The sequence below is a fragment of the Leucopleurus acutus genome (assembly GCF_964270905.1).
Source record: "Leucopleurus acutus genome assembly, chromosome: 8".
Classification (NCBI taxonomy): Eukaryota; Metazoa; Chordata; class Mammalia; order Artiodactyla; family Delphinidae; genus Leucopleurus; species Leucopleurus acutus.
In genome coordinates, this window is record NC_139151.1 from 58,152,100 (window position 1) to 58,409,534 (window position 257,435).

Consider the following 257,435-nt stretch of genomic DNA (forward strand, 5'->3'; position numbering starts at 1 on the left):
ACTTTCGCACCAGTGAGCTGCCTGAGGAGGGTTATGGGTTCTGCTTCACTAACAAGATGGAGAGTAACATCCAAAGGGTTAGCGGCAGGACTGGGAGCAGAGCCCAGTTCTAAGACCTGCCTAGAGGCAGCCCAGGCCAGGCAGAAACCAAAGCCATTTCCAGCACTTGTGTCCCTCATGCTGCCTCTAATCGAAGCAGAGTGAGGCTGTGGGAAGTGGCCTTCAAGATTCTGATGACAGCTTTGCCACTGAGCCCTGTGTGACCTGAGACAAGGGTTTTGTTCTCTTTGTGCTTTGCTTTCCTGAGTACAATGTGACTATATCACACTAGAGACTGCCCTTCCAAAGATCGTGTGTCATGAGAAATAGAGCTGGGGACCCTCAGAGACGATGTAGCATTGCCCCACGCTATCAAGGTGGGAGCACAGAGGCTCTGAACCCTCAGGGACCTGGCCAGGCTCACACAGCCAGGACAGGGTCCCAGGTCCTCAGCTTCTTGAGCCCTGCCCTTCCCTCTGCTCCACAAGAACGGCTGTATGAAGCTCTTCTCCCTCCAACACACACTCTCTTGGGTGTAGCTGGAGGATAGGAAATAACACTTTATTGTATCAGTTTAAAATCCCATGCCATCGGTCCTCACGTCATGCCTGTGCAGTGGCCTGGCTCCCGTGCACACCCCGTGCTGGGGGTAGGGGTGGGGTCAGGACCAGCTAGCCTTCTCTTCCCCCTGCTCCAGTCCCCAGCCCACCAGAGTTATGTCAGCAACGCCTGGCGCAGCATCTGCTTCTTCTGGGGTGTGAGGCAGGTGGGGAACTGGATGTCAAAGAAAATGAAGAGGTCCCCCTTCTTGGTGGGGTCCTCTGGCAACGGCATCCCCTCACCTGGCACCTTCTTGAAGTACCTGGGGCTGAGACGGGAAGATGAAAGAAGGGGGCTCAGAGGGCACCCCAGAGCAGCACACCCGCCCCTGCCCAGAAAACCTCAGGCGTGGGGCAGTCAGCAGCTTCTAGAACCAGTGGGAGGGGAGAGGAGACTGGCTTGTTCCAGACAACTTGTTCCCTGAAAACGGTTTACACTGAGGCTCTGATGGTGGATTCCAGGAATCCCATTTTACATGGGAAACAGGACAAGCAGCAGACCCTGGGTTGGGGTGGGGGAGTGCTGGGCTGCTGAGCTTCCCATGCAGAGGGCCTTGCTTGGGAAAGGGCTTAGGAGATGCAACTCAGAACTCTAGAACTTCTAGAGGATGAAGGCAACAAGGATTTCCCAACACAGGGGGCCTCTGGCCTCCACAATGGCTTCATGCAAGTTAGAAAAAGGCACTTCATTTGCCAAGTGAATGCGGCCCGCAGCTTAGCCAGAGAGGGGGCTGGATTTCAGTCTCTCTCACCCCTTTGTGCTGGGTACAACCTGAACAACTATACCAGGCCAGCCTGTCCAACACACCCTCTAAGGACCAGGCAGCCCTTCTGCGTATTGGGGCCCAAGCAGATGGACTCACTGGACGATGTCATTGATGGGGATTTTGAGCAGACGGTCATCTAGGGTCTTCACCTCCACGGTGCAGCAGGTCAGAGCCTAGGGGACATTAAGGCCAAAGGTGGGAGTGGGGGAGGCCCCCATGTCCATTCTCTTTAGAAGGCACTTTATGAGACTATTCAGTGCCAGGCCCTACGCACTGGAGACAGAAGGATGTTCAAGGACTAATAGGTGAGTGAGCCGGGCTACCACCTGCCCTCAAGGAGTTCACAGTCTGGGAGATAAGAGTGATGTTGATACATGTTATGACAGAGGGAAGTAAAGGGGTCGGTGGGAGCCAAGGTGGCGGGTCCACTGAACCATTCTGGGCTGGGGCAGGAGGGCTCCATAGTGGTGGTAGCAGCTGATGAGGGCCTTAAAGGGTGAGGAGGAGCCTGCCAGTTAGACAAGGTGGGCAGACAGCACTCCAGGCAGAGGGCCCAGCATAAGCAAGAGAACGAGGGTGTGAAAAAGAATGCACCCAGTGGGCAGGAGCTCTAAGTGGCAGTGGCTGGAGTGCAGGGGATGAGATCAGCAGAGGCCAGACAGCAGAGGGCCTTGAATGCCATACAAAGATGTTTAGACAGGAGTGTGGCAGGGTCAGATGACTTTGTGGAAAGACCCTGGTGGGGAAGTGCCTGAAGGAGATGAGAAGAAAGGCAGGAAGGCCACTGAGAGGGCTGCTGCATACACCCAGGTGCACAGACCTGGACAGTGGGGCTGAACAGAAGTGGACCAAGTGGAAAGAGATGTGGAGGTGGAATTAACAGGACTTAGTGCCTGACCGCAGGTGGGGTCGGGGAAGGGCGGCAAAGTCTAGGCCGGTGCCCAATTTCTTGCTTGGGTTGTGAGGGCGCAGAGGGGCCACTCACACTCAGGAGTGAAGACGGTCACAAAGGTTTTGTGTGGCACTTATCACGTTCTGAAGGCCTGCGCCATGCACCAGGGGGAGAGGGGAGTGAAGCCTGCTTGCCTCGGGGCCTCCCAGGGGTGGGGGGGTCTCGCTCTGATCTGCCCACCCCTTGTTCCTCCACTTTACCCACTCACCTTGCCCAAGGGAATGGAGTTCACAAAAATGAGGTTGTCGTTCTCCCTGCGGAAGCGAGGGTGTAGCTTCTCCTTTACGATGAAGATGATATCGGCTGGGATGATGTTGGGACCCTGGGCAGGGTGAACCAAGGGATGACAAGGCCTAATTGGCTGTGTGACTTTGGCCAAGTTTCTGCCTCTATTGTCCCCATGTCTTCCTCTGAACAATGAGGAGATTAGACCAGGTTTTCTGGAAAGGCCTTTCCAGTCTGGCTTCATAGCCCCTCCTCTGAGAAGCCTACCCCGAAGAATCCTGCTCTACCCCCATCACTGTCCTCTACTGAGCAGCCCAAGGAGATGCACGCAGCTGAAGGGCAGAACACTGTCCTGGGGACAGAGAACTGCCTGCAAGTCTATCCTGCCAAGCTTCATTAAGTTCCAGAACTCTGCTGGGTCTCTTCTGGGCACTGGGGACAGAGGGATCAGACTGGCCACCACCCCCAAGGGCTTCCAGTCTAGTGGAGGAAACAGGCACACAGTGAATCCTCAGCAGGCTCAAGAATGTGATAAAGGGAACACAGAGGCGGGAGCTCAGAGAGGCGCTGACCCAGAGGGGAGGTCAGGGAAGGATGCCCAGAGCATTGGAGCTGGGTCTTGAAGTGGGTTTTTCAAAAGTAGGTGTTTCATAAGTGAGAAAGGGGGCAAGAAGTACAGGCAGAGGAATTCATTTCTCTGGCTCTAAAGACACCATCATCCTGCCTCTTCTCAGGACTTGAGGATTCAGCATGCCTTGGACAATAATTTTACATTTTTATTTAAGTAAGTATTTAATTTAAAATTATTATAAATAAATGGTTTCTGTGTAGCTCCTATAGTTGGGCTTTACTCAGAGAAACACTAAAGAAAATCAGGAAGAACACTGATGTTAGGACTGGATTCTCCTTTCAGCTCCGGTGCTCTTGCCCAGGGAAAGTCCCTTCCCTCTCTAGGCCTCAGTTTCTCACTCTGCAAAATGGGGAGAAACCCTGGGCTACCCAATCCCCGAGGCATTGTGCAAGGCTTTGTCCCTCGGAAGGGACATTAGGGATCAGCTCACCCACGCTGCAGACCGGTCTCCCTTCCAGACCAGGGCTCATAGGGGCAAGAAAAAGCACTGCCTCCTTCCCCCTCAGTCTTTCCACCGAATGAACCCATGTGACTGTCCCTAGGCAGCTTCCCTTCTTCTCACCTGGTCCCCTTCCTTCTCGAAGGTGATACGTGTGCCCTGCCTCCAACCAGGCTTCACGTCAATCGTGAGGATCTTGTCCATGATGGTAGAGAAGTACCCATCCTCATTCAGCACCTGTAGTGAGATGACAGGGGAGGGAGATTTGCTCAGGATTTCCCAGCTGGCCTTTACACACGTGAGGGATGCTCCATGGGATCTGTGCTCAGCTCAGTTCTCTAGCAATGGGGAGAACTTGCCCTGAGCCATCCCCACTCCCACCCTATTCCACTGGAACCAAGAGCTTATGATTCCAGGATGGCAGGGCGTGTCATGGGGTTAGGGCCTGAGGTGCCAAGCAGTCACCATGAGTCGATCAAGGCCACAACTCCAGCCCTAGAAATTACGAGGCCCTGGCTTCTAACAGACACGGTGAACACGCACTCACTTCCTCTCCCACCCCAGAGGCTTTGGCCCTGAGCTTCTAGCAGGTCTCTTAATCCCAAAGGGAGAAAGATCACAGAGAGCAACATATCTCAGCCTCACCCAAAGCTTTCCTCTGTTATGTCATCCATCTATTCTGCAGTCACGTACCCAGATGGGTGCCATCTGTGGAAAGCATGGCTACAGCTGGCATCTCCTCTGTTGGGCAGAGGTGTGAGGTGGCCTTGCTCATGTGCCTAGCACAGGGCTGGACCATGGGACAGGGCCAATGCAGGGTCTGGACCCTGGGGCACTGAGGGTCTTCTTCAACCAGTCCCCTGGGGAACTGTCCCCCAGCCCACCCCCCATGCCCACACAGCTCCTTCTTACTCATGAGGCAGACACCCAGATGAAACCCAGAGGGTATGGTCTGGTAATGCCCAGAGAGCAGAATTCACAGGAGACTCCTCCCACCCACAGCCCTCCCTCTTCCCTCAGGGATGGGGCTGAACTGAGAAGAACGGAAAGAGCTTGTCCCAGTTAGAAGCACACAGAGGGGATTCCTGCACTAGGAAAGAACCAGGCTAATACCCTCAATTGTCCCTTCCAAACTTCAGATTTTAGAATTCTACCATCTCCAAATCTAAGATTCCATGATTCTGTGAGAGACCATACCTGAGGTCTCCAGTTAGGGTCAGGGAGGAGGTAACCAGTAGGGTTGGAGGGGATAGAAGGTGGCTCCCAAGTACTCACCCTTCGGGAGATCTTAATTTTCTTGGTGCAGCCAAAGAATAAGTCCTCCAGGGATAGGTAGAAGTCTCGTTCGATTGGGGGGTCCTGTTTCTTGACCCCTCGGCCCCGGAGTCCCCCAAAATTCAAGTCTACCTCATTTCCTTCTGCATCAAAAAACTCTGCAGGAGGTGGGGAGAGGCGAGGAGTAGGAGAAATTGTGTCCAGAAACTCGGATTCATAGCCAATCCCCCCACCTCTTCAGTCCCCAAGCGTAATACCCAGACTCCCATTCCCACCTCGCAGACTCAGACTGTTTGGCCGGGCCAACGAGCTGCCCTTGTAATAGGGAAGAACCTTTGTATTCTATTACAAGTTAATCACTAAACAGATGTTACCTATAAGCTTAAATTATACGTAATGGCCCATCTCTGGGAACCCTACCTCCCAGGTAATGAGCATTAAGCTAAAATACCCTTGTTTAGCTCACAGAAAACATCCTGACCAGGCTCACCTGTGAATGACTGCAGGGAGGAGGAAATTAACACCTCCCCTCCTGAGTCTGACGGGGAGCTAGGAAATGTGACTTTACCCCCTCCCCTTTTGGTATAAAGGAAGCCTGAATTCTAACTCAGGCAAGATGGTTCTTTGGGACATGAGTCCACATCTTCTTGGTTTGCTGCCTTTTCAAATATAGTCGCTATTCCTTGCCCCCAACAACTCATCTCTCAATTTATTGGCCTGTCCTGCAGCGAGCAGTAGAAGCTTGGACTCAGTAACATCCTCAACTGTCGATCCAAGGATTACCATCTCTTCATGCCCTCTACTACTGCTTCATCCCCCCCTTTGGACTCCCTTCACCCACACTTCCCTACCTCCCTCCCCCAGCCCACCCCTACCTCTGGGGAAGTACTCCTCAACTCAGGCTGCCTCAGAGGAGACAGGAGTGTCCTCTGGTGGCAGTAGCTGGTAGTGCCAGAAATGATGTGCTGTTAGCTTTTGTGGAGGGTCACAGCATGCCAGTCCTCCCTACCCTTCCCCAGGCTCCATTGTCCTCCCTGTTCAGCCCAGCCCAAGACCACTAGAGACCCCGGGCTCAAATTTCTATGAAGTCAGCAGCTGAGATGGGGAGAGACAGGGTTAATCCCTAACAAATTAGAGATGTCACCAACATGTTTCCAAACTCCTCTTTCCTCAACTTCTTCTGGCCCTTCCCAGCTCTACACCCATAACCCCTCTTGCTGCCCCACCTTCCATCCTAGTGCAAAGAGCCCCTGCCCTTGAGGTGCACTGCAATCGTCTGGGCTTCAGTTTCTCAGTCTGTGGGATGGGGTAACATGCTTGACCTGCCTTCCACCATTAGGATCAGATAACAAGATGATGATGAACTAAAACTAGCTCAGAGGGACCTCCCTGGTGGTTCAGTGGCTAAGACTTTGCCTTGCAATGCAGGGAGTGCCAGTTCGATCTCTGGTCGGGGAGCTAAGATCCCACGTGCCTCGCAACCAAAAAACCAAAACCAAAAAAATAAAACAGAAGCAATATTGTAACAAATTCAATAAAGACTTTAAAAATGGTCCACATCAAAACAAAATCTTTAAAAAAAATAACTAAAAACAAAACTTGCTGAGAGCTTACTACGTGTCAGGTGCTGTTCTCAACTCTGCGATATTATCTTATTGGCCCAGAGAGGTCAAACAAAATGCTCACAGTGCCACAGCTAGTGGTATTAGAGTTGGGATGTGAACCCAGGAGGATTTGACTACAGAACCTGTGCCCTTAACCACTAAGCTTAATGAAGCCCTTTGTAAACTGCAGGCGTCACTATCATAATTAAGATTTCCTGTACTCTGCCCCTCCTGGTTAGTGTCACAGAAAGAACTTTGCAGGCTAGAATGACCTTAGGCTAGGGAGGGCAAGGTGGTGTCATCTTAAGGTGCGCCTTAAGATGTGATGAGTCATAACACAGATGTAGAGAACAAACGTATGGACACCAAGGGGGGAAAGTGGTGGGTGGTGGTGGTGTGATGAATTGGGAGATTGGGATTGACATATATACACTAATATGTATAAAACAGATAACTAATAAGAACCTGCTGTATAAAAAATAAAATAAAATTCAAAAAGAAAAAGATGTGATGGGTCATCAAGAGGCCTGTGAATTACCGGGTCCCCTCTTGCATGGTTGAATTCATTTGTTCTCCCAGCGCCTATGGTGTGCCAGGTCTCAGACACTCCAAAAGCCAGGTCACAGGAAGCCAAGCCCCTCAATTCTGCAGGGAGATGGGACACAAGAATCCCTAGGGTGAAGCACTACAGCAGTATAACTCCTGGGAACTGCCTGAGGGACCCCCATACCATGAATTTGACCTTCCCTAATGAGCAATACCCCTGTAAGCTCTGGTTTCACTCCCCTGAACAGCTTCTTCTCCATGCACCTGTCCCTGGGAGAGATAGGCCCATTGTACGGCATTTTTCTGACTCCAAAGCCCATTTTCATAAAGATCATCTCATTTGATTATGACCTGTGAGGAACTAGCTGTTTAACAATGAGGAAGCTGAGGTTTCAGAGAGGTGAAGAGATTTGTCCAGGATCACACAGCTCATAAGCAGTGGTGCATGGATTTGAAACAGGCCCTCTGACTCCAAGTCCCTTGCTTTTCCAGTTTCACCTGGAGTTTATAAACTCAGCTTCCTCTGGCAGACAGGTGAAGGCAATGCACAGTAGGCGGGGCCTCTGAGCAGGCTGTAGCCCACTTAACATATCAATGTGGAGAAGAGGAAGAGGTAAGCTTTGAAATGCAGACAAGCTGTAGTATAGCCGGGGAGAAGGGGCTGGGGCAGCCAGGCAATGAAAATCTAGGCTCTGTGAGTTGCTTAACTGGAGCCAGGAAGGAAGACAGGTCTGAAGGTGAACTGTCCTTGCATGATGATTCGGAGCCTTGGAAATCAACTCTTTGTCAGTTTGCCTCAAACCTGGGATCATTCACACATCCATCCCTGTATTCATCTCACTAACACACGCTTGTACGTTGAAATCTTATGCAGCCATTAAAATGAATAAAGTAGATCTGTTTATAATATAATAAGATAATCTCCAAGATATAAGTGAAAAAAAATCAGTGTATATAATGTGGTCCCATTTCCTTCACAAAATAAAAGGCTATGTAAAAATAAATATAAGCTCATAAATCCATAGAATATTTCTAGAAGGATACAAAACTGTTAACAGTGAGTGGCTGCTTCTGGGGAAGGAATGGAGGACTGGAATTTCTTTTACAATAATTTTTTTTTTTACCATGGACTATATATATTTCTTAAAGTAAACAAAACTACTCAGAGAAAAGCATCTTCTATAGCTATGTCCTTCCCAGTAAGGCAACGGGGCAGGCAGGACCTCTTACCATTAAAGGGGTTATCTCCCCCGAAGAACTCATGGAAAACCTTTTCCGGGTTGCCGTGGAAGACGTAACCAGTTGTCCACGGGGTCTGCGATCCAAACTCCACAGGAATTCCGCCCTTCAGGCCTTCCTCTCCGAACTTGTCATAGATGCCTCTTTTCACAGCTGTGGATATGTGTCACCTTGAGGAGGGATCCAGCATAGGGGCTAAGAGAGCTGGAGGGCTGGGAAGCAGAAGGATATGGGGCAGAGAGGAAGGGGCGGGGCGAAAAGAGCCTTATTTCTAAGGTGCCTGCTGTCTGGCCGACTCTAGAAGTTAGGGATTTCATTTCATCTTGGGTGGACCTAGGTATGATCCCATAGCCCAGAGGAGAGATGACAAAGACTGAAACTTGCTGGGGGAGGGGTGGGGATTGGAGAAGACAGTGAGAGACTGAGGGTCGGGCTATCATCCTGGGGTTTGGCTTAACTCAGTCATCACAGCTACTGTCTTTTGTGGGGTAAATAGAATCCTAGAGCCTTGAGATTGTAGGATGTAAGAATTCTAGAGCTTCCAAATTCTAGAGCTTTGAAATCTTAGAGTCCGAAGTCCTGAAAACTTGGGGCTGGAGAAACATCAGTGATCTTCTGGCCATTCTTCTGCACAGTATCAATGATTACAGTCTCCAGGGCAAGCCCTTAGGGAACCCATGTGGGCACTGCTTCGGGCAGGGGCGGGGGATCTCTTTCCCTAGGCTTCAGTTTTCCATAGGAGAGAGATTTCCTAATCACAGACCCCTCTCTGTCCCTTTGTACATATGCTGTCCTTGAGGAGATGGAGATTTAGCTTCTTGGTAATCAGGGAATAACCGGGCGTGTCTGCCTCAGCCTTAGCCTTCTTTCCTGGGCAGCAAGCATCTCACTCTGCAGTCCTGCAGGGGATGGGTGGGGCATGGGGCATGTGGGGCGGGGAGGGGGGGGAGGCCCTGCCCCAGGTCCTGCACTGCTGAGACTAGCGGAGCATGTCAGCCTAATCTGGGGGCTCTCCACACCATGTCCTCCACCTTAGCTTGTGTCTACTGAGAAAGGCAGTTCATTATGTTTCCTTTCTCAATTTGTTTAGATTCTGGGCAGGGAAGAGGAATGCTTACTCTCTGCTGGGCCCCCTCAGAAAGCCCAATGCTCAGAGACATGAGGATGATGTTAACAGAGACGCGAGACAGAGAAGTCGCCCTCCATGCTCAGTTCCAATCACTCACGGTCGCTCAGCACATCGTAGGCCTCCGCTATTTGCCTGAATGCCTCCGCTGCGGATGGCTCAGTGGACCTCAACGGGTGGTTCTTAAGGGCAAGTTTCCGGTACCTAGAGCGAGGAGGGTTAATATCCTGAGGCACAGACCAAGGTTCAGAGCTGGCTCTGCTGTCTGCTGCCTGGTGGTCTCTCGGAGCTTTGATGTTCCAGCTATAAATCAGGGCTGTGGTGGCCAGGGAGGCGCAACACTCAGATCCCCTGGAAGAGAACCCAGTGTCGGGAGCATGGTTGACTGACAGTCCCAGGAGCTGCCCCACTGGCCGTTTGTGCTGAGGCTGCACTGGCCCCAAGCGGCTCCCAACCTATGCCTATGCTTGTTGGGGTATAAGTGCTGGGCCAGCCCTACAGGACCCAGGCCTCCTCCAATGCCCAACCTCTGCTTGAGGCCTCCCCATCAGCCTGGCTGAGATTTTCTCTGGATGACGCCAGAGCCCTCCCTACCCAACCCTTCCTTCCCTCTTGCCTTTCACAAGCATCAGACCTGCACTATGGTGTGAAGGCTCCCTGGCACATTCCTAGTCCCGCTTCATCCTCACAGTTGTTTCCCTCAAACACTTCTTGCACATCTAATTCTGTCTTGGTGTCTGAACTGACACACAGGCTTCTTGGGAAGATTAGATAAAATAAGGTGTCAGTGGGCCTGCTACAGAGAGGCACTCAGCACAGATCAGGTCCTCTCGCTGTCTGCCCCTCTGTGCTCATTCTTTCCCCTATTTCTTTTTTGTTTATTTATTTGTTTGTTTATTTATTTGCCTGTGTCAGGCAGGTCTTAGTTGTGGCATGTGGGATCTTCGCTGCGGCATGCAGGATCTTTTGTTGCAGCGCTCAGGCTTCTCTCTAGTTGTGGCGTGCAGGTTCCAGAGTGCGCGGGCTCAGCAGTTGCAGCACGTGGGCTTAATTGCCTCGCAGCATGTGGGATCTTAGTTCCCCGACCAGGGATCAAACCCGCATCCCCTGCATTGGAAGGTGGATTCTTAACCACTGGACAACCAGGGAAGTCCCTCTTTCCCCCATTTATGTGTCTGCCCAATCCCACTGCACAGTGATGCCACACCTGCAGCATCTGGGGATCTGTATCATTATATCTCAGGAGGAAAGACGTGGCACAAGCTGGAGATTTGTGGAGAGTTTAATAATGGACCACACACCAAGGTGTGAGAGGTGGGGCAGGAAACCACAAGGGACAGCACAGTCCCTTGAGGCTATGAGTCCTGAGGTGTCCTGACCACCCATGAGCCTGTAGCAGTGAGGGGAGGGAGAGGTTACTGAAATCCCACAGGAGAGAGTGTGTGGACAGGGCCTTGGTGAAAGCTGTGATCTTTGATTCAGGGCCATAGCCAACCTGAAGAGATCCCATAAGAAGGGAGCTGGGAATAAATACCCCTGCCCCACTCTCCTCCCTCCCAATCTCCTGCCTTGTGCTCCTTTTGCAGGATGCATCTGGAAGCCTGAGGGCCAGGAGGTCTGCTGATGCAGTTCATATGGGCCAGTCTCCCAGAGCAGAGAGCAGGGTGCAGAAAGGTGGGGCGGGGGTCTGCAGGAGCAAAAGGAGGGCATCCGCACAGCCTCCTCAGTCACTCAGTACACATGTGGTCCCACACACGGTCCGCCCTGCTCACACCTTCCATGCCAGTGACCCCAGAGCTCTGCCGTGCTTCTTACTCCACTCCATACACACTCCGTGGACAAGCTTAGCTGGCCGACGGCTTTGAGCACCAGCTACACGCTGATGATTCCCAAATCTCTATCTCAAACCAGTTCGCTCCCTTGGCTCCAGACCTCTGTACCTAGCTGCCTACTCGGTACCTCCTCTCCAGTGTCTCACGGGCCCCACAACCTCAATGAGCCCAAACGTGCACACATTTTCAATCCCTAAACTTTTCCCCATTTGTCCAGACCCTGAAGCGGAAAAGCTGAGTATTTCCACTCCAAGTTCTCCTTCGTCCCCTCCACCCCCATCCCATCAGTCACCGAGGCACATCAGCTTTTCCTTCTAAATAATGTTTTCTTGCTGCTGCTTCATCCCTACAACCATTGCAGAACCATGTCTTCCTGTTTCCAGTTTCCCCCTCTCCAGTCTATTCTGTGTGCTGCCACCACTTTGATCTCTCTCTCTCTTTTGTTAATTTGATGTTTTTAAAATGCTCCCTGACCAAGTCACTCTCCTGCCTGAACCCTTTACTGGTTCCCCCTTTGTCTTCAGCATAAAATTCAAATGTCTCTGAGATTCAACTTCCGCTTCTCTCTCTGCCCTTCTCACTCACAGCTCTCCCTCCCTGCTCCCACGACCTCTCCTGTCCTTCTCTCCAGGCTCCAAGCTCCACACTCTGCACTGCTCATGGCTTTGACATTCTCCTCCCTTTACCTGGAATGCTCACCCCTCTCCAGCTCCTTTCATCTCCTCCTGGCAAATATTTATTCATCTTTCCACATTCAACTCAGGGGTCAACTCCTCCAGGATGTCTTCCCTGACTAGCTTCCAGTCTAGATTAGATACCCTTTCCCACATCCCCAAGTGCCTTTGATCCTCATACTTAGCACGTGGTGCTTCAGTTGTTCGACGGATCTGTCTCTCCCACCAGCCTGTGAGACCCTCCAGTTGTCGTGTCCAGTTCTCTGTGTCCTCAGTGCCTAGCACCAAGTGCAGTGAGTAAACGTTGTGAAATCACTGTCCCACAAGGCAGCCCATTTCACTATGGGGCCAGTCTGACTTTTAGGCAAAGCTTTCTCTTACTGAGCTGGGTCTGCTGTCCTGCGACTCTGCCTCCATCCACGAGGGTCCTGGTCCTGGCTCTGCCCTGGGGGGCCTTACAGACAGAATCTGCTCTGTCTACCTTGACAGACTTGAAGGCAATTTTCACACCCTCCCTGAGACTTCTAAACCAGCCCTTCTCAATTACAAAGGTCGTAGTCAGGTGTTGAGAATTGCAGGAAAACTCTAACAGTGAGTAAAAGTAAGGAAGTTTGAGAAGAGTTCAGTTTTCCATATAAACTTGAGTGGTTTTAAGCTCTGCAGTAACATCACTCTCATTCACCTGCTTTCCTGAGTGGGAGAGAAAGGGGCGAAGTCACAGCCCAGATGTGGCAGCCTCGGATGAATGAGTGAGAAGTTAATAGCTGGGCGATTATGAATCATCGTGGTGCTTGTCTTCATTATATAAGTTTAGCCTTTTTGTGGGGGAGGGGTCAAAATCTAGGTGCTCCCATGGAAGAGTGTGTCAAACATGTGACTCATGCCTTAAGAGTTGTTTCAGGGGGACTTCCCTGGTGGCGCAGTGGTTAAGAATCCGCCTGCCAACGCAGGGGACATGGCTTTGAGCCCTGGTCCAGGAAGATTCCACATGCCGTGGAGCAACTAAGCCCGTGCGCCACAACTACTGAGCCTGCGCTCTAGAGCCCGGGAGCCAAACTAGTGAGTCTGCATGCCACAACTACTGAAGTCCACGTGCCTAGAGCCCGTGCTCTGCAACAAGAGAAGCCACCGCAATGAGAAGCCCGCGCACCGCAATGAAGAGTAGCCCCCGCTCGCCACAACTAGAGAAAACCCACGTTCAGCAATGAAGACCCAATGCAGCCAAAAATAAATAAATAAATAAATAAATAATTTTTTAAAAAAAGAGTTGTTTCAGGGGAGAAAGGTTAAGGACTGTTGTTTGGAACATATATGGTTCTTTTAATCACACTTTATAAGACATGGTTTCAGACGCAAATGATTGCTGGGCATCTTCATGCTCATTATCTCATATAATTCTATTTCAATACCACAACAATTCTTATTTTTCATTTTATTTTTTTTAAGAGATGGGAAAACTGAGGCTCAGAAAGGTTAAGCAATTTTCCCAGGTCACACAGCTAGCAGATAGGAGAACCTAGGTTCAGACCTGGCTCTTTCCAGTGCTTAAGTTGGGCTTATCTTTCTGCATTCCAACTGCCCTCACTCCTCGTGACCTTTCCCTAGACAGGTCTCACTGGCCAATGAAATGCTATGAACAGTGGGTGACATCACACACTGTCCCGAATTGTTCTCTAATTGATTAACGAGTTTGTGTCTTGTTTCGCCAGCCACACTGTAGACTCTCTCCACTTACCCCACTGAGATCCCCTATGGGACTTGGCCCATGGTAGGCAATTAGAGCAGGCAAGGTATCTGAATACTGGCTCTGCCGGTTACTAGGCACATAGCCTTGGGATAATAATGGTACCTACCTCTCAGGGCTGTTGTGAGGATTAAGTGAAATAATGATGGAAGGTTCTCAGAACAGCATCTGCACAATTCAATAAGTGTAGCTATTATCATACAACCTTAATTAATTAAATTGTCCTAGATTCCTCCCTTTCTTCTTTACCCTACAATGATCCAATTTATAGCTAAGTCCATTCTCTCTTCTCTCTCCAGCCCACTGCCCTGCTTCAAGCCTCATCTTTTGCCTTGATTATCATGACAGCTCCTGAAGGGGTCTCTTTCCTTCCAAGATAGCTTCCACATGCCCTGTATGCCCCTTTTTGTAACATTCATCAAGCTTGCTGTGACTTATTCAACATCTGTATCCACCAACAAAGTTAAGCTGCACATGTCTGATTCACGATATCTGTAGCTGCTGAGATTGCACCGAACCCATATAAGTAGGCGCTCAGTAAATATTCGTCAAAAAATATTTTTTCAGAAAAATGTGCTGATTCCTGTCTTAGACACACCACAAAGTCCCCAAGACTTGATGGAACTATTCAGAGATGTAATTTATTCAATGCCAAAACCCCACGTGGACAGCCAGAATAAAATATGTAATACATCCATCTGGTCAGGTCACTCTCCTGTTCACAATACTTTGGGTCTCCAATTTTTAAGTAAAAGTCTCCTTTGTTCCCATTTTATTGCTAGGAAAACCAGGGTACCCAGGAGAGCAGACAGGGCATAGAGAGTAAGGGATGATGGATTGGGAACCCTGACCCAGCCCAAAGCCAGGAAGTCGGTGTGCAAGAAGCAAGAAAAGGAACAAGGTCTACCTTGCCTGCCCTAAGCTGTGCAGGAAAGCTCAGTTTGGAAGAGATGAGGGTGGGCCTGTCCCAGCACAACCCAAAAGCCTCGCTCCTGGCCCCACTCACGCATTCTTGATCTGGGCATCTTCTGAATTGCGAGTGATCTGGAGCACAGAGTAATAATCCTGGCCCATGGCTGGCTGGTTGTCAGTCGGTGGATAGTCCTGACTCCAGCGGCTGTTAGTCTGCATTCCGTGGTTGCTCCTGACAACCGCACAGGGGCACTCTGGGAGTTGTAATCCTTCCTGCCTAAACAAACCGCCTTCTCAGCTGTGCCCGTAGAAGAGGGATTGAGAAAACCGGGACTGATTCTGTGAGCCTAAGGATCACTCAACTCAGAAAACAGAGTTTTTCGTATGGACACCAAGGGGGGGAAGTGGCGGGGTGGTGGTGGTGGGATGAATTGGGAGATGGGGATTGACATACACACACTAATATGCATAAAATAGATAATAAGAACCTGCTGTATAAAAAAATAAAATAAAATTCAGAAAAAATAAGTAAAATTTAAAAAAGAAAACAGTTTTTAAGGAGAGTAGCAATTGGTTTTAATTAAGTTTTCAGACAAATAGATTTGGCTATTTTTAAAAAATAAATCTTTATTTTAGAATGCTTTTAGATTTTCAGAAAAGGTGTGAAGATAGTAGAGCTCTCATATGCCCCACACCAGGTTTCCCCTGTCATTAACACGTTACATGAGTATGGTACGTTTATAACAAATAATACCCAATATCGGTACCTCATTTATAACATAACTCCATCCTTTATTCAGATTTCCTAGTTTTTACCCTAATGCCTTTTGTTTGTTTTGGTTTTTTAAATAATTTACTTATTTTTGGCTGTGTTGGGTCTTTGCCGCTGCACGTGGGCTTTCTCTAGTTGTAGCGAGCAAGGGGGAGCTACCCTTCGCTGCGGTGTGCGGGCTTCTCATTGAGGTGGCTTCTCTTGTTGTGCAGCATGGGCTCTAGGTGTGCGGGCTTCAGGTGTTATGGCACGCAGGCCTCAGTAGTAGTGGCGCATGGGCTTAGATGCTCTGCGGCATGTGGGATCTTCCCGGACCAGGGCTCGAACCCGTGTCCCTTGCAAGCTCGTGTTCCCTGCATTGGCAGGCAGATTCTTAACCACCGCGCCACCAGGGAAGCCCCTAATGCCGTTTTTTGTTTTGTGTTGTTTTGTTTTTTCCTCTTCCAGGATCTGATCCAGGATATCACATTAAACTTAGTTGTGGAGATCTCCCTGGCCGTCCAGTGGTTAAGACTCCGCACTCCCAAAGCAGAGGGTGTGGGTTCGATCCCTGGTCAGGGAACTAAGACCCCACATGCCGCATGGCACAGCCAAAAAAAAAAAAATATATAAATAAACTTAGTTGTCATGTCTCCTGAGGCTCCTCTTGGCTACAGCTGTTTCTCAAACTTTCCATGTTTTTGATGACTTTGACAGTTTAAGGAGTACTGGTCAGGTATTTTGTAGACTGTCTCTCAGTTGGGATTTGTTTGATGTTTTTCTTATGATTTAGACTGGGGTTGGGGTGCTTTGGAAGGAAGACCACAGAGGTAAAGTGTCATCCTCATGCCATCAGGTCAAAGGTACCATTACCATGACTTATCACTGTCAAAGCTGACCTTGCTCACCTGCTGAGGTAGTGTTTGTCAGATTTCTCCCCTGTAAAGTTACTTTAATTTTCCCATTTCTGGATTGTACTCTTTCGAAGGAAGTCATTTCACAGTCCACCCTTAAACAGTGGGGAGTTCCACTCCACCTCCTTGAGGGCAGCAGCGTGGTTTCCCACTCACATCCTGCACCCAGTCACCAAGCTCAGACCATTTTACCTCCTAGACGTCTCTCGAGCTCCTCCTCTGCTCATCCTCCTCCTAGCCATGGCCTTGCTTGGGCTTTCATCTTTCAGCAAGGTCACCACGACTTCCTCACTGTCCTGCCACCTTGTCTCTACCCTGCTGAGACCTCACTCCACTTGTAATAAGGGCAGGACAAGCGCGACCAATAGCAGTCCCGCTCAACCATTGGTAGGCATCGCAGTGGGTCCCCACTCTCCCCTTCCTCTGTGTAAAAGGAGCCCAAATTTGTACTGAGGAAGATGGTTTTTTGAGACACTAGTCTGCCATCTTCTCGGTCTGCTGGCTTTCCAATTAAAGTCATTATTCCTGCCCCAACAACTGGTCTCCCCATTTATTGGCCTGTCGTGTGGTGAGCAGAGCGAGCTTGGGCTCCATAACACTGCCCAGAGTTAATGCAAGCCGTTTATCCTGGCACACAGGTGCTCAGTGATCTGCTCCCTCCTGTCTGCTCTCACTTCTCACACTTCACCCGCTCGTCAGAATTCACTACAGCACTTGCAGATGCCCAGCTAACCATTCTCTCCCATTCACCTATGCTGCCACCTCTACCCAGACCCTTCCCACCAAACCCACCACCAACCCTTGCTTGGCCCAGCTAACTCCTACTCATTCTTTTTTTTCTTATGAAATAGTTTACATGCAAGAAATAGCAGCATTAGAACAATTGTTATTGAAGGACTGCTGCCCCTGTGTGCCCCTCCCTACCTGTTTATTATTCTCTTGCGTTTCTTTATCATTTTACTACGCATGTATCTGATGGTGTACTGCTAAATGTTTAACAGGCTCACCAGAAGGAAAAAAATAGCTCTGATTTGTAGCATTTGCCAATTTCTCCCAAGGTGGCACAGCCAGCTCCACATACCACTGCATGTATCCAAAACAACATATTTACCTTTTCATATTTTTAAACTTTATATAAATGGTATCATTTATGCAAACGGTATGTGTTTGTGCATGTGTGTGTGTGGCTGTGTGGGTGTGACTTGTCTTCACAGAGGTTGTATCGCATTCTCTGCTGATCCTGAACATTTGGGCATGTGTGTCAACTCCGCAAGGTAATATCAGACAGTTTTCTGATGTGGTGATTCTAATTTACAATGGCAAAATAGCGGTGTGTGAGAGTTCCTTTTTGATCCACATTCTCACCAATTCTTGTTGTCAAATTTTCAAATGGTTGCCAATATAGGTGTGAAATAGCATCCCACTGTGGATTTTAATTTGCATTTCTTGGTGGAGGTCTTTTCATTTTTATTTGCAATTATTTTTCCTCATTGTGAAATGCCTATTTACATCTTTTGTCCATTTTTCTATTGGGCTATTCTTTTTTTACAAATTGATTTGTGACTCTTTATGTTTCTTTGTTGATAATATAAAATACAAACCCCTTCCATCTTGGAGCTTGTCTTTTTACCATTTTTTTAAATGGGGTCAAATTTATCAATCTGTTCCTTTTTGGTTATCTTTTTGTGTCTAGTTTAAGAAATATTCCCTATACAAGGTCATAAAGATCTTCACCTACATATTCTCCCAAAAGTCCATTTTACTTTAAAACCTTTAATCCACCTAGAACTTATTTTTCTGTTTATGGTGCCAGGTAGGCATTGTTTTTTTCTTTTAGACATCCCACTATCCCAGAACCATTTATTCAACAGTCCATTGTTTCCCCACAAATCTGTATGACTGCTGTGTTATATACAAATGTTACATATATGCATGGGTTTGTATCTGGATTATTGTTCCACTGGTCGATCCCTGGGCCAACGCCACACTACAGCCCTTCCTCTCCTCCTCCTTCTTCCTCAGGAGTACCTTCTCTAAGTACTTAGCTTCTTACTCCTCTCAAATGGAAATGTATTCTTAAGAAAGGATCAGATATCAGTCATACAGGGAAAAGAGGGGTGCTACATTTTAAACCTCATCTCTAACTGTGGATGGAAAATCTTGATAGTTCCCTGATGGCACTTCAGATACTAATGACTGAGATATTTAAGAACTTCCCTGGGTCCTCTGAAGCCACACTATCACAGAGGAGGGCCTGCCTTAAAGTAGATCTTTCATATTACTTGAGGCAAAAGATCTATTTTAGGTATATTTAGGTATATCTGGAAGTGGTAAACACACTTTTGGAGTTGGGCCAAAGGACAGAGAAATCAATTAAAAAGCTAAGAAGTAAAGTGTAGGTTTTGGGTGAGTTGACTGGTCAAAGTGAGCCTACCTTTTATTTTTTTATACATCAGGTTATTAGTTATCCATTTTATACACATCAGTGTATGCATGTCAATCCCAGTCTCCCAATTCATCACACCAACACCACCACCGCCCCGCCACTTTCCCCCCTTGGTGTCCATACGTTTGTTCTCTACATCTGTGTCTCTATTTCTGCCCTGCAAACTGGTTCACCATTTTTCTAGATTACACATATATGCGATATTTGTTTTTCTCTTTCTGACCTACTTCACTCTGTATGACAGTCTCCCATCCACGTCTCTACAAATGACCCAATTTCGTTCCTTTTTATGGCGAGTAATATTCCATTGTATATATGTACCACATCTTCTTTATCCATTCCAGAGTGACCATATCTTGATGTTGCTGTATTCACATGCCATTTGTGCGACCTGAAGCAAGTTTACTTAATGGCCCCAAGTCTAAGTTTCCTTGAATAAATGGGATTAACATGAACTCCACCACAGGGTTGGTGTGAAAATATTAAATAAAACTATACAAAAGCACGCATCACATAGAAGATGCTCCCTCAGCATTGAGGCAGTAGACTCAGAGCCAAATCCTATCTGTTAGCTACTAGTTTTATGACCTTAAAACAGTTATTTCTTAGCTACAATTGCCTAGTTATAAAGTGAAAATATGGAATTACTCTTTATATTTTTTTGCATTTCTGAGCTTTCTTATGTATTTAATTTGCATTTTTATTTAATTACTTAAATTGAACATTTTTTCTTGTGTATTGGCCATTTGTTTTACTCTCTCTCTTTTTTTTTTTTTTTAGCCACACAGCTTGCAGGATCTTACTTCCCCAACCGGGGATCGAACCCGGGCCCCCTGCAGTGAAAGTGCCGAATCCTAACCACTGGACTGCCAGAGAATTACCTATTTTACTCTTATTGCCAGAAAAAAGTGTTGTTAAAAATTAAACTCAGAGGATTGGGGGAAGGCCTTGCTTAGTCTGGGACTGGCTGAGGTGAATGGAGAGGAAGGAGGCGACTCTATCTGAGGGACACCAGGTGTGCAAAGGCCATAGTAAAAGGGGAGGAGATGGCCTGTGTGGCTGGAAGATTGGTTACTCACAGAGGTATTGAGCAAATAAGTGAATATACTAAGAATTATGAGAGTGAAGCTTCTCATTGTTGGAGAAAGGAGGTAAATATGTAAAAGGTGGAGCTGGATTGGAATTGGTGACATCAGTGTGAATGCATGATTTTTAATATATATATAGAATGATGGATGCAGAAAGAGAGATGTGTATATGTACTATCTACTGATAGGGCCAAGAAGCAATAATACCCCACTAGTAAAGAGCATATTATTGCCCAGGTTTTGGTTTCTGAATACTATTCTCCACTAAAAGGAACCAGGGCTATTTAGACAAACAACTGATTCCAGGGCTGGGACTGGAAAGTATAAGTTGAGGCTTGAATATCTTGTTGTACCAGAGAATATGGAAGTGCTCAAAGAATGATGGAAACATGTCAAAAGGATACAGGATCCAGCTTGAAGGAGCTCCCATTGACCCAAATGGGACACTCTAAATAGCAAAATAAATAATAGTAATAACGGATTATAATCCATAGAATAAAAGATGAATCCATGAGTAATCTATAATAATATATCTGACGAATGAATGAGTGAATGAATGTATAAATGAGGGAGAAGGGAAAGTTCTTCCTTACAGTAGAATGCTGATTATAAATGTAAAAAGAATAATGGAATTAGAAAATCACCATTTGGCAATTATCATAGGAATAACTGATTCAGACAGAAATTATTAAAGAATGCTAAAACTAGTTCATACAAGATTGATGAGGAATAGGATATTTATATACTCTCAAAGTAGCTCCCCCCAAAATACTTATTAACTTTGCTGTGGAGAAACCTGGTAGATACCATTTTAACTGAGTTAACACTGGCTGACTAAAATAAAAAGGATGGACAAAAACAAGCATTGGCAAGGACATGGAGAAAGCAGAACACTTATACATTGCTGGTGGGAATGTAAAATGGTGCAGCCACTTTGGAAAATAGTTGGCAGTCTCTCAAAACATTAAACATAGAGTTACCATATGACCAAGCAGTTCCACTGTTAAGTATATACCCAATAGAACTAAAAATATATGTTCACAAAAAAACCTGTACACGAATGTTCACAGCAGCATTATCCATAATAGCTAAAAAGTGAAAACAATCTAAATGTCTATCATCTGATGAATGGATTAAAAAACTGTAGTATATCCATACAATGGTGTATTAGGGTTCTCCAGGGAAACAGAGACAATAAGATGTGTGTGTGTGTGTGTGTGTGTGTGTGTGTGTGTGTGTGTGTGTGTGTGTGTTGTGTGTGTGTGTAGAGATTTATTTTAAGGAATTGGCTCATGCAATTATGGAGACTTGAAGAGTCCAAAATCTGCAGGGTAGGCCTGTGGTACAGCAGGAGACCCAGGGAACAGTTGCAGTTTGAGTCCAAAGGCAATCCTTTGGTAGAATTCCTTCTTGCTTGGGGGAGGTCAGTCTTTCTCTATTAAGGCCTTCAACTGATTGGATGAGGCCTTACATTATAGAAGGTAATCTGCTTTACTCAAAGTCCACTGATTTAAATGTCAGTGTCATCCAAAAAACACAGAAACATCCAGAATGTTTGACCAAATATCTGGGCAACATAGCTCAGTCACACTGACAAATAAAATTTTTTTTTAATAAATTTATTTATTTTTGGCTGCATTGGGTCTTCGTTGCTGCACGTGGGCTTTCCCTAGTTTCAGCGAGTGGGGGCTGCTCTTGGTTGCGGTGCGCTGGCTTCTCATTGCAGTGTCTTCCCCTGCTGTGGAGCACGGGCTCTAGGCACGCGAGCTTCAGTAGTTGTGGCACACAGGCTCAGTAGTTGTGGCTTGCGGGCTCTAGAGCGCAGGCCCAGTAGTTGTGGCACACGGGCTTAGTTGCTCCGCGGCATGTGGGATCCTCCCAGACCAGGGCTCGAACCTGTGTTCCCTGCATTGGCAGGCGGATTCTGAACCACTGAGCCACCAGGGAAGCCCGACAAATAAAATTAACCGTCACAAGTGGGCTATTACTTGACAACAAAAAAGAATGACGTACTGATGCATGCTACAACATGGATGAACCTTGAAAACTTTATGCTAAGTGAAAGAAGCCAGACACAAAAGGCCACATATAATATTCCATTTATATAAAACATCCAGAATAGGCAAATCCACAGAGACAGAGAGTCATCTGATTAGTGGTTGCCAGGGCTGGGGCATGGGGAGTGACTGTTGAAGTATATGGGGTTTCTTTCTGGGGTGATGACATGTTCTGGCATTGGTGGTGATGGCTGCACGACCTTGTGAATATACTAAAAACCACCAAATTGCATAATTTAAAAGGGTGAATTTTATGGTTTGTGAATTATATCTCAAAAAACAAAACAAAAGATTAACATCACCAGTAATGAGACAAATCGACATTGTGCGGCTCCCAATACCATGCTCTTAGGATGGAGAATCACATCGGGAGTATTCTTGCCCAAATACATAACCTAAATCTAATCATGAGGAAACATCAGACAAACCCAAAGTGGCCTACATTTCAAAAATATCAGGGTTATAAAAGGAAATACTGAGGAAGTACTCCAGACAGAAGGCAAATAAATGCAACGTATGATCCTGCATTAGACCCTGGACCACAAAGGAAAGAGTGATTGTAAAGGACATTGTTGGGACAACCAGCAAAACTTGAATGGAGCTGGCAAACTGGATGATAGTATAGTATCAATGCGGGTTTCCTTGTTTTGACAGATGTACTGTGGTTATGCAGGAGTGTCCTTGATTTCAGCAAATGCATACTGAAGTATTTAAAGGTAAGAGGACATAAAATTTGTGTATTACTCACAAGTGATTCAGAAAAACTATATACAGCATATATAACCTGTGTAAAAAATATATCTATATATATATAAAGAAAGAGGGAGAGAGAGGATGATAAAGCAAACATAAGAAGTTAACAACTGGGAGATCTGGGTGGGAATGTAATGGAATCCTCTGAACTATTCTTACAGCTTTTCTGCAAGTTTGAAATTATTTCAAAATAAAAAGTAAATTAGAAAAATATATAAAATATATCCACAAAGAGACTTGTTCAAGAAAAATAAACCTTTGCTTTGCAACACTATTGTGAGGACTGTGCCTGGCACACAGTATATGCTCAATAGCTGCTGCCACTGCCAACTTCTCAGGACTGAGAAACAGAGGCACTTCTCACAAGAAGTCACAAGGGGGCATCTGAAAGCCAAGAAACAAGGTCTAGCACAGAGCTTCCCTGGGCCTGCAGTGCTGCAGATGGGGGTTGTCAACCCTTCCTTACCCAGAATGCATTCCTCAACCCAAAAGGAAAAAAAAGCTTTGTCTGCTGCAAACTGGGGATTATTCCATTCACAGTAGATAAGGCTTTGGGGTACCTGAGAGCTAGCCTCTGCTCCTTCTGTTTGGGTCTGGACTTCAGGACAGCTGTCAAGGGTTACTGCATCTATCACAATCAGGATGTCAACTCTGGAGACCTGTGAAAAGGGGCTTGTAAATATGATGGCAATGGAGAAGAACGAGTCCTGGAATGGGAACTCAGAGACATACTTGTGTGAACTTAGCTATATTCTTCCTCATCCTTTTTTGTTAGTCTGACTTCTTAGAGGTTCCACCTGAACCTCCTAGGATTCAATGTTTCTGAGCTCTGGAATATGTCCGTTTGGGTCTACCTGACCCTATCACAAATCACTCCTTGAATGAAACTGCTCTAGTCCCAGAGGTCTTGTGACCACATGGTATAGTGGAAGGAGCATGGGCCTTGGAGACAGACTGAGCAAGGTCCAAATCAAGGCTCTGGTACTTAATTCCTTGAGCCTCAGTTTTTAATTTAGTTGTGGAGAGCAGGGGCTACTCTTCATTGTGGCGCACAGGCTTCTCATTGCGGTGGCTTCTCTTGTTGTGGAGCACGGGCTCTAGGCACGCAGGCTTCAGTAGTTGTGGCACACGGGCTAAGCAGTGTGGCCCACGGGCTCTAGAGTGCAGGCTCAGTAGTTGTGGTGCATAGGCTTCGTTGCTCCGAAGCATGGGGGATCTTCCCAGACCAGGGCTCGAACCCGTGTCCCCTGCATTGGTAGGTGGATTCTTAACCACTGTGCCACCAGGAAAGTCCCTCTTTATCCTTTAGACAGGAATAATACCATTTCCTTTTTAAGAGTGTTATGAGGATTAAATATTTACATACAGTACCTAGAACAGAGTAGATACCCAGTAGATACTCAATGAATTATACTATTTTATTTTCGATTTGGTTTAGGCAAAAGAAACCAGAAGGAAAATATGGGATTTAAAGTTAAGATAAACTGTGTTCAATTTCCTACTCTCTATGACCCTTGGCAAATCACTAGATCTCGTTGAGTCTCACCACTAGCCTTTCTTTGTTGGCTGTGCTGTGTGGCTTAGAGGATCTCAGTTCCCTGACCAGGGACTGAACCTGGGCCACAGCACCAAAGGCCCGGAATCCCAACACTAGGCCACCAGGGAACTCCCTACCACCAGCCTTTAAGAACTCTGTAAACCATAATATTACCCCAGCTAGGAATTATCTTCTTCTTTTAAATAAATCCTGATCTCAGCCTACATGGCCCAGCACAAGGGTTGCTTTTCTCTAATAATGTAATTGATATGGTATTCATACTCTGGAAATGAATGACCATGCCGCACAGCACGTGGGATCTTAATTCCCCGACCAGGGATCGAACCCATGCCCCCTGCAGTGGAAGTGCAGAGTCTTGACCACTGTACCATGAGGGAAGTCCAAACTTTGGAAATTATTAAAAAGAATGAGGGATTGAGCTCTGCCCACCAGAGCAACAGCCAGCTCTACCCACCACCAGTCCCTCCCACCAGGAAACTTGCACAAGCCTCTCAGATAGCCTCATCCACCAGAGGGCAGACAGCAGAAGCAAGAAGAACTACAATCCTGCAGCCTGTGGAACAAAAACCACATTCAAGAAAGATAGACAAGATGAAAAGGCAGAGGGCTATGTACCACATGAAGGAACAAGATAAAACCCCAGAAAAACAACTAAATGAAGTGGAGATAGGCAACCTTCCAGAAAAAGAATTCAGAATAATGATAGTGAAGATGATCCAGGACCTCGGAAAAAGGATGGAGGCAAAGGTCGAGAAGATGCAAGAAATGTTTAACAAACACCTAGAAGAATTAAAGAACAAACAAACAGAGATGACCAATACAATAACTGAAATGAAAACTACACTAGAAGGAATCAATAGCAGAATAACTAAGGCAGAAGAACAGATAAGTGACCTGGAAGACAGAAGGGTGGAATTCACTGCTGAGGAACAGAATAAAGAAAACAGAATGAAAAGAAACGAAGACAGCCTAAGAGACCTATGGGACAACATTAAATGCAACAACATTCGCATTACAGGGGTCCCAGAAGGAGAAGAGAGAGAGAAAGGACCCGAGAAAATATTTGAAGAGATTATAGTCGAAAACTTCCCTAACATGGGAAAGTAAATAGCCACCCAAGTCCAGGAAGCGCAGCGAGTCCCATACAGCATAAACCCAAGGAGAAACATGCCAAGACTCGTAGTAATCACACTGGCAAAACTTAAAGACAAAGAAAAATTATTGAAAGCAGCCAGGGAAAAACAACAAATAACATACAAGGGAACTCCCATAAGGTCAACAGCTGATTCCTCAGCAGAAACTCTACAAGCCAGAAGGGAGTGGAATGATATACTTAAAGTGATGAAAGGGAAGAACCTACAACCACGATTACTCTACCCCACAAGGATCTCATTCAGATTCGATGGAGAAATCAAAAGCTTTACAGACAAGCAAAAGCTAAGAGAATTCAGCACCACCAAACCAGCTCTACAACAAATGCTAAAGGAACTTCTCTAAGTGGGAAACACAAGATAAGAAAAGGACCCACAAAAACAAACCCAAATCAATTAAGAAAATGGTCATAGGAACATACATATCGATAATTACCTTAAACATGAATGGTTTAAATGCTCCAACCAAAAGACACAGGCTTGCTGAATGGATACAAAAATAAGACTCATATACATGCTGTCTACAAGAGACCCACTTCAGACCTAGGGACACATACAGACTGAAAGTGAGGAGATGGAAAAAGATATTCCACGCAAATGGAAATCAAAAGAAAGCTGGAGTAGCAATACTCACATCAGATAAGATAAACTTTAAAATAAAGAATATTACAAGAGACAAGGAAGGACACTACATAATGATCAAGGGATCAATCCAAGAAGAAGATATAACAATTATAAATATATATGAACCCAACATAGGAGCACCTCAATACATAAGGCAACTGCTAACAGCTATAAAAGAGGAAATTGACAGTAACACAATAATAGTGGGGATTTTAACACCACACTTACACCAACGGACAGATCATCCAAAAAGTAAAGCTTTAAATGACACAAGAGACCAGATAGATTTAATTGATATTTATAGGACATTCCATCCAAAAACGGCAGATTACACTTTCTTCTCAAGTGCACACAGAACTTTCTCCAGGATAGATCACATCTTGGGTCACAAATGAAGCCTCAGTAAATTTAAGAAAACTGAAATCATATCAAGCATCTTTTCTGACCACAAAGCTATGAGATTAGAAATGAATTACAGGGAAAAAAACGTAAAAAACACAAACACATGGAGGCTAAACAATATGTTACTAAATAACCAAGAGATCACTGAAGAAATCAAAGAGGAAATCAAAAAACACCTAAAGACAAATGACAATGAAACCACGATGATCCAAAGACTGTGGGATGCAGCAAAAGTAGTTCTAAGAGGGAAGTTTATAGCTATACAAGCCTACCTCAAGAAATAAGAAAAATCTCAAATAAACAATCTAACCTTACACCTAAAGGAACTAGAGAAAGAAGAACAAACAAAACCCAAAATTAGCACAAGGAAAGAAATCATAAAAATCAGAGCAGAAATAAATGCAACAGAAACAAAGAAAACAATAGCAAAGATCAATAAAGCTAAAAGCTGGTTCTTTGAGAAGACAAAATTGATAAACCATTAGCCTGACTCATGAAGAAAAAGAGGGAGAGGACTCCAATCAATAAAATCAGAAATGAAAAAGGAGAAGTTACAACAGACATCACAGAAATACAAAGCATCCTAAGAGACTACTACAACCAACTCTATGCCAATAAAATGGACAACCTGGAAGAAATGGACAAATTCTTAGAAAGGTATAAACTTCCAAGAGTGAACCAGGAAGAAATAGAAAATATGAACAGATCAATCACAAGTAATGAAATTGAAACTGTGATTAGAAATCTTTCAACAAACAAAAGTCCAGGACCAGATGGCTTCACAGGTGAATTCTATCAAACATTTAGAGAAGAGCTAACACCCATCGGTCTCAAACTCTACCAAAAAATTGCAGAGGAAGGAACACTCCCAAACTCATTCTATGAGGCCACCATCACCCTGATACCAAAACCAGACAAAGATAGTAGAAAAAAAGAAAATTACAGACCAATACCACTGATGAATATAGATGCAAAAATCCTCAACAAAATACGAGCAAACAGAATCCAACAACACATTAAAAGGATCATACACCATGATCAAGTGGGGTTTATCCCAGGGATGCAAGGACTCTTCAATATACGAAAATCAATCAATGTGATACACCGTATTAACAAATCAAAGAATAAAAACCATATGATCATCTCAATAGATGTAGAAAAAGCTTTTGACAAAATTCAACACCATTTATGATAAAAAACTCTCCAGAAAGTGGGCATAGAGGGAACCTACCTCAACATAATAAAGGCCATATATGACAAACCCACAGCAAACATCATTCTCAATGGTCAAAAACTGAAAGCATTTCCTCTAAGATCAGGAACAAGACAAGGATGTCCACTCTCACCACTATTATTCAACATAGTTTTGGAAGTCCTAGCCATGGCAATCAGAGAAGAAAAAGGAATACAAATTGGAAAAGAAGAAGTAAGACTGTCACTGTTTGCAGATGACATGATACTATACATAGAGAATCCTAAAGATGCCAACAGAAAACTACTAGAGCTAATCAACAAATTTGGTAAAGTTGCAGGATACAAAATGAATGCACAGAAATCTCTTGCATTCCTATATACTAATGATGAAAACTCTGAAAGAGAAATTAGGGAAACATTCCCATTTACCACTGCAACAAAAAGAATAAAATACCTAGGAATAAACCTACCTAGGGAGACAAAAGACCTGTATGCAGAAAACTATAAGACACTGATGAAAGAAATTAAAGATGATACCAACAGATGGAGAGATATACCATGTTCTTGGATTGGAAGAATCAATATTGTGAAAATGACTATACTACCCAAAGCAATCTACAGATTCAATGCAATCCCTATCAAATTACCAATGGCATTTTTTAGAGAACCAGAACAAAAAATCTTAAAATTTGTATGGAGACACAAAAGACCTCGAATAGCCAAAGCAGTCTTGAGGGAAAAAAGCAGAGCTGGAGGAATCAGACTCCCTGACTTCAGACTATACTACAAAGCTACAGTAATCAAGACAATACGGTACTGGCACAAAAACAGAAATATAGATCAATGGAACAAGGTAGAAAGACCAGAGATAAACCCATGCACCTATGGTCAACTAATCTATGACAAAGGAGGCAAGGATATACAATGGAGAAAAGACAGTCTCTTCAATAACTGCTGGGAAAACTGGACAGCTACATGTAAAAGAATGAAATTAGAACACTCCCTAACACCATACACAAAAATAAACTCAAAATGGATTAGAGACCTAAGTATAAGACCGGACACTATAAAACTCTTAGAGGAAAACATAGGAAGAACACTCTTTGACATAAAACACAGCAAGATCTTTTTTGATCCACCTCCTAGAGTAATGGAAATAAAAACAAAAATAAACAAATGGCACTTAATGAAACTTCAAAGCTTTTGCACAGCAAAGGAAACCATAAACAAGATGAAAAGACAACCCTCAGAATGGGAGAAAATATTTGCAAACGAATCAATGGACAAAGGATTAATCTCCAAAATATATAAACAGCTCATGCAGCTCAATATTAAAAAAAACAAACAACCCAATCCAAAAATGGGAAGAAGACCTAAATAGACATTTCTCCAAAGAAGACATACAGATGGCCAAGAAGCACATGAAAAGCTGCTCAACATCACTAATTATTAGAGAAATGAAAATCAAAACTACAATGAGGTATCACCTCACACCAGTTAGAATGGGCATCAGCAGAGAATCTACAAACAACAAATGCTGGAGAGAGTGTGGAGAAAAGGGAACCCTCTTGCACTGTTGGTGGGAATGTAAATTGATACAGCCACTATGGAGAACAGTATGGAGGTTCCTTAACAAACTAAAAATAGAATTACCATATGATCCAGCAATCCCACTACTGGGCATATACCCAGAGAAAACCATAATTCAAAAAGACACATGCACCCAATGTTCATTGCAGCACTATTTAGAATAGCCAGGTCATGGAAGCAACCTAAATGCCCACTGACAGACGAATGGATAAAGAAGATGTGGTACATATATACAATGGAATATTACTCAGCCATAAAAAGCAACGAAGTCGGGTCATTTGTTGAGACGTGGATGGATCTAGAGACTGCCATACAGAGTGAAGTAAGTCAGAAAGAGAAAAACAAATACCGTATATTAACGCATATATGTGGAGCCCAGAAAAATGGTACAGATGAACCGGTTTGCAGGGCAGAAATTGAGACACAGATGTAGAGAACAAACATATGGACACCAAGGGGGGAAAGCAGTGGGGGGTGGGCGTGGTGGTCTGCTGAATTGGGCGATTGGGATTGACATGTATTCACTGATGTGAATAAAATTGATGACTAATAAGAACCTGCTGTATAAAAAAATAAATAAAATAAAATTCAAAAAGAAAAAGAATGAGGAAGGTCTGGACTTCCCTGGTGGTGCAGTGGTTAAGAATCCCCCTGCCAATGCAGGGCACACGGGTTCGAGCCCTGGTCCGGGAAGATCCCACATGCCATGGAGCAACTAAGCCCATGTGCCACAAGTATGGAGCCTGTGCTCTAGAGCCCGTGTTCCACAACTACCGAAGCCACGTGCCTAGAGCCTATGCTCTGCAATAAGAGAAGCCACTGCAATGAGAAGTACACACACCGCAATGAAGAGTAGCCCCCGCTCGCTACAACTAGAGAGAGCCCATGCACAGCGGCAAGGACTCAGCGCAACCAAAAATAAATAAAAAAAAAAAATTGAGGAACGTCTAAATGTACTAAGATGGAAAGCACTCAGAGATACTAAGTGAAAATAAACCATGGAATACATACATTATGATTCCATTTTTATGTTTAAGGAAAAAAAAGAGGTGACCATGTTGTATCCTTGCTTAAAACCCTTCTGTGGTTCCCCATAGCCAATCAAGTGAAGTTCAAGCTCCTTACCTGGCATTCAAGGCCGTTCACTATTTGGACCCTGTCAACCTCTCCAGCCTCATCTCCTATAGACCAGCCCGGCCATCCCTTGAGCCCTGAGTTCCATCTATGACGAAATTGCCCTTCACCATTTTTATCTCTAGGTCTCAAGAATCAGAATCACCTGGGAGTCTTGTTAAAATACTGATTGTGGGCCCCATCCATAGAATTTCTGATTTAAGTCTGAAAGGGTCGGGGGCGGGGGGGGCGGTGGTTTCCAAGAATTTCTATTTCTAACAAGTTCCCAGGTGATCGGATACAGCTGTTATGCGGTCCAAAGGGACCACACTTTGACAGCCGCTGCCTTTACAATTATATGATTCCACTTCATCACCTGTATTAAGGGTGACCAATCATATCAGTTTGCCTGGGACAGAAGGCATGTAGCAGAAAACCCCTCAGTCCGAGGAAAACTGGGAAGGTTGGTTACCCTACCTGTCTAAGAATCTTTCCCAGGTTGCGTATGGGACATTTACTGCTACTGTCAAGTAGTCCTACCCTACAGCCAGGATAACAGGAAGTGCCTGAGAAGGGAATCCCATCACCAGTGACTGACATTTTGCTAGAGCAGGAGTATTTAACAAAGATTCTCAAATTCAGACTCCTCCAAACATATTTTCTTTATTTCCTCCAGAGAACAGGCTTCAGTCCTCCGGTCCTTGTAAACATTTAACACAATCAGTGTGACAAACTATAAGCATCCATATCCTTGTCCTATGTTGCTGGGGTGAGTTTAAGGGAGAAGCTGGGACAAATGCAGCGAACAAATGTGAGCTTCTTACTCACTTCAAAGTGGGTCCTGTCATGGAATGATAGCTCCACATGGGCCAATGCAGCTGACATTTTGTTTCTTCCAAAGGGTACCCAATACAATAAAGGGCACCCATTGTCCTTCCATGGTCCTTGATGATGTTTCTGCTCACTGCTGGTCAGAGTCAATCTTTTTCATTAACTGGGACTCCTCTTCCCAAGGGGTCAGAGGTCAGAGAGCTGATAGCGTCGCACAAGACCATCTCGACAACACGTGTAGATCTGCTTCTCCCATGTGGCTACCTGAAACACAAGAGTTCATAGCTCAAAGGAAGCCCGGGATTCTTCCATTTCAAAAAAATAGAGCCTTGTCATTGACCCCTACTAGTACAAATGAGTCTGAGAAGCTTTATTGACTCCAAAGACAAGACTTACATCCATGATATATATTAAAAAAAAATAGCTGGCCAGAATCAAGGGGGCTCATGACTACAGAACAGAGAAACTAAGTGGCCAAGTGGAGAACAAACCCACTAGCATTGTGCATGGTTTAGCGCAGACAGTGTGTACTGGGGGAGCAGATGGTCCATAGATAGGCCTGGGTATCCTTGAACCTCATAAAATTATATGCAAAGGAGTTCTCAAAATGTGCCTTTTTTTTTTTTTCTGAGGAGGATTTCATCAAATTCTCAAAGTAGTCTGAGACTCAAAGAAGGCTAAGCACCATTAATTTAATGGAAATGGCATGATTTCTGGAGTTAGCTTAATCATAGGTTTGCTAACATGTAGCTGCATGACCTAGAGCAACTTTCTCAACCCCTCTGGGCCCATTTCTTCATGTGTAAAACGAAAATGATACGTTAATTCACAAGACAGAACAATATGCAGGAATTTTTAAAAATGAAATGTATCTATTATATATTCATTTGTCTGGAAAGAGTTCCAAAATGTCATGTAAAATAACCCAAGTCATAGAGCAATACATATAGAATGATCCCAATTATGTACAAAGTAAAGACAAAACTATATTATTTACATAAATACACAAAGATGTAAGTGCAAATTCTCCAAAAACAGTCTTAAAAGATACATGTCAAACTATTAATGCTAGTTACTTCAGGAAAGAGTGGAACCAAAAAAGTCTTAAAGCAGACTTTGAAGTCTGTACCAGTCTGTATTGTTTGAATTTTTATAAGTATGCATTAATTATAAAACTTTTTTTAATTATAAGAAAAAATAGGAATAATAATATTATATCTCAAGGGATGATAACAACTATTAAATAAGATAGTATATGTAAAAACGTCTAGAACAATGTCTGGTCAACAAATATTCTTTCCCCTTTCATTTTTCTCTTTTCACTCTAACCAAATCAGTCTTGAACTTAAATAATAATAATAACAACAACAACAGTAATAATAGCTAATGTTTACAGAATATTTAAAATATACAAAGAAATTTCATATGCATTATCTCACTGTTATCCTCATTTTACAGACAAATTGACAGACTGAGGAGGTAAAGTGATTTTTTAAGTTTCCAGAGCCAGTAAGTGATGAAGTCACTTCTGACTCAAAATTATTTCTTCCTATCCCACCCCTTAGTATTGTATTACCCCTAATAACCACAAAGTATCTGGATTCAGTCCCCTCAAAAGCTCTAGGTCCCAGGTGAGAATCACTCAGGCCTGGTCTCCTCTCAGGTCTGTACCTTGTACACAGGGTCACAGTCTGCCCCAGTGAGCTCAATGACATAGTCTAAGTCTTGCTGGACAATGAAACAGCTTCCATCACCTAAAAGGCAGAAAGAAAACTTAAGATAACTGAAGAGAAAGCTGCATGCAAAGTTAAAAAAAAAAACAAACCCCTCAACATTTTAGTTTATTTCTGTACATCACTAGCCTAAAGAAGATTGTCCTAAGACACAGAATGGTAGACAGGACTCATTATGGCCAAATATGAGGACCTACAGTGACTGCCTAAAATGCTGGCCTTGAGAGGATCTGAAGGCCAAGTGCAAGCTCAGAGTTGTCTTTGATTAGCAATAACTGCTAAGGGCACAGAGCAAGCAACTGTAGGCTTATACATATATTTGCAAACTTATACTAGACAATGATTTTTAACAGGGAATTTGCCTGTATAAATGTTTTCTTTAAGAAAACTATGCTCCCGGGACTTCCCTGGTGGCTCAGTGGTTAAGAAACCGCCTGCCAATGCAAGGGACACGGGTTTGAGCCCTGGTCCGCAAAGATCCCACACGCTGTGGAGCAACTAAGCCCACGCGCCACAACTACTGAGCCTGCGCTCTAGAGCCCACAAGCCACAGTTACTGAGTCCGCATGCCATAACTACTGAAGCCTGTGCGCCTAGAGCCCGTGCTTTGCAACGAGAAGCCACTGCAATGAGAAGCCCGTGCACCGCAACAAAGAGTAGGCCCCGCTCGCCACAACTAGAAAAAGCCCACGCATAGCAACAAAGACCCAACACAGCCATACATACATACATACATACATACATAAATAAATAAATATATATATATAAAACAACTACGCTCCCAAATTATTCTTCAATCTATAAACTTGACCACATAAATCAGGCAAAGGAGAAAAGTTATACCAAGAAAATAAAAGTATATCTAATTTTTAAACTTAATTTTCTCAGAAGAGTATGGTCAAATGAAACTTGGAATGATCTATGAACTGCTGAATGGGTGACTTTTTTGTTCCTGTTTTATTTAATATAAAAGTAGCACGTGCTCACTGAAGAAAACTTTAAAAATAAAGAAACAGGGACATCCCTGGTGGTCCAGTGGTTAAGACTCCACACTCCCAATGCAGGGGGCACAGGTTCAATACCTGTTTGGGGAACTAATATCCCATATGCTGAACAGTGCAGCCAAAAAGAAAAAAAATTAAAAATAAAAGTAAAGAAACAGAAGCAAAAAAATCATCCATATCTACCACTAAATATAATTACTGTTCACATTTTAATGTATTTTTCCAACCTTTTCTGTGTAAATTTTTATTTTACATGGTTGAGAGCATACTGCATAAAAGAATATCTTTATGCATAAGGTTTCTTTCTATATTAAGATTATGACTTTGTATAGAACCCTGGAAAAGAATCAAAAGATATTAATTAACCATTTGAAACTTTTTGGAAATCTGAAAAACTGCTTTCCAAATTACCTGTTAATCAATTTTAATTTATCTGTTAATCTATACTGCAACCAGCAGCATACAGGAAGAATTTATCATTTCTTGCATTATTATTATTAAAAATAATCTTTTCCAAAAAAGAATTCGTATATATTTTAGAGATACATATAGAAATATTGACAGGGGAGATAAGAAAGTCTGATTACCATAGCTCTTATTATGCACTCAGGTTTCTATACACAAATCTACTTGATAAGCCCCAGCTCTATTCCCATTCCCTCTAGGAAGCCAATTCTAACCACCCCATATAGTAAAACCTTCCTCCCATCAACCTCTTGTAACACTTATTATTCCTTTGATACTTCCACATATCTTTCCCTATAGCATAATTCTACTTTTTGTGAGTGTGTGCTTTTTCACTGGATCATGATGAGAAGAAATACTTTTTAGGAGGGCTTATAGGGCAAGGGGTAGTTACAGGAGTAAGAAGAAACTGTCACTTATAGAATGTCTACTTTATGTCGAGTACCTATTTTATCTCTAAGTAAACTGAGACTTAGAAAAGTGAAGTGGTTTACAAAGGTCATAGGACTATTAGATTAAACCATATACAACCGCCATTTTTATAAATCAAAAATGGCCATATAGGGCTTCCCTGGTGGTGCAGTGGTTGAGAGTCCGCCTGCCAATGCAGGGGACACGGGTTCGTGCCCCGGTCCGGGAGGATCCCACATGCCGCTGAGCGGCTGGGCCCGTGAGCCATGGCCGCTGAGCCTGCGCTCCACAATGGGAGAGGCCACAACAGTGAGAGGCCCACATACCGCAAAACAAAAAAAAAAAGGCCATATATTAGGAATTTCATAGAGCTGAATCTAATAGTAAGTGATGGAGTGAGGATATAAATTCATTGATTAGGTTGTCAGTTTGCATCCAAAATCTATGCTTTTTCTACATCATGCAACTGCCCAATAAAATAAAGGCTAAGTAGGAGATCAGGGCTAGAGCTATGGATTCCAATCATTAACAGCTAACACCATGACAACAGTTGGTCCTTGAGGAAGCATGGAGAAGAAAAGGTAGAAGGACAAAGGCTGAACCCAGGAAGTATCTCTGGTTTAGGGATGGCAACAATACTAGGAAGGGCAAAAGGATTCAACGTCAACAAAAAAATTAAGAGAACCTACAGTAAACCATGAATCATGCTAGGCACAGTACCAGGGAAATCAGGGAAAGGAGCAGTAACTGGAGAAAGAGAATGATCAGGAGATTAATTAGTATCACCAAAGTCAAAAGACCTCACAGTTTTAAGAAAGAAATAACATAACAGAATCCATTACCACTAAGAATCATGAAAGATGAAACATATGTACTCACTCATTCAACAAACATTTGCTGAGATTCTTCAGTCCTGTGCAAGAGCTGGGGTTACAGAGACGAAGAAGACGTGCCACCTGTCCTCAAGGAAGCTTAGGGACTAGTGGACAAGAGAGGACGGTACACATAAAAGGCCACTGGATCTAGCAAGAGGCTCATGATTGGTGGCCTTCAAGAGGGCAGTTTGAACACAAGGATGGAGATGGAGGGCACACTGCAGAGATTTCAAGGGAAGAGTGTGGTATGGCAGCAAAAGGAATAAAATAAAATAGGATCATGAGTGCTGGCAGCAGCATCAAGGGAGGCTGTCACAAGCTTATGCCAGCTGTACTCTTTTTAAGGTTTTATATAGAGTACCACTGCATCACTAACTGATGCCCAGACATGTGGGAGAAAGAGATTGAGAGAGAGGGAGCGCAGACAGCTAGAAAACTTAGGTGTACAGATTCCTGATTACTCTTTTTTTTTTAACATCTTTATTTGAGTATAATTGCTTTACAATGGTGTGTTAGTTTCTGCTTTATAACAAAGTGAATCAGTTATACATATACATATGTTCCCATATCTCTTCCTGATTACTCTTCGCTATGGTCTGGACATCAAAGGGCTAGGGAAATAAGGCACCAGTTTTGACAGGGACGAAGGGGACCTATATCAGAGAGATGACTATGGAAATCTGGATACTGTCGGTTGCCTATTGTTGTTTTCAATGTCTGTGAGTCTGTTTCTGTTTTGTATATAGATTCATTTGTATTATTTTTTAGATTTCACATATGAGTGATGTCATATATTTGTCTTTCTCTGACTTACTTCACTTAGTATAATATTCTCTAGGTCCATCCATGTTGCTGCAAATGGCAATATTTCATTCTTCTTAATGACTGAGCAATATTCCATTGTACATATATACACACCACATCTTCTTAAGCCAATCGTCAGTTGATGGGCACTTGGGTTGTTTCTACGTCTTGGCTATTGTAAATAGTGCTGCTATGAACACTGGGGTGCATGTATCTTTTTGAACTAGAGTTTTTGTCTTTTCTAGATACATGCCCAGGAGTGGGATTGCTGGATAATACAGTAACTCTATTTTTTTTTTTTTTTTCCGGTACGCGGGCCTCGCACTGTTGTGGCCTCTCCCGTTGCGGAGCACAGGCTCTGGACGCGCAGGCTCAGCAGCCACGGCTCACGGGCCTATCCGCTCCGCGGCATGTGGGATCTTCCCAGACTGGGGCACGAACCCGTGTCCCCTGCATCGGCAGGCGGACTCTCAACCACTGCGCCACCAGGGAAGCCCTATTTTCAGTTTTTTAAGGAACCTCCATACTGTTCTCCATAGTGGCTGTACCAATTTACATTCCCACCAACAGTGTAGGAGGGTTCCCTTTTCTCCACACCCTCTCCAGCATTTATTATTTGTAGACTTTCTGTTGATGGCCATTCTGACTGGTGTGAGGTGATACCTCACTGTGGGTTTGATCTGTATCTCTCTGATAATTAGTGATGCGGAGCATCTTTCCACGTGCCTGTACGCCATCTGTAGGTCTTCTTTGGAGAAATGTCTATTTAGGTCTTCTGGGCACGTCATATATTATATAATTCTGGCCAATGACACAGGAGAGTAAGTCTGCTGGGCTGCTCCTGAGGAAATGTTCCTCATTCTTAAAAAGGGTAACAATTTGTATGTTATGGGAAGATAAGACTTGCAGCAGCTATCCTGCGCTGTAACCTGAGGGAAAAAGTCAGCATGCTAGAGAGGAGAGTGCCAAAAGATGAAGCAAAGCTGGGTTCTTGATATTATTTCTTTTTCCCTTGTTAAAGCTTTTATTCATTTTTTTAATTTAGAATATTTTTAGAATCATTTTACATTTACAGAAAAGTTACAAAGATAGTTCAAAAAGTTCTCATATGCCCCTCGGCCAGTTTTAATTTATAATTTTTTGGATTTCACCAGTCTTTAACGTCCTGGATGCAATCCAGGATATCATACTGAGTTAACTTTTCTTAGTCTCTCTGTTGACTTTGTTTTAAAATCACTAAATTAATCTAATGTGGAGCCATCATAAACCCAAATGTCTTCTTAAGTGAAGTAGTACATTTTCCTAATTACTGAAGCCATTTTCAGTTGGGTGTTCTCTTACTAACGCCAAAAACATCCTAACTGATACACCAAAATACTCACATAAGGTGGTCCCTTCAGGCCTATAGACCAGTCCTCCTCACCTACACATTCCTATGAGGATTCAGTGTCCCTTAATGGACACCTTCTTCCATGTATTTTCCCCAACCCCACTCCCAAACTCCATTCTAAATATTTTGTACTGGCTACACCAAGGTACTCACTTTACCCAGACTATGCATGTAAAACATCAAACACAGTACCTACTGCATGCTAGGCACCTAATAAATGACAGATCCCTCCTTTCTGCCCCGCTTCACTTATTTATGACTTTGCACACACTATAGCCTTGGCCTTCAATGTGCATCTTTACATCTCCAGTTGGTAAAATATTTATTGGATTACACATCACCCAGTCCATGAAGACATCCCAGCAGCATTCCTACCACTCGAGTTAGCTGTTCCCCATGTTCCCATATAGTCTTCTGCTGCAGTACTTATCAAATGGTATTCAATCACATGTCCACATGTCTGTCTGTCTGTCTTACTAACTGTGAGCTCCTTTAGAGCAGAGACTGTAACTGATTCGTTATTGAATTCTCAATGATTTGCAATAAGGGCCAGTACGTTTACTCTGACAATGTTTATTGAGCACCAACTACATAGTGGGCACTGAACTAAATGCTGGGGATAACACGATGAATAAAGCGCAGTCATTACTCTCAAGGAGCTCAAATTGGAGGGGGCAGAGACAATTACAAGTAGGGTATTAAACACTATGTAAAAAGTACAGTACGCCAAAGAATCGTGTAGGACTATGAGCCTAGCCCTGCCACAGACCAGGAACTTAAACCTATGTTTAGTTGAACTATATAAAATCACCTCCCTCAATTGGCCCCTGGACCCACCTTGACTAGCAATGAATCCATCTCTGAAACTCAGCAGGGACATAACTGGTGCTCCTGATCTGTGGATGACTTGTACTGGAGCCCTAGGATTCAGAATAAATGGGGCAATTTTACAATTTTTTTCCTTCAGAAGCAATGTTTGACTATATTCAACATACAGCACGAACTGCATAACAGCACAAAGGACAAATGTGGACAGAAATTAAACATTCATATGGTTTCTATCCTGGCAAAATCCTTGAATGGTAGATCAAGGTAGTCTGTTCAAAACCACCTTGGAGTGAATCTAAACATGTTATTGAGCTGAATTAACTAAGTTACCACGATATTTCCAGTTTTTAGGGGACGCCTGACAAGGGCTTAAGATAACAATGTTAACAATATGTTAATCGTTTTACTTATAGACAGAATTAAGACAATTGTGAAATATTAAAATTGTCAGGACTCTGTAAAATGAAAAAGGAAGGTGAGAATCAATTACATATATGTGACTTTACAACAATAATCAGGTTCCCTATCTCCATGGAGGCAAAAACAAGTACAAAACTAAAATAACTTAAATTATGGAAGAAAAGGTATAAGCTAGTCATTCTTCAGCTGAAATTTTTTCACTGCTCTTGGAATAAAGTCCAAACTCCTTGGGAGGGTATGTAAGTCCTTTCTAAGCAAATTCCTGTTTTCCTGTCTGGCATCACTTCTCATCACTGCTCCATCGGCAGGGTACATACTTGTCATATTAAACTACACAGAGGTCCCTTAAAGTGCCATACTTTTACATGCCTTCATGCTTCTCTATATGCTATTCTACCTAAGGCAGGTCCTTCTCTTCTTTACTTGGTAACTTTCAACTAGACCAGATCCAATTAAAGCCTCATTTCCTTGGAGAAGCAGTCTCACCTTCTTCCCTCTCCTTCTCGATGTTTCCTCAAATTCTTGTGTATAGCCTTGTCAGACCACTGATCACACTGCGTCATAACAGTCTTTTACTTGTTCATCTTTACTATTAGACTCCAAATGCCTCAAAGGCAGAGTTTTTATTTTTTACTCCTGTTTTTCACTGCCCTGCACAAAGCCCAATGCCTACAGAAGCCATTCAATAAATATCAGTTGAACAAAGGAAAGAAACAGAAGGAGGAAGGGACAGAATTGTAGAAACTGTTAAATCCTGGGACAAATAGGTTGTGGATTCCCTTTGGATATCTTTAAGACCAGGATAAAGCCTATTTTAGATAGGTTATGATCACAGCCAAATAAAGAATCAGAGCTGGCTTACCTGAACTAAAAATGATCAATCTTAGGCCAAGCCAGATCTAATACCATGAAGAAAATTACTAAGCTCCTTAAAATGAAAAGTTTTACACAATTATTGTAAGTGAAATGTTAGTTCATTATTTAAGCTTAATTTCCAAAGCAATCATGACAGTATGAATCAAATTACCTTTTAATGTGATTCCAGGAATAATAAGAACAATCAGACAATTCACACTGGCAAACCTTTATAAACGGAAAAACATACTCTTGATTCAATAGCCATCTGTATGCCAGACTAAATCACTGTGAAAGCCAATAAAAATTTCCACTCTACAGAAGACCTGCATCATGCAAACAAATGGTGACTCACCTTGGACTCCTCACATCCAGCTGATAAATGTTTCCATCCTGTGTCCCAGCCAACAGCAAGAAGCCAGAAAGAAAACTACAGCAGTTGAAGGCATCTGAGCCAATAAAGAGGAACACCTGGAACAAGTAGGAGACAAAGATGCAGGTTTCATACGATTTCCCCTTAACACATTGACTCATGGGATCCTTGAAACCAAAGTCTCCTTTACCCTCTTTTCAGCACAACCCTCCATTTGACAAACACTTGCAATTCACACATTTAAGTTTTGCTTCAAGGCACTTGTGACAACCTTTTGAAGGGAAAGAAACAAAGTGGCAATTTAAAGAATCACAAGTCACCCATGTACCTGAAAAGAAAAAAACCCAAACTATTAGACTTTTATTTATTCCTTAGTGTTAGTTCAAACAGTAAAGTTTGAAAGTTCTAAAAAAAGAAAACAAAACAAACAAAAACCCCTGATTTCCCCTTGGAAGTAAAAGCCAGCATGGAAATTCAGAGTATAAAGGCAATATAATCAAAAATAGTGATGTTTCCAGAACAAACTTTGAAAATGGAAACATCACCAGCACACTGAAGTCATGAGATGAAATGAAAATACAAAGCCTGTGGTCAAACCAAATCATTCAAGCTGTCTGGGTGATGATGACAGGAGCTGGAAAGAAATTTAGAAAATCTCAAGAAACTCAGAGTTTAATTAAGAGCAGAGTCTGCTTGGCAAAACCTCAGCGAATGAAGGAAGAAAATTCAATTCTTCTACGAAAGATATTCTGGTCATTAATTAATCTAGAGCCCTGAATGCATGAGTCCTTTACTCAGAAAATTTTCACATTACCTTAGAGGAAGAAGGGAATCTATAGAACCTTATCATTTTACATACAGCACACTAAGGCCCAGCGGGAAAGTGACTTGATAAAGGTCACAAAGCAGTAGGACATTTAATCTCATCACATAACCCTATGTGGTAAATCCGACTGTGACAAGTTTAGTGATGAGGAAACTGAGGCTCAGAGAGGTTAAGTAACCTGTCCAATGTCACAGCCATTAGGAAGAACCAGGATTTAAATGTTGCCCTTATTCCATATCCCATGCTCTTAATCACTATACTGTACTGCCTCTCACTCATGCAGCTTCTTCAAAAGGTGAACATACAGAGAAATCAGAAATGTTTTCAAAACAGCTTTCCAAGAATCAGAGTGACCCAGGTTGCCCCAGAGTTCAAAGGTCTTAGAGGAACCACTTACCGGCTGCCTGCTCTGCAGTCCCAAGCACTGAAGTTTCTTATCTTCTCGGGCCAACAGCAGCATTTTCGACTCTGTTCCAACCTCCCGTTCGCCTGCATGACAGATGAGCTATGTCAATAATGGGCTAGGCTGATCAGCTGGCAGTACCCAGAAAGCACAACTATTGATGGCTGTTTACTGAGTTATTCTGTTAGTGATTCACTTATTAATATTAAAAAAAATTTATTATGTTCTATATCTTGACTGTGGTATTGTTTATATGACTGTACATATTTGTTAAAACTCACAGAACTGTGCAATTAAAAAGGATGACTTTTACTACATGTAAAATATATCTCAATAAACCCAACTTTAAAATATTATTATTCAGTCATCTGTAATATGGAAAGATACCATACTTGGAGCAGGAGTACAAGGCTGAACAAAGTAGACAGTCTCTGCCCTCAAGGCTCTTATGGTCTGAAGGAAATGAGATCTATCCATTCACTAAACAAATATTTACTGAGGGACAAGGTACTTACTCTCAAGGAGTAGTAGATTCTAGATTCTAGTAGAAATAGGAAATAGTAAAATAAGCAAATAAACAAGTAGGATATCTTCAGACAGTGATGAGTTCCACAAAGGAAATAAAACAGGAAAATATGACCAAAAGGGAGTAGATGGTGGGAAAATGAGTGGGGGAAGGTAACTTTAAACTTCAATTTTATTTATTTTTAAATTTATTTTTAATTTTATTTTTGGCTGCATTGGGTCTTCGTTGCTGCACGTGGGCTTTCTCTAGCTGTGGTGAGCGGGGGCTACTCTTCGTTGCAGCGCATGGGCTTCTCATTGTTGTGGCTTCTCTTGTTGCAAAGCACGGGCTCTAGACGGGCAGGCTTCAGTAGTTGTGGCATGCAGCCTCAGTAGTTGTGGCTCACAGGCTCTAGAGCGCAGGCTCAGTAGTTGTGGCGCACGGGCTTAGTTGCTCTGCAGCATGTGGGATCTTTCCGGACCAGGGCTCAAACCTGTGTCCCCTGCATTGGCAGGCGGATTCTTAACCATTGCACCACCAGGGAAGCCCTAAACTTCAATTTTAAAAAGGTTTCATGGAGGTTATTTTTCAACTGAGACATGAATGGTAAACAGAAGCCAGCCATGTGAAAAGTTTTGGGAGGTACATTCTAGGCTAAGGGAAGAACAAGGCAAAAGCTGGGAGGCTGGCAGTCTGTTGTGCTCAAAGAACAGAGACCTATGGCTGGGACACAGTGGAACTGGCAGAGGGTGGTGTGACTTGAGGCTGGAGAGGACTGCAGGGGTTAGAAAGTGTAAGCATTTGTAATAAGCCATGGTAAGGGGTTAGGATTTTAATACACAGTTGTCCCTCGGTATTTACAGAAGGTTGCTTCCAGGACCCGCCGCAGACACCAAGATTCGCAGATGCTCAAGTCCCCAGAGTTGGCCCTCCATATCGAAAGGTTCCACATCCGCAGATTCAACCAACTGTGGATTGTGTTCTGAATGAGGAACCCATGGATATGGAGGGCCAAACATATGTATAAAAGGAGGCCACTATGGACTTCCCTGGCGGTCCAGTGGTTAAGACTCCATGCTTCCATGGCAGGGGATGCAGGTTCAATCTCTGGTTGGGGAATTAAGATCCCACATGGCCAAAAAAACCCAACCAAACAAAAAAATACAAAAAGGAGGCTGCTAGAGGAGAGTAGAGACAAAGGAGAGTGATACGACTTATGTTTTTTATTTATTTACTTTTTTTTAATTTTAATTTTTTTATTTTGGCTGCACTGGATCATTGTGGCAGCATGTGGACTCTTAATTGCGGCATGCGGGCTCTTAGTTGTGGCATGCGTGTGGAATCTAGTTCCCTGGCCAGGGATCAAACCCAGGCCCCCTGCATTGGGAGCACGGACTCTTACCCACTGGACCACCAGGGAAGTCCCTTGATTTATGTTTTTTAAATGACCATGATGGTTCCTCTGAGGAGAATATAGAATAGTGCAGGCAACAGATGATGGTAGAATGGATGAGGATGCTGGCAGGAGGAAGGGAGAGCTGGAGGAAGAACCTGAGGTGGAAAAATGAGCAACATTCTGAAGGTAGAGATGACAGACTTTGCTGATGCGGGACATGAGGAACGGTGGGGGTGGATCTTGAATGAATCTCAGGCTTTGGGCTTGAGCAAGAAGATGGTGGTGCCATTTACTGAGATGGGGAAAAACAGATTTGGGGTGGGAGGAAATCAAACACTCCATGTTATAAGTTCAAGATGTCTATTAGACATCTAAATAGAGTCTGAAATGCAAGTGAAAGATTTATGCTTTAGATATACTTTTGGAAATCACCAGCTTAAATACAACATTTAAAGTCATGGAACTGATGAGATCACCTAAGAGAGAAATTGTAGAGCTGAGGGCCCTCCAATATTTAAAGGTAGAATAAAGGAGACACGTAAAAGGAGATTGGGACTTCCCTGGTGGTCTAGTGGCTAAGGCTCCACGCTCCCAATGCAGGGGGCCCGGGCTCAAAACCTGGTCAGGGAACTAGATCCCACATGCTGCAACTAAAAAAGATCCCACGTGCCGCAACTAAGACCCAACGCAGCCAAATAAATAAATAAATGGTTTTTTTTTAAAAGGAGACTAAGAAGCAGCAGCCAATGAGATAGAGAGAAAAGCAGTGTAGTGTGGTATTACAGAAGCCAAGAAAGAAAAGTGTCCTGAAGAGAAGAGTTTACTGTGTTGTATCCTGTTGAGAATTTGGAAGGATAAGCACAGAGAAGTAACACTGGATTATGCAACATGGAGTCACTGGTGACCTCGACAAGAGCTGCTGCTTGTTAAGTAGCTGGGGCACAAACCATCCTAGGCCGGGTTGAACAGTAAGTGGGAAGTGAGGAAATAGAAGAAACAAGAATATTTTCATTTAAATTACTTTAAACCAACAAATTTTAAAAAACTCAACCTTATTTTAAGTAGTATCTGTGAAATCTTAGGTTTGAAGTGAGATATGTGTGCATTAATATGTAACTATTAAAAATGTGTACTGCCTGAAATGATCTTGTTTACCACTCACTGCACATGTGTTACACTTTGGGAAATACTTCCTATTAATCGATTAATTCCCAAAGAGGGGCCAGGCAACATGTGGTAGTCGCAACCATTTTAATTCTTGGACCACAGTGTATCTATATGGGAAGTTTAAGAGAGTGAGGAGAGTACCTGCAGTGTGTCCACAGTGAGGGGCAAAATTCATCCAAATGAGCTGAAAACATATATCCACACAAAAACCTACACAGGGATATTTATAGCAGCTTTATTAATAATTGTCCAAACTTGGAAACAACCAAGATGTCCTCCAGTAGATGAATGAATAGATAAACTGAGGTACATTAAAACAATGGAATATTGTTCAGTGCTTAAAACAATGAGGTATCAAGGACTTCCTTGGTGGCACAGTGGATAAGAATCCACCTGCCAATGCAGGGGACATGGGTTCGAGCCCTGGTCCGGGAAGATCCCACATGCTGCGGAGCAACTAAGCCCGTGCACCACAACTACTGAGCTCGCACGCCACAACTACTGAAGCCTGCGCACCTAGAGCCCGTGCTCTGCAACAAGAGAAGCCACCGCAATGAGAAGGCCATGCACCGCAATGAGAAGGCCATGCACCACAACGAAGAGTAGCCCCCACTCGCCACAACTAGAGAAAGCCCCCCTGAAAAACATTTAAAAATAAATAAATAAATAAATGGAAAAAAAGAAATGAGGTATCAATGCATGAAAAGACATGCAGGAAACTTAAATGCATATTACTAAGTGAAAGAAGCCAATCTGAAAAGGCTACATAGTTTATGATTTCAACTGCAACATTCTAGAAAAGGCAAAGCCATGAAGACAGTAAAAATATCAGTTGCGAAAGGTTATAGGGGATGAAAGGACGAATTGGTGCAGCAAAAGGGATTTTTCAGGCAGTGAAAACTCTGCATGATACTAGAATGATAAACACATGTCATTATACATTTGTCCAAACCCACAGAATATACAACATCAAGAGTGAATCCTAATTTAAACCTTGAACTTTGAGTGATAATGATGTGTCAGTTTAGGTCTATCAATTGTAACAAAAGTACCACTCTGGTGGGGGATGGTGATAACAGGGGAGGGTGTGCAGGTATGTGGGCAAAGGGTATACAAGAACTCTATCTGCTCAATTTCATGTGGACCAAACTGCTCTAAAAAATAAAGCCTCTTAAAAAAAAAAATACGAGAAGCAGAGATGATGGTAGAAAAATAGTCCTATGGAAACAGAGAAGCAAGTATGTTATAATCATACGAAAATAAGAAAAGAATGCAAGCTGCCTTATTAGGACCTTTATCATTCTGACTCAACCAGAGCTTTCACTCTACTCACCTATTTCCGCCTACTATGCTTACGCCAACTTCTGGCCCAAAGAAGCATATCTCTACCCAACAGTCAATTTTACCTCCACACTATTTTAATGTGAACTGCCCCTACCTCTATCCCTGCCCTAGTTCCCATTCTCTCATCCTTCTCATTCTTGTCTGTTCAACTTGAATCTATCCTTCAAGGTTCAACTTCTTTTGTGACATCTCTCATCTATACTAACCTAAAACACTCTCTTCTTCCAAAAAAACATTATATTTGCATTAAGTGAATCACTAAGTTACTTCAGCCAAAATTTTATTGTTCTCTGTTTTACAGGCATTAGTTTCATCTGCTAAATTAAACTGTACTTACTCAAATGCAATAACTGTGACATATACTTCCTTTGTAGATTCCAAAGCAACAGAAACATAGTAGATATGCAACAAATATTAATCTTATGGTAAAAATGGAAATACCAGCTGCAGAGCAGGCGTGAACAAGGAAGAAAAGGAGAAACTAAGGCAAACACTGAAGGAATATAAGGGAACAAAATAAATTCATATACTGTTATCAACTCACTGGGCGTCTGCTCAGGGGAGCCGAGGTTTATAGAGTTGTCAGCAGTACCCACAGCCACTCCGTTGATGGAAGACCCACAGTCTGCAATGACTCCCAAGCAGGCTGAGCGCCCACAGTCCCAAAGTCGTGCTGTTCCATCTCGAGAACCAGATACCACATTCTTCCCCCGATCAACAATGGCTGTATCCAGGATACCTGACAAGAGAAAAAAAAAAGACCCTAAAATGGAGTAGGTAGTAAAGGAACTACAAGGGCAGAGAAGACATATCTGCATAAATGACTCTATTCCTTCACAAACAAGTACTGGATATGTACTACAGGCTGGTGCCAGAAAAACAGAAATAAACAGAACAGGGTCCCTGTTTCCCAATGACTAGCTGCAAGAGACAGACATGGAAAAGAAGCTTTGGATTTAATTTTTAGTGGCATGTGGTTTTCTAGAGCAGTGGTTTTCAAGTTATTATTTTGGCTTTAGAACCTGTTGTTTTTTAATTAATTTATTTTTTTAAAAAATCGTTACTGGAGTATAATTGCTTTACAATGGTGTGTTAGTTTCTGCTGTATAACAGTGAGTCAGCTATACGTATACATACATATATCCCCATATCCCCTCCCACTTGCATCTCCCTCTCATCATCCCTATCCCACCCCTCTAGGTGGTCACAAAGCACCGAGCTGATCTCCCTATGCTATGTGGCTGCTTTCCACTAGTTATCTATTTTACATTTGGTAGTGTATATATGTCCATGCCACTCTCTCACTTCATCCCGGCTTACCCTTCCCCCTCCCCATGTCCTCAAGTCCATTCTCCACGTCTACATCTTTATTCCTGTCCTGCGCCTAGGTTCTTCAGAACCATGTTTTGTTTTTTTAGATTCCATATGTTACCATACGCTATTTGTTTTTCTCCTTCTGATTTACTTCACTCTGTATGACAGACTCTAGGTCCATCCACCTCATTACAAATAACTCAATTTCACTTCTTTTTTATGGCTGAGTAATATTCCATTGTATATATGTGCCACATCTTCTTTATCCATTCATCTGTCAATGGACACTTAGGTTGCTTCCATGTCCTGGCTATTGTAAATAGTGCTGCAATGAACATTGTGGTACATGACTCTTTTTTTTTTTTTTTTTTAATTTATGGCTGCATTGGGTCTTCATTGCTGCGCGAGAGCTTTTCTCTAGTTGCGACGCACTAGGGCTTTTCTCTAGTTGCAGCGAGCAGGGGCTACTCTTCGTTGTGGTACACGGGCTTCTCATTGTGGTGGCTTCTCTTGTTGCAGAGCACGGGCTCTAGGCACATGGACTTCAGTAGTTGTAGCATGCAGACTCATTAGTTTGGCTCCCAGGCTCTAGAGCACAGGCTCAGTAGTTGTGGCGCATGGGCTTAGTTGCTCCGCAGCATGTGGGATCTTCCCAGACCAGGGCTTGAACCTGTGTCCCCTGAATTGGCAGGCGGATTCTTAACCACTGCACCACCAGGGAAGCCCAACATGACTCTTCGTGAATTATCAGTTTCTCAGGGTACATGTCCAGTAGTGGGATTGCTGGGTCGTATAAAAACTGTTTTTTAAACAAAAATTAAGTAGACATCCTAGACAGCTCAGTGTGAAAATCACTGTCTTAAAAGATCCTGCTGCTTCCATTGGGAACTAATCTTAAAAAAGGAGTGACTCCTCATCTGGCCAAGATGGAGTAGTCCCATTGCTCCCAGGTCCTCTCCTTACAACTAAAAAAACCTGGACATAAGACAACAAACAAGCACAAGAAGGTTGAAAGATGTAAAGAAGAAAGCAGTCCACCTAGGGACCTCAGGACTTGAAGAACAACAGGGCAATGAATTCCCTGGATTTCCTTACTGCCTCCCATATATCCTAGACAGGACACTGCAGAAGCCTCTAACATAGAACTAATTTTTTAAAAAAGGCACAAATTAAAAACAAAAAACAACAACCAAACAACTCCAAGAAAAGTCTGTTGCCTCTAGGCAGAAGACTGAGAAAAGGGTGGCCTAATGGTACAGAAAAGCTTTTTGGCAATATCCATCTTACTCAAACAGCAACAGAAAAACTGCTACCTCCCCTCTCCCAAAGAGTCAGTGGGGCTGAACAGGGAGTGATTTCTACCTCAACCCCCATGGAAGCAGGAGACAGCTCTCCAATTCCCCCCACCCAGCGACGCTGACCAGGCCGAGCAGGGTACCGTCAGTAGGGAGCTGGGCCTCTACTCTCACCCAGCACCAATGGGGGAAAGAGGTAAAACATAAGGGACAGGGAAGTAGCACTCCACTTTCCCCAACCCATCCCCTGGTGTCAGTCAGCAGGAAACAGAGCTTACAAACCCACTTTGGAGGAAAGGAAGTAGTGCAAGTTGAGGTGATGCAAGATGGTGCCCCACTTCTATCAGGAAGGCGTCAGCAAGGTCAAGGGGAAGCTGAGCTTCTACCTCACCTGTTTGCAGACAGGTAGCATGAGCCAGTGCTCCACTTTTGCCAGAGCAGTGTTAGAGGAGCCCAGCAGGAAGCTGAGTATACACATCTCCTGGGCCCCTGTACCATACCTCGACAGGGGACCACCTGCTAAAAAAGATCAAGTAAGATGCAGAGTGTTATAATATCCAAAATGTCCACAGATTTTATGACTTTTGAAGCCCTTTGTCACCCCTTATCTGACTATTTTCTATGATCCCTGGCTTCAGGAGCACCCAGTGTAAAAAGGTAGAGACAATCAAGGACATAAAGAGTTTCAGGGGCATACATGTGACAACATAGGACTGTGGAGTAGAAAGGGAGTCTGGCCCTATGGTGATACAGGCAGGGCTAGTACTTGCTTTATTAAAACCCATTTAATTATCCTATTATAGGTGCCCAATAAACACTTGCAGGCTGAGTAATAAGAGTACCTGATCAAAGGTTACTTAGTAAACTAGTGCCCTAGCTTGCTCCCATTCTGCTCAAGATGAGATGACTTCAGATATATAAACCTTGACAAAAACTCTACAAAAACTCAATATAAGGTACAAGTGATGGATGAGCCACGCAGTTAACCACATGCCTCAACTCTCAGTGGCAATTTCACTTTGAAAGCCTTTTTCAGGAAAAAGATGAATTCATAAAAATGCCACAAACTTTAAAAGTAGCCAATTTAGGGCCTGTTTGATAAAATATGATTTTCTCAGGTGGGACCTAATTCACAGGGTAAGTTTCCAAATATATCTAATTTAAAATAAAAACTAAATACAATTTATATAGCTGGTTACAGTGGTTGGAAAAATAAAATGTAATCCTTGTACTTATATATCTACTGGATAAAGGCCATATAGATAAGCTTTTATTTATTTATTTATTTTTGGTTATATGTTGGTTTTTTTAATTCATTTTTATTGGCATGTGGTTGCTTTACAATGTTGTGTTAGCCTAGATAAGCTTTTAAAAGTAGGCTTTCCCTCAGAAGCAGGTCTAAGGAGGCAACATATCTTGTTGCTATTTTATGTTTCTTATTTACAACATATTTTGTAATCATAAAGTACCCTGAGTTTAGAAAATCCACCTTTCCACTCTATCTCCATAACACACTCAGCATTCTAGCTAGAAACGGATCTTAGATCTTTCAAGAATCTTAAGGAATCACCAATAGGAACATAAGGAAGGGGCTTCAACTCTTACTAAGCCATCAAAGATCTGTTTATGTCTTTATTGGGAAGTTCCAACCACTATTTAAAAATGCTGAGTTCCATGGAAGTGATGCAAACTTAAAAAAAAAAAAAAAAAGGTTCTGAAAAATATGTATCCAAGACAGGATGCTACAGCTGTGGCTAGGGAGCTATGAATAGTATTAACTGTGTACAAATTTCAACTAATACTCAGTAAAGAGCTGCCATCTAGGAAGTTTTCCTTTTTTATGAAAGTAGAGTGGAAAACTATCACTCCCTCTCTAATAAAATGTCACAACATAGTGGCATCTAGTGTGGGTCTCTTTACTCTTAGGTGACAAGAATAAAAGAAAGAGGAGCCTTACAGGAGCAGGAATCTGTGAGGAATTACCTTAAGAAGAAGCTATAAAGGAGCAGGAATGCCTTTGTAAGAGAAGTAGCCATAGCTAAGACCTAGCAGAGCTGCAAAGGCTTAGATACCAAATCAAACAGACAGAAGTCCTCAACATATAAACCAAGATGAAAAAAATCTGCATTCAAATAAAGATTCAGCTGATTTACAGATAAACATCATAGCCAAAGTCTGGGAAATAATAATAATGTTAGATGAAACTATGACTGAAATAAGTATTAGTAAGAAACAGCAAATTTCATATTTCTAGGCAGGTTTTTTAACAAGTTTACTCTATTCAGATCTCAGAAAATAATGAGCCTTGAAGCACCTATTACTTGGAGGCAGCATATCCTATTTCACAGAAAGTATATAAGAGTTTGAAAAGAATGCAACCTGGTTTCTCAAATGTAAGCATCTTTCCTACCTTGGTGAGCAAAAAACCTCAACCGATCAACTGAAATGGTGTTTCATTTGGTCTCAATGTTTTCACAGATTATGAAAGACCTGGTGCTTATTACAAAGAATTAAGATTATGAATATATATCTCCAAATTCACCAACCTTAATTAAATAGCCTGGTCAATTAAAAATTTTCAAACTGATTAAAGTACACTTTAGAGCTACTTAGTAAATTCATATATTACAAATAGAACACTGCTTTTAGTTTATCTTTTCATTAGACAGATTTACAAAAATCTTATCTCTGCTTAAGAACACACTAATCCTTTAAATAAGTATAAAATATATATCTAAAAGTATTAGAAAAGACCAATTACATATCAACTAAGATCAAAAATGTCTACTGTATTAGAAATAACAATTTCTGCTTTTCACATTTGACAAGTATGTTAAAACATCACAAAAAAAACAAACAAACAAAAAAAACATCACAAGGTTCAACTTCCCTGGCAGGGATTAAAGTATAGTGTCATATTTTTTATGAACAATAATAGCATTCACTGTGCACTTATTACATACCAGGGATTATACTAAATCTCTCATATGTACCATTTCATTTAATACTATTATCCCCATTTTACATATGAGGAAATTAAGGCTCAGAAAAGTTAAGCAACTTTCCAAGGCTTCCCAGACTTTAAATGGGAGAATTAAGATTTAAACCAAGATTTGTATGTCTCCAAATCCTATGTTTTGCCACTCTACTGTACTGGCTCCCTTACTATCATGTTTCCATATACTAGAAGCAGTAAGCAAGCCAGGGACTTAATTAAGCTAACGAAAGGTTATTCTTTATAACAGATCTTTATACAGAGCTGCTCTATTAGTGTCCAGATGATTCTTTGCAATAAGCATCAGGTAATGTTCAATCCAGTCTTCCTTTTATGTCTTGCTTGCCAAGACTTGCCTAGGCAATAAAAGACCATGTCCACTTCAACACTATCTTCTGCTTCTCTTATTTAGTCACCACTTGTGAAAACACTAAAGATCACAAATGCAAATAATAATTCTTTATTGTTTTTTATGTGGTTCATGACTTTTATTAAAATGCTTCAAAATCTCAGAACTAAAGAGATTGTAAAAAAGGAGCCACACAAAGCAACTTGGAAGTCAACTAGGTAAAGACAGTGAGCCATATATGCCGCTGTTATTGGAGATTAATCTTGATTTTAGCTCCATACTTCTGAAGAATGGGCAACCCCAAACCTGGGGCTCCTTTGTAGAATTAACTGGAGAGAAGCATTTAAGACCTGACAGACATTAACCTGGATCTGACTTCATGCAATTTCCCCTAAAGCTTATCATTTCTGTTCAATCTAATTTAAAAAAAAATAACAACAAACCCTCTCAAGGAAAAAAAAGTAAGGGTGTTATACTCTGGAGAAGCGCCTACCCCCACCCCAGAACTTTCTCACAAGGTCAAAAGAATGGAACAACTATATGAATAAAAGCTTAAATCAGATCAACAAACACTCTAGAGTTCAACCTAAGCTAAGTGACACACATGGATTCTTAAGGAGAACTGAAGAACACTGGGAGACTTAGGATTCATGTGGAGGGCACAGTCAATAACTATAGTAATCCAAAGGTATTCTAAAGTTAAGTGTGCACGGATGTTAAATATGCATCTTCTTAAGTTCAACATGCAGAGCTATGCCTTGTTCACTGGAAAGGTCCCCCATGCCTTGCATCTTCAAGGTGGCCAGATCTAAGGTGAATCCCTCAGTGTTCTTCTAAACTCCTTTGGCTCCTGGATTCCCCAACAGTGCAGGCTGCTTTGACTCCTCAGACCTGTCAGTTCTTTGGACTGAACGTGAAGAAGCCTCTATATATCCCTTCTACTCCCTTTCAATGCACCCATGTACTTAAGTTTCAGAAGAAAACCCATTTATTTGCTAAGGTTAACATACGTGTTTGCTAGATGATCTATATGTAATCTGACAAACCATTGTAAAGAAATACTAAAACTTAAAAAAATCAACTCTACACACAAGCTATTTATAATATAGTCAGGTAGACAAGGCAAAAACACTGGGTTAAATACCATAAGTATAGGGCAAATACATAATAAATTCCCAAATGAGTGGTGTAGATGATGTGTATTATGATCCCAAAGGAGTGATCAAGGTAAGAAATTATTTGAGGATGTTATTAACATTTTCAAAAATATCCAAACTTGGGGCTTCCCTGGTGGCGCAGTGGTTGAGAGTCCGCCTGCCGGGGAGATGGGTTCGTGCCCAGGTCCAGGAGGATCCCACATGCCGTGGAGCGGCTGGGCCCGTGAGCCATGGCCACTGAGCCTGTGCGTCTGGAGCCTGTGCTCTGCAATGGGAGAGGCCACAACAGTGAGAGGCCCGCGTACCCGAAAAAAAAAAAAAATCCAAACTTGTAAAAATAAGAATGACATATTTACCATTTCTTTTAAACATTCCCAATTAGGATAAAACATCTCTAAATTAACTTTTTTCCCAACAAACCAACCAATCAGTTACAGAGGGAAGATGTTCTCACTCTGTCTCTACAATCCAATATCAACAGGTTATGTGGTTAATCCATTTCAAAAAACTGAACTGTGATTTAAATCCACAGGAATCGACCATCAATACAAGGTCTATCCGATGTCTGGTGATGCAGCTGTTTGCAACACAGCTTTTACTGTCACCTCAGCCAAAGGACTAATGTGAAATAGTGGGCATACCTCTCTCTCTTTTTTCCCAGCACACAAGTAGATGATCTCCTATGGAGCCTTTTTTCCCCTTATCAATTGTCGAAAACAATGATCTATGTAAGTTAGTGAATTCTAGATAGCAATAATAAGACTGAGTAGGAAAGGAATTTCTAATCCTTGGGGAAATACCATTTCATTTAAATGGCCAGTTGGATGAATTACTTGTGTTTTTGTGGATAACTAGATTCTGTTTCTATCTTTTTGGTGACTCATTTCTGGGGATCATTACAGAAACCTTTAGGAGAAATCCCTCTTCATACCTCCTTTGTGACCTTTGAAGGTCACCACACAGCTAGCATCTTCAGCTGACCAGATCTTCAGCTGGGCATCCATTCCCCCACTCAGAACCACAAGGCCTGATGGGAAAAACCTGCAACAATTCACATCAAATACATGTCCTTCCAATACTCTCTGGAAAAACAAAAGAAAATTCCATGCTAGTTCTCTTGTCCGTCCCTTGATGTTCTCTTACCTCCCATATCCTTAGTTCCGTAAATGATATATCTACATGCTGCATTTTAAAACAAAAGAGGTCCAAAGAATCTCTTTAGTTCATCTGTATACCAGGTAATGTTCTTAGAGCTGCTGGCTCCCTTTCCTGGGCTTTGGCTGCAAATGTTGTGAATTTGAATTCCATAGCTCTCATAGCCATCCCTAAGTCTAGTTCTACATATAAGGAGCTGAGGAGGCTTGAGGGCTCTTTCACTTGTCTTTTCTTAAAATCCTCTGTACAGGTTGGGGGGCTCAGCCATACAGTCAGTGTAACAGCCTAGCTACTCTGTCTTAGAAATGGGTCACTGAAGGCAGTTCATACCATCCACTCACAGACATTCACTAGCCTGGCTCTTCCACTGTTCCAGCCCCAATTTGTTCTGGCAAATCACCAAACTTGAGCATGGTTCTCAGATTAACAAATGGAAGAACAAAGATCAATTGAAGTGAAGTGTTCCTACATTTTCAGAATGGGCCACTCTTCTTTCCATGGCCCAGTCTAAGGTTTCTCAGACCACCCTAAAAGTGTACCCAAAGCCTTTACTCTGAGCTCTCCATTGGAAGCCTGCCAGATCTTCATGCTCCCATCGGTACTAGAAGACACACCAAGGCCTCCTCCACTGGAAATGTCCAGGCATGTTATCTGTTTAAACGACAAAACAACCAGTGTTACAAATAACGAAATGCTCTTCTTCCCTTGAAATATGTTATAAACCTCTCTCATTTTACACTCCCCTAAGACTTCTTCAAGCCTGTGCTTCCCAACACAAAGGACATGTGTTTCATATGAAGGCTGAGTTATCATCACCGATCTCCCAACAAGGCTGGGGCCAAAACCCTTTATTTCTCGAAACAAAAAACTATTCTTGTAGTCATCTATAATCTCCTGCTTCAGCTATAAAGTTACTTATTCCCATATCATTTCCATAGTTTCTATCTTTTGCTGTTTTATTTTAAAATTAAGATACCTCTCCTAATTCTTAGGAACCCACTTACACAAAAAGACAGATTTCCAAGATGCACCAGGATTCAAGGAAAAGTAAAGATGCTTCCAATTTACTACTTTATATTCCCTCTGTAAAATCGTAACTGTCTGTGTGTATTTCAGAATAAGTAATAGAAAAATTCTCAAATTCACTTATGCAATTTCAATATTAGGAATCACTTCATGAATAAGCCATGATCAGAATGTCAAGTCTCTTTCATAAATCAATACATGCATACATAATATCCCCTTTTTATTAAAAAACACCCAGTTACAAATATTCCAGAAATGTAAGACTGAGATATATAATTACAGTCATATTCCCAGCAACTATGATTCCAATATGACCTAAATTATTTTTAAAAAGTAGGAACTTTCAACAACAAAAAACAAAAAAAAATAGGAATTTTGCCTTTAATTATTCAACCTTCCACTTTACATCTCTATGCCAATTAAGCCATAATGAATAGGTCTGGCAAAAACTAAAGGGATATATGGGTCAACTCTAACACTTTCTAAGACTTTTTCTTCTTTATTTTGGTTCCTCAATAAAAGGACCATTAACTTAATTGCAGTTCTTTTAATTTTAAGGATTATGACAACAATTAACATTTATATCATGTTTTATCATTTATAAAACATTTTTAAATACACTGAATCATTTGATCCTCATAATAATCCCATTCTGCTCCTAGCTTCTCATTGGTGGATACTGCTTTCACATTCTAGTGTAGGAGACATTTCTCAGATGTATCTTTCTTCTCCAACACCACTGCTACCACCCTAATCCTGGGCCTTAAATCTGACTACCAGTACTGTCAAATTCAACTCTATTCTGGCTCCCCAACTACATGATGAGCTTTATAAGTGTCAGAACGATGTCCAGCACTTTCTCACACAAATCACAGGCTATGTACACAGTAACTATTTAACAAATACCTAATAACAGTTTGGGAAGAGGGATGAAGCAGCTCATCAACACTAGATAAGAAAGTAAAGCCATCTGACCTATATCAATGAGACCAGCTACTGTCCCCATTCAAGGGCCCCAGAAACAAAACATATTTAAACACTTTCCTACTCACTCTGAAATCAATTTAATCCCTAAAGCAATATAGCCCAACCTCTTTCCTGACTCAGGCACCATCTATCCAACTGCCTGCTAGGCATCTATCTTTGGCTTTATAGTGGACACCTGAAACTTAACATGTCCAAAACAGAACCCTTATTTCCCCTGCTCCCTACCAATGCAACTACTTGTCCCCCAAGTAAATGACACCAGAATTTACCCAATTCTCATGCCAAAATTTTTGGAATTATCCCAACTCCTCATTTACTCACATCTTATATCCAAGTCATTGGCAAATCCTGTCTGGACCCACACCCTAGAATACAGGCTCTATACCACAGTTCTATCCATTACTATATAGCCCCAGTGCCCAGAAGAGTATCTGGAATATAGTAGCTGATTAATAAATGGGTGAATCACCTAATAATGAGCTCAAATAAGAGAAAGGGAGAATAAGAAATAGAATAAATGAACAATTAATGATTTTTTTTAAAATGACCCACTCCTCAAAAGGTAAATGGTTTTCCCAACTCCCCAAGGAGTTCACCACTTCCTCCCCCAGTGGTCTTCAGCTTCTATGTTTATATTGGGTTGGCCAAAAAGTTCATTTGGATTTTTCTATAACATCTTACGGCAAAACCCAAATGAACTTTTTGGCCAACTCAATATATCATAGTGGTTGTCAACCAGGGGCAATTTGTTTCTGGGGGGACATTTGGTGATGTCTGTAAACATTTTTAGTTGTCACAACTGGGGGCGGTGTCCAATGGACAACTTGTAGCTAGAGGCCAGGGATGCAGCTAAACATCCTACAGTGCATAGAACAGTCCCCTACAAAAAAGAATTATCTAGCTTAAAATGTCAATACTGCCAAGGTTGAGAAACTCTGATATATGATTTGGAACCCTCTCAGTTAATATACTCTTCCTGGAAAGGATAGGGATATTGTGTTATTTATCTCAGTTACATATCTTTGGGGCCCTAGTTCCTAGACCTAAAAAGGAATTAAGTCTGAACTATCTATTCTTCCAAAGTGATAGAACACTGAAAAGTAGATTATACATCATACCAGTTGTCTCCTTCCTCCAGATTTTTATTAAAGAGAAAGAGGAAAGAGAACTAACATTTATTGAATAGCTAGCTATTATGTGCCAGACATGTAACAGACACTACTCTCATATAATCCACTCAAAAATCTTTAAGTATTGGTGAGAAATCTGAGGTTTAAGAGGTAGTTTAATTTCCCCAAGGTGAAAGAGCAGAGCCAGGACACAAACCTAGGTCAGAGCCTAAAGCTAAAGATCTATTCCTTAGTTACAGCAAAAGAACAGACAGATCAATGGAGCATTCCTAAATATTGGATAAAGATGACAATTTAGAGACCTTCAAAATGGTGGAGGAGTGAGATGTGGAGATCACCATCCTCCCCACAAATACATCAGAAATACATCTACATGTGGAACAACTCCTACAGAACACCTACTGAACGCTGGCAGAAGATCTCAGACTTCCCAAAAGATATATATATTTTTTTCCTTTCTCTCTTTTTGTGAGTGTGTATGTGTATGCTTCTGTGTGTGATTTTGTCTGTATAGCTTTGCTTTTACCATTTGTCCTAGGGTTCTGTCTGTCTGGTTTTTTTGGTTTGTTTTTTATTTTTTAGTATAGTTTTTAGTGCTTGTTATCATTGGTGGATTTGTTTTTCGGTTTGCTTGCTCTATTCTTTCTTTCTTTTTTCCCCCTTTTTTATTACTTTTTAATCTTTTTATTTTTAATAATTTTTTTTATTTTAATAACTTTATTTTATTTTTTCTTTCTTTCTTTTTTTCCTTCTAAGCCATGTGGCTGACAGGGTTTTGGTGCTCCGGCCGGGTGTCAGGCCTGTACCTCTGAGGTGGGAGAGCCGAGTTCAGGACATTGGTCAACCAGAGACCTCCCAGCTCCACATAATATCAAATGGCAAAAGCTCTCCCAGAGACCTCCATCTCAACGCTAAGACCCAGCTCCACTCAACGAACAGCAAGCTACAGTGCTGGACACCCTATGCCAAACAACTAGCAAGACAGGAACACAACCCCACCCATTAGCAGAGAGGCTGCCTATAATCAGAATAAGGCCACAGGCACCCTAAAACACACCACCGGATACGGTCTTGCCCACCAGAAAGACAAGATCTAGCCTCTTCCACCAGAACACAGGCACCAGTTCCTTCCACCAGGAAGCCTACACAATCCACTGAACCAACCTTAGCCACTGGGGGCAGACACCAAAATCAACGGGAACTACGAACTTGCAGCCTGTGAAAAGGAGACCCCAAACACAGTAAGTTAAGCAAAATGAGAAGACAGAGGAACGCACAGCAGATGAAGGAGCAAGGTGAAAACCCACCAGACCAAACAAATGAAAAGGAAATAGGCAGTCTACCTGAAAAAGAATTCAGAGTAATGATAGTAAAGATGATCCAAAATCTTGGAAATAGAATGGAGAAAATACAAGAAATGTTTAACAAGGACCTAGAAGAACTACAGAGCAAACAAACAATGATGAACAACACAACAAATGAAATAAAAAATTCTCTAGAAGGGGGCTTCCCTGGTGGCGCAGTGGTTAAGAATCTGCCTGCCAATGCAGGGGACATCGGTTTGAGCCCTGGTCTGGAGAAGATCGCACATGCCATGGAGCTACCAAGTTCATGTGCCACAACTACTGAGTCTGTGCTCTACATTTCACGAATCACAACTACTGAAGTCTGCAAGCCACAACTACTGAAGCCCACACACCTAGAGTCCGTGCTCTGCAACAAGAGAAGCCACCACAATGAGAAGCCAGTGCACCACAATGAAGAGTAGCCCCCACTTGACACAACTAGAGAAAGCCGCAAGCAGCAACAAAGAGCCAACACAGTCAAAAAATAAAAATAAGTAAAATAAATAAATTAAAAAAAAATTCTCTAGAAGGAATCAACAGCAGAATAACTGAAGCGGAAGAATGGATAAGTGACCTGGAAGATAAAATAGTGGAAATAACTACTGCAGAGCAAAATAAAGAAAAATGAAAAGAATTGAGGACAGTTTGAGAGACCTCTGGGACAACATTAAACGCACCAACATTCGAATTACAGGGATCTCAGAAGAAGAAGAGAAAAAGAAAGGGACTGAGAAAATATTTGAAGAGATTATAGTTGAAAACTTCCCTAATATGGGAAAGGAAATAGTCAATCAGGTCCAGGAAGTGCAGAGAGTCCCATACAGGATAAATCCAAGGAGAAACATGCCATGATATTAACTAAACTATCAAAAATTAAATACAAAGAAAAAATATTAAAAGGAGCAAGGGAAAAACAACAAATAACATACAAGGGAATACCCATAAGGTGAACAGCTGATCTTTCAGCAGAAACTCTGCAAGCCAGAAAGGAGTGGCAGGACATATTTAAAGTGATGAAAGGGAAAGACCTACAACCAAGATTACTCTACCCAGCAAGGATCTCATTCAGATTCGACAGAGAAATTAAAACCTTTAGAGACAAGCAAAGGCTAAGAGAATTCAGCACCACCAAACCAGCTTTACAACAAATGCTAAAGGAACTTCTCTAGGCAGGAAACACAAGAGAAGGAAAAGACCTACAATAACAAACCCAAAACAATTAAGAAAATAGTAATAGGAACATACATATTGATATCTACCTTAAATGTAAATGGATTAAATGCTCCAACCAAAAGACAGACTGGCTGAATAGATACAAAAACAAGACCTGTATACATGCTGTCTACAAGAGACCCACTTCAGACCTAGGGACACATACAGCCTGAAAGTGAGGGGATGGAAAAAGATATTCCATGCAAATGGAAATCAGAAGAAAGCTGGAGTAGCAATTCTCATGTCAGACAAAATGACGTTAAAGACTATTACAAGAGACAAAGAAGGACACTACATAACGATGAAGGGATCAATCCAAGAAGAAGATATAACAATTGTAAATATTTATGCACCCAACATAGGAGCACCTCAATACATAAGGCAAATGCTAACAGCCATAAAAGGGGAAATCGACAGTAACACAATCATAGTATGGGACTTTAACACCCCACTTTCACCAATGGACAGATCATCCAAAATGAAAATAAATAAGGAAACACAAGCTTTAAATGATACATTAAACAAGATGGACTTAATTGATATTTATAGGACATTCTATCCAAAAACAACAGAAACACATTTTTCTCAGTGCTCATGGAACATTCTCCAGGATAGATCATATCTTGGGTCACAAATCAAGCCTTGGTAAATTTAAGAAAATTGAAATCGTATCAAGTATCTTTTCTGACTGCAATGCTATGAGATTAGATATCAATTACAGGAAAAAAATCTGTAAAAAATACAAACACATGGAGGCTAAACAATACACTACTTAATAACCAAGAGATCACTGAAGAAATCAAAGAGGAAATCAAAAAATACCTAGAGACAAATGACAATGAAAACATGACGACCCAAAACCTATGGGATGCAGCAAAAGCAGTTCTTAAGACGGAATTTTATAGCAATACAATCCTGCCTCAAGAAACAAGAAACATCTCAAATAAACAGCCTAACCTTACACCTAAAGCAATTAGAGAAAGAAGAATAAAAAAACCCCAAAGTTAGCAGAAGGAAAGAAATCATAAAGATCAGATCAGAAACAAATGAAAAAGAAATGAAGGAAACAATAGCAAAGATCAATAAAACTAAAAGCTGGTTCTTTGAGAAGATAAACAAAATTCATAAACCATTAGCCAGACTCATCAAGAAAAAAAGGGGGAAGACTCAAATCAATACAATTAGAAATGAAAAAAGGAGAAGAAAAGTAACAACTGACACTGCAGAAGTACAAAGGATCATGAGAGACTACTACAAGCAACTATGCCAATAAAATGGACAACCTGGAAGAAATGGACAAATTCTTAGAAAAGCACAACCTTCTGAGACTGAACCAGGAAGAAAGAGAAAATATAAACAGACCAATCACAAGCACTGAAATTGAGACTGTGATTAAAAATCTTCCTACAGGGCTTCCTTGGTGGCGCAGTGGTTGAGAGTCCGCCTGCCGATGCAGGGGACACTGGTTCGTGCCCCGGTCCGGGAAGATCCCACATGCCGCGGAGCGGCTGGGCCCGTGAGCCATGGCCGCTAAGCCTGCGCGTCCGGAGCCTGTGCTCCGCAACAGGAGAGGCCACAACAGTGAGAGGCCCGCGTACAGCAAAAAAAAAAAAAAAGAATTAAAAAGTAACTTATAAAACAACATGTACTGTGAAAACCTGTTGTGGTAAAATATTTAAAGAAAAAAGACTGGATCAAGTAAAATAATGATATGTAAAGCTTACCATGTGCTGGCACATAGCAGGTGATCAATAAATGTCAGCTATTACTACTGTGATTATTATTTTTTAACTTTTTAAAATCAAGATACATTAATATACAATATTATATAAGTTACAGGTGTACAAAATAGTGATTCACAATTTTTTAAAGGTTATATTCCATTTATAGTTATTATAAAATATCGGCTATATTACCTGTGTTGTACAATATATCCTTGTACCTTATTTATTTTATACATAACAGTTTGTACCTCTTAATCCCCTACCCCTATTTTGCCCCTCCTTATTTCCCCCCCCACACTGGTAACCACTACTTTATTCTCTATATCTGTGAGTCTGTTTTTGTTATGTTCACTAGTTTGTTTTATTTTTCAGATTCCACATATAAGTGACATCATACAGTATTTGTCTTTCTCTGACTTATTTCACTTAGCATAATGCCTTCCAAGTCCACCTATGTTGCTGCAAATGCCAAGATTACTATGATTATTATTAAGTGTTACATAACAAAAGCTTACAATAGTTATCTTTAGATTACAGAAATGAGTGATTTTCACTTTTACATTTCCTAAATTTTCATCACTAAATATATATTTGTTTTGCAATGAGGATAAAAACAGCTATTTTTGAAAATGTACCAAACACTAAGAAGCAGTAGGCTTTAATACAATCAGTTTATTCACCTATTTCTCATTTCTGCTTCTAAAAAGCTTATGGTAGTAGAAAGGGCTTTATCACAAAGACCTTTGAAAATTATCCCTCAATATGCTGTACTTGGAATTTTGAGAAAATGCCCCTTCCGTTAGGCAAAGGGACAGAAATATGAGCAGTAGCAAATTACTCAAACATCAACTACTATCATCATTATCCAAAAGCTGGTAAGTAGCTCTGGTAAAACATATATAAGGAAATGTCATACAATTCCTTTATTTGAGATTACCAGTGAGTGGATTTGTATATTTATTCTAAGTGGACCCAAGTACCAGTTTTGCCAAACCTATCACGCTTTATCAGCTGTGTCATCTTATAATGCAAAGTAAATGAAAAACACATTAATTATGAATATGTTTATAGCACTAGACAAGCATGAAAAATTAACATGTTATTATATTTTCTCCTCATTTTATCAGAATACTTACACTCTTTGTATGAATTCTGGAAAAAGTAGTATATGGTGCCAAGAACTTCGAAGATGCATTTTCCTTTGGACATGAAATATGAATGCTTTTCTAAACAGAGAAGGAAAAATGAAATCCATCAGTAAAGCTACTCCAATGGAATTAAAGCTTCTTAAAGAAAACATTAGGACGAAAGAACACTCTTACCTTTTAAGTGTACCCTAATCCTCCTTCCCCAACCCAAGATACTATCACTCCCCTACAGATCAGCAGTCCTTTTACTGCAGAGGGTTACAATGTAATTTGGTACTGCTGAGCCATTATGCTTTTATGTTGAAGAAAACTGTTCCATAGAAGACAAACCAACAATAAGATACAAATGACAAACACGAGAACATTAATTTTCATAAGAAAATCTAATACCAGTACTCTCAGTCAGCAGTGTGGCAAGGAACAGTACCAAGAGTTGTGAAAAAACAGCACCAGCTCCCAGGCCTAGGGCTGAAAAGACTAGTCTAAAAGTAAACTTGCTGCCTATAAAAGAACTTTCAGAAAAAATGTTAGACTACTGACATGTACAGTTACCAGAGTAAGAAAGTAGGTAAAGTAAATTATGGTACACTCACACAATGTGTAGGCCCTGGTCAGGCTTGTGGTGCTCATTCCCAACTAGGACTTAAACTGACTATACATGTTCATAGACTGGTCATCACCAAATAGCTGTCTTATGATTTCCCACATGTTTTGACTAGTCATTATCACATATATTTCAGCTACTGTAGCAAGATAACACTAGTGACGTAGTAGTAAATTACACCTAGAACCAGATGTTAGATTCAAGTGACATGACTTGCTGAAGGCAGACTGCAACCATTTAGGGTAAATATGTTGGTGTTTCAAGGCAGAGGTATAAAAGGCTTGGTAAACATCGCCTCAAGAATTCTTGCAGTAGGGCTTCCCTGGTGGCGCAGTGGTTGAGAGTCCGCCTGCCGATGTAGGGGACACGGGTTCGTGCCCCGGTCTGGGAAGATCCCACATGCCACGGAGCAGCTGGGCCCGTGAGCCATGGCCGCTGAGCTTGTGCGCCCGGAGCCTGTGCTCCGCAACAGGAGAGGCCACAACAGTGAGAGGCCCGTGTACCACAAAAAAAAAAAAAAAAAAGAATTCTTGCAGTACAACAATCCCTTACTCTAATTTGCAGAATACTAACACCATCCCCTAAGTGTATATCTCCTACACAGAGCTGAGGAGCTGCTCTCACCAAATGGCCCCTAACCTGTTATCTCTTCTGCAGTAGTACTTGAAAGTTTCTGGAAATTCTGCTGGACAATGAAAATGCCTTCAATAATCAAGATTTTCTGAACCTCTTTATAAGGCTAATCTATGTACAACAAGCACAGTCCTCATAGTTCATTAGAAAGAACAGTTTCAAAGTTATTCTCATCACTGAAAATCAATATATTCTTATTACAGGCCTTCTCCTTTAAAAAGAGAATTAGATTATCTATACAAACAGTACTTTCTTAGCCAGTGTATCTATGCCTCGCTGCCTGCAGGCCTTCCATTAAATGAGTTTTTGTTTCTAACCACATGACAAAGCCCATACAGCTGCAAGAGAGCTGACCCGGATTTGGAATTGTCTCCTGTACCCGAAACTAAAGTGTCAGCTAAACTTTCCTGGCTAAATATTCATACCAAGCAAGGATATGAGGAGCTCTGAAAGCTTAGTGTTCGAGCCTCTGTAAGAACTGTGTTTGCTCTCAGAAGACTATTTCTTTGGGGCTAATTATGTAAAAGATTTCAAGAATCAGTGGTTTTCTCCTGCTTATCGATCCTGCAAATCACCCTTTAACCGTAAACAGACTATGAAGGAAGATAAAAGTTGGGTTACCTTCCAGCAGTAGAGAACCATGCTGTTAATGAAAAGATATTAAAGAAAAGCTGCAGGAGATATCAAAACAGACAAAATTCAGTGTGAGGGGGAAGTGTGAATATTCCACATTAAGATAAAATTAAAAGTCAAACTTTTTATCTTTCCAAGTTAGGTTTTTAAGCATAATGACAGATCTGAACACTGTAGCAACATCAAACAGCAAAGTGACTCATGGCAGTTAGGAAACAAATGAACATTCAACCATAAGCATTTACTGTCTGACTTAGCAAGTACACTGCAGAAATTAGTAATGATATTGGAAAAGGTAAGGTTTGTATCACAGCCTGAGTACAAAGGGAAGAAAGGAAGTCAGTGCCCAGGCTGTGGATGGATACTGGCAAACACCTGGAAAAAATGTAGGCTTGCAAGGTGCTGTCATACTTGAAGTTAATAGAACTGGATTTTAATTCTGACATAGTCTAACTAGCTTTGATTATTAGGGGTTAATTAACCTCTCTGAATCTGTTTGCTTATCTGCAAAATGTAAATTTAAAATGCCAATCCCACAGGATTGTTATGATAAACAATAACTCACTTTTAATATCTTAGTTTCTTTCATATGCAATTTCACTCCCCACTAATCAGCCTATGAGGTAGAATACTGTCTCTGTTTTATAGATGAGGAAACTGAGGCTCAGGTAACTAAGTTATTTGTCCAAAACCATATTGCTAGTAAGTGTCACAGTAACTAAGACTTGGACTCAGATCTTCTGGTACTTTCTACAATACTGTTCATGAAAAACAAATATAAAATATATAATAACATGTAGCTTATTATTTTGCACAGAGGGTAATGAATGAACATCTGCTAAAGATCTTATGTAAAAAACAAAGTATTCTCTACTCTTGTCAGTACACCTGAAATATTTTACAACTAAAAAAGCTTAATTATACACACACCAAAAAAGGCCGTTTCACCCTTTGGGAATCATCTCACCAGAGCACACTGACTGCTGCCATCAGAAAGAGGAAGGAGGGCTTCCCTGGTGGCGCAGTGGTTAAGAATCCGCCTGCCAGTGCAGGGGACATGGGTGCAAGCCCTGGTCCAGGAAGATCCCACATGCCACGGAGCAACTAAGCCCATGTGCCACAACTACTGAGCCTGCGTTCTAGAGCCCACGAGCCACAACTACTGAAGCCTGCATGCCTAGAGCCCTGTGTTCCGCAACAAGAGAGGCCACCACTATGAGAAGCCTGCGCACTGCAACGGAGAGTAGCCCCCGCTCTCTGCAACTAGAGAAAGCCCGCGCGCAGCAACGAAGACCCAACGCAGCCAAAAATAAATAAAAATAAAATAAATAATTAATTTTTAAAAAAAAAGAAAGAGGAAGGAAAGTCAGATCATGAGTTCTGCAACTTACATGGCCACCTACTCACCTCAAAGACCAATGAGAAAAACAATTAAGTACTACTAATACAGGTCTTCACCAAGGTGTGCCCAGACACATTATAAAACTACGCTATACAATATGGCGGGTACTAGCCACATAAAGCTACTGAGCACTTAAAATGTGGCTAATGCAAATGAGTAAATGAATTTTTAATTTTATTTAAAGTTTAGTTTAAAAACATACTTGATTCAGTTACTGGAAAACTTTTTAAGTACATTTGGAACTACTTAGATATGTGAATCCGTTTTCAACTATAAATTTTTTAAAACCTAAATACATATCAAGTATTTCCAATAAAAATTTAGAGTCTGGGAGTTCCCTCGTGGCACAGTGGTTAAGAATCCACCTGCCAATGCAGGGGACACGGGTTCAAGCCCTGGTCTGGGAAGATCCAACATGCTGCGGAGCAACTCAGCCCATGCACCACAACTACTGGGCCTGCGCTCTAGAGCCCACGAGCCACACCTACTGAGCCCGCGTGCCACAACTACTGAAGCCCGTGCACCTAGAGCCCGTGCTCTGCAACAAGAGAAGCCACCGCAATGAGAAACCCGCACACCACAACGAAGAGTAGACCCTGCTCGCCGCAACCAGAGAAAGTCTGTGCATGACAACAAAGACCCAACGCAGCCAAAAATAAATAAATAAATTTTATATTAAAAAAAATTAGAGTCTGAATTGAGATGTGCTCTAAGTGTAAAATATACAGAGGATCTCAAAGACTTAATAAAAAAAACTATCTCTAATAATTTTTTATATTAATTACAGGTTAAAATAATACTTTAGATATACTGGGTTAAATAAAATACATTATTAAAATTAATTTCACCTGTTTCTTTTTACTTTTTTAGGTGGCTACTAGAAAATTTTAAATTACACATGTGGATACACACTACTATATATAAAATAGATAAACAAGGACCTACTATATAGCACACGGAACTATATTCAATATCTTGTAATAACTTATAATGGAAAGGAATATGAAAAAGAAAATAAATATGTACATACATAACTGAATCACTTTGCTGTACACCTGAAACACTGTAAATCAACTATACTTCAATAAAAAAAATTACATATGTGGCTCACATTCATCTATTGGACAGCACTGGTATAAGGGAAGTAAGAGGAAGTTTGCATCTAAAAGCACATGTATATATAAAAGAAAAAGAAAACTCTTGACATTCAAAGGCAGTAAAAGCTATGATTATTATACAAATGAAATGGAGACGACACTGATACGCAGATAACAGTATAAATCTTTAAAGTACGTATATAGGTACTACCATAGTTTTGGACACAGTGCTACCTAGAAGACATAAAAACCTACCTTGTTTATTTCGTTCACAATAAATCCTTCAGAAGCTGTAACCTCTGGGATGCCATCAAGGCCAATTCCTTGACAAGTCAGGCTGCCATACAAAGTTGGTTTCCCTATATACCACAAAAAAGCATGTCTCAAAAAAATAAGAAGAATTAAACATTTTTCTCCTTGAAGACCCAATTCAGGCATCTGTATAAATGCGAGGAAATTGGCTCATGAAAGAAAAGCAGGCACTTGTGTTAAAAGTGAGGTGAAGTAGAAAGACCACTAGTAGTCTAGGCAAACCTAATTTGGAAGAAATATATTCAAGGGCTAAAAGCCAGGAACAAAGATTTTGAGATACAATATAGTATCTGTAGAGAAAACTACTAGAGTAATCTCAACCTCAGTTTTACTGGCTGTGAAATGGAATTCTACCAGGACGAAAGGTGAAGATGAACATGAACATATGCATTTATCCACAGTATATACACATAATACAGAGTAAAGAGTTAAGCTTCAATAACTGGAAAATTTGCTTAAGTAGGACACTGCTTTTGCAGTGATATGGGCTAAATAAGATATTATCCTACACATAAACATATGTAGATGGTAGAATGGAGTTAAAGACATTCTATTCTTCTTCTGCACTTTATACATACACTTCTGCAACAGCCCATAACACGCTGTTTACATTTCTGGCCTCCCCACCAGACTGTGAAGTCCTTGAGCTCAGAAACTATCAAGGTGCTACAAATTATTCAGTTAAGTAACTTGCACCAAACTGAAATTCTAGGAGTAAGAGGGAAGTAAAAACCATCATGGATTCATGCAGAGTGGGAGAGCTTCTTAGAGAGGGTGGGACTTAAGTAGGATCTTGAAAAAAGATAGGACTAGGCCAAAGATAAGGGAAAGGAAACCCCAAGTCAGGGAGGGGTGTGTCAAGAATAAGAAAAAGTCACAAAGAACAAGGGGGAAGGAGGCATCAATTAATATACCAGTTTGGTAGTTGAAAGATACTAATGGAGTAACTCACAATCTAGGGTAGAAGTATGGACTAGAGAAGATCTAGTGAAGTAGGTTTTGCAGAGAAATGGCATGAAATTCTAGTTCAGAAAGATGCCACAAAAATAGGATTGAGTGAACTCTGCTTTTTGTCACATTTCATGATTCCCTCCTGACTTCACCAACCATCCTATGAAGTTTAGCCCTTTTGGTACATTATTTCAACCAATCCCCTGTCATCACCCTCAATGACCTCTCTACATTTGTAAAGTCTCTGAAATGATCTCAGTCTCAGTATTTTGTCTATATAACAAAAGTGTGAATGATCTAACTACTCACCTTCCACATTTCTACATGTAGGCTGCTGAGTGCAGATACAGAAAAGGACACAACTGTGCAGACTGGCACCACTACAATTTACCAGTTTCCAAACCCTGCACAGTTTTGCAGTCCTTTTGCCCCTTTTGTTCCCCAGAGCAGCCAATTCTTATAACACCTAGCCTGCCATCAAAATCTTCTTCCTTCATAACAGCCAAAAATTGGAAACAATTCAAATGTCCATCAACTAATGAATGGACAAAAAATGTGATATATCCTTACAACAGAACATTACTTGGCCGCAAAAACAAATGAATGCTACAAAATGGATGAAACTTGAAAATGTTATGTTAAATGAAAGACATAAAAGGCCACATATTATGATTCTATTTATATGAAGTGTCCAGAACAGGCAAATCCATAGAGACAGAAGTCAATTAGTGGTTGCCAGGAGCTAGGAGGAGGGCAAAATGTGGAGTGACTGCTAAAGAGCACAGGGTTTCCTTTGGGGGTGATGAAAACATATGGAATTAATGGTGAAGACATACAACTCTATGAATATACTAAAATCCATGGCATCGTACACTTTAAAAAGACAAACCTTATCATATGTGAATTATATTTCAATACAGCTATTATCTAAAAAAAATTAGAATGCTAATAGTACCTACCTGATACGGTTGTGAGGAACAGAAATAATGCATGTAAAGCATCTAGAACATAGATAGCGCATATTTTATTTCGAAGAAAAAGCTGACCCTACCTCCAACATCACAAAGAAAACTGAGGCTATAAGATACTCTCACATTTCCATATTCATGTATTTGCATTTATCTACATCTACACTTACCCTCACCTTCTTTCATCTTAGGCTTTTAGACTTAATTCAATCTCCTTCTCTCTCCTCTAAGACAATGGTTTTTCCATTAGTCCTTCTCTTCTCTACCTACAACCTATATTTTAATTGCTCTCCAATTAGTTCCCATCTTTAAAAATAAAACAAAAACCCTTGATTTGTAAACCTTCTAGCTACCCTGTCTTCTTCGATGCAGCATCAATTTCCTCAAAAGAAAATTCTGTTTAAAACTCTAGTTCTCATAGAAATAAAATATCTTATTATAAAAAGATATCAAAGGTCTCTGAAATGACAAATAATCAGTAAAACAAAGAAAAATTTATAAACCTTGGGAATGATAAATGGCAGGGTGAGGTGCCCAGGTGTTTTACTCTGATGCCTAGAATGGTGGTAACTTAAGAACTGAGAAAATCAAGGAGAACCTGTTTGACAACAGAAGTGCTCAGCTTCAGGTTTTGGATTTGATAAATTCAAGATGACAGTGAGAGCTTTAAGCAGAAATGCATAGCAGACAACTACTCAATGTCTGCTTGAAACTGAAGAGAGGTCAGAACTAGAGCTATAGATCTAGGAATCATAATCAGGAAGGTCACAACTGAAGCTATAGAACTGCTTAGAATACAATAATATATGGCTAAGAGACTGATTAAGAAGCATCAGCAATGTCTCCATGAATAAGTCTGTGGCTTCCAAATGGAAAACCAATCTGAAGGTCTTCCCCTAGAATGGAGTTGCAGAATCACTACAGCAGAGTGGTCAAGAACATTTGAAGACTCTTAGCACTATGCAAGAACTTTGGGCTAAGAGAAAGGAAGCTCTCTCCTAGGGGTAGTAAATCCTCTTTCTCTAAAGAGAAGGCATATAGACTTAAGGACATTACCTGGGGGGTGACAGCTCAGCCAGGCCTCCCCTTCGTCCTTCCTATGAAGAGAGACAAAAACCTAATTAGGCTCACTCAATGTCAAAAAAGGATGGTACTGATGCAAGGGAGAAAGATCATATAATTTCTAGTTTGGCCACAGCACTTAGACATGATCTAGTCTAACATCTCATCCAGGCACAGACAAATTTTGTTTATTTGTTGAAGAAATATTTGTGGATTAAGTGTTTAATGAATAGATCTGCTGGTTAAATGCAGCTCAAGTATTTCATCAAACATTTCATGAAGGGGCTTCCCTGGTGGCACAGTGGTTGAGAGTCCGCCTACCGATGCAGGGGACACGGGTTCATGCCCCGGTCTGGGAAGATCTCACATGCCGCGGAGCGGCTGGGCCGGCCCCGTGAGCCATGGCCGCTGAGCCTGCGCGTCGGGAGCCTGTGCTCCGCAACGGGAGAGGGCACAACAGTGAGAGGCCTGCGTACCGCAAAAAAAAAAAAAAAAAAAAAAACACATTTCATGAAATACTTATTAGTTGCACAATCTTGGTCAAAGTTACTTCTTGATTCTGGTCTTGCATTCTCTCAAAGGCACTTGGTGTGGCTCTCAATAAATGTCACTGGTCTTCCTTTTACACATTGTGTTGTAGTAAGCAATGTGTATTTTATTTCAGCCCACTTAGAAAAGTGTAAGTTTCTTAAATGCAGGAGACCATGTTTTATTCATCGTCACCACTGTTTCAATTTTAAAAACGTATTAGTATAATAGTTGCCATTCATGGCACTGCTGTACTCATTCTAGTGCCTAGCATAATAACTTGCACAGTATATGATTAATATATGTTAAATAAATGAATGGTTTGCTGTGCATTCCAATTAAGCTGTTTCCTTTTGGAGGGCAGGAACCACCCCTTAACTTTAGAGTACACATCTGAACTCCGCCGAGCATCTATCTAGGTCAGAGACTGGACATGGTAGGCGTTACACTGTTTCCTGAAAAGAACTGTACAATATGACTAATATACCACTAGGGGTCGAGGAGCATACAAAGACTCCATCACACAGTCAAAGACAATGTGGTGGTGGAGAGTACTGGGACTTCTGCAAATAACTGAGGACCAATAAATATTTGCTAAATGACCATGACTACTTGGCCAAAAGTCTTCCTGCCTCCCAGTTTTTCTGTCTTTCTCCAACTCATTGATCCTATTCTGTCTCTGAAATCACACGGCGCATATGTGTTTCCTCGGCCTCAGCCCAGCTCTTGAGAGAACGAAAAACAATGACCATGTGGGTTTCAGACTTCATTTTATAGACCCAGGGTTCCCTCAACAATTGATGAGGTAACCCCTACGGATATCTTGGATCGGGCATGTCTCTCCTTAACGTAAAGACAACATCCGCTACCCGCCTCTTCCGTCCCGGTTCTGGACCTAGATTCACCTGAGAGCCTGGACCCAGTCGCTCTGAATCCTCAAAGGAACCGCCATCTTGATCCCGCCTCCACCAGCCCTCGTCTTCCGCTCTTTCACGGAAGTGGGTCCGCGCTTAGGCACTGCGTCGAGAACGAAGGGCGGGATCTACACCGAGAGGCCACCAATGAAAATGCGCGGTGGATCCTCTTCCCCTCCCCGCCCCTTTGTGCGCCCGCGCTTCCTACAGGAGGCTGGTTCCTGACAGGAGTGTCGGAAGAGTTCCAAGTGCCTGCAAAACCGACGCGGCTGTGCAGGAGCGCGCGTTCGGGTCCTCTTGTCCGCGTGTTCGGTGAGCACTGTGTGCCGCGATCTTGCGCCGTGAAGCCTAGCTGGCACAACTGGGGGTGTGCCAAGCGGCCGCGCACGCGCATGCGTCCTCTTCTGAAGGTGGGAGAGGAGCCAGAGGAGCCATAGGTGACTTAGCCACCTGGGTTTCTCTGCTTTCCCGTCCTTTCCGTGCCTTCCTCTGCCCGGCCGGTTTCCGCGAACCAGCTACCGACCATTTATCCTGTCTTGATCTCTGAGCGAGGGTCTTCCTTTTTTTATTCTAGGGAAGACTGAAGCTAGGTTGTAGTGGGGAAAGAATGCACCCATGCACTCACTTGTGACTTATTAGGATATTAATCCTTACAGTAATTCTAAGAGTTAAATATTACCTTAAGAAGGAAACTAAAAAAGATTGCACGCTAAGGTGTGTGCATAGTAAAGTGAGTAAAGTATTTAAACCCAGATTTTTTAGCTTAGGATCCAAGGCACTGTTCTTTCCACCGCACTGTTCCAAGAGGTTTGCCCTTGTCTTTATTTATTTATTTGATTTTTTTTTTGATGTGGACCATTTTTAAAGTCTTTATTGAATTTGTTACAGTATTGTTTCTGTTTTCTGTTTTAGTTTTTTGGCCACTAGGCATGTGGGATCTTAGCTCCCGGACCAGGGATCGAACCCACACCCCCTGCATTGGTAGGCAAAGTCTTAACCACTGGACCGCCAGGGAAGTCCCTCCCCTTGTCTTTAAAGAGCTCACAGTGTATTTAGGAAGAGAAAAACATAGGAGCTATTACTTATCCAACTCTTTGGACATGCCAGGCTCCTTACATGCATTATCTTATTTAGTCTTCAACAATCCTGTGAGGTAGATTTGATCTCTGTTTTTCAAGAGAGATTATGAAGTGCTTTGCTCAAAGTCACCCAGTGAGTCAGTGACAAAGCTAAGTTTCCAATCCAAGTCTATTTTCAAAGCCCAGTTTCCCCCTCCTCCCTTAGGTTATACTGCCTCTAAAGCAAATGAGTTTTGTGTAGGTCTATAGAGTTCTTAAATCCTTCTTGTGACTTCCCCATTACCCTCTGGATGCCTTAATATGAGGCCTTCCTATGATCAGATACTTTCTCAACTCATCAATTTCATTAATTTTCCTGTTCTCATACTCTGTTCTCCAGTCATGTAGAACTTTCAGTTCCTCTCATGTCAAATTCTGTCTCAAACCCCCACCTTGCTGTTCCATTGATCAGGAATATTCTTTACATCTCTGGCTTACTCCTTTTCATCCTTTAAGCCTCAGTTTAGAAATTACTTTCTCCAAGAAGCCTTCCCTGCCTGTTCCTGCCCTTGTCTGGATTAGGTATTCCTCCACTGTGTTCCCAATCTTAGCTGTCTGTACACACTGTACACAAGTAAACAGCCTATTTACTTATCTAAATTGTAAACTCTGTGAAGGCAGAAAATGTGTATGTCTAGGTCACTCCTGTATCTTCAAATCTAGCATAGTGCTTGGTACATGATAGGTACTCAGTGATCATTTGTTGAATGAATCAGAGACCCAGGAAAAGCATTAAGTAGTTTTAGCTCATTTACAGTCTGTCATGGTAAAATTTGTACAAAGGCTGAGGTCATTTATCTTCAAACCTTTCTTAAGTTCCTTCTGTATGCTACCTTGTGCTGGGTGTTCTGAAGCAGATGATTGTAGGAAGGCAGTCTGGGCAGATACACCTCATGTTAAATACTCTCACACCTCACAGACTCATTTCTTGCCCTGGACCCTGTATGCTCTATGTTACAGCCACACAACTTTCTCCATTCTCTCATATGTCAAACTCTACACATATCTGGATACTCTCCCAAGTGGTAAACTTTGTTCTTCTCCAGCCATAGAATAAGGCTAATTGGAGAAAAGAACATAGCTTCTCCAGAAAGGAAACATTTCACTTAATTCAGATTCCATTTGTAGAATCCATTCGAGCTTATTAGTGCTGTGCTAAGCATTCTCATATACTTTATCTCATTCTGTTCAGTTCAGACCATTTTGCAGGCCTGTTCTCTGCCAGGCCTAGTGCTAGGGGTACCAAGGTGAATCAGGCCCAGTATCTGTCCTCAAATAGCTTACAACCTTCAAGGGGAGACATATGCTTCAATAGGCTATAACAGTGCAGTGGTCAATGTTATTTATAACAGAGGAACAGTGTCATATATAATCATGTCTCTACTCTAACCTTGCCTCCGTTGATGTTCTAGAGACTCCTAAAGATGTCAGCTCAAGGCCATACCTGGTCCCGACAGGTGAAGAAAGAAGATGAAGAAGAGGACCCACTGGACCAGCTGATCTCCCGCTCTGGCTGTGCTGCTTCCCACTATGCAGTGCAGGAGTGCATGGCCCAGCACCAGGACTGGCGACAGTGCCAGCCACAGGTGCAGGCCTTTAGGGACTGCATGAGTGAACAGCAGGCAAGGCGACGGGAGGAGCTGCAGAGGAAGAAAGAGCAAAGCAGTGCCCACCGCTGAGAGCCCACACCACCTGTCCCCAGAGGATGGCCCTGCAGAAACTAGCACCCAGAGAGATCATGGGAGAAAGAAATCCTTCCACAGTGGAAGTGTGGGCCGAGAAGTATAAGACTTGGGGATAGTATTTGGGCCTGGGGTTGACAGCCAGGCAGCCATGGGTTTGGACATGACTGCCATAAAGAGCAGTCATATTGTCATGTTGAGATCCCACACATCCTCACCCATCTTATGTCACCGATATTAAATATTGATCAGTATTTGCCATGTAAAACAAAGAAATGGGTTAAGGGATGCTCTCCTACGCTACATCTTGGGTCAGTGCGCCAAGTACTGCGCTGATTACATGGACATTTAATTTTAAAGTAAATTTACAATCTAAAGGTAAATTGGTTACCTAGTCAGTTCTTCATTTATTCAGGCATTGGTTCAAAAATATCAAGTTTTTCTGAGACCTTCTCATATGCCAGGCACTGTGTAGGAAATTGATATGATGAAAATATGATCTCTGCCTTTATGTTGCTTTAGTCTGGTTTAAGAGAGAAACAAAACAACACTAGAGCAACTAATTAATTCCTGACAATGATGTAAATGACTTTCTCTTTCATCAGTTGTTCTGGATGTTTCAGTCAGTCTAATGGAAGGAAGAAGGCAAATGGGAAAACAAATACTGAGTGCCTCTCATATGCCAGACTCTGTTGCATTAACAGATAAAGAGTCTGACCTCAACATGTTCCCAAACAAAAAAACACACAATGTTGGCTTTACATTTCAAAAGTACATTTAACATACAGATTTTCAGCTTTTGAAAAGTGGAGAAGCTGTCAACATGGAGCTTATATTCTTACTTAACAATTTGCTGGAGCTGAATTAACAATTTCTCTTTTAGGTGGATGTGTTTTCCAGTTCACAACAGTTGCCACCACTTTTCATTTTTCTTCCATGGAACTGCATTACCCAGTCTATTTCTGTCTGACATTTGGGAGTGGGAAGGGAGTTGGGTGGGTGACCCCTGCTATAGAACTGGAATGCAAAGGGGCATATGCTCTCATCATCATCAGTAACATTTCTTAAGCATATATATATATATATATATATATATATATATATATATATATATATATATATTAGAAGCACAAGTCTGAAATATAGTAGGCCTTAAAACTACTTTGAGCCTTTGTGTTGGTATTCGGGAAGGAGAGAAAGAGAGAAGGGGAGAAGATATGAGGAATGTGAGTTCAAAGAACAATAAAATCCAATTTCAGGCAGAAGGGGATGATTGTGTGTGTGTGTGTGTATATATATATATATATATATAAAAGGATGAGTGAATCTCTGTTGGGCCATGTGTACCCAATGCTGTGGGTCATCAGAGGTAGCAGTGTGGACTGCAGCTGTCAGCAAGAATCTCAAAAAGAAGGGAGGTAGTTGAGTTGACACCATTAAAGATGAAGTAGACACTACATATTTGTAACATACATAGCAGAAAGGATTACCATCTGCAACAAATAAAAAGTCCCTAGAGGGATTTCTCTGGTGGTCCAGTGGTTAAGACACTGCTTCCATTGCAGGGGGCACGGGTTTGATCCCTGGTCGGGGAACTAAGATCCTGCATGCCGCATGGTGTGGCAAAACAAACAAACAAACAAACAAAAAACTAGAAATCAGTAAGAAAAAGCAAATAGCCCAACTGAAAAGTGAACAAAGTTAAATATGCCCCCAAAACATAGGAAAATGTAAATATATTCTACATCACTTATAATCAGAAATACAGATCTTAAAAACAAAAGTAGGGCTTCCCTGGTGGCGCAGTGGTTGAGAGTCCGCCTGCCAATGCAGGGGACGCAGGTTCGTGCCCCGGTCCGGGAAGATCCCACATGCCGCGGAGCAGCTGGGCCCGTGAGCCATGGCCGCTGAGCCTGCGCGTCTGGAGCCTGTGCTCTGCAACGGGAGAGGCCACAACAGTGAGAGGCCCGAGTACCGCAAAAAAAAAACAAACCAAAACAAACCAAAACAAAAAAACAAAAGTACTATTAGATGACCCTGTTGACAAAAATTAAAAGTATTTATAATGACCAGTGTTGGTGGGGATGGAGAGAAACAGACACATTCACACTATTGAAGGGATCATAAATTAGTAAAGCTTTTCAGGGCAATTTGGTGAGGTCTACAAATGTTTTAAATATTTAAACAGCAATTCCTCTTTTAGGAATCCGCTTAAACATCTATTATGTTCACTGCAGCATTGTTTATAATAGTGAATAAGTGGTCATAGTGTGAAGTTCCATCAGTGAGGACTGTATTCTTATATATTCAAATATGTTACAACAGAAATGTACCTATATATTAATTTGTATAATTAAAATAGAAATAATAGGTCATGGGGGGCAGGGTATTCTAGCAAAGGGAAAGGGTGGAAGGACCTCAGCAGGAGGAATGGCTTTCAAACCAGCTAAGTGGAGGGAGCAGGATTGGAAGGACTCCAGTTGACAGGAAGCTAACACTGGGACGGTCACAAAATGTGTTTGGGCAAAGAGGGCTCTATTGCCACCCAAGCCTGTTTCCTCAAGTATCAATAAATGGGGATAATTCCTATTTAATAGGCACACTAAAAGAATTAAATGAGAGGTAATATATAAATACCTGGTAATAGAAGTTGTATTTATTGAACTACTATAACTAATATGTATGAAGCATTTAACTCAGGCTATCTGGTTCCAGAGTCTGTGCTCTCAATCCCTATGATATGCTGCTTTCCACTATGTCACTTATTAGCCATGTGGTTTTGGGCAAACTACTTAACATCTCAGGATCTGTTTTTTCTTCTGTAAAAATGCAGTTATAATACCTTCCTCAAAGGCATCAAAGCTAATAAATGTAGATCTTCTTCACAGGGTTGCCGAAAGAATGAGTCAATATTGGTAAAGAGCTTAGAAATAGCATCTGGCACATAGTAAGCATTCACTAAATGTTAGCTGTTATTATTATTGTGTGCTAGTCACTGTCCTGAGTTACATTATCTCATTTAATCCTCATAACACTACTAACTCTCCTTTACAGAGGAGGAAATAAAGGACAGATTGGGCATCAGACTCCAAGTGTATGTTCTAAAGCCTATGCTATTCTCAGCTCTGTTCTCTCTCACAAGCATCCAGTGCCTAGTACGGTGCTTAACACACAGTAAGTAACCATACTTACTGTGTAAATACATATTACTTTACTTTTTTTTAGTGCTTTATAAAAAAGGAAACTAACCAGTGCAAGTTCCCCACAGTGTTCTAGATTAGTATGGTTTTTTAGTCTCTCGGCTCTGTAGCCCACAGCCATGGACCTGGAGTTTAGGGTGGTCCATGCCTATCCCTATACACTCTACATCTACCTCTGCAGAGAGGCCTGGTGCCAGGGATGAGTGGAGAGATCTGTTGGCTGGGTGCCACCATTGGCTAGGCCTAGGGCAGACTCATGATTTGGCTCTTCCCTGCAAGTTCCTTGGCTGGAGATATGGCTAGTGCTCAGTACAAAGGTGCACTGTAAAGTGTTTTACTAGATGAGTAATGAGATACTCCTCCCACTCTTCCCCCCTCAGGTAAAGTTGCCAGACCAAATCCTGGGCTGCTGACTTTAGAAATCCGAGGAGAACTGGAGGAAGTCCAAGTTGAAACCTTATATACTTTTCCACTGTATGGAATGCTAGGGCTCCGTGCTCTGCTCCAGCAGGGACTTAAAACAGGCAGAGGACGCAGGAGGGATTCTTTCCTTCTCTAGCAGTTATCTTCTGAAGAGTTGTCATTCCTCAGAGCCCGGACATCTTTCAGAGCCTGGCTATTCTGTCTAAACATGGAGCTGATTCTCTAAACCTGAAATGTCTAAGAATAAAAGTTATTCCAGGGGGAGTATAAGAACTAAATGAATAATTTCAGATTCTCCAGGGAGATCAGACATTTGAAGACAAAAATGGCACAAAGATTAAAGTACAGATTAAACAAGCACAAGACACGTTGGCTGCTTCTGTCTGTAGTGCTTTGTCAGCAGTTCTAGTTCCAGACATAACCCAATGCATGCTCAGAGAGCTTTCCTTCCCTAAATATACTTTACATCCTAGAACAGTGGGGACGGGGGTCTCTGAGTGTTGCTACATTGTCTGAATGGTCAGAATATCCAGATTCCATTTCTTTCTCTCCAACTAAAAAATACTCTTTCAGAATCCACAGCTGGCAATTTTTAGGCTCGATGGTGGAGGAACAAGGCATCCCCAGCCAGAAGAAAGGGACTAACAAGCTGAGAAATCCACTGGCCTTCACTAGGAAAACTGCCCATTTAACCTGGACATTTGGTCCTTCTTGAAAGTTACTGATCCACATAAAAATCCATTTCTAAAAATCTCAGTAATGTGTACTCAACCAGGAATCGAGTGACCTGCAGCTATCCCTGTGAGTGACCTTGGACAAGTTTCTTTCCCTCCTGGGCCAGTTAAGTCATCTGTAAAATGAAGATCAAAACAGATTATTTCAAAGGTTATGCATTGATAGAGCCAAAACTAGAACCCAACTACCCTGATTCCTAATCCATTGACCTTCCTTTTCTTCTCTCTTGCCTAGCTCTCATGTTTTTGCAGCGGTACTAGGCATAATTTAACCCTAACTGGGTTCAAAACTAAAAGTATGCTGAAGGAATGAACTATGGCTACATGCAACAACGTGGGTAAAACATCAGGGTAAGTGAATGAAGTCAGACACAAAAGGTTATAACTCTATGATATTTATACGTTGTTCTAGATAGGTGAAACCTATGGCAATAGGAATAAGATTAGTGGTTGTTTCTGGGAAGAATGACTATGAAAGAATGTAGGGGAACTTTCTGGGGAGATGGAAATGTTCTTTAACTTGATATAAGTGTAGGTTTCATAGGTGACTGCATTTTCAAAACTGATCAAATATACACTTAAGATCTGTGTGTTTCACTATAGATAAATTATACCTCAATGAAAAAATAATCTTTTACAAAAGTATAGTGGGGGACTTCGCTGGTGGTCTAGTGATTAAGAATCCACCTTCAAATGCAGGGGACGCGGGTTCTATCCCTGGTCGGGGAACTAAGATCCCACATGCCACAGGGCAACTAAGCCTGCATGCTCTAAAGTCTGCATGCCCTGGAACCTGTGCACCACAACTAGAGAGAAGCCCGCACACCATGACCAAAGATCCCACATGCTGCAAGGAAGATCCCGTGTGCTGCAAGGAAGACCCGACACAGCCTAAATAAATAAACTTTTTTTAAAAAAACTGTATAGTGAAGTTTAGATGGGAAGGCAATCTAACATTTACTGAGCACATGCTTGCCCATTGTGTTCATCATCTCCATCTCAAGCTCCTACAAGGGATTATCCTCACTTTACAGATCAGAAAACTGAGGCTTAATGAGGTTAAAATAACTCACCCGAGGCCTCAAAACTAATAAATGTAGAAATTAGGAATAGCTCAGGTTTGTCTGCCTCTTTTCTTTATAATATTGTAGGTTGTCTCAGGAAGGGAGGGGACGGTATTTTCAGAGATTTGCACTCCATTTGATTTCACTGCCATGTGATCCTAGGGAAGTTCATTTCCCTCTGGAAAATCAAATGAAGCTTATAATTGTTTTGTAACTCTGAGGTTCTAGCAATCAGAATATCTGTCCCTCTTACCAGGATAAGGCATTATGAGCAATTTCCATTTGTTTCAGGTCAGACTAATCATGAGCAACAAAAGCCCTTTGGCTCTGGTCAGAGGATAAATCAACTAGGTCAGTGACACAAGAGCTCCAAGGTGACAGAACCCAGCAGCCTCCAGTTTAAGAGATAAGCCTGACTCATCCCTCAGTGATGTAATGGAAAGTGATGCACTGGGAATCAAGAGATCTGAATCCTGCTCCCAGCTCTGCCAACGAGGTGCCCTGTCACCTTGAGTAAAGCACTGCCCTTCCTGGGCCCCTAACCTGCACTTGCTTTAGGCTGGCTGGGTTCCAAGGTCCCTTAGCTCTAATATCTTGTCAATTTATGAAACCTTACATCTTGCTTTCACAAATTAATAACAAGGAAATGTGGGCAACTGGAAAATACCACTGTATTCCAGACTCCTAAATGGGGTCCACATGACATTGCCCATTGCCCACATGATATGGAGGCAGCGTGTATCTGTGTGTATACATGCGTTTATTCACCTTTTTATCTTCAAGTCACTACACATCCTCCAACTTTACACTCATCCATTAGCTGCTGCTCTTTCATCTTCCCTAAAGGAGACTCAGCAATGAGCAATTCTGCAACCAAAATATCAGTCCTCACCTGGCAAATTCTGCCCACACTCCCAGTGGGGTTCACTTGTAAGTCCTGGCCTGCTGAGCTTTCAATTTGAATTCAGAAAAGCATTTTAATTGAAGACACCTGCTATCTTGACAGCCCTCCCTTAGTGTTACACCTTGAGAGGAAATCTGAGTTTCCCCTTGTTGCCTTTGGAAACCAACTCGAAAAAAAAACAAAATAACTTCAGGACTGAAACTGATGAGTTTCAGAAAAGTACACACAATGCTAAGAATGCTCTAAGGTCCCACAGACCTCTATGCATGGGTATCCCAGAAAAGTAGGGGGGGACAGGGTCTGCCACTTAATAACTGTGTGACCCTAGGAAGTCGCTTCATCTCTCCAAACCTCAGTTTCTCCACCTGTAAGACTGAGATAATACCATCAATCTCAAGGATAATCTGTATAAAGTACATAGCAAATTAGGGCTCAATAAATTTGAGTGTGATACACTCACACTCAGATACCACACACACTCATATATACACCCTAAAAAACTGGTGTGAGGATTAGAGCTAATGTAGTACCTAGCATAGGGTCTAGCTCAATAAATTATAGCTATTCTATACAAAAGTAGGAATGCACTAATGCTCAGAATAGGAAAAACATTAGAGGTCAACTTAGACTAGTGGTTCTGAAAGAGGTAACTCTGGACCAGCAGCAGCATCACCCTTGCTCAAGATCTCCTAAGTCAGAAAATCTGGGGATGGAGCCTAGTAAGTTGTGTTTTAAAAAGCCGTGCAGGGGCTTCCCTGGTGGCACAGCGGTTAAGAATCCGCCTGGGGTTTCCCTGTTGGCGCAGTGGTTGAGAGTCCGCCTGCCGATGCAAGAGACACGGGTTCGTGCCCCGGTCTGGGAAGATCCCACATGCCGCGGAGCGGCTGGGCCCATGCGCCATGGCTGCTGAGCCTGTGCGTCTGGAACCTGTGCTCCGCAACTGGAGAGGCCACAACAGTGAGAGGCCCGCATACCGCAAAAAAAAAAAAAAAAAAAAGAATCCGCCTGCCAATGCAGGGGACACGGGTTCCAGCCCTGGTCTGGGAAGATCCCACATGCCACGGAGCAACTGAGCCCATGTGCCACAACTACTGAGCCTGCTCTCTAAAGCCTGCAAGCCGTAACTACTGAAGCCCACGTGCCACAGCTAGTGAAACCCGTGTACCTAGAGCCCATGCTCTGCAACAAGAGAAGCCACCGCAATGAGAAGCCTGCACACCACAATGAAGAGTAGTCCCCACTCAGCACAACTAGAGAAAGCCCGCGCAGCAACAAAGACCCCAAACAGCCATAAATAAATAAATAAATAAATTTTAAAAAAAGCCTTGCAGGTGATTCTAATGTATGCTTAAGTTTGAGAACCAATGACTTGGATCAGAGTTTGACAAACTATTTTTATAAAGGACCATGTAAAAATGTTTTTGCATAACAGTCTCTGTCACAGCTACTCAACTCTGCCATTGTAGCAAAAAAGCAGCCACAGACAGTGTGTAAATGAATAAGCAGGGCTCTATTCCAATAAGCCTTTATTTACACAAACAGGCAATGGGGTTTTGGAACTGGATAGAGGTTGCACAACACTGCAAATGCATTAAATACCACTGAATTATTCACTTTAAAATGGTTCGTTTCGTGACATGTGAATTTCGCCTCAATAAATTATTTTTAAAAAGCAAATAGGCAGGCTTCCCTGGTGGCGCAGTGGTTGAGAGTTCGCCTGCCGATGCAGGGGACATGGGTTTGTGCCCCAGTCTGGGAAGATCCCACATGCCGCGGAGCGGCTAGGCCCGTGAGCCATGGCTGCTGAGCCTGCACATCCGGATCCTGTGCTCCGCAACGGGAGAGGCCACAACAGTGAGAGGGCCACGTACCGCAAAAAAAAAAAAAAAAAAAAAATGCAAATAGGCAGTTGTTGGGATTTGGCTCACAAGTAGTAGTTTTCTGACACGTGACCAAGTTCAACCTTTAATTCTTTGCTTAAACTCCTTCCAGGCAACCCTAATTTGCAGTTATGTAACATCTACCTGCATACTTATGACAGGTCACTCACTACCCCACAAAGTACTTTTTTTTCACTTATGGACAGACCCTGATCCTATCTGGAGGGTTTTTTCATATACAAAATCTCCCTCCCTATGCCTCCTATCCACAGAGAGTTTACTTATGATTGTCTGCTTCACTAAAGGGACTCCATGCCAGGTTGATTTAAAGGATGAGTTCACTCTAATTGGAGAAATACTGAAGGGGGACATGCTTATGTGCTAAAGCACCAGGCAAAGAGAAATTGAATCCCTTAGTTAAATATACTCGACAGGATGGACTGACTTCTCACATACACACACATCCATCATTAGCAGATTTTTATTAGATGGAAGATACCTAGGGTTGGCTCAAAGGAAAGTGGTGACAGTCGGCAAGCACTCCTTCACAGAGGAGAGGAGGCACTCCTGGCTGTGGAGATGGGTACTTATGATATTGAGGGTCAGGGTCTCCTTCTTAACTTTGGCCACCCAGGAAGCTCTTTCCATTGCCACTCAGTGTCACCAGTGCTGGCATGAAAGGGTCTACAGTGAGCTAGTTCAACTTGGCTAGCAGTTCTTCCAGTTCTGGCCGAGCTTTGAACCTTCCTTTGAAGTCTTCTTCAGTGTGCTGAGGAGAAGAAAAAGAAGATAAGAGGGAATTACTACAGAGTTACTCAAATACGCCCAGCATCAGAAAAGGATCCATCAGCCAGCTCTGCAGAAAATGATTTAGATTCAACTAACTTTTACTGAGTAGCTACTATGTACCAGACTTATATTAGGTATCAAGGATTCAAAGTTGAATTGGACTTTCTCCCTGCCTTAATTATATTTCCCTATTTGTGTTCTGTTTAATTACACTGTATGGGATCGTAAATCATGTTCTTTCTGCTATACAACTGCCTCAAGGGAGGGAATTTGTGGGTGTAATGGGCTCACGCCTAATATCAGGATGCTGTGATGGAGTTCAATTTCCATGGTCTATAAAGCATCATCCCTGATGCACTGGGAAAGCCAGAAAAATGATCACGGTAAAGCAGCCTGCACACCTTTCCTTATTATTTTTATCTGGGCTAAATTATTCATATGTCTTTGTTTCTAAAGCCAGCCAGTTCAGATTTTCTATTCCATATTTTGAGCCCACCAGCAGGCCTCTTCTCATATTAGCACATACCTCCTTCACTGACAGTTTGACTCCTTCAGGAAGATTGCTTTGGATTATTTCCAAGAAAATCTCTGCAAATGTAGCACTCAAACCACTGATCTGCAAAAGGAAAGAAGATGCTCTAAGAGAGGCACTGAAACCTAGGTGATTAGGCAGACATGGCAAGGGCTCAAATGTCAGCCCCAGCAGAGCTAGAGGGCCTTTGGGTGAAGGATTAACATCCAGAGCTGTTTTTGGAGCCCAGACTTTCCGGGATTTCTCTTGCTGATCTGCCAAGTTGTCTGGTTACTAAGATGGTCACGGCTAATATCTGCTCTTGTAGGCAATGAATGTCATAACTGGATCAAGAGGTCAAGTCCAGGATGACTTTCTGAATCAACTCAGGTTTACCCACATAGACTGGGACCTGTTGTTATCAGACCCTGTGCTGAGAATCCAGAGTTAAATCAGATGTGTGGTAGAAGGGCATGCAGTGGGCTGTGGGAACCCACAAGAGAAACACCTAGCTAACAATCAGGAGGGTCAGAAAAAGCTTCCAAAAGAGGTAACATCTGGTTAGAGTCTTGAAATACAGGACTAAATTGGGAGAATTCAGCAGTAGTGTGGAGTTTTTTTTAAGGCAGAGGAAGCAATATTCAGTAAAATGTGGAGGAAATGTACAGTACTAGGGAATTGAAACTAGTGACATGTGTGGCTGGAATGAAAGGGGGTGTGAAGAAGAAAAGCAGGAGGAGTAACATGAAGGCACTTAGGTGCTAATCAAAGAGTTCAAACTTTATCCTGTGAGCCTCAGTGGCAAGTTAGAGCTGTCATAAAATGTAGCTCAAATAATTTATTCCTGATAATATTTAAAGAACCAAGATTGTAAGTACTTTAATTATTTAAAATTTTAACACAAATTTAGGGTTTTACTACCTTAACATACCTCTGGTTACCTTCCTGATATCTTTCTTTTTTTTTTTTTTTAACATCTTTATTGGGGTATAATTGCTTTACAATGGTGTGTTAGTTTCTGCTTTATAACAAAGTGAATCAGTCATACATAAACATATGTTCCCATATGTCTTCCCTGTTGCGTCTCCCTCCCTCCCACCCTCCCTATAAGATATCTTTCTTGAGTGGATCAAAAAGTGGTGATGTCCATTTGTTGGAATATTACTTGGCAGTAAAAAGGAATGAAATACTGATACATGCTACAACATGGATGAACCTTGAAAACATTATGCTAAGTGAAAGAAGCTAGATATAAAAGGCCATATTTTATATAATTCCATTTGAAGAAATGCCTAGAAGAGATAAAACCATAGAAGTGGAAAGCAGATTAGTGGTTGCCAGGACCTGGGGGGATGGGGAAAGAGGAGTGACTGCTAATGGGTACAGAGCGAAAGGGAAGCCACTGAGGCGTTCTAGGCAGGACAATGACACGATCACATTGATATGATCGTACAGCAAAGTGGATGGATCTGAAAGATTTTTAGGGGTAGAAGCCACTGAATTTGGAGGATGAATGGATACCCAAGGGCAAAGAAGGGTCAAGCATTAAGCTCAAAGGTGAGGAGGATTACAGGAAAAAAACATCAGTCCCTCTACAATTAGTTTTGTATACACTGAGTGAGGGCACCTGTGGACCATTTTAACGGAGAAACCCAGTAGACAACTGGATAGCAGGTTTGAAGCTCAACCAAGAGATCAGGATAGAGAAAAGAACCAGGAGAGGCAAATACATGTCAAATTTCTCCCAGAGTACCTACCTGAACCACTCGCTCATGGGTGGTAAGAACTGAGTCCAGGAGCATTTTCCTGCCTTGGTCCTGCAACTGCAACACCTCCACGGTTTTGGTGGGCATCGCATAACTGTGGGAAGGAAGAGTCAGCTATTGGGAGGGTTCTCTTAAGCCAGCAGCACCACTTCAGTCAGGGTAGTCCCTGAGTACAGCCACTACTGCATGCAGTAGCTCCTGCAATCTAATCTAGGGCTGTTTATCTTCATCCAGGAGCAAAGTAACCAGATCCTCTTATGCCTCCTCCAGAAATCTCTGAACTCCGTGAGGGGACAGACCATGTCTAATACTTTTCTGCATCCCCAGTCATGCCTAATATAACACTCTGAATAAAACCTGGTGATTATTAAGTATTTACTGCTACTAAAGAATAGCCACTTCTAAAAGAATTAAGCTCATCACTAGGTACACTTTGGAGGTTAACCTTGGGTATTTCACCTCTTCTGAAGAAATGAAGCACGAAACCCAATCCTGCACGAAATGAAGCACGAAACCCAAACCCAATCCCAATCCTTTTATTTTATTTTATTTTATTTTATTTTATTTTTAAATTTTTTGGCCGTGTCGTGCGGCATGTGGGATCTTAGTTCCCAACCAGGCATCAAACCCGTGCTGCCTGCGATGGAAGTGTGGAGTCTTAACCACTGGACCGCCAGGGAAGTCCCCTGCTCCAGTTCTAGAGCAGGATTTCTCAACATCAGCACTACTGACCCTTTAGAACAGATAATTCTTGTTGTCGGGGCTGGAGTATGCATCCCTAATCTCTATACCCAGAGAGTGCCAGTAGTACCCCCGAAGTGATAACAATCAAAATTATCACCATTGTTAAAGGTCCCCAGGTTGAGAACCATTGTTGTAGAGTCTCTGCTCACTACAATCGGCTTCAGCAGATCTACACGCCACAATAAAGAGTGCTGGACTTGGGGTCAAGTCTAGGCCCTGTCACTTATTAGCAATATTTACTTAGGCAAGTCCCTTCCCACTCTGGGCCTCAGTTTCTCCATGTATAAAGGGGATTACAATCTAGGCTTATATCAATAGATTATTGTGAGAATCAGATATGGTGATGAGATAGGACTGATGGCTACACAGAAATATGGTATTAGTGTTGTGTTCATCTTATCAAAAATTCCTCAAACTGAAGATAAATGGAATAATAAAAACAACAGTAGGATTGCTGAATTTTCATGCCACACAAAGCTTCATCAATTAAGAGTAAGGAGTACGGCCCTCTACAGATGGACTGCTACAAAAAGAAGTTTGGCGCGTAACGGAAAATGGATTAGAAACATGAGAGTCAGTACTGGATTTAAATGTTGGCTTCGCCACTTACTACCTATTTGACCTTGGACAAACTAATTCAGTTCTCTGAGTCTTAGTTTCTTCAGCTATTAAATGAAGATAATACTACCTAGTTCATAGGGTTGTAGCAATAATTAAATAAGATTACATAAGTAATTTGCCAGGTATACTGTGCCTACAAATGCCAATTCCCTTGCCCTTATAAACAGTGAGTAAATGCTAGGTATTGCAAACTTCCAGATAGCCTCCCTAAATAACATCCCCTTCCATTTTATAGCACAATCTCTGATCTCTTCAAATTTACCTTTGGTAATAACTTCCTTATATAAAAAAATTGGGGGGCTTCCCTGGTGGCGCAGTGGTTGAGAGTCCGCCTGCCGATGCAGGGGACACGGGTTCGTGCCCCGGTCCAGGAAGATCCCACATGCCGCGGAGCGGCTGGGCCCGTGAGCCATGGCCGCTGAGCCTGCGCGTCCAGAGCCTGTGCTCCGCAATGGGAGAGGCCACAAACAAACAACAAAAAAAAAAATTGGGGACTTCCCTGGCGGTCCGGTGGTTAAAACTCCACGCTTCCACTGCAGGGAGCATGGGTTCGATCCCTGGTCAGGGAACTAAGATCCCGAATGCTACGTGGTGCAGCCAAAAAAAAAAAAAAAAATTGGGATGCATTCATAGACTGGTTATGGAAAATCAAATAAAGTAATTATGTAAAAGCTTTCAGAAAAGTAAACAGCACTCTAAAATGCTCTTTTTCCTTTTTGACATTCCACAGATAAGACTGAATAAAGTGAGAATTGTTCATTCTTGCCACTAAACATGCATTTTATTCCTCAACACTTACAAGATTCCATTGATTTGTTTATTCATTCATTTACTCTTTCAACAAACATTTACTGAGGTCCTGTCTGTCCTAGGCAGTCTGGTGGGCACTATGCAGTCTATGCTTTCAAGGAGCTTGCTAAGAGCGTTTTGGAGAGACAGGTATGTACACAAACATCCGCACTACAGGAAGACAAAGGCAATATAGGTATGTACCAAACGTTACAGGGACAAGAGGGAGAGAAGGGGGAGAGCTTGGGGAAGGCTTCATAGGTGAGGTAGGGCTTTATCAAGATGTAAGGAATGAACACAGATGTTTGCCATTCCAAAAAACGGCATTCTACAAAAGTAAGGAGGCATGAGATCCTCGAAGAGAACCAACAGAGAAAACAGACATAGTTCGATAAAAAAAATACTGAGAACTCTAGTCATTTCAAAGTATAATAGGCCTTTGAGTAGTAAGAGTATAGGTATCTTTTTCTTTAGTATCTACTCTTTTCTGTATGTCCCAAATTTTCTGCAATAAACATTACTTGGATGATCAGATAGTAAAAACAGAAGGGAAGGGACTTCCCTGGTGGTCCAGCGGGTAAGACTCCACGCTCCCAATGCAGGGGGCCCGGGTTTGATCCCTGGTCAGGGAACTAGATCCCGCAAATGTACTGCAACTAAGAGTTCGCATGCCGCAACTAAGAAGTCCGCACGCTGCAACTAAAAAAAGATCCCACAGGCCGCAATGAAGATCCCACATGCCGCAACTAAGACCCAGCACAGCCAAAATAAATAAATAAATAAATAAATATTTAAAAAAAAAAAACAGAAGGGAAGAAATGAAGTAGTTGAATTTCAAAAGTCAACCTAACATGACAAAATAGTGCTAGCTTTTAAGAGTAGTGCTGGGATAGGACCCAAGGGACCCTGCTGGGATGCTAGGGAACTTAGAATCTGTGGACTCTACTATATATAAGTTATACCTCCATTTTAAAAAATGTAAGTGGACTAAAAAATAAAAAAAAAGGAAAGAGCAGCCTTACAGAGAATGATGATGATTGATGCTTTTACTCTCCACAGAGCACAGGAGCTGGGTCAGCTTCAGGCTTGGAAACTGCTCCCAGATGAGTAAGATTTCCATCTCTCCAGACACCTGCTCAGCAAGGGATGCAGGCAAATTAAAGGACCCACAGGAGAGGCCCCTTCCTCTCATCTTCTGGGTGAGCTGCAGCTGCAGCAAGGCAGACCATTTATAGAACAAAAGCTAGCGCACAGTTCCCCTGCTCAATTCCATCTCAAGGTCAGAGCCCTACCCCCAACTACTAAAGGAAAAATGGATCAAGATAAAATGAAAATCAGAAGAAAAGAAAATCATTTTATCTCTGAAAAGCTGGGCAGTAAGAATGCCTGATATGATGGTCTGAAAACCTCAATCAGTGCAGAGAAGTGAATTGCTAAAAATGAACATCTCTTTATGCTGTACTATTTGGAGCAAAGAACCAGGAAAGAGGCAAAAAGCAGCACATCATTCATTTTGTTATCCTAGAATTCATGTTCATGCCTACTGGAACTCAATCCAAGTCAACAAATATTCATTCAGTGCCTACTATGTGTCAGGTACTGGGCAAGGTTTTAGCATGACTGCTGATGCACACAGAAACAATCCCTGCCTTACATATCTTAGAGTCTAATAATAATCAAGTAATTATGAGAGTAAGGAATGAGCATTTTGAAAGGGAAGTTATATACCCTTTTTTAAAAAAAATAAATTTATTTATTTTCCTTATTTATTTTTGGCTGTGTTGGGTCTTCATTGCTGTGCATGGGCTTTCTCTAGTTGCAGCGAGCAGGGGCTACTCTTCGTTGTGGTGCACAGGCTTCTCATTGCGTGGCTTCGCTTGTTGCAGAGCACAGGCTCTAGGTTCACGGGCTTGAGTAGCTGTGGCACACAGGCTAAGTAGTTGTGGCTAAAGGGCTCTAGAGCACAGGCTCAGTAGTTGTGGCGCATGGGCTCAGTTGCTCTGCGGCATGTGGGATCTTCCCAGATCAGGGCTTGAACCCATGTCACCTGCACTGGCAGGCGGATTCTTAACCACTGCGCCACCAGGGAAGAAGAAACCCTTTACTTCTCCTAAATATATAACATAAAGACCTAACTTAATGAGGTTCTCTGAAGAAGTGACATTTAAAATAAAGCCTAAGAAAAAAATAGGGGCTGATTAGCTGAAGGGGAAAGAGTATTCTAGGCTTTAGAGAGCATATGCAAAGGTCCTGAGGTGGGAAAGGACAAAAAACAAAGTCAGTGTAACTGGAGATAGAAGGGAGGGAGAGAGAAGTGTGAGTTAAGGTGAGAGAGGCAAGCCCAGGCCATGGAGCACCTAGCAAGGTATGTGAGAAACTTTTATTTTGATCCTAAAGGAATGGGAGGCCATGGAAGGAATTTAAGCATGAGAGTGACATGATCATATTTCCATTCTAGAAAGATTACACTAAAAGCAGTGTGGAGAACCAGTTAGAGGGAATTATGAATTTGGAGGAAAAGAAGTGGGTTCAAATCCAGACCTTGCCATTTATGACTATAGGCAAGCTTTTATTATATTATTAATAACAATAACAACAATAATAATAGCAGCCAAAGTTTCTGGACTTAGTTGTAAGCATTTTAAATATATTAACTCCCTTTATTTTCACAATAGCTTTATTAGATAGGTACTTTTATTAACCTCATTTTACAAATGAGGAAACCAAGACACAAAGAGGTTAAGGAAACTGCCCAATGTCACACAGTAAGAATGTAGCAGAACAAGAGCAAAACCTAAGCAGTCTGGCTGCAGAATCAATGCTTTGATACACTATGGCAAGGTGCTTGTCTGAATTAAGTAAAGTAATATACAAAAAAAGTATTTAGCAGAGTGGCTGGCTGTTATGATAGTAGGTGCTCAACAAATGTTACTGCCTGCCTGCCTTTACTCAAATGCAGCCAGAGCTTTTCACAGTAGGGTATTAAAAACAAAATATTTTTAAAAGTCCTTCTGAACATTTAAAACACTATTCCAAGGAGCTGATCCACTGTAGGTATGATAACATTCTGTAAATGGCATTTAATGCCTCTTTGCCACCACCTCGTCTGAGATGCTGCCCCTAATCCCTGCCAGCTGAAAAACATCTCGTTAATTACTAATAACAATAATATTATTTACAGAGTGTTTACAACGTTCTGTTAAGTGCTATTATATATTTTCTTATTTAATTTTCAGAACTCAAAGAAATAGGAAAATTACCATCCCCATTATGAAGACAAAGAAACTGAGGTTCAGAATTTCTCAAGGTCATATTGTTAATAACTGGTAGAACTAGGATTTAAATGCAGACAGTTTGATTCCAGAGCTTTCACTCTTAACCACTTGTTACTCAAAGTGTGATCCAAAGACAAGCTGCTGGTAAGCAAACTGCTTGTTATCAGTTCAAGACAAGATAAGAAGCATGAAACAGTCAGTAAACACACTTTAATTCAATCAACATTTTGTTTTCAATAGGAAGAGTTTCTTGATGAAGGAAGCAAAGCGTTAATGTACATTTTGGCATAAGCTCCTAATATCTTCGCAGAGTGGTACTTTGAGAAGCATTGCTCTAAATTATTATGCTACTCTGCCTTCTTGAACTGATATTAAACTTTATCTTTCACTTATCACTTCCACATTATGTTATAATTTTTTTTTTGGTGTGTGTATGTGTGCACACACACATACACACACACACTCTCCTTGAAATCGGGCATTTACCTTTGTATCCTCCAGTCAGAATGTCTAGTCCAATGCCTACCACAGAGCAAGAAGAGGCTCAACCAGCAGTTCTTTAATTAAGTACTTAAAAGCACTTTCGTTAAACTTTAGGAAATGTATACTACACAACTGGATTGTGTAGTCATATTCAAGAACCTGTCATTCTTTCAAGAATGGCTTAATGTTCCCCATGTGGCAGGCTTTATACTAGGTACTGAAGAAATGAAGAAGAACACAAGTCAGGGGGGAAGGGAGCTGGCAAATGAATAGATGATTACAGCCCAGAGCACTAAGTGACATGACAGAGGTATGTGTCAAGTGCTGAAAGAGCAACCAACTCTCTGGGGCATCAGAAAAAGATAAAGTACATCTTTAGGCCTAAAACAATTGAAGTACTATCAGCTGTGAGAGCTAAAGTCACAGCTGATTATCCAATCTTCTCAGAAGCACATTTAGCACAGTTATACTCTAAGTAATAAAGGTTTAAAAGTTCAAATTTGGCTTAAGGACTTAAAATACTATATAATTAAAAATACCAGAGTCAGGGAGAACTGGGTTAAATCCAGGCAACTTACTGGTTCTGTGAATTTTGGCCTTTCAGAGCCTTGGTTTACTCATCTATAAAATGGGCATATACTAATATCTAGTGAGTAAGAAAGTATAATTTTTGCCATATCCACATATGATGCCATGTATTACCTTGCTACAATGGCAAACCAACCACCCAAACTATTATTTATTAAATATTTTTCTTTAAATCAACTCACTTAAAAATTAATTTTAAAAAGAAACTTGAGAAGTGGAACAACTGGAACTCATGTTGCTGGTTAGAGTGAAAAGTGGTATGGCCACTGTGGAAAGCAGCTTGGCAGTTTCTTACAAATTTAAAAGTACAGGACTTCCCTGGTGGTGCAGTGGTTAAGAATCTGACTGTCAATGCAGGGGACACGGGTTTGAGCCCTGGTCCGGGAAGATCCCAAATGCTGCAGAGCAACTGAGCCTGTGCACCACAACTACTGAACCTGCACACCACAACTACTGAAGCCCGCACACCTACAGCCCATGCTCCGCAGCAAGAGAAGCCACCACAAGGAGAAGCCCACTAACCACAACAAAGAGTAGTCCCCGCTCGCTGCAACTAGAGAAAGCCCGCATGCAGCGACAAAGACCCAACGTGGCCAATAAATAAATAAATAAATAAATATTTTTTAAAACTAAATAAAAATAAAAATACACCACTCTTACCATTCGACCCAGCAACCACACTCCTAGAGAAATGAAAACTTCTGTTCTCACAAACACCTGTACATGTTTATAGTAGCTCTATTTGTAACTGCCCGAAACTGGAAACAACACAAATGTCCTTCAAATGAATAAACAAACTGTGGTACATCCACTCAATGAAATGCTACTCAGCAACAAAAAGGAACAAACTACTTGACACAGGCAACAACATGGATGAATCTCAAATACATTATCCTAAGTGAAAGAAGCCAGACTCAAATGGAAAAATACTGTATGATTCCATTTATATGACATTTTGGAAAAGGCAAAACTACAAGGACATAAAATAAATCAATAGTTGCAGGGACTGGGGGTGGGACAAGGGATTGACTACAAAGGGAGGAGGGGACTTCTTGGGATGATGAAGATGTTCTATATCCTGATTATGATGGTATTTATTCTACTGCATGCATTTGTCAAAACTCACAGAAACTGTTCACTAAAAGGGTGAATTTTACTAATGTAAATTATACCTCAATAAGCCTGACTTTATATCACTATAGTAAATAGAAAAAAGAGTATCAGTTGACATATAAAGAAGTTAAGGGCTTCCCTGGTGGCACAGTGGTTGAGAGTCCGCCTGCCGATGCAGGGGACACGGGTTCGTGCCCCGGTCCGGGAAGATCCCACATGCCGCGGAGCAGCTGGGCCCATGAGCCATGGCCGCTGAGCCTGCGTGTCCGGAGCCTGTGCTCCGCAACGGGAGAGGCCACAACAGTGAGAGGCCCGAATACCGCAAAAAAAAAAAAAAAAAAAAAAAAGAAGTTAAGCTAAAAATAAATACAGTGAAAACAAAACAATGTTATAAAATTCTAGCTAGATGGTGGTGTTTGCCTAAGACTCTGAGCCTGAGGTCCCCTCTTTCTTATAAAGATTAGGAAGTACTTCAGCAGTGTTAAGGACATACCAGCACAACACTAAGAATTTCTCCTTCACATAATTAGGTTTAAAAAGAATGAAAAAGGGAAGAAATTTCTCACCATGTGATTTAATGTTATTTAAGGCAAACCACAGGGCATCCCACACTTTCTCAAACATTGAGATAAGATATATAAAGTGCCTGGCCTGGCATGGATAGCCAGTAAATGTTAGTTCTCCTCCCCTACAGTTTTCCAGCAAACCCGAAGAGTATGTAAAAAGCAGAGGAGGCGAAGAATATCTATATAAATGGGGAGATATACCATGTTAATGGATCAGAGGACTCAAAATAGATGTCAATTCTCCTCAAATTGATCCTCAGATTCAACACACCCCACCAAAATTCCATCAGGCTCTTTTCTGTAGAAATCAACAAGCTAATTCTAAAATTTTAATGAAAAACCCAGGGACCTAAAATAGCCAAAATAATTTTGAATAAAGAACAAAGTTGCTTTTTTAGTAATCAAGCTACTGTAATCAAGATAGTGTGGTATGGGGAATTCCCTGGCGGTCCAGTGGTTAGGACTCGGCGCTTTCACTGCCGTGGCAGTGGTTCGATCCCTGGTCAGGTAACTAAGATCCCACAATCCGCGCAGTGCAGCCAAAAAAAAAAAAAAGAAGAAGAAGAAGAAAATAAAGCCACTATGAAATACCACCATATATCTCCTAGAATAACTTTAAAAAAATGTGACAAACCAAGTGCTGACCAGGGTAAGAAGTTATTGAAACTCTCATACACTGATGGTGGGAATACAAAATAGGACAGCCGCTCTGGAAAAAGTTTGACAGTTTCTTATAAAGTTAAACACACATTCACCATAAAACCCAACAATCCCAGGCTTAGGTAGTTGTTGAACAGGAAGGAAGACACATGCCCCTACAAAACTGGTATGAGAAAGCTTATGGCAGCTTTATTCATAATTACCAATAAACTAGAAACAATCCAAATGTATATCAACTGGTGAATGCATAAACCAACTAAGGTTCACCATTTAATGCAATACTATTCAGCAACAGAATACTTGCAAAACCCCAGATGAATCTTAAACCCATTATGCTAAGTGAAAGAGGCCAGAAACAAACAGCTACATACTGTATGATTCCATTTATATGATATTCTGGAGAACTTAAAACAATAGGGACAGAAAATCAATCCGTGGTTGCCAGGGACTTGAGAGGAAAGAGAGAGGAAATTGACTACACCTTGGGCACCCAGGAACTTTTTGTTTTAAGAACTTAATAGACTTGTTCTATATTTTGATGGTGGCAAACTATATACGTAAAAAGAGTGAATTTTACATGTAAGTTATATCTCAAAACTTCATTTAACAATAACAAAGCAGAGCATACTACCCACACCAAGAACATCCCATGCAAAGGCACCTTTCATACCTTTCCTCGACTTTAATGGAGAGATGGTTGCAGAGGTTGTGAACATACTGGGCATAACTCTCTGCCAGGGCCATATCATATGCAATCAGGTGAATGTTTAAAACCCCGTATTCATAATCTGTCCCCAAATTAATGGGTCTCACTTCCACTTTTCCCCTCTTCTTCCTGGGCTAAACAGGAAACAAAAGAGAAAGAAACTAAATCAAAGTATTGTACAAGAAATTCTAACCATACCATCTTGATATATATATACATTAAAAAAATCAATCTTTCAGTTAAACTTGTTTACCATTTTTCTCTCAGGTTACCCTACCTATAAATTGAACTTTTCCTGGGAAGGAATGGGCAGCCTCCCTTGACACTGGGCTGTAGCATTAGTCAATGAAAGGAGAGGGAATATTGCTGGCATTATTTAACATAAATACATGTGACTGTCTTCTGCCATTAACTAGTTTTGAGACTCACCTTCCAAATCTGGCCCTCAGTTTCCCAATTTTTATATTAATGGGGTTATGCTAGATAACAGATTCTTGAGGATTTTTTTGGGGGGGGGCCATGCCACGCAGCTTGTGGACTCTTTTTTTTTTTTTTTACAGGAAATAAAGAATCCTTTTTTATTTTTTTTGTGTGTGTTAGTTTCTGCTTTATAACAAAGTGATCAGTTATACATATACATATGTTCCCATATCTCTTCCCTCTTGCGTCTCTCTCCCACCCACCCTCCCTATCCCACCCCTCTAGGTGGTCATAAAGCACCGAGCTGATCTCCTTGTGCTATGCGGCTGCTTCAGCTTGTGGGATCTTAGTTCCCTGACCAGGGATTGAACCTGGGCCCTTGGCAGTGAAAGCACACAGTCCTAACCACTGGACCACCAGGGAATTCCCAACAGATTCTTTTTTTTTTAAATAAATTTATTTATTTACTCATTTATTTTTGGCTGCGTTGGGTCTTCGTTGCTGCGCACGGGCTTTCTCTAGCTCCGGTGAGCGGGGGCTACTCTTTGTTGCGGTGCCCGGGCTCCTTCTCATTGCGGTGGCTTCTCATGTTGCCGAGCACCGGCTCTATGCGCGCAGGCGGGCTCAGTAGTTGCCGCTCACGGGCTCTAGAGTGCAGGCTCAGTAGATATGGCGCTTGGGCTTAGTTGCTCCGTGGTATGTGGGATCTTCCCGGACCAGGGCTTGAACCCGTGTCCCCTGCATTAGCAGGCAGATTCTTAACCTCTGTGCCACTAGGGAAGCCCTCCCAACAGATTCTTAATCTAGAATCTATAAAGGAATTTCAAGGGGTGTGTCAACCCCAAAACTTATATGCAAAATTTTACATGTGTGCACATTTTTTCTAAGGAGAGAATCTTAACTTTCATCGGAATCTTAAAGAAATTAATCACAAGAAAGTGCAGAATTTCTTCTCTTCCAGCCCTCCTAGCTTTGAAATTCTGCAGTCCAATTATTTAGACAGCCTTCCTTTTAAAAACTTAGAGGCAGACAAATTATTTTATTTCTACCCTTCTCTTTCATATAAAGTATTGCTTCACTACATATCAACCTGTGCAAACTGCTGTAAAAAGTATGAGCCCTGGGAAAACAGATATGTAACACGACATAGATCAGGATCAAGAAAGCTTCTCAACCAGAAATAATTTAACCTAAATGCCCATCAGGAGGGGAACTTGTTAAATAAAACATGGCACATCCATTCAATAGTACATTATGCAGCTGTAAGAAGACATAAGGAACTTCCTTATGTACTGATACAGAAAGGTTTTTAAGATAAATTAAATGATAAAAGCAGACTGTAGAATAATGTTTTCAGAATATTGCCATACATATACAAAGGGTGGGTGGGGGAGAATAGATGTGTGTGTTTAATTACTTACATATTTATTTGTTTGCATATCAAAAACTAACTCTGGAAGGATACACAAAAATACTAATACCATTGGCTGCCTATGAGGGAGGGAACTGTATGGCTGGGGCACAGGGATGGGAAGGAGACTTTTTAACTACTTCCCTTCTATATTTTTTGAATTTTTAATAATATGAATCTTTTATCAATTCAAAGTTAGAATCTTAAAATCTACCTTGCTTTTTAAAATTTGTTAGTAAAAATGTTTTTACAATGTTCATACTAAAAATGCATAAATAAGTACACAGCTCAATGAATTTTCAAAGTGAAAATACCTGTTTAAACAGTATCTTGAAAAAGATACTACCAGCACCCGCAAAAGTCTCCTGCCTCCCAAATTGGTGACCACTAACTAGTCTGACTTCTAGAACCATATGCTCATTTTGCCTTTTTTCTAAATTCATGAAAATGGAATAATATACTATGTTCTCTTTTGTGTCCAGCTTCTTTAACTCATTATGTTTGTAAGATTCATCATGTTTTAGGTGAAACAGGAATTCTTTCTCATTGCCCTAGTAAGTCTATTATATGAATATGTTATAGTTTATTTATCCTTTTTACTGTAGGTGGAAATTAGAGTTGTTTCCGGTGTGGAGCCATTATGAATAGTATTGCTACCAATGTTTTTGCATGTATCTTTCAGTGAACATATGTATGTATTTCTGTTGGGGATATACCCAGAACTTGAACTACTGAGTTATAGACAATGTAGAGTTTCATCTTTAATAAGTTCTCTGTTTTTCAAAGTGGTTTCCAATTTAGACTCCCACCAGCAGTACACGAACGTTCTAGTTGCTCTACATTCTTGCCAATACTTACAAAACTTAGTATAGTCAGGTTTTCTGGTTGGTTTCTTTTAGCCATTCTGGTTGGTATGAGGTGGTGATGCATTGAAACTTTAACTTGCATTTCCTTTAAGTCTACTGAACCTGAGCATGTTCCCATATGTCCACTGGCCATTTAGATATTCTCTTTTATAACCTGCCTATTCAAGTATTTTGCCCATTTTTTAGATTGGGTTGCCTTCCTTTCCCTTACTGATTTGCAGAGGTTCCTTCTATATTCTAGACATGATCCTTTGTTAAACGTACATGTTGCAAATATCTTCTTCCTCCCTGTGTCTTCCTTTTTCACTTTTTAATGGTGCATTTTGATGAGCAAAAATCCTTATTTTTAATGTAGTCCAATTTACTCATTTTTTTTCTTTTATATTTATAGTGACTTTTGTGTCCTGTTTAAGAAATCTTTGCTTACCTTAAGATCATGAGGATATTCTTGTATGTTATCTTCTAAAGTTTGATTATTTTAATATTTACATTTAGATCTACAATCATTTCAAGTACTTTTTGTGTACAGTGTGAAATACAAGTCAAGTCAGTTTTTTTCACATGACTATTCAATCCAATTGACCCAAGTACCCCAGCACCACTGTAATGCAGTGTCACTTATGTCATATAATAAATGTTCAGAGATACTTGGATCTGTTTCTATATTCTTTATCCTGCTCCATTGGGCTATTTGTCTATTCTTGAGCTAATACCACACTGTCCTAATTACTGGAGATTTAGAATAAATCTTGCTATTTGGTAGAAATTTTTTTTAAAGAAAAAAATGAGGTGGGGATCTATTTACATGTCTTAAGTCACCCCTATCTAACAGGCAACAGCCTAGTTACTGCCATAGCAGAGGTGTTCCTGGCAGAGCACCTAGAGTGGTTCTCTCACATCAATGCTCTCCAGGTCAGTCTAAGAGAGCAGGGGCCCAATCTGGGGAAACAGGGGGAGGACCAAGAAATGGTCCTTTCACAAGGCCGGTAAAACTGATACAAACGTGATCTCACAGGGATATTCTGAGAACTGAACAAAACACTTTATATAGTTAATTCAATCTGTGGCACATATTTAAACACTCAATAAACATTAACTTTTATTATTATTTTTTCATTTTCATATTCCTCACATCTAGCACAGGGCCCAGCAGAGAGACAACATGCAGTGAATCACTATTTTAGAATTTTAGAATAGGATGGCATTTAGAGATAACTTTTTCCCAGTTCTTCATCCTTGCAGGGGAAGAATATGAAGCCCAGAGAGATTAAATATGTCCCCCAGAGTCACACAGCCACACCGGACAGATCCTAGGAACTAACCCAGACCTCCTGACTCCCAATGCAGAAATTTTTTCACTGAACCCTCTGCATTATTAAAGTTCTTAACAGTGGTAGTCACCCCAGGGTCCTAGACTTTGCTATGAGTGAGAAGCCAACTTCTATAACCAACCATCAAGGTGCAGGGGTTTGGGTCTCCTGCAGAGGGTCTCCTGCATACCCGAGGCCAAATGCAGCGATCCAGACTTCTCATCATGACAGCACTGCAGTCAGAGCTGTGAAGAATGCTAAAGTCAGAATGCAAAGGGGAGTGGCCGAAATTTTCCAGCAGGGAAGGGAGGAGCTTCTTTGAAGCCTGCAGGAGGCTTTTCTTAACCAGGGAAAATGCCAGGGCTCTTCAAAGGTGTCGCTTTAGGAGAACAAAAAGAAGAAAGCTGATTCTAGTATCCCTCTTGGCATCTCACTTGCTTTTCCACGTTGGCCTAGATCTGTCTAGACCAATCCACACCATCAGGAGTCCACTGTGATATTATATTTCAGTTCTGAGCCAGGGCACAGCATAGCTAGCAAGAGCTTGAGTGCATGAGATTTCAGACACCAGTTCCTATAATTTTACCTGCTCAGTCTTTCTCATCCCCTCCTTTTTATTCCTACTGCCTAAGTTTAGACCTTCATGACTGCCATGGGGAGCTACTAAAGATATCTGTGCAAGAGATGTACATGACTAGGGCTGTGTTTCGGGAAGGCCACCCTGACTGCCCATGAAGGAGAGCTAGGCAGGAAAGGAATGGAGGCTACAAGAAAGATGGCAGGGAAGATGGACTGCTGTCCACCATCAAACTTTGGTACTCCTGTGACTGACCTGGATTCACCGTGAGTTGGCCCAGGGCGGCCATCCTTGGATCCCCGTAGAAGTACAATATAATGCCCAAAATGGGCCATGGGATAAATCACTAAACCATTTTTGTACAGAAATATCCATATTACTCCTATTTTACAGACAGAAAACTGAGGTCCTCTGAAGGATGTTATTTGGCCAAGGCTACTGGGGAACTTCGCTGGCAAAGAACAGATAGAGAAAGGACTCAGATCAGAATCACAGACTGTTATAGCTGCAAGGTAACTTAGAGATAACTTAGTTTCTCCTTCCTTCCTCCCCTAATTTTATATAAGGGGGAAGTCGAGGTCCAGAAAGGTTAAAATAAAGGTTACAATAGTAAGGAAATGGAAAAGGCAACCACTTTGGGTCTAGCCATGGCTAGAAGCTGAGTCTGTGGCCCCCAACCCAGGCTCTCTCCTCTAGATTCTGCAAAAGTAATGATAGTAGCTGCCTATCACTATAGGTGGCATTCTCTAGGGTGGGAAAGTTGGGAAGAAATTGTATCATCTGAATCCTCAAATGAAAAGCTGACAGGCCTGCAGCATATACAGCTTCCAGAAATTCTGCTGATGGAAATTTTAAAAGCTACACCTGGGGACTTAAATGATTTGGTGATGGTACTCTGAACAGTCCATAATGAGCCGTAGGGTACACAGAAATCAAGTGGTTATGTTTATAACTCAGTGTAGCACACTCAAGAAATGTACACCAGACAGAAGGCCTGACCCTGACTGGGATGGCAGAGAGGCTCAGCCTGGTGCTGCATAAAGAGCCCCAGACTAAGATGGAAGCCAAAGAATATCTGGGGGACTTCCCTGGCAGTCCAGTGGTTAAGACTCCACGGTTCCACTGCAGGGAGCACGGGTTTGATCCCTGGTTGGGGAACTAAGATCCTGCATGCTGTACAGCATGGCTGAAAAAAAAAGAAAATCTGGGCTCAAGTACTGTCTTAGTCACTACATGACATTGAGTGACCTCTCTAGGTGTCAGTGTCTTCATCTGTAATACCTAAGGTTCTTGTGAAGCTCAAAATAGTGAATTTCTGTGAAATGGAAATAGTATGGACATTAGATTGATTCTGACCACTGTCAGTTCAAATAATGGCTCTGGAAATTACTAGCCACTTGGGAAAGTCATTTAATGAGTCTTAGATTCCTTAAACAGCGTCCTTAATAACCACAGCATATCTGAGGATTAAATAAAATATACCATTTATAATACTGTAAAATGAAATAATGCTTTTAAAGCCTGGCACACAGTGGTTACACGTCTGGTATATAGTAGTTGCTCAATAAGTGGTATCTTTAAAGAAAGACTGAGTAATGTACACAGATAGGACATTATTTTTACCACAAATTGGAGGTAAGCATGCTCCTAGTATCCTATTGGTGTGCTTTACAGAATGAGACAGTTATTAAGCACCTGCTGTGTGCAAAGTGCTGATTCAACCACTCTAAAGAAAGAGTCCAAAGAAAGAGAAAACACAGTCCCAGTTCTAAAGAGGCTTATAGTTCAGAGAAAGAGAGAGAAGACACACATGAAAGAACCAGTCCTCTCAGGACTTCCCTGGTGGCACAGTGGTGAAGAATCCACCTGCCCATGCCGGGGACACGGGTTCGAGCCCTGGTCCGGGAAGATCCCACATACCGCGGAACAACTAATCCTGTGCGCCACAACTACTGAGCCCACGCTCCGCAACTACTGAAGACCGCCTGCCTAGAGCCTGTGCTCCGCAACAAGAGAAGCCACTGCAATGAGAAGCCCACGCACCACAACGAATAGTAGACCACGCTCGCCACAACCAGAGAAAGCCCATGCACAGTAACAAAGACCCAATGCAGCCAAAAATAAATAAATTAATTAATTTAAAAAAAAAAGAAGAAAAAGAACCAATCCTCTCAATTTAATCGTAACAAGCAGCCCACCTCCCATGGCAAGTTCAACACAAGCTACCTTGCTGCACCATGTCAATTAAAACCCAAGAGCAATGACCTCAGGTGGTCACAGCTGAAAGTGCAACGAGCAGGTCAGTACTCCTAGGTTTTTTGCATGACATATAAGGGTATATAGTAGTTCCTCAATAAATGGCAACTTTAAAAAACATTAATCTAGACCTGTCTACTTCTCAAGTCTCATGTACCATCATCCTCTAGTGCCCACTTGAGATTCCAGGATTAACAAACTGCTAAAAGTTTCCCAACTGCATCTCCAGGATCAATGACTTTCCACCTTTGCCCAGAATGTTTCCCCTCCCTGCAAAGTCTGACTCTTCACCCAACATCCTCAATGTAACTCCTAGTAATTTTTTGTTGCTGTTGTTGTTGCTTTTTGCGGCACCCACGCGGCGTGCGGGATCTTAGTTCCCCGATCAGGGGTGGAACCCGTGCCCCCTGCAGTGGAAGCGCGGCATCTTACCACTGGACCGCAAGGGAAGTCCCTCCTAGTCATTTTTTTTTTTTTTTGCGTACACGGGCCTCTCACTGCTGCGGCCTTTCCCGTTGCAGAGCACAGGCTCCGGACGCGCAGGTTCAGCGGCCACGGCTCACGGGCCCAGCCGCTCCGCGGCATGTGGGATCTTCCCGGACCGGGGCACGAACCCGCGTCCCCCGCATCGGCAGGCGGACCCCCAACCACTGCATCACCAGGGAAGCTCCCCTCCTAGTCATTTTTTAAGGCTCTGTTCATGCTCTTCCAGGAAGACTTCCTTCATTCCTCATGCTGAGTTAGGTACTACACCTATGTGTTCCCATAGCAACCCCCTCCCCATTATACACCACTATCACTTATCACATGTATCCATTTATTCAACAAATATTTTCTGACCAATAGTGATAAGCCAGACCAGGGTTAGCAATGGGGATATGATAGTAAATAAGACAGCCATAGTCTCTGCTTGCTGAAACTTGCAATCTATTGGGAAAGGCATACAGAGAACGATTATAAGAAGATGCATGTTTTGAGGGAGGGAAATAGAGTGCTATGGGATTGTAAAAAAGAGGAACTAATGCCATCATCAGCATCATCATTATCACCACCAGTAACTACTTATGGGCTCCATGCTTCAGACATTGTGCTAAGTACTTAAAACTTTCTTTTTTAACTTACTTCTCACAAACCATTTAAATAACATGGTTATTTAAAGGCAAGAAAATTGTGGCTTGTAAAAGTTAAGTAACTTACCCAAGGACATACACTAGTAAGCATAAGAACTGAATCTTTAACTTGGGTCTGCCTAATTCTAAAACATTTCTCTTAATCTCCATCTTTCTCTTTAAGGAAGGTATGCAGAGCCTGTCAGTTTCCTCAATATCTATTCTCTCTTTTCTCTTTAATCACGGACCTGCTGAATTTTACCTGGGCACATGACCATTTATAATAAAAATTACATTTCCCAACCAATCTTGCAGCTGGGTATGGTTATGTGACCAAGTTCTGGCCAGTGGGATACAAGCTCACACATACTGCTTTCCCTTTCCCCTTCCTGCTGGTTGGAATGTGGACATGAAGGCTTAAGGGAGGCAGCCATCTCAGACTATGAGATAGAAGCTGTATGATAAGTGTTGCAAAACAAAAGGCGGGACTATCTACCTATACTTTATATGACAGAAAAATAAACTCTATCTTGTTTAAGCCCCTTGACTGAGTGGATCTCCCTCTTGTGGCAGCCAAACCACTACCTCAATAAGAAAGTATTATGTCTCATTCATTTCTCTATTCCTAGAGCCCAGCAATATTAAATGTTGAGTTGAGCTGAATTAAATTCTGGTTCTAATTCTGTTATTTACTAGCCATATGGTCATAGAGAAATCACTTATGCTCCTCAGTTTCCTTTTCTGCCCAGTCTACCTCACAGGATAGTTGGTGAAGCAAAAAGCATGGTTTTCAAATCTGTTGGTTACAAAGGGCCTAAGAAAAAATCACGTTTCCCTTTGTGAAGCACATGAAATACTCATCAATGTGCTTTCACTGTATAAAACAAGAATGACTTAACTAGCAGAACATATGGTTAGATTATATAAATGGAGTTCTCTGCATTTCAAAAAATATGAAAACATATGAGTTTCTCTGTTAACATTTATTTTCATCAAGTAAAACTGATGGGAGAAAAACTTGTAATTTAGAAAGTTCTATCCATTAACTTAATTGTCTTTCTAAAATGTGGAAGATTGCCATTATTAAACCTGAGGAGAGGTTCCATTCTAGGATCACCAGTGTTCCAAGGGCCTATGGTTTGAGAGGCACTGAGATAATGGATGGAAAAACACTTTGAAAATGGAAAGAGATCATTACTTTTACTCATATCAAAAATGAATCTCTCTAAAACTCTGACACTGTTGTAATTTAGCAGAACAGGCAAGGCAGGATGAGAGCCCAGTGGGTTGGAGACCAGGGTGCTCTAATGGCACAGGCTAAAAGTCAGGTCTTCACAGGAATTGTTCTGTGCCTGGAAAAGCTCTGGGAAACCCTTTTATAGTTTTTACAGCCCCAGTGTTTCCAGCTACGCTAAGCAACTGCATACTCCTAGATGAGTGTCAGTTCACTTTACATACTCAGTGTAAGAACACAGGTAGTATTTAATAAATGTTTGTTGAGCTGAACTCTATAACACCTCCACTGACACTTTCAGGGAGAACTGCATCTTTAACTTTGCTCTCTTGATATTTAGTTCATTTCCCAAGCAAAGCACTTCCCACGTGTACCTTAGTTACATTTTTGAGCACTATCCTTCCCAGGCCACTTCATACTTTTTGTAGTTAAGAGACTGTGTCCCACTCACCACAGCGTCATCTGTGCAAAGCACAGTGCCTGGCACATAGCAAACACTCAATAACGGTTGTTCTTTTCAATGAGTTACAAGAGGCAGACTTGAGGGAAAACATGGATGCTAGTTTAAAACAACTCTCTGTAAGCCAGTCCTATAATCCATGTCTAGCCCTACAGTCACCAGGCCAGCAAAACCAATCTTTCTGTTTCCAGGAAGCTAGGACTATCACCACAAAGTGATTCTGATCTGCTGATTTTTCTGGGAATGATGTCACAGTCTCCTCACAGACTTGTGGCTGTTAGAGCTGATCAATCTATGAGTGCTACAACAAAATAAGTAGGTGTCAGAAATGACAAACACCTCCTCTATGTCAACAGTCAGAACAGCATGAAGTTTCCAAGAGAAAAGGTATCTTGACTCCTAGTTGCCCTTCTACAAAGAGGAAATAAACTGTCTGAGTTCAAAAACCTTACTCTCTTGCCCCAGAGCCTGAAAAATAGAACATATAACAGCTAAAACTGACAGCAATTTATGTTGTCTCCATTTCATCCTCCCACATCTTCCTCTTGGCAATGCTTTTATTCTTGGGCTGCTATTACCCTAAAATTGGAGGCTGAACAACAGCTGAGGGCAAGTAAGTAAGTGGTCTTGGGAGATATGACCTAGCACTATACAAATGTGAAGGACTATATTCTTTTTATTTTTATCAAATAAAAATCACTCCAAACAATCTGAAGCCTTTTAAATTTAACAGAATGATGCAGGGCCCTTGAAGGAATAATGAGATTACACACTGAGACACAGTGCTATGGCTGCAGATATGCTCTGAAGTGTGAGCCCCCACTGCCATGAGTCAAGGTGGGTCTTACATGATGAGAGAAGAAAAAGGAAGATATCATGTCTTAAAGAAGAAAGAGCATGTACAAAGAACAGAAGCATGAGACAGAATGGGTGTATGAGAAAATGTGCCTGAAGTATAGTGTGCAAAATGGGAAATCACTGAGAAGGAGATTGGGTCTGTGCTGAGAGACCCGAAATCCCACTGAGGATACAGAAAAAATGGTTTGCTATCATCCCCCATGCTGCCACCCAAGAGGAAGCTTTGTTTTCACCTCTTTTCTCACTGACTCCTCAGAGAAGCATCAAGGACAAGGGCACAGGATGGAGGGATGGAAACCAACCTAGAGTTATAAACCAGGCCATGCAAGATAGAGATAAAACCAGTATTGACAAGGAAAGCTGAGGTGAGGTAGATGTGCCTTTTCCTTCCCAAGGTTCAGGAGTCATAAGGCTGAGTGTGGAACCTTTGGAAGGAGGAGTGAAGAGATTATACCAGCAGAAAAGGGACAAGGGTTGGCCACTTTGTGCATGAGAATTAACTCTTGTCTCAGGGATGTAGGGCTCAAGAGAGTAGAGGAGCCAGCCTGAGAGTCAGAGAAGAAAAAATGGGAAAATGGCTGTTTATTGTTTTTTCTAGGTTCTAAGTTCAAGGAAGAAAGGAAGCCAAAAGATGACTTCTAGCTTTTCCAGTCCAGTTCCCCAGGGGTGCAAAAGAGACAGGGACTTGGGACAGAGCCTCTGTAAGCTGGCGGATGAAAGTTTTCATTGTGCTGTTCCGTGCGGGAAGTGAGGAGCCTCTAGCAGCTTCCATCACCATCCAGCCCTATTGTGCTAGCCACCCTGGAACAATGAATGACATCAGAGAAAACCCTACAGCCCTAACAAAGGGGAACATCACTCCCTTCAAGCAACCAAGGTCATCTGGAGGCAGCTGTTTGCAGAGAATGGGTTGTTTGCCAGCTCTGATTTACAAAACCTCGGGGCAGCTCCAATAACCACATTTAGGTTCAGCTCAGTCAATATTTATTGTCCTCTACTTGATGCCAGGCTTTGTGCTGGACACTGGGGATACAGAAAAAATATGAGACATGGCCTCTACCCTGAGTATGCTCATCATCTAGGAGGAGAAACAGTCATCAAAACAGGTGGTTAAAACAGAGCAGCAAGTCCTAGGATAGAGGAAGCACAAGGAACTCCAGCAGCTCATGGTAGGACAAGTAACCCAGTGCAGGGAATCAGAGGTTTCTCAGAAGGAGAGATTTGTTCTTCCCCTCCTCATCCTGCTTCCTCAATGGGATTTAGATGTTCAGAATGTATTGGCCAAGTGAAGAAGGAGAGCAGGTCTTCCAAGTAGACAGAAGAGCAGGTGAGAGGTCTCAAAACAGTATGATGGGGCTTCCCTGGTGGCGCAGTGGTTGGGGGTCCGCCTGCCGATGCAGGGGATCCAGGTTCGTGCCCCGGTCCGGGAAGATCCCACATGCCGCGGAGCGGCTGCGCCCGTGAGCCATGGCCGCTGAGCCTGCGCGTCCGGAGCCTGTGCTCCGCAACGGGAAGAGGCCACAGCAGTGAGAGGCCCACGTACTGCAAAAAAAAAAACCCCAGTATGATGATTTGAGTATGGTATCCATGAGATGGGAGAGGAGGCTGGAGAGAAAGATGGGACAGATGGCATTAGACATGCCATTAAGCTTCCTTTTATAACAAGCCAAAGAGTGGGCCAGAGCATGGTATATACAGAAAATTATCTATGAGGGAGGATCCCAAGAAATTGAAAAAAACAAAAAACTCACACCCAAACAAAACTAATTTTATTTTCTGCTAATTTATGTGAGACTTTTAGAAGGGGGATATCGCAAAATAAAACAACTCCAAGAACTTACTCTGAGGTGTCACAACTCAGAAAGGGTGTAAATCACTCCTTCTTCTGAATTTTAAATAGCACTTTGTATCTTCCTTTCAGCACTTGTCACTTTCTGCTTGGGAGCATAATTATTTGTGTCTTATCTCTAGTGGTTTATCAGCTCCCTGTGAGCATGAACCAGGTCTTGTTCATTCATACTATAAAATTTTATTGCAACTCAGTCTGAATAGGCAAGGCAGCCCCAACAGTACCTAGCACATAATAGATGCTTGAAAAATGTATCATAGCATTATGGAGTTACATGATATCAGAGCTGAAAGACTCTTGAAGATATTCTAATCCAGAGTTTCTCAAACGTTGTGAAGAGTCTGACAAGAGCTATGGACTCTCTTCCCAGAAAAAGTCACACATAGAAAACATTTTACATATAATTTCAGGACCTGCCATGCCCAAAGAGGTTAGGTTAACTTACCCCAAATCATGAAGCTAATAACTGGCAGAACCAAGCCTAGAACACAAGTTTCCTGGTTCCCAATTCAGTACTCTTCTCATCACAAAGGAACAATTTTAGTAGGGCTGTTTCCTGCTGGAAAGGTGCCTGATACAAGCCTCAGGTGTGGCAACATTCCTGTCATGAAATTCCTGGATATAAGGATGTTGCTCAGGAGAACGTGGCAAGTTTAGTGGCTTCTGAGGCCCAAATGCAGTGGTACTGGACTTCTGCCAAGGTGAGAGAGGCAATGGGAGATGTGCGGGGTTGCACGGGAGCATCAAACTAAGCCAAAGAACCAAAAGCGATGTTGAAATCTCCCCAAGTAGAACAGCAAAATCTTCCTAACTATACTGTTTTCAGGAAGTGATAGAATCGTGACTCAAAGCTAGACTGTCTGACTTTCAAGCCAGTTTTGTGTCCATCCCACTACAAAATCCTCTGCAAATGCACAAAAAACCCAACCACCACAGAAGCAATCCTTCAGCTGGAGCCAAAGAAATAGGCTAAATAATCTTACAATGCTTAGAAACAACTCCCAGTTATCTGTGATAATGGATTAAAGAAACACATACATGTTTTAAATCTGTAAATACTGTAAAAATCAGCTATTTGGCTGAAAATGTGAATCCACCTCTATGTGCCACAAACCATTCATTCAACTGAACTGAACATATCATTTCCATTGTGAGGTCCCTATTGAACTAAGTACTAAGAAGATATTTTCTTTACGTGTCACAAATAATAAAACCAAAGAATTTGCTTTTCACTGTGATAACCTGGCCTAGGGACAAGATTAGGAACTGGCAAAAACATCTCCACTCTGGATCATATCCAAACTAATGAACTGGAGAGGACTGAGGGACAACCCTCTATCCTTTCTAGCTCCAGTATAATCCAACCTATGCACATCTGATCTTCAGGGTCTTTGTAAAAGCTGCACACTATCCTTCTCTAAAGGACCCCTGCCCCTCTTACCTCTTGTGCTTTAACTAGGTGCTTGTATCTTCCAATGCCATGCGTGGGCTGTGACCTGTAGTGCCGACTGATGCTCAGCAGAATGCCAGCTAAAAGAGAGAAAATAAGACAAACCTGTTTCAAAGCTCCTCCAGGGACAGATAGATCATACATGAGGAGACAAATTCTCCATCGTGAAATGGAATATTTGGGGAGAGTGAGCCTCTTGCTGGTTTAAAGAACCAGAGCTATTTCTTGATCCTGAGCTGACACTCGGTTTACCCCATTTTTCTCTCCGTTTGGCCCCTGGACTATATCTAATCCCCACCACCCATCTTTCTTTGAGAAATTCTCTCCTGCTAGAGCCACTGCTGGTAGGGGGACAAAATACATTCTCACAGGGCTCTCATTTTCTCCGTTCCTCAACAGGCAATAATCCTTTTGAAGTTTTCCAATGAAGATTGTTCAGAGAAAGAGACAGGTGGCAAATACAACCAGGAAAAAGGACAATCACAGATTTCCACAGTTTTTTAAACTACCTAATTTGCTTTATTTGTGTTGATACGTAATAATCTCCAACAGACTTTGTTAAGTGAATAACAATAAAAACTAAAAACCTAAGGTACAGAACAGTGTGTATGTAAAAAATAGGATCTGTATACACATATTCACTGTGGTAGACCCAGAGATATGCCACCCAGATTCCCTTCAAAGAAGGACTTGCTGATATTCTCCTTTAATCCTCATTATTTTTATCTTCATTTACAAATAAAGAAACTGCAGCTCAAAAAAATAGGAATTGGCCAAGGTCAACCAGCAAGTAAAAGGCAGAACTGCAATTTAAACCCAGGTCTATGTGACTGAACAGCCTGTTCTCAGATGTGTTATAACATCTGAATTTCTGGAATACAAAATCTAGCTAGGGACTTTCCTGGTGGTCCAGTGGTTAAGAAACCACCTTCCAATGCAGGGGATGTGGCTTTGATCCCTGGTTGGGGAACTAAGATCCCAGGTGTCGCGGGGCAACTAAGCCCACGCGCCACAACTACTGAGCCCGTGCACTCTGAAGCCCACGAGCCACAACTGGGGAGCCTGCGTGCCGCAACTAGAGAGCCCCCACACCACAACTAGAGAGAAGCCCACGCACCGCAACAAACGATCTCACATGCCACAGCGAAGATCCCGTGTGCCGCAACTAAGATCCGATGCAGCCAAATTAAAAAAAAAAAATCTAGCTAGACTTGATCGTTTCCATATCTGATATCAGCTCCTTATCTCTACCCTTCACTGGAACCAGCCCTACACAGCTATGTTATGTCTGTCTGTCTCTCTTGCTTGTTCCCTACCTTCTGGAAAAGTACTAGTCCTAGGTTCTGCTCCCTTCCCTCCCAGCTCCTGTGGTCCTGCATCTCCCCAGGGCCACCACTTTGTGGGGGGCTAAACACAAAATGGTGTGGAAAAGTCTAATGACATCAAGTGAAATGTTTCTTAAGCTTCTCTTTTCTAAAATGTGCTTCCAAGCAGGTCTGCTCTGTGCCAGGCCAATCAAGAATCGTGGCTTCAGAGACTTTCCCTATGTTTACAATCCACAGTATTTCATCAAGACAACCCTGGTATATCATGGATCCCTTCCATGATGTGCATTAGTCCGCATTTACTATTTTTTTTTTTTTTTTCTTTTTTTCTGCGGTACGCGGGCCTCTCACTGCTGTGGCCTCTCCCGTTGCGGAGCACAGGCTCCGGACGCGCAGGCTCAGCGGCCATGGCTCACGGGCCCAGCCGCTCCGCGGCATGTGGGATCTTCCCAGACCGGGACACGAACCCGTGTCCCCTGCATTGGCGGGTGGATTCTCAACCACTGCGCCACCAGGGAAGCCCCGCATTTACTATTATATGCCAACAACTGAATAGATACTGGGACAGTTACAAAGATGACTAAAATATACAACTTTCCCTAGAGACACTCAATGTGTACTGGGGAAGGATGATGGGAAAGCAGATAATTACCTTATAGTGTACAAAATACTTTAATGGAGATGAGAGCAAGGAACTTAGAGGAAAGAACCACTAACTCCACCTTAGGGGTAAGCGGGGCGAAGTGGAAGACAGTACAGAGGAATAGGTTCATGGAGGTAACAGCTGAATTTTTTTTTTTTTAAGTCAGTTTTCTCATCTTTATTATTTATTTGGCTGCATCAGGTCTTAGTTGCGACACGCAGGATTTTCGCCGCAGCATGTGGGATCTTTCGTTGCAGCGCATGGGCTTCTCTCTAGTTGTGGCGCACAGGCTTAGTTGCCCCGAGGCATGTGGGATCTTAGTTCCCTGACCAGGGATCGAACCCGTGTCCCCTGCATTGGAAGGCGGATTCTTAACCACTGGACCACCAGGGAAGTCCCAACAGCTGCATTCTTGAAAGAGGAGTAAGAGTTTAACACGCATGGAAGAAGGAGGTATTTTTGGCAGAGGCTTCCAAAGAGCACTGAACATAACTGAGGTATCTTCTTGGCCACAGTCCCAGCTGACTCTTTGAGGCTTTAGGTTCCAGACTCTGCAGCCTGGGGCCCCGCCCAAACAGCTGATATCCAAATCCCCTTGATTGGGTACACAACCATCCTCAGATCAGAGCCTTGAAAATTAATCCATCCCAAAAGATTTTATTATGACTTTAAAACATGACCTCCTAAAAAGCACTGAACTCTCCAAAGCATGTTTACTCATTCAACAAATATTTATTACTACCCACTGGGGTAGCCAGAAACAATTATACCCTCACAACCATGTGAATGGCACACACTAGAGTTGTGCAATGTACAAACAACCCAATATCCATGGCAGGCCCGGGTTGGTACCAACCACTGCCCTAGATGCTGGAGCTGTAACAATGGGCAAAGACAAAGTCCCTGCAATACAGAATCTATGATCTAGTGGCGAGACAGTAATATCAATGCAGGTGATAAGGGCTACCTACAATAAGGGCTATATACATGAGAGAGGCACTAAGGCTGGACTTGTGGTGTCAGGAAAGGATTCTTAGAGCAGGTGGCTTTTAAGTAAAACCTGACAGATGACTAGGAGTTAGAGAGAACACAGTATGGGGAGGGGAAGACCCAGAGAGAGAATTTCAAGGCAGAGTATAAGCAGCAGGGTGGCAAGAGATGAGCTTACAGAAACAGGCAAAAAATTTAGGAAGGGCTTAATTATTCAGTACTGATGATGTGCCAGACACTGTGCAATGAGGTGAAGATATAATGGGACAAGGCCAACAAAACTCAGCTTATGGAGCTTATAGTCTAGTAGGAGGAGGGAATCATTAATGGAGGAGGGAATAGTCACAAAATAAATATGAGGGCTTCCCTGGTGGCGCAGTGGTTGAGAGTCCGCCTGCCGATGCAGGGGACACAGGTTCGTGCCCCAGTCCAGGAAGATCCCACGTGCCGCAGAGCAGCTAGGCCCGTGAGCCATGGCCGCTAAGCCTGCGCATCCGGAGCCTCTGCTCTGCAACGGGAGAGGCCACAACAGTGAGAGGCCTGTGTACCGCAAAATAAATAAATAAATAAATATGAAATTACAAATTGTGATGAATGATAAAAAGCGCTATGGCAATACAATCAGTGGATCTATTTTAGATTGGAATATCAGGAAAGGCCTCTAAAAAAAAATGACATGTGAACTGAAACCAGATTTCAGAGGAAAATAGTAATAGTGGTTATCCCCAGGGAGAAGTGGCTAGATGGCAGGAGAGAGAGACTTACTGTTGACTTTATACTCATGTATATTTTAAAACTTGTTCCATGTACATGCATTATCTACTCAAATAAATAAATAAAATAAATTGAGACCTGAAAGGTAGATAGGAGTTTATTAGGTAAAAAGATAGAGAATGACTATTCCAGGCAGAGGGAATAGCATGTGCAAGGGCCCCAGAGGGGGATGCAGATTGGCACATTCAAGGAACAAAAAGACTGTCCATGTGGCTGAAGCAAAGTGAGAGGGGCTGAGTGCACCAGAGATTAGGGCAGTGGATTGGAACCCACCACTCTGAGCCATGTTAAGGGTTTGGATTTCATGCTGAACAGCGGAGAAATTATATGTCTAATGTGTTTCTAAAAGATCACTTTGGTTGTTGTGGGTGGAAGGTGGTTGGAGGGGGAGTGTGGATGGAAGTTCAAGCAAAGATTCAAGTAGTATCCTTGGCTGACTTGTTGTTGTTAGTCTTCCTGTATCCACACCCCCCCTCTCTATTCCATCCTTTAAAGCTGACAAATTATCCTTCTAAAACACAAACCTAATCATGTTATTCTTTCATTAATTCAACAATTTATTCACTGCACACACACAATTTTTAAAAAGGACTTACTCTGTGCCAGGCACTGTATCAGGCACTACAGTAACACCAATAAATGAGACAAGGAAGGTCCTTGCTATATTTCAAAATGTTTGATGATTTTCCACTGCCTGAAGTTCATACTCCTTAGGCAAGCATTTAAGAGTCTCAATTTTATAATCTAGTTCCAACCACTTCACGTCCTCACCCTCCATCCTCCAGGCTTTTAAAACCTTGCTTCTCAGCCACAGAGCTACACTTGCCATTCTGTATAAACCACGCAGTTCTCATGCCTCTGTGTGGTGCTGGGCTGTCCCCCATGCTGGGACTGCACCTCTCTGACTGGTGATATCCTTCACAGCCTCCATGGCCAGCTTAAATGTCGTCTCTGTGCTGCCCTAAACATACAAACATCATCAAGAGTTTACAGTTGCAGCTCTCCCATGCCTCCATTATATAGTAAAATATTTTGTGTAAATTAAAAAACAACAACAACCCAGGCACTCGTCACCATCTTTAAGTACCAGAAATTCAATCACCCACCAGTGGTTTCAAGTAGCAGAACCAAAAGTGATCTTTGAGATGATGACACATCTTAGGTGAAAATGCCACAAATGCTTGCCTCAGCCTCTAATCTACTGGAATTCCTTGGCAAGGAGGCATTTTCAAATTTAGTTTGGGGCAATTTCTATAATTAGAGCAGTTGGTTAATTAAGAAGCTGGTTCAAACTACTGTTAAATTAACCCTTTTCTCTCTTAAATGAAAGGTTTTTGGTCAAATTACCAGTGGTTAAACTGCTTAATTAGTTGTTTTAATTATAAAATTTACAAGTTTGAAAGCCTCTGATTTCCATTAAGTTCAACTGAATTTTTTCCCCTGCTTGTGTCATTAAGCTGGTTTCCTGCTGTCATATTAACATTGCAGCCTCCTGAGAGAAAAGGCAACTCTTTTCGTTGAAGAAGATACAAAACCCCATGATTTCAAAAGGAGGCTTTGAAAATCTTTCAGTTAGTACAATTATAGAATGTAATCATGTATTGACTTCTCCCACAACATGTCCCTTCCCTTTATATATGCCAGAGCCAACTGTCCTTCAATGTCCTTGTTTACTAAACTGGGAACTAAACCCATCAATCCAGGATGGGGATAAACAACTTCATTTTAATTATTTCTCCTTCAAAATTAGAACAAGCATTTTGGCAGGGCTATGCAAGAGGGAAAGAGGAAAAAGCTGGGGTAACCCCAGCCAAGAGTCTAATTACAGGATATTTTCTCCATCCAATACACATCCCTGAAGGGCAGATACACCCCAGCACGTGGCAAATGGTATGTGCTCAGTAAGTGTTGGGGTGTTTTTGTTTGCTTGTTTTGTTTTGAAATTATAGAGATATTTTACCAAGACAATCTGCAATGATTTGGCTCTGGTGGCTACCCACTTTTTTCAAAATCTCTTTTCAAACTTCTTTCAGTTTAGAATTTCTAATTACATTGAACTATTTGGACTTGAATGTACCATGTTTTTTTTTTTAATAAATTTATTTAATTTATTTATTTTGGCTGTGTTGGGTTTGCGTTGCTGCGTGTGGGCTTTCTCTAATTGCGGCGAGCGGGGGCTACTCTTCGTTTTGTGATGCGCGGGCTTCATTGCGGTGGCTTCTCTTGTTGCGGAGCATGAGCTCTAGGCACGCGGGCTTCAACAGTTGTAGCATGCAGGCTCAGTAGTTGTGGCTCGCGGGCTCTAGAGCGCAGGCTCAGTAGTTGTGGCGCACGGGCGTAGGTGCTCTGTGGCATGTGGGATCTTCCCAGACCAGGGCTCGAACCGCGTCCCCTGCATTGGCAGGCGGATTCTTACCACTGAGCCACCAGGGAAGTCCCCAATGTACCATGTTTTGATGACTCCACCTTTTTGCTCATGCTATAATAAGAAGAGTCTGAGTTCCCTTCATTTAACCTCTTTAGACCTCTTTATATATTTACTTCTACCTCTCCATGTACGTTTAAAGCAGTAAGAAAAAGATGGTTACTACAATGAGGCCCATTCCTTAGAGAGAGCAGCTGGGATGGTACCCAGGGCCCACAGAGAGTATGATGTGTAAAGGTAGGAACAGGACACTGCTTCCTACTCTTCTTTTCCGAACACCATTATAATTCAATTTTGAAATTTCTAACTTTAAAGAAATCTCAAAGACACATGAAAAACGCCAACAAAGCTGTGTCCTTTCAAAGAGAATAACTTTGGCATGCTGATATTGGTGAGTCACCCTGGGCCTTGGAGCCTTCTAGGCACTGAGATTCCACAATTGAAATGGGCAAAGGAAAGGATAAATGGCCAGTAAATGTATGAAAATATGTTCAACCAACTAGTAATCAAAGACATGCAAATTACAAATACAAGGGATGGCATTTTTTAACTTATTAATATTAACAAATATTTAAAAAATAACAATGTTGATGAGTGTATAAAAAGGGATTCTTAAATACCAAAAAAACTATAAAATGGTACAATCTTTCCAAAGAGCAATTTGGCAATACACATCAATAGCTTTAAAAATGTGCATTTTGGGACTTCCCTGGTGGCACAGTGGTTAAGAATCCGCCTGCCAATGCAGGGGACATGGGCTTGATCCCTGGTCCGGGAAGATCCCACATGCTGTGGAGCAACTAAGCCCGCACGCTGCAACTACTGAGCCCACGTGCCACAACTACTGAGCCTGTGTGCTGCAACTACTGAAGCTTGCATACCTAGAGCCAGTGCTCGGCAACAAGAGAAGCCACCACAATCAGAAGCTCACGCACCACAACAAAGAGTAGCCCCCGCTCGCCACAACTAGAGAAAGCCTACGTGCAGCAACAAAGACCCAGTGCAGCCAAAAAAAAAAAATTAAAATGTGCATTTCCTTTGACCCAACGATTAGACTTTGAGAAATATATCCTATGTAAATAATCACAGAAGGGCAGAAATACTAATGTACAAGGATGTTTATCGTAGTGTTGTTTACATTGCAAGATTTTGGAGACAACTTAAATTTCTCCAAATAGGAAGCTGTTTGAGTAAATTGTTACTGTCCCTACCTCTCTTTTCAAAAGGATCTTTTATTCAATTGGACTTTTTTCAACAGCATTTAACATGCCCCATTTAATCCAGTTTCAAAAGCAAAATAAAACAAAAAACTACCTCGGAATCAGATACTAAAATATACCTCAAAACTACAGTAACCAGTAGTATTAAAACAGCTTGGTACTGGTATCAAATATACAGACAGATCTATAAAACAATACTAAATTACAATACAGTAGTTCTAGATCCATATGGAAACTTAGTATATGATAAGGTGACATTCTCAAATCTATGGGGAAAAGATGGATGTTTCAATAAATGTTAAAACAACTGGCTATGGGAGTTCCCTGGTGGTGCAGTGGTTAAGAATTCGCCTGCTAATCCAGGGGACATGGGTTCGAGCCCTGGTTGGGGAAGATCCCACATGCTGCAGAGCACCTAAGCCCGTGCGCCACAACTACTGAACCTGCGCTCTACAGCCCGCAAGCCACAACTACTGAGCCCACATGCCACAACTACTGAAGCCCGCGTGCCTAGTGCCCGTGCTCCGCAACAAAGAGAAGCCACGGCAATGAGAAGCCCATGCACCGCAACAAAGAGTAGCCCCCACATGCCTCAACTAGAGAAAGCCCACGCACAGCAACAAAGACCCAACGCAGCCAAAAATAAATAAATTAATTAAATAAATTTTTAAAAAGAACTTTCATTTAAAAAAGGAACTATATAAAAAGTTCTTACAAATCAAAAATGAAAAAGCAAACAATTCAAAAGAAAAATGGGCAAAAAATATGTGCAGGCAGTTCACAAGAAATACAAATGGCCAAAAAAATATGAAAAGATGACAAACTTTCTCAAGAAATGCAAATTAAAATGAGACATAATTTTCACCAGCAAAAAAGTAAGATGTTTTGTAAAACCCAGTTTGGGCCAGAAAATAGAAATGTAAATTAATACAACTTCTCTGAAGGGCAATCTGACAATACTTACCAAAATTTTCAACTGACAACCCATTGACTCAGCAATTTCAATTCCAGGAATTTAACTTACAAATGTACAGAACAAGTTTATAAAGATGTATAGAAACAGTTGTTGCAGCATTTTTTGAAATAACAAAAACTGAAAACAAGCTAAATGTCCAGCATTATAACATATATGTTAATATACGCATAAAACTTTCCTGAAAAATATACAAGAAACTGCTATCAATGCATACCACTGAGGAGTGAGACTAGGTGGGTAATAGAAAAAAATTCAATCTTTCATCATACATCCTTTTGTCAATTTATATTTATTTTTACCATTTGCATGCTTTTATAATTTTTAACAGTTGATAATTTTAATATATTTTTAAAACCTTCCTCGGAATACATATCAGTTCAAAATGAACTTTTTCTCTGCTTATGGGATAAGGGATGATACCAAGAGTAGGGAATAAATGGGTCTTGAACATAATCCTTATTTTTAATATACAAGAAAAAAAATGAAAGTCTAACAAAATGTTAATAATTGCCAAATATGGGTTTATTTGACATATCACCCTTTTCACTTTTTTATAACTTTTTATATCTTTCAAAATTAAAAGTATAATTAAGAGAAAAATAACCATCAAAAAAAGTCTTTCCTTATACCCACATCCCTCTCCAGCTCCTGCCAATTCTCTCTCCTCCCATTCAAAGACAAACTTCTTAAACGTACTGTCTGTAATAGCTTTCTCTAACTCCTGAACTCCCATTCACCTGTCAATGCAGTTGATTTCCACAACAGACCTCACCACACCTACACAGATACTACTCTCCCTAAGGTCACCTCTATGCTGTCGAAACCAAGGAACATCGTTAGTTCATGTCTTTTGCGATCCCCTCTCAGCAGCACACAGCTGAAACTGTAACGTGATTAACTACTCTTTCCTTCCTGAAACACTCTCCTTTTGGCTGCCATGAAACTATACTAACCTGGTCTTCTCCTACCACGTTGGCCTCCCTTTTCAAGCTCATTAGCCATATCTTGCACCCTCTACCCAATTTTTTAATGTTGGAGTTCCTCAGGGCCTGATCCTTGGGCCTCTTCTCTACTTGTTCTCCTCAGGTAGTCTCATTCATTCCCAAGACTTCAATTAAAATCAACAATATGATGACTTCCAAATTCACAGTTTCATCCCAGACCTATATTTTGAGCTCAAGATCAGTGTCTCCAATGGACTACTTAGTATATCTTCCTCACAAGCACTCCAACTCAACATGTTCAAAACCAGACTCAGATTCTTACAAGTTGTTCCATTTAAGGCAGTATATTCAAAATAATTATGTAGATATTTATTTATTATAGTAGAAACATGTTCACCATAGGTTAAGTAGAAAAAAAAGATTATGAAGCATTATATATAATTTGTTCCCATTACTGCAAGACAAAAAAATACACACACACACACACACAGAAAGAGAGAAAGAAATGCCTAGAAAAAGACCTGGTAGGATATACTCCAGAATGTTAAGCAATAATCTCTGGATGGTAGGATTACAAGTGATTTTTATTTTCTTCAGCTTCTTCGTGTGTGTATTGTGTGTGTGTGTGTGTGTGTGTTTATTTTCCATATTCTCTAAAGTGGCTGCTTTTCACTTTTATGATCAGATTTTCTTAGTTTTTTTTTTCCTCTCCTGATAGGATGCAATATGAAGTTCAGAGCATCAGTTATTAAGTTTTCTTGCTAAAATTGTGTAACTTGAATCTAGAAAAGCTTTTAGATGTAACTTCTAGTTTGTAGGAAAGGAACAGAAGAACATATTATAAAATACCGCACAGAAATAATCAAATTAAAAAGGGAGGAAATTTTATAAGTCAAATGGTCTAGCCTAATCAAAAAGCAACTGTTGTAGAAATAAAATAGTGAAAGATCTGTTCTGCATTAAAGGTGACATCATAGCAAAATGCAAAGCATGAACCATCATTGGCTCTTGGTTATAAACAACCCCATAAAAGACTTTTGGGGGACAACTGGGGAAATGGATAGAGTATTAGATGACATTGGGGCATTATTATTAATTTTCTTCAGGGAGATAATGCTATTGTGGTTCTTTAATAGAATGTAGAGAATATCCTTGTTTCTAGAAATGCATGCTTAAGTATTCAGGGGTGAAGTATCATAACATCTGATCAAGAAAGCTAACGTGGGGGCTTCCCTGGTGGTACAGTGGTTGGGAGTCCGCCTACCGATGCAGGGGACGCGGGTTCGTGCCCCGGTACGGGAGGATCCCACATGCCGCGGAGCGGCTGGGCCCGTAAGCCATGGCCGCTGAGCCTGCGCGTCCGGAGCCTTTTCTCCGCAATGGGAGAGGCCACGACAGCGAGAAGCCCGCGTACCGCAAAAAAAAAATAAAAAGAAAGAAAGTTAACGTGGGTGCGTGCGCCCTCGGGCCACTGCGCCCGGGCCCTAACTCGCTCTCCGTCCTCCCTGCTCCCCAGGCCAGTCGGCCGCAGCCATGGCGCCCAGCCGTAATGATATGATCCTGAAGCCCCACTTCCACAAGAACTGGCAGCGGCGCGTGGCCACGTGGTTCAACCAGCCGGCGCACAAGATCCGCAGGAAGACCTCAGCCCCCAAGAAAGGAGACAGCTCTGCTGCAAAGCTCAAATTGGCCACCCAGCTGACCGGACCAGTCATGCCCATACGGAACATCTACAAGAAGGAGAAGGCCAGAGTTATCACAGAGGAGGAGAAGAACTTCAAGGCCTTCGCCAGTCTCTGCATGGCCCGCGCCAATGCCCGGCACTTTGGCATCTGGGCAAAAAGGTCCAAGGAAGCTGCAGAACAGGATGTTGAAAAGAAAAAATAAAGTGCTGTTGGCAACTTGTTATTAAAAAATAATAATAATAATAAAGCTAACATGACAAAATGTTTACAAAGTTGAATCTAAGTAATGGGTACAGAAGTGTTCATTATATTATTCTTTTGAAAAAATTATTTCTTATAAACTGTAAGGTTCCAAATGGCAAGGATTATATCATCTTAATTTTGTACCCCCAGCACCTAAAACACAGCCTGGTCCTATAAATGTTTGTTGAGAGAATGAATAAATAAAAAGAAGCACATATTTTGAGAAGCTGGGCTTTAGGCCTGGTAGAAGTGGTGATTCTCTACACATTGCCACCATCTTCTGAAATAATTAATGGATGTAAAACTTCTTATGCACTGCATGGCACATACTAGGCACTCAGTAAATGTTAGTTCCCTTCCTTGCTCCCATTCCTTTACTTCTGATACTTTTTTTTTTTTTTTTTTTTTTGGCCACACCACGCGGCTTGCAGGATCTTAGTTCCCTGACCAGGGATCAAACCCGTGCCCCCTACAGTGGAAGTGCGGAGTCCTAACCACTGGACCACCAGGGAATTCCCTGTTTCTGATACTCTTCAGTCAAAAAACAGATGTCATTACTATCCAATGGCTGCTTTGAAATGTGTCACATAATAGACAAAGCAAAATTGGCATATAATAGGGTTGAAACAGATTGCAATTCATTGAGTTGACCAGATTGAATGAACATTCATTTTGGATAAAATACTGGAAGAAAAGCCTTAGCCTGGTAAATAATGGACATGAAAGACAGGTCTGAAATAGTAGCAATAATAATAATAACTTTTTTTTTTAATATTTATTTGGCTGTGTTGGGTCTTAGTTGTGGCATGTGGGATCACTTTTTAGTTGTGGCATGTGGGATCTAGTTCCCTGACCAGGGATCGAACGTGGGCCCGCTGCATTGGGAGTGTGGAGTCTTAGCCGCTGGACCATTAGGGAAGTCCCAATACTAACTTTTTTTGAGCACTTTATATGTTTTATCTCACTGAATCTTCAAATAATTCACTGTAGTTTGTACTATAATTCTCATTTTTTAAAGTGAGGAAACCAAGCTATGGAGAGGTACTTAAAAGTCACAGAATAGTATGTGGTAGAGTTGGAATCCAAACTTACTACAGAACTCTTGCTCTTAAACCACTACTTTATGTTCCTGCCCTTTGTCCTGTTCCACGTGAGGGGTAGGATTTGGTCCCAGGCACTCTTCTCAAAGATATGTTAGGCATCTTTTTAGACAAAATTATTAGAGTGTTAGAGGGTCACTTAAAGCAGGAAGACTACATCAGGAAATAACTGTTTACCTGCAGAACAGATGGGATTCTCTCCTGAGGTTCTGAACCTAAAAAGAGGAAGAAAGTATGTTGAATACAATTAGATACCCACATCTATTTGCAAAGCTACCAAAACTTGTATGCTCCTCATTAAGGATATATCAATGCTACATATTTCCTTATTTCCTCCTTCTCTTCTTTCCATAAACATTATTAAGTACTTACTATGGGTCAATCTGTTAGGTCCTGAGGATGCAAAAGTAAGTAAAATGTCTCTATCTATGGTCTAGTTGGGAGAGAGATATGTAAACAGATGCGAGCCACAATACAGTGCTGATCCAGAACAAAATCATGTACAAGAGTTGGTGGAATACAAAGGAAAGCATGCTCATGAGGGGTGAAACTATTTGAAATGAGGTTTTAAAAATTAAGAACTATTCTGGATTATTTAGCCCCACAGGAAAAGCATTCTAGGCAGAGGTATGAAAGTAGTATATCTGGGGAACAGCAAGCAGGTGGATGTGAGTGGCACTTAAGCAGCAGGGAAGGGGGCAGGGTAAAAGAGGTAATCAGGGGTCAGGTTATGAAAACCTCAAACACTGTGCTAAGGAGTTTTGTCTGTACTTTGTGTGGGCAGTTTAATCACAAAAGTGATTTGATCAAGTTTAAGTTTTAGAAAGTTAACCCTGGCAATAGGTGAGCAATGAATAGGAAGACACGAAACTGAGGGAAGAGGACCAGTGAAGTCGTTCTTGCAATAGCCTTGCATTATTCGAACACATTTCAAAAGCAAGGCTGACAGGATTTATTTAAGAATTAGATGTAGAGTGAGAGAAACAACAGTGTCAAGGATGATTCCAAGGATTTTGTCCTGAGCAACTAGATGAATGGAGTTGTCATTTACTGAGAATGGGGAAGGAGTAAGTTTGCAGGGGAGTTAATGCTTGAGATGCTTAGTAAACATGTAAGTGGAGATGATGAAAGAAGAATGCTGTGTGAACCACCTAGTGGAATGCAAATATTAACTATATTTTTACTGTTATTAATATCCTTACCTCAAGAGGGAAAAGGCTTGCTTAAAAATGGTGTCATTCCTCAGACACAGCGCCTACAGCAAAATAGCCATGTTAGAACAATTGTAAGCATTTACAGATCTCCAAGTACCTCTTCACAAAGAGGCTAGAAACCCACAGTACACAAAACAAAATGGAACCAAAGTCTCTTGTCTAGCAAAGAAACTGCCCTACAGTTAATACCAAACATGCAGGCAAACCAAGGCCATCTTCTTTCCTATTCTACCCACTAGAGAAAATGCTCGAAAAACAGAAGCCCAACCCCCCCGTACTACTTGGATTGCTTTTTTTTCACCCTATTTCCCCTTTCTAATTTGATTTATATTTTCTTTTTTTTAATACTTATTTATTTATTCATTTTCTTGGCTGCGTCAAGTCTTAGTTACAGCATGTGGGATCTTTCGTTGCAGCATGCGGACTTCTCTCTAGTTGTGGCATGCAGGTTTTCTCTCTCTAGTTGTGGCACACAGGCTCCAGGGTGCATGGGCTCTGTAGTTTGTGGCACATGAGCTCAGTAGTTGTGGCGCATGGGCTTAGTTGCCCCACAGCACGTGGGATCTTAGTTCCCTGACAAGGGATCGACCCCGCGTCCCCTACATTGGAAGGTGGATTCTTTACCACTGGACAACAGGGAAGTCCCTAATTTATATTTTCTAATATCAATCAACAACTATTATGTATGTGTCAAGCACAGTCGCCATGCAAGGGACTTTCTGAACTCTTCCCTAATTCTCAAAACACTGCAAGGCAATTTTACAGGTGAGGCAACTGAGGCCCATAGAATTTATATTCCAAGAAATTATAGCTAATAAGTGGCTAAGAGGACTGTTTTACTCCAAAGACTATGCCTCTATTACACCACACTCTCTTAATAATAATAATGATAATAATAATATAGCAACATGAACAAAACAATAATAATGAGAGAAGGCAGTTGCAGTGGCAGCTTCCCCCACTCTTCACAATCTTACCCCCAACAACCCAGTTATTTTAATCTCACTCTGCCCTGCCGGCACCCACTCAAAAGGTCACTGCTGTAGGTTTACTAAGAGAGTGCTTAACATAGAGGAGTTCTTTTTATAAAGTAACTAGATAATAAATAATAAATGCCCGTAAGGTCCCATAACACAAAGAGAAAATCCTGTCCACTATGAGGAACAATTTCAGTTCCTTCAACATTTATGTCTTAAAAGCCTATTATGTGTAAAAGCCTTCAGAAACAAAGGAAAGTCTGAGAAACTGTCATAGACAAGAGGAGCCTAAGCAGACATGATGACTAAATGTAATATAATATACTGGATGGGATCCTACCTAGACCTGAAAAAGGACACTGGATTTTAAAAAATGAAAGAAATATGAATAAAGTATGGACTTAATAATAATATGTCAATATCAGTTCATTAATTATGAAAAATGTACCATACTAATGTAAGATAATAACAGGGAAAACTGGATATGAAGTATATGGGAATTCTTTGTACTATCTTTGCAACTTTTCTGTAATTCTAAAACTGTTCTAAATTTTATTTTTTTAAAGCCTATTATGGGGACTTCCCTGGTGGTCCAGTGGGTAGGACTCTGCGCTCCCAGTGCAGGGGGCCTGGGTTCGATCCCTGGCTTGGGAACTAGATCCTGCATGCATGCCGCATCTAAGAGTTCACATGGCGCAACTAAGAGTCCACATAACACAACTAGGAAGGCTGCATGCCACAACTAAGAAGCCTGCATGCCACAACTAAGAGCCCGCATGCTGCAACGAAGACCCGGCGCAGCCAAAATAAGTAAGTAAATAAATAAATATTTTTTTAAATTAAGAAAAAAAAGCCTGGACTTCCCTGGTGGCGCAGTGGTTAAGAATCCGCCTGCCAATGCACAGGACACGGGTTCGATCCCAGGTCCAGGAAGATTCCACATGCCGCGGAGCAACTAAGCCCGTGCACCACAACTACCGAGCCTGCACTCTACAGTCTACAAGCTACAACCACTAAGCCTGCACACCACAACTACTGAAGCCCGCGTGCTCTAGAGTCCACGCGCTGCAACTACTGAGCCCATGTGCTTAGAGCCTGTGCTCCACAACAAGAGAAGTCACCACAACGAGAAGCACGCGCACTACAACGAAGAGTAGCCCCCGCTCGCCGCAACTAGAGAAAGCCCACGCGCAGCAACGAAAACCCAATGATGCCAAAAATAAATAAAATTTTAAGAAATAAAAATAAATTTTTTAAAAAGCCTATTATGTGTCAACTACTGTGATGAATATGAAAGGGACTGTAAAAACAAAATATAACAACATGAATGAAATTGGAAACATTATGCTAAATAAAAGAAGCCAGTCACAAAGGGCCAATATTGTATGACTCCATTTATATGAAATAGCCAGAATAGGAAAATCTATAGAGAAAGAAAGACTAGTGGTTGCCTAGGGCTGGGGGGGGTCTGGGGAGCTGGGGATGCCAACTCAGGGATATGGGTTTTTTTTCTGGGGTGATGAAAATGTTCTAAAATTGATTGTAGTGATAGTTGCACAACTCTATAGATATTAAAAGCCATTGAATTGTATACTTTAAATGGACAAATTGTATGGTATATGACTTATATCTCAATAAAGCTGTTTAAAAAATGTAAGCACAACCCCTTATAGGAATTTGAATGGCTGAAGATATGAATACACATTTGTATTAAACAGCTAAGCAATACCACAGTATTATATGATTAAGTCAAAATAGGTGGCACAAACAACAAGCACCTCTGGCAGGGAATCCAGGTGTTGATGGCCAGGAGAAGTTCTTAGCTTTTGGGGTGTTACAGATCAGATATTGCTGATAATCTGCCCCAAATCATGAACCTTCTCCCCAGACAAATAAATATAGACACGAATATACAAAAGTTTGCATACTTAGCACAGGGAACTATAGTCTTATAATAACCTATAATGGAAAAGAATATGAAAAAGAATCTATATATATGTGTATATATACATATATATATAACTGAATCACTTTGCTGTACACCTGAAACACTGTAAATCAACTCTACTTCAATTTTTTAAAATGTAGCAGGTGGGGACTTCCCTGGTGGTCCAGTGGTTAAGACTCCACGCTCCCAATGCAAGGGGCACGGGTTCGATCCCTGGTCAGGGAACTAAGATACCGCATGCCGCATGGCGTGGCCCAAAAAAAAAAAAAATTAAAATGTAGTATGTAGAATCAAATAAATTAAGTAAGTAAGGGGGAAAAAAGTTTGCATACTACTTCAAGAGATTCACTGAAACTCTTAACATCACCCATAGGCCACTATGCTAAACCAAGAGATCCTCAAGGGCAAGAGTCATATCATCTTCCTGTTGTTTTAGTAAATAAATAAATGATTAGGAAGAAGTGAATGAATGACAATCATTGCTACCATTTATTACGACCCACATCTATTTTGCTGAGCACCTACCATGTGTCTAAATCATAATTCCATTACAGGATAAATATTATTATCCCATTTTACAGTTGAGGAAACTGAGATTAAGTAATTTACCCAAAGTCAAACAACTACTATCAGAACTAGCATAGGATCTTAGGTTTCTCTGACTCCAAAGCCTATAATTTTTCCACTATTCTACACCCTCTCTCCCATAAATGAATGTGTTAGTGTTTAGGAATTTAGGGGGGAAAATGATCAAATTTAGGAAAAGTCTCCCAGAGAATGTGAGATCATGAAGATTGGGAAGGATATGAATAACAGAAGGAAGGACAAAGTATGCAGACAATCCTAAAAATGACAATTAAATCAGATACTAAAAGACTTTGTAAACATGTGTACAATATGCTTAACCTTTTCTTGGCCAGCATAAAAGACAGAGCAGGCAACTGGGAGCCCCAGGACACAGGAGCTCTGGCTGGCTCTGTCCCCACTGGTCACCATACTAGTGATTGGCTAGTAATTTTCCCCTCTCTGGACTTAGAACAGATGACTCTAACGTCCCTCCAGGTGCAAGATCTATCAACCACGACAAACAGAATAGAAATCAGAGTGAACAGAATGTATTCTTAAATGGGTCACTTCATACAGAAGAGGTATTGGATGGGAAGAAAGATCTAGATGAGACTGATTTTTCCTCACTTCAATTGTTCAGATTTCTGAGTCTCCACAATAGCTATGGATTTAATTATCTAAAAGCCAAACCTTTTTAAGGGTTGACAACTGTCTGGAAGACATTCAAACTGTGGTGTGAACTCTCCCTTTCAGCTCTGGGAAATGTGCTTCCTCTCCCCTGCAATGCTCGGCATCATTTATCAGGACAAAAGTAATCTATTTTGGGACTGTATCCACAAATACTCTCTCCCCGCAGTCAGCAAATGAAGAGCAGCTCCAGCTCCGGACCAAATGGAAGAGAAGGCCAGTGACTCTACTGAATGAATGAATGAGGACAGAGCTGTTGCAGTGGGTTGCAAAAATACTTGTCCCATGAGCTCGGGAGTCAGGAACCAGAAAAGGACTACACAGCTACTTAAGAACTGAAGTCACGGGGCAAAATCTATGGTGTGTGAGTAACTTCAGACAACAAAGCCCTGGGGTGGATGGTGACAGAAGTGGGTAAGGGGCCCATGAGGCAAGCAACTGTCTTATGAATATTAACAGAATATATTTGTATATCAACAAATATTATTTAAAATAGCATTGTTACTATCACTTATTGAGTACATCCTTTGTGCTAAGCACTTTGCTCAATCTTTACACCAATCCTCTAATAGAAGCATTGAAATAATTGCCTCTATTTATAGAGGAAAAAACAGAGGCTTAGGTAAATTGCCTAAAGTTATAGGTTTGGTAAGAGGTGCCAAGAATTCAAACCAAATCTGACTCTAAAACCCATGTTTTCCATTCTGCCATACTACCTCTCAAAAGAACAATACCAATTTAATAGCAGCGAAATTCATATAATAATGATAATAATAATAGCCTAAATAATCCTACCATTTGTTGAGAACCTGCTTTATGCCAAATATCATTTGCATTAACCCTCACAACCATTCTGTGAAGTAGATATTTCTACCCCCATTTTACTGTAAGGAAACCAAAGCTCAGAAATGTTAATTAATATGTCTGATGCACACAGCTAATAAGTGGTATTCAAGCTGACCTTTTCCTAAGTTCTTTCGAAATTGATTGCTTGTAATTTTTTCTTTGGCCATTCTCTTCTGAATGTGTTTAATATGGTGACTATCAAAGCCTGTCTTTACACTGAGTCTTTACAGCAGTTAGGAACACAGGTTATAGATTCACACAGACCTGGGTTTGAATATCAGCTCCTCCACGTTACTAGCTGTATGATCTTTCGCAAGTCACTTAAGAAATACTTGGGGCTTCCCTGGTGGCGCAGAGGTTGAGAGTCCGCCTGCCGATGCAGGGAACATGGGTTCGTGCCCTGGTCCGGGAAGATCCCACATGCCGCGGAGCGGCTGGGCCCGTGAGCCATGGCTGCTGAGCCTGCGCGTCCGGAGCCTGTGCTCCGCAACGGGAGAGGCCACAACAGTGAGAGGCCCGCGTACAGCAAAAAAAAAAAAAAAAAAAAAAAAGAAATACTTGGCCTCACATGCTATATCATTTCATTTATATGAAATGACCAGAACAGACAAATCCATAGAGACATAAAGTAGATGAGTCGTTACCAGGGGGTGGGCAGAGGGGGGAATTGAGGAGTAAATGCTTATGGGTACAACGTTTCTTTTTAGAATGATGAAAATGTTCTGGAATTAGTGATGATGGCTGAACAACTTTATGAATATACTAAAAACCACTAAATTAGCCACTTTAAAAGGGTAAATATCATGGTACGTGAATTATATCTCGATTTTAAAAAGAAAGAGAGAGAGATTGAGAGGAAGGGAGGAAGAAAGGAATATCTGGCTTCACACCATATTGCTGGGTGGCATTTCTAGGCCACAGCTGAGCTCTGTTAAGCCCAATTCCCTACCTTCCTCCAGGACTAAAATGTTTCAAAACAACTGTGGTCACTGAAATGTAAGCCCAATCCCCTACCATCTCCCCAACATCCCCATACTTCTCCTCACACTCTCCCTTGATACAAGCTCCCTTGCTTCTCTCCCTTCCAATTTCCTCTGGGCCCTCTGGAACTCCAAACGTGTTCTCATTTCAGGACCTTCGCACATGCTCTCCCAGTCTAAATTCTATTATTCTTTAAGTCTTAGTCATGTAACATCACCAAGAAAACTTTCTTGACTGCTCAGACTTACTTGAATTCTGCTGTTATACACACCATATAGCACACAGAATCTTTTTTTTTGAGGCATTTATCACAATTAGTTAAGTAATTATACTTTTTTTATTGAAGTATAGTTGATTTACAATATTGTGCTAGTTTCAGGTATACAGCAAAAGGTAGTTATATGTTTAATTAGTCTATTTTGCTGGAAATATAAGCTCCTTGAAGACAGGAACTACTACATCCCAGCATCTAGCATACTCTCTGGCACATAGCAAGTGCACAATAAATATTTGCTGATCAAATTAGTAAATCTCTCCAAACCTCACTTCCTTATCTCTAAACAGGTTATAAAGCAACTCATATAATAAGAACCTGCTGTATAAAAAAAAAGTTAAATAAAAAAAAAACTCATAGAGTTGTTGATACTATTAAATTAGATATTATATGAAAAGGACTTAGCAAGTGCAAGGCACATTGTTAACGGTCAAATTGGGAGCAGTGACAATAACTGTGGTGATTGTTCAGTTCCTCATTTATTAAACAATATGTACTTTAGTATGTGACAAGTGCTGAAGATAAAACCATGAACAAAATAGAGAAATGTCCCTGTCCTCCAGAACTTACAGTCTAGTAACGACCAGGAAATAGCCAACTTCTTGACCATTTTGCTGGGCTTTTGGACTCCCTGCCCTGCTAGGCCCTCTGAAATTTCTGTCCTCCTGTTTCATATCTTCTTATATCCTCCTAATTCATGTCTGTTGATTTGTCATTTTTTTCAATCCTCACTGCTATTTGTTCATATGAACTCTGCTCCATGTTAGCCTTCAGCGTTTCATTTGAAAACATCTTACTATGTGATCAGTCCCCAAGGTTGCTCCCTCTGGACTGGTAAGGCTAGCATATCTTTTGTGATCACCACCACTCCCCTAATCATATCCTTGTGGTTCAAGGGTATGGTAATCCCCGAAAAGAATGGTAATCTGAGGGTGAGTGACATCCAGACCTGAGCTTGACACTCCAACACCATCCATTTTCTCTGCAAAGTAACTCAGCAGGTGAGTCACTACCAATTTCCTGTGCATGTTGACTTCCACAGGCACCATCCTTCCATCTTGATCAAACAATGTTTTCTGAAGTCTGATGACTATCAGCATTAGTGTCTTAATTGGATCAATGCTGCTTTACTACTTCTGTTAACCTAAAGAGGTATGTGATCCCACCCAGTTTTATTCCAGTAAAGCTGAGCTTCTCACTCATCTAAAATTTGAGATGATTTCTTAGGGTCCCAGGCACTGAGCTAAGAGTTTGAAGTTCTAGTCCCAGCTCTACTGTGTACTTACCACATAATGTCAACATTTTTTCATTCACTTATTCATTCAATATTTATCAGGTCAAGTACACTGTAGGCTGCATATATACAGACATGAAGAAAATACAGTTGCCTACCCTCAATCTTTCTTTTTTCTTTAATTTTTTATTTTATTTTATTTTTATTTATTTATTTTTGGTTGCATTGGGTCTTCATTGCTGCATGCAGGCTTTCTCTAGTTGCGGCGAGTGGGGGCTACTCTTTGTTGTGGTGCGTGGGTTTCTCATTGCAGTGGCTTCTCTTGTTGCAGAGCATGGGCTCTAGGAGCACAGGCTTCAGTAGTTGTAGCATGTGGGCTCAGTAGTTGTGGCTCGCAGGCTCTACAGCGCAGGCTCAGTAGTTGTGGCGCACAGGCTTAGTTGCTCCACGGCATGTGGGATCTTCCTGAAGCAGGGCTCAAACCCGTGTCCCCTGGATTGGCAGGCGGATTCTAACTACTGGGCCACCAGGGAAGTCCCTACCCTCAATCTTGCTAATGAGGAAAGTAGATGTGCAAATTATTTATTACACTGAAATGAGATCAGTATAATGGGCTGCACAGGTCACAAAGAAGGGAAGGACTGACAACTGGGAAGGTCAAGGAAGGTTTTCATTCCTCATTTCACAGATGAGAGAAACCAAGATTATTATCAAATTAGGGAGATGCAAAATACTCAGAAGAGGAAAGGCAGTGGGGTTTTAGGAGGGGTAGAAAATCTAGGCTCCAGTTCAGCACTACCACAAAAGAGACTGTTGACCTATAAGCAAGGCATTCGTTCATTCAGGCATTTGGTAAAGCATTTGAGAACCTATTATGTACCAGACACTGCACCAGTAGTTTCCACCTCCTTATCTGTTGTGTCTGCCAGGATTATCTCATATCATGAAGCTCAAATAAAATTATGGAAATGAAAGCAGTTTATTAACTATAGAATAATATCAATATTCCTATTTGTATAGTCCTTCACACTTAGAAAATACTCTTACATTATCTTCTATAATCTTTACAACAATTCCATATGATGGGCACCATTATCTGCATTTACAGATAAGAAACTGAAGCACAGCGAGGTCAAATAACCTGCCTAAGGTCACACAGCTAGCAAGAGATAGAACACAGGTCTGATGCAAATCCCATGTGTTTTCCTTATAAATGTAAAGCATTAACTAACACTTCCAGACAGGCTGAGACAAGGATGGTCACAGGACTGCATATGATTAGATGCCAAAAGATAATACCAGCTAAGAGTTCAAAAAATAAACAAGCACTTTGGCTGGAATGGTCTGAAAGCTTTTAAGGAAAAGATGAGACCTGAGCTGGGCCTTGAACCATGGAGCATTTGGATAGGTGGTGAAAAAGGTGAGGGCATTCCAAGTGAGAAAGCTCCACAAGATCAAAGATTAGGAATTCAGCATTTGGTAAATAAAGAAGAGACTACCTGGCCAAAGCAATAGGGCAGAACGGAAGAGTGAAGTCAGTAACAAAGGAGTCTGGAAGGGAACAGTGGCATCAGACCCAGACAGGCCCTATATGCCCTTGTATCTTTAGGTGATAGCCTATGACAGATTTCCATGGGCTCTTCAGGAGTATAGAATGGCCAAAAACAGCATTCCCTGAACAATGATCCCTCCCTTTCAGCATTCCTCAGAATCAAGGCTCTTAGAGCAGGAGCATGGAGCCACCAATCTGACCATCTTTAACAGTTAAATTTTAAAACTTTGATTTTTTTCTATTATCTTTTCACTAGATCTAGTTAAATTCTCACAATTTGGCTAAAGTGAACAACAGAGAGTTACTTCATTAAGGATGAAGTGAGGTTTGGGATCTTAAGGAAACAAACCTAGAGACATTCAGGGGCTGCCCCAAAGTTAGGACCAGTAGATCCATGAGCAGCAATGATCATGCTGTGTATCATGGAGTAGTCTCCAAATTAATGCCTTGAATAAAATTTTAACATGAATTGCTAAAAAAAAAAAGTCATTATTCTAAGCAGCATGGTACAACTGAAAAAGCACAGCTGAAATCTGTTAAGAGAACAAGGGAAAGTCAAGGAATGCTTTACGTGGTTCACACGGTTTTACTGCAGTCACGTAATTAAGGTTTTGTAAGTAAAAATATTTTTTTATTATTACCCTTCCCTTGTCACCAAGTAGCCTCACATCCCAATCTGTTCAGCGAGTCAAAACGGTATTCTTAGAAAAAAATCTGGAAGCTGATGACCTAAAGCAAAAATAAAATGACCTGCTCAAGGTCGTACATATTATTTGGACCTATTCCGCTGTGATTCCCATTGCGGGGCTCCAGCCAATGCGAGGCGAGGGTAGCGCGAAGGGGGGCGTGGCGCGCGGGTTAACGCCCCGGGAGCAGACGACTAAGCGCAACCCTTTGACAAGGCGCCGCACGTGCTTCTGGGAAGAGCCTTGTTCTCTCCCAAGTCTCTTACCCGGATGTCTACAGCAGCTTGAGAGCCCCGCGGCCACCTCGCAGCTCAGCTCTTTTCACCACCTCCCCCGCGCCCAGCGTGCGTGGAACCTACGTTACCTTCCCCAGAGCTCTATTCATCCTTTGCTGCTGCGCGGCCTGTAATTGTGCCAGCTGAAGATCGGCCCAAGAAGCCGCGACCGCTGGGCGTCCGAAAACACTGACGGAACGGCCTCGATCCGGTCCGGTAACAATATCCGACCGAGACTCACTCAACTCCCGCAGCACCTTGGTTCCGGCAGCTTATGAGACTCAGTGTCTAGAAATCGCCCACTACAGCTCAAGTGTCACCATCACTGCGAATTCTCCGGACAGAATGAATTGCCATCTCTGTGTTGCCCCAATACTTTACACACAATTCTGCTATTTCATCTGCCATACTATGTATTAATTATTTGTTACTTTCTCTTTCCCGTGTTTGATTGCGAGTTCCTCAGGGACTGAAATTCTGCCTGATTAATTCATTCCAGCGTCTAGCACTGGACGTGGAGATCTGACTTCTAACCTCTATTTAAAAGCTGAGTGACCCTAAGTGAGCCTTTCTGACATTCAGTTGCCTCATAATAATTGATAATAACTATTTTTTATTGAGTGACCACTATGTACAGCGCATTATGCTCAGAGCATCACTTTACTCCTCATAACAAGCCTGTTAGATATTATCACTAGATTTTACATGTAAGGATATTGCAGGAGGTTAAGAGACTTGTCTAGGGCCAACCGACAGAGGCAGAGCTGAGTTTCAAACTGTCTCATTTATACAAAGTGTTTTCCCTCTGACATACCCCTTCTCACATGAGATAATGTCACAGCACACATTCATTTACTTATTTTACACATATCAACCATTTACTTAGCATGACTTTGTGCCAATCCTTTGAAACTTGGGAAGACAGAGATGAATATTTACATGGTCCCTGCCCTTAAGTGGCTCATAGAAGATTGCATCAAACTAAAAGTTTTTCTGTGCAGCAAAGGAAACAATCAGCGAGTGAAGGGACAACCTATGGAATGGGAGAAAATGTTTGCAAATCATTCATCTGATAAGGAGTTAATATCTAAAATATATAAGGAACTCAACTTGATAGCAAGAAAACAACCTGATTTAAAATTTGGCAAAGGATCTAAACAGACATTTCTCAGAAGACATACAAATGGTCAATAGGTATATGAAGAGACGCTCAACATCACCAATCATCAGGGAAATGCAAATCATAACCACAAAATATCATCTCACACCTGTTAGAATGGCAATTATCAAAAAGACAGAAGATAACAAGTGCTGGTGAGGATGTGGAGAAAAGGGAATCCTTGCATACTGCTGGTGGGAATGTAAATTTATACAGCCACTATCAAAAACAGTATAAACAGTATATGTATAATCGAATATTACAACAGCATTTAAAAAGAAGGAAATCCTACCATTTGTGACAACATGGATGAACGTGGAGGACATGATGCTAAATGAAACAAGCCAGGCACAGAAAGACAAATACTCCACGATCTCACCTATGTGGAACATAAAATAGTCAAACTCATAGAAGCAGAGTATGGAATGGTGGTTACCAGGGGTTGGGGCAGTGGGGGTGAAGGGGAGAGATGAGGAGATGTTAGTCAAAGGTACAAATGTACAGTTATGCAGGATAAATAAATCTAGAGATCTAATGTACTGCATGATTATAGTTAATAACACCATATTGAACACTGGAAATAGGCTAAGAGAGTAGACTTCAGGTGCTCTCATCACGCAAAAAGCTAACTATGTGAGGAAATGGTATATTAACTAGCTTGACTGTAGTAATCATTTCACTAGGTATATGTATATCAAATCATCATATTTTACACTTTAAATATATACAATTTTTAAGTGGCTCATAGAGATTAGTAAGGAGGCCAAGTTGTAAACAATTATAAAGCAATGAGGATTCCAGTTACAGAGATATACATATAAACTCTGTATGAAGGGAGTGCATGGTTACAAAGTCAACATCAAGTGAAATAACAAATATGCAGTTATTTTTATTGTTGCTGTTATTATTGCTGCTGCTACTGTTTTTGTTACTATTTTTGTACTTAGCAAGGAAAAGCTGTAAAAACTGGTAAATATGAATAGGTCTTCAGTAACAGGGAGTTTCCTTTGTTGTCAGAAACCCTGCCAAGTACCTTGTCCTATTGCTTTATCAATCCTTCCTATGATGAAATTCCAAGGAGCTACAAAGGGCTGTGTAGGTAAATCTACGTCCCCCGGAGGTAGCCCTTAACCCCTGTGGAGAAGAGTTGCTAAGAGACCACCTAAAGAGACAAATTCACAGTTAAATGATGCACTGAGCATAATGCATTGCACATAGCGGCCACTCAAATAAAAAATAGTTATTATCGGGCTTCCCTGGTGGCGCAGTGGTTGAGAGTCCGCCTGCCGATGCAGAGGACACGAGTTCGTGCCCCGGTCCGGGAAGATCCCACATGCCGCGGAGTGGCTAGGCCCGTGAGCCATGGCTGCTGAGCCTGCGCGTCCAGAGCCTGTGCTCCACAACGGGAGAGGCCACAACAGTGAGAGGCCCGCGTACTGCAAAAAAATAAAAAAAAAATTTTAAATCGTTATTATCAATTTTTATGAGGCAATTGAATGTTGGAAAATTCACTTAGGGTCAATCAGCTTTTACATCGAGGTTAGAAGTCGGATCTACACATCTTGTGCCAGATGCTGGAATGAATTAATCAGACAGGATGTCAGTCCTTGAGGAACTCACAATCAAACATGGGAAAGAGAAAGTAACAAATAATTAATACATAGTATGGCAGATGAAATAGCAGAATTGTGTGTAAAGTATTGGGGGCAGCACAGAGATGGCAATTCATTCTTCCTGGGGAAATAGCAGACAAGTCATAGTCATAGCTCCACCACAGGTTATTGTCTGCATGGGTATCTAAAAGCTGTTGGGATTTTTAGAAGTGATTTTTTTTAAATTAATTAATTTATTTATTTTTGGCTGCGTTGGGTCTTCATTGCTTGCTGTGTGCGGGCTTTCTCTAGTTGCGGCGAGCGGGGGCTACTCTTCGTTGCGGTGTGCGGGCTTCTCATTGTGGTGGCTTCTCGTTGCGGAGCATGGGCTGTAGGCGCACGGGCTTCAGTAGTTGTGGCACGTGGGCTCAGTAGTTGTGGCGCACGGGCTTTGTTGCTCCGCGGTATGTGGGGTCTTCCCGGACCAGGGATCAAACCAGCGTCCCCTGCATTGGCAGGCGGATTCTTAACCACTGTGCCGCCAGGGAAGTCCCAGAAGTGAATTTTTAAATCGAAAAAACAAAACAAAACAAAACACTTCAAGTTCTTAGTGTGTCAGGTCAGATCTTTTCAGGTTATTCTCCCAATAACCCTGTGAAGCTGGGGATCATTATACTTATTTCATAGATGAGGAACAGAGGCACAAAGAAGTTACCTAGTTAACATAAGGCACACTGTAAGCGATGAGCTGGCTAATTTCAACACCTGTGCTCCTTCGGCTCCATAGGACTGCAAATACAGGTTTCCAAAAGGGCAGGTTGGCTAAGCCAGAGAGTTTTTTCCTTCTCTAGTCCAGGTAAATGCTATCTGGTAAGATACAAATCCATCTTTGTGTTGTTCCTACACTCTGAGGAGGGAGGAAGCTGAAGGGAAGAGGTAAAAAGAAGGGGACAATTAGTTCTATGTATCGAAGTAAAAGGCTTCCCTTTTACACTAGAATACTTTAAAAGGTCAGGAATCAAGGACCCAAAAGGGAGGTGAAATCAGCATACATGGATGTAAAGATACTTTAGCAATATCTATTAATGTATTGGAATCTATATTTTTGTTGCCAAGCTTTGTTGATTATGTCATGAGTTATGAAGGTATATGAGCTTACCGAACTTCCCAGAAGGACACTTTCATACAGATATCAGATATCCTTCCCTATCCATTATTTTGTAGCTTCTCTGACTTATTTTGTCTCCAGACTCTAAAAACTAAAACTCTCTTGGGGATACCAAGACATACCTCAACACAGGATACTTTCCAGGTACTAAGGCTCCTACCTTCTTGCTTCATCCTTCTATAGACTTGTCTTTGTATCTCCAGTATCTACTCCAGGGCCTGAACCATGGTAATATGCATCTGGTGAACTGATTGAAATCTTCCTCTTCTTCTAGCTCTTTTTTCTCCTACCTCTAACCCATCTCTACAATGGCATTTCTGTCTGCACTTTCACAAGTGGCATAGTAGAGACATAAGCAGACATAAGGATGAGAGAATGTGTATTGAATCCAATCCTGCTTCTGCCATTTACTCACTATGTGGTTTTGAAAAAGAGGGAGTGATGAATGTCTGGGGAACTTCAAGTTTGGCTGAAATGTAGACATAGAGAAAAAATGGTGAGAGGAAGATCAGAGGAGACTAGAGAGGAAGAACAGAGTCACATCAGTAAATCCTAGGCCAAAGGGTTGGGGAAGCTTTGACCAGTCAGGAGCCAGTGAAGAGTGGAATAGTGGAGGAGAGAATGAAGCCAGCGAGTCCAGCCAGAAGACTAAGGGAGGAATTTTTTAAACTGGATTCCCAGTTTATTATAAAAGGATATGGTAAAGACTATAGATGAACACCCAGATGGAAGAGATGCATAGGGCAAAGTATGGGGAAAGGAGGAGGAGCTTCCATACTTTCTCTGAGCATACCACTCTCCCCAAATCTTCAGGTGCTCATCAACCTGCAAGCTCCCTAAGGGAGTAATATAAGAGAGAAGAAGGAAGGCCTAAATTAAGGCACTGATAGAGATGGAGAGGAATTAATATAAGTGATGTTAAGGAGGTATAATGACAAGGAATGGTGCCTGATTAGATGTGGGCAGTAAGGGACATTCTGAGTTATATCCTGGGATGAGTACCGAGTACCCGTCTACAAATAGGTGGCAGAGAAGTCAGTTTCCCATTCTCCCAGGCATATGATATGCTGCTTCCCCTCTCTTTATTTTCTAAAAGCCTCTTGGGCCATCAGCCTAGAGTAGGAAATAGATTGAGGCTCAACAAATCCCTTGTGACCTCCCCATTGGGAGAAATAGAAGAAAAGGGATGAAACATTTGAATGCCACCTGTAAGAGCTGCCTGAAGTAAATCCTTTAGGCCTAAATTCTGGATAGTTTTGCCTTCATGATGCGGGGATACTGGAGGGGAGGCAGCTAAGACAGTAGGGCTAAGGAAGAGGTAACCAAATAGTAAATTATGATCACTTCACTTTTAAAATGATTTGACAAATCCCTCTCTCCCTCTCCTCCAAGCCATTCTTAATGCTGCCATCAGAGTGATATTTCTAATCACAAATATAACAAATATGACCATGTCACTTCACTTCCCTGCCCAAGGACGTTTAATGCTCCCCACACACTACCTGTAGCAGTGCTGCCCAACAGAACTTTCTGCAAATATGTAAATGTTCTATTATCTGTTCTGTCCAGTATGGTAGCTACCAACCACCTATGGCAATTGAGTACTTGAAATGTGACTAGTGCAACCTAGAAATTGGATTTTAATTTAATTTTAATTAAAATGTAAATAGCAACATATGGCTAGTGGCTCCCTAGAGTAGCCTATAGTATTAAGTCCAAACTCCTGGATACAACATACCAAGTCCTTCACTCTCTAGAACTTGTCTACCTATCTAGCCTCATTTGCCACCCTTTTCAACACAAATATTACTCCCCAGTCAACATAAATTCCTGTAATTCTTCAACCATGATATACTCTCTCACACCTCCCTACCTTTGTACCTGCAATTTTCTCTGCTGAAATGACCTTTCTTTACTCATCCACCTGGAAAACTCCTACTTCTCTTTAAAAGACACAAGTTGAATGTTACCTTTCCTATTTAGCCTCTTGCATGCATTTCACAGGAAGGTATGGTCCCTCCACTATACTTCTCTGGCCTATTTTTCATGTCCTCAACACAGCATATTGTAACTATTTGCTCACTTGTATATCTCTCCCACTAGATTGTGGGCATTATTTATTTATTTATTTATTTATTTGGCTGTGCCGGGTCTTAGTTGCGGCATGCAGGATCTTCATTGCCGAGTGTGGGATCTCCAGTTGCGGCGTGTGGGTTCTTAGTTGTGGCATGTGGACTCTAGTTCCCTGACCTGGTATCGAATCCGGGCCCCCTGTATTGGGAGCCCAGAGTCTTAGCCACTGGACCACCAGGGAAGTCCCAATTGTGAGCATTTTTTAAAGAGTATTGTTTTTTATTCCACCTCAAAGATTAACACAGATAATCAAACCACCTACATGAACATTATGCAGTTTTACCAAAGGTAGGATGATAGGTATGTTTTCTCACTTTGTAGATGACAAAACTAAGGGAAGAAGATAGGTGGCTTGCCTAAGCTTAAACACCTTGTACATGACAAAAACAGGGTAATGACAATAGATTTTATTAGCTCTGGAAGTCCATTCTTATAGTCAACAACAGCAAAAAGCAAACTGGAGGCTCTGAGATCCTTCCATTGCCAATCCTAAATCTCAAACCAACACTTGGTGAATTGGCATTTACACAACACACATGAATTTGGGCCCCAAGCAACTTCACCGAGGAACTAACAATGAGGTCAGTCTTTTCCCAGATAAGAATGGAGGCTAAATGCACTGAAGCACCAACTTCTTCAGCTTTGTAAATTTCTCCTCCCCCTCAAGACAGATATCTCCCAATCTTTTTTTTTTTTTGCGGTACGCGGGCCTGTCACTGCTGTGGCCTCTCCGTTGCGGAGCACAGGTTCCTGACGCGCAGGCTCAGCGGCCATGGCTCACGGGCCCAGCCGCTCCACAGCATGCGGGATTTTCCCGGACCAGGGCACGAACCCGTGTCCCCTGCATCGGCAGGCGGACTCTCAACCACTGCGCCACCAGGGAAGCCCATCTCTCCCAACCTTTGTCCACTTAATGTTATACTTAGTCCTGTGTAGCACATTCTTAAAGGAATATTCTTCATTTTTCTTTGTAACCCCAGCATTTGGCACAGTTTGTAGAACACAATGGGGTTCCTAAAATGGTAAAAGGAATAATGAATGAGTGAATATTTATAGGTTCCTAGATATAATTATGAATTTTAGATTTTTTTTTTCCAGATCTTGCACCACACACACACACACAAAAGCATGGAGAAACTTTTGCCTTTCTGGCTTTATTTTTACAAGCCAGTTGTCTTTAAAAGCTTTTAAAAATATCTGTTCCAGCCCACAGCACAACCACATCTGAGAAAGCTTTAGGGAACAAGAGACAATAAAGGGAGACCCTTTAAAAGAATATGTTTGATCTCAGGTTAAACTTCCTTTAAAGTAATAATTCTGTGGTACCTATTATAAAAAGTTTCCCAAGGGTGTCAAATAGCTCTAATTTTTGGCTTAAGTGAAAATATATGCATTAAGCTACCTCCAACTGAAAACTATTTTAGCTTCAAGTAGGACTCTTCTGCTTCTATTTTTTGGTATAGTTTTGGTACAAAGAAAATCATACTTGAAAGGGGAAAAAAAAAAAAAAAAGAAGGCCAGAGACGGAAGAGAGCTGGCTACCTAAAAAAAGCCAGAAAGAAATGGTGCTGACTCCCCAGCCTGTACTTTACCAGGAGTTTTCTGCTTGTGCAGGGCTGGGCCGAGTGAGTGGGGATTACCTAACTCCGGAAAGAGGGAGAAAGGATGATGGAAGAGGCTGCAAGAGGGAAGCTCAAGTGGTTAATGAGATCTTAGAAGCCCATAAGAAGAGAGGGAGAGGGTGCAAAGAACCTCTCACCAAGCAGCTACATGTTCAACTCAGTTGAGAATCTTTCTAGAAGCCCAGAACCTGTGTTTAGGTTGGTCCAGCCTGGGCTCCAGCACAGGGATACCGGGAGAGTACCTGCAGCACGAAGGTCCTCCAGCATAGGGATACTGGGGTACTTGGATACCTGAGAGGCCATCCTCTCCCACCTCCTCCCATCCCTTTCAGGTTGGCCTGCACTAAACCACCTTTTTAATGTACACCATTACTCAACATATGAAAAACTCTTCTTACGAACTAGGAAGAATCCTTTGTGCTGCTGCTGCTCAAGCCCCAGATATCACATGTGTACTAAAAAACAGAAACAGAAAAGCTGTAATTTCACTCTAGCAACCTACTCAGAGTTGCTAGTGTAATTTTCCTCCCTGGCAGCTTGGCATAGGAGACACAAGTGCAGATTTTACAAAATCATGATGTGGAGGCTGATTTTGAAATAAATTCCTCAGAAGATGGGAATACTTTCTTGTCCTACTGAGATAGGAGCTTCTAACCTTCATCTCCAATTATCCTATCCTCCAGTTATCTGACTTTATTTGAATGCCTCCTCCTCTTTACCTCCACATCTACTTCCCAAGATCCACTTTCACTGTCTCTCACCTGAACTATTGTGCTGGCTTCTAATTGATCTACAGCCTTCAGTCTCATCCCCACTCCAGTTTATTTCCAAAAGCTGCCTTCCTGAAGTATATATCACGGAGATCATGATTTAAAAAACAACATTAAAAAACAAACCAAAACCTTCAATAGCTACTTATAGCCTTCCAATTTAACAACATATTCCTTTCCTTGGAATTCATAACTCTCACAATCTATCTCCAATTTACCATTCCAACCACTCCTATTTATATACCCATTACTTCTATTACACTGATAACTCCGTTCAACCTATTTTCCTATACCTCCCTTTTGGACTTTACCACTTGTATTATAGTTCTTTACAGATGTGTTTGTCTGACCCCCAGATGATGCTCTTTGATTTTAGAATCCCTGTGTGATTCAGCATTGTGTTTCTCTCAGCATCTTTATTGCATGTACATATTGGAGGCACCAGAAAATATCTGTGGACAAACACTGGGCTTGCTGATGAATACTAACATCTTTACCCCCAAGTTTCCTAATCAAAATATAAATAGTTCTCATGATATGCTACTCCTATTTGAGTCTCTGAGGACTGTTTCTTAAAAATGGGGGGGAGGGCATACTTACTGCAAAACATTTGGAGAAGATAGAAAATTATAAACAAATAGGGTTTCCCTGGTGGCGCAGTGGTTAAGAATCCGCCTGCCAATGCAAGGGACATGGGTGCAAGCCCTGGTCCAGGAAGATCCCACATGCCACGGAGCAACTAAGCCCGTGCGCCACAACTACTGAGCCTACGCTCTAGAGCCCGCAAGCCACAGCTACTGGAGCCCACACTCCTAGAGCCTGTGCTCCGCAGCAAGAGAAGCTGCTGCAATGAGAAGCCCGCGCGCTGCAATGAAGAGTAGCCCCCACTCGCCGCAACTAGAGAAAGCCCACGCACAGCAACGAAGACCCAACGTAGCCAAAAATAAATATAAATAAAATAAATAAATTTATTTTAAAAAACAAACAAAATCAACACTACCCAAAGACAGCCAGTATGGTAACATTTCATTATATTTCTCTTTTATCCATGTATTTTAAAAATAATTTTAATATGGTCTGCATCCAAGGTAGTTTTGTTTCCAGTATATTATAACATAATCTATACCCTAATTTACTAAAAGAACTCATTGCAAATATCATATTGTAGCTGGATAATATTCTATTACAAAAATGTATCATTGGATCCTAAATTGTCTACTTTTAATATTATAGATTATACTAAATTTTCATGTTAAAATTACTTCCTAATGATAGCTATCATGAGAAGCAGAATTACTTCCAGATAGATTCATTTTGAGGCTTTTGATATAGTTTGTCAAATTGCTATCACTTTATTTCTCTGTATTTCCTGTTTTACCACACCTCCAGAAACACTGAATATTAATATATTTGAAAACTTTCCAAATTTTGTTAAGTAAAAAATTTCATATCAAAAATCTTTTCAAATTTGATAGAGTATAAATTGCATAGTTTTCATTTTCTGTTGTTAGTATGACTGAACCTTTCCCATGCTTTGTTATACAATTTTATTTCCTTTGTGAATTGCTGGTTACCCATTTATCCTTTGGAGTCTTAATACTTTTATTCCTGTCAATCTCAGCCTTTTATACATACTCTTATCATGTTTTAGGAAGCAGCTTATATTCAGGGAAAGAAAAGCATGCTGGGGTTCAAGAAACCTGTTTTCAAGTCCCAGCACTACCATTATGTGACCCCGAGCAAGTCACTTCTCTCCAGACTTCAATATCCAAAACTGTACAATAAGGATGATACCCTAGAAGCTCTAAGATCAAGGGAAAGGCCAAGTAGATAGGGCTACCCTCCAAAACTCCTGCCTTCTTCTTTAATTAGAACAGCTCCCTTTTAATCCATTATATGTATATACAATTCTGAAGGCCCTCCATCTCTAACGGTCTTGTATTCCATTATTCTGCCATACATAGGCAGTTCGTTATTCTTTCCACTTTATAGATGAGGAAACTAAAACTCAATCCAAGTGAACAGATTATTCTTCAAGTCTGGCTAAGAGGACCTTCCAACTCTATTGTGGGCCCTAGCCCCTTCTCAAATCTAGAACCACCCTCTCTTCCTGAATTCCAACTCTTCCTGAGACTGGACTGCTCAGCATTTCAGGGTCCTCCAGCAAGTGTATCCCTACCATGAAATGCTCAACAAATCTCCACCCTAAATCACTTGAGGTAACCCTGTTCCTTCCAAGCCAAAGGGGTAAATTCTTCTGAGTAAAACAGAAGTCACCCTTTGTTGATAACGCTGTCATGAAGTAAGAAGTGGTCACTGACCTCATGAAGGACTCCCCTACATGCACAGTCATATAGGCCTAGGGGAGTTACTATGCCACTTGACCTTTGCCATATCTTCTCCCCCAATTTTTCTGGATTATGATTCTTCAAAAGTTTCAAAACTTTCTTTAAAAAATGTTTATGCCATCTAATAATAACAGCAACACAGTGCTTTCTTTTTCCTGAAACACCTTCACAGACATTTTCTCAAATATTCTTCACCACAATCTTATAAAGAAAGTAAAGAGGGACTTACATCCTCATCGCAAGATGAGGAAATTAAGACTCAGAGGATTGAAGTGACTTGCTCAACATCACACAGCTAGAAAGTGGACTCAGGTTTTAGCCTCCTAGCCCAATGCTCTTTTCATCCAGCCTCTACATCTCAACATTATCTCATTTGATCATTGTTACTTGGAGACCCACATTCAGGCCAATTTATCATTATTACAGGCCCCCTGAGCAGTCAGTCCCTTTACTCCCATGGAAAGTCCCATGGGAGGGAACAAAAGAGATCAAAACTTATTTCTCTCCTGTCAAGTAAATAAATAAGTGAATAAAATCATGGAAAACTCCCCCTTCTCTATCCTGCTTATCTGCCTAATTAGAAACTGTAGTGCAAGACAACATTTAGATAACTAGGAAAGCTCCTACCAGAAGTTGGGGCTGGAAGACCTAACATATTTCTTGACCAGGCTGTGAAGAGTTGTTACAGCCATTTTAACACAGGAGAAAGATTGAGTACATCTAGTAAGAGGTGACATCTTAAATGTAAAGGACCCAACTTTTTTTTTTTTTTTAATGTATGTGTTTATTTATTTGGCTGCATTGGGTCTTCGTTGCTGCATGCAGGCTTTCTCTAGTTGTGGCGAGTGGGGGCTACTCTTTGATGCAGTACAAGGGCTTCTTATTGCAGTGGCTTCTCTTGTGGAGCCCAGGCTCTAGACATGAGGACTTCAGTAGTTGTGGCTCGCAGGTTCTAGAGCACAGGCTCAGTAGTTGTGGCGCAGGGGTTTGGTTGCTCTGCAACATGTGGGATCTTCCCGGACCAGGGATCAAATCCGTGTTCCCTGCATTGGCAGGCGGATTCTTAACCACTGCGCCACCAGGGAAGTCCGAAAAGACCCAACTTTTGAGAAGACTCTGATTATTAGATACTCCTACGTTTGGTGAAAGTTTGGTTTTGTTTCTTCAGAGATCCTTACCACCCCAAGATATTATGATTCTGAGTTTCTCAAGAGTGTAATACTCTAGAATCCTAAGGCTGTAAAGTGTCTAAAGGCTCTAAAATCTTGTAATTCTTGTGGAACAACTTTACAAAGGGAAGATCAAGTTGTGGAGTAGCCAGTTCTTAGCTGTCTCTCCTTCTCTACCTGCCCCACCCCTAACCTGCTATTCACTTAAATCTCCAAGTATTTAATTGCCCATTGGAGAAATACAAAAATTATGGCACGTTCATCCATGGAATACTTTATACTATATATTCAATTAAAATGACGAAGAAAAATACTTACTTTGTAACAAAGAATACATGACTTTATATAGCATTACCCCAATTGTGTTAAAATAGATACACAGAAAAAAAAAAAGGAAGAATGACAAAAATCAGTCATGATTATTTCTGGCCGGTGGGATATCAGCATTTTTCTTTTCATTATGCTTTCCCGAATTTCCTAAATTATGCATATATTTTTATAATCAGAAAAAAAATGTTTTAAGTTCAAACGTGTTAGGCCATACCTGGCGCCGCCAATTTATTGTTGGGATACAGAGATGAGTCATCTCAAAGGCGAGGGAGGGGCCAGCTGGGCATTGACAAGGGCTGGCTTTGAAGGGGAGGGACAAGCACTGGATAGGGTGAGGGCTGATCAGCTCAGGTCGAGTTCGACCCGGAAGCGCTGACGGTAGCTCACGACAGGGCAAAATCCAGCCACAAGAACTGGGAATAACGTGGCAACCACAATATGCGAGCAAGGCCCGTCTCACCCAAGACGCGCCGGCGGCCCTCTGGCTCACGCCCCTGGCGAGTTCCCGCCCCTTGCCTTTCCCCATTGGTCCGCTGAAGCTCATTTGGCTCCTAGTGCCCGCCCCTCTGGGGCGTACGAGAGGTGGTGCATCCCTCCCCCACTTCCGACAGGAGCAGCCATACTGAGTGTGGCGGGACCGAGACGGGTTGGGGGAGCACTTCGCCCTTTGGCCTCCGCTTTTATCCTCCCAGTGTTTCTCTTTAGTCTCGGGTTATCAGGACCCAGAGGAAAGGGCTGTTTGCCAGTTGGTAGCAGGGCGTTCGTGTGAAGTGCAGAGGTTTCCTTCACTGCCTCCAGTTCCCAGGAGGCCGGCGGGTTTTAGTTTTCAAAAGGAGATGTCATCACAAAACCTTTCCAAGGTCCTAATGCCCTGTGGTTAGGATCTCAGAACCACTTAAAATCAGATCCTTAGAGGTAGGGTGACCATATAATTTATTGTTAAAACTGGCACAGATTTGAAAGCCTAAGGTGATACTATTAATTACCATTGGCCCAACAGTCATATATGTGGACTGTTCTGGAATTTTAGAGCCACCCTACTCCAGGTCAAGTCCTAGGCCCAGGTTTTTATTTGTGTGTGCGTGTGTGCACGTGCGCGCGCACGCTGAAATGTATGTACGGAACACTTCCATTTTAATCATTTTTATTTTTTTATTTTACTGTAGTTGATTTACAGGGTTATATTGGTTTCAGGTTTACAATGTAGTAATTCTAGATTTTTATAGATTATTCTCCGTTTAAAGTTATAACATTGGCTCTACATTAGATGCTTGTATCTTATTCATTTTATATCTTCTACTGCGTGTCTCTTAATCCCCTTAACCTATCTTGTCCCTCCCCCACCCCTCTCCACAACGGTGACCACTAGTTTGTTCTCTATATCTGTGTCTGTTTCTGTTTCTTGTTATATTCATTTGCTTATGTTTTAGTTTCCACATATAAGTGAAAACACAGTATTTGATTTATTTCACTAAGCATAATACCCTCTAGCTCCACCCATGTTGCTGCAAATCCTTCTTAATCATTTTTAAGTGGCATTAATTACATTCAGAGTGTAGTGCAACTGTCACCATTATCTGTTTCCAAAATTTTTTATCACCTAAAATAGAAACTCTACCATTTGGCAATAACTCCCCATTACCCCATTTCACCAGCCCCTGGTAGTCTCTTTGAATTTGCCTTTACTAGATAATTCACATAAGTGGAATCATGCAATATTTGTCCTTTTATGTCTGACTTACTTCCTCAGTATAATGTTTTCAAGTTTCATCCATATTGTAGCATGTATCAGTACTTCATTCCATTTTATGGCTGAATAAAATTCCATTGTATGGTTATATCACAATTTGTTTTTGCATTTATTAGCTAGCTGATGGACACTTGGGTTGTTTCTACCTTTTGGCTATTGGAAATAATGCTGCTATGAAAACTCCCGTACAAGTATTTTGTTTGATTCCCTGTTTTCAATTCTTTTGAGTATATACTTAGGAGTAGGATTGTTGGGTCATATGGTAATTCTATGTTTTAACTTTTTGTTTTAACTTTTAACCTGTCATACTGTTTTCCACAGCAGCTGTACCATTTTACACTCCCATCAAAAACAGATAAGGGGGGACTTCCGTGGTGGTGCAGTGGTTAAGAATCCGCCTGCCAATGCACGGGCATGAGTTCAATCCCTGGTCCAGGAAGATCCCACATGCTTCTGAGCAACTAAGCCCCTGTGCCACAAGTAGTGAGCCCGCGTGCCACAACTACTGAAGCCCGAGCACCTAGAGCCCTGCTCTGCAACAAGAGAAGCCACCGCAACGAGAAGCCCACTTACCACAACAAAGAATGGCTCCCACTTGCTGCAACTAGAGAAAGCCTGCACACAGCAACAAAGACCTAATGCAGGCAAAAAATAAATAAAATTTTTTTAAAAAATGGATACGTGTTCCAATTTCTCTACATCCTCACAAAAACTTTTTATTTTCCATTTTTTATTTTATTTATTTATTTAACATAAATAAGCAGGATCAACAAGCAGGACCCTGGCTTACTTCAGGACATAAAGTTTATAGAATGGGTCTTTAATTCATGGCCTGGGATACCAAGATTTTAGAAATCTAAATCTTTACTGGCTGAGTTACATGAAGGGCTCCCTGTTCAGGCTAAGAGCCAAAATGTCAATTTCACTTAAATTTTTTTTCTACCAGTGTACATTAATAGAAATGCCCTTGCAAAATTTGACTTTAAAAAAAATTGGGCACATATGTCTGAAGTTTAAAATCATTTTATTCAACAAATATCTACAGAGAACTTTAGGTCTGTTACCATCTTTATTCTTATTTTGTTCATTAATTTGTAAAGTAAATATTATGGATTTCTCTTTCTCTGAGATTTACATGGTGCTCTCTATTGAGGCTTGAACGAGGCTAGTCCTTCCAGCATGTGTCCAAGTCAAGATGAAATGTGGCGTATATGTAGTGCCAATGCTTCCCCATCACATTCATTTCTGGATATCTTTAAGTAGCATATTTTTTTCCTTCAAGACTATAAGGTTTGGGATAGAGAGCAATTAGAAATCACAAGGATAGGAGGGATTTTTAGACCCTGTGCTAATTGGAGTAGGTGGTAATGTTGGTGCGGTCATATTATGTTTTTTTTTCTTCAAATCATTGTAATAACCTGGCAGTGATTCAAAGTATAAGAAGATTCAAACATCTTCCCTTTAAAGGGGATGCTACCATGATTGCCTCACAACAAGCATGATCCAAGGCAATCATGAGACTGGATTCCAAAGAGCAAGGGTCGTAGGAAAGCTTCAAGGCTCACAGATTGAAGAGCTTGGTTTCAGAAAGTCTCTTGAGGGCGAGCAGACAGCAGAAGAGACCTGAAATTTTAAGAGATCCTCAGAGGACGGGGTGCAATTGCTGGGTCATGAGCACCTTAAAGCATGCCTTGATGGTAATATGGTGTCAAGAGTATTTGTTGCCTGGGAGAACTGAGCAGGATGGGGCATGCAGGTCTGTTGTCTCATAGGGTCAAGCTTCTTCAGCGAATAGATCCGGTCTCCCTGCTCATTGAGATAATACTGGAGAAACATGACCACACCAAAGCCAGAGGGTCCAATTCCGTCTGCCCATATTATGTTGTGCTTTAAAAAAAATATGGAAATTTTTACTTTTGGAAATTAAAAAAAAAAGAATCTGTACAAAATAGAAGCTGCATTCACTAAGCAGTCAATTCTATAAGTGAAGAAATTGCCAATTAAAAACATTTTATTGGGCTGCCCTGGTGGCGCAGTGGTTGAGAGTACGCCTGCCGATGCAGGGGACATGGGTTCGTGCCCTGGTCCGCGAAGATCCCACATGCCGCAGAGCGGCTGGGCCGGTGGGCCTTGGCCACTGAGCCTGCGCGTCCGGAGCCTGTGCTCCGCAACGGGAGAGGCCACAACAGTGAGAGGCCCGCGTACCGCAAAAAAAAAAAAAAAAAATTATTTATTTATTTATTTATTTTGGCTGCACCATGTCTTAGCTGCAACACGCGGGATCTTCCTTGCAGCATGCAGGATCTTTAGTTGTGGCATACAGGCTATTAGTTCTGGCCTGCGGGCTTCTTTGGTTGCAGCATGAGGCCACTTAATTGCGGCATGCATGTGGGATCTAGTTTCCCGACAAGGGATCGAACCCAGGTCCCCTGTATTGGGAGCATGGAATCTTACCCACTTGACCACCAGGGAAGTCCCAGAAATTGCCAATTATAACGTTCTCTCTTTCAAACCTTTCCACAAACCTTCCCACCCCTTGAGCCAATCTTCTATCAGAATTGCCTTTAAAAATAAACAGACCTGGGCTTCCCTGGTGGCGCAATGGTTGAGAGTCCGCCAGCCAATGCAGGGGACACGGGTTCGTGCCCTGGTCCGGGAAGATCCCACATGCCGCGGAGCGGCTGGGCCCATGAGCCATGGCCGCTGAGCCTGCGCGTCCGGAGCCTGCGCTCCACAACGGGAGAGGCCACAACAGTGGCCCGCGTACCGCAAAAAAAAAAATAAAATAAAAAAATAAACAGACCTGAAAGAAAAGTGTATCTAAATATGATTTTTGTACCTGCAGAGCATATCTCTTCTCAAGAACATATAAAAGGCATAATAATCTCCTTTGCTCCTTCCCAAATTTTCTGCAACTAGGAATTATAGTGAGTATTTTACTCTATCCTCTATAAAAATCAGAAAATTATAGTATGTGTTTTCTAGTTCAGTCTCTCTGTTGAGCATGTGAGATTGCTTGGTTTTAAACTTTGGATTAGGGCAGTCTCACTGCTAAAGAAAGAAACCCTTAGCCAGTCTGTGGGGCTGCAAGATCTGATTTCTTACTAGAGGTTACTCATAATTAGAGTTGCAAGATTTAGCAAACAAAAATAAGGATGCCCAGTTAAATTTGAATATAGAATTTAAAATTCTAATTTAATTTGGTATCCAGTATTTTATCTGGCAACCCAATCTAATTAATACACCAATATTATGCATTCATTATTTCAACTTAATATGTTTTTATTGAACACCCCTAGAGTAAAACACTGGGCTAGGCTTTGTAGGTCAAACCGAAGGTAAAATGTGTGTCCTCGAAGAATTTATAATATTGGAAGATATAAGGCAGGACACTGAAATTACATGTAAACAAACGAAAACTACATGTATAATAATGTTACTATATAGAGCTGCCTGTCAGTCTCTCTGTAGTTTGTTTCTTTGAATGTTGAGTATTGGTCCCTTTCAGGTATTTGTATTTGGAAGAACAGAGTCCTTCCCCTGTAGTAAAGTTCTGTCTTGGAATTAGCATGACTTTTGCCTGTTCATTACTACCAAAGCATAAATACCTGGTATTGAACAGGACTGTTCAATATTTTAACTGTCTATACAGCAAAGTGAAAAATTAGAAAGCTAGACACTTAAATGCTCTTTTCTCATTATAATTTCAAGCTTGCTTTATCTTAATTTCTGATTGATATTTAATCAGTAGTAGTTTGTTATACTTTGAACTTTGTGTTTGCCTTCTGTTAAGAATTTAATGGAATTTAATGACTCTAAACAAACACTTAAGAAGATGGTACTTAAAGGAAGCCTATGACCCCTTTGCAATGGATGAATTGTTTTGCAATGTGAGTAATTTCATTCTCTAATTTATGAGTTTATAAGTAAAATGGGTTAATAGTTCAGATACTAATGTTAAGTTTTCTATCAAATAATACAAAAGGGATGTTATCCCAAGGGGAAAAGAGTAACATCTCTATATAAACATTTTTTTTGCATCTTTCCCGCCAAATGATAACTATTTATTTAGTTCTTTCTCTGTGCAGGCACTATGCTACATGCTTTACAGACATCATTTAATTTAATTCTGATGGAGAAACCAAGGCTAGAGAGGTTGGAGATGTGACCCAATATTTTTTTAGGATATCTGGTGATCTTGTAAACACTAACAACAGAAAGCACAACTGCATGCAACATTTTTCTTAAATGAAGAGTTTTAAAGCACTCAATTTTTAAAAGAGAGATCCGAGTTAAATACAAGGAAAAACTTCCTGATAATGAAGAACTGGAATGGAGAGAGTGGAGAGATTTTCTTCACTATATAGTATACTAAAGGATCAGTTGATGTTTATATGCCTAGAAGCCGATAGAGATGAATAAGCACTACAGATATTCTCTGAGCTCAGTAATTATGGGAAAAGGACTTTGCCTGGAGACCAGAGAGGGGACTTGTATCGGAGGTGTATTGTTCCCTTTCCAGCTTCAATCCTATGTCCACCTGGAAACTTGCATGGCAATTGCTACTTCTAAAACAATAAATAATAATTATCTACCTCTAGCTTGCATGGCAATTGCTACTTCTAAAACAATAAATAATAATTATCTACCTCTAGCTATTGGATTCTTACTTCAATGAAATATGTGTAAAACTAAACTCACTATCTTCCTGCCTTTCTTGACCTTGTATGCCCCACTTCTTTATTTGCTACCTTCTTTTTTCTTTCCCTCTCTTCAGAACAAAATTCCTTAGATGAAAGAGTCTTCACTTCTTACCTCCATTTCTTTTTTTTCCCTCCATTTCTTAGTCTCCCATTTCCTCTTAAACCCAAGTGTGGCTTCTCTCCTCCTCTCTCCATTGAAACTTCTTTGACTCAGGACAGTGACATTTTAAAAAAGGAAAACTTTATTGAAATATAATTTACATATGATAAAGTCACTCATTTTAAGTGGCTTAATTATAATTCAGTGATTTTTATTAAATTTACAACATTGTACAATCATCACCACAATCAAATCTGGAAACATTTCTATTGCCTTGAAAAGAGCCCTGTGCCCATTTGCAGTCACTCACCTTTTGAGAACAGATTCAGTGAATGATTTTCAGTCCACAACTTACCTAACTGCTCTGAATACATTTGGCCCTACTGACCATACCTTTCCTTTTGAAACTTTCTCTTCCCTTCTTTCTAGCCATCACTTTCTCCTGCTTTCTCTCCTAACTTTTTTTTTTCTCTCCTAACTTTTTAATAATTCTTCACAGATTACTTTCTCTGCCAGGCTTTATTATTTTAAAAAATATTTATTTATTTATTTATGTATTTGGTTGCACCGGGTCTTAGTTGCGGCACGCGGGATCTTCCTTGCCGCGTGCGGGATCTTTGTCACGGTATGAGGGATCTGTTTCCCCGGCCAGGGATTGAACCCCAACCCCCTGCATTGAGAGCGTGGAGTCTTAGGCACTGGACCACCTGGGAAGTCCCTGCCTTACTTAAAATTTATTTATTTACTTACTTACTTATTTATTTATATCTGCATTGGGTCTTTGTTGCTGAGTGCGGGCTTTCTCTAGTTGCGGTGAGTGGGGGCTACTCTTCGCTGCGGTGTGCGGGCTTCTCATTGCGGTGGCTTCTCTTGCTGCGGAGCACCAGCTCTAGGCACGCGGGCTTCAGTAGTTGTGGCATGCGGGCTCAGTAGTTGTGGCTCCTGGGCTCTAGAGCGCAGGCTCAGTCGTTGTGGCACACGGGCTTAGCTGCTCCATGGCATGTGGGATCTTCCCGGACCAGGGATCGAACCCGTGTCCCCTGCATTGGCAGGTGGATTCTTAACCACTGCGCCACCAGGGAAGTCCCCATCCCTTACTTTAACTATTGCTGTTCCATTGAGTTCTGTCCTGGCCTTTCAGTCTACACCTACTTAAGTGATTACATTCATCTTCATGGCTACAACTGCCATCTGTAAGCCGATGACTCCAAAATTTCTATTTCCAGCTCAGACTCGTGCCCTGAGCTCCAGTCTGGTATAGTATAGTAAAACTACTTATCATCAACAGTGGTTCTTCTCTTGGGCTCTCGCTATAAAAAATGCAAACAGAAAACTCATCAAATTAGCAGTTAAATCCTGTTCCTCTTTGAGGAGGAAATTAAGATTCACCTATATAGTATTAAGTATCAAAGTGTTAGATGAAATATGAAATATACATATGATCGCTGAAGTCTATAGACAATAATATACTCTTCTTGTCAGATCTTGTAAGTAAAATAGAATTTTAATGTACCTGCAACTCTATTACTTCATTCTAGCTTAAATTTTTACATATGTGTCTCACCAGGAGATTGATATAAACTCAAGAGCAGGGACAAAATCTTTTTCTGCTTTGTCTTTCCAGTAAGAAAGCACAGTGCTTGGTATAAAGTAGGTAAAAGTATTGTAGAATGAATAAATGAATGTATCAGGGCAGAACATACTTGAAACTGAACTGGTGTGTTAGTGTAGTGTACATTGGTGGTGGACTACCAAATGTCATTTTCCATCTTTTCTTCCTTATTACAAAATTGTAATTTTTTTGTAATAACCCATCTCCCTCCACATAGCAATACACCTTTGTATTTATCATAGAAATCCTATTTCTTATGCCAGTGACAGATATAGGATGGCTATATGAAGAAATTCTTGCCAGTAAGATGTAATGGGCAAAGAAGATATACAGATTGCCAACAAACTCATGAAAGAGTGCTCAACACCATTAATCATTAGAGAAATGCAAATCAAAACTACAATGAGATATCATCTCACACCAGTCAGAATGGCCATCATCAAAAAATCTACAAACAGGGCTTCCCTGGTGGCGCAGTGGTTGAGAGTCTGCCTGCTGATGCAGGGGACGCGGGTTTGTGCCCCGGTGCGGGAAGATCCCACATGCCGCGGAGCGGCTAGGCCCGTGAGCCATGGCCGCTGGGCCTGCGCGTCCGGAGCCTGTGCTCTGCAACGGGAGAGGCCACAACAGTGAGAGGCCCGCGTACAGCAAAAGAAAAAAAAAATCTACAAACAATAAATGCTGGAGAGGGTGTGGAGAAAAGGGAGCCCTCTTGCCCCGTTGGTGGGAATGTAAATTGATACAGCCACTATGGAGGTTCCTTAAAAAACTAGAAATAGAACTACCATACAACCCAGCAATCCCACTACTGGGCATATACCCTGAGAAAACCATAATTCAAAAAAAGTCATGTACCACAATGTTCATTGCAGCTCTATTTACAATAGCCAGGACATGGAGGCAACCTAAGTGTCCATCAACAGATGAATGGATAAAGAAGATGTGGCACATATATACAATGGAATATTACTCAGCTATAAAAAGAAATGAAATTGAATTATTTGTAGTAAGGTGGATGGACCTAGAGTCTGTCATACAGAGTGAAATAAGTCAGAAAGAGAAAAACAAATACCATATGCTAACACATATATATGGAATCTAAAAAAAACAAAAAAAATGGTCGTGAAGAACCTAGGGGCAGGACGGGAATAAAGACATAGACTTACAAGGGAATGAACTTGAGGACATGGGGAGGGGGAAGTGTAAGCTGGGACAAAGTGAGAGAGTGGCATGTACATATATACACTACCAAATGTAAAACCGATAGCTCATGGGAAGCAGCCGCATAGCACAGGGAGATCAGCTCGGTACATTGTGACCGTCTAGAGGGGTGGGATGGGGGGGTGTCAGGGAGGGAGATGCAAGAGGGAAGACATATGGGGATATATATATATGTATAGCTGATTCACTTTGTTATAAAGCAGAAACCAACACACCATTGTAAAGCAATTATACTCCAATAAAGATGTTAAAAAAAAAAGAAAGATGTAATGGAGAGTCTGCTGGGGAGATTCTGGGGAAAGTTTTTCAGTTATAAATAGAGATACATCGGGGAATTCCCTAGCGGCCCAGTGGTTAGGACTCTGCATTCTCACTGCCCAGGGCCCAGGTTCAATCCCTGGTCAGGGAACTAAGATCCCACAAGCCACATGGCAGGGCCAAAAAAGAAAAAAAGAGTTGCAGCGAGGCATCTTCTTTCTTTGGACTTTATAGTGTCTAGAAGAGTCAACTTGAACTATGACAGCCATCTTGTGAATACTGGGGATGCTAGTATCTAAGGGCAAAGTCAATAAACCGAGGAAAGCAGAACAGAAAGACAGAAGAAGGTGGTCTCTGCTGACATTGCTGGATGGAAATTAACCAACTCTGAAGGTGCCCTAACTTGGGACTTCATTATGTGACTTGCCTGACTATTTAAACTATTTAGAGTTGAGTTTTCTATTTCTTCTAGTTGAAAGAGTCTTAACCAATAATTTTATTAAACAGATAACATAGCAAACAACCTATGTGGGGTTTTTTTCCTTATTAGACTACAGTGGAGTGTGGAAAAAGAGCACACGTCGACCCTGTTGTCATGTCTGTTGTCTGTGTTTTACTCCAGCTGTAATGTAGATGTTCTTACAAACCTCCTCTGAAAAAGACCCTTTGCACACTAACCTTGATAGTCTCAGATCTAGGCAACAGAAACAATAATAGGCATGTCAGGTGAAGCCAGGAAGACATATTTTAGGGTCAGTGCTATATGGAAACTTCTTGCTTCTACTGATGAAAATAATGAGAATTTTCAGGCTGATTCTACCACTCAATGCTGGCACTATTTAGCCCCAGGGGAGAATTCTAATGGTAATTATATTCAGGAGACTTTAAGATATATATTGATGCTGGTTCTTTGTAGTTATTATGATACTATTTATACAAGTTTCAGTACTTTTACCTTTTTCTCCTCCTTTTCCATCTATTCAAATTCTGCCTGTATGCCAAGATGCAGCTGAGATTTCACACTTCTCATAAATACAATGCACCATGATGTAACTCTGATGTACCAAAATACCTATATTTCTGAGCATCAAATACCTATAAGACCCTGGAGGTACGTTATACACATAAGGTACCTTGCATAGCTTATGATCTAATTGACAAACTAAGACACAAAAAAAGTATGGAGTAGCATACTGATTCTCAAACTTAGGGTGCATAAAAGTCCAGTTGTTACACCTGTTAAAAATCAGTTTCCTGGGCTTCCCTGGTGGTGCAGTGGTTGAGAGTCTGCCTGCCGATGCAGGGGACACGAGTTCATACCCCGGTCTGGGAAGATCCCACATGCCGCAGAGTGGCTGGGCCCGTGAGCCATGGTCGCTAAGCCTGCGCATCCGGAGCCTGTGCTCCACAACGGGAGAGGCCACAACAGTGAGAGGCCCGCGTACTGCAAAAAAAAAAAAAAAAAAAAAAAAAAAAAAAAAAAATCAGTTTCCTAGGCCATACCTTCAGAGATTTTGACTCAGTAGTTTCAGCTTGAGGTTCCATAATCTTTATTTTTTTAATTTATTTATTTATTTTTTGGTACGTGGGCCTCTCACTGTTGTGGCCTCTCCCGTTGTGGAGCACAGGCTCCGGACACGCAGGCTCAGCGACCATGGCTCACAGGCCCAGCCCCTCTGCAACATGTGGGATCTTGCCGGACCGGGGCACGAACCCATGTCCCCTGCATCGACAGGCGGAATCTCAACCACTGAGCCACCAGGGAAGCCCCATAATCTTTATTTTTGACAAATTCCTCAGATTGATTTTGACTGTAGGTGTAATGAGACTCTCTATTGGAGAACATTGTGGAGTGGAGAGTGTGACAATTTTGTGTTTCTTTGGACTGTGGTGCCATGCTGAAATGGGCCTGTGGTAGGAGTATAAAGGCATATATTCATTCAGGTTATCTTAATAGTGGTAACAGTGAAAATGGAGCTAATTGTAACAGAGAGATGTTAAAGAGATAGCTTTCACAGGGTTTGGTGACTGATTACATATGAATGATACGGAAGAAGAAAAGGTCAAGGATAACAGTAAATATCCTGATTTAAGTGATTCCCATCTCTTGTTGGCTCTATGACTTATTCCCTATACTTTAAATGAAGATAATAATATCTACTTCATAGCATTATTATGAAGTATAAATAAATTAGGGTGTTTAATAAATACTCAAAAATATTTAGTTTTCTAAAAGAAGTTTAATAACAATAGAAAGTAGCATATGGTTAAGGCTTAATGAAGGACTGGTGCAAACTATAAGAATTAAAGGAGTCATGGAGGAGGAAAGATCATTGTGGTCTGGCATGAAGCATCTCAGTACTTTAAAAAATTCAATTACATTTTTAAATTTTGAGGGTTTTTTAGATATTTTAAACATTTTATTTATTTATTTATTTTTGGCTATGTTGGGTCTTTGTTGCTGCGCGGGCTTTTCTAGTTGTGGCAAGCGGGGGCTACTCTTCATTGTGGTGCACGGGTTTCTCATTGTGGTGGCTTCTCTTGCTGCGGAGCATGGGCTCTAGGCACGCAGGCTTCAGTAGTTGTGGCACACGGGCTCAGTAGTTGTGGTTCGCGGGCTCTGGGGCGCAGGCTCAGTAGTTGTGGTGCACGGGCTTAGGTGCTCTGCGGCATGTGGGATCTTCCCCCACCAGGGCTCGAACCTGTGTCCCCTGCATTGGCAGGTGGATTCTTAACCACTGCGCTACCAGGCCTAGATTTATTTTTTATTGAGGGAACATTGGTTTATAACATTAAATAAATTTCAAATCCAAAAAAGAAGGAACGAGGAAATCCAAAAAAGAGGGGATATATGTATACATATAGCTGATTCACTTTGCTGTACAGTAGAAACTAACACAATGGTTGTAAAACAACTATACTCCAATAAAAATTTAAAAATAAATAAATAAATTTCAAGTGTACAGCATTACATTTCTATTTCTGTATACCTCACAGCATGCTCAGAGCACTTCCTTCTGTCACCATAGAAGGTGATTCCCTTTATCCATTTTGCCCTCTGCCCCTTCCCGTTTGGTAACCCCTACTCTGTTCTCTATATCTATGACTTTGTTTTTGTCTGCTTTGGTTTGTTCGTTTATTTTGTTTTGAGTTTTTAAAAAATATTCTATATATGAATGAAATCATACAGGATTTGTCTTTCTCCATGTGACTTATATCACTTAGCATAATACCCTCAAGGTCCATCCATGTTGTCACAAATGGCAAGATTTCATCTTTTTTATGGTTGGGTAGTATTCATATATATACATATATATGAATATATATATCTATCTTACATCTTCTTTATCCATTCATCCATTGATGGGCACTTAGCTTGTTTCCATACCTTGGCTATTGTAAATAATGCCGCAATGAACAAAGAGGTGCATATATCTTTTTGAATTAGTGTTTTCATGTTCTTTGGATAAATACCCAGAGGTGGGATAGTTGGATCATATGGTAGTTGTATTCTTAATTTTTTGAGGAATCTCCATACTGTTTTCCACAGTAGCTGCACCAATTTACATTACCCCCAACTGTGCACAAGGGTTCCCATTTCTCCACATCCTCACCAACACTTGCTATATCTTGCCTTTTTGATAATAGTCATTCTAACAGTTGTGAGGTGATATCTCATTGTAGTTTTCATTTGCATTTCCCTAATAATTAGTACTGTTGAACATCTTTTCCCGTGCCAGTTGGCCATCTGTTTGTCTTCTCTGGAAAAATGTCTATTCAGCTCCTCTGCCCATTTTTAAATTGGGTTGCTTGTTTTTTTTTTTGTTGAATTGTATAAGTTCTTTATATATTTTGGGTATAAACCCCTTATCGAATATTTCATTTGCAAATATCTTCTCCTATTCAGTAGGTTGTCATTTTGTGTTTGTTTTGTTTTGTTTTGGCTGAGTTGGGTCTTCGTTGCTGCATGCAGGCTTTCTCTAGTTGCAGCAAGTGGGGACTACTCTTTGTTGCGGTGCATGGGCCTCTCATTGTGGTGGCTTCTCTTGTTGAGGAACACAGGCTTTAGGTGTGCAGATTTCAGTAGTTGCAGCATGCGGGATCAGTAGTTGTAGCATATGGGCACTAGAGTGCGTGGGCTTCTGTAGTTGCAGCACACGGGCTCAGGTGGTTGTGGCTCGCGGGCTTTAGAGCACAGGCTTAGTAGTTGTGGCGCACGGGCTTAGTTGCTCTGCGGCATGTGGGATCTTCCTGGACCAGGGATTGAACCTGTGTCCCCTGCATTAGCAAGCAGATTCTTAACCACTGCGCCACCAGGGAAGTCCCTGTCATTTTGTTTTGTTGATAGTTTCTTTTGCTGTGCAGAAGCTTTTTAGTTTGATGTAGTCCCATTTGTTTATTTTTTTGTTTCCCTTGCCTAAGTAGACTCATCTAGAAAGATATTGCTAAGACAAATGTCAAAGAAAGTACTACCTATGTTTTCTTCTAGGATTTTTATTGTTTCAGGCCTTACAAGTCTTTAATCCATTTTGAGTTGATTTTTGTGTATGGTGTGGGATAGTGGTCTAGTTTCATTTTTTTGCATGTGACTGTCCAGTTTTCCCAACACCATTTATAAAATTCAATTACGTTTAATTCAAGTGTATATATGCATAGTTTTAAAAAGTCTAATAGTGCTAAAATGCTATGTTTCATTTGCCTAGCTTTTTTGCACTTGTTGGCAAGTTTTCCTTCAACTCCATTTTCTGTATGGTTAAATTTAACTACATCCTTCTGCTCTGTCTGGGTTGGTTACTCTCTAGATTTTTTTGCTTTTCCTAGGAATACCTTTTACTTCTTTCCTGTGTAAGATCTACTATTTCTAGATCTATAACTTCCTTTTCTTTGGTTTAACTCCTTGTTTGGCTTCTTCAATAGCTTTTTGGAAAAGAGTGAATCTTTGAGACCTTGTATATCTGGAAATATTTTACTCTACCTGCACATTTAAATGATAGTTTGCCTGGGAATAGAATTCTAGTTTGGAAATCTTTTCACTTAGAAGTTTCTTTGTTTTTTTCCCCAATTTCCAATGTTATTATTGAGAACATTGATGCCATTTAATTTATTTTATATTTTTGACCGTGCCACGTGTTAGTTGCATCATGTGGGATCTTCGTTGAGGCATGCAGTTTTCTCTCTCTAGCTGTGTTTCAAGGGCTCCAGAGCACGTGGGCTCTGTAGTTTGCAGCACGTGGGCTCTCTACTTGAGGTGCCCAAGCTCAGCAGTTGTGGCACGCAGGTTTAGTTACCCCGAGGCATGGGGGAATCCCAGTTCCCCAACCAGGGATCGAACCCTCATCCCCTGCATCGGAAGACGGACTCTTCACCACTGGACCACCAGGGAAGTCTCCCTTTTCTGTTTTTTAATCCTTTTGGTATGTCCTGTTTTAATTTCTGGGAACTTTTAAGATCTTCTTTTGTCTCTGATGTGGAATTTCATGATGATGTGAACTGAAGGGATTTTCTTTTATTTTTGCTGGGCCTCTGATATACACTTTCTTCTTCTTTTTTTTTTTACAATGGAATCTATTATTTTTTAATTAATTAATTTAATTTATTTATGTTTGGCTGCACAGGGTCTTTGTTGCTGCACGTGGGCTTTCTCTACTTGCAGCGAGTGGGGGCTACTCTTCATTGAGGTGCGTGGGCTTCTCACTGTGGTGGCTTCTCTTGTTGTGGAGCATGGACTCTAGACGCGCGGGCTTCAGTAGTTGTGGCTCGCAGGCTCAGTAGGTGTGCCTCGCGGGCTCTAGAGCACAGGCTCAGTAGTTGTGGTGCACGAGCTTAGTTGTTCTGCGGCATGTGGCATCTCCCCGGACCAGGGCTTGAACCCGTGTCCCCTGCATTGGCAGGTGGATTCTTAACCACTGAGCCACCAGGGAAGTCCTGACATACACTTTCAATTTGGAAACTCATGTCTCCTAGGTGTGGGAACTTATTTTATATAATTTATTTTATAATCTCTGCATTAAAGTTTTCTTCGTTCTCTCTCCATATAATTTCTATTATTTGCATGCTGAGTCTCCTGGATTAATCTTAGATACTCCTCAAATTATCTAGGGTTCATCTCTTAGCTTTTTGTTATGCTTTCTGGAATATTTCCTTAATGTTGTCTTTCAATTATTTTATTTTATTTTTAAACTTTGGCTATCATAATTTTAATTTCCAAGAAAACCTGTTTTGAAACAGTGTTCCTTTTTTAAAAATAGGATCTTGCTCTTCCTTCAAAAATGCAATAGTGGGACTTCCCTGGTGGCACAGTGGTTAAGAATCCACCTGCCAATGCAGGGGACACAAGTTCAAGCCCTGGTCCAGGAAGATCCCACATGCTGTGGAGCAACTAAGCCCATGTGCCACAACTACTGAGCCTGTGCTCTAGAGCCTGCAAGCCACAACTACTGAAGCCCGTGCGCCTAGAACCCATGCTCCACAACAAGAGAAGCCACTGTAATGAGAAGCCCACACACCACAACAAAGAGTAGCCCCTGCTCTCCCCAACTAGAGAAAGCCTGCATGCATCATCAAAGATCTAATGCAGCCAAAAATAAATAAATAAATAAATGAAATGAAAAATGCAATAGCTTTTATCATAGACTTTCTTTCCTTTCTATCTATCTTTCTTTCTTTTTGCTGGCTTATTTGTTTTATTTTTCTTTATTTCATATTGGAGATTTTATCAAATATATGGTAAACTTTTACAGTTTGTTCAGATTTAAGAGAAGCATCAAAGTAATTGGAAGCTCAATGTGAGGGGTAGAATTTCTTGATTAGAAGTGTTCATTATAGATGATTTGGTGGTGAACTGGCTTTTTTATTGAAGTTACCTCTATATTCAGAACTTACAGGTCCTTTCTCTGGGGTGTTTCAGCTTATATACAGAAGGATCTTTCCATCTCTTTTTCAGTCCTATAAGATGCTGCCAGTGTTATGAAAGGTGCTTGGAGAGAGACCATTGGTTATCAATCCCCGTATCTTCTGACAGCACCTCACCCTAGTAGTCTACTATGCCTGGTTTATGAGCCTAGAGCCTCTTATGTGCCATTCCTCCATAGATGGGGATAGGTTTATAACTACTGTTTATATCGTCTTTGATACAATTCCCTTGTTTTGGGCCCCGTTTCTCTTCCCTACCTTCTGTGGTACCTGGTATTTCACATTCCTGATCCTTTCTGGGGTTCAGCTTGGCTGATTGACTTGCTTCTTGTTGCTTTCCCCTTCAGTAAGCACTTTCTATCCTCTGTTTAGTCAGTTACCGTTGCTCTTTCTTTGTCTCCCAACTTAAAATATTATGGGTCTGGGTTAGAGATGTCACAGCCAGAGTTTGCGTTTTTACTTTTTCTTCTTGTTTTGGAACAATTTCAGAAAAGGAAGGAGGCAGAAACTCCTTTAATCTACCATCCTAAAACTGGAAGTTTGTTCAATTTTTCGGAATGGTGTTGCAGCTTATTATCTCACTGGATAGTTTCAGCTATAAGCTACCATAATGATTTTGATATCTTTTGATTTTTATTTAAAATTCAAAAATCTGAAGAAATGTTCACTAATAGATGGTTTCTCTTAGCATCTTAGGCAAGTTACAATTTGGCCGTACAGTCTGTTGGCATTTCAGTGCAAACAGTATTGGTCTCATTTTTCTTTCCTAAGATGCTCTGTTCTTTACATAAACAGCAGTAGAAGCAGTTGTTCTCTTCTATTGTGAGAGAGATTATCTCTTAGTAGCAAGTGGAGTGATTCATTCTCCGGCACATCTTAGAGGAGACTTTATTATTTGTGGGGGTTAGAGTGTGGGGAGAGGAGAGTTCCAGCAATGTGTCAGATATTACACATTCTGGACCTACATAAAAAGAAGCAACCTCGGGGCTTCCCTGGGGCTTCCCTGGTGGCGCAATGGTTGAGAGTCCCCCTGCCGATGCAGGGGACATGGGTTCGTGCCCTGGTCCGGGAAGATCCCACATGCCGCGGAGCGGCTAGGCTCGTGAGCCATGGCCACTGAGCCTGCGCGTCCGGAGCCTGTGCTCCGCAACGGGAGAGGCCACAACAGTGAGAGGCCCGCGTACTGAAAAAATAAAAATAAAAAAGATAAAAAAAGAAGCAACCTCTTCTCCCACTGCAATTTCAAAACCTAGAAGTAACACCTCACATCTAAGGCTCTGAGAAATCACATTATTCATAACAAGGACCATGATTCACATGAATGGAACAAAATGGAATTATCAAAAATAGATTTTGTAGATCACTCTGCAGCAAAAATATCTTGTAACATAGCTTATAAATTGGCCATAAACATAGGTAGAACAATTCCATTGAAGTTCTAACTGCCTTCTCCTCCACCTTGACTGAATAACATTTATACTTATACCATGGCACATCCTTGAATGTCAAGGTATTTGGAAAACAGGTTTTGACATGAGGCCTCCTATGTCTTTTTATTTTTTTTAATTGTAGTCCTTTTGAAATGAGACTTGCTTAAACATACCTTGTGTTAATTGTGCTTTAATATTTAACTGGTCACCTTGAATTATTGGGCATTTGTCATTTTTATGCTTTGTATATTGACCCACTATTATTTTTAGTAGCAATGATTCTAATAACTTGTGGAGTAGGTTAGAAGGGCTTCACATTTGATGGAATTTGAATTCCTGCCAGAGCTATTATTTGTTTCAAATATGAGCAATATGATTTCAGTCCTTTTACCTGGGCAGTTTTTCTCCTTTTATTGATTTCCTGCCTCTCCAAGAGTAATAAATCCTTTTTAGGGGGTAGTAAACAGAAAAAGACATTACAGTTTGGTAACCACTACTGTATTTTATATATGTATACACACATATATATATACACACATACACACATGTATGTATACACACACACACACACACACACACACACACACACAAGCACACACACACAGTATTGAGTGCCTAATGTTCAAGGAGTTGTGTGAGGTGTTTTAAGGGATCTAAAGATGAGAATGTCAGATGCTTTCAGCTGCAAGTAACAATGACAAAGACATATTATGAAGACATTAATACATATAAAGACATTTATTATTTTGCTAAAAAAAATCCAGAGGAAGTCCAGTTCCAAGGTTGGTACAGTGGCCCAATGATGCCTTTTAGCTTTTTGCTTAGCCATCATCAGTGGTTGGCTTTTTTCTTCAGGATTATATATTAATGTTCACAAGATGTCTTTGCCCTAGATATCATGTCCTTATATAACCATATCCAATGGCAGAAAAATGGCAGTTTTTCCTCATCTATCTGTTCTCATCAAGGAAGAAAATTTATCTCAGAAGTCTCTGGCACATTTCCTTTGTATCCCACTGGCTCAGATCAAGTTAGGTGCCTATAGCTTAGCTGAAGGGAAGCTGGAAAAGTATCTGTCATTTCCAATATATATTGTGGAAATGTGTGTGTGCGTGTGTTTGTTGTTGGATAGGCAACAAATACTGTCTGTCATCAGGGAGTAAGATGAAATCTCAGTCCTCCCTCAAGAAGTTTTTTGTCTCTGGGGCAGAAAGTCAAGCTGTAATTATATTACAATTTCTGTGTGCTAGATTCCTGCTCATACTCATGGGCTTCAAATTAACAATCCCTTTTTTTTTTTTTTTTTTTGAGGTATGCGGGCCTCAGCGGCCATGGCTTATGGGCCCAGCCGCTCTGCGGCATGTGGGATCTTCCCGGACCGGGGCACAAACCCGTGTCCCCTGCATCGGCAGGCTGACTCTTAACCACTGCGCCACCAGGGGAGCCCCAACAATCCCTTTTAAACTGATCAGAAAAACAGCTCTAGGTACTTCCCTTTGGAGCTGCCAAAGCTGTCCTCTCCCATTGTCCCCAGTTTTTGGTTATGAGATCTGATCTGGGCATCTTTTTCATAAGTGTCGTAAAGGAATGCAGTATCAATTTACATCACATGATTTTAAGTGATGTTCTCTTTCTCCAAAACGCTCTTGCCCTTCCATCTCCACATGCCCAAATCCCATTCACCTTTTGAAGAAAACTAAAAATAATCTCTCTCATTTATTTCATTTATTCAGCAAATATCTGTTACATGCTTGCTGTGGAGCAAGCACTCTGCAAGTGCTGGGAATACAAGACATGAGTTTTGACCTCATGAAGCTTATAGTCAGGTGGGGAAGACTGACAAATAACAAAAACAATTAAATGATGGGGAAGAATAGGGTACAATGGGAAGACAGGCAGGAGTACTTACACTCTGTTGGAATTCGAGCAGACAGAGAGGTCTTTTTGAGGACTTTTAAAAGATGATACCTAAAGAATGAGTAGGAATGGGGACGAGGGAGGGAAGTGCACAGGTTCAAGATTAAGAGAAATCATTCAAGTGGAAGTGCTGGTGAAAGCATCCTTGAAAAAGGCCTCTTTAATTCCTCCTTCTCCCAAGTAATTTATCCGTTTGATGAACCCCACAGCACATATGTAACTTTTAGACCATAAGATCTCTAAAGATAAAACATATGACTTACACAGAGCACTTGATAAATATGATTTTGGCTTCAGAGGAGAATGAGACATTATATGTGTCAACGCAAAATGCTAAGTTAAAACATTAAAAACATCTGAGGTAAGAGGTGGATTATATCATATCGCTCTTCAAAATGATAGGAATAGCCTCACCTACCTAGGTGATTACAGAGACCAAAGCAGCAGGGAAGAATTGGTTCATAAAGTTCTGGAGGAAGTACAAAGTAATTATAGTTCCAATCCTCAGATGTTACTTTAAAGGCTATTTCAGGAAACATAATGAAAACCTGGTACCCATCAGAAAGAAAAAATAGCCACTCATTTTTGTTTGCAGAGCTTTTCTTCTTAAATATTGCCTTGGTATTGGCTGCTCTTTGTGTGTACTAGGGTTTTGGGTTACTGGTGGGGCGAGCCTTATCAGACCTGACAAGTTACTTTTAAAATCAAGTATTAAAAAAGAAAAAATCAAACATCCATGTCACAACTCAGGTCTCTACTGTTTCATTTTAGATGCATGATCTAAAATCTTCCTGCTGCTTGGCTGAGAGGAGCTAGAAGTTAGTAAATTTTAATAGAGAAGTAGATTTGGGGGTATAGCTGTTGTCTTGATAGGCCAGAATAAATGAAAATTTAAGAATCTCTTTTCCTCCCCTTAATTTATTCTAGTTCATTCAGCAATTCATCCTTGGGTTTGAGAAGGCACTTGTTTGATCCTGCCATTTCTACAGCTAAGTAAACAATAACCCTCAAATAATGAGAAAATGTACATAAGTGTGTTTTGTGAATGGTAAGGCTCTATACACAATTTTAAGGACTTACTTTTTATTATTAACTTGGAACTATTTTTGATACCAGTTTTTAAAAGCGTCCTTTTCAAGGCCAAGGATTACTTTTTCGAATGCTGTCCTATCGTATGGTGAGTTGTGGCTGAAGTATGGTAAGGTGTGGATTACAAATTCTCTAATTTGATAATTCTTAACCTTTATTTACCTTTTATTAATAGATCTTATTTTTTAAAAGTTTTAGATTTACAGAAAAATTGAGCAGACAGTACAGAAAGTCCACATATACTTCTCCCCATCCCCAGTTTCCTCTATTAATATCTTACATTAGTACGATACATTTGTTACAATTAATGTACCAATATTGATACATTGTAATTAACTAAAGTCCATATTTATTCAGATTTCCTTAGTTTTTGCCTAATGTCCTTTTTCTGTTCCAGGATCCCATTCACCTTTAAACTTACCAGTTTAGTTATGTTAGTTATATCCACATTACACCTAGTTGTCATGTATTCCTGAGCTCCTCTTGAGTGTGACATTAACCTTCATTTTTTGGGTCATGAACTGGGTTGAAAATCTGATGAAAGCTATGGATTCTCTCCACAGAAAGATACACATGCTGCAGATGTCTGATTTAAGGGAGGCTCCCCCACAGCAGATTCAGAAGCCCTGCTTTAGAGGGAATGGGTGATCTTTTTTTTAAAATTAGTTTTTATTGGAGTATAGTTGAGTTACAATGTTGTGTTAGTTTCTGCTGTACAGCAAAGTGAATCAGTTATACATATACATATATCCACTTTTTAAGATTCTTTTCTCATATAGGTCATTACAGAGTATTGAGTAGAGTTCCCTGTGCTATACAATAGGTTCTTATTAGTTATCTATTTTATATATAGTAGTCTGTATATGCCAATCCCAATCTAACAATTTAATCCTCCCCTCCCATAAACCATGTTTGTTTTCTACATCTGTAGAAAGGTGATCTTTTTATTTTATTTTTTAATATATTTATTTTTGGCTGCATTGGGTCTTCGTTGCTGCACGTGGGCTTTCTCTAATTGTGGCGAGCAGGGGATACTCTTCGTTGCAGTGCACGGGCTTCTCATTTTGGTGGCTTCTCTTTGTTGTGGAGCACGGGCTCCAGGTGTGCAGGCTTCAGTAGTTATGGCACATGGGCTTCAGTAGTTGTGGCTCACAGGCTCTAGAGCACAGGCTCAGTAGTTGTGGCACATGGGCTTAGTTGCTCCGCGGCATGTGGGATCTTCCCAGACCAGGGCTCGAACCCATGTCCCCTGCATTGGCAGGCAGATTCTTAACCACTACACCACCAGGGAAGTCCCCAGGTGATCTTTCAATGTCCACTTCCCCACATCAGGGCCATGCTCTACCTCTAATTTGTTGTGTGACCTTTTTGCAACCCCATTTTCCTACCTGGGCCTCAGTTTCACCACCTGTGAAATGAAGGGTTTAGTTTACCTGACGTCTAACTCCTTTTCTATCACAGTAGAAGGTGGGGGTCACTTAGAACTGTCCATATCTGAGGAACAAATGTTGGTAAGAGAAGACCAAAGCAGGTCAAGCTAGGGAAGTGGATGGGTTTATCAACGAGGAGGTTGTGGAGGTTCAATTGGGGGAAAAGACAAAACCTGGGTTCCACTTTATGGCTCTGCGAATTTTGTAAATCATTTCCTTCCTGTGACCTTTAGCTTTCTTGTCTACAAAAATGTGGAGGCCCTGCTTCTGTTACGAAACTCCTGGGAGCAACAGTACCTAGTAGGGTATCGTCTGAGGAATTATAAGAAAAAAGATGGAGAAGGTGGGTGCAGAGGTGAAGGGCGTATCTGAGGACTGTGAAGCAGAGCTGAGGGCTCAGGGAAGAGGAACCTTCTGTACACCTTAGGGCCTTCCGACTTCACCCACACTTGGGGTCAATTCCGCCTCCATTCTGGCCCCGTCTCCGCCCCAATGCCCTCCCCTCCCCTCAGGTGGCGACGAGTCACACTTCGCATGGCCGCCACGGTGAGACGCTTTCCACCGCAGGAGGGCAGCGCGCGCGCTCTGGCGCTGCCACCTCACTCGACATCTCTGCCCGCCCTTAACCTCTTCCGATTGGCTCAGCCCGTAAGTGACATCAGTGCTCCTTATTCTACCCCGTCAGTTCCCCCAGGCTCCACCCCACCATCTCCCGGCTTCTCCCGACGCGAAGGGAAACGTAACCTCCCCACGTCTCCTCTGCCTGGGCGGAGCCGGGAAAGCAGTCTAAACCAGGAAGGCGCTGGCTGTGGCGCGCACGCGCGCGCACGCACGCACGCACACACGCACGCCGTGGCTGGCTGGGCGGCAGGCTCGCGCCCGGGCTCGCCCCGCGCCGCGCCGCGCCACAGGCTCGCGCACTCAGCAGGTTGGGCTGCGGTGGCTGCAGCTGTGGAGCTGGAACGCTACGTGTGAGAGGTCCCAGACACGTCTGCGGCTCCGGCTCCGCCACCCTCGCTTCAGTTTCGGTGCCAGGTGCTGAGAGGGGAACAGCTCTAGCCTCGGGACCCCCGAGCACACCCCTGGCTGCTTCCGACACCGCCCTCCTTCCTGTCCCAGCTGCGGGCCTCGCTCGGTGCTAGGCGACTCCGAGTAGAGGCGGCGGCGACGGCTGCCTGTCTGTGAGAGGAGCCTTGTTCTCCAGCCTTGCTCCGCTGCCGGGCCCTACAGGGGCCGAGAGAGCTCGGCGCCGACCCTTCCTCTATCCTCCCCGTGAACCGGTTGGAGCGGCGTCGGTCTGGGAGGTCTCTGGGCTGAGGCGGCGGCAGCTCCTCCGGCTCCATCATGTCCGCGGGCGGAGACTTCGGGAATCCGCTGAGGAAATTCAAGCTGGTGTTCCTGGGGGAGCAGAGCGGTGAGTGCGCGGCTCCCCCACTCCTGGCAGCTGGCAGTGGCTTCCCCGCACCGCCCCCAGTGCGGCCCTTCCGTCCGCGGAGGCTCCCTGCGGGCCTCGCGGTCGCGCTTCCTTCCACCCCCTAGCCCTTGAGCCTGTTTGCCGACCCCTGTTAGCCACGCATTCCTCTTCGCCATGATCCGTCGATCGGATTCTGACCCTTCCGCCCCCCACTCCGCCCGCTCCTTTCCCCGCCGCCCGGCCCTCTCCCGTGGATCTGCCCTCCCCACTCCTCACCCCGCCCAGCCCCAGCCTCCTGTCCATCCCTTTCTTCCTCCGGTCTCCGTCGTCTCACCGACGCCAGCTCCCTTCCTTGAGCCCCACCCTTGTTCCTTGCTCTGATCCCAGTTGCTCAGCTCGATGAGGCCCACCTGGGAAGCCCCACTCCGGGGAACCGGCCCTCTTCAACCTTGCGCCGGGAGGGTGGGATCTGGGCGTTGTTTTCCCCAGAGGCTTGGCCCCGAGAAGCGCGGATCTTATGGAAGGGGGGGGAGTCCTAGGAAATTCTTGGATTGTTTTCACCTAGGTGGGGAATGGGTCTGGGTTATAGAGGATACATATCTGAATTGGAGGCGACTTGATGGAATGGTTGGGGAGTGAGGGAGTGGCGGCGGCAGTAGCGGTTTTTGCCCCTTGGGTTAGGCTGTGGCCTGTTGGAAAACCTCGTTTTCTTCTCTTACTTTCATCCCTGGCGATTCTTTTGGCTGTGTTCATGCTTTTCCAATCTCTGCAAGATGCTATGTCATGATCGTTTTACTCGGAATTTTTCACATCTCACCTCTCCTTTTTCTGCTTCAACACGAAGCGCAGTGTCTGATTCTCCTCACGGCGGTGCAAACAGGAATTACTGGAGAAATGTTAATTCCATTTCTTCTTGAGTATTTTCCAATTATATATTCAGGATTCCTTAGGGAGAGAAGGCTTTAGAATAACGAAGGGATAGATTCATCATCCAGTTATCTAAATTCGATTCGAATATGTAATACCATTTTGGCTAAATGATTCTTTTATGGTTAATATTCCATAGTATCTGATGAGTGAAATTATTATCTCATTTACTTGGTCAGGCTCCTGCTGTCATTGTACTTTGTGTTGGGTATAAGCTTCTAATTTTCTGATGGTTGTCTCTAAAAATTACTTCTTGTGGTAATTCCAATTTTATGCTGTATTGTGCAAACTTCACACTCTGTAGTTTAGAGATTATCATCCTCCATTATTTTTCTCACACTTTTCCTATCTTTAAAATTGAGACATTGAGAGATTAGTTCCTCCCGAGTCATCAGACATTGAGTTACATGATAGGTGTTTTAGGTTAGGCTATAGAAGACATTTATTTCCTTTGATTGGAAAGAAGATAACTGATATAAATTCAGAGCTCTTATTACTGCTCTGAACTATTTATACTAATTTGTGTGGCATTAAAGTAGGTTAATAATAGTTGCAAAATTGCGTCCAGTTAGACCTGATAAATTGTTTTTCTCTTTTCATACATAATCTTTTCTCCCTGCCCTCTTACCAAGTCTCCTCTTTGCTTTTTTTTGCTATACAGATATAAACTTGTTTCTTCAAGTGACTTAGTAAGACCTATGAGATTGATCCCTGTCCAGGTATTTTATGACAGTTTCAGGACAGTGACATACATAAAATACAGCCTATTGGTCATTATTGATAAATAGGATCTAAAGTGCTTATTGTGCACTCAGGGATGTTAATGCCTGCCTTACATTGTGATGCAGAGCTATTTAGTTTGCATGAAAAATCCATTAATCTCTGTCCTAGGAAGTTTTTAGTATGAATAGAAATCATAATTTAAGTATCTGCAGGTTTCCTTTGAATTTCTTGGGTATTTATATTCTAATTCACATTGCAGAGTTTTATGGCTTCTCATTTCTTAGTTTCTTCAAGTCTTTACTAACTCCCCTTCCACCATAATTCCTGAAGCCATCTTAGATTTTTTTTTAAGTAGACTTGATTTTTTAGAACAGTTTTAGATTTACAGAAAAATTAAGACGATCATGCAGAGGTTTCCCATATAACCCCACCCAATATCCCATATTATTAACATATTAGTAAGGTACATTTGTTACCATTAATGAAACAATATTGATACATTATTTATTTATTTTTTTGATACATTATTAACTAAAGTCTATAGTTTACCCAGATTTCCGTAATTTTTATCTTTTTCTGTTTCAGCATTCAATTCAGGATACCACACTACATTTGTTTGTCCTGTCTCCTTAGGCTCCTCAGTTTTTTTTAGTATTGTGTTTACATGCTTTTTAACTCTGTGGAACTGTGAGCTTAATTATCTTTTGAGGCTACTACATTGCTAAGTAATACCATCCAGTAGCTTTGGAAAGACGGATCTCTGTTTTCACAGGCAGTGTCTGTAGTTTTCTTATGCATTAGCAAAGGTCTGTAGAGTCAATGTCATCTTTTTTTCTTTTTTTAAATTAATTTATTGATTTTTGGCTGAGTTGGCTCTTTGTTGCTGCGCGCGGGCTTTCTCTAGTTGTGGCGAGCAGGGGCTACTCTTCATTGCGGTGCGCAGGCTTCTCACTGCAGTGTCTTCTCTTGATGCGGAGCACCGGCTCTAGGTACGCGGACTTCAGTAGTTGTGGCTCATGGGCTGTAGAGCACAGGCTCAGTAGTTGTGGCGCATGGGCTTTGTTGCCCTTTGGCATGTGGGATCTTCCTGGACCAGGGCTTGAACCCGTGTGCCCTGCATTGGCAGGCGGATTCTTAACCACTGTGCCACCAGGGAAGCCCAGTCCATGTCATCTTGATTTAACTCTTAATGAATTTTTTATTTTTAGGTTTTAGAATTCTACAATTCAGCTTTCAAAAACTAATCTGTGGCAAAGCCTTGTTTGTTTCCCTAATGGCATTGACCACATTTCTAATTCTTACTTGTGTTTATGTTTGTCTGTTTCCCACAGCAAAATGCAGGTCCCATGAAGATTAAAAATTATTAATTTTTTTGTTCATTGTATCCCCAGTGCCTAGAATAGTGCCAGGCTTGTAGTGGATACTCAGAATGAATGATGGTTGAATCTAATAGTAACCAAAGCTAGTAGTCATCTTTGTTACGGTGAAGTCTACGTTTTTTCCTTGCACATTTAATAGTTTAACAGTAACTCTTTTTATTGGCCCCACATGCAGCTTGTGGGATCTTAGTTCCCCCACTAGGGATTGAACCTGGGCCCCGGCAGTGAAAGCACTGAGTACTAACCACTGGACTGCCGGGGAATTCTCAACAATAACATTTTATACTTAAATTATTTGATTGTATATAGGGATACTCCAGATGCTCGAGAGCAGGGATTCCAATAATTTATATATAACCTTTACGGTGTAACTAAAAAAAACCAAAAAAACAACTGACCAGAATTTTATACTTTTGTTTTTGAGTTGAACAAAATTAGTTTTGTTAAAGTTATTGTTAAATTATTTGCAATTAGTATAACACCTAAAAGTATGTCAAATGATTATTAAAGACATGTTCATGGAACAGATTTGAAGTTAGGTAGACTTTTTTATTTAGCTTTTCAAAAACAAGGTTCTGGGACCTCCCTGGCGGTCCAGTGGTTATGACTCCACGGTTCCACTGCAGTGGGTAAAAATAAGGTTCTGTATTCTATAATGAAGATGAAGTGTTTCAGTATATGAAGCCTCATATTGAATTAATGATATCAGTTTTGGTAATCTTCGTGTAAATTCTTAACAGTTTCTTTATATTTTAGTAGTATACATGCTTTAATAAAGAAATGTTGAAATACACAGCTTGAACCTGAAGTTTCTTTGAGCAACCTCTTTTGTTACCACCTTTGGCTATTGTCTTGAAATACAGAGGCAATTTTAGGAATGGTTTAGAGTAGAAGGTAATACTTACAAACAAATGTTATGAGTACAAATTAGGAAATGTAATTTCAAAAAGAAACACATACCTGGCCTGGTACTACTTATTTTTTCACTTTTTATTACCTTTTTTACATCAGTTCTTTTGAATTATAACATGCTGTGTTGGGAAAAAGTGTCTTAATGTCAGAGACTGGGAACACTGAACAGTTTAGATTGGATAGATCAGTGATCTTAAACTTTTTCTTCTCAAGATGCTCTTACAAATTATTGAGGCTTCTAAAGAGCTGTTTATGTGGTTTATATCACTATTTACTGTGTTAAAAGTTAACTGAGAAAATTGTTTAATATTTAATTCATTTAAAAAGAGTAGTGTTAAATCCATTACATGTTGACATAATTTTAGTGAAAGAGAACTATTTTTCAAACAATAATTTAGTGAGGGAGTGGCATTGTTTTACATATTTGCAAATCTCTGTAATGTCTGATGTATTAAAAGTCATCTGCTTCTCACAGCTGCTTCTGCGTTCAGTCTCTTGTAATATCACACATCACATAGGCTCTGGAAACTCCACTATACACTCATGAGAGAACAAAAGTGAAAAAAGCCAAATAACATCTTGATATTATGAAAGTGGTTTTGACCCTCAGGAGAGTAGTGGCCCAGCCAAAGGGTCCTGGGGATCCTGGGAGTTGGTGGGCTGCATTTTGAGATCTGCTAGTTTCTAGATGATATTAAGCCATTTGTATCTTGTAGCTTCATATTGCATTTATTTATTTTTTTAACATTTATTTATTATTTTTGGCTGCGTTGGGTTAGTTGCAGTGCTTGGGCTCTTCATTGTGGTGCATGGGCTTAGTTGCCTCTGGGATCTTAGTTCCCCAACCGGGGTTCGAACCCACGTCCCCGGCATTGGAAGGTGGATTCTTAACCACTGGACCACCAGGGAAGTTGCCATATTGCATTTAGAACAGTCAAAAGGAGTTTATTCCATATCTTGTTTTGAAGTCTTAAAACTAATCAGTACAGCTAGTGATTACGAGCACAGAGTCTGGGTTTTATATTTTAGCCCTGCTCACTGACCTTGGGCAGATTATTGACTTCTTTATGCTTTAACTTCCTTATCTATAAAATAAAGATAATAGGACCTATCATATAGTGCTATTGTGAAGATTAAATTAGTTAATAAATGTAAAGCATTTAGAAGAGTGCCTGGCACATGTTTACTGAAAACTCCTACTCTGTCAATTATCAATAGTTTGATAGAGCCTACTCTTAAGAAATATACATTTCATCATGGAAGAAACATATAATACCTAATACAATATAGTGCAATGAGTGCAGCTGCTTTGAAAAGTACAGTTAAAAGATACAGAGAAGTGACAGGGGAGCATGGAGTTTCAGGGAAGGTATTGATACATTATAAATATGACTGACTAAAAGTTTAAGGATCTTCTAGTTGAAATTCTTGAATTAGAGCATTCCAAAGTTGGAGGAGACTTGAAGAAGTCACCCAATCCATTTCTCTTAGGGCTTTAAACTGGATTGCTATTTTTCCCCTCTAACTTTATTTTTAATAGTTAACACAATCACATAGTTCACAAATCAAAATTATGTAAAAAGATATACTTTCAGAAAACTTACTGCTACCCCTGTTCCTGTGACCTCATTCCCCACCCCCTCCTCTATTAGTAATTATATATATATACCATTATGTATATTCTGGGATTTCTTTATGCAGACACAAGCAAATATGAATACAATTTTTATTCTTCCTTACATACGAGGTATCAGATTTTATTCTGCATCTTGCTTTTTTTCGCTTAACAATAATTCCTAGAGATGTTTTCACATTAGTACTTAGAGCACTTTCCCATTCTGTTGTTTTGTTTCTAAATACAATTTTTTTCATTTAGAATAGTTTTAGATATACAGAAAAATTGCAGAGATAATACGGAATTCCTCTATACTCTACACCAGTTTCCTCTGTAATTAACAGCTCATGTGTACATTTTTCACAACTAATGTACCAATATTGATACATTATTATTAACCAAAGTCCATATTTTATTTCGAGTTCTTTAGTTTTTTTCCTAATGTCTTTTTTCTGTTCCAGGATCCCATCTAGGATACTACATTTGATTTAGTTGTTAGATCTCCTTAGGCTGTTCTTGTCTGTGACAGTTAAACTGGACCACTCTTTTTTGTTTGTTTGTTTGTTTGTTTTTTGCGATACGTGGGCCTCTCACTGTTGTGTGGCCTCTCCCATTGCGGAGCACAGGCTCCAGGACGCGCAGGCTCAGCGGCCATTGCTCACGGGCCCAGCCGCTCTGCGGCATGTGGGATCTTCCCAGACCGGGGCACGAACCCGTGTCCCCTGCATTGGCAGGCGGACTCTCAACCGCTGCACCACCAGGGAAGCCCTGGACCACTCTTAGATTACTTCATTCTAAGAGATCTCAGGAGAACATGTTTTGTAATTTTTAGTATTAAACTTCCCTGTTCTGAAATTCTCAAATCTATTCCCTTACTATTGTAGTTAAGTTTTTTCTTCTTAGGGAGGCAATGTATACTGATAAAGACAGCTCTAGAGACAGTTATACTTTGGTTCTAATCTTGAAGCCCGTGTTTACAGTGTGATCTTGGACAGTTTATTTAACCTTTCTAAATTCTTTTCATTTCTGATATGCAGTACTAACCTAGCAGTGTTGTTTTCCCCATTCTCTAAATATAGATATTATACATTTTGGTTAGATCAGTATTATCTTCACATTATTGTTATTAGGTAATGGTATTCACAGCTGAGCTGTGTAGTATACTGATTTATTGTACTATATTTCATATATTTTTTTTGTTTTCCTTTGTGTCACTATTTGACTTGCTTTTTTCTTAATTATCCCCAAACTCTTTACCAGTAGTGTAGATCTCAGTTATTTGAATGCATCAGGTTTGCCTGGGACATCTCTCCCAGAACCTTCTGACCTTGAGGGTAACTATTGTATAATAGTTACCCTCCAGAACTGATGTACAACTGTCAATGTGTGATCTCCTTTACTTTCATTTTGAGGGTTTCCTTCTCTCTTGTGTTGGATGGATCCCTTGTTTCTCAGATTACTTTTTTCTTCTTTGTTTTACTCATTACGTTGAATGTATCCACCAGTAAGTAGCTTCCTAATAAAGGGAACATGGGAGGAAGTTTTTTGAGACCTTGTATGTCTGAAAATGTGTTTGTACAACCTTTACACTGAAGTTTGGTGGAGTTTAGAGATTTGGGTTGGATATATTCTTCCTTCAGAAATTTGATGACATATATTGCCTTGTAGAGTCTAGTATTGCCATTTATGACTCTTGGTATTTTGATCTTTCATAATGATGTGTTTATTTTCATTTTATGTGCTGAGTAATAGGTATAAATATTTTCAAACTGGAAACTTAAGTTGTTTATTTTCAGGAAATTTTCTTGACTTAACTAGTATGATATTCACCTCTCCATTTTCAGTTCTCTCTGGAATTCTTATTAGACCTCCTGGATTGATCCTCTAGTGGTATCTTATCTTGCCCCTTTTTCATTTATTTGTTTCTGTTTTAATTCTTAAAAAATTTTCTCAACTTTCTTTTACCCTATTACGTTTTATTTCTGCTATCGTTTTAATTTCAAAGAGCTCTTTGTTTTCTGATTGTTTCTGTCTATAACATCTTTTTGATTCTAGTATCTTCTCTTGTTAAAATTTTTTTTAATTGAAGTATAGTTGATTTTCAACATTGTGATAATTTCTGCTGTATCTCTTGTCATTTTGAGGATATTAAAGAGATATATGGCTTTCTTTTCAATACTCAGTTTTTTGTAAATTGCTTTTCACTTATGTTTATTCTAGTTTCTCTATTTCTTGTTTGATGTGGTCCTCAAAGAACTAGTATTCTTGACTGTCTCCTTTTGTTTAAGAGTTGAGCACTAAAAATTTGATTTTAAGCTCTTTTGTGGGTTTATTGGGCTTCTCTGTAGGACAGTCTGGCTGAGTTCTTTTTGGGGGAAGAAGTCTCTGATGTTAGCTCTTTTAAGTCTTTTTGCCAGTCACATTTCTTTTTTTTTAAAATTAATTTTAATTTTTGGCTGCTTTGGGTCTTCATTGCTGCACGCAGGCTTTCTCTAGTTGCGGGGAGCGGGGGCTACTCTTCGTTGCGTTGCGCGAGTTTCTCATTGCGGTGGCTTCTCTTGTTGCAGAGCACGGGCTCTAGGCGCATGGGCTTCAGTAGTTGTAGCACGCAGGCTTCAGTAGTTGTAGCTTGCAGGCTCTAGAGCTCAGACTCAGGAGTTGTGGCGCAGGGGCTTAGTTGCTCTTCAGCATGTAGGATCTTCCCAGACCAGGGCTTGAACCCATGTCCCCTGCATTGGCAGGCGGATTCTTAACCACTGCACCACCAGGGAAGTCCCGCCAGTCACATTTCTTAAAGAAGAGTTGTCCAGTGTCCTGCTGGAGAGGATAATATTGGTTGCCAGCTTTCTTGGAGCTGAATGGAGACAGGGTTTGAAGATAACATTAGAGTATATGAATTTAATTTACTTTGTTTTTTTTTTTTTTTTGCGGTACGCGGGCCTCTCACCGTTGCCTCTCCCGCTGCGGAGCACAGGCTCAGCGGCCATGGCTCACGGGCCCAGGCGCTCCACGGCATGTGGGATCCTCCCGGACCGGGGCACAAACCTGTGTCCCCTGCATCGGCAGGCGGACTCTCAACCACTACGCCACCAGGGAAGCCCTACTTTGTTTTTAATACAGTTTGTACTTCAGACTTCGCTTGACTCTTGTATTCACCAGTCCAGAAACCCTCTATTTTCCTTTCTCATAGCATAATCTATAATCTTCTGATGAAGTGGGAGAGGAACCTGGCTGTGTGGAATAGAGGAGGGGATGTGAGGGTGTCAGTCTCCCTTTTAAACAGATTTTCATCCATTCCTTTCATTTTTAGCACCACCTTTACCCTTATTTCTAGATGTACTTGGTGCCTACATTGGGGAGGTTCTCTGGCACAAATCAGATTGTTTCTCAGCTTTCCCCATTGTCAGTTTAAAATTGATCTTTATAGAATCTATTACGTCAGGTACCACTTTGCATTTGCTTTCTAGCTTCTAACTGATTTTCTGAGAATCAACACATTTCGACATTTAGAATTGCTTAGGGTTTTCAGTTTCTGTTCTTTATTTTTCTCTTTTTTAAAAATAAATTTATTTATTTTTGTCTGCACTGGGTCTCCGTTGCTGCGTGAGGGCGTTCTCTAGTTGCAGTGAGTGGGAGCTACTCATCGTTGTGGTGCACGTGCTTCTCATTGCAGGGGCTTCTCTTGTTGCAAAGCACGGGCTCTAGGTGCGTGGGCTTCAGTAGTTGTGGCACGCGGGCTCAGTAGTTGTGGCTTGCGGGCTCTAGAGCACAGGCTCAGTAGTTGTAGTGCATGGGCTGAGTTGCTCCATGGCACGTGGGATCTTCCTGGACCAGGGCTCGAACCCGTGTCCCCTGCATTGGCAGGCGGATTCTTAACCACTGCACCACCAGGGAAGTCCCTCCTCTTCTTTTTTAAAAGTACATTTTATAAAATTAAAACCAACTCATTTATATCCATGTTTATAGCTGCATTATTCACAGGAGCCAAAAGATAGAAGCAATCCAAGTGTTCATCCATGGATGAATGGGTAGACAAAACATGGTTCTGTGTATACATACAATGAAAACTTATTCAGCCTTAAAAAGGAAGAAAATTCTGACACATGCTTTGACATGGATGAACCTTGGACATTATGCTAAGTGAAATAAGCCAATCACAAAAGGACAAATACTGTATGATTTTTTAAATTAACTGATAATAAGCATTATTGTTATCTCAACCTGCCATTGTGAGATTGCATAAAACCTTGCCCATACACCCCGCATAGACTTCTCTTTGAGATGAAGTCCAAGCTCTTCTGCCCTAGTCAGACCCTTTCAGAGTCTGGATTCTACCTTCCTATCTCTAACCTTATTGCTAGAACTCATCTTTACCTATTACTGTTAGACAGGTTTTTGGTTTTTTTTTTAAGTTAAAAAAAATCATCATTAAGGTGTTACGTGCTGTACAGAACACACATCTTTGCATTTTAAGTTTTCTGTTCTAAGAATCATAGAATTTTACAGGTCATTTATCTATTTAATAGATGTCCACTGTGTGCCAAGCATAGAGCTAGGTCCCGGGAAATGTAGTTTTTAACAGATCAGGTATAATCTCTGTTCTCTTCTTGTTTATGGTCTAGCAGGGAGCAGTAAAGTAGATTTAAATCTTTATATTTGTACCTTCCAACCTCTGTTCTTGGACCTCCCCTCCAATCCATCCTCCACATTGATATCAGAGTGAACTTTATAAAAATGTAAATCAGAGTAACTTCTTACTAAAAACAAAAACATCTTGACTGTGCTTAATGCCACAGAATAGTACACTTAAAAATGGTTAAACTATACCATAAGATTTACCATTTTATCACAATAAAATTTTTAAAAAATTGTAAAAACTCAAATCCCCACCTTTGTAGTTTTTTGGGTTTTTTTTTTTTTGCTTTTGTTTAAATCACTCTTAGAATAAGATCTTTCCAAATGATCTACATTGCTCACACTGAATTTTTTGGCTCCTCCCCATCCGTCCATTCTTGAGCATATCTCCCACCATCTCTCTCTGTTTCAGCCATACTGACCTTTTTTTTTTTTTGGCTGTACGCGGGCCTTTCACTGTTGTGGCCTCTCCCGTTGCAGAGCACAGGCTCCGGACCGCGCAGGCTCAGCGGCCATGGCTCACGGGCCTAGCCGCTCCGCGGCATGTGGGATCTTCCCGGACCGGGGCACGAACCCGTGTCCCCTGCATTGGCAGGCAGACTCTCAACCACTGCGCCACCAGGGAAGCCCCATACTGACCTTTTTTAAGTTATAACTCTTAACCAATCTCCATCTTGTTATATATTCCCTCTTCCCCTTTGTCAGATTAACTCCAGCTTATCCTTTAGCTTCAAGAAACTTCTTCAAGCCTTTGCTGACTTCCTCAGAGTGGTTTAGTTTCCCATTCTTTATAGACTGTCAACACTGTCCTTCTCCTTGCTGCCTTTAATACAGTTGTAATTATTTGTCTGTTAAAATTTCTGTTTTCCATTTGTTCTGTAAGTTCCACAGAGGTAGCATTCATGATTTTATTGTTCATTGCTGTATTCTAAGCACCATTGCATAGTGCTTGGCATATAGCGGGAGCTCACTAAATATTTTCAAATAAGTGAATGATTTCTGATTTTTACCATACTTAGTTTCAGAAAGGCTTTGAGGTAGCTTGCTACCTCAAAAATACGCATAAAAGAGGATAATTAAAAGAAAAACAGAATAAGACAAAAAAACCTAACGTAGGAGAAAGGTTTGATATGCCAAGTATCTGGTATGAATCTGAAGAGTCAGTGGCTCAAGATGAGGAAAATGATAACTCGGAAAAGGCTATTGGATTTATCAAGAACTAATTGCTAATTTTTAAAAAGTGGTCTCAGTAGAGTTTTAGAGAGTCAAGAAGTCAGTCGTTGTAAATGGCATATTTGAAGAGTGAGTGTGATTTAACCAAATATGTTTTTGGGTTCTTAAAGTATTATTTAACCCCTTTATTATGGGAAAATTTAAACATATAAAAAGGTACAGAGAATAGTGTCATGAACCCCCATAAACTCGTACTGAGCTTAAACAGTTATGCCCCCCGCCCCCACATACCAGAGTGAGTTGAAGAAAATCCCGTATATCCTATCATCGCAAATATTTTTGTATGATTGCTAAAAGATGAGAACTTTCTTATTGGTATATTCTTGACATTCATGGATATAGTTGCCCACAGAGGCCTTTATTTTTGGGATACTTTGCATTACATGGTTTGAGACTTAACATTTTAGGATGTCTAAATCTTTGCTATCAAATTGAACTTTCTGTGATGGAGGAACTGTCCCATATTTGTGCTGTTTAATATGGTGATGGCTACAGTGACTGAGAACTGATTTCAAAATTTTATTTCACTTTAATTTCAGTAGTCTCATGTGGCTAATTAACACTTTATCTGTCTTTAACTATCCTGTTAAAACTGAAGAATATCCCTTTCAGAAATCTGTGCATGTGTACTTTAAATTATCTACATAATCAAGGTGAGTTAAGTTGATTATAATAGGGAAATAGAGAATGTGATGACTCATGAATTTAGACAGATTTTAGGCCACCTCTGGACTAAAGATATTTTGATCTGTAGTACTTAAGGCTGCATAAAATCCATTCTTAGATCTTTTAAATCTCTGTCCTTGGTGTCTAGCATAATGTCCTTCATACAGGCAACCATAAAATATTGAATCTGTCCAGTCATTAGGAATCTGAGTAAACAGGTCTTTCTTCTTTAAGCAGGTGACAGAAGCACTAACATATTGACATTAAGTAAATAGGACAAAACTAGATGGCTATTGAAGTTACTAATTTGCAAACCTTTTATGTTTGTTTATCAAGTTGTTTAATATGGAATGTTTCTTTCCTTTGGCCTGTGAAACTTCTATAGTTAATGTGATATGGGGGAAAAGTTATGGGGCAGGAGTTAGGGATACTGAACTGTGGTCTTTGCTCTGCCACCTTATACATTATGAGCTCTTAAAGCGTTAATTTTAACCTCTCTAGGTAAAATGAGAAGAATCTACCCATATAATATGGCCTGCATAGATGGTCCTCTGTAGGCTCCACCCAGGGACTTACTGTCAGCACCCTCTCATATATTCCTACCTATTTAATGCTCTCAGAGCTTTCAGAAATTGAAAGTAGTTCCTCTTCACAGAAAGACTGAGTACGTTTAGTTTTATTTATTTATTTATTTAAAATTTTATTTATTTATTTATTTATTTTTGGCTGTGTTGGGTCTTCATCGCTGCTCACGGGCTTTCTCTAGTTGCGGCGAGTGGGGGCTGCTCTTCATTGCGGTGCGTGGCCTTCTCATTGCGGTGGCTTCTCTTGTTGCAGAGCACAGGCTCTACACACGTGGGCTTCAGTAGTTGTGGCACGAGGGCTCAGTAGTTGTGGCTCATGGGCTCTAGAGCACAGGCTCAGTAGTTGTGGCGCACGGGCTTAGTTAGTTGCTCCGTGGCATGTGGGATCTTCCCAGACCAGGGATCGAACCCGTGTCCCCTGCATTGGCAGGTAGATTCTTAACCACTGCACCACCAGAGAAGCCCCCCCTTTTTAAAAAAAATTATTTATTTATTTTTGGCTGCATTGGGACATTTAGTTTTAAATAAAGCATTCCTTTTGTTCTTTCAAAATTCTTTAGTTGAACTTTCCTCTCCAAAATATTGTACATTTGTTTTCAAAACCTCTGATACTGTAATAATTAGTCTTCTATGTGAAAACAATCTAAATAGTTATTTCAACCTCAGTCTGATTGATATTATTCTAAATACTGTGATGATTTATTTTTATTTTTCAGAATTTTTTCATTTGTGCCTGGTTATGGCTTGAAGTGTGTTCTTCCCAAATTCGTATGTTGAAGTTTAACCTCTAGTACCTCAGATGCAACTCGTTAAGGTGAGGTCCTCCTGGGGTAGGATGGGCCACTATACAGTATGACTTGTGTCCTTAAAAAAAGGGGAAATTTGGACACAGATATACACAGAGAGAATGCCATCTGAAGGTGAAGGCAGAGATCAGGGTGATGCTTCTGTACACCAAGGGATGCCAAGGACTGCCAGCAAACCACCAGAAGCTAGGGAAGAGGCTTGGAACAGATTCTTTTCACAGCCCTCAGAAGCAACTAACTCTGCCAACACCTTGATTTTGGATTTGTAGCCTCCAGAACCGTGAGACAATAAATTTCTGTTGTTTAAACCAGTTTGTGGTACTTTGTTACAGCAGCTCTAGCAGACTAATACAGTGCTTAATATCACTTTGCAACCAAATATAGAAATATAGCACCTCCTGACAGCTGTAATGGTTAATGTGTATTTCCTGTCAAACTGTCAATACTAGATATCAATTGACATTTGATTACTTAGTACAGATCAGACCCTGTTGTAAGTACTTTACAGTCTTAGCTAGTTTAACCCTTAAAACCAACTCCGTGAGATCTTTGGAGAAGTGGTTGATTTCAGGGCTGGGGCAGGGAAAATACAAAATAAGCTGGAGAGTATTCTGGTGCCAGAAAATAAGGAAGTGTTTATGAAAGGATGGGGACATGTTGAAAGGGCACAGGAGCCAATGTGAAAGAGCGCCCAACAGGGAAAGTTGGAAATTTTTGAGCAACAAAATAAATAATGGTGATATTGGATTATAACCCACATAATTAAGATATTTATGAATATTTATTTAAATAAATAAATAGATAAGAAAGGACTGCTCTTATAGTAAATAGAATGAGGGAAATAGAAAATCACCGTTGGAATACCACAGTGCTAATTGCTACAGGCGAGATCCATTTGATGAATGCTAAAATTAGAGGGCAAAATTTTGCGAAGATACAGGATATTTGAAAATCTCAAAGTATATTCCTCAAGATATTTATTATTTACAAGGGGAAAAACAGTAACTTATGGTAAAGAAACTCTGTGGAGATTGCCATAATCAAGTGATCAAGGTTAACATCACTAGGAATAAGACATTAATATGACATCATGTATTTCTTTTATGATGCACTGAGACAGGCACATCAGTTCTGTGGTGGTCTTGTCAAAAATGTATGACCTCGGGCTTCCCTGGTGGCGCAGCGGTTGAGAGTCTGCCTGCCGATGCAGGGGACATGGGTTCGTGCCCCGGTCCGGGAGGATCCCACATGCCGCGGAGCGGCTGGGCCCGTGAGCCATGGCCGCTGAGCCTGCGCGTCTGGAGCCTGTGCTCCGCAACGGGAGAGGCCACAACAGTGAGAGGCCCGCGTACCGCAAAAAAAAAAAAAAAAAATGTATGACCTCATTCTAATGAGTAAACATTAGACAAATCTAAATTGAGGGACATTACACAAAATAACTGACCAGTTTTCTTTACAAGTGTCAAGGTCGTAAAAACAGGAAAGACAGGAAATGTCACTGATGAGAGGAGACTAAGGAGGTTTGTAACTTTTCTGTAAAATAAAAAGTTGACATAGAAAACAAACTTATGGTTACCAAGGGGGAAAGGTGGGGAGGGATCATTTAGGAGTTTGGGAATAGCAGATACAAACTACTATATATAAAATAGATAAACAACAAGGTCCTATGGTATAGCACAGGGAACTATATTCAATATCTTATAATAAGCTATAATGGAAAAGAATATAACAACAACAAAATACATATATATATATATATATATATATATATATATATATATATATATATAAAACAGTCACTTTGCTGTATACCAGAAACTAACACAACATTGAAATCAAATATATTTCAATGAAAAAAAGTTGAAATATTCCTATAAGATAGATACTACTGTTATTCTTATTTTACCATGAGGAAATTCAGGCACAGATAGGTTAAATAACTTGTCTCAGTAGTATATACAGTTAGTAACTGGCTAAACTTGGGTTTCAGCTCAACAGCCTGGTTCTAGAGCTCCACTACTAAGACACTAAACTATACAACCTTTCCTTGATAAATTTTGTATAGGTAGAAGGTGTGCAGGAAGTAAGGATACTTTGGCGTTTCCAAAACCATAAGAGTGAAAAAACTGTAATCATCTCTGGAAAGTTGAGATACATGAACTAAATGTTAGATAAGATTAAGTGTTTCTCAGGTATTTTGCTGTATTGGACTTTTGTAATTTATATGACAAAATTCTTAATACATGTAACTTACAGTTAAGTAGAGAGTAAGATAAACAAATTAGTTTTAAAATTCAGTGGCTTTAAAAAAAAAATTCAGTGGCTTTGAGGACTTCCTTGGTGACTCAGTGGTTAAGAATCCACCTGCCAATGCAGGGGCACGGGTTCGATCCCTGGTCCAGGAAGATCCCACATGCCGTGGAGCAACTAAACCTGTGCGCCACAACTACTGAGCCTGTGCTCTAGAGCCCGTGAGCCACGACAACTGAGCCCATGTGCCACAACTACAGAAGCCCACGCTCCTAGAGCCCGTGCTCTGCAACAAGAGAAGCCACCGCAATGAGAAACCCACACACCACAGCAAAGAGTAGCCCCTGCTCGCCACAACTAGAGAAAAGCTGTGTGCAGCAACAAAGACCCTACGCAGCCAAAAATAAATAAATTAATTACAAAAAAGACAGTTTAAAAATTCAATGGCTTTGAAAAAATTTGCTTTGTCAATGATTGTGTTACTGGCTGACACTTAATAAGAAGTAATAAGAATCACTTCATGTTGCTTATACACAAGGAAAATCATAGGTTTGTTTAATCATGGAATTAAAATGTGACATTCAAATGAGAATTGTCCAGTCACATCAAGAAGGCAAAAGTACAACTGAAAAAAGTCTTTGGATTTGTAATATCTTACAGAAAAGATAATAGCTTGTTAATTTGCAATTCTAAGATCTGAACAATAAGAGAGGCTTAAGCTGAAACATAGTGAATTTTTTTTAACATCTTTATTGGAGTATAATTGCTTTACAATGGTGTGTTAGTTTCTGCTGTATAACAAAGTAAATCAGCTATACGTATACATATATCCCTGTATCTCCTCCCTCTTGCATCTCCCTCCCTATCCCACCCCTCTAGATGGACACAAAGCACTGAGCTGATCTCCCTGTGCTATGAAACATAGTGAATTTAAGTCATATATATGGAAGAATTTCCTGACTAAAAAGGCTGTAGAAATATTAAGAGTGGGTTATGAAATCACCTGGAGATATTTCCTTTTTTAAACAGAGAAGTGATTTCTTGGAAGAGCTAGGCATACTCAGAACCAGGAGTATACCTACAATACTTAACAGATTTCTATTTTGTGTTGTATAGAACCATATTTGTTGATAATTAAATATTCTTGTTAGTTTTAGTTGGTCTTCCTTGCCTCAATATATTCTTCCTTTTATCAGAACTTCTTGATGACTGACTGAATAAATTTATATAATACAGAATAAATTATATGGCATGGGTTGGGAGTGGGATAGGAAGAAAAGTATTAGAACATAATGCTGTATGAAGTTTTGTGTGTATGGTGGCACAGGAGTATTAAGGACAAATGTTAAAATATTGTTGGAAGAAAAATGAATAGCCCCAGTGTTCAGGATAAGATTAGTTAGGCTTTGATTGAAATGGTCATTTAAATTGCCTTTATATAGGAGGATATAAAGAATGTACTATTAGGGATTTTGAAAACTATTTTGGAGAAATAAGCTTAGCTGAAGAGATTTGAATGAATACAGAAGAAATGCAAATACAGAAGGAATGCTGTTTTAAAATTAGATATGTCTAATCTTTCTATGAAAAGGAGCTATTTTAATTTCCGGAAACTAAATAGCTTCCAGAAGCTATTGATCATAAATGGGTAGTAATATATGAAAGGGTGCTAAAATATGTCTTTGGACAATGTAAAAGAGCCACCTAAGTGGACTATAAGTGGACTATACTCTTTCTCTGGAGTTTTGGGTTACCCTCAATACAAGGAAGATACAACAACTTGAATGCTGACCAGATGAGAGAGACATTGAGATCCTGATCTACTATTTGCGGCCCACAGGATCTTTTTTTTTTAGTTGCGGCATGTGGACTTTGGGGCATGCATGCGGGATCTAGTTCCCCAACCAGGGATCGAACCCTGGCCCCCTGCATTGGGAGTGCAAAGTCTTACTCACTGGAACACCAGGGAAGTCCCTGGAGATTCTGTCTTCAAAACAAAACAAAACAAAAACTACCTTGAACTAAAATATTAAAGAATTTATCCTCTATACCTAAATGTTATATACTTGTATTGTAAGGTATATGTATTGCCAGTTTTAAACCCCATGAGAGCAAAGACTTTATTTATTGTAATTTTTTAAAAATTGATATGCTGGGGCTTCCCTGGTGGCGCAGTGGTTGAGAGTCCGCCTGCCGATGCAGGGGACACGGGTTCGTGTCCCGGTCTGGGAAGATTCCACATGCCGTGGAGCGGCTGGGCCCGTGAGCCATGGCCGCTGAACCTGCGCGTCCGGAGCTTGTGCTCTGCAGCTGGAGAGACCACAACAGTGAGAGGCCCGCGTACCGCAAAAAAAAAAAAAAAAAAAATTGGTATGCTGGAAAATGTGTTTTACTAGAGTTGAAGGGAGGGTATTTTCGAGCTTTGTTTTTCTTTCTTGGGTTTTTAGTTTTGATTACTTCATTGTATTATTGAGAAATGTTTTTCCAAAGTCAAAACTTATTTGCTTAAATTTTGCTGTAGAAAAGTTAAGGTGCATATTAAAGGAACTACACTCACAGTTCAGAGAAGGACTTTTAATCGGTAACACAGACACTATGATAGTCTTAAACTGTTGCTTCGTCCTCCTTCAAAGCATGTGTCCTTTATTCTCCATGAAGAAAAACAAAAGGTGTATTTTTTTTTGAACAGACCAACCTATGATTGCTTGCTTTTTTCACTCTTAATGACAATTTTTAATGAACGGAAAACGTTAGTTTTAATGTAGATAGATGTATCAGTGTATAAAAATCTGATTTTTATGTCCCATTTTAAGAAGTTTTTCCATAGCCTGAGTAATGAAGATAGTCTCCCCTATTATATTTTAGAAATTTTGTTTTGTTTTTTTGTGTTTTGTTTTGCTTTGTCTTTCACATTTAGGTTTATAATCCAACTGAAATTTATCTTTATGTGTACTATGAAATAGATGTCAGGTTTAATTTTTTTCAGTATGGATATGTAATTATCCGAGCATCATGTATTTAAAAACATTTCTTTTCCTCAGTTCTCTGCCATATCGGTTTTATAATGACCAACTGTCTATAAATTCATTGACCTGGTTCTGGAATTTCTATTCTGCTAATTGCTTAGTCTACCCTTGCAACAATACAAAACTTACTATAACTTAATATAAAAATTACTGATTTACCAGAGAGCAAATCCTCCCACCTTATTGGGTTTTTTTTGTTTGTTTGTTTTGGGTTTTTTTGCGGTATGTGGGCCTCTCACTGTTGTGTCCTCTTGCGTTGCGGAGCACAGGCTCCGGACGCGCAGGCTCAGCGGCCATGGCTCACAGGCCCAGCTGCTCCGCGGCATGTGGGATCCTCCCAGACCGGGGCACGAAGCTGTGTCCCCTGCATCGGCAGGCGGACTCTAAACCACTGCGCCACCAGGGAAGCCCCTCCCACCTTATTCTTTTTATTTAAGAGTGGCTTGGCAATTCTGGCCTTTTGCAACCCTGGGGAAGGTTTTTTAAATAGAGCTTCAATTTCTTTAAGATTTTCTTTTTTCTTTCTTATTTTTCTAGGACTTTGTACATTTCATCTACTGTTTCAAATTTATTAGTGCATATTACTCATGTTTTTATGTCTGCAGGATCTGTAATCATGCTTCATTAATATCTAATACTGATTATCTGTACCTTTCATTTCTTCTTGGTAAGACTTCCTGGAGGTTTATAAATTTAATAGTTTTTTGTTCAAAGAACTTAAACAGGCCTTGTTGACTCTCAGTTGTGTGTTTTCTGTTTTATTTCTGCTCTTTATTTCCTTTCTTATAGTTTCAATGGTTTATTTTGCTGGTCTTTTCCAACTTCTTGAGAGAGGGATATATAGCTCATGTTTAGTTTTTTTTTTCTCCCTAATATATGCTCATATAAGTGTGTGTGTGTGTGTGTGTGTGTGTGTGTGTGTATAATTGTATAAATTTCCCTTTAAGTACTATTATAGTAGTGTTTTGGAGATTTGCTCTGTAGTATTTTTGTCATTGAGTACAAAATGCTTTCTAATTTCTATTTTGATTTCTCCTTTGATTCATTGGTTATTAGAAGTATATTATTTGAAAACACTTGGGGACTTTCTAGTTTTCTTTATATTTTTGATTTCTACTTTAATCGTACTGTGTTCAGAGAATATATTTTCACTGTTTTTAATTTTCTTGAGACTTTATGGTCCATATGTTATGTCAGTTTTAATAAATATTCCCTTTGTGCCTGAAAAGAATGAATTTGTTAGGTGCAGAATTCAATATATGATCACTAGATCAGTTTTGTTAATCAAGTGGTTCAAATATTATGTGTCTTTATCAAATTTTTGTCTATTTTGTTATTGAGAGAGGTATGTTAAAATTTCCCATGGTGATTGTGGCTCTGTATATGTATCCTTGTAGTTTTTCCATTTTTAACTTATAAGTTTTTGAGACTTTTTTTCTGGCCACACCGCATGGCATGCAGGATCTTAGTTCCCCAACCAGGGATCGAACCTGTGCCCCCTGCTGTGGAAGCGCAGATTCTTAGCCACTGGACGTCCAGGGAAGTCCCTGGAATTGTTATTGTGTTCTTGGTGACTTCAACCTTTTCTCGTCATCAAGTGTTCCACTATTTCTAGTAATGCTTTTTGCCCTAAAGTTTACTTTGCGGAGCACAGGCTCCGGACACGCAGGCTCAGCGGCCATGGCTCACGGGCCCAGCCGCTCCGCGGCATGTGGGATCTTCCCGGACCGGGGCACGAACCCATATCCCCTGCATCGGCAGGCGACTCTCAACCACTGTGCCACCAGGGAAGCCCAAAGTTTACTTTGATGTTAGTATAGGTATACCACCTTTCTTTTGGCTAATGTTTTCATAGTATTTATATTTTTCTATCCTTTTTAATTAATTTATTTATTTTGGCTGCCCTGCCCGGCATATGGGGATCTTAGTTCCCTGACCTACCAGGGCTCGAACCCGTGTCTCCTGCATTGGCAGGCAGATTCTTAACCACTGCGCCACCAGGGAAGTCCCTCTATCTTTTTACTCTCAACATTTTTGTATTCTTATGTTTCAGATGTGGCTTAGTAATCATCTAGTTAAGTTTTGTGTTTGTCCAGTCTGATAATTGTTTTTAAAATTGGAACATTAGTACATTTACATTTAATATAATTATATATTTGGATTTAAAATAAATCTACCATCTTCTTAATGTGCTTTCTTTTTGTCCTGAGTGTTTCTTTTTCTCTTCTTGTGTTATTTGAATTTGTAGTCTTTTAAAAAAGTATTCCATATTCTTTATTAATTGGGAAGTTATACAATTTTCTTTTCTTTTTCTTTTTGTGATTAGCCCAGAAGTTGTGGCATGCAGCCATGACTTACAAAAGTTTACAGGTAATTGATTCCTTTACCCTTCTGGGCAGTGCAGGGACCCTGGCAGTCTAATTCTACTTACCATTCTTCCTTCTGACTTGACTTACTATGTGTACTTTAAGTGTGTGTGTGTGTTTGTGTGTGTGTGTGTGTGTGTAAACCCCATAAGATGTTATTATTTCAGACAGTGATTATTTAGATTTTATTTTTACAAGAAAAACTTTTTATTGAAGTGTAACATATAGAAAAGCATACGAATCTTAAGTGTACAGCTTGAATGAGAAAAATTGCTAGTTATATTGACCTGAATATTCCCATCGTTACAAAATTATTTCTTACATTAATTAGTAAATTTGGCCTTCTGGTTCTAAAACCTCAGTTCACTGAGTTTTATCATAAGTGTGCCCCTGTGAGCTATATCTACTTTCATTTTTCCAAGAATGCAGACTCTGGACAACCTTAGTGAATACTGTCTACTTGATGGTTTCTTTCATTGATTATTTCATTTAATGCTAGACAGGGACCGACATTGAGTGTAGCCATGAACAAGATAGATGAGGTTCCTATTCTACAGCTTATCATTTGTAAGTTGGGAGAGGTAAACTAGTAAATAAATGCACAAACAAGATAATATGAGTTAAGTTCCTTATATTGCCATTTTTTTCTTATTTTTCCCTGTAAGAAGTGGATCATGCTTTTCTACACTTAGACTTAAAAAGTTTTTGAGTAAAGTTAATGCTGGAAAAGCTAGTCTTATGCTAGTACTTATTTTGAACTTCCCACTGAACTGTTCTTTGAGGGTACAGATTATTTCCAAGTTATCTTTTTAAAAACATTCTTTTTATTGAAGTATAGTTGATTTGTGTTAGTTTCTGGTATAGAGCAAAGTGATTCAGTTATATATATGTATGCATGTATGTATGTATATATATTCTTTTCCAGATGGTTTATTATAGGATATTGAATATAGTTCCCTGTGCTATACAATAGGAGCTACTTACTTATTTCTTTACGATTGCATTGGGTGTTCGTTGCTGCACACGGGCTTTCTCTAGTTGGGGTGAGCGGGGGCTGCTCTTTCTTGCGGTGTGTGGGCTTCGCATTGAGGTGGCTTCTCTTGTTGCGGAGCAGGGGCTCTAGGCGTGCAGGCTTGAGTAATTGTGGCTTGCAGGCTCAGTAGTTGTGGCTTGTGGGCTCTAGAACACAGGCTCAGTATTTGTGGCGCACGGGCTTAGTTGCTTCGCGGCATGTGGGATCTTCCTGGACCAGGGATCGAACCCATGTCCCCTGCATTGGTAGGCGGATTCTTAACCACTGCGCCACCAGGGAAGTCCCTAGGACCTTTTTGTTTATTTTATATATAGTAATTTGTATCTGCTAATCCCAAACTCCTAATTTATCCCTCCCCCAGCCCCCTTTCCCCTTTGATAACCATAAGCTTGTCTTCTAAGTCTGTGAGTCTGTTTCTGTTTTGTAAATAAGTTCATTTGTATCATATTTTAGATTCGACATATAAGTGATATCATTTGGTATTTGTCTTTCTCTTTCTGACTTACTTCACTTACTTAGTATGAAAGGTCCATCCATGTTGCTGTAAATGGCATTATTTCATTCTTTTTGATGACTGAGTAGTATTCCATTGTGTATATATACCACATCTTCTTTATCCATTCATCTGTTGATGGACATTTAGGTTGCTTCCATGTCTTGGCTAGTGCTGCAATGAACATTGGGATGCATGTATCTTTTTTAATTAGTCCAACTCGTCATTTTATCCTTAAGATACATTCATAGATGAATGTTAACTTTGTTGTAGGAATAAAATAAAAGCCCTGCTGCTATCTAAAATACTTCTAGAAATACAATCTTAGGCTGAAAGTATTTTATTTTATTTTATTTTATTTTTTTGTCGCCCTGCATGCCTTGCGGGAATCTCAGTTCCCTGAACAGGGATTGAACCTGGGCCATGGCAGTGAAAGCCTAGAATCCTAACCACTAGGCCACCAGGGAGCTTGGCTGAAAGTAGTTTTGAGAGGTAATTTAGTTTTTCTCTCCTCCAGGCAGAACCACATCTGATACTGAATCCATAAGTTCATAATGTAACCGGGAAAGAAAAGTTCTACAAAACTGGTTTACATGAGCAAAATCTCAGGCTCCAAGGAACCTGTTATGCTTGAAGAATAACCAATAGCTTTCCATCATTGTCAGATGGTATTTGTGTTTGGCAAGGTTAGGAGATGAGACTAGAAAGGCTCAGCTCAAGTTTGAATGCCTGCTAAGGATCTTTAGCTTATGGAGACTGGGGAGCCTTGGAATGTTTATAAATTGTTGAAACATACCTCTGGCAGTATAGAGGATGGACACTTTGTTTGCACAGTGCTTTATTCTCTTGTTCACCCTCTTTCAGTGGTTGTAAACTCCTTTGCGTTCAAGGCCTTACTTACATTTGTTTTTCATTCTCATCCTCCAACCTCCTTGTTTCCTAGCGCTTGGAAGTTTTGGAATGAAGTGAGAAATAGTAGCCATCCAAGCATTAATATGTTTGTTTATGTTTTATTCATCTTTGGTAAGAGTAGCCAGTGGGTCATTACCTTTATGTGAATATCTTTTCTGTCTTCACGTTTTGTGTAGTCAGATATTTTTTGTTTTTACTTTGGATGTCTCCATTTCATCATCCTGGAAACTCATATCATAGGTCTGATGCCTTTAACATAAATATTATTATAAAGAAATAAAGCATATTTATTAAAAAACAACTTTTGAGCCATAGATGTGAAATTACTTATTCAGCAAATATTTTATACAACCAAATTCATTCTCCCCATTTTTGAATGTAATTGTACAAGTGTAGTTGTAGTTCTCTTCTTTTTTTTTAATCATCTTTATTGGAGTATGATTGCTTTACAATGGTGTGTTAGTTTCTGCTTTATAACAGAGTGAATCAGCTCTACATATACATATATCCCCATATCTTCTCCCTCTTGCATCTCCCTCCCATCCTCCCTTTCCCACTCCTCTAGGTAGTCACAAAGCACCGGGCTGATCTCCTGTGCTATGTGGCTGCTTCCCACTAGCTATCTGTTTTACATTTGGTAGTGTATATATGTCCATGTCACTCTCACTTCATCCCAGCTTACCCTTCCCCCTCCATGTGTCATCAAGTCCATTCTCTACGTCTGCTTCTTTATTTCTGTCCTACCCCTAGGTTCCTCAGAACCTTTTTTTTTTTTTTTTTTTTAGATTCCATATATATGTGTTAGCATACGATATTTGTTTTTCTCTTTCTGACTTACTTCACTCTGTATGACAGAATCTAGGTCCATCCATCTCACTACAAATAAGCTCAATTTCATTTCTTTTAATGGCTGAGTAATATTCCATTTCTTCGTGGTTTTTTTTTTAAGCTTTAGGAAAAATGAAATCTTTATTCAATTTAGGTCTTTAGAGAAAGGCTACTAGCTTTATGGAACTTCAGTGTTGTTGACTAGGTTCGCTACATTGGAGTAGTGTTAGCTTGGTTTAATTGATTTTCTGTTTTGCTGTAGAATTGCATCACCTAGATGAGACATCTTGGCTGTGATATTGCAGTGAGTTTTGCTTGCAGCTGAGCTTTTTTGCTATGGTCCCTAGGTACGTTTTTCAGGTGTCTTCATTACCATGATGGACTACAGGTAATGTTGTTTTTGTGTGTTTGCTTGTTGTATTTTTATGCTTAACTTCTAACTAAAATCATAGCGTCTGATTTAAGGTACTGTTATTATCATAGCACATTAATCTTTTATAATGGCTTATTTTTGTGGGGAAAAATTAGAATATATAAATATCTTGTTGCCTGTTTCAGTATTATCTGACCAATATAACTGACCAGATTATGAAGCAGTTCATAAATGTTCATTTATATAGGTTGTAGAATAATTGAGACTTCTCCTTTTATGCAAACATTAGTCTTATAATCTTTGAATCCTAAGTATTCTTGAAGAGTATATTATGTGAGGAATTACTTTACCACTTACAGAAGTTATCTCTTAAATTAGTATACCTTGGTCTTCTAGAGGCCCAATAATTAGTTCCTCTAATCTTTAATAATCAGCCCCTTTTTTAGTTATCTTTGGTGCTCCAGTATTAAAATTATTATACATAGTAAAATTTACCATTTTAACTTATTTCTATGTGTACAGTTCAGTGGCATTAAGTATTTCACATTGTACAATAATCACCACAATGGATTTTATTTATCTATTTATTTATTTATGGCTGTGTTGGGTCTTCGTTGATGTGCGCGGGCTTTCTCTACTTGTGGCGAGCGGGGGTTACTCTTCATTGTGCTGCGCAGGCTTCTCATTGCAGTGGCTTCTGTTGTGGAGCACGGGCTCTAGGCGTCCCTTTCATTGGCAGGAGGATTCGTAACCACTGAGTCACCAGGGAAATCCATGATAGATTTTTAATAACAGCTTTATTGAGATGAAATCATACATCACACAGCCCTTTTTTCCATGGAATCTGAGGGAGCTCTCGCAGATTTTGATTTCCCACTCTAGGACTCGTATCTAGATCACCATGGTGACTGAACAGAGGTTGATGAGAGCTATTAGAGTTTTTTAATTTGTGGACCAGAAGTGATGAAATTCCAGTCGGATGTTGCCATACCGATTCCAAAAGACCATCAGGTTCTAATCAAAGTCCAAGCATGTAGTGTAAACCCAGTGGACACACAAATTCACTCTGGTACCTACAGTAGAAAACCACTTCCACCTTATACTCCTGGATTAGATGTGGCTGGGATAACAGAAGCTGTTGGAGAAAGTGTATCTGCTTTCAAGAAAGGTGACAGAGTTTTCACTACCAGCATGATCTCTGGGGGCTACGCAGAGTATGCTCTGGCAGCCAATTACCCTGTTTACACACTGCCGGAAAAACTGGACTTTAAACAAGGAGCTGCCATCAGTATCCCGTATTTTACTGCTTATTGAGCTCTGCTCCACAGTGCCTGTGTGAAAGCTGGAGAAAGTGTTCTGGTTCATGGAGCTAGTGGAGGAGTTGGGATAGCAGCATGCCAGACTGCTAGAGTTTATGGCTTAAAAGTTTTGGGCACAGCTGGTACTGAGGAAGGACAAAACACTGTTTTGCAAAATGGGGCCCACGAAGTGTTTAATCACAGAGAAACTAATTATATTGATATAATTAAGAAATCTTTTGGTGAAAAGGAGTTGATGTGATTATTGAAATGTTAACTAATGTAAATCTTAGCAATGATTTGAATCTTTGTCACATGGAGGACGAGTAATAGTTGTTGGCAGCAGAGGTCCTGTTGAAATAAACCGACGGGAGACATCATGGCAAAGGAATCTAGCATAATAGGAGTTGCTCTCTATATATCCACCAAGGAGGAATTTCAGCAGTTTGCAGCAGCCCTTCAAGCCGGAATGGAAATTGGTTGGTTGAGACCAGTATTAGGTCCTCAGATTCCATTGGAGAAGGTGGCCCATGAAGATGATATGCAAAGCAGTGGGACTACTGGAAAAATAATTCTTCTCTTAAAATGATTAATCATTTCATAGATTTCCTATGGAGTTAGAGGTCTTTTACCTCAGTTTTATGTACACTGCATTTGCTTTAATTAGTATTCATTTGATTCAGTGAGTTTCTTATATTTAAAAAAAAGATTTATAAGGGCTTCCCTGGTGGCGCAGTGGTTGAGAGTCCGCCTGCAGGGGACACAGGTTCGTGCCCCGGTCTGGGAAGATCCCACATGCTGCGGAGCGGCTGGGCCCGTGAGCCATGGCCGCTGAGCCTGCGCGTCCAGAGCCTGTGCTCCGCAACAGGAGAGACCACAACAGTGAGAGGCCCGCGTACCGTAAAAAAAAAAAAAAAAGATTTATCTTTAGAGCTCATAGACATTGGAGTGCAATTTATTTTATAGCTGGCAATAAAGAATATTGCCTTCTACCTCTCATCAAGGAATTATTATAGTAGGAAGTAGAATGTTAGTGGTCACTTGGCATTGGAGTATATTACAGAAATTCCTGATACTTGATCATTAATTCCATACTTGACTCAAACATGCTAATTCAAAATAAGACTGGTTGATTTCCAAGCCTACTTCTTATAAAGGTTCTTTAGTCTCTGATTAGCCTAGAACTATATTGGACTTTGAAGATTTTCTGGACTAAACGAGACCCCATTTCCAAACTAGTCTCATTTAGATCTACAAGTCTCTCAGAAGGGCAAGATAAACAATGTCTAGATAAATTTGTTAGTTTTCCAATATTTCCCAATGTGTTAATAATGACATTCACTAGTTTAAAGACTGATTACCAATGATCCATATATTCTGAGGACAGCAGCCTTATCTTTGGTATAATATGATACTAGGTACAATTTCCAAATAGATACTTTTTGATTGATTAAACTTCAAAGTAGGTTTAGAATTACGTTTATGTGATGGGGATCATATATTTTTATTTAAATTTATAAACAAAATTAACACATTAAGAATGATCTGCTTTAGATATAACATGGTAACTGCAATAAATTCTAGAGGAAATTAAAATTTTTTTAAATAATCATATACAATTCACTCATTTAAAGTGTACAATTCAGTCGTTTTTAGTATATTCACAGAGTTGTGCAACCATCACCAGTATCACTGATGAACAGAGAGAGATGCAAAAATCCTCAACAAAATACTAGCAAAAGAAATCTAACAATGTATTAAAAGGATCATAACCATGATCAAGTGTGATTTATCCTAGGGATACAAGGAGTTTTCAGTATCCACAAATCAATCAGTGTGATTCACCACGTCAACAAATTGAAGAATATAAGCCATATGATCATCTCAATAGATGCAGAAAAGGCTTTTGACAAAATTCAACACCAATTTATGATAAAAATCTCCAGAAAGTGGGTATAGAGAGAACATACCTCAACATAATAAAGGCCATGTATGACAGATCTACAACTGACATCATTCTCAACGGTGAAAAGCTGAAAGCATTTCCTCTAAGATCAGGAACAAGACAAGGATGTCCACTCTCACCACTATTATTCAACATAGTTTTGGAAGTCCCAGCCACAGCAGTCAGAGAAGAAAAAATAAAGGGAATCCAAATTGGAAAAGAAGTAAAATTGTCACTTTTTGCAGATGACATGATACTATACATAGAAAATCCTAAAGATGCTACTAGAAAACTACTAGAGCTCATCAGTGAATTTGGTAAAGTTGCAGGATACAAAATAAATTCATAGAAATCTATTGCATTTCTATACACTAACAACGAAAGATCAGAAAGAGAAATTAAAGGGAAAAATCCCATTTACCATTACATCAAAGAGAATAAAATGCCTAGGAATAAACCTACCTAAGGAGGAAAAAGACCTGCACTCCGAAAACTATAAAACGCTGATGAAAGAAATCAAAGACAACACAAACGGTTGGAGAGATATACCATGTTCTTGGATTGGAAGAATCAGTATTGTCAAAATGACAGTATTACCCAAGGCAATCTACAGATTCATTGCAATCCCTATCAAATTACCAATGGCATTTTTCACAGAACTAGAACCAAAAAAATCTTAAAATTCGTATGGCAACACAAAAGACGCTGAATAGCCAAAGCAATCTTGAGAAAGAAAAACGGAACTGGAGGAATCAGGCTCCTGACTTCAGACTATACAAAGCTACAGTCCTCAAAACAGTATGGTACTTGCACAAAAATAGAACTATAGATCAATGGAACAGTATAGAAAGCCCAGAAATAAACCCATGAACCTGTGGTCAATTAATCTATGACAAAGGAGGCAAGACTATACGATGGAGAAAAGACAGTCTCTTTAGTGAATGGTGCTGGGAAAACTGGACAGCTACAGGTAAAAAAAAAATGAAATTAAAACTTTTTTAACACCATAATAAACTCAAAATGGATTAAAGACCTAAGTGAAAGACCAGATACTATAAAATTCTTAGAGGAAAATATAGGCAGAACACTGTTTGACATAAATTGCAGCAATATCTTTTTCGATCCATCTCCTAGAGTAATGGAAATAAAAACAAACAAATAGGACCTAATTAAACTCAAAAGCTTTTGCACAGCAAACTATAAACAAAACAAAAAGGCAACCCAGAGAATGGAAGAATGTATTTGCAAACAATGCATCCTGACTGACAAGGGATTAATCTCCAAAATTCTTGGTCTCAGCTCATATGGCTCAATATCAAAAAAACAATCCAGTCAAAAAATGGGCATAAGGGCTTCCCTGGTGGTGCAGTGGTTGAGAGTCTACCTGCCAATGCAGGGGACACGGGTTCGTGCCCAGGTCCAGGAGGATCCCACATGCCGCGGAGCGGCTGGGCCCATGAGCCATGGCCGCTGAGCCTGCGCGTCCGGAGCCTGTGCTCCGCGGTGGGAGAGACCACAACAGTGACAAGCCTGCGTACCACAAAAAAAAAAAAAAAAAAATGGGCATAAGACCTAAATAGACATTTCTCCAATTAAGACATACAGATGGCCAAGAGGTACATGAAAAGATGCTCAACATCGCTAATTATTAGAGAAATGCAAATCAAAACTACAGTGAGGGACTTCCCCTGGTGGTGCAGTGGTTAAGAATCCACCAGCCAATGCAGGGGACACAGGTTCAATCCCTGTTCCGGGAAGATCCCACATGCCACGGAGCAACTAAGCCTATGTGCCACAACTACTGAGCCCATGTGCCACAACTGTTGAAGCCCACCCACTCTAGTGCCCGCGTGCCACAACTACTGAGCCTGCGTGCTACAACTGCTGAAGCCCACGTGCCTAGAGCCTGTGATCCACAGCAAGAGAAGCCACTGCAATGAGAAGCCCGTGCACCGCAACAAAAAGTAGCCCGTACTTGCTGCAACTAGGGAAAGCCTGCACACAGCAACGAAGACCCAACACAGCCAAAAAAAAAAAAAAAAGATTTTTTTTTTGAATAACCCTAGATACCTATTTTTTATCGTCTGAAAAAGAGTTGAGTATCAGTTCAGTAAAGGTGTTGTTTGCTTAGTGTGATGTGACAAGCAGTGTCAAACTCTGATGATGTGGACTAAACAGGACAATTAAAGAGCTTATGATCAGGGAAAACAAGCATTAAGCAAATCATTATAAGTTTACATACCATTTTACAGAAGGTTTTGGGGTAAACAACAATAAATTTACAAGGATCCCATATTGAGGAATCATATTTAAAATGCTTAATAATGAAAATTTAATCTTTTGAATAAAAACCATTTCAACAGGGCTTCCCTGGTGGCGCAGTGGTTGAGAGTCCGCCTGCCGATGCAGGGGCCACGGGTTCGTGCCCCGGTCTGGGAAGATCCCACATGCCGCGGAGCGGCTGGGCCCGTGAGCCATGGCCGCTGAGCCTGCGCATCCGGAGCCTGTGCTCCGCAATGGGAGAGGCCACAACAATGAGAGGCCCGTTTCAACAAACAAGCTATTTTGCATTTCTTCACTATATATTTTATTTATAATGAAGCTCCTTTGCTTTTATCCACCACTGTTTCCCCCACCACTATTTTGCCTTTTATCTCTTCAGATTTTTAGATTTACTTTTTAATAGATTCTGATCAGTGTTAAATAATGTAGTATGTGTATTGTTCCTGACTTTACTATGATTGGTTCTAGGGTTTTGCCTTTAAGTACATAGGTATTCTTATATATAAAAAGTATTTTGGAAAAACATATACCAAAGTTTTAATGTTAGTTATGTATAGGTGGTAGGATATATGTAATTTTCACTTTGTTCTTGGTCTTTTCTGTGTTGCCCGCTTTATAACATGCATTTTGCTCTTTTATATAAAAAAGGAGGGACATTTTTCAAAACAAAGTAAAAACTGTATGTACTATTTACTAATGAAGAAATGCGTAGATCTGCTCATTGCTCCAAAAAGAGACTTCTTCCCAAACATCAGTTTGCTTTTGACCAGGGTCTAGGGAAACTAGCTTTAGCTGTTCAACCTGCTATTTTAGATTCTTTAAAATAAGATGTTTGGGAGTAGGTGATTTTATGGGATTCTTCCTTCTTTGGCTCAGTTTTTTCCTCACGTTTTCATATAGCACATGGATGGAGGACATTTTAAGAGGCCGGGATCAGGTCTCTAAAAATCAAAAGTTGAAATCAAAAGTGACTTAAATTCATACAAAAACATGAGTGACTAGGTATTGTTTTTTTTTCCTCCCCAAAGTATTTACATTTAGGAGAGCATTTGAGATATTTATTTGCTCAGTTCTTTTCCAATTGATATAATTTCTTGTATCATTTAGTATTTATTGAATCTATGCCAAGCTACTGGAGATATAGGAAAATTAGATATGGTTCTTGCCCTTGAACACTGTGCCCATTGGTAAGGATATTGGCAGTATACCACTATTTTTTACCTAGTGGCACTTTCATGTGGATTAACTTAAAAATACCAATACAAAGTAGTATGAATCTTTGGGATTGCCCTGCCAAAGAATAGAGATCTGATCCTGAAATGAGTTTCAAAACAATTTTCCATGTCATTTCATTCTTACTCTTAAGACAGTCAAGTTCTTGCAGCCCTCATACCCCTCCTAGAACTCTTCATATTTAGTTTTTATGCTTCCCGAGATTAAGCTTTGATTCACTGAATGAAGTGGACCTGACCCTTATATTCCCCAGGTTACTGTCCAGGAAGTTAACTATAATTTCTTCCCAGTGTAATCCTAGTTCTTTTTGTTAGGGGTCAAGTAAATATCTGCTTACCTTTTGTGAATTAGAGATGTCAGCATAACTGATTGTTTTCTTCCATCTCTTCTCTTCATTTTCCTCACCTCTTAACTAAATAAATATTCTTTTACCTGTGCTCTCAGTTAGAGAGATTATCTTTTGTTTGTTTGGTTGGTTTTTTTTTTATAAGGAGGAGGAGAGGAAAAGGAAGGGGGGTGGGGAAGAAGAACTTATTTAGTTGTTTTGGCTGGGCTGAGTCTTAGTTGCGGCACACGGGATCTTCGGGATCTTCGTTGCAGCAAGTTTAGTTGCAGCATGCGGGCTTATTAGTTGCGACCTGCTTCTTAGTTGCGGCATGCATGTGGGATCTAGTTCCCCAACCAGGGATCAAACCCAGGCCCCCTGCATTGGGAGCGTGGAGTCTTACCCACTGGACCACCAGGAAAGTCCCGAGATTATCTGTTATTAAAGAAAGACATTTCAACAAACTCAGGCCTGTATGGTTTTTTTGTTTGTTTTTTTTTTAGTGGTTATGTAAGTATTCTCTTTTTATTTGTCACATAGGCCTGTATGTTTGTAAATTATTGTTAGTTGAACCATTGCAGATATTTCCCAATGAATTGAATCGCAGTTCTCTGTAAAAAAATTGCTTGAGAACCCAATTTAATGTGTTAACTGAATCAATCTTTTTTTTTCCTTTTCATTTCAGTTGGAAAGACATCACTGATTACCAGATTCATGTATGACAGTTTTGACAACACCTATCAGGTATTTTGTTTATGCCAACCTACTAGTTGTCTCTTACGTGTTACAGGTCCTTTTAAAAATTCATTTATTTACATTCAGACATGGATATAAAAGCATTTTCTGTAATCTGTAAAATTCTCTATAAATACAAAGTATAACTGATGATGCTCATAGTCCTCAACTTTTTCATTTGATTTCTTTAGCTTCTCTTCCAAAATCTATTGAAAGATTATTGCTAATACCATCTGGGATAGAAGTAAGAGTGATTATAGCTATTCTCTTGGAGAGATTTCCTCCAAGTCTAGGATTCTGTGACATTTTCATCTATACTTGAAGTCAAGAATAAGTGAGTACTATAATTAGAAATCATTAACAGAAGGAGATTTGGGAAGTTCACACATATATGGAAAATTAAATAACTCATTCGTAAATAACCAGTGGGTCAAAGACAATCACAAGGGAAATTAGAAAATACTTTGAGATAAATTTAAAAAAAAAACCCACAGCATACCAAAACTTATGGGATACAGCTAAAGCAGTGTTATAAGGAAAAGAATAGATACATTAAATCAGTAATTTAATCTTCTATCCTAAGAAACTAGAAAAAGAAAAGTAAACCTAAAGCAAGCAGAAGTAAAAACTACTTTAAAATGTAGGTTTTATTATTCAGGTGTGGTGAGGCCAACAGATTAGGAGATGATTGCCATTGTAAAGATAGTTTACTATACTCACAAATCTCAAGAGGAAGGGACACTCCAGGCCATATGAGGGGGGCACATGGAAGATGTACTGGTATTGGTCAGGAGGTGAAGGGGGGGTGGGCAGGAAACGTAGGCACTAGCCTTTATTGGGATTTCTGTGGGAAGGAGGGGTAAGACCAGGTAAGGAAATATAGGATTGCCTACTTTGAGTAATTTCAGTGGTCTCTGGGCTGTAGGGGCTGTTCCTAGTTGTCTGCTACTTGGCCCTAGGGTGATTAGGGCAGGGGAGTAATGACCCTGAGTGTGATAGAGGAGGTGGTTGGGGTATGTGTTTGGATTGGTTGGTTTTCATATTAAAGGCCCTCCACAGGCAAGTTTTACTTCTCTAGGAATTGGCAAACCCTGGGATGGCCAGTCCCTCCAGTATAAGGAAGGCCCCAGGTGTCAGGACAACAAAAATACAGAAAATAAAGATGTGCTTAATTCAGAAGCTGATAAAGATTAGAGCAGAAATATATGGAAGAGAGAACAGAAAAACAAGAAATTCAGTGAAACCAAAAGTGGTTCTTAGAGAAGATCAGCAAAATTGACAAACCTAAAGGTAGACTAATCAAGAAAAAAGAAGGCTCAAACTATTAAAATCAGGAGTGAAGGAGAAGACCTTACAGAAATAAACAGGATTATAAGGGAATACTGTGAACAGTTATATGCCAACAAATTAGATAACCTAGATGAAATGGATAAATTCCAAGAAAGATACAAACTATCGAAACTAACTCAAGAAGAAATAGAAAATTTGAATATACCTATAATAAGTAGATAGAGTTATCAATCAAAAAACTTCTTACAAAGAAAATCGCAGGACTAGATGGCTTCACTGGTCAATTCTATGAAATATTTAAAGAACAACACTAATACTTCGTAAACTTCCAAAAACAGAAGAAGAAATACTTCCCAACTTATCCCATGAGGGCAGTATGACTCTTATACCTAAACCAGGCAAAGACATCAAAAATAAAACTACAGACTAATATCCTTTATGAATATAAACACAATAGTCCTCAGCAAAATACTACCGAACTGAATCTGGTAACTTGTAAAAAGGTTCTATACCATTTACCAAGTAGGATTGGTAGGTTAGTACCAAGATTACAAGGTTGGTTTAACATACAGAAAGTGATGTAATACGCTATATGAATAGAATAAAGGACAAAATCAGGGGAATTCCCTGGCAGTCCAGTGGTTAGGGCTCCACACTCTCACTGCTGAGGGCCCGGGTTCAGTCCCTGGTCGGGGAACTAATATCCTACAAGCCACGCAGTGCGGCCAAAAAGAAAAAAAAAAACCACGCAGTGTGGACAAAATCACACGATTATTTCAACAGAAAAAGCATTTGACAAAATCCAGTAGCCTTTCAAGATAAAAACACTTGGCAAATTAGGAATACAAGGGAACTTTCTAAATGTGATAAGGGGCATCTCTATGAAAGACCCACAGCTAACATCAGACATAATGTTTAAAGGCTGAATGCGTTCTCTTTAAGATCAAGAACAAGACAAGGATGTCTGCTCTCAGCTGCATATGTATCTAACTTATATGTTTGTATGTATCTTAGTTTAAAATGCTTAATTGTGAAACGAAAATCAAAGAAAAAGCTAAAACGAATAAATTAGTAATCTTCATACCAGGTACTTTCACTGAGGCCCTAAGCACATTATAAATCTTTTTCTTAATTAACTTTTTTGCTGCACGGCCTGTGGGATCTTAGTTCCCCAATCAGGGGTCAAACTCACGCCCCCTGCAGTGGAAGCGCAGAGTCCTAACCACTGGACCGCCAGGAGAGTCCCTGTATCAACTTTTTGAAATATTCTTATTAAAATTTTTTAAAATCCCTTTTAATTGAAGTATTTTACATCTGTATTGCTGTGTAGTTAGTATAAAAACTTGATTTCAATTATTTGTCTTAGGAGTATATCAAATGTTGATCTGATTAAAGGAATCGTTAATTTCCATAGTAATAAACTGCCTCTGTCTCAATTATTAAACCATTTTTTATTTTTCAGAAAGCTTTTAGGGTAAATATAAAATCTGAATCCTGTCCCTTTTTTAGTATGTATTTTCCCATATTTGAAATATTTATTTTATTTCAGGGATATGCCTTCTGGTTTGAACACTAAGAAAACTGAAAAACTTGGGCATTTGTTTTCTAGGAAAAAGTTTGTCCAAATTTGTACAATTTGTCCAAAACCATCCAACTACTAAATGGTAGAACTAAGATGTAAACAAAGGTTTTTCTAATTGATCTTTGACAAAGGAGCAAAGGCAGTACAATGGAGCAAAGATAGTCTCTTCAACAAATTGTGCTGGGACAGCTGGTCATCCGCATGCAAATGAATGTAGATACAGAGGTTATTCTCAGAATGGACCTAAACACAGACCTAAATGTAAAACTCTGTAATAAGCTACTGGAAGGTAACATTGGAGAGAACCTAGATGATCTTGCATATGGCAGTGACTTTTTAGATACAATACCAAAGGCATGATCCATAAAAGAAGCAGTTGATAAGCTGGACTTCATTAAAATTAGAAACTTCTGCTCTGCCAAAGACAGTGTTAAGAGAATGAGAAGACAAGCCATAGATTTGCAAAAGGTACACATGACAAAAGACTTACCCAGAATATTCAGTGGGATCTTATAATCGATAGTAGTAAAGAATTATTAATTCCTTACATTTTGATAAATTTTGACAGATATGTACACCTATGAAGCTACTACTACAATCAAGATTAAGAACATTTCCATCTCACCCCCAAAGGAATTTGTTTCTAATTAAGCCTTTTATTAAAACCCATAACGATCATGAAACAGGAATGACTAAAACATAAACATGACATTTAAGAAAAGTCACTTCTTAAAAGCCAATGAATATGTATAGTATAAATTTTATTACATTCTTTTGAATATTTCAGAAATGGTTTAGTCACATCTTAAGACACTATAAAAAGAACAAGTTTAGAAATGAAAAAATAGTACAGTTAGCAAGAGTACTTCGGGTTTTTTTGGACCCGTTTATATCGGATATCCTCAATTTTCTAGGTCCCTGCAACTCTACAGCTTATAGCTTCACCTAGATGACCTCTTGCATACCATATTTTGATTCTGAGCAATGCTTCTCTCTCTCTTCAGCAGAGAAACTATAAATACCAGTCTTAGGGACTGAAGAAAGTATTGATGTCATTGAGCCATATGTAGAAAGTTCCTGAGAGTGTTGAGCTCATATCTTTGGGAGTGGAACCAAATACCATATGCTAAAAAATTTGAACTAGAGTCAGAGTCTTAGGCTAAAGAATTATGAGCTAGAGCCTGTAGTTGGAGTTCTCTGAGTATTTCTGAAGTATTTCATTTTACCCAAGTTCTCTGTGAAATTAAGGAGCTATTTCCGGCACACCTAAAGTGCTGTTGCTACTTATGCAGTAAGACTATTGCTGCTGTTCATTCAGACATTTATAAGGGCAGTGATGTTGATGGGGTGAGGTTACATAGAATTTGAGAGATAAGGAAAGATTTTGATTCTTTGTGAAGAAGTTGTTGCTAGTGAAGCCAAAATATCATTGTACTTTGGCATTAATAAGAGATACTGATTTACAATGTAAACTACAAGTTTTTGTAAGAATTAGGTACAGTCTGAGGTATTATCTTAGTTTAGCTCTAACAGGAAAATTTGGATAATGTAGCACCCTACATCCTTACCTAGGGAAGTCAGCTTGACAGCATATCAAGTATTAACTTGATATATGAAGAATTGACCATATGTCGTTAGCTGCAAACTTAGTTATCAGGTGAAGAGTTGTTCAGTGGATTATTTGAAGATTCCCTACCCCTACCTCCACCATACACACAAGAGAAAGACTTCTGAAATGAATAATTGAAGAGCTAGTCTCATAGCTAGAAATGTATTATTGAGCCGTATGTAATATATATCTGAAACTTAGTGAAGTTTTATTTCACAAAAAAGATAAATTTTATGTAATTCATAATTCATGCCCTATTTATGATTCCTTTGCACTGAATTAATTTCATTTGAAAAAGACTAAACTGGTTGGCCAGAAGAGTCCTTAATTGACCATATTTTGGTCATTATTTGAAAGTAAAGCAAAAAATCTAAGTTATCTGGGAAAATTATTTCTAGTTAGAGAGTCTGGAAGCATTTCTCTTAAGTTGCTCTAGCATTCACCACTTCTTTTTCTTTTACCAATTATAAACCAACAGATTTTTCTAACAGTTTCAACTATATCAGTTTGAACCATACTACATTGCTATTTTTATCATTCAAAAATGTTATAATATTGGCCATTTTATATAGTTCAGCTTAATGTAAATAAGCTCGAGAAAGATTCCCACAGTTGGAGTAGTTTAATTCTTTTATTTGAGGAAGATTATATTGCTCAGAGTAACCTTAGTGATTACTTTGAATTTAGAGAATTTCTTATTCCAAAGGCTGTTACAAATCAACAGTTAAGTTCAGGACAGCATAGATAAAACAATGAGTTTTATTTATTTACTTTTAAAATTTTATTTACTTTTGGCTGCATTGGGTCTTCGTTGCTGCGCGCAAGCTTTCTCTAGTTGTGGCGAGCTGGGGCTACTCTTTGTTGCAGTGTGCGGGCTTCTTATTGCTGTGGCTTCTGTTGTTGCGGAGCATGGGCTCTAGGCGTGCAGGCTTCAGTAGTTGTGGCACGTGGGCTTAGTAGTTGTGGCTCGCAGGTTCAGTAGTTGTGGTGCACGGGCTTAGTTGCTCTGTGGCATGTGGGATCTTCCCGGACCAGGGATCCAACCTGTGTCCCCTGCGTTGGCAGGCGGATTCTTAACCACTGTACTACCAGAGAAGTCCAAGCAGTGGGTTTTAGACACTCTAATGAACTTGTCCAGAAAGATGGTGGTGGTGAATAAATATATCCTTAATCTCTTTAAGTTAAAGCTCTAGATTATTCTATACAGAATTCTAGATTATCAGTAGAAACAAAATCCTTAACTAGATGGACTGTTTTGCTGATTCTGTGTTTGATTTGTCTTTTTATTTTTGTTTAATTTTTAATGACTTTTTCTTTTTCCTTTTCCAGAAGTATTGTCATTTTATTTGGGGTGGGGGTGAGGTTCTTTTTTTTCATTGTGGTAAGAACACTTACATGAGATTTTACCTTCTTATTAGATTTTTAAGTGTATACAATACAGTATTGTCATCTACATGCACAATGCTGTGCAGCAGATCTCTAGAACTTGTTCACCTTGCAGAACTAAAATTTTATGTCCATTTTAATGACTCATTTTTAAAATTCACAGACTCTGCCTAGTTTCTGTCCTAATCGACAGAAATATAATATGGCACAAAGGTATCTAGGGGAAAAATGTATATACATATATTTTTTCCCACATATGTACATATATGTAAACATATTTTTAAATGGGATTCCCTTCTAAACTGGATTCTGTATCAGCATCTTCTTTCTGGGGTCGTTTTCCTTTCCTCATTCTTTTTATTTATCTCTGTTACTCAATTTTAAATTCTTTTAACTTCCCCACTCTTTTCTTCCTTTGGTCATTGCCTCTTTCAACTCATTATTTCTCTATTTTCTCTTGCTAGAGAAGGCAGCAACCAGGCAACAGAGCTTTACGTGTGTTTGGACCACAGAAGGAAACTGATTATCATTGCTTCATACAGAAGAAAACTTGGTTTCCTTACCTAGTTAGTTTTGTATTGGAAAAATCATGTCCCATATGGAAAATCATAATGTTTATGGGTCTCTGGCTTCTGTGGCATCAGGACAGGTGACAAACCACTATTTATGGAGTCAGACAGAATAGTAGCTTACATCTGAATCTTTTATAAAATAGCTGTTGGGGTAAATAAGCACCATTCTAAGTGGAGAGCGTCCAAATAAAATAGCTAAACAAGTAAAAGTTACTGTTATCTTGGCTCCAATATATTTGGATAAACCATTGTTCAATCTTGAATTGTGATCTCCTTTTATAAGTACTCAGTTTAATTTGTTTTTTTTACAAAGCAGACCCCTGCCCCCTCAAAACCAATGAATTAGTTAACATTTAAGATAATATGAAGTTGTAAATTAAGATACATGGGAGAATTTTCTCTTTGGTTTCTTCTGCAGTTATTGCCTTTTGCACTTTTTTAAGGAGATGAGCAAGAAGCAGCACTAATGTCTCATCCATCTTTTATGAAAATTTGAATTAGTTCCTCATCAGTAGCATTCAAGATGCTGGAAAAGCTGATAACGATTAGTTTCCCAGCCATCTCCTTTCTTTTCTTCCTGCTGTTGGCTTAATTCTTACAGCTGATCGACTTCTATGCTGTAGTAGCTCAGCTTGGAATAAAATTAACTAAAAAGAAGAGTAACAACAGGATGTTTTTCAGGTTAATCTTGATCTTTATGAGTTCAGTGGTATAACTGATGCCCCAAAACTAGGATAGTACAGTGCAAGGAGGGGACTGTTGTACATTTTATCATAAAGTCTGACTTTGTACTAATTGTAAAAACATTTATGTCTTGACTGTGAGATCTGAAAATGCTTGTTTCTATTTATAGCCATTAAAAATTATTTTGGGCTGTTTATAACAAACACAAAATAACATTGATAAGTGACATGAGAATTTTTTTCATGTAAAAGAAGTCTAAAGGTAGTGTGTTTCAGCACTTGTGTGGCAGCTCCATGGTCATCCAGGACCAAGACTCCTTCTAACTTTCTTTTTAACCTGATCTAATATATGACTTCCATATTGAAATTTGCTTCATGGTTACTGAATGGTTCCTGGAGTTCCAGCCTTGGTAGCCACAGTTCAGGAAGAAAGACGGAGGAAAGGGGGGAAAAACCAAGAACGTACCTCCCAACTGAGTTAACCCCATTTATTTAAAGTTCAAAGAAGCCTGGAAAATGTAATTTTTTTCATGGGAAAAGTATGGTTTTAAGTAAATGTTTGATTGTGTTAGTAAGGAGGAAGGGGTAGATGGATATTTGTGTAGGTAGTTAACTACCTCTGCCACACTGTCTGAGTAAATGAGGTTCTACTGGTGAGATTTCTTAAATGCAGCTATGACACTCCTGTACACTCCTGAAGTTTGTCAATTAGATGCTCTTGCATAGTAATTCAAGTTTATAAGCCCATTGTCCCACCCTATGGCAGATATAATTTTCAAATTGAATGTCATAAGGTGGAATTAGTACTTAGGTTGTGTATTAGTCACATAGTTTGGGATAAAGGAGGAAGCATCTTCTTCTGTTGTTGTTGTTGTTTGTTTTAAAATACAAGTCCGTGTGAAATGTAAATCAACAAAACTACTCAAAAAAATAAAGGAGACCTAATTAAATGGAGAGACATCCCAGGTAAATAAATCAGAAAACTTAACATTGTTAAGATGTCAGTACCAACCACCCAAAGCAATCTACAAATTCAGTGCAATCCGTATCAAAATTCCTACTGCCATTTTTGTAGAAATGAAAGACCTGATCCTAATTCACCAAGATATTAATAGCCAAGGTATTATTGAAAAAGAAAAATAAAGTTGGAGGACTCACACTTCCCAATTTCAAAATTTCCTACAAAGCTACAGTAATTAAAACAGTGTGGTAATGGCATAAGGGTAGACATACAGACCAATGGAATAGGATTGAGAACCTATAAATAAATATATATATCTCTTGACAATTGATTTGCAGTAGAGGCACCAGGCCCAACCTACAGAATAGGGGAAGATATTTGAAAGTTACATATCTGATAAAGATTTAATATCCAGAATATATAAAGAACTCCTACAAATCAATAACAAAATGACAAACTCAATTTAAAGATAGGCAAAAGACTGAATAGACATTTCTCCAGAGAGGATATACAAATGACCAATAAGCACCTGAAAGCATGAAAAGATGTTTAGCATCATTAGTCATTAGAAAAATGCAAATCAAAACGACAGTAACATTTCACTTCACACCCACTAGGATGGCTATTTATATAGAAAAGGGAAAATAGGAATATATCACTAGTGGGACTTTAAAATAGCACAGCTGCTGCAGAAACTTTCCTCACAAAGTTAAGTAGAATTACCATATGGCCCAGCAATTTTACTCCTAGGTATATACCAAAAAGAATTGAAAACAGGAACTCATAGTAGCCAAAAGTGTCCATCAATAGATGAATGGATAAACAAATTGTCATATATCCATACATTGTAATTTGGTATTGCTTAATGGGTACAAAGTTTCTGTTTGGGGAGGTGAAAAAGTTTTGTAAATAGTGTTGACAGTTGTACAGTTGTGAATGTAATTAATGCCATTAAATTATACACCTAAAATAGTTAAAATGTCAAATTTTATGACAATTTAAAAATAAAACCTATCTTTATTATTATTTTTTTAATATTTATTTATTTGGCTGTGCCAGGTCTTTTTTTTTTTTTTTTTTTTTGCGGTACGCAGGCCTCTCACTGTTGTGGCCTCTCCCGTTGCGGAGCACAGGCTCCGGATGCGCAGGCTCAGCGGCCATGGCTCGTGGGCCCAGCCACTCCACGGCATGTGGGATCTTCCCAGACCGGGGCACGAACCCGTATCCCCTGCATTGGCAGGCGGACTCTCAACCACTGCGCCACCAGGGAAGCCCAGAGTTGGACTTTTATTCCCAACTCCACAGCAGAAGCTTTGTGTCTTTAGACAAGTTATTTAACTTCTCCAAACCCCAATATTGTTATGTATAAAATGAGAAAAATAATGATGCTAGTAGCTACTTGTAGAGACGTATTAGCATTAGAGATGATCATGTAAAGGGCTTTAAAAAATCTCTAATACACAGCAAGTGCTCAGTAGGTAGAAGCCATTATCACTGAAAATTTTGTTCATTTTTATTTGACTATGATATGTTTATATGTTTATTCATTATTTCTTCTACAATCATAATTCCCACTTGAACCCTAAACTGCTGACTGCCATTAAACTATTACTATTTTTAACTTCTTTGTTTTGTTTTGTTTTGTTTTACAGGCAACAATTGGTATTGACTTTTTATCAAAAACAATGTACTTAGAGGATCGAACAGTGAGTAATGTTTTCAGTGTGCGATTTTCTGCAACACTCCAGGGTAGAAAATTATGATCAAAACTATAATCGATGATTGTCACCATAAGAAGTACTTAGCAAAGTTGCCAAAGTTAGTTTACAGGCCTTGAGAAAAACTGTTATTATAGAGTGAGTAGTACTTAGCACTTTGAGTTTTTTATCCCCAAGTAGAATCCAAAGGGGAGAGAAAACTGTTATTTGTAAAACTCTGATGGCCCTAGACTTGTTAAACAAAATTGTCTTGATTTGGAAAATTATAACAGATAGCATTGAGATAAGAATATTTTCAAGAAGAAATTAGAGCTGCTAAAGACCTTTTGAATACCACTCTTGAGGCATTCAAAAAGATTTCATTTGAATATCACACAGTTTGTGAACTTCAAGGTTTTATTTGTCAGAATATGATATGTACCAAAGTGACTATGAATAGAAAAAAGTAATGTGCATTTACTTGTTAGATTTTTGTCTTCCATCTTTTGGAATACTCCTTTTAAGTGCAATATAAATCCTGTATTCTAGCCTGCTATCCCTTGAAGAGATTTCTGTCACCTAAACAGTGACTCTCTTAAATGCATTATTTTGGGATCTATACCCAAAAAAGTTATCTCTAATGCTATTTCTTATAAGTTTGTGAGTTTTTTTCTTTTGTATGTTCTCTTTTATGTTTTAACATATAGCATTCTATTTCTTAAAATTTGAAAACAGAAACTGCTTTATGATGGTAAGAGAACTTAATGCTAGTTTTCAGGCTTTTCTTCCTGGAATGTAGATGTGAAAAAGTAAGAAAGTAAAGATATTTTTATGTAGGGTTGCAAAAAGATATTTCTCCTTTTTGCTAGATTATATACAGTGTTCTAGGAAGAAATGTGTGGGAGAAGCATAAGCACAGTAATCAGAGATCCAGTTTCAAAGTGTTCTGAATCCAATAGAGAAAAGAGACATTTTATTTTAGTTTCAGAGAGGCTTGCAGAAAAGGGGATGTTGACAATGATCACTGACATTTACCTTTGTTTTTCCCTTTTATGTTCACTATTTGAACATCAGCAGTCTACTTTTGCTCTCCAGAACGCATAGGATTCAAAGAGAGGTTACAGGGAGAGGAAAAAAAAGGAAGCTGTACTTCTGATTCTGTGAAATCTTTCATATTGCCGTTTTTTTTTGAGTTATGTACCTTCAGAGCAAGCCAAATTTAAATATTATTCCCTTTTGAAAAAGGAAAGGAGTTTTGTGTTATTTTCATTCCTCACATCCCTGTAACCTTTTGCATGAGTTTCCTTTTTACCTCCTTGCCACCCTCCTCCCTTTAAAAACATTATTTCTTTTTAGTATGAATTTGGTTTTTTTTTTTTTTTTTTTTTTCCCCCATCCCACAGATCAGGCTGCAGCTATGGGATACTGCGGGTCAGGAACGTTTCCGTAGCCTCATTCCCAGTTACATCCGTGATTCTGCTGCAGCCGTAGTAGTTTACGATATCACAAGTAGGTATTTTGCAACGGGTTGACCTTTCTTATTTTTCTTGCTTGTTTGACTGATTTTATTGTTAGGTACGATTGCAATTATGGGACACAGCAGGTCAAGAGCGGTTCAGGAGCTTGATTCCTAGCTACATTCGTGACTCCACTGTGGCAGTTGTTGTTTATGATATCACAAGTGAGTGGGGGGGGATTATGCATTTCTAATCTTTCAACCTTTAGCTTAGTTGCATGCATGTTCTTGTCTTGTGCTTGTTTTCTATACTGGCATGTAAAAATGAGTTTTATCATAGCAAACCTTATCACAGGCCAGCTAGGTCAGAGTATTTGCTTTGGTGTTTGTACCAATATGCCTTATTTCTACTGTGCCAGGTTTTTTTGCCCTGTAATTTTTCCTTTAGATCTAATTATGAATCCTCTCCAAGGCTTTCTTAGTATCCTATTATCCCTACACCATAATTATGGTTGGAAGAATGTCTCCTTTTTTATTTAACTTGATCTCAGATTTCTCTAAAATAAAATAATCTGCATTTAAGTCTCTTGCCAAGTTCTCCAGATCCTTCAAGGCTTCTGTTGAGACTGTTAAAAGCTTCCGCTAGCCAACTTTTCTCTGCTTTCCCCTTCCAGCCATCCTCTCTCTATAGAGGAAGGCAGAGAAAACATAATATGCAGTTTTCTATTAATCATTTTCATTTGAATGAAATCTGGATTCTCTGACTTATTTACTTGGTTGCTAACGAATTATACTTTCATTTCTCTCCAAGAAAAAAATTTAAATGGGAGACTAAAAAAAGTAATGGTCTTCCTTTTTCTTTTCCTTCAAGACTGACTAATAGTGCCTTTGGCTTTTTAAGTGACTGCAAATTTTGAATGGAGCATTGGTGACTGACAGGGAAATGCTATCTGATTAAAATTGTCTTTGTGAATCAGTTTATGATATATTAGGCAATATTAAGCATCATTCCGTATAGTGCTCCATAATTTATAGGAAGACCAGGATAGTACCACATCTTGGACTTATTTAAAAACATCTTACGTAAACAATCTACCGATTTGAGCTAGTCATATTATTAGTATACATTTTTGCATATTTGCTCATCCAGAAATCATATCTACTTAACAATAATTGCAATGGCAGAATTATAAGAGGTTTGCATTCAGAGACTTTTTTTTTGGTTAGGTGCCAAATGCAGTCTTTCTTTTCTTGAAGCTTTTCTTTGGGTTGCTACTTGTTTTAAAAATGTATGTTCATTATTGTGCATTCACAAGTTTTGCAGCTTTAAAATGTTTGTGCTTACTTTAACCAAATCAAGTAAAACCTGGTGTATTTTTCTTTGAAATTTGTGCACATGCCATTAAAATATTAGCAAGTTGTTTTCTTTAGCTGCTGTAAGATGTATTGAAGTACTCTACTTAGAATCCAGGGCTAGAAAAGATGGATTTTGTTATAAATGATTCTGGTACATTAAACTAATAAGCTTCAAGTTAAAGTGATCACAAACTGAATAAGCAATGCAAACAGAGTGGTGTTGAAAGCTATTTAAAGGCTTTACAAATTTTGTGGATGTGTTGGGACTTACTGGCTGACATACTTTTGGAGATGCTTTCTTTGTCATGTTTGGTATGTTTAAGTAATCAAAAAAGCATTGTGGCAACATGACACCATATTATCTGCCATAGCTGTCCTTACATTAAAAAAAATTTTTTTTCAGTTACATATAGTACATTATACTCACTTGGTCATGTCCAAAAATTTTAAACTATTATAAAAGATACCTTAAGGACTTTACTGTTGTGATTTGTTTAGATCATTGATACTTATACTCAGATAAAATGGAGTTATGTTGCAGGCACATTAAAAGTGGGTGCTAATGTGCCAACCCCCTTCCAACTTCCAGTACTATTTTTTTTCCTCTTTTTTCTTTGTTTGGTCCTTCACTTGGAGCACTTCGAATAACACTAATCTCTCTATCCACCCTCCTATGTACCAGATGTTAACTCATTCCAGCAAACTACAAAGTGGATTGATGATGTCAGAACAGAAAGAGGAAGTGATGTTATCATCATGCTAGTAGGAAATAAAACAGATCTTGCTGACAAGAGGTATGGAATGATTTCATATTTGTATGGAATGTTCGATTTCTTTGTTAAGCAGACTGTTATTTTTGTTAGTGAAAAATTGCTTTAAAAGGAGACATGTTTAATCCTTAATTTTATACCCCTGCCCCTTTTCTTTAGTGTGGGGACCTGAAATAGAAAGGTAAACATTAAACTCAGTCCCGGGAACTCCCTGGCGGTCCAGTGGTTAGGACTCTGTGCTTTCACTGCCGAGGACCCAGGTTCAATCCCTGGTCGGGGAACTAAGATCCTGCAAGCTGAGCAGCACGGCCCACCCACCCTCCCCACACCACACACACACAATAAAACACACATTTGGGCTTCCCTGGTGGCTCAGTGGTTAAGAATCTGCCTGCCAATGCAGGGGACACAAGTTCGAGCCCTGGTCTGGGAAGATCCCACATGCCACGGAGCAACTAAGCCCATGTGCCACAACTACTGAGCCTGTACTCTAGAGCCCCACGTGCCACAACTGCTAAAGCCCGCATGCCTAGAGCCCGTGCTCCGCAACAAGAGAGGCCACCGCAGTGAGAAGCCCGCACACCACAACCAAGAGTAAACCCTCGCTCACTGCAACTAGAGAAAGCCTGCATGCAGCAAGACCCAACGCAGCCAAAAATAAATAGATAAAATAAGTAAATTTATTTAAAAAAAAAGAAAACACACATTAAACTCAGTCCTTAAAGGAAACTAAATTTTTTGGGTTTGTGTAAGCTCCTGTGTAAATAACTCTTGTGTAAGATTGTTTACACGTGAAGCTGGTAACTATTTTGCATTTTTTAGGGCTCATAAATATGAGCAGTGTTCTGTTAAAGAACAAAATGTTTTACAAAGCCTATCTTTAAAAAAGTATTCGTAATGATTAAATGCACACTCTTTTGGTAGTCTTCTTATAAATATTCATTATAATTCAGTGGTGTGGTTTTTTCTTTTCTTTTCTTTTTTTAATTGTATGGTTGAGCCAGACTGTGAGGTTGAACTGAATAGCTTGATTGTGATACCTTAGTCAAATGAGCAAAGACATATTCAAGTCACAGGATGCAAAATGTATTAACATTCACTGTAGAATCTGTGGCTTGAATATCTGCCTTTAGCATTCCTAAGTGATCTACTGGATATTCTTTCTGCTTTAAATAGTCTTGACCATTTATTTAATATTTGAAGCTTTTACTATTTATTATTTGTTTATTCATTAGTTGGATACTGAAATTCCAGTAATGAACTTTTGCTATTAATTAAAATGTTACAAAGAAACCCAATATGTTCAAAGACTTATGAAATATTAAGCCCATTTCTGCCATGGTACCTCATTTGGAATTGTCAAGAAAGTCTTTCCTAATTTAAAAGTAAATTCAGCATATGATTTCAACTTTTCTTTATGAAAATCATTTTTTGGACATGAATTGCTATTATAAATTTTCACTATTTTATTTATCTTCAGTATGAGAATTTGAAGATCATATAGGTATATATTCTTCTAGTGGAGAGTCGCTAGATATCTTCACTGTTAAATAGAAAAATTGTATATCTGAATTGTTTCCCTTTATAGCCAGAGTTATCTAAAAGGATGCTTACAAGCATCTATTCTTTTATTGCATAATATTTGAGTATACAAATGCTAGAAACATCTAAATTATGTTTACAATAATTTTTCTTTAAGGTAATATTTGTCCATTGCTTTAGAATTAACATATTTCTCAGTAATTTTTGCCAGACTATCACCCTTCAGTTATTCACATTTAAAAGAATTAAGAGTCTTTAAAAGAAAGGTTTTTTTAATTTTAAAAAATAAAAATTAGAGTTTTGTTCGTTCCACTAAAATAATTGGGGGGGTTCATTTATTTTTATTATTTAAATTTTAATGTAATAGTTGCAGGATTTTTTTTTTTAATTGAAGTGTAGTTGATTTGCAGTGTTTCAGGTGTATAGCAAAGTGATTCAGTTATACATATATATATATGTATTTATGCTTTTTCAGATTCTTTTCCATTATAGGCTATCATAAGACATTGAATATAGTTCCCTGTGCTACACAGTAGGTCCTTGGTGTTTTTCTATTTTACACACAGCAGTGTGTATCTATTAATCCCGAATTCTCAATAAAATAATTTTTAAATGAGTAAAAGTTTTAAATTTTTTTAAAAAGCATTAAAAGAAAATCTTTCGGGGGCTTCCCTGGTGGCGCAGTGGTTGAGAGTCCGCCTGCCGATGCAGGGGACATGGGTTCGTGCCCTGGTCCGGGAAAATCCCACATGCCGTGGAGCGGCTGGGCCCGTGAGCCATGGCCGCTGAGCCTGCGCGTCCGGAGCCTGTGCTCCGCAACGGGAGAGGCCACAACAGTGAGAGCCCCGTGTACCGCAAAAAAAAAAGAAAAGAAAAGAAAAGAAAATCTTTCGGGAGTGGGTGGCCTTTTATAAACATGACGTGGAATCCTGAAGCCATAAAGGGAAAGGTTGATAAGTTTGAATATATAAATATAAAGATCATATTCAACTATTAGGTTAGCCATTATTAGGGAGATAATAATGCACAGTATCGTCAAGAGTCTGAATAAACAAACACTGAAAATGTAACTAATATAATCTTTAGAGGAAACGGTTTAACATATCAGTATTTAAAATACTCATTGACTCAAATCCACCTCCAGTAACTTATTCCACAGATATACCACAGAAATGTGAAAAGATAAACATACAAGAATTATTATTACATTATTTATAATATTAAATAATTAAAATCAGTCTAAATGACTGCTAGTTGTAGTAGCATTTTATAAATGAAATTCTTCTAGCCACTAAAAAAATGAGAAGAATTTATTGCTGTCTAATACATGAAGCTTAAAAAAAAACTTGATCAGTGTATACATGAATCCTTTTTGTTTTAAAAAAAATATATATATATATACACACACCATCCTATATATATATATATATATATATATATATATATATATATATATAGACATCTTTCCTTTGGCCTAGAACAAATCTGCATAAGCATACATGAACTTAACTGTAGTTATCTTTGGGAAGAAAGTGGGATTATAGAGGAGTTTATTGTAATGATTGGTCTTTTAAAAATTACTTTTGTAATCAGAAAAAAAAAAGTTTTAATAAAAGCAGTTCAAAGTTAAATGACTTTACCACTTTCTCTGACAATTAAATATTTTTGGGGGGACTTCCCTGGTGGCGCAGTGGTTAAGAATCTGCCTGCCAGTGCAGGAGACACGGGTTCAATCCCTGGTCCAGGAAGATCCCACATGCCGCAGAGCAACTAAGCCCGTGTGCCACAACTACTGAGCCTGTGCTCTAGAGCCTGTGAGCCACAACTACTGATTCCGCGTGCCACAACTACTGAAGCCCGTGCTCCTACAGCCTGTGCTCTGCAACAAGAGAAGCCACTGCAATGAGAAGCCCGCACACCGTGACGAGGAGTAGCCCCTGCTTGCTGCAACTAGAGAAAGCCCATGTGCAGCAACGAAGACCCAATGCAACCAAAAATAAATAAATAAATAAAATTGATTCTTTAAATAAATAAATAGTTTTTTCATGAAAACTTGGAGGAAAGACCAGAATATATGTTTCCGTGTCTCAGCACCTAGATTCTCAGTATTCTTTATGTCTCCTGTGGCCCAGTGAGTCCCAGATGTTTCAAACCTGAGAATCACTTGGTAAACATGGCTTATTAGATCTCTTTTAAGATTCTGGCTATAAAGGATCATGGTCAACCTTAAAATTTTTAATGTTTTTGATCCTACTTCCAGATTCAGTTATCTTAACTAACCTTTCTAGGTGCTTCTTGACAAACTCAAACCACAGTTGTGAACATTGCTATAGCTAACTTTCAACCATTTTATGGGGGTGACTTATAGTCTAAAACTAGTTAGGATTTATGCCTGGAATTCTTCACATGTAGGATTTACAGACTAATATTCATTCAGGAGGTATTTGTTGAGTACCACTTACGTTTCAGAGAATGCCACTCTAGGATAGAGTAGTGAACAAAAAAGACAAGTCTTCAAGGAGCTTTTATTCCAAGAATAAACCAGTCAATAAATAAGTCAAAAAATACATAGTATTGGGGCTTCCCTGGTGGCGCAGTGGTTAAGAATCTGCCTGCCAATGCAGGGGACACGGGTTCAAGCCCTGGTCCGGGAGGATCCCACATGCCGTGGAGCAACTAAGCCCCTGTGCCACAACTACTGAGCCTGTGCTCTAGAGCCCACGAGCCACAACTACTGAGCCCACGTGCTACAACTACCGAAGCCCATACGCCTAGAGCCCATGCTCTGCAACAAGGGAAGCCACCGCAATGAGAAACCCATGCACCACAACAAAGAGTAGCCCCCGCTTGCTGCAACTAGAAAAAGCCCGCGCACAGCGAAGACCCACTGCAGCAATAAATAAATAAACAACAACCAAAAAAAATGTAGTATGTTTCGTAGTAATACATGCTAAGGGTGAAAATAAGCAGGGAAAAGGAATATGAAATGTTAAGGGCAACTTTGTCATGTTAGATGGAATAACAGTAGAAGACCTCCCTGAGAAGATGACTGGTGACTTTGAGTAAAGACACTAAGGAAGTAAGGGAGTTAACTGCAGAGATCTTGATGAGATAAAGGCCCTAGGCAGATGGCTCAGAAAATACAAAATCACTGAGTTGGGAATACACTTAGCTTTTTTGAGAGACAGCAAGGAGGCCTACATAGCTGGTAAAGAGAATGATGGAAAGAGTAGTAGGCAGTGAGGTTAAATTAAAACAAGAGGGCTTCCCTGGTGGCGCAGTGGTTGAGAGTCTGCCTGCCGATGCAGGGGACGTGGGTTCGTGCCCCGGTCCAGGAAGATCCCACATGCCGCGGAGCAGCTGGGCCCATGAGCCATGGCCGTTGAGCCTGTGCTCTGCAACGGGAGAGGCCACAACAGTGAGAGGCCCGCGTACCACAAAAAAAAAAAAAAACAAGAAAAGATAATGAAGGCCAGGTCATGTAGGGCAAAGTAAAGACTTTCCGAATGAGATTGGAGGGTTTGAGCAGAGAAGTAGCTTTTCATAAGTCACTGTTTGCTCTGTTGAAAATACATAAGGGTAGCAGAGAGGAGGCTAATCTAGACTTTATTCCAAGCAAGAAATGATGACTTGGACCAACATAGTGGTAGCTTTTGTGGTGACCAGTAGTCAAATTCAGATATTATTTTGAAGATAGAACTGTCAGGATATACTGATGCAATTGATGGCATGCATACAGATGGATGGAATATGGGATGTGGGGGAAGGAGGAGTCAAGGATGACACCTAGATTTTTGGCCTGAGTAACTGTCATTAACTGAGATAGGAGAGACTGCATAAAGAGACAGTTTGGGAGGGAATATCATGACTTGAGCTTTTGGTGATTTTAAGTATAGGATGGCTATTAGATATCCTAATAATTAGATGTCAGGTAGGCAGTTGGATATATGAGTCTGGAGTTCAGAGCAGCAGTCCAGGCTAGATATATAAGTTTGAGAGGCATCAGCATATAGGTGGTATTTAAAACCATGAGACTGCATGGGATTGCCAAGAGAGTAATTGTAGATAGAGAAGAGGTCCAAAGAGTTAAGTTTTAGGGCATCTGAAATAATTGTTTTTAGGAAATTCACACTCTGAAGTGTTTGTGTTTGGGCCTAAAGGTCTGCTGCTGATTGTCAACTTACTGTCAAATTAAGAAAAAAATGTGTTTTTTAAAAAATTTATACACACATAAATACATAGAGAACGAGTGGCTAAAACAAACAGATGTAGTAAAGCATTAATAGTTGCATTGTTATATATAAGAATAATTTTGGGGCTTTCCTGGTGGCACAGTGGTTAAGAATCTGCCTGCCAATGCAAGGGACACGGGTTCCAGCCCTGGCCCGGGAAGATCCCACGTGCCGTGGAGCAACTAAGCCTGTGCGCCACAACTACTGAGCCTGAGCTCTAGAGCCCGCAAGCCACAACTACTGAGCCGACGTGCCACAACTACTGAAACCTGCACGCCTAGAGCCCATGCTCCGCAACAAGAGAAGCCACGACAATTAGAAACCCGCACACTGCAACAAATAGTAGCCCCTGCTCACCGCAACTAGAGGAAGCCCGTGCACAGCAACGAAGACCCAACACAGCCAAAAATAAATTAATTAATTACTTTTTTAGAAAAGAATAATTTTGTTTTTAGAGAGTGGAGAAATTCAAGAATAACATCTTCTTGTAAACAAGAAGACAGTGGAATCTAGTACGTAGGTATAAGTTTGGGGAATAAGGACAGTTCCTCCATAGTAGGATTAGACATAGAATATAAAAGGCACACACATAGGTAGATTGGAGGATAGATATGGTGGGAGCTTGTAGAAATTCTCTTTCATTGCTTTGGTGTTCTGTCTTGTAGGAAGCAGGATTTATCAGCTGATGGTTTAGATCCATTTAAATAGAATAGTTGCATATTTATTAAACACCTATGTGATTGCTAGGCACTAGGAACACCAAGATAAACGGGATAGTCCTGCACCTGAAGAGCTCACAGCTTGAGAGACACTGCTAATTATGATGTACTACAAAATTCCCTGTGAAAGAAGTACTAATTTGACTCACTTGTTCCACTTGTAGAAATCCACAAAATCCAACCTAAAGAAATGATCCAAAGTCACAAAGCACAAAGATGTTCATAGCAACATTTTTCACAGTGGTGTATTGGGTTGGCCAAAAAGTTCATTCGGGTTTTTCCATAACATCTTATGGAAAACCCAAATGAACTTTTTGGCCAACCCAATAAAATTTGAAAACAACATACATTTCTAACAGTTTGAGACTGGTTACATAAATTATGGTAGTAAATTGACAAATTGTCTAGCCATGAAAAGTTATTTTACATAAAAGTTTTTAATCACAAAGCTTAAAGCTAAGAGAAAATAGCATGCTATTAAGATTTTTAAAGTTAAAAAAATACAAGATGAGCTCAGCAGGTAAAAGTAAATCATTAAAAAATGCCTTTATAAAAACATTTGGTTAGATATACACACAGAAGTGCACAGATTTTTTTTTTGAAGTATAGTTGATTTACAATGTGTTAATTTCTGCTGTACAGCAAAGTGATTCAGTTATATATATACTCTTATATATTCTTTTCCATTATGGTCTATCACAGAATATTAAATATAGTTCCCTATGCCATACAGTAGGACCTTGTTGTTTAATCCATTCTCTATATACTAGTTTGCATCTGCTAACAAACTCCCACTTCATCCCTCCCTCCCCCCAGCAACCACAGGTTTGTTCTCTATGTCTGTGAGTCTGTTTCTGTTTCATAAAAGTTCATTTGTGTCATATTTTAATTCCACATATAAGTGATGTTGTATGGTGTTTGTCTTTTTCTTTCTGACCTAAGTGCACAAATTTCAAGTGTATTGCAGCTTGATAAATTTTCAAACTAGTCTTGCCTGTATAACCAGCACCATATCAAGAAAAGTTTTTTTCAGAACCTTGTTTATAATCTTTATATCATTATCTTTCAAAAAGGTGAGTTTATCTTTTTTATTTTCTACAGGCAAGTGTCAATTGAGGAAGGAGAGAGGAAAGCCAAAGAGCTGAATGTTATGTTTATTGAAACTAGTGCAAAAGCAGGATATAATGTAAAGCAGGTAAGTGTCTTTTCAGTATGTGTGAGTTGAGGTTATCAAATTGAAAAAACATATTATAAAATAATTGTGTGAGTTTTCTGTTCTCTAGTGTAAGATTTTCTTCCACTTGGCAATAGCAGGCCTCATGAATTAGCGACACATCACAATGAACAGTGAAAAATCTAAATGTGGCATAGTTTGGGAAAAAGAAAAAAGACTTGCCAAACTTTTCAGATTGTTCATAGGACACGTATTTCATTTTGATTATAAGATTATGATTGTAAGATGATTGCTAGGTTGTAAACTCACCATACACTCACTACATCCCAACTGCATTGTTTCAAGGTAAATTTTCCTTATTTTAGTGTTTGATAGTAAGATTATGGTAAAGCAGGTATTTGCTTTCAGGCACGGTATTTTGCTTGTTGTTGTAAAAATACATTCTCGTTACTTTGTCCTTAATAAACTGCTGGTGTTTTAACAGAGTTTATAACAGGAGTGTTTTGGGGATAGGAAAATATGGGGAGATCTCACATTGTCAAACTGTTTTCTAAAAGATGGGGTAACCAAAACTTTGCCTGCTTAATTCTTCAGGGCTACGTGGCATATAGAGTAGTGGTCCCAGATTTATAGGATTTACCTCCCAATAAATTATTTTTTTAATTCTACATTACCAGTAGAGGGGTAAAGTAAAATCCTTGAAACTGAATAAGTAGAGCTTTATGAAAAATTCTCTATATTGTTTTCATTTTTGGTCGTCCCATCTCTCTTTGCCTTGAAACATAGGTAAGTAATACTGAATTGTCACTAATTCCCTCCTCCTAGTATACTGTTCATTGTTATGGCTTCTAATTTAATTCTGTTGTGATCAGAGAATATACCCTGTAACATTTCAGTCATTTGTAATTTATTGAGACTTGTTTTATGGCCTAACATGTGGCCTGTCTTGGTGAATGTTCCCTGTGCACTGGAAAAGAATGTCTTTCTGCAGCTGTCAGATACAGTGTTCTATAAATAATATAAATGAGGTCAAATCTTAGATAACACAGTTGATAGCCTTGTTCAAGTCTTAGATAGCCTTAGTAATTTTGGAGGGTAGTTCAATTAGTTACTGAGAAGGGGCTATTAAAATCTACAACAACAATATTTGTATCATGTGTTTTGTGTATAGCTCAGTCAGCTTTCTTCTTTTTTTCCTTTGCCATGTGGGATTTTAGTTCCCGGACCAGGGATTGAACCCAGGCCCTTGGCAGTGAGAGCACGCAATCCTAACCACTGGACACCAGGGAATTCCCTAGTTCTGTCAACTTTTACTTCATGTGTTTTGAAGTTCTGTCTTTGGGTGCATACATATTAGCATTGTTAACTGTCCACCTAATGTGTTGACTTTTTTAATGTTAAAAAATACTGCTCTTTATCTCTAATAATATTCCTTTTCTTTATCTGATCTTAATATGGCCACACCAGCTCTCTAATTGCTTATTGTTCATTTGGTATATCTTTTTCTTTGTAAAGTGGGTCTCTTGTAGATGGCACATGGTTGGAACTTCCTTTTTTTTCCTCCAGTCTGAAAGTCTCTGCCTTTTAATTGGAGTGTTTGGTTTATTTAGATTTAATGTATTAGGACTTATGTCTACCATTTGTTCTTTGTTTTCTGCTTGTCCCTCTTTCATTTTTGTCTTAATCAGATATTTTTATATTGTGTTTTAATTCCTCTTTTGATCTTTAGCTAAATTTTTTCATAACCTTTTTAGTGGATGCTTAGGGGTTAAACTAGAGTTAATATTATACCATTTAATGTGAAATTATGCACACTGTCCTTCGTGTTATTGTCACATTTTATATTTACATATATTATAAACCTCCATAATAAACATTTTAATTTTTCCTTTAAACAGTAATTAAGAGAAGAAAAAAGATAATCTTTTCTCTTTATCCATATATTTATCATTTCCAGTGCTCTTCATTCCTAATTATAGATCTGAGTTTCACCTGGTATTTTTCTTTAGCCAAAATAACTTTCTTTACTGTTTCTTATAGGGGTATCCTGGTGATAAATTCTCTCTGCTTTCACATACTCCAAAAGGCCATTTGAAAATAATTTTGCTAGTTTTTGAATTTGGGGTTGACAGATTTTTTTCTTCCAGTACTTTAAAGACGCCTTTCAATTGTCTTCTGGCTTCCATTGATTTTAATGAGAAGGGAACTCTAATTTGTATCATTCTCTGTTTGTAATGTGTTGTGGTTTCTTGTGTGTTTTTTAAATAAATTTATTTATTTATTTATTTATTTTTGGCTGTGTTGGGTCTTCGTTGCACATGGGCTTTCTCTAGTTGTGGCAGGCGGGGGCTACTCTTCGTTGTGGTGCGCAGACGTCTTATCATGGTGGCTTCTCTTGTTGCAGAGCACAGGCTTTAGGCTCACAGGCTTCAATAGCTGTGGCATGCAGGCTCAGTAGTTGTGGGTCGCGGGCTCTAAAGCGCAAGCTCAGTAGTTGTGGCGCACAGGCTTAGTTGCTCTGCGGCATGTGTGATCTTCCTGGACCAGGGCTCAAACCCCTGTCCCCTGCATTGACAGGCAGATTCTTAACTACTGCGCCACCAGGGAAGTCCCTGTAATGTGTTTTTTTGTTGTTGTTGTTGTTGTTTTTGTGTGTGGGGCGCGGGCCTCTCACTGCTGTGGCCTCTCCCACTGCGGAGCACAGGCTCCGGACGCGCAGGTTCAGCGGCCATGGCTCACGGGCCCAGCCGCTCCACGGAATGTGGGATCTTCCCGGACCGGGGCACAAACCCGTGTCCCCTGCATCGGCAGGCGGACTCCCAACCACTACGCCACCAGGGAAGCCCTAATGTGTTGTTTTAAAGTATTTTTTCTGCCTCATTTTCTTCTTTTCTCTTCTGAAATACCAGTGGCACATCTGTTAGATGGCTTGATATTACCCATGCCCCCTGGTCACTGAGGCTTTTGCTCATTGTTTTTGATACTTTTTCCCTCTCTTTTTTTTTTTTCAGATTAGGAATTATTATTGATGTGTCTTCAAGTTCACTGATCCTTTTTCTGCCATATTTAAACTGTTAAGTCCATCCAGTAAATTTATTATTTCAGATATTGTAATTCAGTCCTAGATTTTTTTCATTTATTTCTTAAAACTTCCATTTCTCTGTCAGAATTCCCCATCTGTTCAATCATTATGGTCATTGTTACCTTTGAGTTCTTGAACATATGTACAGTAATTGCTTTGAAATTCTTGTCTGCTAATTCCAACATCTGGGTCAATTCAGAGTGTATTTCTATTGGCTATTTACTTTTTCTCTTGCCTCTAGGTTAGATTTTTCTGCGGTTTTTGTTTTGTTTTGGTTTGGTTTTTTATGTGTATCTAGTAATTCTTGGTTGTATGGTTGGCATTGTGTATGCGTAGAGACTCTGGTTTCTGTTATTTTTCTCTGCTAAATTCTGGGGTTGTATTATGGCAGGTTGTTATATTGCTGGCTGATCATCATGGACTTGTGGGGTCTTGAAGTTACGCATTGTTTGCGTGGATCTATAGAAAGCCTGAGATGTTTATCAAGCTTTTCTATCTTGGTGGGATTGAAACTCTAAACTGTATACCTGGAGCAGGCAGTAGCTGAAATCTCTGCTCATTTCTTTCAGCCTTCTAGCTGTTGCTTTCAGATGGGCTCCTTGGAATCTCTCCTACATATGTACCATTAAAGAGATAAATGAGGATTTGCAGGAATTTCATGTGTAGATATTAGGGCTCCTACTCTTGGCTCCCTCCTTTTTGTTATTTTCTTCCTTAATACAGCCACTCTGGTAGTCAGTTGACACCTCAAACCTGTAAAACTCTAGTTTTCTGCTTGAGTTCTAACCACCCCATATTGTTCAAACTAGGATTGGCTCTTGGGAAAACCTGTATAAGGTGACCCTCACCCAGTGAGTGTGGGTTCCCTTCTAGTGTGAATTCCTCCTAGTTTGTACCTGCTTTTTGTTGCTCTTGAGAGCCTTCAAATAGTTGTTGTCCACAGTTAGTAAATGCTATCTGCAAGAGTGTTAGTCCTGTATACGCTACTCTGCTGTTACCAACACTGGAGTCTGTATTGAAATTATGGGGTAAAAATTAAAATATCTGATAAATGAAATAACTGAGACTATTTAGCATGTACATACTTAGTTTTATTTAATATAGAAGACCAGTTTGTTCCACAATTCCATACAGAATTCCTGAATTCTGTATGTTATTGCTTATCTAAGGTTAATGTAAGTAGGTTTTTGAATTAAATTATTTGGTCAGTGAGTAACACATATCAACAGAAGTGATTATGAAGAAATAATCTCAAATTCCTTTTGAGTTTTTTTTTTTTTTTTTTTTTGCGGTACGCGGGCCTCTCACTGTTGTGGCCTCTCCCGTTGCGGAGCACAGGCTCCAGACGCGCAGGTTCAGCGGCCATGGCTCACGGGCCCAGCCGCTCCGCGGTATGTGGGATCTTCCCGGACCGGGGCATGAACCCGTGTCCCCTGCATCGGCAGGCGGACTCTTAACCACTGCGCCACCAGGGAAGCTCCCTTTTGAGTAGGTCAGTCATAATTCAGAAATGGTGCTAGTATTCAAAAATTTACCAGGTAAAATTTACAGTCTAGTCACACTCTTGGAAAACATTGAGAGTCACAGTCTTACGAGCTGTTAAGTAAGCATTGTGTATGTTTGTTCAGCCATGTGTCTGCAAAATGCAGTTACTTTTGATGATTGTGCATTGTACTTATTTTATTTGACAAAATCATGCTGTTCACCAAGAGGTACACAGAAGTCTTTCTGTATATAAGACATGTATATCAGTACTGAAGGTACCATCTAGCTGTACTTTACATGTACAGAGATGTCTTTTTAATTTTCTGCTAATTGGATTCCTCCTCCCCACTCCCTCATGTACTAGATTATAATATATATAATAAAAGCTTAAAATGGGCTTTCTCTATTGCTCTTTTTCCTTTTTAAACAATTCTAGGAGAGATTTCACTAATGCATCATTTAATGTCTAACCGTGGTTCAAGTAATTGGACCTTAATGCCTGAGAACTTTGGCTTAAAATAAAACAAATTTATTCCTACCCAATATGGCTATTTTTTCTTATTATTTAAAGATGTTCTTTGATTAAAACCTTTTGCCCTTTAGTCTGGTTTAAGCATTTAACCCTAAAATCTTGTTTCTGTCTTAAAGAATATTTTGTAGTTTTTAAATAAAAGCTATCAGGGTTAGAACTAGAATATATAATAATAATCTAACATGATCACTTGTAGTATATAGGATATTTAAATAATGATTTTTATCCTTTCAATATTTCATTAAAAAACAGCCTAAGAAAAATTTACCCTTTATTTTTCTAAATTTGTTTTTAAAAAAGCGATAATATTGCTTTCTTTATGAAAGTTGTCTGGTGTTTAAATTGCTGAAGGAAATGGTAATGATAAGGTGATTATTTAAGGCTCCAACTCATTTTTCATCTGAGAATTAGTACATTCTTTTAATGAAGTATTTAGTGTGTGGGTGTCACCCTTATTATATTCTCTAATTTTACAGTACTGGAAAATGGAATAGGAACTGAAATGCTCCTTGATCTTTAACTTCTAAAATCATCCGTGCTTATCGGAAGAAAAAGATTCGTTTGAAAGAGAAGGGAGGTCTTTGCGAGAAATTAATGGTAGCTGATGGGCATCAGCACTAAAAAGTCAGTGAAAACTTGTGTACCATTCACAGTAGAGTCGTGTGTGTATGTGCACGCGCGTGAATGAAAATTATTTTATACCTGCTGAGAAAACATATTTATTTTAAGCATTGGTAGGGATGGTGTCTTTCCTACACCACTGAATCCCATGTCAACCACAGTTCTTGGCTCATAGCAGGTCTTAATCTTATACTTTATCACATACCTTATTCCACCCGTATCAAGTGCCTACAATATGTAAGACCACTGTAGGTTCTTTGGAGAGCATAAAGTTATGTAAAATATGGTTCTTGACTTCAAAAAAACTTATAGTTGAAGAGAAGAATTACATTCTCATGAAAATTATGCAGTGAAAGGTAGATAGTACATGATAAATGCATAGCAAATGCTACAAGATAGTAAGATCCACAGTAATTATTGAGATGTAAAATGAATGCTGGCACAAGGAGGTATATTTGTTGCAGAAATGAATAAGATCATATACAATTAGGATGATCAAGGAAGGCTTTGTTTAAAAATGCCGCAAAAGGGACTTCCCTGGTGGCGCAGTGGATAAGACTCCCTGCTCCCAGTGCAGGAGGCCTGGGTTCGATCCCTGGTCAGGGAACTAGATCCCACATGTGTGCCACAACTAAGAGTTCACATGCCTCAACTATAAGGAGCTTGCATGCCACAAATAAGGAGCCTGCAAGCCACAAATAAGGAGCTGACCAGCCACAGCTAAGGAGCCTGCCTGCCACTACTAAGAGCCCATGCAACCAAATAAATATTTAAAAATAATAAAGATTATTTATTTTTAAAAAAAGCTACAACAAAAGAGCTAAACCCTTGAGGTGTATATTTGATTTGTATAGGTAAGATGATACTCCAAGGAAGAAGAGAAATTAATATATAATACAAATGACCTACTATGCATTGTATAAATATTATGTCATAAATATTAACTTTAAGACATTTCTTTGTTGTCTTCCTACCATGCACTTTACATACAATATGTAATGTTTATCTATACCCCTAATTTATCCTTTTGTGCTTTATATCCCTAACACAGTAGGACTTTAATATCACTAAATGTCAGGAAGCCATATACATGGTGAACATGAACTGGTTGAATGAGAAATTATTATATTGACCACGCTCTTTTTTTATTTTATTTTTTAAAGATTATTTATTTATTTATTTTTGGCTGCATCGGGTCTTAGTTGCAGCATGCGGGATCTTTGTTGAGGCATGCAGGATCTTTTGTTGTGGCGCGCAGGCTTCTGCCTAGTTGTGGCACGCGAATTTTCTCTTTCTAGTTGTGGCACGCAGGCTCCAGGGTGTGTGGGCTCTGTAGTTTAAGGCACGCAGGCTCTGGTTGAGGCACGTGTGCTCAGTATTTGTGGCACGCAGGCTTTAGTTGCCCCGTGGTATATGGGATCTTAGTTTCCTGACCTGGGATCGAGCCCACTTCCCTTGCATTGTAAGACAGATTCTTTCCCACTGGACCACCAGGGAAGTCCCTGAGCATGCTCTTATTAAGTCAATTCACTCATCAGATATTTGTTGATTACCTCCTACGTGCCTAGTTCTGTTACGTTATAGGCAGTGGATATACAATGGTGAGCAAAATATCCTAAGTCCATATCATTATGAAGTTTACATTCTAGTATGGAAAGTTAGGCCATAAATGAAAATATAATACTTCATGAGGTTATAAGTGCTGTGGAGAAAAGTAAAAGTAAGGTCAGGGAGATAAAGAGTACTAGTGAAAGGGTTAAGATATTGATGTTTTGTAAAAGGTAATCAGGAAAAGACTGTCTGATAAGGTGATATTTGAACAGAGATCTAAAGGAATTGAGGAAGTAAGTTGTTTATGTATCTAGGGAAGAACATTCCAAGCATCAAGTGCAACAACAAGTTCAAAGGTACTTGGCATGTTTAAGGAATAGTAAGGCTGGTTCAGTTAGAGTGGAGTGAGGGAGGGGGGCAAGTGTTAGGAAATAAGCTTACAGAGGGATAGTTCTAGGGGACAGAGGTCTAAGTCCATGTAGGCTGTAGCAAGGATTTAGGCTCTAGGCTTTTATTCTGAGTAAGATAGGAAGCTGTTGGAAGGTTTTAATCAGAGATTTGACATGTTCTGATTTAGGATTTAAAAGAAATCACTGGCTGCTCTGTGAAAAATAGGCTGTAAAAGGGTAAGGGTGGAAGGCAAAAAGATCCATTAAGAGCTGATTGCAAAAAAAAAAGAAAAAAACAGTAATAAAATAATCTTTCATTTAAGAAATGCTAGGCTACCAAAATTAAAATAGAGATCTAGCAAAAAATCAAAGTTAACAAATACTGAGCACTCATCATATGAGAATTGTGGTGTATAAAACACTCCCTGCCCTTACAGTACAAAGACAACTTTCATAATGGAAAATTTTCTGTATGTTGATGGAACTGATTAACTTAGCTTACTCTTTGAAGAATGGAATATCCTCTTGCTTATAAAGTACTTAGTTAATCTTATAATAAAGGTAAGAACTGGTAGCAACAATGATTTTACTTTGAAATCTTCATTTTACCCCTTTAAATTAAATACCTAAAATCATAGCCCAAAATATTCAACTTGAAAGTTTCTATGGAGAGCCAATATTCAGCTTGTCATCATCCCCAGAGCTAATTCCTGTAGCTGTCACTGCAACTTAAATATGCCTATTTCTCCCTAGAAATTACAAGTAAAATACCGTACACCTGGAGGTTAGAGTGGAATTGATACCATTTTTCCAGGAAAAGAAAATATTCTGGTAAGCATCCTGAGAAGGATGCCCCAGAATGCCTATAGGAAGTGGATATTCAGTTAATCCAAGTGAGAGGATTTTTAAAAAAACATTACCAACTGTACTGGCCCCATAGTTAGTCCTCTGTCATTTCTAATATAGCAGAAGCCTCTTTTAGCATATCATTGGCATTTAAAATATGGATTTTCCTTTAATAATTATTTAAAACAACTTAAACCCCTAGAGTTTTTTCCTTCCTGTCTTACATATATTTACGTAAGGATAGAACTTCGCTTTTGTAAAGCATTTTTTGGCCCATTTTGGGATGTCCTAAGTATAGTATAAGTTAGTGAAATTGATTCTTTTATTGGGTTGGCCAAAAGTGCCTTTGGTTGTTAAATAAAAATAAAAGACATTTTTCATTTTCACCAAGAACTTTATTGAACAAAGTATTCACCGTTTTGTTCCACTACCTTCTGCCATTTTTCAGGCAACTTCATAATTCTGTTTTCCTAAAACTTTTTATCTTTTTGAGCAAAGAACTGTTCCCGGTGCCTTTTACAGTCTTCCAAGGACTTTTTTTCCATTAAGAGAATTTTGGAAAGACCAAAATAAATGGAAATCTGAAGGTGCAATGTCTGGTAAATACGGCAGATGAATCAGAACTTCCCAGCCAAGCTGTAAGAGTTTTTGCCTGGTCATTAAAGAAACATGTGGTCTTGCATTATCCTGATGGAAGATTGTGCATTTTCTGTTGACTAATTCTGGACACTTTTCGTCGAGTGCTGCTTTCAGTTGGTCTAATTGGGAGCAGTACTCGTTGGAATTAATCGTTTGGTTTTCCAGAAGGAGCTCATAATAGAGGACCCCCAATCCCACCATGTACACAACGTCACCTTCTTTGGATGAAGACCAGCCTTTGGTGTGGTTGGTGGTGGTTTACTTCACTTGCCCCATGATCTCTTCCCTTCTGCATTATTGTACAGTATCCACTTTTCATCGCCCGTCACAATTTGTTTTAAAAATGGAATGTTTTCATTACATTTCAATAGAGAATTGCATGGAGAAATATGGTCAAGAAGGGTTTTTTTGCTTAACTTATGTGTAACCCAAACACATAAGCGATGAACATAACCAAGCTGGTGCAGATGATTTTCAGTGCTTTAATTGGATATTTTCAGTGTGTCATCTCTCTCCTGCATGGTGTAACATTGTTCTCAATTAATGTCTCGATTTGATCGCTATCAACTTAAACTGGTCTACCCGACCATGGAGCATCGTCCAGGGAGAAATCTCCATCACGAAACTTCGCAAACCACTTTTGACATGTTTGATCAGTCACAGCACCTTCTCCGTACACTGCACAAATCTTTTTTTGCGTTTCAGTTGCGTTTTTACCTTTCTTGAAATAATAAAGCATAATATGCCAAAAATATTGCTCTTTTCCTTCCATCTTCAATATTAAAATGGCTACACAAAAATTCACAAATTTTGATGTCTTTTTTTAAATGCACGCTGATATGACAGCTGTCATATAAAATCTAACAAAATTATTTCGAATGAAGTTAAAGACAACTGAGCGCTACCAGAGCCATCTTACGGAAGAAAACGAACGAACCTTTGGCCAACCCTATAATTTAATTGAAATATTTTGAGGGAGCACCAAATTTTTCAAATACATTGATTCAATTTTTATGTCTGTGATTTTTGTATATCATAATAGTGTTTCACAAAGCAAATTCCTCTTCGCAAGATTGTTAGCTGTTTCTTCACACAGCCCTTTCCACAGTGCTTTCCATATAGAAAGAATTTCCATTTATACTAGGCAACATAAGGTAGTAGGAAAAATATGAACTTTAGAATCTCGGCTCTGCTATTCATTTGGTGGATGGCAAATACTCTCTTTAGCCTTAGATTTCTATAAAATGGAGATATTAATACCTTCCTCACAAGTTACTGCAAGGATTACGATGAGAAAATATGTAAAGTTAAGCACTCAGTATTACCTTTTTTCTTGCCTACTTGATTTGATTGATTACTTCACACTCCTTACAGATTATTGTTACAGCATTGGCCTTACAGCACCCTCACAGCACGTTAGAATCATCTGGAGATTTTGGGGGTTTTTGTTGTTTTTGGCCACACTGCGGGTCTTGAGGGATCTTAGTTCCCCGACCAGGGATTAAACCTGTGCCCCCTGCAGTGGAAGCATGGAATCTTAACCACTGGACCACCAGGGAAGTCCCTCATCTGGAGAATTTTAAATGAAATGTACTAAGGACCTAGCCCCACCCAAACTAGTTGAATTTGTCTTTGGGGGTGGGACCCAAGCATCTGGTGTTTTGCTTGTTTTTAAGTTTCCTGGGTAATTCCAATGCACTATAGGTGTTGAGAACTACTGGTCTTGAAGGAAGGACTTCACACATAACCTTTCAAGAAAGCTTTCCTGAAGTATTTAGTTCTAATTCTCAAAGGTAAAAATAAAAGAGTGGGGGGACCTATGGGGTCATGTTAACCTATTTACTCTTCCGTGTCGAATATATTTAATTTTGTAGATAATGGAGGCTTGTTGCTTTCTTTGAGTGTGTAGTTCTCTGGGGAATTCCCTGGCGGTCCAGTGGTTAGGACTCTGCACTTCCACTGCAGGAGGCACAGGTTAGATTCCGTCGGGGAACTAAGATCCCACAAGCCGCGCAGTGTGGCAAAAAAAAAAAGTGTATATTTCTCAGATCTACCAGTTAATGTTCTGGTCCCTCTTTTTTTTTTTTAATTAATTTATGTATTTATTTTATTTTTTGGCTGCATTGGGTCTTTGTTGCTGCACGCAGGCTTTCTCTAGTTGTGGTGAGCAGGGCTACTCTTCTTGTGGTGCGCGGGCTTCTCACTGTAGTGGCTTCTCTTGTTGCAGAGAACGGGCTCTAGGTGCGCGGGCTTCAGTAGTTATGGCACGCGCGCTCAGTACTTTTTTTTGGCTCACGGGCTCTAGAGCGCAGGCTCAGTAGTTGTGGTGCACGGGCTTAGTTGCTCTTCGGCATGTGGGATCTTCCCCACCAGGTATCGAACCCGCCTGAACTGGCAGGCGGATTCTTAACCACTGCACCAACAGGGAAGTCCCTGTTCTGGTCCCTCTTAATTGTTGTTTCCTCCCATTATATTTGCTTATGTTAATTGAATCTTTGTTTTTAAAAAATCCTTTTTCATATTTGATTGGAGAGATTCAGTGGCATTTGTTTTTCCATCTAGTTGAAGTTTATCAACGTTTTCCTTCACTGTCACTCTGCATGTAAATTTAAAATTCCTTTTATAATTCCTTTTTCTACAAGAAACTGAGTACATTGATTTCTTTTGTTTCCTGTTTTCTGGGGTCGGGAGGAGTCAATGGGCATAAGTGTTGCTAATTTTTCTTTTACTTGATTTAAAAAAACAGGCTTGGGCTTCCCTGGTGGCACAGTGGTTGAGAGTATGCCTGCCAATGCAGGGGACATGGGTTCGTGCCCCGGTCCGGGAGGATCCCACGTGCCGCGGAGCGGCTGGGCTCGTGAGCCATGGCTGCTGGGCCTGCGCGTCCGGAGCCTGTGCTCCGCAGCGGGAGAGGCCACAGCAGCGAGAGGCCCGCGTACCGCAAAAAAAAAAAAAAAAAAAAAAAAAAAGGCTTTCTCAAATCTGTGATCATCTGCTAAATAGTATTATGGATAGTCATGCCTAAAGAATTATCTGAGGGACTTCCCTAGCAGTCCAGTGGTTAAGACTCCATGCTTCCAGTGTAGGGGGCGAGGTTTGATCCCTTGTTGGAGAACTAAGGTCCCATATACTGTGCAGCGCGGCCAAAAAATATTAAGAATTATCTGAGAATTCAGATGGAAATGAACTCAAAGAAGCCAGTGGATAAAGGTACTAATCAACTATTTGTACTGCACTGTGTGCTTTCTGATGTGTTTTCACGTGCATTAGCCATTCTTACAACTAACATTTTCAAGAATATCTACTACATGTCAGGTACTAGGATAACAAAGATGGAATATGAACCTTGTCCTCCAGTGGTTAAAGTCTAGAGGGAAAGACTGGGAGGTAAATAGCCCATTATAATCAGTGTAATAAAAGCTCTGAAAGAAGAAATGCAGGGGACTTCCCTGGTGGCGCAGTGGTTAAGAATCTGCCTGCCAGTGCAGGGGACATTGGTTCGAGCCCTGATCCAGGAAGATCCCACATGCCACAGAGCAACAAAGCCCGTGTGCCACAACTACTGAGCCTGCGCTCTAGAGCCTGTGAGCCACAACTACTGAGCCCACGTGCCACAACTACTGAAGCCTCCGCACCTGGAGCCCGTGCTCCGCTACAAGAGAAGCCACCGCGATGAGAAGCCCATGCACCGCAACGAAGAGTAGCCCCTGCTCACTGCAACTAGAGAAAGCCCGCGCACAGCAACGAAGACCCAATGCAGCCATAAATAAATAAATAAGCAAACAAATAAATATATTAAAAAAAAAGAAATGCAGGATGCTCTTGGAATATATAGAAGTGTTTAATTAGATTGGAAGATGATGGGATTGAAGAAATCTGGGAATGGGGTAGGGAGGTTTTTCTCAGAGTTATCAGGGAATGGATCCTGAAGGATCTATCAGCTAGACAGATTGAGCTGGGAGCAGGGGAGGATATTCCTGTGTTATATTATGAGAATAGATAGATGGGTGTAACTCTAACAATACCCTCCCTGAAAGACCTCATTAGTTATGTACTTTTCACTAACTAGAACTTACTTTAATTTTTTAAAAAACCTCAAAACTTGTAAGCCTCATTCCATTTTCACAGAAGGTAAACAGACCTTCCCTATGCCTCCCCCATGAAAAAAAATTTTCAATTTCTAAGCTAGCCCATAATAAAATATTCTTAGAAGCCAGAAAGATTATGTATCTTGAACAAGTAGGCAGTTTAATAAATATTTCATGTCCGAGCAAGCTATGAGATCTTGGGGAGGATTTCTGGATTTTCCTAAGTAAGAACATTTCAGTTCTGCTTTAATATTTTCAGATGATCTCTCCCAACCCCCCCACATTTTTCCTGTCAGTTTTACATAGTTTCTTAAAGCAGGATTTTATGCCTATTGGTGCTTTGCTGTAGTCCTACAATTCTTGCAGAATTTCAAAACATTCTGTTCCCTTAGCCCACAGGACCATGGGTTATTGTGACTGATACTCAATTCTGATAGGAAGAGAGCTACTGTATATGAAAGAGTTTCTATGTAGAAGATCAGCCCTAAGCATTTTACGTAATGATTTCCCTTAATTTTCACAGTAACCTAGTCAGTTAAGTGTACTATTATCTTAAGCCCATTTTACAGATGAGAAAATTGAAAAACAAAAAGATGACCTGTCACATAAGTGGCCTACCCAGAATGTAAACACTTCACCTTTTAGGTTTTAGCCATCTCACCTTAATATCTTTTGCTTTCAATATGTGATTTGTATGTCTTTGTAGTCATAGTAATACACTGGAATTATTGAAAGAAGTCTTTATGCACACTGCTTTTTTTAGTGCCTTCCTTTGCCAGATGAAGCCCATATTCTTTGCAGGTCCTTCTTAGTCTGGCTTTCTATATATATATATATATATATATAGCTTCATTCTAATCCTTTTGAATATTGTGTGCTCCAGTCGGTCTGGACTACCTAACCATTCCTGAAAATCATTGCGGCCAAAACTGAATATCACCATTATAGAACGAATTTCTGGGATACAAGATTTGGTTTAGTGCCGCATTGTCAGCTGCTAGATTATTCCAGTAGTCACTATACTTATTGCTGGTTTGCAGTACTAAATAGATGGTTGTTTTCAGTTGATGTTGGAGGGGGAACACATTTTTTTTCAGGCTTTCTTATTGTCTATAAAATGTGTTTTTCCTTCATACTCTATATTCTTTATCTCTGGATGAAAAGTGATTTTTAATGGGTGTTAGACTTTTCCTGATGCATAAAATTTTGAGCTGACAAAGTTGACATTCTGCTTTTAATTCATTATCTAATACTATTATATAAAAACTTCAAAAAGATTAGAATTATTGTCCAACTTTGCATGCATTAATTAATTATAAACACTTGCTAGTTTTGAAAGGGCATAATATTCTTCCTAAAGTTATCTAATGCACTATATTAACCTATTTCTGTGTTCATTTTGCCTTTGTAAATTTTAAGTTATTTTTGTTCATAAAATTAACAGCTTTCACAGACATTAATTATTGCAGCATTTATTCTTTTTCTTTTTTTTGCGGTACGCGGGCCTCTCTCTGTTGTGGCCTCTCCCAGTGCGGAGCACAGGCTCCGGACGCGCAGGCTCAGCGGCCATGGCTCACGGGCCCAGCCGCTCCGCGGCATGTGGGATCTTCCCGGACCGGGGCACGAACCCGTGTCCCATGCATCGGCAGGCGGACTCTCAACCACTGCGCCACCAGGGAAGCCCTAGAGTGCTGATCTGTATTTGAAACTGAGTATTCATATATTAATCCAAATGGACCCACCTTTATACAATTAATGTTACATTGATTTGATTGATGGTAATTTACACAACCACATGATCTTTGATCGTGCACAGTTTCTGATGTTCAAGTAAGCATTCTGCAATTTTAAGTCTAAAGCTGATTTTGGTTGAATATTGAGGCTAATGCCTAACTTTGGCACATCTCTAAATGCTACTAAACGTTACAGAACCAAGACAATTATACTTTTATTCAGATCTTCATTAATCCTACCACATCATACTTATTGCCTACAGATAAAGATTTGCTCCTTTTCTATACTTCTTTCCCTAGACAGATTACTTATAGTTCCATTCTTTCATCTTTGGCCTTCTTTCTGTTTCTTCTCATTTTAATTCAGCAACATTTATGGAGTGCTTAAACTCTGAGTGCTTTGTATGGTATGCTTTTCAACCATGTGAAATCTTTAAAACTGTCTTTAAATCCCAACTCAAATGTCATTGCCTGAGGATTTTTCTCGGCCTCTTGAGTAGGGCCTTCTTACATCTGTATTGCCATATCATTTTCTACTTCCTTAGTTCATAGCACTCATTGCATTGTAACACAAGGAATGGTTTGAGCCTATCTCCTTTGCCAAACTGTGAGCTCCTTGAATCTAAAAAGCACAGCTTGTTCATTTTTGTGTCCCTAGAGAACTTTAGACAGTGCCTCAAGTAAGCAGGTACTTAGTATAAGGTAGTTAACATCATATATGCATTTTAATTTATAGGAATTTTACACTGCATGCCTAACAAAAAGAAATGATTGAAATAATCTGCAGTTTTACCTGCCATTCTCCCTAGTAAGTGGATAGCTAGGATTGGACATGAAGTAGAGAGTATGAATCTGTTGTTCCTTCAGTCAGTTTCTGTTCCCACATGCCTCTCAAAGTGAACATCTCACCAGGATTGAGTGTGGTATGGTGGTTTCTAACATAGTGATTTCCTAAGGATTTATCAAGGGCAATTTTGACTAGATTGACTTTCTCCATATGTACGCTAACTTTAGAACCTAACTCATTATAAAAGATAGGAATGCCACTATACAGTTTAACTAAATGAACATTCTGTCCTTACTCTGAGTTCCTGTAATAGTTTGTTTTTATGACTCAAATGATATTTTTGCTCCTTAGTTCTTAGCTATTTGTTCATGTCTAATCTCACCCGTTGGAAAGCAAGGATCCTCTTTGTATTTGACATGCTGGTTTTCACATGATATTCATTTTTAGAATAAATAGACATTTTAATGTGCTTTCATTGTGCTAAGGTCTAAGGAATAACCCAGAAGCCATATCCTTTAACTCAACCATCCAGTGGTCATCCCTTTACTTGATACCTTTTGCTAAATTTTCCCTCCCAATTATCACGTCTCTTTTTCCACAGCTCTTCCGACGTGTTGCAGCAGCTCTACCTGGAATGGAAAGCACACAGGACAGAAGCAGAGAAGACAGTATCCTTTTTGTTTCATCAGGAAATTTTATTGTTACTACAAGTCTTTAGAGCCCCACTTGGTTGGCTTAGGAATATTATGCCATTGCCTTTTACAGCCAAGAATTGATGGTTTAGGAGCAAAAAGTTTTTCTATAACGAATGAGATCTGGTTATCCAGTTGCATTCTTTGCAGGCTGCTGCTCACTACGATTAATCAGTGAGAAGGTTTGTGTTTGTTTGCTTGCTTGATTTTTAATGAGCAGGAAACTCTTAACATCCCACCCTCCTGCTTCTTAATTTTGACATCCCTTGGCTCTGGGCTTTTTCCCCACAATATATATCATATTTCCTTCCCCTGCTTTTTCTATCATTTGAACTGTCTACTTGGCATAGGCAGGAGATAACTAAGTTTGGAGCTTTATCGTGGCCTCTTCTTTCAGAAATGGGACAGAATGAAGCACACGTAATATTAGTTATTTAAAAGAATTTTGAATTTTGATATTTTCCTTGTTTGTCTCATATTTACCTTCTAGTGTTTTTCCATATGCAGACAGTTTTATTAAGCCATAGAATTCATAGCACTTTGTATTCAGCTCTTCCCACTTCTGAATGTTTTATGTTTTCTAAGCCTTTATTTTAGCAGCATAATGTGTTCTATAGAGTTGAAGCCCCATTATTTATTAAATTCTCTCCCTGTTGTGGAACTCTCTTATAGGCTATTTTCAGATTTTTATTATAGATAATTTTTTAAGGAACATCATTATATGATTTTTTACTCCTGTAGAATAATTTCCTTAGGATAGATTTCCATGAGTAGGAATTAACCTTATTCTGAACCTTGCTGCATATAGGAGATATAAGCAAGTTTATTCCATATGAGCACCTTATATGGTGAGTGAGCTATATAGAAAATAGTGGCTGAGTAGTCTCTGAAGCCAAATAGGAATGGAAGGGGATCTTAGCAGAATTGTCGATGTTCAGCAGAATTGGAATTGTACTTTCGCATTTATAGTTCCTTAGCTTTTGTTTCAGTGATTGACATAAAACTGGAAAAGCCTCAGGAGCAACCAGTCAGCGAAGGAGGCTGTTCCTGCTAATCCCCCATGGCATCTTCAACTTTCCTCCAGAAGCTCACTGCTTTGGCCCCCTTACTCTTTCATTGACTGCAGTGTGAATATTGGCTTGAACCTTTTCCCTTCAGTAATAACGTATTGCAATTCAGCATTGCTGCCTGTCTCTTGGAGATGATCTATTAGCTTCACAAGCACAAAAAAGTCAGTGTCTTCATTATTTATATTTTACAAAAAGCCAAACAATTGCAGCATATTCCAGTGGTAACTTTAAAAATTAGATACATTTTCTTAACATTTTTGTTTCCTTTTTAATGTTATGAGAATGTACTTCAAAATGATGGAAATCTCAACAGTATGTGGCTTGGTTAAGGAGCAGTTGTTCACAGCAGCACTTGCCTACCTACTTGATCTCTCCCTGCTTTACTTGCTTGTTCTTTACCCCATTTCCTATTCCAGTCCTTCCTCCATCAAAACAAACAAGAGGGCGCAAAGCAGTAGTCAGACCAAGCCCATTGGAATTATCCTTCAGTTTTAGCAATACCACTTGCTCTCAAGATATCCAAAATTATTCTTAAGCACTGATATAAATTAGTTAGACCTTAATTGAGGTCAAAACTCAACTATCATGGTAGGCAGTGCTGGAATAAGGAAAGGGTTCTGGTGTGTCTTCAGAATGAGTCCTAATGAACATACTGAGTACTTACAAGTAAATGAACATAAAATATATTTCTGACCAAAACAAATGATTCTTTCACATGTTAGACTCCGGGAGAGAAAAGTAAAAGTGCTTCAGAACAGGTTTTAAATATTTAATTCTTCTAAGATCTATTTCTTCCAGGATTTTAAATTTGTCAAAATCGAGTTCTTCTGTTTGTTTAAAAAACAAAACTAAACTTTTTTAGGCAATAGATTTCTCTTGGGTTTTCTTTCTTTCCTTCTTTCTTCCTTCCTTTCTTTCTTCCTTTTTTTTGAAATGCTGTGCAGGCAAGGCACTGTAGTAATCAAATTCCTTTAAGAAGAACCAGTGGAAGAATTTAAATTTGGCACTTTGATCGAAACTACTGTAACTAGTAGAAACAATGATATCTAAACCTTACCAACTAAAGAATCCTCAAGAGAATAGCAAATACTTTGCCCAGGACAATTGAGGTCAAATTGAAAGTGGAAACAGTTTTCTTATAAGCCCTAGAGGCAGATCTGAAAAAGCATACATAGAAGAGGGAAAGGAGAGAATGAAAATAAAACTTAATATGCAGATTTATGCCTTATTTTTCAGCATTTTTTAATGTTCTCTCAATCCAGTTTTGCTTTTTATTAGATCTGTATAGTTTGCTTAATTCACTAGTGATTTAATTTTGTATTTAAGCTACAATTAATCTTTTTTCTTTGGTGATATTTATTTCTTTGCCTTTTTTAAAACTACTTTCAATTTTTAGATATTTTATTTAGAGCTTCATAACAATGGCAATATGTATTTCCCTTAAAACACTGCAAACAAATATACTAGGAGTGCACCATTTTAATCTTTACTAGTTATTGTGAGATTGCTGTGTAAGTTAATAAATACATTTGTAAATACATTGTTTGCAAGAAGAAAATTTCTGAGTTACAGCTCAGGAAAAGCCTGCTGAATTTATGTTGTAAGCATTACTTAACACAGTATAAGGATGAAAAGGCAACAAAAATATCTTCATACTTCCTCATCCCCTCATTGCAACAAAACCCTTAACTGGGAGAACCTTATTCCTTCCCCTCTTCCTCCTCCACTTCCCACTTATTGTCCAACCTTATAATATTCAGAGAGCACTTGGATTATGGGTCTGAATAGAGAAATGCTTTCAGATAATCATTAGCCCACATACCCCCCAGTAACTTGTACTCAAAGACGGGATGGAGTTGTAAAGTGCTTTTATAATACAATATTATTGTTAAAGGCAAGGGTTGACTCTTTTGTTTTATTTTGACATGGCATGTCCTGAAATAAATATCAATTCAATATGGCGATGGATCATATTCTTTATTTGGAAGAAGTTGTGATTTCTGACATGGGGGTGATTGTGTTCCTACACTGTAGCATTTGATTCTTTTTAATGTATATTTAAGGCAGTAACCAGTTAATGCTGCTTTTAATATTGGTCTTTTTATTTAGCTGGGGTTCTTCAACCAAAGCAGTGAAGTGTGTTCATAGTGCATTCTTTTTTTAATAAACACAGTTTTGCTGCCCAAAAAATGTATAAATAAACACAAAAGAAAACATTTATTGACTTGGTTTCCCATTCCTGCCAAAGTGATGAATTACCATATGCTACTTCCTCCCTAGGACTATAAAGGGAATGTGGAATCCAGAAAAATAGCAAAACAACAACAAAACTGAGAAACCCCTAGGGAGTCACAAGACTCTTTTCAACTGTTGAGGGTGAGGGAAAGTGGCTGCAACTTGAAAGATAGGGCTGGGCTTCCCTGGTGGCGCAGTGGTTGAGAGTCCGCCTGCCGATGCAGGGGACACAGGTTCGTGCCCCGGTCCGGGAAGATCCCACATGCTGCGGAGTGTCTGGGCCCGTGAGCCATGTCCGCTGAGCCTGCACGTACGGAGCCTGTGCTCCACAATGGGAGAGGTCACAACAGTGAGACGCCCGCGTACCGCAAAAAAAAAAAAAGAAAAAAAGAAAGATAGTGCCACTGGTGGAGGCAATAATAGGATGTGTTAAGAAAAGCAGTTTAAGTTCTGCTTATGCATCCTCACTCCTAACTCCACCTTTGCCTTTGGACAGGGGTGGCAAACTGCCCTCGCACCAAATCCAGCCTGCTACCTGTTCTTAAGTTATGTTAGACCTCAGCCATACTTTCTCACTGCAAAGATGGAGTTGAGTAGTGGAAACAGGCCTTAGGGTAAACCACAGCTCTCCCCTGTACTATAGAAATGGAGGCCACAGCCCAGACTACAGGCTCAGGTATCCACAGCGGTAATGTCAGGGCAGTATAAAATCCCTGAGAGGGAATTTCCTGGTGGCTTAGTGATTAGGATTCCATGCTTTCACTGCTGTTGCCCCAAATTCAATCCCCGGTTGGGGAACTGAGATCCTGCAAGCTGCGCAGCGCAGAAAAAATATAAAAAATCCCTGAGAAGTGAGGAGCTGATGAAACTAGGTGGGGAATAACCTGCCTGCCTTAGGCCTTTCACTCACTCTTTACCCTTTCAAAGCATCAGTTAGTGGACTGTGATCTAGGGAGACTGCCTCCTGCAAGAGCTGCTTCTTCCTAAACTGGGTTTAAAGGTAAGGCCCTGAAATAAAGTTTGGTGAGATGATACTGAATGGGAACAATACATGTGGTCTTGTGGTACCTAGAACTCTGTCCCAAGGTTTGTCCTTTCCCCATCTTAAAACTTGACATTCTGGTCTTTGACCCTTGCCCAGTATACCATCCCAGAGTTATAACCCATACCCCAGGAGAATTTGGACTCATAAGTCAGAGCAGTTGGATACCTGAAAACTTCCTCAAAAGAAAAAGTGAATACCATTTGAAGCAGAACTACTTGAAAAGACAACCAATAATTTAAAGATGGCATGATAAATATTGAAGAGGTAAAATACTACCAGTATGGAACAAGAATCATAAAATGATCAAATAAGTGAAAAATATAATAGTTGAAATAAAAAACACAGGTAAGTAGTAGACTGGATTCTATTCATTGAATTAGTGAGAACGTTCAATTGAACTCTTTCATTAGAAAGCAAAGAAACAGAAAAAGATTAGGAGGAGAATAGTATATATAGCAACATTCAGAAATTCCAGGGAAATGAAAATCAGGAAAATTAAAGTACTGAAAACAAAGAATTTTGAAGATAGTATTTGTGACAGGCATCTGTGTATCTTCTGAATGCAGTTTCTGAAATGATATCTGCCTCCTGGTACTCATACATTTGCATTATCCTTTCCCCTTGAATATAGGCTGCACCTGGTGACTTTCATCTAAGAAATAGGACACAGCAAAAGTTACATCACTTTGAAGGTTAGATTATGAAAGACTGTGGCTTTTGTCTTGTTCACACAATCTGACTCATTTGCTTTTATGCAGCAATCTGCCACGTTTGAGCTGCCTGTAGAGAGGCCCAGCAGCAAGGAGCTGAGGGCAGCCTCCAGCCAATGAGGAACTGAGTTTCTTCTTAATAAGACAGCCTGGAAAGAACTGAACAAAAAACAAGCCACAGACAAAATATTTGTAGATTGCATGCTTGATAAAGGACAAGTATTCAGAGTATATGAAGAACTCTCATAACTTGATAGAAAAGACATAGAAATTGCTTGATATCATTAGTCATTATAGAAATGCAAATTAAAACCACAATGAAATACTACTACATACATACCAGAAAGGCTAAAATTTGAAAGATTGGCCGTACGAAGTGTAGGTAAAGATGAGGAGCAACTAGGAATTCTCATACACAGCTACATGAGATTTTGGAAAAACAGTTTGGAAGTTTCTTTAAAAGGTAAATATACATTTATGTATAGTAGCCATTCCACACCTAAGTATTTACCCACAAGAAATGAAAGCATGTGTCTATACAAAGACTTGCACACAAATGTTCATAGCAGTTTTACTTGTATTAGCCAAGAACTTGAAATAACCCAAATGTCCATCAGAAGGTGACTATGTAAACAAATCATGGTACATGCTTACTGTGGAATAGTATGCCATAAATCAGAATGAACTGTTGATACCAACAACATACCTGAATATCAGAAAATTATCCTTCGTGAAAAAAGTTGGACAAAAAATGTAAAGTATATATTTTATGTTTTCACTTAAATAAAATTCTAAGAAATGCAAACTAAACAATAACCCTCCTTTTCTCCCTTTCTCCAGTCCCTGGTAACCTTTATTCTGCTATCCGTCTCTATGAATTTGCCTATTCTAGGTACCACATATAACTGGACTCATATAATATTTGTCCTTTTGTGTCTGACTTCCTTCACTCAGCATGATGTTTTCAGTGTTCATCCATGTTGTAACAGGTATCAGATTTGATTCCTTTTTGTGGCTGAATAATATTCCATTGTATGTATATACAATATTTTGTTTATTCATTCATCTGTTGATGGACACTTGTGTTGTTTCTATCTTTTGGCTATTTTAAATAATGCTGTTATGAACATTAGTGTACCAGCATCTGAGTCCCTGTTTTCACTTATTAGTGTATAACCTAGGAGTAGAATTGCTGGATCAAGTGATAACTTTTTGAAGAAATGCTAAACTGCTTTCCACAGCATCTGCACCATTTTACATTATCACCAGCAATGCATGAGGGTTCTAACTTCTCAACATCCTCATCAATACTTTTTATGTTCTGATTTTTTTAATAATAGCCATCCTAGTGGGCGTGTAGTGGTATCTATCTCATTGTGGTTTTGATTTACATTTCCCTAATGACTAATGGTGTTGAACATCTTGTTTACTTGGCATTTGTATATATTCTTTGGAGGATGTCTATTTTGTTAAGTTCCTTGCAGGCTGTTTTACTGCAAAACTTTGGAGATATGTCTGTTCAGTCCTTTAACCATTTTTAAATTGGATTGTTTATTTTTTGTTGTTATAGGAATTCTTCATATAGTCTAGTTATTAATTCTTTGATAGATACATGGATTTACAAATATTTCCTCCATTCTGTGGGTTTTCTTTTCACTCTAAGAGTGTCCTTTGATGCACAAAAGTTTTAAATTTTAATCAAGTCCAATTATCTTTTTCCTTTTTTGCTTATGCTTTTGGTGTCATATTGGAGAAATCATTGCCAAATCCGATGTCATGAACATTTTTTGCCATGTTATTCTAACAGTTTTAGCTCTTAAGCTTAGGTCTTTGATCCATTTTGAGTTACTTTTGTAAATGGCATAAGGTAGGGGTCCAACTTCTTTTGCATATGGATATTGTTTTCCTAGCAACATTTGTTGAAGACTGTCCTTTCCTCATTGAATGGTCTTAACACTCTTGTTGAAAATCAACTGACCATATACGTGAGGATTTATTTCTGGATTATCTGTTCTGTGCCATCTGTCTATGTGTCTGTCCTTATGCCATTACTACACTGTTTTCATTACTGTAGCTTTGTGGTAAGTTTTGAAGTCGGAAGTGTGAGTCTTGCTGCTTTGTTCTGATCACTTTGGGTAGTTTGTCATCTTAATATTAAGTCTTCCAATCCATAAACACAGGATGTCTTTCTGTATTAGTCTATTCGGGCTGCTATAACAAAATAACAGACTGGGCAACTTATAAAGAACAGAAAATTTATTGCACAGTTCTGAAGACTTGGAAGTCCAAGATCAAGGCACCAGCACAGTCGCCTGGTGAGGGCCCTCTTCCCAGTTTGTTGCGAGCACCTTCTTGCTGTGTCCTCAGAGGGTGGAAGGGCTGAGGGATCTCTCTGGAGCCCCTTTTATAAAGGCACTAATTCCTTTCATGAAGGCTTCACCCTCATGATTTAAGCACCTCCCAAAGCCTACCTACTAACACCATCATCTTTTGGAGGATTCAGTATGTAAATTTTGGGGGGACACAAACATTCAGACCATGCATTCTGCCCCTGCCCACTCAAAATTCATGTCTTTCTCACATGAAAAATACATTCATTCCATCCCAGTAACCCCAAAAGTCTTAAACCTGTTCCAGTGTCAACTCAAAAGTCTAAGTCGAAATTCTCATCTAAATTAGATATGGGTGTTGACCTAAAACAAATAGACTCCAGGTTATTTCTCCAGCAAATAGGGGTTTATTCAGAATCAGTGGAGAATTGCAGTTTGGGGTCTGCAACCATGGCAAGTCCCTGCAAGGCAAGGAAAGGAGAATGCTTTTATAGAGGGGAAAAGGAAGTTGCGAGGACTATGAACAAAGCCCATGACTTTTCATTGGCTGAGCCCTTGCCAGGAAGGAAGACTAGTCTGTCTGCTTGTTGGGCTCTGCTGTCATTGCATGGTTTGAGAGCTCCCTCTTCTGGTCTCCTGACTATTTAATTGAAGCTTCCGTTTATTAATTTTTTTAAAGTCTATTGAATTTGTTACAACATTGCTTCTGTTTTATGTGGGGGGGTTTTGGCCACGAGGTATGTGGGATCTTAGCTCCCTGACCAGGGGTGGAACCTGCACCCCTCGCATAAGAAGGCGAAGTCTTAACCACTGGACCACAGGGAAGTCCCTATTAATTTTTTACATGGGTGAGATTCAGGGTAGATTCAGCTTATGGCAATTGGTTTCCAGCTATGAATCCATGAAGTCAAACAAGTTATGTGCTTCCAAAATACAATGGTGGGACAGTCGTAGCATAGATGTTCCTATTCCAAAAAGGAGAAATAGAGAAGAAAAAAGGGATAAGAGGTCCCACGCAAGTCCAAAACCTTAAGGCACACTGGGGCAGGGACCTGCACTTTGGACTAACGGGTGGCCCCACCCCAGCTCTCATGGGTTGGAGTCCTGTGCCTGTGGCTCGAGAGGTGGAATCTCATGCCAGTGGCTCTACCAGTTTGGGGGTTTGAGGGTAGTCCCATCCCCACAACTCTGCTGGGCATTGCTCTAACAGGAGCTCTCTACTGTACCCAAAAGCGGTTGTGTTGCACATCAGAGGCTCCAAAACAGTCCATCCTTTGGAATCTGGGTGGAGGTAGCCACATCTGGTGCTGAGGACACTGACAAGATTTACTACCTGTGCCCTCTGGAAGGACCATCGCCATGGCCTGCACTACACCTGGGGTAGCTGAGGTGCCAGGTACCAGAATTTGGGGAGGGGGGAGCAGAGCCTGGGATGTGAGAGAGTGCCAGGCAGCAGAAGCTTCTCCTTTGAAATTGTTCTGCCCCACATGCCCTTTCAGTTTGGGACTGTGATGGGAGTGCCTTCGGGGTCATTCTTCTGTTGTCTTGGATAATAGGTCCTGTCTTCTTTTAGATGACCAAGCAATCTCCCCATTGTCTTGAATAGCTCCCAGCTTCTGTTGGAGTGGTAGATCCATACCAATCTTCTTATCAGATCCTGCCACACACTTTGCATTCTCTCTCAAATGAGTTTTCTTATTTCTTTCAATATGGATAGGCTGAGAATTTTTCGAGTTTTAAATTTCTGCTTTCCCTTTCATTAAGAATTCTACCTTTAAATGATTTCTTTCTTCTCACATGTTAAAAAAGAAACAACAGACCCAAAATGGAGTCACTTGTGCTAAACCCCGTGTCAACAAACCAAGACTTAATACCTAACCTAATTGCAGTTTCAGCCTCTCCCTGGAATGTGACCTTTAACCACTTGACTTTGAATTACCTGGTCAGCACTAGTGAGATAACCCACCCAATAGATCCCATCTGACCCCATAGGAAGGTCACCTTGCCTAAAACATTGTTCTTTGCTAGAAACTTCCTTTTCCCATTCCCTGCTGCCTGTAAAAGCCTTCAATTTTATACAGCTCCTCAGAGTTCCTTTCTATCTGCTAGATGGGATGCTACCCAATTCATGAATCATTGAATAAAACCAATTAGATCTTCAAATTTACTCAGCTGAATTTTGTTTTTTAACAGATGTGGTGGCAGCAATTGGACTGAGGAAGGGCGCTTCTGATGGCTTTAGGGACATAAAGAAACACAGGCATACCCACGAACCCTTTTGAGGTCTCCTTCTCGCCATTTCTGAAGACTGTGGGTAAGTTCCCCTCAGTTCTGAGCTCTGCTCTCTTTCCATCGAGCTCCCAATCTAATTGGCTTTCCACTGTTCCCCATTTTGAGTGGAAAACCCCAGGATTTGGTTGTATTCCCAGATTCCACATCAGGGACTATTGATGGTTTCTGGCCAGAGTCACACTGGGTCTGACTTAAAAACCAGACTGGATCCAGGCTTAAACTGGACTGGGTCCATTGTGTTTTGTGTAGGTAAAGGCTATTGCTAATGGAAATCTTGGAAGCAGCCACAAAATTGGTGGGCATGCGTTGAGCATGTAAAAGCTAATAGAGCACTTGCCACCGACCCAAAGACTCCTTTGTTAGGATAAGCTGGTTATGGAACAGGTTAGATTGACGCTAGGCCACCTGCCAACCTCAAGAAAATTTCCATGCAACAAGGTACACTGTAAAACATCACACAATTCCCAATTCAGCTGCACATCCCTTTCAAGTATTAGTTTAGGGGACTTCCCGGGTGGTGCAGTGGTTAAGACTCCATGCTCCCAATGCAGGGGCCCGGGTTCAATCCCTGGTCAGGGAACTAGATCCCACATGCATGCCACAACTAAGAGTTCACATACCACAACTAAGGAGCATATGAGCCACAACTAAGACCCGGTGCAACCAAATTAAAGAAAAAAAAAGTATTAGTTTGGGTCCAAGAGACCCAAAATCTTAGCTAATTAATTATTTAATAAAAATGGGATCTTTAAATTCCAAAGTGTTGAGCACACCACCTTCCAGCACAACTGCTTAGTTTATGTCTAAGAACTATGGTCCCGCAAGCCATAGATATCTACAAAAAAAGCAAAAATCTTATTGAAAACAACCTAGAATTACAAAGTCCATTATTACAAATGTTCCAATTCAATAAGATCATTTAAGGGACTTCCCTGGAGGTCCAGTGGCTAGAACTCCACACTGCTTCCACTGCAGAGGGCACAGGTTTGATCCCTGGTTGGGGAACTAAGATCCTGCATGATGCACGGCGCAGCCTTAAAAAAAAAAAACAAGCAAGACTGTAAACAAAATCTGCCAAGATAGTAGCCTTGCTGAAGGCCCCATATCTACCCTCAAAGGAGGGCCCCCAAATGGGCCCCTCCCTGAGTTGACAAGACTCTGAGGGATTTTTCTGATAAACTTCTACATTAATCTCTTAAACAGCGAAAATTTTTAAATTAAATTAATGAAGAATCTTGCCAAATTCTGATAGATACCAGAGCGTACAGAGTGGCTCCTGGGAAAACTGGCAGAAGCCAGCAAAGAGTGAGAATTCTTACCAGATCAGCTCTCCCAAATCTCTGTCTGTGGTACCTGGTTGAGAGAGGAGAATTAAATTTTACGCTGTCCCTTGCTTTCCAAATCCAGACCCATTTGTTATTGATTCTTTCTCTTCCAGGGATAGGTTTGTTTTTGTTTTTGTTTTTTTTGGCCGTGCCACACAGCTTGCAAGATCTTAGTTCCCCAACCAGGGATTGAACCCGGGTCCATGGCAGTGAAAGCACTGTGTCCTAACCACTGAACTGCCAGGGAAGTCCCTCCCAGGGATGGTTATTGCCTTCTTGCTTATCTTGTCTTGAGTCTTAAGAACTTGGCCTGGCTTTCTGCCTGCCTCGTACATACAGGTTGTCAGTTCCTTCTTTTGGCTACTTTTTGGGAGTGACTCTGGATCTTGGGAAGGTAGTATCCTTTGTACCCTTTTTGATTCCGCTTACATCCAAGGAGGGGTTGTTCAATACTACCAGAAATATTTACTGTTTGTCCCAGCTAGAAACTAACAAGATATTTAAGAGAGTTTTTTAGGCCTTCTCCCTTAAGCTAAAATAAAACTATGTAAACAGTGGGAAAGAAAAGCCTTAAATTTTAAAGCCTTGTGGAAGGATTTACTAAAACATTCCAAAGACACAGAGCTCTAATCCAGAACATAGAAATCTTTTGATTTACATCTAAGCTGGAAATCTTCCTGATATATAAAAAAGCAAACAGAATTCCCTGGCAGTCCAGTGGTTAGGACTGGGCACTTTCACTGTCGAGGGCCCAAGTTTGATCCCTGGTCAGGGAACTAAGATCCCACAAGCCGTGCAGCATGGCCAACAAAAAAAAAATAAAAATAAAAAAGCAAATTGAAGCTAATGTGGTTGTGTGGGTGGACCAACTTATGATGTCATTTAAGTTGCAATGCGATTCCTTAATAAACTAAAAGCAACTGTCCTTATCTTACAGATCTTTACAAAAACAAAAATTTGGCTCCAGAAACAATTCACTGTTTCCTTTTTAACAATTAACCTTGCCTATTCATCTCAAAAGACTTGTAACTATGGTAAAAATTCTGGCCTTAGGGAACAAAAGTCCTTCCTGGAGGAGCTTGCATTTTGTTCTACCTAGTCCTCTCAGGGGTTTTGGTGGGGGGGGTATTTGTTTTTTGTTTTTGTTTTTGTGTGTGTGTGTGTGTGGTACACGGGCCTCTCACTGTTGTGGCCTCTCCCGTTGCGGAGCACAGGCTCCGGACGCACAGGCTCAGCGGCCATGGCTCACGGGCCCAGCCGCTCCGCGGCATGTGGGATCTTCCCGGACCAGGGCACGAACCCGTGTCCCCTGCATCAGCAGGCGGACTCTCAACCACTGCGCCACCAGGGAAGCCCTGTTTTTTTTTTTTTAAATATAAATTTATTTATTTATTTATTTTTGGCTGTGTTGGGTCTTCATTGCTGCACACAGGCTTTCTCTAGTTGCAGCAAGCGGGGGCTACTCTTTGTTGCGGTGTGCAGGCTTCTCATTGCGGTGGCTTCTCTTGTTGTGGAACACAGGCTCTAGGCACGCAGGCTTCAGTAGTTGTGGCACGTGGGCTCAGTAGTTATGGCTCACGGGCTCTAGAGTATAGGCTCAGTAGTTGTGGCAAATGGGCTTAGTTGCTCCGTGGCATGTGGGATCTTCCTGGACCAGGGCTTGAACCTGTGTCCCTTGCCTTGCCAGGCAGATTATTAACCACTACACCACCAGGGAAGTCCCAGCTCCCCTGAATTTATATCTTCAAGTTAGAAAGGACCTACCAGGAGGCATTCATGATTCAGGATTTATGTCAAAATATTGGCTCCCTGTATACCAATGCCAAAATGAGATACGGAGACAGAGTTTTGGAGGAAAAAGAAAGGGTGGCTTTATTCTTTGCCAGGCAAAAAGGGAACACAGCAGGCTAGCGCCTCAAGAAATGTGCCTCCCCCCGCTGGGGAATAGGGAGAGGTCTTATAGTCGGGTCTTATGGTCAGGGGTATGGGGTAAGGATCAAGGCAGTAACAGTCTTGCATTCTTCTTCTGCAAAGTTTCAAAAGGGTGGGGTTGCTGATAAGATTAGGGTATGTGCAGGGTCTCAGGTGGTCAAGGTCTCCTAATCTTGATGAGCTTCTCTGGTCCCTTTATTCTTGCCTCAGGTGGTTTCCTGACTGCTCCTCCCGTGATTAGCAACTGTTCCAAATCTGCCCTTTGGAACTCAGGGAAGGTCATGGAAGCCAGAGTCTTGCCTACAAGAAATGGGAGACAAAAAGGCCTCCATGCCCAGGAGCCCCACAGGGCCCCCGCTCGGTTTCAGGATTTGCTTCCTTTGGCAGAGCCCTAATTCCTAATTAAGAGTAAATGCAAATAAGGCTATGATAAGGAACCTCTCCTTAACAATGAACATATTGCAGAATCTGCTGCTAAAACAATAGCTGTCCAACAAAAATCAAACTCTGGCTGAAGTTGTCCTTGATAATAGGATAGACTGATTATTTTTTAGCTGAACAAGGAGGTGTTTGTGCTATGGTTAGCACTACTTGCTGCACCTGGATTAACAATTCTGGGTAAATTAAAACTCAGCTACATAAGATTACCGAACAAGCCTCTTGGCTTCAGAAAGTGATTTCTTCAAGTGATCTTTCTTTGACTTTTAAATTTTGATTTGTTTGGGTCTTGGGGACCATGGCTCCAAAGTGCACTCCAAACATTGGAATTATCCTGAACATAATAATTATAGTAGTCCTCCTGGTGTGCTGTATTCTCTCAAAAGCTTTAAATGCATGTTTGCAGCCACCTACAACCAAGCAAATGATCTCCCTAAGACTGGAATGCCAGAAAAAGAATGAAGAAAATGACTGGCTAAAAACTGAGCCTGGTGACTTTCCTAGTGGTCTAGTGATTAAGACTGTTTCCACTGCAGGGGGCACGGGTTCGATCCCTGGTTGGGGAACTAAGATCCTGAATGCTGTGCAGTGTGGCCAAAAAAAAAAAAAAAAAAAAGACCTGTGAATATACACAAAGGCTCAATAAAAGCTACAAGACTACAGAATGGTAGCTAGGAATGATGCTAATACCTTAAATTTTGATCGTATCTCTCAGGCTAAATGTCTGATCAAAAGGGATGGATTGTTAAAAAAGAAACAACAGACCCAAAATGGAGTCACTTGTGCTAAGCCGTGTGTCAGAAAACCAAGACTTAATACCTAACCTAATTGGAGTTTCAGCCTCTCCCTGGAATATGACCTTTAACCAGTCAATCTGGAATTACCTGGCCAGCACTAGTAAGGTAATCCACCCAATAGACCCTATCTGTCCCCCCTAGGAAGTCACCTTGCCTGAAACAATCCATTTTTTGCTAGAAACTTCTTTTCCTGCCCTCTTCTGTATGTAAAAAAGCCTTCCATTTTGTATAGCTCAGAGGTTCTTTCTATCTGCTAGGTGAGATGCTGCCCAATTTATGAGTTGTTGAATAAAGCCAATTCATTTTTTGTTTTTTTGTGTGGTTTTTTTTTGGCCATGCCATGTGGCTTGCCAGATCTTAGTTCCCTGACCAGGGATTAAACCTGGGCCCTAGCAGTGAAAGTGCCGAGTCCTAACCACTGGACCACCAAGGAATTCCCAAGCCAATTAGATTTTCAAATTTACTCAGTTGAATTTTGTTTCTTAATACACATTTTACCATAAGCATTCAAGAGAAGCCAGGCTGTTCCTTCAACATTTTGCTTTAGAAATTTCTTCAGCCAGACAATTTCATCACTTACAAGTTCTACCTTTTACAAAAAACTAGGACACGAACACAGTTCATCCAAGCTCTTTGCCACTTCATAATAAGGATTGCCTTTTCTCCTGTTTCCAGTAACACATTCCTCATTTCCAACTGAGACCTCATTAGAATGGTCTTTCCCATCCATATTTCTACCAATATTCTGGTCACAACCACTTAAGTATCCTCTAAAAAGATTGAGGCCCTCTTTACAGCTCTCCTCTTCTCCTTCTGAGCCCTCATGAGAATTGCCCTTAACAGTCATTCATGACAATATAGGCTTTTTCTAGCATGTACCTCCAAATTCTTCCAACCTCTGCCCATACCCAATTCCAAAGCTGTTTCCATATTTCTAGGTATTTGTTATGACAGCAATCCCACATCTCGGTATTAATTTCTCTTAGTCTGTTTAGGCTGCTATAAAAAGATACCACAGACTGGGTAGCTTACAAACAGCAGAAATTTATTGATCACAGTTCTGGAGACTGGAAGTCTGACAAGATCAGGGTGCCAGCATAGTTTGTTGGATGAGGGCCCTCTTTTGGGTCACAGACTTCTTGTAGTATCTTCACATGGCAGAAGGGGCTAGAGATCTCTCTGGAGCGTCTTTTATCAAGGCACTAATACCATTCATAAGGGTTCTGCCCTCATGATTTAAGTACCTCCCAAAGCCCCATCTATTAATACCATCACCTTTAGGGGATTAGGATTTCTTTATTTTTTTAACTATTAAACAATTTTTATAGTTTACTTTTTTAATTGAAGTATAGTTGATTTTCAATGTTGTGTTAGTTTCTCATGGGATTTTATTTTTTAATTTATTTTTTAAATGATTATTTCTTTTATATATTTATTTATTTATTTTGTTACACTGGGTCTTAGTTGAAGTAGGCGGGCTCCTTAGTTGCGGCATGTAGGCTCCTTAGTTGTGGCATGCAAACTCTTAGTTGTGGCATGCATGTGGGATCTAGTTCCCTGACCAGGGATTGAACCTGGGCCCCCTGCATTGGGAGCGTGGAGTCTTAACCACTGCACTACCAGGGAAGTCGCTCATGGGATTTTAATGTATGAAATTTGGGGAATACAAACATTCAGACCATAGAACTTTGCATTTATTTATATCTTAATTCTTTTCAGCAATGATTGATTGGTTGATTGATTGGCCATGCCATATAGCATGTAGGATCTTAGTTCCCTAACTAGGGATTGAACCCACACCCCCTGCACTGGAAGCACAGAGTCTTAACCACTGGATCACCAGGGAAGTCCCCTCAGCAATGGTTTAGGTCTCAGCATACAAGTGTTTCACCTCCTTGGTTAGGTTTATTCCTAAATATTTTATTCTTCTTTATATTATTGTAAGTGGAATTTTTCCCCTTAATTTCCTTTTCATATTGTTTAGTGCTAGTGTATAAAATGCAACTGATTTCTGTGTTGACTTTTGTATCCTGAAACTTTGCTAAATTTGTTTATTAACATTTTTGTGTGTGTATGGAATATATAGGGTTTTCTACATTTAAGATCATGTCATCTGTGAATAGAGATGATTTTACTTCTTCCTTTCCAATTTGGATGGCTTTTATTTCTTTTTCTTGTCTAATTGCTCTGGCTAAAACTTCCAGTAGAAGTGACAAAACTTGGCATGCTGTCTCATTTCTGATCTTAGGGGAAAGCTTTTTAGTTCTTTCACTATTGAGTGTAATATTTGCTCTTGGTCATCCAATTTGTTGGCATACAACTGTTCATAATATTCTCTTATAATCCTTTTTATTTCTGTATAATTGGTAGTAATGTCTTCACTTTTATTTCCAATTTTAGTCATTTTAGTCTTCTCTTTTTTTTTTAGTCTTTTTTTTTCCCTTAGCTGAAGTTTGTCGATTTTATTGATCTTTTCAAAGAACTGACTTGTGGTTTCATTGAATTTCTCTATTTTCTTTTCTTTTCTCTATTTCACTTATCTCTGCTTTAATCTTTGTTATTTCCTTCCTTCTACCAGCTTTGTGTTTAGTTTGTTCTTCTAATTCCTTAAGGTGTCCAGGTAGGTTACTGAGATCTTTCTTCTTTTTAATGTATGCATTTATAGGTATAAATCTCTCTCACAGAACTGCTGTCGATTTCCTGATATACTGACTCTTTATCTTTATAAAATGCCCCTCTTTATTTTTTTTTTATAAATTTATTTTATTTATTTATTTTTGGCTGCATTGGGTCTTTGTTGCTGTGTGCGGGCTTTCTCAAGTTGCGAGTGGGGCCTACTCTTTGTTGTGGTGTGTGAGCTTCTCATTGCAGTGGCTTCTCTTGTTGCAGAGCACAGGCTCTAGGTGCACACGCTTCAGCAGTTGTGGCTCACAGGCTCTAGAGCACAGGCTCAGTAGTTGTGATGCATGGGCTTAGTTGATCTGTGGCATGTGGGATCTTCCCAGACCAGGGCTTGAACCCATGTCCCCTGCATTGGCAGGCAGATTCTTAACCACTGCGCCACCAGGGAAGCCCATCCATTGTATATATGTGCCATATCTTCTTTATCCATTCTTGTATCAATGGACATTTAGGTTGCTTCCATGTCTTGGCTATTGTAAACAGCACTGCAATGAACATTGGGGTCCATGTATTCTTTGGGACCATGTTTTTCTCTGGGTATATGCCCAAGAGTGGGATTGCAGGATCATGTGGTAGCTCTAGTTTTAGTTTCTTAAGGAACGTCCATACTGTTCTCCATAGTGGCTGCACCAATTTACATTCCCACCAACAGTGTAGGAGGGTTCCCTTCTTTCCACACCCTCTCCAGCATTTATTGTTTGTGGATCTTTTTTATTTTTTTAAGCCTCACAGCATGTGGGATCCTAGTTCAAACCCATGCCACCTGCATTAGAAGCACGGAGTCTTAACCACTGGACCACCAGGGAAGTACCTGTTTGTGGATTTTTTGATGATAGCCATTCTGACTGGTGTGAGGTAATATCTCATTGTAGTTTTTTTTGGCTCCATTGGGTCTTTGTTGCTCTAGTTGCAGTGAATGGGGGCTACTCTTCGTTGCAGCGTAGGCTTCTCATTGCAGTGGCTTCTCTTGTTGCGGAGCATGGGCTCTGGGCACGTGGGCTTCAGTAGTTGTAGCACGCAGGCCCAGTAGTTGTGGCTCGCGAGCTCTAGAGCACAGGCTCAGTAGTTGTGGCACATGGGCTTAGTTGCTCCGCGGCATGTGGGGTCTTCCTGGACCAGGGCTCGAACCTGTGTCCCCTGCATTGGCAGGCGGATTCTTAACCACTGTGCCAGGGAAGTCCCTGATGCTTACTCTGATGCTTACCCTGATGCTTACTATGTGGCATATCTCTTTCTTTCTTTCCTTTCTTTCTTTCTTTCTTTCTTTCTTTCTTTCTCTCTCTCTCTCTCTCTCTCTCTCTCTCCCCCTCTTTCCCTCTCTCCTTCTCTCTCTCTCTCTCTTTCTTTCCCTTTCTTTCCTTCCTTCCTTCCTTCCTTCCTTCTTTCTTTCTTTCTTTCTTTTTTTTCTTTTCTTTCCTCTCTCTCTTTCTTTCTCTCTTTCTTTATTTTTTTCCCGGCCATGCCACACAACTTGCGGGATCTTAATTCCCCGACCAGGGATCAAACCCAGGCCCTGGCAGTGAAAGTGCTGAGTCCTAACTACTGGACTGCCAGGGAATTCCCTGGCATATCTTTTTCTGTTCTTCTACTATCAACCTA

At 40.4% G+C, this 257,435-nt stretch overlaps 6 protein-coding genes and 2 pseudogenes across 9 annotated transcripts; 4 read left to right on the forward strand and 4 right to left on the reverse strand.

Annotated features, from left to right (window-relative positions):
* Positions 1–753: 753 nt before the first annotated feature.
* Positions 754–14,766, reverse strand: DNAJB13 (DnaJ heat shock protein family (Hsp40) member B13; the record flags this gene model as incomplete). The annotated part of the gene is made up of 8 exons (XM_082843746.1): positions 754–907; positions 1,502–1,578; positions 2,566–2,679; positions 3,776–3,889; positions 4,928–5,085; positions 8,308–8,469; positions 9,543–9,646; positions 14,699–14,766. 8 exons carry the CDS (start codon positions 14,764–14,766, stop codon positions 754–756), a joined length of 951 nt encoding a protein of 316 aa, XP_082699872.1.
* Positions 14,767–30,859: 16,093 nt separating this feature from the next.
* Positions 30,860–71,869, reverse strand: PAAF1 (proteasomal ATPase associated factor 1). Its single transcript, XM_082843747.1, has 12 exons — positions 71,809–71,869; positions 70,370–70,410; positions 67,338–67,441; positions 62,702–62,791; positions 54,693–54,791; positions 53,917–54,067; positions 46,420–46,614; positions 41,458–41,549; positions 40,217–40,332; positions 38,596–38,678; positions 32,748–32,830; positions 30,860–31,340 (listed from the first exon to the last, which is right to left on the reverse strand). Exons 1-12 carry the CDS (start codon positions 71,853–71,855, stop codon positions 31,263–31,265), a joined length of 1,179 nt encoding a protein of 392 aa, XP_082699873.1. The 5' UTR covers positions 71,856–71,869; the 3' UTR covers positions 30,860–31,262.
* A 160-nt stretch (positions 71,870–72,029) lies between these two features.
* COA4 (cytochrome c oxidase assembly factor 4 homolog) lies at positions 72,030–75,579 on the forward strand. The gene is made up of 2 exons (XM_082843854.1): positions 72,030–72,129; positions 74,348–75,579. Exon 2 carries the CDS (start codon positions 74,360–74,362, stop codon positions 74,612–74,614), a length of 255 nt encoding a protein of 84 aa, XP_082699980.1. The 5' UTR covers positions 72,030–72,129; positions 74,348–74,359; the 3' UTR covers positions 74,615–75,579.
* Positions 75,580–83,300: 7,721 nt separating this feature from the next.
* On the reverse strand, positions 83,301–145,616 carry MRPL48 (mitochondrial ribosomal protein L48; the record flags this gene model as incomplete). Its single annotated transcript, XM_082844983.1, has 9 exons — positions 83,301–83,591; positions 84,138–84,227; positions 85,880–85,982; positions 95,398–95,567; positions 109,225–109,313; positions 121,736–121,773; positions 122,761–122,813; positions 132,889–133,056; positions 145,551–145,616. The coding sequence occupies 9 exons, from the start codon at positions 145,614–145,616 to the stop codon at positions 83,517–83,519; spliced, it is 852 nt and encodes a 283-aa protein (XP_082701109.1). The 3' UTR covers positions 83,301–83,516.
* On the forward strand, positions 119,730–120,703 carry LOC309964690 (large ribosomal subunit protein eL13-like). The gene has a single exon (XM_082843816.1). It carries the CDS (start codon positions 120,064–120,066, stop codon positions 120,415–120,417), a length of 354 nt encoding a protein of 117 aa, XP_082699942.1. The 5' UTR covers positions 119,730–120,063; the 3' UTR covers positions 120,418–120,703.
* Positions 145,617–148,482: 2,866 nt separating the features above from the next.
* On the reverse strand, positions 148,483–148,676 carry LOC309965069 (H/ACA ribonucleoprotein complex subunit 3-like; annotated as a pseudogene). Its single transcript has one exon. The product of its transcript is annotated as an H/ACA ribonucleoprotein complex subunit 3-like (transcript).
* A 19,696-nt stretch (positions 148,677–168,372) lies between these two features.
* RAB6A (RAB6A, member RAS oncogene family) lies at positions 168,373–242,010 on the forward strand. Of its 2 annotated transcripts, none has more exons than XM_082844188.1 (8): positions 168,373–168,926; positions 201,457–201,515; positions 211,242–211,295; positions 212,690–212,795; positions 214,781–214,892; positions 222,463–222,556; positions 238,890–238,956; positions 239,970–242,010. In XM_082844188.1, the coding sequence occupies exons 1-8, from the start codon at positions 168,857–168,859 to the stop codon at positions 240,032–240,034; spliced, it is 627 nt and encodes a 208-aa protein (XP_082700314.1). In that variant the 5' UTR covers positions 168,373–168,856; the 3' UTR covers positions 240,035–242,010. The 2 variants fall into 2 exon arrangements, with proteins under 2 accessions (XP_082700314.1, XP_082700313.1); XM_082844187.1 differs by lacking the exon at positions 212,690–212,795 and adding an exon at positions 212,862–212,967 and having other exon boundaries at positions 168,374–168,926.
* LOC309965239 (zeta-crystallin-like) lies at positions 194,397–195,836 on the forward strand (annotated as a pseudogene). Its single transcript has one exon. The product of its transcript is annotated as a zeta-crystallin-like (transcript).
* Positions 242,011–257,435: the final 15,425 nt, after the last annotated feature.

Excerpts from the sequence above, each read along its gene's own strand:
- LOC309964690 (XM_082843816.1), top strand. The coding sequence starts at position 120,064 with ATGGCGCCCAGCCGTAATGATATGATCCTGAAGCCCCACTTCCACAAG.
- COA4 (XM_082843854.1), top strand. The coding sequence starts at position 74,360 with ATGTCAGCTCAAGGCCATACCTGGTCCCGACAGGTGAAGAAAGAAGAT.
- RAB6A (XM_082844188.1), top strand. The coding sequence starts at position 168,857 with ATGTCCGCGGGCGGAGACTTCGGGAATCCGCTGAGGAAATTCAAGCTG. Across the intron at positions 168,927-201,456 it reads GTTCCTGGGGGAGCAGAGCG|TTGGAAAGACATCACTGATT; the intron begins GTGAGTGCGCGG and ends TTTTCATTTCAG. Across the intron at positions 214,893-222,462 it reads ACAGATCTTGCTGACAAGAG|GCAAGTGTCAATTGAGGAAG; the intron begins GTATGGAATGAT and ends TATTTTCTACAG.
- PAAF1 (XM_082843747.1), bottom strand. The coding sequence starts at position 71,855 with ATGGCGGTTCCTTTGAGGATTCAGAGCGACTGGGTCCAGGCTCTCAG. Across the intron at positions 54,068-54,692 it reads CTTCCAATGGAGAGCTCAGA|AGAGTATTGGAAGGACATGT; the intron begins GTAAAGGCTTTG and ends TTGTTTTTCCAG. Across the intron at positions 38,679-40,216 it reads CTGGATGTGAGGAGTCCAAG|GGCTCCAGTACAAGTCATCC; the intron begins GTGAGTCACCAT and ends TCTGAATCCTAG.